At 41.5% G+C, this 255,957-nt stretch overlaps 1 protein-coding gene across 2 annotated transcripts; it reads left to right on the forward strand.

Annotated features, from left to right (window-relative positions):
• The first annotated feature begins 77,063 nt into the window (after positions 1-77,063).
• LOC115402224 (5-hydroxytryptamine receptor 4-like) lies at positions 77,064-243,201 on the forward strand. 2 transcript variants are annotated; one of them, XM_030110744.1, is made up of 7 exons: positions 77,064-77,107; positions 134,081-134,159; positions 172,660-172,773; positions 183,272-183,472; positions 194,089-194,242; positions 197,375-197,979; positions 242,600-243,201. In XM_030110744.1, the coding sequence occupies exons 2-7, from the start codon at positions 134,104-134,106 to the stop codon at positions 242,676-242,678; spliced, it is 1,209 nt and encodes a 402-aa protein (XP_029966604.1). In that variant the 5' UTR covers positions 77,064-77,107; positions 134,081-134,103; the 3' UTR covers positions 242,679-243,201. The 2 variants fall into 2 exon arrangements, with proteins under 2 accessions (XP_029966604.1, XP_029966598.1); XM_030110738.1 differs by lacking the exon at positions 77,064-77,107 and adding an exon at positions 79,402-79,591.
• The last annotated feature ends 12,756 nt before the right edge of the window (positions 243,202-255,957 follow it).

Here is a 255,957-nt window from a genome sequence, read left to right on the forward strand (position 1 = left end):
GTCGTCCAGAGTGGAGGTCATACATCAGTCCAGACTGTCAGGAGGGGGAGATGAACATGTGGAGGGATATCATGGACCTGCTGGATCAAACCGCTTCTCACACACATTCACACACTCACACACTGTCCATCTTTCACTGGCAGCCTCCCCAGAACATCACACAGGCCATGCTCTCAGTCAGTGTGCCACAAGACAGAAGACAGACGAGGTTCCAGTTCCACACAAGCCTTCGATCCCCCGTCTCCAGCAGGCTCTTCTCCTGCTGGTTGGAGCTGACGTCGTCCAGCAGCAGCATGTGTGTCAGATTAGCCAGTGAGTCAGCAATTTTACACGATTTACTGAATCTTTACAAATCTCTCTAATTAATTAATCCCTGATTAATTATGCAGACACATTGCTCTTTTTTTTCTAGGGTACAATATATCCAAAATACATCCTGCGTGGCTTGATTGCCAATTACATTTCTAATAATGAGAGGCTATAGCTCTTCAATTAGGCTGATGGTCTAATTTCACCCATGGCGAGCCTGATGGGGAGGTTCAGGCTCTGGAGTCTTAGCCGGATGATGATACTGAGGAGTCAGATTTAATTAAAAAAAAAAAAAAAAAAAAAAAAAAAAAAAAGAACACTGACAAAAGCGTCCGGTAAATGAGCACATAATTAGGTGATTGGATACCTGTAAATCAAAGAGTGAGTAGTTATATTTAACTTTTCTTTGTAGGAGTTGAAATGTAAAACCCAAATGATTTGGACTCTTATAATAAAAACAAAACTTTAAAATCCATGAGATATTTTCCCTTCACCTCCTTCCTCCTTTGTATTCTCCTCCCTTAACTCCTACTTGCTCCGTTCATGGATTAAAGGAAGCGGCTCAAACCACCACCACCTCCATACAAACACAGACTCACACCCAGCCGACGCCAGGCCTCTGCTGCCGCGAGATAGTATTTAGCCGTCAATGTGAGACGGATAACAACGCGTCTATAAAATGAAGCCCTGCAGCAGGAAAGGTCAAATGGAGAGCATTATTACAAACAGTGGTTAAATAAGGATGATATTCAGCTGGGGTACAAAGAGATGGGAGGTGTGTTCTGTTTGTTGCTGGACATAAACAATGAAAGACCGCTGGGAGTTTATAAATGTTGGGGGTTTCTAAATTTAGATATATGCCCTGTATTGACGTGTAGCTGTTGGAAAATAGGATAGTAGGCAATTACATTGTGTTGGAAGAATAACTAGGCTTTTGAAACATGTTTGATTTAACCATGTTTGAGGTTTTTTTTATAAATTTGCAGGATGGTTACATCCTGCATATGTGGTTCTATAAGTATCATGTATTATGATTTATTCCAAAGTATTAAAGCTGTTCCTTGGACCCTGTTCCAGGGTTAATGGTTAATGAAGTATCAGTATGTTGGTAATACTTGTAAGAAATGCTGTAGAAGAAACTCCCACCTTAAAGTCAGTCTTGTCTCCAAACAGTGAAAAAAGCTCCATAAAGTTGATTTTATCAGCTTTTGGGGAGCAGAACGTTCACTCATTTTCTCCTAAATTAATTGATTTCTCTTTAATATCTCACAATTAGATGCTAGCAGCTCAGTGATAATAAAAATGATAAATCAAGCCCAATTTCATTAACCTATTAGCCGTCTAAGGTTCCCCGAATATGGTCCTTTTATGGCATTCCCAAAATTAGCTAAGAAAGTTCATATATTACTTTGTTCACCAAACTACAGTACATATCATACCTCTACTGTTTGGATATATTCTTACCATTCAACACTTGAGGATATTTCACATCACTGAACTGTAGCACTGCTCTTGGTCCCATTTTTCCCACACATCCTCCACCACTGCGTTTATAATTGAGCTGTCAAAAAACTGAAATCATCAAACTTTGTGGCTAAAATTGACCCTTACATCAAAGGTTGACGACATGTGGCTTCTCACAGGGTATTATTACGTGAACCCCGAAGAAGTGGCTGTGTGGCCTGTCGCTGAGGACACGAGGAGACAGCGGCTTTTCTCCTTTGTGTGAGCTGCCGCTCATGTCTCATCCTTTTCCTTATTAACCTGCAGAGAAAATCATCCCGCCTCCCAGAAGACATGATAAAACCACTAATCTTTCAGCGCCCTCTCTATACTTGGTGTGGATTTTTTTTTTCTCTTGCTTCATGCAACTTTGTGTAACACCCCATGCTGATCCAATTTCCAAGTTCAGCGTCTGCAGTCAAACTGACAGACTCAAACACCAAGTGTGCACTCTGATTTCATGAAGTAGCCACTTTTCCTCATGCGTGGGTCAGCTGTAACACTTCTATTTATTTAGTTAAACATGATTCACGCTGAACACGTACAGTGTATTCTTTCCTACCACATACTGGAAAGTAGCAGTCAGTTTTAGAGAGAAGCCCCAATATGAGGCGACTTAAGAGACAAATAAACGTGGTTGTGTCTATCATTGTCCACCAACAGTGTTACTGTTAAACCAATGCTGTTCATTGCAGCATCTTTGATGTGAACTTGTATACTTGAAGTTAACTTGCACTCAAAAATGGTACATTTCTCTCTGTAAACAAATGAGAGGACAGTAACAAGCTGTGATGTGAACTTTTTTTTTATTTTATTTTTTTATTTTTCTTTAACAAATACACACAAAACAAAAAAAAAGGAAAAAAAAGACACAAAACGAACACGAAGTGAGACACCCGGGGCTGAATGAAGCATACACAGCTGAATCGAATCAAAATTAAAAAAATTAGAAAAATTGAATAAACTAGGAATATAGAGGATGTATGGAACATATTCTTCCAATTTTTTAGTCTAGCATTGAAGTGAAAACTGTCCATTTTTCCCATTTATCTTGACATTGTTCTTCTTGAGTCCGTAATCTATAAGTCATAATTTCCATTTCCAGTATTCCAGAGACAATTTTAACCAGTCCTTGATCGTAGGTGGTTCCAACTTGCACCATGTTTTGGTAATGGCCTTTTTGCAAGCAGCAAGAAGGGTTTTTAATAAATATCTATCGTTTTTGTTTACCTCATTGAGAATAATAGAAGCAAAATACATTATCAAGCATGTGTTTGGAATTGAATATCCCAATATGTTAAAGGGACTTAAGGCAAGATTTGGGAAAAACTACACATGCATTTCCAGTTTATTCAATGCTAATGGACCATGAAGCATTAAAAACCTAAAATAACAGGCCAATCCGCGTAACTGTCTGTTGCCTTATACAGGCTGCGTGCCAAATAATTTGTTGCTGTTCGGGGTCCGAATTTCCCGCGCAGTCGTGGGGATGTGACGTAAATTGACGCTGTATGCGCGTTGCCGAACAGGAAGAACATAGCCGCCGTGGACACAGACTCAAACACTGCTGGGATCAGGGGCGGGCAGTGTTGCCAACTTGGTGACTTTCTCGCTAAATCTGGCGACTTTCCAAAGCCTCTTGGCAACTTTTTTTTGTCAAAAGTGACTCGCGATGTGACAGGACGTCTCCGCTGTCCTCTACAAGCAGCGGGTGCTGCTGTGAGCCCCTCCCCCGTCCCAAAGCACTCACAGGCGGCCAGTGTCACGCAGCGCTCCCTGCTGCAGTCAGAGCAGAGAGGAGGAGACCCACACCGCTCCGCGTCCACATTTCAAATGAATCGCGCATGTGCAAATACACCACTGCTCACTCGCTGACAAACCAAGAATCAACAGAAGAAAGTTCATTTGTAGTTCTATTTGTAGTTTCATTTGACCGCTCACCCGGTATATTATATATTTGCTCCCGTCTGTGAATCGAAGCACAAGCACCGCCCAGCTAAGAATAAGAAGTGCAGAAAGTGTGGTAAAATGGGACATTTTGAAGCAGCCTGTAAAACCAAAATGTTGAAAGAAGTGACTGTGACCTCTGACGGGACAATGAATGAAGACGATGGCCCTCATTTATCAATCCGTCTTTCAAACGGGTGTATATCTGAGCGGTGAGCTCATCGTACGATGGGGCTTGTGTGGCATTACAGAAACTTCCGTACCTCGCCGATCTCAGCGTTTGAGTGATCGGGTGTTGATAAATGTGGCGGCTGAATTTGATTGTCATTAACAATGTTACGCCCTGAAATATGCATAGTTGCAATATGCATAGACAGCACGGCACTGCCGCCAGGTCTCCTCCCCACAGTGGTGAAGGTCCCACCGAGACACACACACCCGGCACCGGACCCGGTGCCTAGCATTACCTCGGACAGAAAGGGACACAGGACCAAACAGGAACCGGGACTCAGGCCTCTGAGGGCGGCGCATGCCACCTGCTGCCGGTGCTGCTTAAATGAAAGACAATTTATAGAAGTCTTAATAAAATGTTTGACTAAACGTCCACTGTCTGTATTTAATCTCCCTTTAGTTCATATATTATTTTCTAGGTTTACTGGTATCACATCACTGATTAAATAAATCATTTGCTAAATTTTAGAGTTTATTTACATTTTGGTAGCGGTTCTTCAGGTCCTGTCTCCTCCGTCCAGACCCAGTGGAGGCTCTGCTGGTTCCCGCATCCTCTTGTGGCGCAAGCACATCAAAAGTAACTCTATCGGCCAGTGCAATATTGTGTAAAACTGCCTAAATAAAGTCACACACCTCTTCAGGGATGAACAGGAACAGCAACGTTTCCTGGATCTGAGCGTCTGAAGCTGCTCAGCATTATTGAAAGTTAAAAATCCTTTAAAGGGATACTTCAACATTTTGGCAAATTGGCCAATTTTGCGCAATTCCTTAGTCATTTCGAACAGCGTACTTAGTTTTTTTGTGAGGATGAGCTATTGTTTATTCAGAGGTGAGTCGGGGAAGGTTTTCGGGACGGACACAATGGAAGTGGATGGTATTTTTGCTTCCCCTCGTCAAACTCATCAAATACAAAATCCAACAACCCCAAAACACTTTGGTGGACACGTTATAATCCTCACATTCACTACGCTGTGGAACACCAACAAATAATATTGCAGCGTTACGACACTGAAGCAAATACTGGGAACTACTTTTCCTTTGAAATCACTACGCCCAGACGCCATATTTAGTAAATAGTTCCATCTTAGCAATCTTCGCATAAACAACTCAGTCTCGTAATTTTGCATTAATATTTCACAGCGTAGTGAATGTATATATATATATATATATATATATATATATATATATATATATATATATATATATATATATATATGTATTAATATTTGTAAGAGAAATGCAGTATTTGAGCTCAATATCTCCCAGTTCATTTAACCTATTGACTGGACTGAAAAGCAGCATTATCACAAGCTTTCCTTAATTTACTTTGCTGTTCAGTTTAGTTTTTTGTCAACATTATTTATGCGTCTTCTGTTAATTATGAATAAGGTTGTGATCAATGTTTGTTTTGCAGTCCTCTCTGTTTCACTTTTACCATAATGCGTAAAACATGTGCGCACCGCTAATATAATGTGTCGGCTCACTTGACTGTTTCTCAGAGCGCCGGCTGGCTTGACCGCAGTAAACTCGGCAAGCGACACATTATTTAGCGGTGCGCACATATTCCACGCATTACGGTAAAAGCGAAAACGAGAGGGTTACAGGCTGCAGCTCCGAGAAAACTAAACAACAGACAACATGGGCAGAGTGTTTTTTTCATTTTTATTTTTTAAACAACCTCATCCTCAAAACGCGACTGTTATAGAGTCCAGCTTTCCTTCCTTACCATTTTCTTCAGCACACTTTTTTTCCCCTCCCTTCATGATGGGCCCCCACGCAGCAGTGGGCCGGGGGCAGCCGCCCCCTCCGCCGCCCCGCCTGCTCCGCTATTGACTGCTGTGCTCCGGTATATCTTTCCGCGGAGCACTGTGCATGCACAGGTCTGTGTGTATCAAAATGTTATTTGAACGGACTGAAAAGAAAACACGTCTTTTAAAATGTTTTATAACCATTGGGATTTACTTCACGTGCTAGTACGCCATCCCCTGGACCACTGGAAGGAGTATTTTGTCCACTTTCGTCAGTCCGGCTCTGTCTCCTGTTCACTTCCAGCAATTGAGCTAAGCTAACTACGATGCTAACAGCTGGGATCCAGCCACTGGATGCACAGACACAAATAAGGTATTTATGAGCTTGTCTCACTCTGTCAATGATAGGGCTAGGGCGTGGGTCCTTTAAATGTGAACCAGTGAAAATTTAATTTAAAGCAGATGCAGAGCCGTATGTACTGACAACGCCACGCCGCATCCCTTTTCCACTCCTGTCAAAAGTGGAGACTGAGTTGAAGCGTATGCTAAACATGGGCTTAATTGAAGAGGTCAACGAGCCCACTGATTGGTGTGCCCCGATGGTTCCGGTGGAAAAGAGATACAGAGAACAAGTAAGAGTATGTGTGGATCTGAAGCGCCTCAATAAAGCAGTGAAACGTGAGCACTTCATTTTACCTATGCTGGAGGACATCGCTCCAAAGCTGACGGGTGCAAAAGTGTTCTCCAACCTTGACGCTTCATACGGATTTTGGCAGATCCCATTGGATACTAGCAGTCAAAAGCTAACGACGTTCATAACACCCCTGGGGAGGTTCTGTTTCCGACGTCTGCCTTTCGGGATCATATCCGCTCCAGAGATTTTCCAAAGACAGATGTCTGCCTTATTGAAAGGTCATGAAGGGGTCATTGTGGTCATGGACGACATACGACATGATAGACATACCATCATGCTCCATAAAAGGAGCATGATAGCCATCTCAACGCCGTGCTGTGGACCATTAAAGACAGTCACTTGAAGCTGAACAGAGCGAAGTGCCATTTTAGCAAATCAGAGATACAATACTTTGGTCATATCATTAGTGCAGAGGGCATGAGACCAGACCCGGCTAAGGTGAAAGCCATCACAAACATGCCAAGTCTGACCAACGTGGAGGAATTACGTCAGATCCTGGGTCTAATCAACTACGTGGGGAGGTTCCTGCCAGGTCTCTCCACAACGCTGCATCCAATTACCAGTCTGCTGCGGAGAGAGAGAGAGTGGATATGGAGTGACGTGCAGGAGCAGGCGCTTTCAGCCGTCAAAGCTAAGCTCGTGTCAGCACCATCACTGGCTTATTACGATGTTAACTGGAAAACCGTCATCAGTGCTGATGTTAGTAGTTACGGCTTAGGAGCTGCTCCCCTACAAGAACATGAAGACGGACTAAAGCCAGTGGCATTCTGCTCCAGCACGTTGACAGACTCAGAGCGGCGATACTCCCAGATTGAGAAGGAGTGTCTAACAGGCGTTTGGGCGTGTGAGCGCTTCACACGCTACGTGCAGGGTATGGAAAGCTTTCGCCTACAAACAGACCATAAACCACTTGTACCGCTCATAAACATGTACGACCTTGACAAAGCACCTCCTAGGTGCCAGAGACTCCTCATGAGACTTTTGAGGTTTCATGTGGTTGCTGAACACGTTCTAGGCAAGCAATTGGTCATTGCTGATGTACTCTCCAGGAGTCCGCTAACTGATGTATGCGATGAGAGCACAGAACAAGTGGTACAAGCATCCATCGAATCCGTAGTATCAAATGCACCAGTTATGCCACAGAAGCTAAGTGAAATCCGTGCAGCCACGCAGCAGGACAAAGAGCTACAGAGTGTAGTCAAGTTCATCACAAATGGCTGGCCACATAAAACAACGCTGTCTCCATCTCTCCACGGATACTACGCAGCAAGAGCTCACCTTTCACAAAGCAATGGCCTTGTGGTATACCAGAACCGTCTGGTCATTCCTGTAGCACTAAGGGCCAATGTGCTGAAGCAACTACACCAAGGACACCAAGGCCTAACATGGTGCCGGGCATGTGCCAAGATGTCAGTGTGGTGGCCGTGTATTGGTGCCCAGGTCACACAGACAGTTTCAACATGCAGATTCTGCATTGCAAACAAACCAACCCAAAGACGTGAACCTCTCCTAACCACTCCTCTTCCAGCAAGTCCCTGGCAGCGGATAGCTGCGGACTTGTGTGAGTATGGGAGGGATCAATACCTCACTGTGACAGACCATTATTCAAGAGACATTGAGATCGCTCTCCTGTCGTCACCTGCGAACCGTCAAGTCATCGACAAGCTCAAGAGCATGTTCGGGAGGTGGGGCATCCCGATTGAGCCGGTGAGTGACAATGCCACACAGTTCTCTTCTACAGCGTTTCAGGACTTCAGCCGGGAGTATGGGTTTCTGCGCACAACCTCTAGCCAACATTATCCTCAGGCTAATGGTGCCATGGAGCGTGCCATCCAAACAATGAAGCATATCCTGAAACAGCCTGACTCACATCTCGCTCTCATGAGCTACAGAGCGACCCCCAGTGCTGCAACGGGGGCGAGCTCAGCCATGCTCATGACTGGGAGGGAGATTCGAACTACTGTTCCTACGCTGGAGCACAAACTCCATGCTGCTCCTGTAAACAGACATCAAGTTCCGCAGAAAGATAGCCAGGCTTACCAGTCAGCTTACCAGTTTTTCTACGATCGTTGTTATTCTGCACGACCGCTTCCTCTTCTACAGCCTGGGCAGGATGTCAGAGTGAAACTGGATTGGGAGAAAGGATGGAGAACACCTGCCAAAGTCATCAGTAAGTGCACAGAGCCACAATCCTACATGGTGGAGACAGACAATGGAGATGTTCTGTGGCACAATAGGAGGCATTTGCAGGCAGTCCCACAGCTCATGGACCCACCTGAACAACAACAGCAGTTGCAGCTGCAGCTCCGGATCCCTTGCACAGCAGCCCAGCAATACTCTACCTGTGGGCAGTCCAAGTCGCACAGACAGTGCCCCTGTCCAAGGACATTTTGATCCAGCTGTTGAGTACACACCTCAACCTTCAACCCCACGCGGAGGCGTGCGGGTGACATCCAGAGGTCGAGTGGTCAGAGTTCCAATACGGTTTAGAGACAAAAACCTTTAATAGTGTTTACCTCTGTACCATGTTTATAGTTTGACTGAGTGAGTTGAGAATGATAACTTTGGTTAGTGTGACAATTAAACCTATGTAGTTCTTTAGGTTAAAATGTTGGGTGTGCAATATGTTCCGTGTTGTCATTTATGTGATTATCAATGGACGTTCAAAAGAAATTCTCATTCCACATGGTTATGTTTGCACTGCTGTTTAACTCTGCTGTTTAACTCTAACACGTAGAAAATGAGCTGTAATGCGAAATGCCGTTAGCCGTTAGCTTAGCCTCGTCATGGGCCTTCATGCTGTTTATTCTGCATTGCCGTTAGCAGATGCTAATTTGTGTAAACCTTTAGCAGGTTATTCGCCATGAATTAGCCTGTAGTTTGTTTATTAAGAGAAATTGTGTGATTCAGGACCGGACATTTGCCATACAATGGAGAGAGCGAGGACCGAGAGAGCCCTGGATTGTGGGGAAAGACTGTGGCTGCTGTACTTGAACCTGGTTTGCTGCTACGGGCTGCTGCACGCTTCATCCCCTTGCCGCTGAAACTGCGACTTGCCATTTGCCCCTTCTTCCCCCTTCTACTTCTCTGACTGCGGATTCGTGAGTACTCTTAACGCTTTGCACGTGCCTTTTGTTTATGCTGATTCCAGTCAGCGAGGTGGCCATTTGTTTCTGGCCTCCCCGCTCACAAGCATCAGCTGGGCCTACAGCGTTTTTTATTTTAGCCCAGTGTGAATGAGTGTGTGAATGTGGGCTGTGGACATTTGAGTTCCCTGATCATTTAGAGTTGCTGGACATTTTATTTAGGTAATCGGGGATCATTTGTGGGTCAAACTTACCAGAGTATTATTTGAGGGTTTTTTGAGCATTACCTGTGAAACTTAAAGGTGCATTAAGGAGTTTGCACGTTTTATGCGAAACAGCGCCCCCCGCAGGCCTTGGGCGTAATGCAGCTTAGTGAAAAACTCGTCCCTGTGGCTCGAGTGCACGGAAGAGGGGGACTCCGTCTTCACTCGTTTAGTAGCGCTCAAGTAAGATTTAAGTTTCTTTTACCTGGTGGAGTCTGTGCTGGAGTTGTGGCAGTGCTAGAAGCCAGTCTTTTCTTACTTTCTGGAAGCTCCTGCTCAGTTGTTGCTCACTAAGCATCTGGCGGAGTAATGGCGGACAAAATGAAACCTAACCAGCCGGAGCGCGCATTACGTCATTCCTTTCAAATTCTCCCCAAAAAAATGCTGGTGCCAGACCGGCCCTGCAACTTTCAAGTGACAATTTAGCGCTGTTAGAGGTACTTGTAATGAATATGTCAGGGCACATTATACACATCATTAAAAATGTGTAACATATTTATGGTGGAAAATAAGTATTTTTCAGGTTGTAAAACTCCTTAATGCACCTTTAAGGTCCACAGTGAACTTATTTTGTCTTATCCTGTTCTTACTTTTTGTAATAAATTATTATTGTTTGATTAAATCCTGTCTTGTAATTACAAAATTAAATTTTGGGATAAGTATAAAACAGTGAGCTTTATTCTAAAAGGGAAGTACCAACTTTTGTTTACTTCTTCAGATTTACTGGAGGCACTGCCAAATTATTTTATATTATCACAGGTTGCGCCAGACGAACCTATTCCCCGTCCCACTGTACCACAACACCTCTATTATTTTGCATGCCAAATTCATTAGCTACATGGAACTGGAGTTACAGAAGCTTGCAAAGGATTGATCTGGATAATACCATGCAAAGCAATCATCATGAAAAGAGTTTGTAAAGTTGAGGCAAAGAAAGGAAATTGCACTGCTTCCCTTCTCCTTGCAGGTGTTATCAGAAACAACAAGGACATCATTAACCTCTACAACAACCCGGGAGTAAACAAGAGGCTGCGATAAAAGGGAAACATGGAAAAGAGGAGATAATGTTGTGGCGCTGAGAAGGAGCTGTGTATTAAAGTGATAGATCGCGCTGTGGTTGTGAGTGATTACCCAGCCACCCCCCTGGGTCTGATAAATACCCATAAAGCTCTCTGCCAATCTTTTCCAGAGGATAGGACAGGATGGGGAAGCATTAGCAGATGAATGACGTCTTTCTGAGAATCTGGATAAATGAGGACAATGATGCAAAGCGGCGCTGTGGCGCATGATATTACAGCATACAGCATTTACACTGGACTGATAGTGACAAGAGAAACTGAGTGAAAACAGAGAGAAACTAATTAGGATTTGGTGATAAAACTAGACAAATATGTTTGATCGATACTGTGCATCGGATTAGAGAAAGATTAATACGCGCAGAGCTGCGACACAAAACCAAACAGTGATGTGAACTTGTTCAAGTCATTTCTGTTTCCCCTCCCCACGTCCTCTCCCACGGGGTGTTATTTCCAGTGTGTTGATGAGTAAATGTCAGCTAATAATTCCAGTTATTGTCTGTCTAAATTAGCTGTCAGTCTCTGTGAAGTGCAGCCGCTGCGTCTCTTGTTATTTCCGAGTCCGTCTCAGCTGAAAGGCTTGAATTCAGTCAGTCGGATAAACTGAGGGGACGAGAGACGGGTCAAGGGATTCAGGAGACTTTGTAAGATAATAATTATTTCTCAACTCCCCCTTCTTGAGACACCCATAAATATCACATCACTTGTCATTTTGTTAGTAGAAAAGGTGTGTAGTATAGGAGCAGAACTCATTTTCTCCTCCCATTAGAGACAATCACATCATAGCCTGAATTGATTTTGGTGGCTGAAAGTGAGAAATCCCCGTGAACTCTTCTGAAATCCTTTAATTCTTCCAGATTGAGCTCTGAAAAAAATACATTTATTGTAATTTTGAATTTAAGAGGAAATAATTGAGCAGAAGCGAGGGATCATTGGGTGAAATGGTGAACTGACTTTGTCATGTGATAACTTGGTCCTTGTTTACATTGGTTGGATAAGTTGGTTCTTTCTGACTATGTTGCTAAATGAATAACTTGGATTCAAATCAAGAAAACAAACAACAAAAAAAGGCTATTTCATCCCCCTGTAGTTAGATAATACCTGTTGTCAGTCCAAACATTTGCTTCGGAGGACCCCAACTATGTGATTTCTTCTATTTTAGTCACACAGACAACATTTCCAGCTAGGTGTGTCTGCAGCATATTCAAATTCACAGTCGCCCTCCGTGCACCGATGCCTTCCTCTCCCCTCATTCTCTACTGAGTAGGACAAACCCCAGCAGGAAGGAGGAGGGGTAATGAGATGCCACGGAGTTCATTTTATGAAACAAGGAAACAGCATGAACCCTCAACAGTTAGTGCTGTTTTCAGATGGCGAAGCAGCGAGCGGAGAGAGGACGTCATTCATGAGCTCCAGAGATTGACAGGATCTTCTCCCGCTGGAGCTGCAGGAGGAAAGAGTTGAACTCTTTGGAGGACAATTAATTAAGTTTGTTGTGTGTTTAATGAAGCTGATGGAGTTTAAAATAGAAATTCTTCTTGAACGTTTGTGCAAGTGGAGTAGGTGTTTTCCAAAATATTTCTAATTTGTGGCTGAATGAATCATTTTATTTGTCTGATTTCAGACTTGTTTTTGTGTTGTAATGTTTTCCTTGTTAATTATATCAACACTGATCTTTTACATTTTGCTGTTTTGCTTTAAAAAAAAAAAACCCTGAAATAACTAACTTGCAGAAAGATGAACTTCCCCCTGACAAGTTTCCTTTTCGCATTGGACTCCTTTAGACAGTAACTGAGGCCTGTGGGTCCTTTCCAAACCTGATCTCTGCCCGCTGCCTCTTCACCAACGAGCTTCGCTTCATGCAGGGTCACTCTCACAGCTGTGTAGGGCTCTCCACATCCATGGAAAAGAAAGTGCAATTTTGTACTCATGATAAAATTGGCCTCATCAAAGTAATGGCTGAGAACATTTCCAAAAATAAGTACCAGAGCCAGAAATTAGCCTGCTTGTTTAGTGTGCATATCATCCACTAGAACTCATTTCTGCTCATTGTTGTGTCTTCCTGTTGTTTTTCACGTTAATATCATTTGATATGCCGCAGTTTGATGCTGCAGGCATGCAAACAACTGCAATACTGGGCTTATAAATGGAACAGAAGTTGAATTTTCAGTGTGGTAATGGATAGGCTTATATGCGCACTGGTAAAATAATGTGTCATTACTGAAGAACAGGTGGAAATTACAGGGTGGGAGTGAGGAGGGGCTGGGTGGCGGATTTGATAAAACATAGTCATACCTTCATAGAAAGAGAATTTCTCTCTCTTTTAGTATTTGAGAGTAATTATATCACTTTAAATAATTCAACTATACTGAGAGGAAGTGTAACATCAATGGAAATATTTCAAAGGAGGAAGACTGACATGAACTGACAAAAGACATGAATTACAATTTATTATAGGCTTTATTTGCTGTATGAAATGGCACAGACAGCTGAGACACCAATAGTCACTGCTACTTGCAGAGGTTTACACATCCGCTTGCTTTCTTACATTTACCAGAGGCGTATTCTGTTGATAGATGAGTGTTTAGTGTTTGTTCCCCCAGTAAATACATCTCTGATCGGCTGCTCAGTTGTTTGTAAATGAAGCTGTAACTCAGCAGTAGTTCGTTGAAGAGTTTTCCATTTTTTTAAAGTCTCTCTTAAATGAATTACATGAGGATATCAGTCAAGGGTGTCAAACAAGTGGGCTGGACAGGAAAAATGGTGCCATAACAACATTTAAATTTAAACTTTAAAGTATAAACATGACGACAATGTCAATATTTTCACAGAAGCAAACAATTACTTCAGAAAATTACAACAATCTCAACATAAAGCCAAGTTAATGATATATTCAGGTGCAAAAATGTAGTGAAATGTCCTAAAGAAGTATCCTACAGCGGCTGTATTATACATATTTTTACAAACTCATGATTAAAGCATGGCTTTGAGGATAGTTTGGAAGCAATCAGGTCGCTATCTTTCAATGTTGCTGTGTATGCTACTCGGAACAAATTTGTTTAAAAAAAAAAGCTGTCTTGGGCATTGCCGACCTCACAGCCTTGTTGAACTCAAAGGTTAATTCAGTTTGATTTGTATAAATGAAGCAAATGTTGTTTGGATTCTAGCAGCTGTGACCTGGTAATCCTTCAGACCAGTCCAAAGTTTACATCAACTGTATTTTCACCCATGTGTCTGGTCCTGGTCTTGGTCCAAGTGTCTACCTGCTTCAGTCCATATGTGACCGGTCAGCATCGCCCTGACCTGGTCCAGGTGGGCCTCTGCTAGCAAGACGCCCTTTTTCTTCATTTTGACATTACATTCTGAAACTGGTTTTATTGGAGGATGAGGATCTGCTGACAAAGAACTTTGTGCTGTAAATTGCATTCACCTCATCCTGCTTTTAACATTTTTGGAGCTTTTTCCAGAGTACCCTCAGGCCAGGTGTTGACTCATCAATAATAGCATACACTCCTTTCATCCCTTACCAGAGGGAGTCCGACTTGTTTTGGACTTGTATCGCAGCTCCCCTGTGCAGCCACAAGCTGGGTAACAAGGCCTCACACTGGATTTTGTTTATGCTGCTGTGGATGAGATTTGGCTTCCTCTGTCAACTGTAATCATCAGAAGAGCTAACAGGGTATATTGAGCTTCATAATGAAGAAATTAACCCAATTGTGGTCAGGATCGATGGACGTTATGAGAGCATCAAGCCAAGTATTGACCCTAATTATCCTTTAATCACAGTGAAAATATACTGTGAGGGAATATTACTTTGAGCAGCCATATGCCCATGAGACGCTCAGCTGACACACGCTCCCCATCAGTCATCAACACTGAGTCGACAGAGCATCACTGACCATTCTAATAAAGGCTTAAAGTAAGTCATTTATGTCTGGTTTGATTGTCAAAAAGGTTCCGTTTTGGGTGATAGTATGTTCATTGAACTGGTATATGACAGATAAAAACATGACAGAGAGAACACAAACCTTCATCAGCAGCGAAGAATCCGACCAGGCTCTTCTTGTTGTGAGGTGACAGTGCTAACAGCTACTCCCGCTAAATGTACTGCAGCCAATACAGCTGCCTCCAGGTTCCTCCTAGATATGTTCAAATATTTGATCAGTATTGAAATTAGTTTTAATTTCTTCATTTGGCTTGTTTGTCTTCATTTTTGATGACAGATTGGATCTTTCTGGCATGAATTTTGACATTCTGTCATAAATCTGTAGAGAGAGGTTTTCTGCCAATTTCCTCAAATGATTCCTCCAAGCTGTTCTTTAACCGAGACATTTTATTGCTCTGTTTTCCCACCTCACAACCCTCCCCAGGTGTTCACTGAAAACATCCTTTACTTTATTTTCCCCTTCCTGATTGTGGAACTGCGTTTTGGATCACACTCTCTCTCAAAACTTGCTCTCCTGCCAAGTTTCCTGACACTTGGAGTCATGTTTTTATTGACTACTTTGGGTAAACAAACATGGATTTATAGGACTTTCTCTAAATGTCATCTCACCTCCTCCTTTTTGCACTCATTCAGAGTGTGACCTGTGGGGATTTATTTTCTCCATCTGCAGTCGTAATGTTTCTCGCACCTCGCGAGCATCACTGAAACCCCAGTTTTCACAGGTAGTCCTTGTGCCAAGTCAGAGGCACTTACCGCCTGTTTGTCAGGAGACGGTTGTGTAAACAGCACTTTGCCATCTATTGGATGACTCCTTCTATACCTAAGTTGCAGCTATGAGCTGTCTCTCTTGAAATGTATCTCTTTTAGGATCTGGCAGGCTGTTACCTTATTAGCCACCATGAAGAGAAATGTTATCGCCTCCTGGCTAATATTGTGGAGGACACCTTTTCGCCGCCAAAACAAACTCTGAAGCTGTGCTATGGTATATGGCACCAAGATGTCAGCAGCAGGCCCTGGTGGGATTATTATGAATCAAAGTATTTTTTTGCTCAGCTCAGCACATCCCACAGTTGGTTGGATTAAGATCTGAAAAATTCAGAGTCCAACACTATTTCTTGGAATTGTTTTGCTCATTAAATCAGCCCTTGAAAAGGGGCACTGACCTTTTGAAAGACGTCACTGCAATCTGGAAATAGAGTTTCCATAAAAGAGCATCCGGTACGAGTGTGGACTGCAGGTGAGAGAAGAATCAAGAACATTGTTGAAAGCATCAGTTTACCTTCCTCCCTATACACTCTTGGCTCCAACTAGCCATTCATGACCTGAGAAACAGCTGTGATCAACAGGTACTATACTGTACACGCATCATTCAGAGCATCCCCAAAAAGAGCACATTTCAATCGATTTGGTGAAACAGTATGGACTTAAATCAAAGCCGAAGAGAGAAAACTGGACTGGAATACAGCCCGTGTGTGCATGTTTAATAGGTGCTCGCATTCAGCACAAGGGCATGTCGGATGTTATGACAAGCTGCTGAATATAACTCACTTTGTGTGGAAGGAGATGCAGCAGAGCACATTCACTCACCGTCTCAGCGTCTCTTCAGGCAGCTCGGCTCGCTGCCAAATACCACAAATGATGCATGTCATTTCAGAGCAGCGGCGCTTGGAGGTGAGGCGCTTTTGTTGCAAGCTCCAATCAAATGAAATTCAAGCCGTTACTGCACATACATAGAGCTACAGACCAACTGTATTCAGATAAACGAAGCTTTTCTGTAAGACTGCTTTTTTCTGATTGGCGATCGGTAATTTACAATAACTCAAGAGACTAAATTGTCCGAGAAAATCTCTGTGGTCGGGACCAGTAAAAAGACCAATAAAACCTGATTTGGGCGGTCGGCTCTTCAACGGGCTTTAGAGACTAACGTAAGCTGCACTGGAGCTGTGCTCCATGCACTAGGTGGGATTGCCAATTAGAGCTGGTTAATTGACTGTGACCATTTCACATCTGTCTTCTCTTTTCCCCAGCGAATGGTTGATTCTCATGGAGCTGTGCACTAAACATCGACCCTGCATAATTAAGTCCTGATTAAAACCATGCATCTCGCCGCTGACCAAAACACCTGGATACGCCACACCAGCAGCCACCCATGAAGAAAAAAAAAGTACATTCTCAAACCTTGACAGCTGGAGCTCGGGGAAACAAAGCTTTTCATCATTCCGCATTTGATTTTTTTCCCCCCAATCAATCAGTTCAGTGCACCACCTGCAGTCATGTAGCATCTCTTTTGCTGCAAAACTTCAAATACTTTAATTCAAGATGTGCATGTTGTATGTATATTTATAATTTGTCGATGGTCTGGAAGTTCTGAAAAGGGCACTTGTTCTTTTTGGACCACAAATGGTCCAATTGCTATTAAAACAGTGAAAACTATGAAATAAAGTTAGGATAAATGGCTCAAAAACAAGTTTCAATGGCCAAATTACATCCTTGTGAGTTAGTTGCTTAAAGACAAGTGGCTTCAGTGTCATGTAGTATCATTGGGTGTAAAGTGGGTGAATGGGTGCAGTGGTGACAGACGCAGAGGCAGTGTACTGTACTGTCCTCAAGAAGAGGAAGATGAGCGTGACGGTCATAATTCAGTCTATGTTAGTTATGTATAGAAGATAAGTAAAAGAGTAAAATTACCTGAGAGTGATACAATACAGATTCTCAAACAAGGAGTGGCATGCAAGCTAAAAAGATATTTCTATTTTATTCTACAAAATGCAAAAAAAAAAAAATCTTGTTTTTACATTTTTATGCTGTAAAGGTCAAGAATGTTCTGAAAACTTTTTAGTATGATCTATGAAACAAAGTTACTTTGAATGTGAAAATAAAAAAGTATTTACTCATTCAGGATATTTTACATGTGGGAAAAGGAGAGACGAATCACATGAACGAATGGAGATAGTAGATAGAATGTGTGACGGTAAAACATGTGAGAGGATTTAATTTTTTACGCAATAAGATGCATGGTATGTCTTGGTACAACTTACATGCCAATGTTTTGGGGTAAAAAGGAAAATCTTTCACGGTGTCTTGGGCATTCTACAGTGCTCAAAGCCACTGAAAACCCAAGTTTTTGAAAACTGCTCCCAAGCTGCAACTTTTGGACATGGTAGTTTGATAGAGTCACTTATAATAACAATCCAAATTTGGCAAATATACCTGTAATCACCATTGTTAATGTTTATTGTTCTCTGCAGCATGTAAGAAGCTTCATTCTAAAAATGTCCAACAGCACCCACTAGTGGCCCTACATGAGAAAGTCTTCATTTTCAGTGTGTCTGCATTGTCTGTGTCAACAAGCTTCGTTTTCAAAATGTTGCTGTGTAAATGCAAAACATTTCCGAAATGAAAAGCATTGTTCTGCATCAGTAAGAAACATTATAACCTCCATAAGCAGAAACCTGTATGAATGAGCTAAAAGTAACAGAGAAAGAACTGAATGTTGTTGAATAGAAAGAGACACTTCCTCAAAGTTCTCTAAGAATATGAAGGAGTGTTTCACTCCATGCTACCAGTGTTGGATTTTTTTTTCTTTTAGTTCTTAAAGCCTAGAAGGCCTGCCCCTGTCTTTCAGTTTAAGTATAAAATTACCCCCAAACCTCCAGACTCATTCTGCTGAGAAAACATGACCTGCTGGCCAAACCACAGCGCCGCACCGCCTCTCCAGACCCTCCCCGTGCAGGTGGAACCTGATCCATGCTGAGAATCAATCTTCCTCAGGTTCTCCTCTGCCTCTTGTTTTTGGCTGCATGGCTCGGAGAACATCATAATGACAGAACTGGAGGAAAGCAGCTGAATGAAATACCGTGGCTGGGAAAAGACAGTTTCCTTCTCTTTGTGACTGATTCAAACTGCAGAGCGAAGGGCTTGCAAATGTTGACTGGAATCCGTCCCTTTTGTCCACAGGATGTCGGTTTAGAAAATCACTTTCCTTTCACTGACATAAAGTAGCAGTTACTTTCAAGCACTTACCGACTTGAGTATCCACATCCTCGGTTCTGCTGTTCAAATGGGCTCACAACAAGCTATTGCTCAGTTTTAATGGACAAAATGAATGTCGTTATTTTGAACAGACGCTATTTTTATTGCAGACATCAGTGTTGGCTGTCTCACATTAACACTCTTCAGAAATTAAGAAGCCAGAGTGTGCAAGCATGGAAATCCACCTACTTATCCACAAGGAGGCTGATGTGATTTATGGTTTTGTTTTTGAATCATTGAAAGGAGATATTTTATGTTTCTCAAATGTATAGGGAGGGATGACTAATCAGTAAACTTAATTGCTGTTTGTACTGTGGAAGTATTTTGATGTTTAAAAGTTTTAGTATGACTTTACGTGACTCACAAACCTCATATTTACAGTCTTAAATATGGACAATAATGTTTATTTAAAGCAGGTGCATCACAAGTCATTTCAAGGCACTGAAAAGAGCAAAACCTTCTGTCTGAGGAAGCCAAGTGTCTTCTTGTTTTAGACATGTTTGTCTTACTGTCCTTAGATAATTTCTGCCTCTGTTATTTCTGGCCTACATTACTTTGCTTCACAGATGATTAGTCAGGTTTGCCTCTGGGACTCTGGTCGGTTCATGCTGTCCATATGAGACAACACGCCATTTAAACTCTGCAGTGCATCAAACAAGGAGATCAAGAGTGTCGTGCTAAATCTATCTTTTGCATTTTAAAGGTCTCAGAACACTATATATATATCCGATGTTCCGAGATGATAACTTTCACTTAAATTAATTTTCTCTTTTGTTCATTTTCTCCTTCCTTTCTCTCAGCGTCATTGTCTTTTTCTCAAACTTTGGGTTGACCTTGTTTTCTGAGGTTGCTTCAACTCGTACTGACCTTTGTCATCAACACCTACGTTCTCTAACGCTGTCCTTCAGTTTCCCATCTGGGACTGGATCCAGAGTGAAATTAGTCAAATGGCATCGGAACAGTTTAGACAGCCAGGTGTGCCGTTCGCATCTGAATGACTTGGAGGCCATCAGAGAGCCTGAGGCTGATAACTTTCACATGTTCTGAAGGACAATTTCACAGTAGTGTGAGCCGACATAAACCTGACACGGGATTTGTACCGAGATTTATCTTTTTATGGAAACGCTAAGCCTTTCATCGGACAGGGAACTGGACACCCTGCGAGATTTGTTGTGTGTTACAGGTGGGACATCCACAATCCTTTATTCATCTGCGAGACTAGCTGCTGGTTCCTCCCTGCTTTAGCATCTTTTTTGGCCGCCTCAACCTCTGCTCCTTATCCGTTCCCTCTCCATGGAGCCCTGCGGACCCCTGCAGCGACAGCTTAAAGCGGTCTGTTGAGGCCGCCTGCTCTCTGGACCAAGAAAATCCAAATCCTGCAAATAATAAAATTCATCTGTGTCTAATGTGTCCACCTAAGAAGATTAAAACTTGTTTGCAAGGCGAATATATCAGGTGACAAGTGAACCTTTTGTTTAGGTGTTAGATGTGGTAAACAGAAAAGCATATTAAGCATTTGTGGTAATATGGAGGTAATATGGTGGTAATGCAGGCTGAGAGGAGGAATTTTGAATAAAAATACTCATACATATTGTAATATAAAAACATATCAGAGTTGTCCTCTAGCCCTGAAGGATGGATGGATGAATTGGTTTTTCTCTTCACCCCTTCATCTTTGTCTGAAATAAGCTGTTTTACCCTTCACACTGCAAACCTCACTCTTCTGATGAACTTGTTTCCCTAAAGTATCTATTCCATCGTGTCGAAATGCAGCTTCAACAGATTAAAGCATTTGTAATTTGACATTTGCCAACAATTGCTGCATCGAAAGCAGAAGTTTTTTTTTTTAATTCATGTAAATTATGGAATTGTTTTTAAACGAACAAAAACAAAAAAAGACAAACAGTTTTACAGATTTGGAAATCAGTTAGGAAAACTGTTGGAAAACGTTCCTGACAGAATCAACAGATTCTTGTCGATGTTTAAACTTTGAATCTCCTCAACAAATAACTTTTAAACTTCTTTTAAAAAGTTGGGTTAAAAGTTTCCATTTGTGTTTTCCTGAAAATTGTATAAATGTGTGAAAATCTGAGCATTTTTAAGTGTCCCTCAAGCATTGGCAATCTTATGCTAACTTGGTCAAAAAGAGTGTTTGTTCCAAAATCTAACATATTGCAGATCATGTTCAAGAGCATAAGACTTACTTTCTGCCACGCTCGATTCTGTCAGGGCAGAGTTTAAGCTAAAAGTTTACCAAATGACTTTTCCAAACTTAAATGTTAAATAATAAAAAGTCGAAGTGCTGATTTTCAAATGTGACAAAAGTCAAACCAAAGGCAGTTTACAGCTCAGAGGCAAATCACAGGTGGTAAGCTTCTTTTGCTTCCTGCATCGGTTTTGGAGGCTGAATCCGAGGAGTATTTCCTCCTCAGCTGTAAAGCGTGACCGTGTACCTTCATGCCCTCTGAGGGAATCTATCTGCCTCACTTTCCCTTGTTTATCAGCTGCTCTGTATTCCTCTCGTCTCCTCTGCTGCAAGGGTAAAGGAGAAAAAATGCACCTTCATAAACACTGGTGCCCCTCTTTCCTTCTTCAACTCCCATTTCCCATGTGGACCCACAGAAAATTGTGTTTTTTTGGGGGCAGATAGAACAAAAAATATCTTTGATTTTCCTCAAAAATATGATAAATATTCATCAGATATTGGGGGAATGGGTGAAACGATGCTACACTCATTTCTTTTATAAATATTTTGGCTGAAACGTTGTTGTATTTGGGCTCCAGTCAAAGTGGAAAAGTCACATAAAAACAAGAGAAAAAAACAAAGGAAGGCTTGTTAACCACCAGACACTTTGGATAATTTTCTGTTAATTTATTTGATTACACGATAATGACCACAATTTATTGAAGAGTGGGTAATTTGCTATGCACTGGTGAATTTAGTAAGGGATAAAAACATGGTGGATTGTACAGTAAAGTCAAGTTAAAATCTCTGAAACAAAGCTTGTGTTTAGCTGTAATTCCACTTTGGGAAGTCCAGACTACAATGGTATTTAAACAAATTCAAGATTAGACTGAAACAAACACATTTTACTGCAGTGTGATGAATTTGAGCCTTGAAGTGCAGTGAGTCCACTGCTTCTTAAAATGTCCAAAGACTGCTTCAGTTGATGGCTGACCTCCGTGAGTGTGTATCTGACTTTGTTTGACTGGTTGCTGATTAAATTTGACACGCAACTGACACAAAACTTCCGTCCTGAAAAGCCAATGTACTGCTGTCAGTCATGATCTATAAGCTAAATACAGATCATTGACTGAAAGCACTTGCCAATCACTGTCTGCGGACTGTGAGTGTCGTTTCCTATCAGGCAAGTAATCTGAGCAGCCGAAGACGCTGCTCAAAGCAAAGCCTATCTCAAAGTTAGTATTCGTTGTGATTCGGTGATAAAGCTGGCATGGAAGATAAGTACTGCTTTTTTGATGAAAAGAACCGAGCTGGAACTTGAAGACGCGTACTGTTAAAGTTGGTGCCTTGTTGGAAACTTTCATAAAACAAACCAAAGTGACAAGGCAGATTTGCAGGCACAGAGCTTGTCACAAACTTTTTTAACCTGATTATGGAAAGCATGATGATTAATTTTTGTTCTGACAACATATTTACAGCAAAAGTAACCCTTGCTCCAAAAAAAGTTCCATAAATCCGCAAAACTCTCAATTTATGCTGGGAAACTACATGTAATTCATATTAAATATAGAATTAATACTCGAAGATCATCAAACGTCTGTATTAACATCAGTTTCTTCTATTTTCAGTAGGAGACAGACTACTTGTCAGTGTGATATACAGAAACCAAAGGTGTGTTTAGTCTTCCAGGCTCTCCATTGAACTTCCACTACATTGTGAAATAAACCTCAGTGTTGTTGTTAGACTGTCAGCGTCCAGGAGAGACTGAAAACACTCTGCCGCCCAGGGTTAAATGACAAAAGGGGAGAAGTATGTGAGCAACAACAACTAGGCAGTGTGGTTGTGGGGAGCTGGTGTTCATCCAGCGGAGCACAAGATGTGTGTGAGGGGGGGAAAGGTGAACGGAGGAGCGAGGACTTCCAGGTGACCCGACTGTCCAGACAGCAGGAAAGGTTCCGAACTGACAGTGGAGGAGGAAACAACAGAGAGACAGAGCATTAAAAAGCTTTCAAAACACATCGAAAGCAAAGCCTGAAGTTCAGGGCGGACATATCGAACAAAATCCATGAACCGAAATAGAAGCAGAAACAGGCATAAAAGGAGAATATTGCAGAGATTTATCACAGTGAAAGAGAAAAACATGTCAATTTCTCCCTTTAAAAAAAAAACAAAAAACTTTTAATACAAAACACCAGAACCACGACTCTCCGTGGACCTTCAAGAAGCTTCAGTCTGTCAGTCCTAACTAGTTGGTGAACTGTATTAAATGCAGACAGTGGTTGTTTCCAATATTGTCGTTTTTTCCCTCTATGGTTTTAATTCATTATCTTGTTCAGTTGATGTTTGTCATGCCCCGACTCCAAAGACAGACGAAAAATCCCGGGTTCGGTCCAAGATGCAGATCTTTATTTTGCAATCAGCCGCTCACAGGACAGGCAAACAAACAGGCACATAGGAAGAGCTCCTCACGGAGATCTCTCCCTCACCTCCCTCTCCAGCTCCAAGCTCTGGAGAGGTCTCCCACACCTGCAGCCACACCTCCCTCTTTATGGTTTCCCCACAGGTGCTCCAATTAACCCCCACACTCACCGAAAGGAAACTAATAAACCACTCCCCTTTTAACATACCATAACTTAATGACTACGGAAAAAGCTGCAATGATGGGAAAACGTTAATACGGAATAAGAGTGAAAATGATGATTAAACTGATTGGCCAATCCCAAATATAACAAGCTATGGTAACCTACAAACAAACCCAATTATTCACAACAAAACATAAACTAAACATACTCCCAACTACCCCACAAATAAAGTGTGTCGATGGGTAAGGGTGAGTTACACAGCCAGGGCGGCAGGCCCATTAAATCCTGCCTTCACAATGTTGTTTTGTTTTATATAAAGTATATTTTCATTCACTTTAATATTTTCTTTCTGAACTGAATTCTGGGAATTAATGAGTTCTAAGCAAAGATTTTTTGTGGCCATGTTTTGTATTTTAGGCTCTACAGATATTTATTCAAGTGCTTCAAATCCTTGGGGGTTTTTTTCCTCTAGCAACATATAAACTGACCTTGTGGATATCTGAAGCTATTAGCAAACGTTTACTTGTCAACAAAGTGTGTTGGCCTTTAAAAGATAAGGAGCAGCTTTATTTGCCAACTTAAAATATCTCCAAATTCAATATGTCTCATTAGGCCATTCAGAGCTGATCAACTTAAATAACCACATGTACATCAGGAGCAATCTTATATGGCTCCTTAACTATTTTGTTCACTTTTACCAACACAATTCTAACTTTGAGGACAGCTCAAGGTCAGGTAGCATGCGATCCTGCCAGAACTAAACTAATAAGCTATTTAACAAGCGACCAATGCTGCTGATTTGTGACATTTCATGAAACTCTCAGCAGGCATGGGAAAGCCAAGGTACAGTGTTTATCGAATCACTGCAAATGATCCTCGACCCGCCTCTGCTTAACCATACATGAAGGCTGAGTTCAGCACTGTGGTGTGTTCATGACAAAAGTCACTTCAGTTGTTTCCAGGTATTGGTAGATGTGTCAGTCACAGGTTTATCCCGTCTGTCAGCCTCAATCAGCTCCAATTTACCGAGAATCTCTAAATATAGCTGACTGAAAACAGCTGAGACAGATCAGTGATGTGCATTTATTAACAGCAGTTTAAAGGATAAATATGTGATTTGCTCCTAATGTAGATTAAAGAACCAAGTTAGTGTGTCGCTAAAGTTCAGAAAGTAAAAAAAGCTGCGATCTGTACAAACGCAATGCACAAAACAGAATACAGTTGAAATGGAATAAAAAAAAAAAAAACTTATTCCAAGAGGTAAATTCCTTAAAAGAGAACCTTTGTTAAAAGTGGTAACCTCCTGACACTCATGAAAGAAAGCTAGTGTAATCATCCTACTACCAGTTGTAAACATGCCATTAAAACCTTCACAAAGTGCACAAGTCCTATTAGTCCTATTATATTTTAATGCTTGTTTGAAATTTGTGCAGCACTTTGGGCAGTGGCTACTGTGTTTTAAATGTGCTATATGTCATGGCCAGCCCCCCGGCCTCCTCATAGGGAGGCCGTTTGTTTGTTTTTCAGGTGGGCGGCACTGGAGCGGGTTTTCGGAGGCGTGGTTCCAGCTCATCAGCCAGATGAGGGTCAGCTGCTCTCGTCCCTATTTAAGTGGCGTCCTTGGCTGGAATCGGCGCTGGATCTTAACCTCTGCTACAGTGTGTTAGACGTGCCTGCTTCGACCTGCTCTCGTGATCTGTGAATTCACCTTTTTTTCCCCTCTGCTCGCAGTGTGGGGATCCGCTCCGCCTGCCGCTCCTGCCGCCTGCCTGCTCCTAGTTCCTCCGGACTCGGATCCAACCTTGGACTGAGAATCGCCGAGAGTCATCCCGGACCCAGCTTGGTCCGGCTCTGCTTCTGGGCTCACCTTTTGTTAAAATAAATCCATTTTTTGCCCGCCATCTGTTCTCCCGTGTCGTCTGCGCCTGAGCCTCCGACCCCACCCGTAACAGTAAGATCCAGCCAAGATGAGCTCAGCAGACGGCAACCCCGGGAGAGACCAGGTACCTTCGGCTCCGCAGTCTGTGGCGAAGAAGCTGGCCGAACACGACAAAGTCCTGGGAACAATGTTTGGCCAGGTCTCCCGTTTGTCCGAGCAGGTTGCTGGGATCGCCGAACACCTGGCTGCCTCATCAGCGGTCTCCGCGGTGGCTCCTCCCACCGCCCCGGTCCCGGCTCCGGCTCCACAGATGATGGCTCCATTCCGGGAGCCGAATGCGCCCACACCGGAGCGGTACGCTGGAGACCTTGGTTCCTGCCAGGCCTTCCTCACGCAGGTTTCTCTCGTGTTTGAGCTGCAGCCGCTATCTTATCCCTCCGACCGGTCCCGCATCGCTTACCTAATCGGGCTCCTCTCCGGCCCGGCAAGGGCGTGGGGAACGGCATTGTGGGAGAATCAGTCGCCGGCTTGTCGGACTTATCAAGCCTTCACGGAGGAGATGAAGAGGAATTTTGACCACCCGGTGAGGGGCAGAGACGCGGGGGACAGGCTCATGATTATCCGCCAAGGAAGCCGCAGTGTGGCCGAGTACGCCATCGAGTTCCGGACTCTAGCCGCGGGGAGTGGATGGAACAGCAGCGCTCTCCAGTGCGCGTTCTTACGGGGCCTGCAGGAGGACTTGCAGGACGAACTGGCCACCCGAGAGCGACCTCCCGATTTGGACAGCTTGATTTTTTTGTGCACCAGCATGGACAACCGCATCAGAGAACGCCGTCGGGTGCGAGCGAGCCGCGTCCCGGCTTCCGTAGTTTCTGCGCCGAATCAGCCAGCGGGAACGGGGGCGTCGGTCTCGGCTTCGGAGCCAGAGCCCATGCAGATCGGTCGGGTCCAGCTCTCCTCGCAGGAGAGGAGGAGGCAGCGCCGGGCCGCGAACGCCTGTCTCTACTGCGGCGGCACTGGACATTTTGTCGCCGAGTGCCCCAAGCGGCCGCTAAAAGATCAGGCTTCCCTGTAGATGCGGGGCTGCGGGTGAGCCGAACTTCCATCAAGACCCCTCAACGATTTCAGGTAACCGGCACTCTCTGTTATCTCACCCAGTCTGTTCCTGTTGCTGCTCTGGTGGATTCAGGTGCAGAGGAGAGTTTCATGGACATCCAGCTAGCTCGCCAGCTGGACATTCCCTGTGTTCCGCTGGAGTCTGAGCTAGCTGTGAGGTCGCTAAATGGGCTCCATCTGGCTCAGGTCAGCCACAAGACCTGTCCGGTGGATTTGGTGCTCTCTGGAAATCATCATGAGACTCTGACCTTCCATCTCATTGACCACTCGCAGCCCCCGCTGGTGCTGGGTTTCCCGTGGCTGCGTAAACACAACCCCCGTATTGACTGGATTAAGGAGGAGATTGATTCCTGGAGCCCATTTTGTTTAAGTAACTGTTTACGTTCTGCACTCACTCCACATGTCTCTCTGCAGTCCTCCCCGCCAGAACCGGTAGATCTGTCAGCAGTCCCTGAGGCGTACCACGACCTGGTCCAAGTGTTCAGTAAGAGCAAGGCCCTCTCTCTGCCGCCACACCGACCTTACGACTGTCCCATCGATCTGCTTCCAGGAGCCACATTGCCCCGCAGCCGGTTGTACAATTTGACCCGGCCTGAGCGCGCCGCCATGGAGACCTACATTCAGGAGTCCCTGGCGGCTGGAACCATTCGTCCCTCTTCTTCTCCGGTGGCAGCGGGGTTTTTCTTCGTCGGCAAGAAGGACGGCTCTCTGAGACCCTGCATTGATTTCAGAGGTCTAAATGACATCACCGTAAAGAACCGCTACCCGCTGCCCTTGCTTAGCTCGGCCTTCCTTCCCCTGCACGGCGCCACGGTGTTCACGAAACTGGATCTCCGCAACGCCTATCACCTGGTCCGCATTCGTGAGGGGGATGAGTGGAAGACCGCGTTCAACACTCCGCTGGGCCATTTTGAGTACTTCGTTATGCCATTTGGACTCACTAACGCTCCTGCGGTTTTTCAGAACCTCATGAATGATGTGCTCCGAGACTTCATTGACCGCTTCGTTTTTGTGTACCTTGACGATGTCCTGATCTACTCCCGCAGTACTGAGGAACACATCCAGCATGTCCGTCTGGTCCTGGAGAGACTCCTGAAGAACCACCTGTATGTGAAGGCCGAGAAGTGTGAGTTCCATCAGTCCACTGTGTCCTTCTTGGGTTTCATCATCTCACAGGGAGAGACTCGCATGGATCCAGCTAAGCTGGTGGCGGTACAGGAGTGGCCTGAGCCGGAGAATCGGAAGCAGCTTCAACGGTTCCTGGGTTTTGCCAACTTCTACCGCCGGTTCATCAGGAACTACAGTAAGGTGGCCGCACCCCTCACTGCTCTCACGTCCACCACTCGTCCGTTTGTTTGGTCCCCAGAGGCCGCGAAGGCCTTCCAGGAACTCAAGGTTCGCTTCACTACAGCTCCCATACTAATTCAGCCTGATCCCAGTCTCCAGTTTGTGGTGGAGGTAGACGCCTCGGAAACCGGTGTGGGAGCCATTCTGTCCCAACGCCCTACCTCGGACAACAAGCTGCACCCCTGTGCCTTTTTTTCTCGCCGCCTCTCACCAGCAGAACGCAATTATGACATCGGCAACCGAGAGCTTCTGGCGGTCAAGCTGGCGTTGGAGGAGTGGAGGCACTGGCTGGAGGGAGCTGAGCAGCCATTCATAGTGTGGACTGATCACAAGAACCTCGAGTATGTGCGCTCTGCTAAACGTCTGAACTCCCGTCAGGCCCGTTGGACTCTGTTTTTTGGGCGTTTCAACTTCACCTTGACCTACTGCCCGGGGTCGCGTAACATCAAGCCAGATGCTCTGTCACGCCAGTTTGCCACCGAGGACTCCCCATCAGAACCAGGTTCCATCCTTCCCCAGTCCTGCACTGTCGGATCTCTCACATGGGAGGTGGAATCCCTAGTGCAACAGGCTCAACAGCACGAGCCAGGTCCAGGTAACGGCCCCGCTAACTGCCTGTTTGTGCCCAGCTCTGTCCGCTCTCAGGTCCTGCAGTGGGGACACTCTTCCCAGCTTTTCTGCCACCCTGGAGTCACCCGCACATTGGGAGTTCTACGACAGAGGTTTTGGTGGCCATCGATGGACAAGGACACGCGGGAGTTTGTGGCGGCCTGCGTTGTCTGCGCCCGGAATAAGACATCCACTCGGCCCTGTTCTGGCCTCCTTCAACCCTTGCCAGTGCCCAGTCGGCCGTGGTCCCATATTGCACTGGACTTCGTCACTGGCCTGCCTCCCTCCAACGGTAAAACCACAATCCTCTCTATTGTGGACAGGTTTTCCAAGGCTGCCCACTTTGTCGCCCTCTGTAAGTTGCCATCGGCCAAGGAGACAGCAGACCTGCTCGTCACTGAAGTGTTCCGCGTTCATGGCATCCCTGTGGATATCGTGTCCGACCGGGGACCACAGTTCACATCGGAGGTTTGGAGGGCATTTTGTTCGGCGTTGGGAGCCAAGGTGAGCCTGTCTTCTGGTTTCCATCCCCAGTCTAATGGTCAGACGGAGCGCCTAAATCAGGAGATGGAGGCCCTACTCCGGTGTGTTTCTGCGGAGGATCCTGCGGCCTGGAGCACTCACCTGCCGTGGGTGGAATACGCGCATAACTCGCTGGTTAGCTCCTCCTCAGGCTTGTCCCCGTTTCAGTGCTCCCTGGGGTACCAGGAACAGGAGTTGGCGGTTCCTTCCGTTCAAGCTGCGATGAGGAGATGTGAACGGGTCTGGAAGAGGGCGCGGACCGCCCTGCTCAGGTCTTCCCACAGAATGGAGCAGCAGGCCAACCGCAAGCGGACTGCCGCTCCCACCTATTCCCCTGGACAGAAGGTCTGGTTGAGGGCCAAGGACCTGCCCCTTCGGGTTGAATCTCGGAAGCTGGCCCCTCGCTTTGTGGGCCCGTTCGAAGTGGAGAGGATCATCAATCCCTGCGCGGTGCGTCTCAAGCTTCCCTCGTCCATGCGCATCCACCCCACTTTCCACGTCTCTCAGATCAAGCCTGTGGCCGAGAGTGACCTGGTCCCCCCTGTCCGTGCCCCGCCTCCGCCCAGGATGTTGGATGGCGGCCTGGTTTATACGGTGCGGCGGCTTCTGGATGTGCGCCGCCGGGGTCGAGGGGTTCAGTACCTGGTGGACTGGGAGGGTTACGGACCTGAGGAGCGTTCCTGGGTCCCCCGGGGCCGCATTATGGACCCCAGTCTCGTCCGGGAGTTTCATCGCCGCCATCCTGGGCGATTGGTGCGTGTGCCTGGAGGCACACGTAGGAGGGGGGGTACTGTCATGGCCAGCCCCCCGGCCTCCTCATAGGGAGGCCGTTTGTTTGTTTTTCAGGTGGGCGGCACTGGAGCGGGTTTTCGGAGGCGTGGTTCCAGCTCATCAGCCAGATGAGGGTCAGCTGCTCTCGTCCCTATTTAAGTGGCGTCCTTGGCTGGAATCGGCGCTGGATCTTAACCTCTGCTACAGTGTGTTAGACGTGCCTGCTTCGACCTGCTCTCGTGATCTGTGAATTCACCTTTTTTTCCCTCTGCTCGCAGTGTGGGGATCCGCTCCGCCTGCCGCCTGCCTGCTCCTAGTTCCTCCGGACTCGGATCCAACCTTGGACTGAGAATTGCCGAGAGTCATCCCGGACCCAGCTTGGTCCGGCTCTGCTTCTGGGCTCACCTTTTGTTAAAATAAATCCATTTTTTGCCCGCCATCTGTTCTCCCGTGTCGTCTGCGCCTGAGCCTCCGACCCCACCCGTAACACTATATAAATAAATTTGACCTTTGACCTTTACACTACCACACACAGATATCTGCTGTATAGATAAATTTGAGCAGTGATATGAAGTTGGTTGCTGAACAAATACGTCTTAATGGTTAAAGTATTAGCTGACATGTGGCAGAGAGGAACCTTGAGGAAACTCTTCCTTTATAGCTGGTTTATATTTACTCCTTAACAATGTAACTACTGACACTTTAATCACTCAGTGCTGCAGCCAATCACTCAGTGGTAAACGAGACAAAATGAATGTGATATACTCCCAGTTGATCGTCCTCGTCTAAAGTGCACAAAATCTTCATTTAAATTTTAATGTTTGCACATAATTATTGTCAGTAAATCATTCACAAATCGCTCCTAAACTGACTTGTAATTTAGTATGCTTTGTGCACATTTAGTAAATCAGGCTTCACTCTCACCGTTTTCCTTTTCAATTTTTCCCAAAAATATAAAAATCACAAGGAAGAAAGCTTGCTTCAGTGATCACCTGACGTCCCAGTCCCATCAGACTTCCACAGACGTTATGGAGTGAAGGGAACACACACATCAGCTGTCTATATATCTAATATTAGGAGGTATTAGCAGGTCAGATCTGCCTCGTGCTGCAGCAACAGAAGGGCGACTGCAGTATAAACAGATTGATGTATAGATGGGATCTTTGTGGTGAGAGATTGTTGTTTCACCTTGAAACACTCACAACATCGATTTACTTCGGCGTACTGTCAGCATGCAGAGGAAAATGTCGGGACCTGGCAGCGTTTCAGTTTTACACATCCACGCAACAGCACAACAGATGTTAGCTGTCATGACTGCTTAGATTCAACCTCTCTGGTCACGGTTCAAGAGGAAGCGCTTTGCAAAGATTTTTTTTTCTTTTTCTCTTTAAGAACCATGTTTGTTGACTAGACAGAAAATCCAAAGATAGTGAATTTCGCATTTTTGTTCTGTCAAGAAAAAGGCAACCTATTTATCAGGCATATTAAGGAATGAATATCTTCTTACTTGTCAAACTTTGTCAATTAGTTCAGATTTTCAGCGTTTCTCTGTGGCGACTTTATTGGAGATAATGCTGCAGAGAATGGAAGCCATCCCAGCTGATGTTGGTCCAAAGGAAGGAAGCAACAGGTCACCTGGAGGTCACCTGTCCATCAGCACAGTATGACAAACAATACATTTAGGCACAGTTGAAGCCATAACCACATATGGAGTATACTGTATTCTAGTGATATTCCCCTGCTCCTGTGTAACCCCACAAAAGCCAGTGTCAGACCGCAACAGGCTGAACACTCTCGACGACGTTTCAAGGGAAATACCATCATTTTCGTTTCAGAAAATGTTGTATCTATCTGGCAATGTCTTGAAAGCAATGTCCATTTACAAAGAAATGATGTTTGATGATGTAGTTATCATGGAGTGCTCCTAGTTGCTATTTTTTGTTTTTTTTTAAATGAAAGCACACAGATGATGAAGTTGGATTGATCCTGGGAGAAAATGGACTGGGGATCATGACACTCTGGAGGCCATCTCCACCAGAATACACCTTGGTGCTCTACAGTCAGGCAATAATTGGGAACAGTCACCGTTAGGGGGATATAAAGTGAGTTAGCATTAACTCTGCCTCGTGGTCGAATTGAGGCCGAGAATAATATAAATAATCTTTGAGGAGCGTGACTGAGTTTGACGACGGACAGCAGAAGGTGAACATGATGAGATTTGATTTACCGTCTTTCAGGAATGCTGGGGAAGCTTTAGTGGGTGGTTATGTTTAATCTATTTGACACATTTAAAGATGAGATGAGAAGGAGGGCAATCGTGTTGCCTTTGAGGTTTGAAAATGCCGTGAGCCGGATGACTGCGAATCATCACAGCCAACTGCAATTTTAGTATTTGTCTTCCAATGTCAAAGCATAAGTGGTCCATCCATCTTTTATACTGCTTTATCCAACTCAGGGTCATGGAGCGCTGAAGCTGATCCCAGCTGACTATAGCTGTGTAAACCCCGGGCCGGTCGCCAGTTCATCTCAGATGGATAGACGACAACACACATTCACACTTTGGGGCATTTTAGAGTCGCCAAATGCATGTTTTTGGGAAGTGGGAGGAAACCAGGGTGTCTGGAGAAAACCCATGTTCTGATGTGCAAACTGCACAGAAACACCCCCTGGCCCCATTTTGACTTCACCAAATATGTGATGACTTTTTTTTTTCCCTATATTGCCCTATGAAACTGATGAACTGCTGACAAAAAAGCTAAAATATACAGTTTTTCAGAAATGATTAGTTTTGAACTGTGATCTGATTTGCCGCTAGATCAGATTTATAAAGCAAAATATGTCTCCAATCAACAGCTGCTAGTGCGCTGGTGCTCAACTCAAAGAAAGGAGGGATCAACATTCAACCACATGCACGTGGAATTTTCAGGAACATTCAGATACAGTTGATTTGGACGTAATTTCCAGTATTTTTTTTTTTTTTTTTCATTTTTTTGGTGTAGATTGAGATTGGCATTTCTCAATAAAGAGGAAGTAGTTAGTAGAAGAGATGATTTAGTGAACAACCAAAAGTTATAAAGGGTAAAATTATGTGGTTTGGAGTCAATATTTTGCCAAGAGAAGAACACAGGACCTTTTTTCTCTCTCTCCTTTTGTGAAACATACATGTATGAACCATGTATGCTGAACAGCCAAATCACAAGTAGCGTTGAATCACATATTTTTTAATATCAGCCTCGTTCAACAGGACTCATTAGTGGGGTCCTGATGGCTTTTCCGAAGTCAGATCTACTTGTAATTGTCTTGTCAAAATTAAAATGGTCTTTTCATTTGAAAAAGTTTCAATTTGAGAGCCATTTCTACAATGTCATGTTTTCAGGGGCTCTGATCAAAGTTGTTGTATAAACAGACACCCTGAACACAATTGTTGTGTAATTACACACAGGAGAGCAGGACTTGATGAGACACACCAGACTGCAACTAAAAGGGTGATCAGAGGAGCAGAATCAGCACAGAGGAACACACAGGATCATAAAAATTAACATTAAGAAACAACATTAAACACAAGATAAGCAAATATTAAACCCAGACATGACAGAGACTCCATGACAGCTTCACACCACGTTTAGATTTTAAACAAAAAGCATCAGAATTGATGTGAAAGTGCTGAGATCAACTTTTTTTTTAAATTGACTTGATTTGTTTGACGCTCGCCAGTAAACACACCCTGAGAAACTATCATCAAGATGAACTGTTTGATTCAAATAGGAAATAAAGGAAAATAAGTGTCATGTTCTGCTGAAGTGCTTCTGGTGCTGATCTGTGGACTGCCTTGCTTGTGAGTCATTCCACTATCCACCTTTAGATCTGTCTGAAAAGCATGTCACATCTCTGATAGATGAAAGGGGAAGCCGGCGATAGCTTCCTCAAGGAGCAAGTGTGCTGAAATGTCACGCTCAAGGATGCAACCAACTCGACTGTGGCTCTTTCAAGCCTCCGACCTGCACCCCACTTGCCGTCCGTCTGATGCTTTTTGAAATTGACCACCAGGCCACTCGCGGGAATACAAATAAATGCTTTCACAAACCTCGAGTGCTTTGATTCCTCATGTTGCTGCAGCCACACACGTGCACACTCCAGAGTGAGTCAGTACACCAGGATGTCATTTGGAAGAGTGCGCACATTTTCCCGGCGAGGTTACTTGGCGGTTAGATGTCAGAGTTGAATTTAGCTATCATTCAGAATGAATCCAAATTCTGCCAAGCTGTGGTGTTAATAAGTGCATATTTCTTCTTTCTTGTGCTGCTACTTGCAAAAATGATGCTATTTACAAATTCACCCAATAATGACTCAAGTGGCAACATGTCATTTCACACACGAGGATACCCCATGAATCTGGAAAAGCATTATTAGTTTCTGGTGAAAACAAAGCTGCCCCTGAAATATGTGTTACTTTATTCCGTTTCAAACTTTCCTGTTGGTTCTGTTATAAAATAGTGTTTATTTTCTAACTTAAAGAAAAAGAGAGGAAATATTTTCCAATAACTCCCTTGGGTTGAAACCTTTCATTTCAATGAGTTCTTAAAGAGGAAGTGTTAATTGTCTTTTAATTAGATTCACTCTCTTTGCCATCTTCTTTCCAATCACTTCTTTTTTTTATTTTTTGTTTTGTCACTTGTCTCATTTCCTTTGAATGTATTGCCTCTATGTATTCCACATCTCTAATTATGTCCCACATGCCTCCACCCCCCCAACTGTTTCTTTTTTTCTTGTAATACACATTATTTCACTTCACTACAGGCTGCATCCATCAACTTCTCAGGCTCAAAAACAAAACAAAACATATAGCTTTCTTTTTACCTGAAGCACTGACACTTTACAGACCAGAGTTTTTGCTTGAAGGAAGTCTGGTGTCATGTCTCTGACCCAGAGTCAGCTCAGCTCGGGAGTCGTTTTGATTTAAAGGACGCAAATCAGACAGACGTTTAATAGATGGCAGCAGAGTGACTGACGTCTAACCCTGAAGTCGCGCTGCTCAGACAGACACGTGCGTCCCTCGAACTCTCGCCGTCCTCTGGAATAAAGTCCTGTGAGCGAGCGAGTTTGCTTGTAATGAAGTTAGCCCCGTGAGTCACCTCTGCTAAATGTCAACCCTGAAAGTTGCTGATCAGCTGTAGCCTTCTGCCTCTCTCCAGGTCTTGATGCTTTCATTCAGCAGAGGATCACAAAGATCCTGAATATATGCCGTGCTGGAAACACACACAAAACACAGAGTTGTTTTTATTCTTATTCATCCAGACTTTCTTTAGGTTTCATCACTGACAGCTCCAGACTGTTAGTCTGTCCTAAATTTTATCCTCATGCTTTGACAGTCACTCATTCATCATTATGGATGATAATGATGAGGATGATGCATGATAATTTGGCCAAGAAGACCTCACAATTTCCTTTGAGCTACTCTATAAAACTAGACTATAACTCATAAAAACAAAGCCATTTTGGAAGCTGCAGGATAACAACATGGATACATTAAATAGTCTGCCTCCTTATCTGTTACTTAAAAAGACTGATTTGAATATCAACAAATGTAATAAAAAATTGACAGAACCATTTGAAATGAAAGATTTAGGGTCTATGATGCTGTTGTTATACGCTGGCTTATTTGTTAAGTTGAAAGATTACAGAAATTTCTATGGGAATGATAGACTGGAACCTTTTGGTGCAGCTAAGTCTTTCATATCCTGTTGAATAAGCTCAAAATCTCACTAACACCTTTCATTTTTCATGGAAGTACAGTGAATGTTTTCTTTTTGGGGCTTTATTCCCTGAACAAATCATGGTATCTTTCATTCTTCTCGCTCCAGAGAATACCATCTGCTCTCAGCGGTTCTTCTCATGCACAAACTAAGTGGAAAATCAACTGATAACAGAAGAAACAAATGATTTTGAAGTCATGAAGAAGAAAAAAAAGCCTCATCAAGCAGCAATTAGGAAGAAAAAAAGTTGCAAAACAGGAAACATGACAGTGACTAACAGCTGGATGAGTTGTTGAGGGAAAAAGGGGGGTTGATAAAACAGAGCCCCGAGCTGCTGTTTACTCAGACTCGGTGGAGTTATGAGCGCGCGGCGCTGCATCGTCCACGGCAGCCAATATGTCCTCACCAGCCGGACGCTGCAGAGAACGTATATTCAACCCTGACATTTAGCGGTATTAGCACATCATATTAAACACCCATTCTCCTGCTGCTCTTTCCATATCTGCCCAGTGCCGACGTGCAGCGACAGGGGAGCTGTGTGAGCTGTGTGGGACCGACAGGCCGCTCCGCTTCCTTTTAAATGCCATTTGTGGAAAGCAAAAACTCATATCCTGTCAGCAAAACATGAACTCCTCTCTGAGCAGATCAAACTTCACGCTCCAATAGTCACTTACAGTTTAAGGAGAAGAACAACTCACTCTGGCCTGAAGTACTGAAATCAACAGGACACTGTGGCTCTGCAGGTAACTTCACACTGTCTACTCCACAGTAATGAGGAGTTACACAAAAAGCAGTGTACATCTGGGAAATACGTTTCGTCTCCATGGGTATTTCGGAACTTTTGTTTCTGAGTCAGATTAGAGGTAAACACAGGCATTAGCAGCATGGAACAGCCATTTTACAAGAGATCTCCATCCAGGGAAGCCAATCATGAATGTGGCGTGGAGACACATCTTATTCTATTTTTTTTTTCTCAAATAGAATAGAAAAACTTTATTAATCCCTGTGGATTTAATAGCTTCACAAAGAAAAGAACACAAAATAGCTGGAATAAAAGTTAAACTATTGATCTGGCAAAATAAAGTTGACTAAATGAAATCAAATCTTAACGTATACAGGGCTAATCTAAGCAGTCACTGAGAGGACCAAAACAACAAAGAAAAGCAGTTAAAAAGAGCCTTTAATGTTTACAGTGGACCGTTCTCTGAGTGCATACATAAAAGTGAAATTAAAAGACTGATGTATCCCTACAAAAGGATACAACAAATACAACTTCCCACCTTTTGCATCCACATCAAAGAAGCAATCTAGTCTATGTTTTCATATTTTTTGTTTTAAAGCTTAACTCAGATCTCTGGTATTTTTGTTAAGTGTGGTTAGATTACTTTTGGAGTGACATTATTTAAAGCAGCACAATTTGTTTCTCTTGGCTAAAGACCATCTGGGGTTGTGTTGGAAGCGAACCTATGCCGCAGCAATAATCCACCCTGTCAGGGTCTTTTCAAAGGAACGTATCACGAAAAATGAGAAGAGTATAGGTTACCATATAAGAGCACCGAACAACCGACTGCCTGGGGGGATAAAATAAAGAGCAGCGTGAGCACCGGGTTGCAAATCAACATCACATGTCCTGCAGGGCCACGGCCATTGTTGTCGCTGCACTTTTCAAACCTTGCGCACGGAGACACCAGCTCTAATAGAAGGACAGAGACCTCCACCCTCACTGCCCTGCCACAATAAAAAAAAACATTAATGCACCGTGGTCCTCCAGGCAGTCGCTATTCATAGTATCTCCTGCCAAATGTCAGTGACGCAAGTTCATTTGACGTTATCAGAGACTGATAAAAACAGTCGGTCTTCTAATCAACGAGTTAAGCAACGAAGCAACCAGTTAGGCAAGCAGCTTCTTATCAGAAGTGAATCAGTTTTTCTGCTGGTCTCTTCACATTTCCACCCATTAACCGATGAGTGGAAGTCAAAATGAAGCACTATATGAATGAAGCATCACTGCAAAGCCTTCATTCTACAATATCTACTGCATTCACTTGTTCAGTATTTTATTTTACTCTTTCTAATGTGAATTCATTGTGCGTGTGAGTGCAAGGAGAATGAAGTGGTTTCTGCGGGGTGTGGGTGGTCGGGTGGGCTCTGGGAATTGTTTTCAACCCGTAAAGCACTTAGAATGATTTCCTGTATGTAAAGCGATTTATTAATAAATGTTTTTTTGATTTGATGTGTGGGGATGGTGTGCTTTCGAGCATCCATTCATAACATATTCAAACTTAGAGTACATATTTGTATATATTATACTTCCTGATATACTTTAAGATTTATGTTGTACATACAGTTAGATCTTCCTTTGTTTAGTTTTCTCTTTTTGTCCTGACTACGATTTTCATTATTACTTGTTCTTTATTTGCACCTTTCATTAATTTTTGCACCTTCCCGTGTGTTCTACAAGCCTCTAGCACCTGTAAATTTCTCCACTGTGAGATTAATAAAGTCTATTGTATTGTATTGTATTGTATTGTATTCAATCGCTCCAACTAATCTCCAATAACCAATAAAAACAGAGGTGCTCCTCACCATCGTCTCACCCTTTTTCACCCATATCTCAGAAATAGGACAGTCTGTGTTGCTGTTTGAGGACATGTCCTCTTCAGAAAGCTGAACTGCTCACGGAGTACCTCAGGGAATGGTCCGCAGCCCACTGCTTTTTTTCTATATGCAGCCTGTGGTTTTCCTGTGGGAATGCAGAGGGTGCTCCCCGGTTCACTTATAGCCTCGTGCTGGAGCAATCCCTTCGTTATGGTATCCGACTTACTTCAGGCTGGACGAAACAGCTCATGTGAGGCTTGTGTAGCGGGACTGTCAACTCACATGCGTCAAGAGTGATTTCTCAACTCTGCATGCACTGCCTCTGAGGGGAAATGTTTGTTTGGTAACACTTTACTTGAAGCCCCCCTGCATAACACATTATAAGTACATTCATAAAGCATTATAATGCCATTATAACATGTGTAGCTATAGTTATAAACATTCATAGATGATCACAATGCCAGGACCTAACCCTAACCCTAACCCTAACCCTAACCCTAACCCTAACCTTAATCCTATGCTGTATACTGCTGTATAGTGAGTTATAAAGCATTTTGATCATGTATTAGTGTTTATAACTACTTATAATGTGTTATAAAGAGGGGCTTCAAGTAAAGTGTTACCGTTTGTTTAAATGTCAGATTACCTAATGTGCCTTTTGTGTGTGAATACAGTATTTCATTCCTTGTTGTTTTCTTTGAATTTGATCAACGTTTCATTCTCATGACAGTGATCATTACATCACATTATTCCACATATTATCTTCATTTTAGTTGACAAGGAAAACCCTAAAATACCATCTTCTGTGAAAGCAGGTTGCTGCATCAATCTACACAATTATAAGGTTCTTATTTCAGACATTATCCTCTGACAGATTGCTGGTTATGGAAAGTAAGGTGTGGAACAACGAGAAGCGTTTTACATATAAATCATGCTGCGAAGCAGCTCATGACAGTTTGTTGTTTGATTCATAATAAACAGGAAACCTGGATATGGCAACTGAGAGTGGGTCTGCACTGATTTATTCCTCCATGTGACACAACAAATCAAATGTTTGCAGACATGGTGGACGCAGGGAGCTGAGGGAAATGATTATGTTTGTCACATGGAAATGAACTTGATCTTTAATGGCGTCATTCCTCATCAATTTCGATGTGAACAGAGTGACAACGATCACGCTGTCTCATATATATCCTCCTGAGGTCATCTATACTACGGAGGTGACCCAGATTTGTCAGTCCTGGAGCCCCGAGCTTTATCCTTGAAGACATAAACTATCAGGACAGCAAAGATAGGATCAGCATTTTTTTTTCAACCACTGGATTACTCTGAACCTTTTATACGGCATTGTGGAGAAGGTCGACACATCTGTTAGATAGCGCTGAGAGATGGTGTGAACAGGCTCCACTGCTTGGTTTAGAACTCTGAATGCTGAGCGCTATTGCCTCCATGAGAATATTAATATTCAGTTCAGTTGGGGGTCTTTCTCTGTGCAGTTAGGATGTGCTGCCTGAGCTTTTTTTTTTTTTTCAATCTGTGCAAGGCAAGTAGACATTTTCGCTTTGAGTGTCAACCTCGGCCGAGCCTGGAGCGTGGAAGCGGTCTTGGTGAAGGAGTGAATAAAGCAAGGCGGGCAGCTGTCTTGGCTGTGAACAATGGCTCCTGGACAGACAGAAAATAGGCACCGTTCAACGCTCACGGATTTGTTTTTGGTGAAACCAGATAGTTGTAAGAGGAGGAGATCTGAGACAGATGCTTCCTCTGAAGAACCTGATGGTGCTCACAACGATGCGAAGGTTCGGAGAACAGTTGAGCCATTCAGACTCCAGAGAGTCCAGCAGGTGTAGCCTGTGTCAACCAAGATACAGCGGTTTCAACAAAAGAGGAAGGCACAAATATATCAGAGCTGAAGATGGTCTCCTCCGAGGCAAACTGCCAACAGAGAGCATCAGATTCTGTTTTTGTGAACTTGGGTGGTGAGTCATAATAAATGAAAATCAACCAAAGAACAGCACCTACAGAGGCTTGTTGAGCGTTTGGCTGGAGCTTCTGTTCTTGTGATCAGGCCATACAATATTCAGTTCCCTCCCCAGTGTGAATATTCACAATAATGTTCACAATGAAACAGTTATTTGTGAGGAATCGCTCTTCAGGAGCCAGGTCCTTCCACTGAGCCAAATAGTTGCAACAGACGAAGGAGGGTTACAGCAGGTATCCATTTAATAAACACAATTTCTGTCATATAAATTGGTAATTTTGTGTATAATTCATAAGTTCACAAATGGTGTCATTAATTGCAACAATTAAAGTCAGTTGATTCACATTCCTATTTTTTTTGAATAATTGACTTTTCACGACTATATCATTTTCAAATTATACATTTAGCACCACAAAATGTTTAAAAAAATAATATCAATAATACCTTTCAGTGTTCTTTACTTTTTAAATCCCCTACCCTCTGTTTTCTTTACAATTCGCATTTATAAAATTATATTCAAATGTGGTTGAAATGAGTTTAATATGGGGGGAAATTAATGTGATTTCCAGAGCACTAAACCAAAAGGCTCAGAGTACCACTGGACCGTGACTGACCTCAGAAAATGATACTTTTCGCTGACTTCCCCTGTTAGCTAATGATGGAAAAGAATAATTTGAATGTGATTATAGCTTAGTTTGGAAATATTATCTCTGTTATTACCATATATTTTTAAATCATGGTTATTTCAGCCAAGAGTCACTAATTATTTGGGTCGACAAGACAGAGTCGTATGAGGCTGGGAAAAAAAAAGGCTTTCTCCTTTCTGGACTAAATTGAACTACAACGGCTCAATTAGAAAAACCACAGAGTTAACTTCCTTTAATTTTTACCTTATTACAATTCAAGCAAACAATCACCTCGTTTTACATTGAACACAACTTTTCCCCACATTTTCTCTCAGAAAACCTGCTTGAAATGCAAACATGCTTCATATATCGACAACGGTTTTGCAGAAAGTTTAAAAAAATAAAGAAAAAGTGCTTTCAGAAAATGTTTCTGTCCTGAAATACACCTCGCAGAAGCAGAGTTCTGTATAATTGAGCCTGAGTGTGGCACAGTGGCATGGCGGAGGTCAAAAAAGGAAATGAAGGGGAGTGTTTATTGGACGCCTTATTGATTTAAGCACAGAGCTCAACAGACGTCTTCCAGCCAGCCTAATTCTATTAGTGTTTGTAAACAGATATAATGTGGGAGAATGAATAACGCTCACTGGATCATAAATTAGACTTGTTTATGCGTCATAGGCCGATAAGTTATTACGGCTCAGACGCACATAATTGCTGCGTGCGGTGATACAAAGGCTGCTTTGGCTCTGTGACAGCACATTACTGGTGGCGCAGCAGGGACACAATGAGCCCTGATTTATGTCTGAACAGAAATGGGTCAACGTTCGTTTATGCAGACTTGCGGGGATCCAGGGCGTCCAGGTTTTCCTATTTAATGGTAAGGAGGATGAATGGCTGTGTGTCTGTGCTGCCAAACTGATAGTTTTCAAGAAAAAGAAAATAAAAAAAAGAAGCCAGGTTTGAGAAAATTTGAATCTTTAAATCCACATTTGTCGATCTTCCGTACTGGTTTTTCAAAAGAGGCTCGAGGGAGCTGCAGCTTTTTACAACCAACAGGCAGAAGGCAGGCTGCATCCTGGAGAGTTTCCAGAGACAGTGGTCTCGTTTACATGGGCCCCGTATAATCGGATTGTAAGGCGAAGCGGATTGTAAATGTGTCATGTAAACACCCGAGTGGATCCGCTTCACTCGGAGAGGGTTGTATTTTGGATCGGTTGTCTACGTCGATCGATAATCCGCTCTGTGTCTCATATATAGTGCTTAACATCAGAGCGGATAAAACGGGGGATTATTCGTTCCGCGCATGTGTTCCCTCGTACGTAGCGACGTGATGAAGTGCGAAGTAAACGGGAAGCAGGGAAGTCAAAAACAAGCAGAAGAATTCAACGGTGGTCGAGAAACACTTTTTTAATAAAAACCCAGAGAGAACAAACATTGAAGAGGCAAGATGGTCGCAAATCGCGCCACAGCGAGTTGTTCAAAGAGCTCCAGAGCAGACTACTGCTACCCGTCTGGCCGGTGTTATGGATTAACTGGTTCCCATTTTAACGATTGACAGAATTCTGTGCGAAGACATGCTTGTAACAGCAGATGTTAAAATAAGACTCACAAAAGACTCTAAGCTTATAAATTTACTGTAACTGTAGATAACCAACGTTTGCTGGAACGACTACAAGTTTCAGTCACTACAAGTTTCAACATCTGTTGGTCACAAGTTAACATGGACACCAGTTAATTCGAAACATCGGCATGCGGAGTGGAGCCCCGGAGCACACACCGGGATGTGCCCCTTGGCGGGGCGGTACTCCGGCCGGGGGAGCGCCACTCTTTGAGGAGGACGAGGATTGATTGTGGATCGCTTTGTATGCCATCCATGTATACACATGCGTTTAACACGACTGTCTTCAGTCAGATTGAAAAAACACCCATGTAAACTGAGCCCGTCACACACACTCATACCTACAAGAAAAATTCAAATCAACAGTTAAACAACAGGCATGTAATTTGATTGAATGGAGGAAAGTGGAGCATCTGGAGAAACCCGATACAATTATATATATATATATATATATATATATATATATATATATATATATATATATATATATATATATGTATATATATATATATATATATATATATATATATATATATATATATTTTTTTTTTTTTTTTTTAAATTAACTTTATAAATATATATGTGATTTTTATTGATTGATGCATTGATAACAAGACTAAAAAAGGATGGTCAAGAGGAAATACGTTATAAAAAAGTCCATTTAAAAAGGTAAACTAGATATAATCATTAAGAGTTAGATAAGAAGTGTGCTAAAAATGTGTTTATTACAACTAAATTACATAAGATATGAAAATAGCAAAACATGATGATGTCAAAAACCACATGGAACAAAATTTTGCAGAATATATTAAAATGATGAAAGAATAGCAAAACGGACCCTAAAAAATGCCTTAAAACTAAAATTTAAATGTAAAATATATATTGTTCTTACAGTGGCCACTTGGAACATTTACATTCATATTTATAAGGCACAGTTGGTCGAATATGTCTTTCCTTGTATTTCTGATAATTCCAACTTCCACCCTTCATTCCAGTCTTCTGCCTGTTTACATACTGCACCTGAAAACGCCCTAATCTTCACTTTGTCCATGTGAAACGCTTCCCTACAGTGTGGATAAAGCAGGTGTATAATGCATACTAATGGGTGTTTTTACTGTTTCACTCCAGGTATACCTACAGCAGGCAACAGTAACAAATATAAGAGACTGGGTTGATTAATGATTAAATTTTAATGAAAACAAAACAAATCTGAACAAAAAAAGTGAATGTTGACCACGAAATATAATCATATACTGATTTCAAAGATAATAAAGAGAACCTAGTTTTCCTCATATGCCTGTTTTTAGACATGTAGAATAAAAACTGAAGTACTCAGAGAGAAACCACAGAACACAGGTAGAATATGCAAACTCCACACAGAAATGCACAAATACTGCGTGACCCCATCTTGAACTCATCATTTGAAATCAATCAGTGCTGGAGTTTCTAACAGACATGTTGGGAACCGTGGTCTCTAAAGTGATTAACTGAAAGAAATCTCTTATTGTAAAAAGAGGAAAACCTTGGTGGCGTGATGTGAAGAAGCGAGGAGGCCACGCTGTGTGGAACGACACAGCGAATCAAGTCGAGAGCCTGCAAGATGCATCCCGCTGTGTTTTGTAGCGACAGTATGTAAATCTGAGTCATCAGACGTACTAATCATCGTCTCCCTGAGTAGAAAAATGGGAGAATGATAAACGCGGCGATTCTACTTACTGCCTCTTACCACCTACACGGCGCAGATGGTGTTTGTGAGGAAGGCATTAAGTCTCAAAAATGCTTCAGCTACGGCAATCAGACTGAAAAATTCCCCAAACTTTTTGGGAAAAGTCAAAGCAAGTTCAGCCGCTGTGGACGCAGAGGGGGGAGATCTCGTCGTCCCGGCACTCCATCCAACACGAAACTCTGGCTTTTGTCAAACTCTGATACTCTGCCCGAGCTGTTAGGAGAAAATGATCGGAGCTAAGTATGGAAATATTATTCTAAGTGTGAAGCGCGCTGGAGATGAGATGGTGGGAGCGTAATGTGGGGAACAGAAGACTCTTTGAGATGCTGCGGTCAGGAATTACTACGAGGAAAGGTGAAGAAAAATGACGGCGAGGAAAAGGAGGAGGAAAAACAAAAGTCTGTGCCACTGCTGTGAACTGAGCCATGGGATGCCCTGAAGGTGAACTTTAACCTTCAAATGCAAAGGTCAGATGAGGTGTGCTCGGTGTTTGAATACATTTCAATATTCCTTGGACTGATTGATACAACTGAAGACAAAAAGCAGGTTGGTTCATGACAAAAACCCTGCTTTAAAATCCGAGTTAAGCAGAAATAAATTTGTGTTATGAGTTTGTCACACTGCATAAACATGTGTCATTAACCACTGAGCCAAATTTGAATGATTAAAAAAATTGCCAAGTATATAAAATAAGGTCTCAAAATCATGTAAAAACAAGCACTTCTCTCTGCTGTGAAACGCTGGGGGCGTGTCAGCTAGAAGCGCTGGAGTGACGCCCACACGCGGGAGGGGAGCCTCATGAGACGGACCCTGTAGCGGAGCCAGAGTGGGGGCAAGGGGGCGGTCGCCCCAGGGTCCACAATGTCATAGGGCCCCGTTTCGTGTGATGTGTTCACATTTACTCGTAAATAAATTATTACAATAAAATGTGCAGTGTGTGTGAGAAGGTATAAGCATATGATTGTGGGCTCCAATTTGCCAATTCTTACATTACGACTGTCCATGAATGCATCAGAGCTGTAAGCCAGCGCTGATTGGCTGTGCGGCATTAACAAGTTTTTTCTTTGCACGTGATCTGAACTCTCTGGAGGGAAGTTAAACAGTATGCTAAACACTATGCTAGCCGCTAGCGGTACTACCCAAAACCTAACATTGGAGCCATTGGTGAGTCAGTGAAACCTTCATAAATATTATCTTTATCAGAATGCTGTGGTCTTAAACACCTGCCCATTTGAACGTGCCTCGTGTTGCCCTCAAGTATAAGAGACCACTGAGTCTATTTTTTTTCTAATATACTTGAATTCCAAAAGATATAGATAGCTGTGTTTATATCTATCTGAATAGATTGTGTAATTTTTGACCAGCTGTGTTCATTTTATATTTAAGCTGTATCAAAGATGGTACAGATTTAGCCCATTAGTTTTTAATCTGATTTTTCAGCTCCATGGACAGCGGACGATCGGAGATTGACACCTGTCAGGCTGCATTTGTCTGTGTGTGTGAAGTTTGTGAACTGGTTTGTGACTTTATTCTGCTTTCTGGGGCATATAGGTTTGCTTGGCTCAATAAAAGTGGGCATTAGTGTGTTGTTTGATGGTAGCATGAGGTATTGTTTGAGTGGTAAAGTTACTGTCATAAGGGCCAGTCGAGAATGCTCCGCCCCCTCTGTGCTGAGACCCACGCTTCGCCTCTGGACGGACCCAACCCTACCAATTTGAGCCATCAGAGCCAAAACTGACTCTGAGTCAGATGCTGAGAGTGCTCAGCCTCATTCCTCACAGTGTCCATCAGAATGGTCATTTATTTGTTTTAATTAAACAGTGGGATTCCCCCGGTCTGCACCAGTTCTAAGTCAGCTGCTAGGCGCCAGCCGAGTCGACCCGCGGCTCCAGGCGGGGGAGCGGTGGGTCCGCGGCTGGGGAGATCCGCGGGAAGGGCCCGGCGCGTGTCCAGAGTCGCCGCCGCCGACCCGACCCCCTCCGAAACTGACCCGCCTCGGACACCGCCCCGCGGAGGAACCCCCGCGACCCCCGGGGAGAAGGCCTCCCAGACCCGGCCGCGCCTTGCGGCGCGGTGGCGGGCCCAGGGTGAGCCGACGCCCCCCGGGGACGGGGGCAACCCGCGAGGCGGGCCACGCGGGTTTATTTAGCTCACGGCATCGTTAATCTGCACGCTGTGGCACACAGGGAAGATGCACGAGCGACGTGGAGGTGACAGGCCTGGTTAGCTGACTGGTTGACTGGTTAGCTAGCTGCAAACTGTCGTACGAGATGCTATCCGAGACTCGAAAGCTAGCGGGAAAACCTCTGATGCTAATGCGCTAAATGTTTTTATATCGCTCAGCATCCGGGGGGCGGGTTCATGCCAATGAGGGCCACGTTATGTAACGCGGCCCTCATTTCTGACCCGCCCATTAAATCCTGAACACAGAAGCGGTGAAAAAAGTCTGTGAAGTCTACCTCCAAAATTAAATCATAAATGGAGGAATGGCTTTTATATGTTGTAAAGAAACACATTTATGACTTATTAAAGGTGTTTGAAGAAAATGGCTGATTTTGGTTAACTCGGACTTTAATGATTACTTTTTAATTGCCAGTTTTCCGTGTTTGTAAAAACACCACTTTTAATTGCATTGTTGCAGAAATGTCCACTGCAGAAAAAGCCTCCCTGCCTTGGTTCATCAATATTACTCAGGATGATGACATAATTGGAGCACTTGGCTTTATTTATTCCAAGAGCTGGAGCTCCATTATTAATCAAAGCTGCTGAATGAAATATTAGCGATCGCCCTTGACGGGACAGCATGTGGTCACTTCTCGCCTCTCCTTGTTACTTTAAAATTAACTTATATGTCAATAACAGCGAGAAAAGTCACTACTTTTATGATAAAAACACATCATCTGCAAGACACTATAGTTCCATGTGGTGATCTGGATGAGACAACGTGATCATGAAAACATCCAGTGGCAGTTTTAACCTCTTTAGATTGGTTTTTAACCATAAATTCTAAAATATTCAGGGACGTCAACCCTAAACTGCTGTCCTATGAAGGGTTAAACTGAACTCCTGGTGGAGGAGCGCCTCCTGAAGTCCTTTTGACAGCAACTTGAAGGACGTCTGACCTTAAGTAAAAAGAGGATTACCTATATCCCCCAGACCTGCGACGTATTCACAGCCCTCAATAAATGTAAGCCCCTCTTTATTAGAGCTGTTGGTAGTTTAGTGCAGCGTTTTTTTTTTTTTTTTAATTGCAGCTTTCTTCCTAGCTATGGGCTCATATATCTTTTCTAATTTCATGAACAGGTGTTATGCAGAATTTTGCATAACTAATGTAAATTGAAAAGCTTAAAACAACAAACTTTAGGAACTTGTGATCACTTCAGAATAAATACACAAACAAAAACCAGAATATGTGTGTGTGCACCATCGTGTCCAGAGCTGACGGCTCAGCTTCTGTGTCACACCAATCCCACAATAACACAACTATGTGTGCATTTTTAACACATCCTAATTATGAGGCACAATTAAAACTAAGCTATCATACTTTTCCAGCGAGTTGCTTTTTCATTGCAGAAACAGCTGCCACTTTTCAGTCCTTTGCAGCCACAATCAATTTTAATTAACTTGCACGACACTGGTTTTAAAGCAGCTCTCGTCGCAGTCGGCTCTTGACAGATGGAGAAGGCAGGTGGAGGTGAGTCATGATCTCCTGATCGCATTCAAAGCTGAGGGACAAAGCTTCCTCAAAAACACAAACTATCATGTCCCAAACCATCTGTCTGGATGGTTGGAGTTGCTGTGTGCTCATAAAAGCAACATGCAGCCTGTGTTTCAGTGGGGAGCTCAGCATGTTCAGCATAATTACAGATGAATTCTGGATCAGACCAATAAAGAGCTTCGAGTTCACACTAACATGTTTGTTCCACATTTATGTCTCAGATTCTAAACTTTCACAACAGCTGAAAAAAGATGGAATCTTCAGTAAATTTCAGACAGATTATAGTAAATTTCTGTTCCCATTTCTTTCCACGACAGTGAAGCATCACGCTTTGGAAATGAGGCTACATGAAAACCCTGTCACACTTGTGTCCTCTTTAACACTCAGTGTTTTGTTTGTGTTACTTCAGCCTCACGCGATGTGATTAAAGGCTCGTTTCCGGGGACATAATGAGGATGTATTTTCACATGCATATGTTTCAGCGGGGCAGCGCGTGAAAGAAGAGGTCAGGGACTCTCCGATGAGTTCCACTGCACACTCGCTTCCCGCTTTCGTTTTTTGAACCGGGGTCTCGCTGAGCGACCGCATGCTTTATGTTTACACCACCACGTTCGGATTCCTCTGTCCAGCACGGCCACAGTCGCACGCTCTCAGAGAGCCGCTGCCTTTCCGCTCCAGTTCAACATTTTGTTTCTGCTTCAAGGGCATTCGGGGTGAGTAAGGTTCGCATTTAGCCCCTACAGGTTCATGATTCCATGCTCTCACCCCCAAACCTCCAAAGGTCAATGGCATAAACCTTCCTCAAACTTAATTAAAGCAGCTTCCTTTCAGCTTAAATGGAAAAAAAGATTTCCGTGGAAGAGCTCCAACACAATACATAAGAGGGAAACGATGTCCTCCTGGTGATCACGACACTGAACTTTGCAGCATCCCTGGAGAAACTGTGACCAAACTCTGAATGCTAGTATAACAACTGCTGTGACTAAAAACTATTATTATCAGGTAAGCAACACTCTTTCAGAAACCGATGTTCAGTTCAGCGTCCCTGCAGGACAATTATTGTTGCAGTAAGTCTAAAACATAAAGAACAAACACATAAAAATCATGCGTGGCATGCAACATTTAAAAATCCAAGAGGGAGGAAGGATAATGATACCAAGTGCTGAAACAACACCGAGAGCAACGATGAATAAACTAAAATAGATTGGTCTCCAACAGCCTTATTAGTTATAAAACGCCAAATCAGTAGACTGCTATCGTACGTGTTATAAGTTACTGCCTACCTGTGAGAAGTCACGAATCAAATCGGTACGTCTTCCTGTTCAGACTGTCAGAACAAACCCGAGTGAGGCAAGCGAACAAAAGAAATGCAAACATTAATTACCCAGACAGCTAGTTACTTTTTATCTGAAGCAAATGTTAAAGGATCTCCGCCAGTTTTCCAGCCGCAGCTGTTTCAGGTTTTTCAGTGTCATCCAGTTTTATTCCAGCATGTTTGTTTTTCTTGTTAACCTCAGTTCATTAACTTCACAGTTGTAATTGAAAGTTTTCCTGTATTCCAGATGAGGCGGTGTCATTTTACAGCGTCGTTTCATCTCGTTTCTGGCATGCTCTTTATTAAACTACATTATTTCCATCCTTGTTTCCAGAAGCTCACAGCTGCCGCGCACGAGGTCACGTGGTCCAAAAGGCCTTTCCTGTTTTCAGTCGTTACACAGCTGTCACAAACATTCCTTCACTTTGTAATTTTTATGAGAACTAAATGTGCGACGGCGACCAAACCTCCTAATGGGAAACATGAGACAATTTTCTCCCGGCAACAGGCAACAGCGGGAAATCGCAGAGCCCTTTCAAATCCCTCTTGTTCCTGCTCAGAGACTCAGATTAAAGAGCTAATTATGTTTGTGAGCGGCCGTCCAGCCGCTCAATACACATTCAAGCGGACACAAGCACACAAACATACGCACAGAGGCATGCGGGCGAGCACAGGCTGTACCCACACGAGGTAGATGCACAGATAGAGACACTAATGGCCACACGTACTCTTCAATATACGGTGGAAAATGGAGCAAAATCACTTGAACCGTGAAATCCACATGGGTGAGGCTTATAATTATTTACTCTTATCTGCACAAGATTTCGTTGGAATTTCATCATTATACACCTAACACCACTGCAGCCACACGTTCCTTTTTTTTTTTTTTTTTTCTCAAGGCTCCGTTTATGCAACATTTCAAGAGAAAATTCGGTAATTTCGCATTTCAGGTTTGGAAACGTTTCTCATTTACAAGGCAACGTTTTGAAAACGAGAGAAACGCTGAAGACGATGCATTTAGCATGAGTTGGCACAGTATTGGAATGAAAACAAACGTTAAACAACAAACATTAAAAACAGTGAGTAGATGGACATTCCCGTAGACAGTCGATGTTGAATTGAGTGATTCTCAACTATAAAACGATCCAGTCCAGGGAAAACGCTCTGGGAGTCACGTCATGCTGGAGGCTGCCAGTGTTGTTACTGTGCAGCTCGCACATGTCCAGCGGCCGGGGTGTGCATGTAGAGTTACCAGCTGGTTTTCCTATTCCTTCACATTTCCCACATAATAATTCTGAAAAAAGGGAATAAATCCAGAAAAAAATGAAATATGGCTAATTGTTGCGGCTGGCCTGTTTTCACACATGTCGATTCATTTTAATAAAGTTTGGCATTTGGAGCCTGAGATTTACTCAACTAACTCTGGGTGGAAAGTGATTACGCTGTTTTTAGGTAATGCACAGCTGTTTAAACTTCCAGCAGTGGATTCTTGCCGTTTTTCCTCTGATCCTGATCAGACTGCCTACACTTCTTGCACGATTATTTTAAAATTATGAAGATCTGTGTTACGCTGGTTTGTGTTTGGGCCTTTAAGGATGGGTTTTTGTTTTTGTTTTTGCTGTGTGAAACACATCATTTAAAAATAAATAAATAAAATGACCATGGAAAGAATGCTCAATTGATAGATTGTTAGTTCTTCACAGAAAACAATGCAGCATCACACTGTGCAGCAGTTGATAATGTTCAGTCACTCTGAAGAGGTGTGCTGGAAGAAGGTAACATCTGCAAACAAAGCCCACAAGGGAAGAGGAAGAACATGCAAACTTCACACAAAAACCTCCCACTGCCTTTTCTCACATCAGTTTATTGTTTTAAGTTATGTAAAAGGAGCAAATATGCAGAAATGCTTCAGAATGTTTGCCTGTTATCAAAAACATTGATGTTATTTAGAAGTAAATCATGCTTTTTTTCCCTACATCTCACTTCAACAAAATAACCAGCATGTGATAGGAACTTGTTTTTTGGAAACAAAATAAAAACCTTCTGCTGTTTTTTATATATTTTTTTCTGGGGTCTGATATATTTCATTGTCCAATTTGTATCTTTTTTCATTAGTCCTGCTGCCTTCATGAGAGTGAAACTTAAAGGTGCTGTAGGCAGGATTCTGCATCTCCACCATCTTGCTTAGGTTTACCTAAGCAAGATGGCGATTTGACCCATCTAAGATGGCGATTTGAAACCCAGCACAGCCAATCCTGTCTTGCTTTCTCCGACTTCACGCCCTTACACAAGTTAAGCCCCTCCCACAAGAACATGCGACGAACGCCCCTCGACCAATCACGGTTAGAGCCTCATGGGCTCTTCTGATTGGTCAAAGATACCTGGAGCTGTTGAGATTCCTTTTCAGCTCAGAACAGAGACAGATGGAAACGCTGCGCCCTCGCGGTAGTGCAATTATGCTACACTCCTAAAGGATTATCAATGGATACTCTAACATTTAATCCAAAGAAAACACAGAAAAATTAGCATTGACTAGCAAAATCCTGCCTACAGCACCTTTAACCTTTCATTGGGAATTTATTTAGTGACAATAACACTTGAAGGTTCAAGATTTAATACATCAAATAATTCACTCATGATAATTTCATGTTATATTAAAGGCTAAAATAAACTGTTGTTTCACAAGTGAGAGTGTATCAGCCTTTTTCCTCGTGTGTGAAAATGTGCTTCGTTGTGATCGGAGTTGTTTCTCATTTTCCCTCTTTTTGTTTGGTAGTTTGTTTCACACAGGGACTTATTTAATGTATTTTGATTTAAGGCAAATGCGATATTAAAGAACGATCCAGATATTTCTGACAAGGTCTTGGCCTCTTGCTGGACCACCTTTAGGTCCCAAATATCAACTGTGTGTGTTTGTGCTAATATGTATTTCCAGTTAGGGTTCAATGATAAACACTTCCTGTTCCACACGTTTTCCACTTGACGTTGGCGTGCAGGTCATGCCGACTTTGACGTCTTCTCCTCACCGTGGCTTTGCAGAGCAGCGTGGTTTTTGTAGCATTTATCAAGGACAACAACCTCTGTGTTTTAGAAACACAGCTCGGATGTACGCCGAGACAATTGTGTCGGCCAACGACCTTCTTGAAACACACACTTTCGTGTGTGTGTGTGTGTGTGTGTGTGTGTGTGTTCTCGTATTTCTATCCTTGTTGGGGCCAAATGTCCCCACAAGGATAGCAAAACGTGAAACGACGTGCCTTGTGGGGACCTTTTTCCGGTCCTAAGTAGGAGAAACACTGTTTTCTTGACCATGTTGTTGTTACTGAAAAAAGTAAAAGTGCAAAAACATTTCTTTAGGGTTAGGCTTTGTTGTGGTGTGGGTTAGGGTTAGGGTAAGGGTCAGGGTTAGGGGCTAGACATGAATGGGAGTCAATGGAAGGTCCCCACAAGGATAGAAATACGAGACTGAGCGTGTGTGTGTGTGTGTGTGTGTGTGTGTGTGTGTGAAGCTAATTACCTTCACTTTGCACAGCAGGCAGTGTTCAGTTCGCTCAAGCAGAACAAAAGCCGAACTCGACAAGGATATTAATTGGGAATCAAGCGAGTAAGACTATCGTGTGTGAACTTGAGTGCTTCCCTCCTGCCACTCATCGGGTGAAACCAGGAGGAGAAAAAATATCAGATCAAGCATGAAGGTTGTTTTCACCAGGATGCTGTTTTCAACTGCGACTGTTTATTTGTTCTCCTGGTTTCTGGAATTAAATTTAAACTTTTAACTGTACCTACTGTGTGTCCATCCATATATTCATCCATTTTCCATACATGCTTTATCCAAGTCAGGGTATCAGTGGAACATTCCTTAATTCACCCTTTACAGCCCGAAGCACACGAGAAGTCCTGTAATCTTATTATTGTCACTCACGTTTCTGCAGACGGCCTGTAGATGCTCATCAGGTTGAATTAAAATCTTTGAATGTTTGTCAGAGGAACTTTTTTTTAAATTGATCTTCATTAAAAAAACTGTTGACCAATTTGTTGTCTGGTTCTTTATTTGTTGAATACATAAACATAATAATAATAATAATAATAATAATAATGAAGCACTGTTCTCTCGTGCTACCATCAGGCCAAACTTTTAAACTGGAATTGGAAACGTTTTAAAACAGATCTTGTCAAATTTATTGACAAAATCAATGACCTTAAGAATATGAACTCAATTAGTTTTATCTTGAAAATCTTTTTTTTCTCTTCAGGCGTGCATATTCATGATTCTGACACAATGAAACTAACTATTGTTGGTGACCCCAGATTGTTCCTTATTGTCACAAGGTGGTCCTCCTCAACTCAAATATTATTTTTTGAATAATAATCACTGAATTGGGTTAAATTGATCCTGACAACAATAGGAGTGTTGTGATATCAGAATCACTTGTTGAGAATTAATTGTTGTGCTTTTCCATCTTGTCGTAAACCACGTAAGACGAGGATGCTTTACTGGAACGGATCATACTGACGGTAAATCGGCCCAGTTTAATATTGAGGGAAACTATGAAAACTACAGGGAAAAAGTTAGGAACAAACAACAGGTGCGATGATTCCCACTTCACCATGACTTCACGTTGGTGAAATTACAGTGAAGTGTGACAAAAACTGAGAATGTTCTATGAATCTTTAAGAAAACAGGTCTATTACATGTTCTTTACTGCTGAAAAGAAAATCAGACTTTCCGCTGTGGGCGGAATTCACCTGGGACAGGTCAACAATCATCACAGGGCAAACACACACAGAGACAGATAAACACGTTGGTGTCCACACCTCTGGGCGATTGTGGATAAATTCACAGAAAAAAAAACCATGCAGTGTGAACCAGCTTGAAGCAGTAATACTCACTTTAAACAGATGGTAAGAGGGCAAATCCTCTCTTGGATTTCTTTTTCCGTGTCAGAGGGAGCAGTGCCCACTGCTCCAGTGAGGATCAGTCCAACGGGAGAGAGAGAGAGAGAGAGAGCACAGCTGGTCAGATCAATACTACACACTGACATCTCCGAGAGGCGTTTGTTCAGATCACAGTTAAGATGCACCAGAAACACCAGGATATGCTTGAGGCTACAGACCAGATATTACACAAAACCAAAGGAAGAGTAAATAAACCTGCCAGCTACATAATTTTGTTTTTTGACTTGACAGTGTGGATAACCTGTCCTAATATGACCAAGGCTTAATTATTTATGCTACAGTAAACAGATGACAGACCAGATAAGCAGTGCATCGTATACGAGTGCACTTTAATCTGGAGGCTGCTGAATTAACTCTCTCAGATATTCGATAGCCCCATCAGACATCTGCTGAATGTGCCGGTGAACAGTTTGGTCCAGTTTACAGCTCTGAGTGAGACAAACCATGTGCTTTAACCATGGACTCTTCGGATCCAGTGGTCTGTGATCCGATCCCGTGTTGATGTTTCCTTTGGCAGCACTGGATTCTAAAATGGCCCAAATTGAAGTCATGCACTCTGAATGGCAGCAGTTTCCACTGTGTCTGTGTGTGAATGTGTGCCAGTGTGAAGCGGTAGGAGAAAACCAAAGCACTGAAAATGTGGTTAATCAAAAGGATTATTGGAAGGACGTGCATTTTTATGTGTTTACACTTGTCAAACAATCATGTTATCTCCAAAAATGATGGTTGACTCTCAATGACATAGTCTGTTCTGATCTTTCAGTTGACACTTTTTTAAATAGTTTCACAACACGAGGCCTGTCTGTCTTTAAAACTGGCTGCAAGAGGCTGAAAAACAGCCTGGAAATGACCGATAACCCAGTGATCCAGCCAAGAAAGCTAGCTACTAAATGCAATTGCTATCAGAGATTTTTTTGGTGACATTTCACAGTATTTTGCACCATGAAGTATCATTAAATTCGTCTTTGTATCAAAATTGTAGCAAATTTTTGCTAGTATTTTTTTGGCATTATTAAAACAGACTTTTTACTTGACACCTAAATAAAAACACCTCTGCTGCATTGTGAGGGACAAATATCTACGGTAATTAATTAAATACCAATTATTATTGGTACTGTTTCAATGGGGCCATCTGGGGCCAAGCCACGGACGGCCATATCATCTTATATTCAGGCCAATACGGTACCTTTATTTGTATTTAATTCATTACAGGTTGAAACTCTGTGATGTACTTGAATCTTTTCTCAGAAATGCACTAATATTTGGAATTAAAATAGTTACAGTAAAAGATTAAAGCTTTTCAAAAACTGAGGCAAAGGGAATTCTCAGAAATGTCCTTTGCAATTAGAAGCCCTCCTGGTTGATCATCTGTTTCTCCCCTCACATTAAGGGTCCGGGTCCAGATTCAGGTCTAATAAAATGACCACATTATGTTGATGTTGCAAATGCGTTGGTATACGCATGCAAATGATTTTGTGCCATTCTCTGCTGTTCCCTACATTATCAATTGCTTGTATCATGTTCAGACTTTTGGTCAACAGTGCAGGACTGTAATCCTGGAGCTGGAGTACTGTATATATTCTGTAATGTTTCATACAATATTGCAATATTCCACTTGCAGTTTACAAGTACATTTCATACAATATTATATCTTAGTCAGTTTTATTTTTTCCACAACTGGACAGGGTGGCAGAGGGTCTTGTTTCACCCCTGAACAGGAGGAAGCTATTTGCACCAGGGCTGTAAAATACAATGAAGTTGCTTTGAGCCTCATTGTCATGGAAACAGACCCCCAAACTGCAAAGAAGTTTGTGTGTTTTCACTTTAAAACTTCAACTACTCCACCAACATCACTTATTCAAATAAGTAAACATGACAATATAGTTTTTTAAGGTTTATTATTTAATTTTTATGAAAATTTAAATTCCAGTATGTCTCTGGAAGCAGGAAACACGTCAAATGAAAACACGTCGTCTGCTTCATCGACGTCAGGATCACGTCCGTGCTTGTGGCGTCTTCGTGTTTCTGCTGCTGCTTTTTTTTTGTTCCTGGAAAAAAAAAAGTTATTTTTACTTTCTTTCATCTGTGCTTGTTGTTGCTGGAAATGAAGTATTTTTCATTTACTTACCTTTTTGTTGCTGGAAAAGTTTTTTTTTTCCCCATTTTCTTCCCACTTCCTGGAAATAGCTTTTGTTTTTTTTCCCCATTTTCTTACCACTTACCTCCTGGAAATGACTTTTTTTCATTTTCTTACCACTTAACCTCCTGGAAATGACTTTTTTTCATTTTCTTACCACTTTGTTTCTAAAATTCCTGAAATTAGGTCTTCTCTCTTTTTCTGTCTCCAGTTCCCCATTTCTAGGTTCTAGAGTTCCCATCCCGATTTTCAAATGTCTTGTTCCTAGTTCTGAATTGTCCCTCTCTGGATCCCCACACCTTGTGCCAAATGCCCCATTCTTTGTTTCCCGCCCCTTATTCAAGGTTCCCTGTTCTTTGTTCTAAGTTCTTCTTTCTAACTTCTCTCCTTCCTCTCATCACCACAAACCCGTAGAAAGGTGAAGAACGGCATGGTTGACTCGATGGCCTCTTCTCTTCCTTGTTGCTCAGCTTTGTCTGTGGTCGACTGCCACTTGTGGAACGTGGCTGATGCGATCAGTCTCCAGTAGTGGAAGACATCGAACAGCCTAAACAGGAGGTCTGGAGAACAGGAGAGGAGATGCATATTAGATTATTTCTCTGAGTGCTCGCTTTTGTTTATGTGCCCGTTAATGCAGCATGTGTTTGTGTGTGCTTTTGATTTTTGAACGGCACAGTGAAGGTGACTGAGCAGCCATAGAAAAGACACTACTCAGATTCCATTCAAAATTCAGGGAAAAAACTTTGTAAAACTTCCTGAAGAAGCACTTACGTGGCGGGTGACCGAGGGAGTGAATCAGAGCCTGAAGAGCATAAAGCGCCTGCAGCTGTCGTTCAGCGTCCGAGTCCAGGTATTTCAGCAAGACCGGCAATCTCTTCTTCAGGAGGACGAGCGCGACCATCCAACAGCCGTCTTCATTATCTGTGCAGCAAATCAGGAGGAAGAGGGAGAATTAGTGCACGGGCGAGAAGCCGCTGCGCTGCCATGTGAGCAGAACACCGGAGGAGCGTCTCCTCCGGGTGCTGCATTGCTTACCGTTGACTGCGGCCTGGCACACTGCCTTCACCAGAGCTCTTATGAAGGAGGACGAGCTCAGCTGAGGTTCTTCCACGTTGGCCTGAAAAACAGATACACACATCTTCAGATGATCAAACAACCTGCTGTCAAGATGGAGCTGCTCAAAGTAGAGTCCTAATGTCCACAAACTATAAATGACGCCATAACAGCTTCAGACTGAAATATCTTCTCTGCAGCCTTGCTGGAAAGTATTTGAAAGGTTAATTTTCACACCTCGACCCAGTCAAAGACTTGCTGGTTGCTGGCCTCGTCCTCCAGGAGGAGTCTCTCCAGCTGCTGGCTCAGCTCCTCAGGAAACACACGACTTTGAGATGGAGCCTCCTCGGGGTCGGCGCTGCCCGGCTGAGTGAACTGGAGCTCCTGTGGGAGTTCAGAAAAGTGATAGAAGTGATGAACACAAAAGAGAGAAAATCAGCCAGAGTCAAAGATCCGCTTGTAATACTGCGTTAGATAAATCCTGACACAGCTTCAGGACAGGAACACAGACACTGAACATGTTGACATGAAGAGAGGTATGAATGACCAACCTGCTGACTGATGAAGGCCTGGGAAGGTAAAGGCTCCACCACCAGCTCCACCACGGGCTCCACCACGGGCTGCACGGGCTCCACCACCGGTTCCACAACTGGCTCCTCCACCGGCTCCGCCTCCGGCTCTACCGGCTCCGCATCTGCCGCTGGCTCAACCGGCTCTACTGGCTCTACCGGCTCCGCCGCTGACTCAACCGGCTCTACCGGCTCCGCCTCTGGCTCTACCGACTCCGCATTCGGCTCAACCGCCTCCGCCGCTGGCTCAACCGCCTCCGCCGCTGGCTCTACCGACTCTGCCACCAGCTCCACTGTAAACAAATAATGCAGAGTCACATTCGTGTTTGTGTGGGAAATTTAAGCACTGTTTAAAACAACAACCACCACCTCAAGCTGCTCTGATCTGATCAATGTGTTCATGCTTGTGAGGAAACCATCATATTAAAACATGTTTGTGTCATGCGGGTCTGGTGTGGACCACCGTCCCCTCACCTGGCTCCTCTGTTTTTGGGTCCATCAATGTTTTCTTCCAGGCCTCTTTGTCTCGCCGCTTCTTGGCTTTCTTCGTCATGGTTTGCAGCTCCAAGGGGTTTGCACCATCCTGCATTTCTTCATAATGGCCCCCCTGAATCAACCGGTCGGGCTGTGAAGATGACGGTGCGGGCATCGGCAGCGGCGTCTCGCCGGGCTCGCCGTCTGCTCTGTTTCGACCACTGAGAAGAGAGAAAGAAAAACTGATCAGTCAATCAGGACGACAAGACACAAGAAGCACAAAGGCTTCAGAGGCAATACTGACGACGATTGGGAGACCAACAAAAGCTGGATCAGGTCTTTACCTTTCCAGAGCTCCCATGTCTGGGTCTTTTGGGGGGGTGCAGGGCCGAGGTAAAGGCGTCGACGGCAGCACAGGGTCTCTCTTGGGGCTGGTAGTCCAGGAATCCCAGGATACCAATGATACTGCAAAAGAGATCAAACAAGGAAAAGTCTCATCATCACCACTCAGACGCAGCAGCACATCACAAAACATAAAATCAGCTGAGTGAGAAATTTGCATCTTTTCCATCGTTCTGTGAGCTCAGCTTGGCAAAAGGCTCCCATGTATTGAAGCTGCAGCTCAAGAGGAGAACTCACCTAACTTTCTGCCGGTTCTCCTGGATGTGGACGCTGTCTGGGCAGCCACCTGGGCCACAGCAGGGGTGTGAATCACGGAGCTCTGGGATACTTCTGATGGAACAAAAAGAAAAATCAAGGGAAGATTAGATTTTACATGAGACTTCAGGGGGAAAAAGTGTTTTCTCGCTTGGTGGGAGTTCCCTCAGCTCAGGAGGGGCTGTTACCTGACTTGCTGCTGGGTCCCTTGACGACATCAGCCCATGTCCTGGACCGTGTCTTGGCCTCCACCACTCTCTGTACCGGCTCCACCACTGGTTCCGTCACTGGCTCAACCGCTGGCTCTGCCGCTGGCTCCACTACTGGCTCTACCGGTTCTGCAGCTGGCGCTGGCGCTGGCTGTACCGGTTCCGCAGCTGGCGCCGCCGCTGGCTGTACCGGTTCCGCAGCTGGCTCCGCCGCTGGCTGTACCGGTTCCGCAGCTGGCTCCGCCGCTGGCTGTACCGGTTCCGCAGCTGGCGCCGCCGCTGGCTGTACTGGTTCCGCCATTGGCTTTACCGGTTCCGCAGCTGGCTCCGCCGCTGGCTGTACCGGTTCCGCCACCAGCTCTTGTCGGGGAGTGCAGGGCCGACATAAAGGCATCGACGGCAGCACAGAGTCTCGCTTGGGGCCGGCGGTCTGGGAAACTCTGGATTCTACAAAAGAGATCAAACAAGGAAAAGTCTCATTATCACCACCCAGACGCAGCAGCACATCAGAAAAACAGCAGAAACATCAGATTCCACAAAAAATATGAGAGAGAAAAAAATGGGGGTTTTTGCTCAAGAATTTCAACTCATTTTTCGCAAATGTGGAGGAGCCTCGTTGACAAAAAGCAAAAATCAGTTGTTTGAGAAATTTGCATCTCTTCTGTGAGCTCAGCTTGGCAAAAGGCTCCCATGTATTGAAGTGCAGTTCATGAGGTCTTACCTGACTTGCTGCTGGCTCCCCTGACGACATCAGCCCACGTCCTGGACTTGGACTGTGTCTTGGCCTCCACTGGAGACACAGCAGGTGTGTAAGGAGTCCAGGCCCCCGGTGGCTTCACTGTAAACAAATAATGGAGAGTCATATTCGTGTTTGTGTGGGCTTTTTAAATGTCTTTTTTCACAAAGTTTAAAGTAGCAACCACCTCAAGCTGCTCTGATCTGATTAAAGTAATCATGCTTTTGAGGAAACAATGATAATAAAACATGTTTGTGTCATGCAGGCTTGGTGTGACCACCGTCCCCTCACCTGGCACCAGAGCTGGGAACTCTGTCATATCATTTAATCTCATGTCCTCGGCTGCCTCTCGTTCCCCTGGTGTGGAGCTCACTGCAGGGTGTCGGTGACTGCCAGAGCTCTGGGATACTTCTGATGCAACAAAAAGAGAAATCAAGGGAAGATTAGATTTCACATAAAATTTGAGAGGAAAAGTGTTTTCTTGCATGATGAGTTTCCTGAGCTCAGGAGGTGATACCTTACCTGACTTGTTGGCTCGAGTGTCTCTACTCCATCTCTGTGCCCATGACCTCTGACCCTGGGGACAAATCTGGAAGCTTTCACCAAATTGTGGCTGCAGAAGGAAAATACAGAGATATTTAAGGATCCTGCAGTCTCGAAGAAATTAAACACTCACAGAAAAAGAAGTTCACCGTCAGTCTTTTCTTAAAACAATGTAAGCGTGCTCGTACTGCTGCAGGTGGAGCTCACCCTCCCTGCATTGTGTCTCACCTTTGAAAGCCTGGTCTTGTCACGAGAGACAGAGGTCCTGGAGGTCCGATTTACAGAAGGAGTGCCCCTAGTTTGTTCCTTCGGATATCGAGGAGCGACGAAGTTTCCTGAGAACACACAACCACACAGAGAAACACACAGTTAAAAACACTGGCTGTTCAGTCATGGTGGTGACTGAAGGACATCTTTAGGCTTCACTGTTTCTGCCGTGCATGAGGGAAAATTATAAGTCAGCTAACAGATGGATGCAACAAGTCGGGGCTCGGTCTGCTGTTGGCCACGGGGACAGAAAGACGTCCTGTGTCTACTGACCTGGTTTTCTCCTGCCTTGGCTGGAGAGTCGCTGCTCCTTCTCTTTCTTCATTTCCACGTCTTCGCGGACGTGGAGGATGGTCTTTGGGCCGACGTGGGCCTTCGGAGGAACACAGTTTTTCTGAGAAGAATAAATGGATTTTATTATTGTCAATCAAGGAGTTGGAGTTGTGTCAGGTTCTACAGCTTCAATTTAAATAACAAAGAATATTCTTAAACATCTTCTGTTTAACTGCATCGACTAAAAAAAAGATCTCAGCCTGGTTAAACACGTGTATCTCAATAGAGAATATTCATCTATGATAATCACTGTCAATTTCTACATCAATTCATCATTCGTTTCAGGTCATTCGCCCGTTTACAGGCACACTGATATCCGTATTCACATACAACCATTCACGCTCACGTGCACACCAAGGGTCAATTTAGGATGACCAATCACAGGTGGGCATTCGTGGTCCTGGAGGGCCGCGGCCCTGCATGTTTTCCATGTCTCCCTGCTTCAACACACAAATCTCATGAGGATTCATGGCCAAGTCCAGCAGAAAGCCAGATAACGAGCCACATTGCAATCAGCTGTGTTGAAACAGGGAGACATGGAAAGCAAGCAGGGCTGGGGCCCTCCTGGACCAGGAAGGCCCACCCCTGATAACCTGACATCCATGTTTTTGGACCGTGGGAGGAAGCTAGAATACACAAAGGGAACGCAGGCATACACACACGAGGACAACAGGCAAACTCCACACAGAAAGGCCCCCGAGCCCCTAATATATGGCAGCTCTAAGTATTTCCAGTTGTATTCACGTCTAGTAATTGTGATTGTGAGAATTGAAAGTTATTTTCTTACCTGCGTGGCGCAGTTCTGGTTAGCCTCTGGGCAAGGCATGTGTTGTCGAAATGAACGGCTCATTTTCAAGCTACTGTAGTGAAGCACGTTTAAAACTCTCAAAAGGCAAAAAGTCCTTCAACGAAGTTGAAAATCGATGAAAGAATACGGGAAAAAGCTGTTTAACACGCTAAATTCGCTCCTCGTGGAAGATACGATCCGATCTGTTCTCTGGCTCGCGCAAATGTGGCAGAAACTGTTGAAAGCCCTGTCAAGTCTGTGCTGCTTCTGATGACGCACTAACGTCTACTCTGTTGTCATGGAGACATCGGAGGAAGTAATCATAGCCAACTTCCGGTAATGCAAGGTGGGTTTTTAAAAAAAATTTATTTACGGGATACACCAAGAGAAAATGTTAGTAGTTTACCAGAGTACCGGACTGGAAAAAGCATGCATACAAAAAAAAAAAAAAAAAAAAAAAAAAAAAAAAAAAAAACGCACCACGGTGAAGTCCACCGCCAGTCACATGCCGGCAGAATTTACACTTTGTCCTGCAGGAAATGAAACAGAACGCCTGGTTGGTTATAGGAGGTGCTATTGACACAACAATCTTCATCAAATAATACCAGAATTGTGCTAAATTATGTTTTCATTTTTGTCCCTGGGATATTCAGTATGAAACGTGCCTAAATGAAATACATAAATACACAATCAATTAATAAATGTACCATGAAATGTTTTCAATGTGGCATTAAGTAATTAAAACAAGAATGGAATTTTTAAAACTGTCATTAAATTTGTTATTACGGTATATCAAAATTAAAAAAGTGGAACACTTCCCTCCAGTCCATCCTTTTTGACATCCTTTCCATTTCCGACGACAGACTCTTCCTGAAGATCATCGTCTTGTGATTTTCTACAGATTCCGGCTTGGCAGAAAGTGAAAAGTTTTACACGACTCATGACTCGAATTTAATCGGCTCATTACTGACCGAGTTGGTCAGCCGGTGGGAAAGAGGCGCGCAGCAGCACGACTCCACGCCGTCTGATAACGAGGCAACGATCCTGAAAGGGCAGAAACAGGCTGCAGCCCGGTGTGCACACAGTCCATGTCTGGCTTTATCTTTAGGTTGAATAATGGTGTGGTGAACATACTGAGCGGACAGTGTGTTTTTGAATTAGGTTGCATATTGCAAGTGTTTCCACCCAGATTACTGTGGGAATGATATAGATATCCGGAAAATAGGTAATTAGCTGGACATTACCAAACAGACATTCCTAATGTGACTCCTGGGTGTTGCACTGTTTCATGAGGAGTAGGAGTTTTTAATGCACTGAAAACCAAAACTAAGGAGTTAAAAATACTTATAGCCAAAGGATTAGTGGTGCGGACCTGATAAATAGCATTAGTTCAAAGAGCTGTGACAGAAGGCTGGAAATACCATGCATGCTAATTTACCGAATCACACTTTCATATATAGATAGATGTGGGATTGCACCTGCGACCTTGAAACCTGAAAAACAAATGACCTGCTCCAAAGTGCCAAATTATAATGCAGAAAATCACAGTGGCAGGATTAATTTCAAAATACGAATCAAGCAAAAAGTATGCCTGCATGCTTTTTTTCTGGGATCACCAGTTCCATTGATAAATTACAGAAATTGAATTAGAAAACAGTTTGGCGCTGAAACGAGGGTCCAAACACACCGAGTCTAACGAGGAGTTTGTGCAAAGTGTGAGATGTTGAGCAGGGATGGATGCAGAGCCCACAGCTCAGCCTCTGACACCGAACACCATGGAAACTGCAGGTTGACGGAGGAAAAGCTGCTCAGCGTACCGCAGAAAACATGTGACATTTCTTGCTGCTTTATTAAAAGCGTTTAAAGCACCAATGAATACTATATTTACCACCAAGAACAAGAAGAAGAGACAGAAAACCGAGTGACCTCAGTTCAGCTGCTCCATTCATAAAGTGAACATTTCCCTTGAACCGTGCTGTTTTCTCATGTCAGTCGCTTCTCGAAAGGTCGAAACATTTTGCTCTCCTCTAAATTAAAGCGTTTTATACCTTCACCTTTCACCTTTGTTTCTTAGCATTTAAAGATAAATATTCATGGTGAAAATGCTGAATTAATAAGCCTCTCCTGCTGAGGATGAGACACATGTTGGAGACGTGGTTTTTTCTGAGTCAGTCCCACTCGACAAAGAAAACACACCTACACATATGCGCACACGTGAGATGCATTTAAAAACACCTTTCACCAAACATCGGCACTGATTATTATTAGTCTTCATCAATTATTTTTGATTAGAAATTAAATGCAGATAAAGTCTTTGCAATCTCAGTTTGAAAACGATGAATCAAAATGTAAAAAATAAAATAAAAATGTTTGTTTTATATGTGTAAAAAATGAAAATTTGACCTCGCTAAACTGTAAAAGACAACAAAACAAACCATGAATAAATTTTAATATATTCTTAAGATATTTAAGTATCGGTTGAGTTGAAAGGGTCAGAATACAAATCTTGGCTCTATTATAAAATAAATCAATATTGTATTGAAGGGCGGAAATAGGATAATTCCCCCCTTAACAGAGTAAAATTATTAAAAGCTTGTGTTATTCTATCCTGCAGAGAAAAGGTCAAAGCAGTAAACAAACCTATCAAGGTGACTTTACAGAATTCTCACCGTTTTTGTGCATTATTTCGATAAGGCACAGAGAAATTATGCTATAATTCAAGCTTCTGGGAGCTGACAAAACAAATGCAAAGTTGGCCGTGGGATGAAAAACATGAGGAAAAAAACCAGCAGACAAATTGAAGACGGAGCAGAGATGCAGAGAAAAGTTGGAAATAAAGCAAAGAAATGAGAAGAATGGAAGAAAGTGAGGCAGATATGATGAAAAGAGAAATGGGAATTACAAAATAAGAAGAAGAAGAAAAAAAAAAAAACCCTCGACAGAAGGCCTGATTTCAACTCCTGCCAGCACAATGAAAGCAAGCCGGTCCTGTCTGACTGTCCTTATCTGTGCCGCCTCCACAAAAACAACTGCCGGCTTCACTCAGACTCCCAAACAGCCACAAATGATTAAAAATTGTGTTTTCACATTGGAAAGCACAGACCAGCATTATGGCATTTCGGTGGAAAGACGCACGCCGTGCCCACGTGTTGCTGAGCGTCTTCATCAGAGTCACCGGGTTCACAGGGAATTAGAGGGAAAACAAACCAAAAAAAAAAAACATCTGTACAAAGTGAAACAGGCAGAGGTTTTTAACAGTGGCTTTAAATCACTGCCAGCATGTGACAGGCAGGGGAAATATGTGTCCTCTCAAAATGGAACTGTTTGCTTCAATGTGCTGGTAAATATTAGTTAGTTTTTTTTTTTTATTATTTTGCTTTGTTTTCATTTGGTAGCCATGTGAGTGAATGAATCAAACTATGAGAAAAAAATCTGAATCAAAGAACAAACAGGAAAAAACTTTTGAACAAGTAAATCCTCTCATTTCTGTGTTTACATGAGAAATTGATACAAACTGTGACTGAAATGTGCTGATGCCTTATCCTTCCACAGTCACTGTTTTCATTTATTTGAAAATATGAATCTTTTGAAAGAAAATACAAATTATAACTTTCAACAAACAAATGATATATTTCTGAGTATTTATAGAATGATATCAATTCAATACCTATACACAAACAATTTAACCATAAACTGCAGAACCAATTGGTGGCACTGTAATAACGTCTACAGCATGTACATTGAAATACTGTGATTATTACAGCTATAACCACAGTACTATCATTCCAGTAATAACACAGACTGTTGCGTTGTTTTACCGCAAATACGACAGCAAATACTAGACAACTGAAAAAAGACACTAAAGTAATCATTTAAATGGCAGAAATCTCTCTGGACTGGTCTCCATGGACAGACAACCACGCACACCGAGAGGCAATTTACTTGACACATGTTTATGGACTGTAGGAGCAAGTAGGAGTACCAGGAGGGAACCAGGAAACCCACGCACGGGCACGGGCACGGGCACGGGCATGAGCTGTGCATATTCAAGCATGAGCAATCATTAGAGTGACAGACAGGAGGCTAAATAGACAGGTAAAGGGGCGGGGCTCAGCCATGATAGGTTAATAGGAAGATTGAAAGTGTGAGGCAAGAGTGCTAATGACTGCAACACTTTCAGTGAGGTGATGTTACTCCATCATCCTCATAAACATTGATCTGAGTAATGGTACACACATATAGCATGCTGAATAAGGGGTATCCTTCTGTTGTCTTTCTTACACAATAACTTTTTTACACTAACTTTATGTGAAAATAAGAATGTGTGTAACTAAATTAAGACGGTAAACTTCAACAAAATGTTACATTAGTGAAGACAAAGGATAAAGAAAATATCCTCTGGGCAAAGGTTTGTTCACGAGAAGTTGAGTGGTCTGTTGGGAAAAGGCCCATGCAAAATTTCCGTGTTTTGAATCAGATCAAGATATATTTACTGTAAAAATCACATACCAAGGAATTTTAACCATTTAACCATGCAGTTAGGATCTGGTCAATTTACAGTAAGAATGCTGTAAAAACTATAAAAAAAAAACTTGTTACAGTGTCCACAACTTATCATTCTTAGCAAAGTGTCATGGCTGATGCTTTGTCCCGTCTGTGTCTGTGGTGTTTCTAACATTGTCTCTCTTCATGTCTGATTGCTGTTCCCTGCCCTGAAGTCGATCATCTGTGCCTGATTGAGCCACTCCAGTCGCCTGGTACTCTGGACTTTCAGGCTCTCTGTCTGTGTTCTGGTGGTCGGACCGTCTTGTCTCCTGAAATGTGTCCGTGTTCGCATTGTGTAGCATGTTCATGACCTGCTCCTGCTCCTCTGTCCTCTGGTGCAGTAGCTTCGCAGGATTTGGGAATTTTTTTTTTTTGGCTTCTGGGTCCATGGTGGACTCCTCCCTTTGTGGACTTTGTTGTTTCTTCTGATGGAAAATGATATATGAATTTAACTCACATCTCCGGCAGTACCTGGCTCTTCGGCTCGACCTCCCTGTACCTTCCTTACCTTAATGTGACACATAGTTTGTTAAAAACTGCAATGAGCACTTATAAACATGGATATTGTATTATATAAATCATGTATTTACATATATTGGCTGATTAATGTGCTTCAAACACATCACACAATAAATCTTCATATGTGTAACCAAAAATTATTTTGGTGATTTAGAGGACAATTCTTGATATTCCTTTCAATATTTTCATGATTTTCTTCTATGGTAGTTCATAAACTTTGAATTTCGTTACTACAGTAAACGAATGATCCTGAGAGGGAAATTGCTTTTGTTAAACATTCATCTTGTCTCCAGCTCATATTTATTTATTCAGGAGTCATTAAAAAAAAAAAAAAACAAACATTCATTCTGAGTGCTACAATTTTTTAAACATATTTCAAAAGCTCCTGTTTAAAACGACGCACATGTGATTCAGTTGGTGGAAACTAAATGTGAGCCACTTTGAAAGCTTTGTCATTAGAAGCCATTCCCTCTTCGAGCTGAGGGTTTGCTCCAGTGATCTCCACCAACTTGTTTGCTTCTTCAATTTCACAAACATATACAAAAGCCTGCATTTGAATTTAGCCCAAAGGTCAGATATTGATACGGTGGTTTAAATCAATAGTCTCATGTCAAAGCTACAGCTGGTGTCAGAGTTCGCATCTCTGTGTTAGACTGATATTTTCCTGTGTGACCTCTCTGCTTGTTTTTTCGTCTGCTTGTCTTCTGGACATGCTTGATGTTCGGTCCCATTTTTTGACAAAGGTACCCCAAGAAATATTGACTACTGCGTTTTCCTTTAGTCAGCTGAGTGGTTTTGTGTTGCTACAATGTTCACAAGCCTGTAAAACACCGTGTTGGTTTAGTGTATGTTAGCAAATGTAGACTTTGTTGGAGAGGTGTTGTTAAATTGAAAAGCAGCAGCACAAAAACTCTCTGAATCTCTGAATCTGCTTACGTGTGACGAGAAAAACTATTGACTCCAGCTAACTGTTGTGCACATGTGCAGGCATCACACGTTCCACAAAGATTTGGATTTCTCTGTTCAGACAGAGATGAAGTTGTTTTAATAACTCCAGTAGCCATTTTCCAATAGTGCAGTTTTCTGCAACACAAAATGCTGCAAGTCACATAAACGATAAGCAAAAGAAAAAAAAAAAAAAACAACAGCTAAATTTATAGTTTTCACTTAGAAACTTTTTTTTTATGTGTGCCCTAAGAGTCATGGGAGCTGGAGTCTTTCCAGCTGTGAACGCACAAATGAGCAAGGCATCATTACATCTGTGTTTTCCAGTGTAAGACAATTCATGCTGCAGAAACGTTCTGTTTCCGTTTGTTTATTGGTGCAGTCAGATTGAAAGAGATGTTCTTCCTACTGAGGAGACTTTGGGGAAGTAGTTGAAGAATCAGTGCAGAGCTTCATGTCCACATGTTCAAACAACCAAACAGGCTTTCTGCTGACCTGCTGCTTTGTCTCAGTGCACCAGAAATTGCTATGTACAGCAGATTGTTTCACACTTTGCATTTTCTAGTCAAGAGTTACACCGTGCCAAGTTGAAACATGTGTCATGAATACTGATGCCGAAGTTCCCCAGAAATACTAATCTGCTTAAACAATTGAACCATTAACCTCACTGTTTGTGCTTTGTTGTTTCATTGAGCTGCAGGTCTTTAACTAGTAAACATGCACTGAATCTAGTCTGGAATTATGGCTAAAAACACATCTACATTTTCTCAATAAAGAAAAATGAAACACATTTTCTTAGTCAGTAGGTGCAGCACTTGTATTTGTTAGCCTTTTTGAACTTACCTGTTAATCATATCACCTTTTTTTCGGTGACTGCATCACCTACAGTAATAAAAAATAGAGCGTTGTGCTAAAATGTTTGCTGATTATAAACTGATGGCTTCACTCTAAACCACAATAACCGCTGTATCATTTCATTATGACATCTGATGGTAATTCCATAATCATTTTCTATTTGGTGTTTGAGATCCAAAATTTTGACTCCTTCTGGTTATCTCCATGAAATCTTTATTAATGTTTCATTGGATATATTGATATTTTAATGATGTGTTCGTTGTGGTGATAGGGCGTGGCTGAGCTTGGATGCAGGGCAGGGAGGTGATGGAGATGGCCGCTGGGGAGGAAAAACAGAGAACACCTGTGACTCATGATTGCTGATTACCTCTCCTCTCGCTCTCCCAGTAGCAGCACAGTCTTTAAAGGGAGCCACTCCACAACAGTGTTGCCATAGTGGACGGGTTTCCGCCCATTTGGGCTTCTTTTGAACCCGTTGGGCTTAAAAAAATAGCATTGAGCGGATTGGTAAGATTTGGACTGGTTTTCACAACATGTGTTGTGTTTTTAGAAACTATCGACACCCATTTCCTAACCCCGACTCAGCTTGTTATATGAGCCATATTGACCATATGATAACGCCATGAGCCGCACTCCTTTGTCACTAATTGGCTAGAATTCACTGGTTCGATGTGTGTTTGTGGGTCAGCGAGAGAGAAAAGCTATAGTTAGGCAGCCTGCATAGTTTTTAATCAACAATTTCACAGCAGTAAGCTCGATTTAGGTGTTTGGTTGGTCATGTTTCGTGTTTATACTGAATAACTTTTTTTGCACTGTTGTCTTATTGCACTGTTTTTTGGGGGCCTGTTTTATTGCCGGTTGTCTTTCTTTATTCACTGCAGTTATGTGCTCATGATGTGGTCTTTATTATGCAAATAAGAATATTACGGTTTTAACATGAGTTTCTACAGCAATTGAGATTTGGGCTAGGGTTAGGGTCACTGAAAGCTTGAGCTCCCTCATGTTACATTCAAGTGCTCGAAATTCTCCACCTGCCCGCTCTACTTCCTAATGACACCTTCACTTGAAACAGCAGATTAGTTAATTAGGTAATATAGTCCAGAATCAAATATTTAGGTACCAATAAAAGTGACAAACTTTGTATCCATGTTTAAAAGCATCCCTGTTTGCAGATGATCATTTAGTGTGATTGTCAGGGAATGCTAAACTTGCCATGCTTGGTATTCTTTACTAGGGACAGATATTTTTCCATGTTTTCTCCCAAAATGTGTAGTTTTTCTTTCAAGTTCTGCAACATTCAAGGAAAGAATGCAACAAAATGTAATTCTACTAAACTTTTAAGGATACAGAAAAAAAGCATTGTGATATATGATGTGAAGAACTGTTGTGAACCATAAATCCATTTAATGAGTGCTGCAGATACCTTTTGAATAATAATTCAGTCACAAAAAAACATACCTATTTGGAGTAGAAAAGAAAACATTTGGAGGAAATTAATTATATATATTTGAAATAAATTATTTCCTGTTATGAAACACCAAAAACAAATAATCCAAAGTTAGAAAATGAAAAGGTAGACAGAGAACGATACACTTCACTCACTGATGCATGCTGAAACCTCAGAATCCAATTACACTGACATAAAAAGACAACATTAGCTGTAACCTGCAGCGTTACAGCTGGAAGGTCAGGACTCATGGCGTGACATTCACATTTTAAAATTAAGCAGTAATCAATGCTCAAAACGATCATCTGCTCAAGTGAGAGAGTCATACCGCTCTTCAATTTTCCCTCTATTAAAACCACAAGAACATCAAAAACAGATAAAAACAAAACAATCAGAGCAGTGTACCAGAGCCTGTTGTGTGAACAATGACAACAATCAAAGCCATTGCATCCTGCAGCTTCCTTCATTTTACAATAAGCAGAAATTAAATTGAGTTGCAGAGGAGCAGGTTTATCCATTATTTTGCAAATGAAGAAGCATTCCCAGAACTATTTCAGTTCATCAGGAGAGATGGAAGTTTGGCCGCTCTGCACATCTCGTCCGACTATTAAAAGTAGCTAGGCAACAATTCACTGTAGACCTGCAAGTTCATTAAAGAAGAACAGGACAGAGAGCACCAACAGAGAAGCCTTCATTTTTATGCAAAACCTTTACTATTTACTATGAATATGTTTAAGATATGAAAGCATACCATATAAGCGCTTCACAATTTCAACTTATTTCTAAGACAGGTAATGCATATATAACATTTTTAAGGGAAATAAAATGGTATGAACTGACACCAAGCATTTCAACTGTACATTTGCTTTCACAAACACCTGCAGGTTTGAGTGTGAATGATTCATCATCATCAGTGAATCTGCAATATAAACAAATGATAAAATAACTCTGTCATTTTCTTTTGCATAAATTACATTAAATAGGCTTATGATTAGTGCAAAGTTTTTGTTTTCCTATTTAAAGAGATAAACATGGAAAAAAATGGAATGTACTTGCCAAGGAAGTAAGAGTTTATGGTATAATTTTGAAGTATCTATCCAACTTCAAGAATCTCATTATTTCATATATATATATATATATATATATATATATATATATATATATATATATATATATATATATATATATAGTGCATCCAGAAAGTATTCACAGCGTTTAACTTTTTCCACATTTTGTTATGTTACAGCCTTATTCCAAATCGGATTCAATTATTATTTTCCCTTAAAATTCTACACATAACACCCCATAATGACAAAATGAAAAAAAGTTTTTTTGAGAGTCTTGCAAATTTATTAAAAAATAAAAAACAAAGAAATTACATGTACATAAGTATTCACAGCCTTTGCCATGAAGCTCTAAATTGAGCTCATGTGCATCCTGTTTCCACTGATCATCCTTGAGATCAAAAAAGTCAGCTGAAGAAAGTGAGAGAGACAGAAGAGAGAGAGACAGAGAGAGAGACAGAATAGAGAAAGAGAGAGAGACAGAGAGAGAGAGACAAAACAGAGCGGCCTTCACACTGTGTTCCTGAGAACTTTGAAAACAAAGCATTATTCCATATCAGCTTCTACTGCTTAATTGGAGTCCACCTGTGGCAAATTCAGTTGATTGGACCTGATTTGGAAAGGCACACACCTGTCTATATAAGGTTCCACAGTTGGCAGTGCATGTCAGAGCGTAAACCAAGCATGAAGTCAAAGGAATTGTCTGTAGACCTCCGAAACAGGATTGTGATGAGGCACAAGTCTGGGGAAGGGTACAGAAAAATTTCTGCTGCTTTGAAGGTCCCAATGAGCACAGTGGCCTCCATCATCCGTAAATGGAAGACATTTGGAACCACCAGGACTCTTCCTAGAGCCGGCCGGCCATCTAAACTGAGCAATCGGGGGAGAAGGGCCTTAGTCAGAGAGGTGACTAAGAACCCCATGGTCACTTTGTCACAGCTCCAGCGTTCCTCTGTGGAGAGAGGAGAACCTTCCAGAAGGACAACCATCTCTGCAGCAATCCACAAATCAGGCCTGTTTGGTAGAGTGGCCAGACGGAAGCCACTTCTTAGTAAAAGGCACATGGCAGCCCGCCTGGAGTTTGCCAAAAGGCACCTGAAGGACTCTCAGACCATCAGCAAAAAAATTCTCTGGTCTGATGAGACAAAGATTGTACTCTTTGGTGTGAATGCTCGGCGTTTTGTTTGGAGGAAACCAGGCACTGCTCATCACCAGGCCAATACCATCCCTACAGTGAAGCATGGTGGCGGTAGCATCACACTGTGGGGATGTTTTTCAGCAGCAGGAACTGGGAAACTAGTCAAGATAGAGGGGAACATGAATGCAGCAATGTACAGAGACATCCTGGATGAAAACCTGCTCCAGAGCGCTCTTGACCTCAAACTGGGGCGGCGGTTCATCTTTCAGCAGGACAACGACCCAAAGCACACAGCCAAGATAGCAAAGAAGTGGCTTCAGGACAACTCTGTGAATCTCCTTGAGTGGCCCAGCCAGAGCCCGGACTTGAATCCAATTGAGCATCTCTGGAGAGATCTGAAAATGGCTGTGCACCGGCGCTCCCCATCCAACTTGATGGAGCTTGAGAGGTGTTGCAAAGAGGAATGGGCAAAACTGCCCAAAGATAGGTGTGCCAAGCTTGTGGCATCATTTTCAAAAAGACTTGAGGCTGTAATTGCTGCCAAAGGTGCATCAACAAAGTATTAAGCAAAGGCTGTGAATACTTATGTACATGTGGTCTCTCAGTTTTTTATTTTTAATAAATTTTCAAGAATCTCAAAAAAACTTTTTTCATGTTGTCATTATGGGGTGTTGTGTGTAGAATTTTTAGGGAAAAAATGAATTGAATCCAATTTGGTATAAGACTGTAATATAACAAAATGTGGAAAAGGTAACGCGCTGTGAATACTTTCCGGATGCACTGTATATATATATATATATATATATATATATATATATAAATAATATACATTTTGATAGACTTTCATCTTTAGGCTCAAATGAAGAAGTCGTGTCATTCATCTATAATTAATACAGCGTGATGTGATTACTATTTAACTTTAAACGTCTGCACTTTTACTTTGGAAACCTCCCAGTGTCGCACCTTTTTAGTCCATTTCACTGTAGCTCTGAATCATCTCCAGGATTTTAAACAAGTTACTGGCCAGTTTGAGGAATATAAACTGCAGAAAGTGTAGACATTTGTATGCATGTCGGAAGTTAAAGTAAAAAGTCATCAGAAAAATGGATAAACAAAAAGAAGAATGAAAAAGTGGATGAGATAACAAATTCAATATGATCCGCATCTGTGAAAAGAAGGTTCGACCTTCAGGAAGAAATTCTGTCTGGCTTGTATCAGCCGATCTAAAAAAAGCCAGCAGTCCCTGATTTAAGAGAGAACGGAGTCATTCTAAAATAAGAGAAAGAGAATAAGATGTGAGAAGCAGTCTTGAAATTGATACGAGTGACGTTGACAGCCGTCTTGTGTACGTCGGTTCACACTGAGTTCATCTTATTAATTTGTGATTCAAACAGTCGATAGATGCACTTTTATTGAGCGACACTCATGGTTTGGAGGCAGGGTCACATGAAAAAAGTGGTCATGTGACAATATTTAGATCAATAAAAATACCTTCTCTGTGCATGTGGCACTTTACACGCAATTCAAACACTGCTTTACACTGATTGTGTGCAGCGTTGCACGATATGAAGCTCTCTTTTTCCAACGGAGGATTCAAAGGAATACCTTATTCTGGGCTTCTGTAGAGCTCTGTGATGATAAGTTTACGAATCAGGAGTCCGAGATCGAAGACAGACTATATCTGAAATAGGTCATAGTAAGATTAATAAAAACATTGTAGAAAATACAAATAATAAACCAGACATTCACTGATAGACTGAATTAACAGAGGACAGGAGATTGGAGTTTTAAAGGGAAAGATTAATGCTGGCGATGGCTTTTCTTTAGAAACATTTGCATATATTCAATTATTTTTCAAGGAATTATATAGTTTTGTGTTCTTTGAATCTATTTTTTATTCCGATTCCTTCGAGTTCATTGCACTCATGATTTTTAATTCGCAACTTCAGTTTTAAAATGACAGAGTTGTGCCACGAATCTTTGCAAAATAGCTGACATTTTTATGAGTATCCAAGCCATTAGTGTTCATGAAACCATCCCAAAAGGAAGGTAAATGGTTAGATCAGTGGAAAACAGCAAAAAAATTCTACTAAATCAAATCAAACCTATTTTTGGAGACATACCCATAAAAGTAATGATCTTTACAGGAGTTGAAATCCACTTATGTGGGAGACCGTCTGCCTTTTTGAAGTCTCCTCTTCAGTTGAACATTGAATTAAGTCACTCGAAAAGAATAGGAGATTGTTTTTTGATGCTTCCTGGGAAGCTTGTAAATGGTTGATTAGGTTGAGCTTTATAGACGTCTGACAGGAGGCATGGGAGAGGCGGACAGAGACACGGAGTCAGAATACAATCATTTCCTTCTGCAATCAACAAATAAAACAATGAATTCATGTTTTACTTCTTCTAAATGACAAGCAGACATATTTGTGGTCTGCTATGCTTTGTGCAACTCTTTAAACAGATTTTATTTTGTTATGCAAATACTGATTATTGCTCATTACTCGACCACGGCAATGTGCAACCTTTAAATATTGGTATTTTCTCCTTATTCTCAAGGTTAATTTGTAGGTCTAGTAGTTTAAAAATGATGTTCTTCGTTTTGCGCTATGTTGATGTTGGTGTACATTTTCTTGAACTATTTGTGTTTTAAGGTTTTTCACCTGTTTTGGCCTTGGCAACTCTCAAAATAAAGGAAAGAAAAGAAAGCAAATCTTTATCATTTAGTGAATTTCAGCCCAATCTTCAGAGGCGAGCTGCCTTTTTAATAAGCTGCAGGTGAGAGTGAGGAGCACAAATCAGTAATGATTCTACTTTTTTCATCCCTAATGACCATCTTTTGTATGCATTTCTTCTTGAATGGTGCTAAACACATTTGCCCGGCCTTGCTTTTTCCTTGTGTATAACATATATTTGACTTTTTGTGTTCTGGAGTTTGAAGCCACATACCTTCATCCCTCTTCTTGACTTGAGTTACACTCGAGGTTCATCACATGCTTGACTTCAAACCTCAAGAATCATGTATTTTTCAATGCGTCTGTGCTCATTAAAACTGAAGGGAAACAAAGAGGCGCTGATCAAGGTCTCTGTTGAGTGCTGCCTTCACTCTATTACGTACCGTCATGAACCATCTTGTGACCACGGTGGCTCCAGATTCTCACTTCTTTAAGTAATCATTAAAAAGTAGGCCTGCTGTTCCCAGACAAGTCTGTCCATAAGAATAATGTGATATAAAGCAAGCTTTGACTTTACTTGAGATACACCAATACATACGAGAGCAAAATGGGTAAAAAAAAAAAAAAAATACAGCGTTTATTTCAAATACATTTCAAACAATTTCAATTCCAAATATAATAAAAGAAGCTAAATGTTTATAATGTCAACAGAAAAACATTACAGCATAAAATTATGACTTCAAATTACAATGGACCACAAAAAAGGAACACTGAAGGCATAAACATAACCTCACAAATATTTAAAGGTTTCAGTTTAAAACATTATCATTATATTGCATCCTGCCATGCAAACAGCTTCCCTGCCCGTGGGGGGCAATTTGGGTTTTATCGTCTTGCCAAAGGACGCCACAACACACAGACCCTCAGAGGCTGGGGACAAACTCTCCTCAAAACATATTTGAGGTTGTCATTTTCTGGGTTTGTTGCTATTTCTTTGTTTACCTACATCTAGTAAAAGAGAGAGTGGAGTTCAATGATCTGGCGAGAGAAAACAATGTTCCACATATTCAGGGTTTTCAACAAGGTCCAGTGATCATTATGACCTGCTGGATTTACTTTCACGTTATTAGTGAACAAGCATAATGACATTAAGAGTCATTTATGTCTCTCCACCCACCATGTAAAATGTCTGGAGTTTTATAGGTCACAACAAATGCAAGTGGTTCAAGTGGTTCTCGTTTCCTAAATCAATTGTACAAGGCTATGAGGCCATGGGCTCATCACAGGAGCCAGACCACTTATTGAACATTCAAAATGAATATAAACTTTATTTATAGTTTAGTTTAGCATCATAACTGTATTTTATCAACCCTTTAATAGGCAATTACATGGAAAATAACTTGTGTGACACTGAACTTGGTGCTTATGAAGGATCTTTAAGATCTCTGAGAATCATGACAAAACATGACACTTATGCTTTAAAAGTTTGAAAAAATGTGTGTCCCCCTCCTCTGCTCTTCAAAAAATGCTTAAGTTCATGTTTATTTCTGTATGTGGCCCCCAGTGGGGAAAGTTAAAAGCTGAAAGACTATTATTGAGACTGAAGATAATTGAGTCAATTTGCATTGACTCAATGTCTATTCTCTCTCCTCTTCCATGGTTAGTTTACCAAACAGACTCCAGGGAGCGACAGATGAAAGAATGAAATATTATTATGGTTTAAAAAAGTTCCTGACTTCCTGGAAGTGAAGGGGTGGGGAAATGAGGTTAGGGGAAAACGACGCACACCTGTGGAGAAAAAATCTCACACGTAAGAGAGACAAGCAAGGAGTGCAAGTAAACAATCATTCAGGTTCCTGAAAGGTGTCCTTAAAAGGACAAACTGAAGACAGAAAAAGAGGAATCTGTTCAGAAAAGAACCAGCTGGATGGACTTTGAACTGACTGCTGAATCTCTGAGATGAGCTGGAAGAAAAGTGAGCCGGTGCATCGGAAGGAAACTTGGTGACTCTTCACAATCTGTAAGTTTGTTCACATAAACAGAAAAGTCTTCCTGTCTGAACTCTGCATGCTTCCTTTGGCTGGCCTCATCCACAGTCCATGCACTCTGTTTAAACACCTGACTGTCTGTATTGACATTGTTGTCTTTGATTTTATGGAAATGAACCAATCAGCTGCACTTTTGTTTTATTATGAACAAACAGGCTTTACAGTGAGAATTTTCAAGGTGCAAGTTTTCTCTGGGTGCTCCACTTTACTGCAACAGTTCAAAACTGTGTTTCTGGTTACAATGATGAATGTGCCACAACTTTCTGTAACAGCAGCAGGAAGACAGAAGAACTGTAGAGAACTCCTGTGTGCCAGGGCCAGAAAGTCCAGTAAAGTTCAATTAATACTGTTGAGCTGTTGTCTTGGTGAAATAAACTTCAGGTGTAGTTTTTTCCCTGCGTGTGTTAATATATCATTTCTGTTGTTGTGAACTACTGCAGGGTCCCTTTTGTTATTTCTATGAACATGAAAAGAGGGAAGCTCAGGTTCGGTTAATTTTATTCTGACAGTTTTGGTGATATTCAGAGTAGTTTTTTAGTTGCTTCAATGTTCTTTGGAGGATTCTTGTCAGTGTGCTATCAATGATGGAGTTATGGGTGGGACACTAGATGAGCTGAGGGCCATCTATCCAGCCAACAGAACTTGATGAAATGATATTCGCCACTGGTCTGCAATGCTACTCTTTAACTGTTTTAGCCTAAGAACAAACAGTTTCATCAAACGAGATATGAGTTTCCCTCAGTGTGCCGCAGCATCAGAGGCTTCTGACGATGAGTCAGCTTGTACTAATAGGGTTTGTCCTTTTTAATTTTGAGGAAATTACATTCTCACATTCTCAGCATTGCACTGCCAGCTGTATTTGTTAATTCTTCCTTGAAATGCATGGGAACTTTTAGACATTAACAAAATGGAAAAACAACTTGGGGTGATAATCCAACCATTGCGAAGAGAAACTGACACAAGGCGGAATTATCGCTACGGGCCATGAAAAGGAGACAGTTTTGTGACCAGCTGGCTCGAGTGAGGGAACGTCTGAGAGAATGAGGATGAGTTCGACTAAGACAGGCAGGGGGGAGAGTAATAAACAGATATGGAATGATGAGACGCTGTTTTGTTTGATGTAATGCGCAATAAATGACAATGAAAGGAGGCCAGGGGACAAACGGACGGACGGATGAGTCACAGAAGTTAAGAGAGAGCTGTGGAGATTAAAACCACTTCCTTTTCTTATGACGACACCTGAAGTTTCTGAGCTGAAAGACTGGCTTCTTTTTATATGGTCGAGGAGGTACAGAAAATAAATCTGAAGAAGTGTCTGTGTCTTTAACAAACCTGACATTTACAGGGGAATCAAAACACACACAGAGCTGTGTCAATACAAAACACAAAAGCACCGATTTAGTTGTTGACAGTTTGTCACTGAAGGAAGAAATTATTGAAGCTGAATGTTACTGTTGATATACAATACTCTGGATTGTTAGAAAACTTTTCAAGCATAGATTTGAAAGTGGGGCCCTTTTTTTTTTGGGTAGAGCTGTAATCAAGTGTAATGAGACCAGATGGGAAGCTTCTTTATATTTCTTCTCTGAATGTCAAAATCAAATGACAGAAATGTGTCCATTATCCAACCAGATCTTCATGTAAAATCTGACATGACTGCATGATTGCACATCATACTGGTTTACAGCTGCTATTTGTGAAAAATAAAGATACAGTTTAAGTTAATGCTACACTTTAATGTGCTGTAAATTATTGTTACTGTAACAAAATGAACAGACTTTAATTACATAATGCAGAGATACATTCAATGCTACAGAACGTGTCCAAGCAGTAAAGGTCAAAGTGTAGCCTTGTTACATGTCCTTTCTTCCACTCCAGCGCGCGCTTAAATGGGGACAACGTGGACCGAATGGATCATGCCAGTCAAACGTATATGTCAATGACGGAGAGAGTGCGTGGGTGAGAGACGGAGGGGGGGGAGAGCGAGATGCTTCCCCTCACGTTAGGACCGGGGAGGAGGGACTAGAGCGGAGCGGGTTAATGTCCGCTCGGAGTGAAGTCGCGGCGGCAGAGCGCACCATCTCCGCCGCTGCCGACTGCGCGCAGTCTTCTCCGGGCAGCCTCCGCGACGCGTCTCGAACATTCCTACGAGGTCGGGCTCTCCTCCACACGACTTTTCTCCATCTTTTTCCCCAAGGGGGCTTTACTCCACCGCCTGTCTCGCCCCGGTGTCACCGGGCGCGCACCGGCCGCTCGCCACTGCCTGTGTTTGCGCGCAGCCTGCAGCGATCCAGCGCTGCGCTCCGCTCATCACTTCACTCCTCCGGCTGTTCTACTTTCACTTGTTTAGCTCCTGTCAGTAGTTTGCACTCACACAGGAGAGCAATGTGACTCTTGCCCGTGGGGATTTAGCGTCGTGACATGCTCCCAACACCCGGAGCCTCCACAGAGAAATGGTGAGTTGAAGCCACTTTATTCCCGCAGATTAACTGACTCGCTGTTAATTCATGGGTTTATTCCTCTCAACGTTTGACCTCTAAGACAAAGCTGACCTACCTCAGAGGGAGGAAATTCTCTCAAGCATTGATATTTGGAGTTTGTGGTGCACGCGTGTGGGTTTCCAGTCTCCTTGATGGTGCTCAGTTTGTCCAAATAGATTTAATTCCACACAAATCCAAACATGAACATCTGAATTCCTGTTCACTTCTTATGAGTCACTGTGCGTTTGGATGACTTAAAGTTAAGCAAATACATTATATTCGCTTTTGATTTTGACTCTCCATATTAACTTTAAACATCTACCAAAGTTTGATGTCGTTTTCGGTGTTCACCACGTGCGTTATCGCTCACGCTTTTGAAAGGTCTGAATGTTTTGACCTCCACATTTGGGGATCGCTTTCTGCCAGCATCACATCGATCTGTCTGGATGCGGATTACATACATGCGTTTCCATACACCCGATTCCCGGAGGTGTCCGGCGGGGATTTGCGGTTCAGGCGCGCCTCTTGTTTGTCGATCGGTAATCTGTTGTTAATTAGGGTTGTGGATCTCCGGCACGGATTGACGACCAGCTTTCCCGGCGTGCGCGCTGGGAAGCGGGGAGTCTGCGGGCAGCCCGCAGCATCCTGTGAATGAACGGTGGAAAATGCGTTAGATGGGCTGATTAATGGGCGCCGGAGCGCCTCTGTGGGTTTTCCTGATCAGGGAAAGTGATGGAGCTGGAGTGTGGCTTTAATGAGGGAGTCACTTCTGTCCTCTGTCAGGAGTGCTCATAGTTGTTTTCTTGGTGCAAAACCTAATCGAATAGTTTCAGGAAAATAGAAAAATGAAAAAAAAAAAAAAAATTCTGAAGAGCAATTTTCTTCAGGGAGGGTTTTTGATCAATTGAAAAGCTGTTGGAATATCGATCCATATTGTGCTAAAGCTCGATCTTTATTGGTTAATAGCTTCACATGCATTTTGTGAAGATAATTGTCATATTTAGAATGTGATTTAAAAAAATAATTTCCTCAAACGATTTGCTGTATTGGGGTCCAAGGAGGGTGGTGAAGAATCCTTCTTCTCATTATTTCAGCTGGTGGTTGTCATCTGAGAAAACTGAAGCAAAATAGAATTTCCAGTGATTGAGTGAATGCAAAATGCCTCTAATTGTTTGAATCAGGCAGATTTTGTGATATTATTGTAGATTTCAACCATATGAAGACCTTCACACATAAGTGAGGCTTTTCCTGTCGTTTTCTACTTTGAGTCAGATACGTTTTCTTGACAAATCAGTAACTTTTACGATTCGTATTGTGTTGCAGTATTATTGGTCAGACTTGTGGGGATTCGGCATGCCTTGATCTGAGGTGCAGGTACAGTGTGTTCTCCTGTCCAGTGGGAGGGGCACGGCTGTATCGTTTACGGTTCAAATTCTCACCTGCTCGCCTACGATGCCTGCATTAGACAGACCGGAGCGCAGCTATTTTACAGGCCGTTTCCATCAGATCAGTGTGGGTGTCAGGATTCGTCAGCTCCACTGCTCCCGTGATGATGTTCAGCTCTTTGTCTTTAAAGACTGAATTTGCACCCTGGATTCCTGCTGAAATATGTCTTTAATCAGAATGCACACTCGAGAATCAGAGGAGCGAAATTTGATTCTTTAGAAATGAAAAATAGCAGATGCTGTTCAGTAGCATCAACACTGGCTCTCCAGTTTTCCGCCAGATTGCATTGTTGATCGAGTCTCTCATTCCACACTTCAGCAAAGTGAAGTTCTTCTGCAGATGTGCTTGTATTGACTTTTATTGCTTTTCTGTCTTTAGTTGTGCTGTTACATTTGTGCGCCTGTTGCTGTGTGCAAATGTACTCTGCAACAGGATCTCTGAGTTCTGTGTGAAGCTGGATTTTCTAAATGAAATTCCTTAAGTTTGGGCTCAGCATCAATGAATGCAGTTTGTATTTGACATCTTTATTCTTTATCAGCTAGAGAGTAAGCATTATGACAAGTTACTTTCTGAAAGTGTCTCTTGTATTTGGTGATGACAGTTCATGAAACCTGTTCAGTTCGGAGCAGATCCAGAGTGAGATCCTCTGGAGGGAAGGTGTGTTTCATCAGATATGGGAATGCCTCCCGATCCCCCGCGGAGGTTGAGGGAAGGAGAAACACTGAATATTTTTGACAATATAGCCAGACCTGGATAAGTGGCAGAAACTCAGCCGCTTAATTATTCCTTCTAAAGATGAACTTTAATCAATAAAGACAGACAAGTTCATCAGTGGTGAAAATAGCTGTAATAACTCTGCTTGAGTGGAAATCTTCACAAGCGTATCAAGTTGTAAAGTGAGATTTAGGTGAATTAATTATGGAAAAGAAGGACAGATGGTGGTGATGGGGGGGGGGGGGGGGATCAGCAGCAAATGAAACAGTTATTGTACTCAAAGAAGCTGAAGACCTTTCATGATATTTTGACTTGCAGTCAATATGAGCAGAAGTGCTGTCAGACGAGTGTCAGTTTGTTTGTGAGGTTTTTGAAATGCTTCAGATAGAGATTTACCTCCATGTGGGGGCGGTGGATCTGCTTAACCTGGATCAATATTTGCGATAAACACATTTCCAGAACTAAATGTGCTCCAATGAAGATGATACTGCCAGCAGTGGCCCTCAGTTATTGTGTGTAAATGTGATGAATGTATGGAGACATTTAGCATTATTTAGCTACTTCATTGAAAAAACATAAAGATAACATCGCTACTTCCCATAGAACGGATTATGAGTGGCTTCATATCAATGCCAGTAAATAAAGGAGTCTCTCCTGTTTTGCATAATGTCAACACTGACATGAAGACAATGCTCCGCACACACTGCTCTTCACCGCTGTCCTGCTCCTGTGATCAATTTCCAGCTGTAACTGGAGAGCGATCATGTGTTAGTACTGTAGAGGGCAGTCAATAGAGACGTCAAAGAAAAGGATATTGAGTGCTCTGGGGCACGCTGAACAACAGGAGACTTTCAGTGTGGGACATGTGCTGCTTTGTCACTCAATGCATGGATTCCCAGCCCTCCAGCATCGTGTACATTAGAAAGGCACACAGCTGAGACTGCATTAGGGAAGAGTAAAAAAACTGGAAAGTCAAACCAGGCCTGTTAAAAAGGTTTAAGCAGCAAGTAAAGGAATAATGTTTCTGATGTTTTTTGGAGAGTGCACTCTGTTTTCTCCTATTTTAAAGTACAATATATCCATAATTACAATACACAAGATTAAAAGCTTAGTTGAATCTCATAAAGATGCTAATTTTGTTTTAGTCTTTTCCACATTATGTACCTTTATGCAAATATTTTGTAATGATTTTGTTTTGTGGCAAAAATACTGTTGAAACAAATTATGCGGTGCCAGCAGAGCTGGTATTGTTTGTGTTCCACTGAGGAAAGTGAGAACTCGAAAATCTGGAGTGTGTGGTCTGTGGGCCCAGAGGTATGCAGTGGTTTAATTTAACTAATTTAACCATAGAATTAGAGATGAGGGATGAGTGAGGTGACGAATATCTGAAAAAAGTTCCTGTTTTTTGTGTAGCTTCATGATTCAACCTGGCATATTTTAATCTGTTTATGAATAGCTCTCAACTTTGACAAGAAACAGCTGTAAGATAAGATGAACACTGCTGACATAATACTTCAGAATATTGGGTTTTCATTGAGTTCTCATATGAACTTTTATCCTGTTATGTAACATGGAAACTCAGGCAGGGTGTCCTAAAGAAGTGAAGAGGCTTGTATCCAGTCAACTGAAATATCAAAGATCGCTCTTTTAAAGGTCTTCACATGACCATTTAAACACACACATACACACACTTGCAGACTTGCAGCTGTATCTGTTGAGATATTCTCACTGACATAATCCTTCCTCCCTCCTTCCTGTGACCTTAAACAGAACAACTAAGAGTCTGGATTCCACATTGACCTTAACTGTAACCTCATCCTGAAATATATGAATCGCAGTTTTGAGTCCCGAATACCAACACGTGGTTTTAGGTATTATAAATATGAACTGCCGCTGAATAGTTCTTCTGAATGTGCATGAGTAGACGGACAGTAACAACCGTGGCTGTCTGCAGAGTGTCATGACTCTCAGTCCATATTCTCCTGGAACTCGGTAGTTTTAGAGTTGAATCATCCATAAATCCAGCTGTATTTTTTCCAAATAAATGTCGGTGTACTTGCCGTTGTTCATACTTATTGCATTCTCTGGTGAGACGTTATACCACAACAACAAACGGCACCCACTAGTGGCCCAACATGAAAACAAGATTAATTTTTACCTTCTGCCTTTTCCGTAGCAACGGACCTCGTTATCAAGATGTTTCTATGGAAATGCAAAACTTTCATGAAATGAAAACGTAAAAATGATGCATTTTTACTTGGAACACTGTCGTGTTAACCCGGCCATATTTACTTACTCACTTTAACCTCAACCAACTGCTGACCGAGCCCAAATCAATAATCTTAACCGAAGACTTATCTCAAATATATTTTCAATAGAGGATTAATCTTCATAAAATAAGTGTGATACACACCCAGCAACACACACCATAACTTGTCCTTTCTTCCCGGACATTTTGTCCGAGTTGAAATCCAGTGTTGGGTACATATTGTTCTGAAAAGCGGAGGATGTGTCTTCTAATCATGTGTTCCTCTTTTTCTCTTTACTGTTTGAAGGAATAAAATTATTTTATGATGCAACAATTTAGCAGTTTCAGTAATGCACAGGTGTGTGTCATGACTTCAGAGGACACACTGCTGACTGAAAACTTTTTAAGGAAACAATCATATCATCTTTAAATACTTCTTGCCCTACTTTAACTCTGCCTTCAAAACGAAGCTGACTTTAACTTTTAGAGTGTTCTTTGGCTTTGTTGTGAACTCAGGGATGTCCAACTGATTTACTTTTGCATCCAGTAATTAATGTGTATCTTTATTCTGAGACTGTGTTCACACATTTAGGTCCCGACGCCGTTCATTACATGTGAAACACACCTAGAATCAGACACAAAAGAGCATCTGCTGCGGATCAATAGTCACTTCTCCTGATTGCACAACCCCTCATTACCTGCCTGCCTCGCTCTGACTGCAGCGTTACACCTGGCACGGTGACAGCGGAGGGCTCGGCATCTGGAACTGAATAATTAATTATGCTGAAATCAGAGTTTTCATCAATTACACCATTAGCATTTTGATGAAAAGTGTCTTAAGCCACCTGAAACCTTTAACAAGTGTGGCGCTTATTCAGATTAGTGGAAAAAACAACTGACTGCACAATACAGGGAATCTTATGGTGATTTCTAGCATTAATGTGAAATTTATTGTTAAAAAGATGCAGTTTTTTTTTTTTTTTTTAAACGGGGACAGTGGTGTTTGCCTCCTGCACTGCAGGGTTGTTGGGTCTTCGTCACTTATATTGTTGCTCTGCGATGGTACTTTAACACAATTCTGACTCATTTGTTCTTTTGCTGTGAGGGAAATTGGTGTCGTGGCCACTCGATGGCCGTGCCACAGCTGCAGAGGCATTAACAGCTTAATGGATGCCACACAGTGCACTTAATGTTTGCTGAATGCCAGCCTGGTCCGATTCGATAGGTCACAGAAATACTAATTACCTGGCAGTATATCAAACGTCATGTGTTGTATAGTAGGTTTGCAAAGACGAAAAAAAAAAGAAGCAACTTTTCTTCATTTATTGCTTGCTAGTCTTGATGGAAATATTATTGTGAAGTTCAAGAAGGGATTCATCGTGTCAGTACTGAAGAAGCATCTAGAACTCGGTAAACATCCCAGGACTCCCTTGGAAAAGAGGTTTTTAATCTCAGCGGGACCTTCCAGGCTAAATAAAGGTTAAGTAAAAAAATAAAATAAAAATAAACCGTAAATAAAATGCTACTTTGAGGATTAAATGGTTTCTAAAGTTAATAAGTGTGAGCATTTTAGAACTTTGTCAGAAACTGTTATTCAGTCATTTTTTTTTACTTAAAATGGAATGATGCTGCAGATTTGGAAACAGTGTCTTGAATCAATGTTATTTCTTTTTGAACACTTTGTATTTAATAAGTCTAACAGCAGGTTATATGATTTTTATATTTAGACATTGTACAATTTGGGCAAAAACAGAAGAAGTCAAAGACACTTAAGACTGAAAAAAGAGGAATGGTTGGAGATTTCTGGCCCATTGTGTGAAGTGTCCGTTTCAGTGGATGATTTGGATGATTTTGAAGGCTTTACGCTGTTTACTTCCATAGGATGAATATACTGAAAAAGCAAGATGCACATAAAGCCTGCTTTTTCCATGAAAATAACCTCAATATGAACAGTTTCTTAAAATGACCTTCCTCCTCTCCATGTACTAATTCAGTCTAACTAGCTGTAAGCCTTTTTTTTGCATTATGATGTAATTACTTGTGTTTATTTTATGTAAGACACATTATATCTGTTTGTGAAAGGTTCCATACGTACTGTAGATACAGTGAAGCAGTTTTATTCAGTTTCCTAACCTTTGGCAGATTGTATAATGTACTTTTAGTGCTTTGAGTGTTTGTCTTGAATGTCTTTTCTTTTGCACATCATTCATATGTATCTTTTCATGCATGATTATATGAATCCCTTCTTCTGTTGGACGTTTTCAGCATAAATCTTTTGCTGGTGAGTCATTCAAATTAACCACACATATGGTAGACTTCTACATAAAACAGAAAATACATGTATTTAGTCGCAAAATAACACTTTGAGTATGAAAAATCATTACATATTGTAACAATTCCTCTGATGTTATGTTTGCATTTGAATTGCTGAATATTCCCAGAGCTTCCGATCTGTGGCTTTCGGATGCTTCTCTGCTCTCAGATTACCAACCAGCATCTGGAGGGAGAAAATTCAGTTCAAATGTTTTTTTGTACATGGGATAAATCTGCATCTACATATAAGTGGGATGCTCATGTGTGTAGGAGTGTCATGCTTTACATTAGTGTGAGGAGACTCGGCTACATATTTAATTGCTATGAAACAATAATACATGAAGACAAATGGGTATAAAGCTGTGAAATGCACGGAGAGTGGGAGTATGGGAGTAGATTTGCTGCTGATGTGCGGACTGATACGAATCACTCAAATAGACGAAGAGAACAACTGGAAAAGAGGACCTGTGAAGACAAACCACAACGACTGAAGATTCAGATACTCGGGTCCAGGCCATCACAGAGTGAACACAAAGAGAAACACACTCTCCGTCCCATGTTTGACTCATCAGGGCATTATCGCTTTGCTAAATACGAAGCTAATAAAAGAAAGTCGGGTTGAGGAGTGTAAGTTGGGAAGTGTTGTGTAATGTTTCACACCTTTCAGTTCCCCTTCTGTATAATTGATAATGAATGCTGAAGTTCTCGAGTCATAAAAACCTGCCCTTCTTTCCACACGTGGATTATTGACGTGTTTGTGTCAGAAGATGCAAACAAAGTGCTGGAAAAACAAACGCGGTAATAGATTTTAATGAGGAGTTACAGAGCAGCCGGAGCTGGAGCGGTGCAGAAGGTGAGAGTCATGGCTGCGAGATGAGCAAAGTGTTGAGAGAGTTCACGAAGAGTCCTCAAAGAGAAAAGGATGTGAAGGTAAAAGGAACAGAGGGCAGAAAGAGAGATGGGGAGGGATAGTGTTGAGTGTATTTTTAGGGTTCTCCCTCTGGCACAGAGGAGAGAGAGAGAGCTTCAGCAGAGCTGCAACAACTCCACACAGACAAAGTTAAAGACACTTTAGAACTGGGTGTCAGACAACATTACAATTCCGTTACTGATTAATTTTTCACATCTGTGCTTGTGACTGCATGTTGTATTTACATGTACACCAGCAATGTCGAATTTTACTTTTGTTCTTCACTTTAGTACTTTATTGGATTTTATATCAGAAATACATGTTCAATATTATGATTACTGTTAGATCCTACCCTTCCTTGTTTTTTTTCCACTCTGCTTGTCTTTGTGAGTCTCATTGCATTAGACCAGTGGCACAAAGCCCAACCTTCCTTTTCTTGGAACCACCCAAGGTCAAGAACCCAATTTCTGATATAAAGCATATATTACCTTTTATTTACAGTCACTGTTGAGATCTGTCTACAATCACTTTGTGTGTGAGTGAAGTATGTTGTTCTCAATTAATATTTTGATTAAAATACAAATCAAATCACTGCTTTCCCTGTGAAATGAGACATTTGGTTTGAGTCATTCATTTAAAATTCATGGCTCACAATAACACTTCCCAATTGAATGACATTGGTTCATTAGACATTTCCAGAATCCTTGCTCACATTTTACTATCTGAGCTTTGTGTCCTTGATTTTCCTTTGTGACACAAAATGAAACGGAAACAATATAGAATCATAGGAAAAACGTCATTAAAAGGTTGAAGATACCTGAGTTTTCGTCAGATTGACAATTAGACCAAATATGAGTTTTTTTTATATTATGAAGGACCAGGAAAATGGCTATTACAGCCAAATATGATCTACAAGCCTGAGCGTATCAGCATCCCTTCATCTAAATGAAATCAATTCAAATTGGAGAAATGGCATCAATTTGAAGCAATGCAATGTAAATATCCTTGAACAGGGCTCAGAATTTAATCAAACATGCTTACTTTAGCGTGAATGTTTTTTTTTTAATTGAATTAAAAATTCTTCCCCTAGATGAAAATTCAAAATGAAGCAACATTTGACATGTTTTAGCGCTGAAGTTATGATAGTCACATGACCTTGTGACTTCAAGCATGTGATCACGTTTACTTTTTGGTTGATATGGTCCAACTCCACAAACATAGGCTGGAGGTGTGGTAGCATCAACCCCCCCCCCCAAAAAGAAAATCTCTGGTGCCCATGGCTGAGGAATGTTGACTGTAATGCCACCTTTAATGTTGCCTTTCTTTTTTTTTTTTTAAAATTCCCGAATCATTAAACTCATCCATTAGTGTCTCGGCGGCTGCTCATCATGAGTCGTTCACTGAATCAAATCATCTAAACATCATTAGTTCGGCTGTCAGGCAGCACCCACAACATGTTCATTAGAAATTAGAGACACACTCTTCTACCGTCGCCCTTATATCATGGAGCAATAAAAGAATGTAAACACAATCGTAGCAGGATGAATATTCCAAGTGTGTCAGTTTGAATGACGACCTCTGGCACCGTTTTCAAATCACTATTAACATGTCAAACTGATTCTGAATTAGAATCATTTTCTTTGCCAGAGACAAATTAGACTCTTGGGAATCCTGTCGGTGATGAGCCTCAAACGTAGTGGTGCATCTATGATTGTGTTTGTCTGCGTGTTTCGATAATCATGAATGCATCAATTAAACTGTGAAGGGTGTGTGTGTGTGTGTGTGCGCACGCCCACCCAACAGGCTCCAGTAATTAATCCAACTGAACTTCTAAAAGGACTTCTGCATTAATTGGATCCTGCAGCCAAGTTGTTTTCTTTCTCTCTCTCTTCTGGTACTAACCTGTGATCACGTTTAGTCGTGAAGCCATTTACCGCCAACGCAACTTACGGAGCAGTGTGTTGGTTCTCAGAGGCCGAGCTCCCCTGACAGGCACAAATAATCCCATTGCTTTCAGTAATCGGGGCGAGGAGACGGTTCTTCTTTGCAGGAGAGAAATGAAACGAGTATTACAGAGAGGAAGCTTAAAGGGTCTCTCACACATCGGTTACAAACTAGCAGCTGGACCGAGTCTGTGCTGTAATGACACACTGTGTGACGACATGTTGGTGGCTTTCACATTCATCAGAATTAAATCAGGATCAAAGTTATTTTGAATGTCTTAAAGGGATGGCAGTGTAACAAAATGATTCAACATAAACTGCCTCAGAATAACAAATATTCTGACGAAGCTGAAACTCTTCTGAGACACGCTGCTTTGTTAGAAGAGATAATACTGAAAATGTTGAGTTATTTGAAATTAAATCAAATTATGTTATGTTTTAATTTAAGCTAGGTAGCACTTTTAAGGCCATCATGAGCTTGATGCGTCCGCACGGCTCCGTGCAGAAAAGTGACATTTCTGCAGCCACGTTCCTCGACACGGTCGTCTCATATGGAAAATTTCCGCATAGAGCGCCTCCAAATTTTTCTAAATACACGGACAGAGACGCACGGAAATAAGGAAGTGAAGGCCTGAAGACTTGGTTTTAAAGAGACTAGAAAAGGAGAAAAGCCTCACAGAGAAAACACACAATGTTACTTGTTATTTTTTCATCCAAGTCTTGAGATTTTATTTTCTTTGCCGTTTTTTTTTTTCTACAAACAAAAAGTGTTACCTGTTGAAGAAGGTTCCTTGCATTTTAAAACGGTGTTAATTTCACATTTAAACTTCTTCGGCTTCACCTTTTCTTCAAACACTTGAAAATAACTTTTGATCAGTGAACTTTAAACCTGAGCAGGGCGCCGTCTCTCATCCTCCGTTTGCCCTGTTTTTGTATTTAAGCGGCCTGACTTGGACCTGCACGCTCACTGCTTTTTGTTTATTCTCGTGGAATTTGTGTTTATGGGAGTTGAATTCATTGAACTTGTGCGCGTCTTCTAAGTCACTCCAGATAAGAGCGTCGGCTAAATTCCCAAAAATGTGAGAAAGCAAATGTAGTCCCTCATTATTTATGCATGCAGGCTGCAGGCTGCTGGAGTCTGCCTTCACCTTTAATAACAGTCAGACGCTTTCTTCAAGCTGAAACGCGCCGAACAATAGCGCTCAGGTCTTTGTCCTCCACTATTGTAGTCTAAAGTTTGTTTTTTTTCCCCCCTGTGACGCTGCTCTGCGTTGTCACTGCAGGCTCTTTCAGTTGAGGGTCTGCAGGTTATTTTTTTCTTCTGAACAGCGTTCACGGAAGCTGTGCTTTTTTTGGGTTGTTTCTCTATATTGGAGAAAAGGAAATGTAAATGCTTTAAGTTTTTATCGACACTGCCCGGGTCTTATTTGAATGCGGAGAGCAGGAGGCGTTGTTGCTATTTTTAGGGGTTTGGCAGAGTTCAGGGTGGACTCGCTCTCTCCATCCTTAATTATTATTGTCATCGAGCCAAAGAACGACTCTGTTCTGGTCAGACTTCTTACTTGTATATTTCCTGAAAATATCATTTTTGGATGATGTAGTAATTGTTGTTGGAGACGCTGAGAAAAAAAATGAAAACAATTAAAGTTGTTTGTTGGCAAATTCAGAGAGTCTTTTGGCTTTTTTATCATTGCAGTTGTAAATCGTGTCTGTTCAACCTGATTCTTTCTTTGCTGTGCGGTGCGGTAAAGTGCAGTGTAAGCAGAATTAATCAGGATCTGACAGTGCATTCATTATAATGCATGAGGGTGGAAAAATGTGTTAATTTGCTTCTGCTTGTACAGCAAGTTGAGTAACTACAGAGCAGAATGCAAAATCTGGAGGTGGCACTTTCTCATATTCTCATTTGTCTGGTTTCTGTTTCAGTAGAAAAACAAAAAAAAAACAAGTTGATTCTTCAAGCTGTTTATGTAAATTGTAAGTCTAAGTTACTGAAAGTTGACGGATGTTTTAAAGAATAAACAACATCAATGTTCTGATTGAGGATGGACGAGTTATATATATGCATAAAAAGTTTTATTGAAGAGTCAACTGCTCCGGTGGTCTTCAGCCCCAAAGTTGGCTGTTCAGTTCAAGTGTTATGTCTTCTGACAGCTGCTGCTGAAATGCTCTGCAGTTTTAATGCTGTTGTTTCAGACAGAGCCTGCAAACAGGAAGGGAAGAACCGTCCATATGCTTCAGCTGTGTGTTGTTGGCACCCAAACCTGGACTGTTTGGGGTTTGAGCCTGTATAATTTCCAGTGATAGAGCTGACTGAAGCAGAAGCTGCAGTGAAGCCTGAACACAGCGATATCTGAGCAAGTCGGAGGATGTTCAACATCATGCATATGAGTGCTTAAATGCTGTAAAGTGAAGAGTGTCAGTTCACCTTTAGGGCTGGAACATTCTGACAACTTGAGAATTCGACAACCAAGCCAAGAATATTCATTGGAGCTGTGTGAGAATGTGTTGCAGGCAGCAAGTCACCTTAATCTGTTGAATGCAACACGGATAAAAAAAACAACTAATCTATCGATTGTCAAAATTCCTTCATGTTCAGCAATTTTGACTTTGCAAAGGATTCCTAGTTTTTGGGGTGGTGTATTGATTGCTCCTGCAACTCAGCCTTTCTGCCTTTGGAAACTTGTCTCATTATTCCAGCCGTGCAGTGAGGGAAGTCAAAGTGCTGAAGGGTTGAACATGTGATTGATGGTCATTTCTGACTTTGTTTCTGGCACAAACACTGATTAATGAACCCCGTCCTGCTGCTGATGCTGACCTTCTCTCTCTCTCTCTCTCATTTAAAAAAGCGCATGTATTTCCATTTTGCTGCAGTGTCAGTCTCCTCATTAAGATCAGCATTCATTTAGTAGATGCGTTCATCCTTAGTTTGTGTACACTAATGGATTTAGTTCTTGATTTACATACTCGCAGTGGCTGCGTAGTCAATATGAGCGGCGTATCGTCTTTGGAAAGGTTAAGAGTGCAGTAAACTCACTGTGGTGACATGCTTCATTAAAGTCATCACTGACAACAGTTTGCCTCCGTCACGTAGCGCTTTACGCAGCGGTGTGACCTGAGCAACCGTCCGTAAGCCCCTCCCTAACTCCATTTCTAAAAGAAACGTTAACCCTCGGGAGGGGAGTCGAGGCTCACTTTGACTTTAGCCAACTTCTTACATCAGAAACTAAAAAGCCTCGTGATGCAGAATCGAGCCTTAAAAGCTGGAAAAAGGCTTCAAGGAAGCACAGAGAAGCATTTGAAGGATTATGAGGGAACATTTAAAGCTGTGAAAATTTCTCTATCTAAATTCTGACAGATGCTGCGGTTCTGAACCCGACGAGTTATTTTTCACAATTTTGATCAAATATTTGTGCTTCTGTGGTATTTTGACTGCAATCCTCTCTTCTTGTTGTTGCAAATAGACATTGGATTTCCTTCATAAAGACTTCAGGATAAACTTTGCCTGCTTTTTATTAGAAATTGTTTGATATATTACATGCACACAGTTCAGTGATTGCAGCTGTTTTATAAATGTATTGAAAAGTATTTTACTCAGCAAATGTTTAAATGCAACAAATGTATTTTCATTATCTGACGATAAATCTGAAGGATAGCAGTCAAAATGCCAGTCATTCTGGTCTCGACAGTATAACTCATTGTTGATGCGTTTCATGGTTATAGGACCTGATCTCTAAAAGTTTGTTTGTATAAAAAGAGTGTATATCTCTGATCTGGTAATGCCCCGTGCTGAGAATTCAATATGACATTCGTGCAAAATAACTCACGCTCTGCATTGAGCTCATTTGCCTCCATTAATATTGAATATTGGGTGTTTGCTGCAGGATGAGCAAAGGTTGTGCAATCAACCGATATATAACACAGAGTGTGATTTATTATCTTTGAATATTTTTATATTCTTTATCATTGTGTCTGTCTTTATCCAGTTTGCAAAGGTGGAGCAGACGGTGCTGTTGTTGTGGTGAGAGGAATTCACTCAACTGGCTCCGGGAAACATTTGATTGCAGTCTTTAATCTCAGACACATTCCTGGTTTTACCCCAGATTTGAACTCTGAACAGATCGTCTCTTTGCCAAATTCAGAGTTATGCTCATCCCCACTTATTATTTATTTATTTTTTTGTGCTTGTTGAGGCTCAATGCTCCATTAAATCAGTCCGTGGAGAATCAAGCCAGTAAACAGTGAAGTGAGTTTACAGTTTACTGCAGATTAATCTAATTTAAACAGGGTCTTAAATCTAAAAATAGATACTATGCATGTGAAGTTCAGCAGGCTTCGTATCAGGAACACTGAGTAACTTTTCTAGTGAGCCTTAACAACAAACAGATCTTTGTACCATTTTGATGTCTGAAGAACTGATGAGTTTAATGATGTTCAAAATGCCTCATTGATGAATAGCGAATCATTGAAACTCCTGCCTCTGCAGTGATTGCGTTCACATCACTGTTACATTTTTGGAGGTTCTTCGAATAAGGATTAAGTTTTTTGTTTTGAATGGTGCAGAATAATAACAGCTATACTAACAGTGATTTATTTGCTGTGGCATTTGGAGACAGTGTCACATGTACCTGTTGAAATGGGTTAAAACTTCACCACAGTCCAGCTCCAAACTTGGGAACCTTTTTGAAGCATGAAGGAACTGACCCAGATTTGAGTTTAGATTTTTTTTTTTTTAAAGCAAGTTTGCATTTTGAAGTTACAAATGTCATGATGTAAGATGTTGCAAGGAAATCAATATGCAAAATCACAGGAAAAAAAAGTGTCACAAAGTTCGACGTTAAACAGGAAAAGCGGAGTCGTTTGTAACATCTTAATGGGACGTGTGTGCGTCCTTGTTTCACTTACTTTGTGTTACGAAACATGACATACCTTCTTCTTAAATGTTTGGCACGGAAACCGTGTGTGTGTTTGGAAAATTGAGAGCCCTCCGGCCAAATGAAATATCACTGTAATCCTCAAGTGCATTTTTCAGCTGCTGTACATCAAAGCTCACTTCAAAGACAGCAAACAGTGTGTGAACATTGTTCTGAAGTCTGTCCACCTGCAGCCAACACACACACACACACACACACACACACACACACACACACACACACACACACACTGATCTATGATACATGAAACACTCTGTCAGAGTGCATTTTGGAAATGCTTGAATTGTTGCTGAAATTGGTGATGGGCAAATTGAACCGGCATCATGTGTGTGTGCGCCGTTCTATTTTTGGAAGTAGTGTTGTTGGGGGGGGGGGAAAAAAACCCTTCAGAATTTATATTTTTGACCCAGTGACCTTTGACGGTGTCTCATCGTTCCATGACGGGATGTCATTACACACCGGAGTCATTGCATAACTTTTATTACACTCCAGGAAATTAAATTGTTAAAGGTATGAGAACTTGCTGCGGGTCGACCTGCACCTTGGTTTACAGCAAAGCCTTGAAGTTCACTCACATTTAAATGCAGTAAGTTCACTGTAAATAAACGGATTCATGATTGAAATGGGACTTTTCATGCTCAGTTTGTCAAATTGCTGCCAGACCAGATATTAAGCTTTACTTGAGCATAAGCCTGTCAGCATTTGGCATGTTAGTGTAAAAAAGCTAAAAGTCAACTTTGGCTGCTTCAGTCAATGTTGCAGGCATAGTCGACTTTTTATAAAACAGTTTTTCATTATGTGAATTGCAAAATCAGTGGTTATTTTAATTGTGCAGGGAAAGTGCATGCTTTTTTTTTAATAATTCATGGGCCAGGTGCTATCTGTCTTAGACTAATCATTCATATTAATCATCACAAACCTCTACACAGTTTGGGAATACTGCAGTTTCTTTGTGTCTTGCAAAAAACTAAGACTACACCCAAGACAGTGGTTTTTTTTCAACCTTTAACTGTGATATGCTGGTGTTTTTACAGACAGCATTAAAAGCTTATGCTTTTCACACTGATGCACATGTTTGTTGATCAGAGCTCACTGAGGTTTCTCACTGTCCATGTGTGAAGTTCATGTGTGTTTTCATCACTCTTCATGTTGCTCCTGATTACATCATAAGAAGCAAGCAGTCCACATTTCACAGTCATGTTCGCAAAAAGCTGTTTCACGCTCAATTATGGTCAATATAAAAGGGATATAGAGGATAATCTCTCATCTCTCATGTAACATAGGTGTGTAATGGTGAACAGAAAAGCCTTTGAAACTTCTTGTATTTCACATTTTTGTGGGTAAATGAGGAAATGTGTCTGTTGGCTTTTTTATTTTCAGCTTTAGATGTGTGATATGGTTGTGATACTGATTATTCTGTAAATTATTATTGGCTTATGCACATTGAAAGAACTTCAAGAGGAAATATCGAAGAAACAAATCGCCGTGGCTGAAATACCTGAATATGTGAAGCTTTAAGGCTTTCCTGAAAAATCATTGAAAGCTAAGGGCGCCTAAAAATACCCTTAAAGCAACCCTTATTTCTTCTTGCATTGCACAGCTTGAACTGCGTTCTTTATGTTTAATCGAAATCTTAAAGGAAAATCTGGGAAAAACTACAGTGCTCCTTTTGGACATATTTGGCCTAAACTGGGTCGATTGTTTACTCAGACGCTTTCAAAAAGGCCAGGAGTCAAGCGCTTCGCTCCACGCTGTTTACTTTTCATAAACGTCTGACCAGTGGAGATGGATGGAGGCCAGCATGTGGCGTGGGCAACATGGTTAATGTTGTGTCGGGGTTTTATTACTGTTTTTATCCCTGGAAGAAAAAAAAAAAAGGATTGATTCTGTTTGAGTCCTGAGATGTCGCTGATGGAGGTTGTAGTCTGAGCAGTGTGTGTGGATTTAATGTGTCGTGAGCAGAGCAGACGCAGGTTTTAGTGTGAAACTCAAGCTGGTGTTGAAGCGGCTCTCTGAGAGCTGTTTATACCAGCCTGCTTTAGCCAGGGGCTCCGACTGGGACGCACAGCTCTCTGGGGGCAAATGGAAAACCACACGCTTTAAACCCCTGACTTTTTCCCTCAGCCTTCATCTTACATGCAGCTTTGCCCACTTTTTTTCCTTTCGTCAAACCTTGTGAGAATTTGTATTGAAGCATTTCAAGACAGGAAATATTTGTATATTTAAATATTCAACATAAGTGTACTTATGTTCAAAACAATTCAATTTATTTGCCCTTCTTAATACAATTTTTAAAATCTTGGCAGAAACTGAGAAGATTTACTGATGATTTAACATTATTTGAGCTTGAGTTATTTTCATCTCCATAAAGATAATCCTCAGATGAACACATATTCTCTGGCTTTATAAATTAAACCCCATAACCTTTAAAATTGTCATCAGAAATTGCTATTTAACACAATGTTTTTTTAACGTAACGGTCTTCTTTAGATCCTTAAATTTGATAATTCACTGAGAAAATCATAGTAAAACCCAGTTATTAGAAGGATTTGTTAACCTGAACAGAAATAGTTTGATTTATTCCATGATTGCCTCAGATCTGACCCAGGTGCCACATACCTAACAAATATTTTCAGTTTTCTAAAGAACAATTTCAGTGGATAGTGCAGCGGTGTCAAGGATCCACTCGTACTGCTTTCTCGCTTCCCGTCAGCTGTTGTGAAAGAGCATTTCAGAAAGGCAGGACAAAAATGCAACTTGGGTGATGTCTTTTTTTTTTTTTTTTGTACGGTTAATTTTAGAAATGACTACAATAGAAACTGTGCTGCTGAAAGGAATAATAAATAAGAGTTTGTGTTCAAGTGAGTTGTTCTGAATGAAGGGCCGGGTTTGTGTGTGACTGAGTGTTCGCATCTCCTCTGCTCACGTCTGATATCGAGTGTGTTGGTTAAACAGTTTGTAATTGGATCTCAATCAATAAAAATGCAGATGCAAACACCCGCAAGACCCGATGAGGATCATAATCCAATCACTCCACCCAGCTCAGGAGCGACAACTCATTTGGTTTTGTTAGCAGCGATATGTAAATGCGAGACGTCTTGAGGGGACACTTGAGAGCGACAGTTTTGGCAGTAGATATTACCGCACGTGCACGCCATATTTACAGAGTGTCACAGCTGCCGAGACGAAAACACTGTAATGTAATGCTAAAAATAGACGGTCATCGTTCAGCAGATGTTGGTCAATCAGGACGAGGTTCTTAATGTCACATTTAAAGCTCGGTAATGTGGCAAAAAAAAAAAAAGTAAATTTGAAGAAAATTGGACATCCGCTTCTACGTCTAATGCTGTCAGAGGTTTTTAAACTCTGATCTACAGTTTTTTTTTTTTAAACGGAGTAAAAGATGCATCAATGGAATTTGGTTTTTCAATTGTTTGGCGTTGGATTTGTGATTGCAGATGTGATCTTGGCTTATTTATTCCGGCAGAGAAAATCTTTATCTGCTTTAATTCGGCAGGTTATTGAACTGCTACAACTGTGAGGATCAGATTTTAGTTGATTCATCTTTAATGCATTAGTTTCTGATGTTTTTCATCTCACAGTTTTGGTCTTTGGTGTTTGAATCGTTATGATCCATCTTCATTTTTGATCAGAAAATAAATGCTTCTGGAATCAAACCATAATGTGACAGCACTTCATATAAAACATAAACATTTGAAACTTTTCATATTGAAGGATAAGGAGTAAAATAGAAAACCATGAAATACGGCTGGTCAGGTGGCGATAAGCGGCTCTGAGGAGATTCGGTTGGAAAGTTGACATCATTCAAATAAAGGAACAACTCCTCAGAAATTCTCAGCTCATCAATAAAAGCTTGTCCTTCAAATCCTGAGTTGGATAAAGTGAAGCCCCCCCCATCAAGAAATAAGGACTGGAAGCCACGCGCCTCTTCTAAGATGGATGGACATGTTATTGTGGACAGTAAAACTGACAAAGTGATAGATTACACACATCAACAACTTCCACATGTCAGCAGATAGATGCTCTGTGAGCCACATGAGCCGCTCACCGCCACAGGAACGACCTGGAAAACACCCGATAAAGTCAAGTCATGAACACTAAGAAGGAAAGGAAGAAGGACGGTAGAGGTGTACGAGGAGCGTATAAACACAGGACGGAGGGAAGTGTGTTTTCGCCATAGCAACGCAGCTGATTGTAGTAACTATGTCTGAACAGGGCTGCATTCAGGAGATGAGAAGACACCGCTGAGTTTTCTGAATAGCCTCTCTTATTGTCAGAGCCAACGCAGAACAGCAGGTAGCTTGACGACGATGGGCAGGAGTTTTTTTTGTTAGCTTCCACCTCTCCGTAACTAAAAGTAAATGCTTGCTTTATGGCCTTTATTACCCATTATAGACAGTTTCTTGTAACAAGATACCATAAGTGCTTAATAAGGACCTGTTACAGCGGTGCGTCAATAGATGACGCGGGCTTGCAGACGCTCCTTGGTGCCCGGGGATTAGGATCATTTGGAGTTTTACAAGAGTCTTAATTTGCCTCTGGCGTTCCTGATGTCATAAAACACTTGGTTATCTCGACGCTGTCTCTGTTGGGTATCAGACGCAGACAGGATTCCGCCCGTGGAGAGGTAGGTGTGTGCTGAAAATAAAACGTAGCAGGTCTCACTCCCTCAGCTCCGAAAACACTCATATTAAAACCCCAAATCTTCTCCTGAAGTGCAGCTCTCAGCACATCTGGCACCACCGCACTTATGAGTTGTGAACATATGACTTTGTGAAGCATTTTTTTTAGGATACATTGTGCTATGAAATTGGATTCCTTCTGTCACCTGTGAAACGGCTTGACAGACCATGAAATGACACTAAAGGGGAAGTTTTGTACCTGGTGCAACATTTAGACCACACTAAAGCTTGCAGTTTAGTCTGGAACTTACATTTCACTCTGAAAGGCACCGTCTCTTTCTCTGTATCGTCCTCAAACTTGGGGTCTTCTCCAGGGGCCTGGAGATGTGAGGGTTCTGCTCAGCATCTTAGCTGATCCTCGGACTGCACCCTTCTGGACTGAGCCTTCAGGTGTTTGTTCCTGGGATCTGCTGCAGCCATCCTCCGAGTTTTGGGGTCTGGTTGGTTTGCCAGCAGCTGTTTGTTCGTCTCAAAGCTGAAGTCTCCCATGACCTTTGCCACGTTGTTCTCACCCACCTTCAGGGAGATCTCCCACCGGGATTCTGGTCCTCCTCGTCCGTACTGGGCACTTATGTTTCTGTACACTGTCCCAGTTACTTGGTTGAGTTTCTCCATGTGTGCTGATCCTGCTCGCACCCTGCTGCTATGTGCTGGATGATCTCTGGGGCATATTTACACAGCCTTTACTTTGAATGTGACCATTGCGTCTATGACCCTTATTTTCAGTTCCTGTTCTTGTGATGTTATGAATAGTGCATCTGTGCTGCTCAGTCCAGCGTTTTCCAGCTATTGGCAGGTCTTCTTAGTGTCAGTCACTTCCTCTGTGTGGTGGTGGTGCGTGCCATGCTGGAGTTTGTCTTCCTGTCTACCTGCTCCTTCTCATTCTCATCATCTCATCTTTCTTCTGTCTGAGACATTCACTGATAGCTCCTCCTTTAGGCCCGTCTTCCTGATGTGTTCTTGGATTTTGGGTGTTTCATCTTGCATCGTGGTTTCAGTGTCTTTGGCCTCTTAGTCCCATTTATCGGTACAGAACATCTAAAGTAGAACATTTCATTTTTTTTGCTGGAGAAGTTAGAAAGAAGGGCTCATGCACAGTCCTCCCGGTGACTGCAGCAGGTCACTAAACACGCAGGATCTAAAAGAGCGACAGCATGAAGTAAACTACCGAGGGAATAAACAAAAACTATATTTGCTGCATTATTGCTATAACAAAGATGGTTTTATTTTTAGCATGCATTTAAAAAAAAAAAAAAAAAAGCTTCTTAACACAATGACTAATGTTAAACGTTCAAACATAAAATCTGGATTTGTCCTTACAGTAATTAAGATGTAGATATTTGGACAGATACAGTACATTGTTAGATTGCTTCAGGTTGGAAATGCAAAGTCCTTTCAGCTGAGCGCATAATAACCTGTTTGCCGACCTCCTGCTTTGGAGAGGGTGGTCCACATGGAGAGCTTAGCCTCGTGCCACCTGGCTTCGTTCTTCATCAGCCCCCCGCCGGCCGCTCGGCCTCCGCTCCACAGAAACTCCCTCCGAGCATTTGTTCTGCTGTGTTTGTGTGAAAAAGTCTAAAAAGAGCAGAGGCAAGAAAAAGTGGTTTTCAGCCAAGCAGGGAAAGAGGGACTGATACTTTATCACAGAGATGCGAGATTCATTTGGCTTGTTTGCTTTTTTTGGTGAGCCATTCTGTTTCTGTTTTTTTTGGGGAAAGCTTTTTCAAATGTTCCCAACAAATTCTGATGTGCTTATAGAGTTTTTAAACTTTTGAAACTATCTTGCATTTTGCATTTTCCATTTTTGATGGACAGTGATGACAATTTTGTGTAGTTTTGCTGTTTTCAGCAGCGTTTGAATATTAATAACAAGTAGCATTCTGTCTGTTAATGCCATTTTCAACTTGCATGAAAATAAGCAAGAAAAAAAAGCTCTGAAAAGCAGCCACACGGTGATGTAGGGGTAAACACTTGCACCTCATATTGAGGATACCATCGAATCAAATCCTGACCAGGCCTGTGTGGAGTTTGCATGTTCTCCCCATGTATATGTCGGTTGTTACTCCGGTTTCTTGACTCTCTGTCCAGAGACATGCGTGGTATGGCTGTACCCTGCATTTGCTCCTAGTTAGCTGGAATTGGCTCCATTGCCCCCTGAACTGGAATGTCCATGTCGAGTTTGCATGTCTGTCTTGGACATGCAAGGATTTTGATAACCTGTGTTTTCTTAAACCTGCTGGACTTGTGCCTCACATGACAGTGGGGCAGATTGTTATTGCTCACAGAAAAGTCAGTATTGTTGCATAGAAAAGAGAAAAAATGAAAGGCTTTGAGAGGACAAACTTTGCCGTAGGAGAGCTTCGACTCTGCAGGACTATGGAAGACAGACAGGGAGGGAGGGAGCAGGAGCTCTCGGTATTCCTTGAGCTGACATTTGAACATCAGTCCAAGAAAGATCTGTCTGCAAACTGCCGGAGTTTTTACCTTAGGTTGTGAGTTTGGTGAGAACTCATCAGTTTATCCTGGCAGCGCTGTCTGGGCAGTCAATAATGTCGGGCTGAGGTGGCACCAGTCAGACCTCAGAACCCAACCCCCAGAAAACAAAACACCCACAGCCCTCAATCGCAGCAAGTCGTTAGTTTTATGTACTTAACTTGAACTCTGGCACGCTCAATGCTGCAGCAGGTTGAAGCACTTAAACATCCAGATTAGAAGACACGGAAGCGTGCTTAAATATGTTTCTTTTTCATTGTGAGCATTCTATCATGCCACATTCAAGGACTTAGCTTGAAGCAGTGCCGAGCTGAACTCTGACCTCCCGCGTTGTGCAGGCAAAGTGATCACGTGTTGCATTGTTTCTGACTTACCATATTGTTAAGAAGAAGAATACAGCTGCTGTAAAGCCTACATGTTCCTGTAAACACCAGCGATGTTTCAAGTTACTTAAAATAAGCTGTGATTACAGTTAATGTATATTCTTTCATAGCTTTCATGGGAAAATGACTTCTGCTTTGTCTTGTGTCAGTTGCTGATTCTGTCTTTAGGGATTAGAAGAAGGAATATGCTTGAGCTTCCTGAAAGAAACCCATTTATGATTGTCAAAAAGCATCAATGAAAAAAGCTCCGACATGCAGACAGGTCTTGTACCAGTAAACTTGTTTTTTATTTGATGTTGAATTGCGAAACAAGCTGTTGGGACTGAGTTAGGAGGTTAAACATGAGTTAATGATGGACTGGAGCAGTTGTCTAGATGGTTACTCTTTTACTGAAGTGTTCAGTGAGCAGGGCAGAAAGAGGTGCAGCTCTATAACTTCATCCATGACCTAGAAATGATGTCACGGAAACTTCAGTTCTTGGCAGGAATTGTTTACTGTCAGGTAAGTGCTGTTACAGTAATGCTAAATGTTGTAAGTTGTTATTCCCAGATATTTCCAGAGCTACAGCTGACGCATCTTTCAGTATCTGAAGCTGAATTTGCAGGAGACGCTTATTTGATTCCTAATGAGAGGTAGAAAAAGTTTCTGTTCAGTTGCAGATGGAAAGTTTAGAAAACTACATCCCTGTAAAATTGCACTCACAAAAAGTGGAGGTGAAATCTTTTGATCAACATGCATTTTAATTGGATTTTTTTTTCCTCTTAAACTCTTTTGCTAAGCCACTTTTGGACATGGTGACCCCATCCTGTTGACTGTCCGAACACACGCCTCGGTGGAGATGATCTGAGCGCCTTTGTTAGCCTGATGGTTCTTGACAGCTGGGTGGATGTGAAGAGGCGGCAGGTTCTACAAAGTGGTGCCATCTCGTTCATTGGGATGCCAATTTAAAATGTACATCTTCAAAGAAGCAACAAAAACGGCAACAACAAAAGAACCTGCGATGCATTTCCCTATGTTCTCTATTCACCCAAATTCAGTTAAATACAAAACATGTCAATGCAGATGTTTGTGGAGGAGGGTCACTTTGCTCTTGGCATGCCACTGGGATTAATTGAACAAAACTGATATTTGAAGCTGCTCCGTATTTATTTTTCCAAGTTCAAAAATGGGATCAGTTGAGGAATGGTCAACATGCAAGAAAACACAGATTAAATATAAAATGTTATCAGCATTTACAGTATGGTTTAAATTTGATCTTGAGGTTCAGATATTTTGATTCAAATTATTGGAAATTTTGTGGTTTGGGTTTTTTTAATTTATTTTTTAATGATAGCCAAATCAGTTTTTATTTATTTAATCGAAAACAAGCAACATTTAAACATGGTACCAAATGATAAGCTAAAGACATAAATGCAATAAACATCAAACTACAAAACAACAACAGCAATGAGAGAATCAAAATTGGTTTTATTTGTCGTCCAGATTTCCTCTTTGGGGTGTGCACACGCTAAAAGAGAATATTACAAGCATAAATAGTTTGAGTTTCCCACAGTGAATTAAACAACAAAAACATGGGGGGGAAAAAAAGATGGTGAGAAAAAGAAAACATGCAAATGACATCCAGAGGGGTCACAGAGATTATTTAGAATGAAAGTACTGTTTAGGCCAGCTGACTGGTTCATGGAGAAGTTACTGGTTTTATGCCTCAAACTAAACTGTGATCAATCCCCAGGTGGTGTGTCCATGTTTCCACGCAGGGCAGGACTAAAACTGAGAGAGAGAGAAAACAACAACCCTGAGTTTCCTGTTTCACTGCGGCATGTCTGGATTTCCCATGTCTTTGCACTTCGACAGATGCTTTATGGGAAGAAGTGGTTCTCGCGGTTCTCTAATTGGAAATGATTTAGGAAAACGCGGTTCCCATCAGACGGCCATCTGCCCATTATTCTTCTGATTTCACTGAGAGATAAGACTGACCTCGGTTAAAAGATGAAGGCGATCTTCACGATTTCATCTATTTTTATTCTCACTATTTATGCCACGAGAATAAAGGGAGGAAAACATCAGAAACCCTGCATACCCAAATGTATCACTGTTTCTATGTGGTTTTGTTGAGAGCACTACTTGCTTTCAGCATGGGCAGTGATGCCATAGTGTTTCTGTATCTGGAGCCGCGTTCTTTACAAAAATGTTTTGTGGGTTTACTTGTGCTAATAACAGAAAATGTGTAACCTAACAAATCAAACTTTACTTACAGCTGAATTCAGTAGAATCCCACAACGGTCTAAAATGTATAATCATTCACAATTTGCGTGCCTCTGCAGCGTGAATAAGTAACTTGTGAGAGGAATAATACACAAAAATATGCAAAACAGCTGTCTCTGGTTGAAGTGAGACCTGATTTCCTGCTACCTTGAGTTCAGTCCCTTTGGGAAGTGTGAGTGCTGCTGTGAACCCCGAGCTGTGTGGAAAGCAGATCTCACTTCACCGCGCACCTAAACGAGGTGCAGGTGGCTTGAAGTTTGATCTTCGTGTGAATGCAGCATTCACCAGAGAGCTGCAAATGGAGCAAAACCTTCTAGATCCAAACTGACGAGCTCAATGAAGGAAATCCTGATTTTGCTGCCTTATAAGATGAAAAGTGCCTGAAAAGCATAATGAGACCATCAGGATAGGTAGACCTGATGGGATTAAATGCTCCTCGAATGCCTTTATAGTCTGACTTCACTTTGAATCTGTGTATAGTTCTGACCTCTTCATTGTCCTCTTTGATGCGATTTCAGTTCCACTTGGTGTTAGATTGGTCAGCACTCTTGCTTTTCTAAACGCAAAATCTCAGAAAAGCCCCCAAACCCTGGACTCAAACCTGAGCTCAGGTTTCACTGTTTGCACGTTATTTTTTCCACTCGTACTTTGACTATCCTCCCTCAACTGAAAAACATGCTTTTGAAGCTCTTTGCAACTCTTAATTTGCACGTGGGTGTACATATGAGTCTGTGGGACTGTCTCTGTTTGACCTGTTGATGAACTGATGAACTATCTGAGATGTAACCTGCCTCTGCCCTTCACGAGCTGGGATTGACTCCAGCGACCCTGAATTACACAAAATGCATAGAAGATATATAGTAACATAGGAATTTCAGTATATTTGTACCATAATGTTCTTTGCTAAGCACTAAATAAAGAAAACCGCTTTATATATTGGTAGGTTGCATGAATGTACATGTCGCCCTCAGGTCAGTGAGTATCTATAACCTGCAGGACCTCTGCTCCTCCTCTACCAACGTGTAGGACATTATAAGTCCGTTTTGCACTGCAGTCACCCAGATGCCCTTCATCATGTCCCTCAGCACGCTGCTGCAGAGAGAAAAGCTGTACAGATGCGTAGCTGCTGGTGCGTTTTGTATCCTGTTCGTCTCCGCTTGCACAAGGATGTTTTCAAGGTTTTTTTTTTCTCCCTCAGAAAAAAACAACAAGCACACTACCGACAGATGTCATTCCCTACTTACTCACTTCTCTCAGCGTGAGTGACACTAACGGCATCTGCCAGCCGTCATCCCGCTCATCCCCGAGCACAAAGCCAGTCAAGTCAGAGATTGCGCATTAGCCTAAAAATAGAATGACGTCGCCTTAAAACTATAGAAATGTCATGTTTTCTTTTGACCTGCTTGTGTTCTGGCATGTGCTGCAGCTGCAGTCGTAGTAACACAATCCATTACTTCGTTTTGTACTGTCAGGCTACAGCACCCTGGTCTTTTTTTAAAGCACTTCAATCATTATTGAGGAAAAAAGGATTTTAAATGTTATGTGCTCTTTTTAAACATATTTGTTGATAAAAGCGTCGAACTATATAAAATTGGATCCAATTTTTAGCATGCTTTAATTTGACTTTACAGTACTGGTCTTAAAATGGGATTATATTGTTTTAACAGAAGGGTATCGCCATCTTTTTTCACTTTTTGTCACAAAGAAGAAGGTCGAGTGTCACAGCTTTCCAGTCGCCTGTCATGCTGTACATTAAATATGATTCTAGTGGTAGAGCAAAACTCCGACAGGCGGCTCTGTCACATACACAGATCAAACATGCAGTAAATTTCAGCTTTTGGAGTGTTTGTTAAAGCATTTTAGCAAAGGAGAAATTCACCTAATCCCACTTTGGCTGATAAAGGAATCTTTTAACCTTCTTGCCAAACAGGATTCAAACTGCTGAAAACAGTCAGTATCTCAGCATGGCTGCAGTTCATCTGTCCACACGCTAATCCCATTACTCATAAAACAACATTTCCTCTAAACACTGAACAAGTAAAGCCTTGTGCCACCTGCCCTTTGGTAGAGATGCAAATAGCAGGTCGTGTCCTCTGGCTGGTTCGTGGAGCACGTCAGCAGCTGATCACACTCGGTAAGGCTGCTTTGCATAAGTGGATCTAAAATTTAGCATTTTATGGTGTTAAGTCATAGTTACTAAACACACAACAGTTCCTTTGTTCTCTGTTTGCTATCAGTGTGGTCTTGAACGTCACGTTAACTTTTTCCACTTCCGTTTGCTGACATCTCTGTGTTCAATCAGTAATGTCTGAGTACAGTAAGATGTTTTATGAACTCACAGTGGAAAAAGGAGATCAATGATGGATAGGGCCGAAAAAAAACGTAGGAGTTTGAGTTGTGTGTAGCAAAGAGATAAATTACATTTCATTGAAACACAAGTTCCCAGAATGTTTGAGAATAACAGTGTGAGAACTTCACAGGGTGATATTTACTTTACGTGGACAGGACGGAGTTGTAGCTATGCAAACTTTGCTCAGCTCCCAAAGTAGAAAGAATATCATTGCGTGAAACAAAAGAATTTCCAAACATGGCTCCAACCCTGGTCTCATTATTCATTTATTCAGTTGCACTCTTTACTGCCGGTCAAAGGTCAGATTAGCATCTTCCCGTTTTGCGGCTTGTGTTTCATTTGAATCCCGGCGAGCCGAGTTTCATTACCAACATGCTAAGAGTGAGTCAGCCTGCCAGCGCAGCCGGTGCACTCCTGATGAACTGATGTCATGAATCCTATTTTTACCAGAGCCCCTGCTGTGCGAGCCGGTCTCTTTAGAAAGTTATTCCTTTCCACAAACATTCGAACTGACTGAGGTTTACGTCATGAAAATGGCTCTCTTGCTGTTCCACCAGTGGTGCACACAAGGTGCGATTTCACAGGCGAATGGGAATAAACTGGGTGTTGGACTGGTGCTAAATAGACTTTGATGCTTTGAAAATTAAATATATGAACATTATCTCTCATTCAAACTATTTTATTCATTTTTTAAAAATAATTTCTTTGCATCATATTGATGACATTACATTTTGCAACATAGCACCCCTTGCCGCCACAGCTTCGTCTCCAGGTGAAGTTTCCCCACTGTGGGTGTAATAAAAGAATATTTTATCATGATCCTCCTTATGGAAACATGCTAAACATTATCTGTACTATTGAAATAATCGAATGATGTGCAATAAATGGTGAATGCTGTGATTAAAAAAAAAAAAAAAAAGCTTATGTGTGTTTATACAGCGAGTTTTTGCAAACATCTCGAATACATGCATGTCAGGTTATGTTAATTCTTTGCCTTCTTTTATCCATTAATCATTTGATGTGATACTATATAAAGTTACTTCATGAGAAACATTTACTGCACATGTTGACGTTCAGCTGACTGGAAAGCAGCATCAACACCCCATCTGCATCCGTTTAATAAAAGGACAATAGTCACTCCACAATTATATCTTTCATCACCAGCAGGATTAAAAAGTAAACTATCATCAGCTGCAAAGCTGAGGGAGTCCCCGCTCACTCCTGGCTTCTTTTGCTTTCATGAAATATTTAAGTCAGAACCGTCGCTCTCAAAGTGAAATAATTTATGGAGCAAAGCCTGTGAAGCACAGATATTTCATTTTACATTTTTCTAGTTCCACACCTACATTCATAATGTAGATCTTTGTTTTCTCTCATTTGTGCATGTATTTTTGCCAATGAAAACCACGCATCAAGAAGATTATAATGACCAAGGTGTCTACACTGACAATAAACTTCTCATAATAAAATAATGACCAGTTGTGAACTGAAGCAGAATGAAGTCATTTCTGGATTTTTTTTTCTTTCTTTTTTTTTTATTAAAGCTTTCATGACAAAGGTTAAAGCTAGAGAGCATTTTCTATCTTTACATTGTTCTAAGTTTCCAGCCCCCAGCAGAATCAAGGCTCTCCCCACAAGTACAAATAGTGGCTTCATAGATAGATGGCTTCTACTACAGTCAGACACACGGCTGCGAACCCAGAGGTTAAGTTAGTTTATCAGCTGTGAGGGGCCACTGTGCCAGGAAGTGCTTATGGCCACCAGTATTATTGTACTGCAGTAAAATAAAACACGTGCATGCACACTCGCACACTAACGGTAACAGTTGAAATGCTTCCAGCAGTTGCTACACTCAAGGAAGTTCAGCTCACTTCTTCATTTATAGTTCTATTTTAACATTTGTTTTGTTGTATTGTGGTCGTCCATTACAGAAATATTTAGTTCTTCGATTCACTAGGCTGTTGTAAAAGTCTTTTTGGCAGCCGTTATAACTCACTACAAGCTTTGCACATGTGAATTTGAGATATTTATCTCCTGACTGGCAGATCTCCTCGATCTGTGTCAGATTGGTTGTGAAGCCTCGGTGATCTGCCGTCTTTACGGCTCTGTGGAGATGTGTGGGCTTTGGCTGGGTCACCCAAGGACACTCAGAGGCTTGTTTTATGGAGGACTCTCTCCATATATGGTTGCATCTGTTGTTTTGACCTCGCTGTTTTATTTTTACGGCTAATTGTAAAAATGCCACATAACGGTGAACAGTGAGGTTGCATCATGAACATCTTAGCAGTCCTTCACAGGGGAAACACTGGAACACGTCAGTGACACACACACACTTTGAAGAAGTTACATGCTTTTTGGCTGTGGAGAGCAGCTGGAGTAACTGTGTGGGGATAGCCAGAGAGAACATGCAAATTCCACACAGAAGACACACCCAAAACCCTGAACTGACCTGGGTCCTCTTGCTGTGAGACGATAGCACTAACTACTGTACTCCTGCCTCCATTTAATATGTAAAATAAAATCCCCAATCACAACAAGGGAGATTATTCAGACTACAGCAAACCAGCTAAAAGTTAACATAAAACTAATGTATGAAAAAAAAAAAGAACCTGTGACTGTGACTCCCTACATTGGTCCTGATCTCTGTGGATAATGAGTGAAAACCTTTCTCCCAACATTTGTTGCAGCCACTTCCTTTGACTGGTTACCCAGTGAACAGATTCAGACCGTCATTAATGAGCCGCGGCGGCACGCTGACTTATCTGTGACCTACATGCTTGCCGCTCGTATCGATGCCGGTGAACAGAAACGGCCATTAGGGTTAATGGGACCGGGGACGCACACCGACTCTGACGGAGTCTGGCGCTGCTCCCCGATGTCCGCGAGTTCACTTTATGTTTACGGGGCTTCGTGTCACTTTTAATGGCCGGCTTTAATAAAGTCTTTATTGGACTTTTCGGTTTGCTAACAAATGCTGCTCTGCAGGCGGAGTTTTGAGGTTGAACCTTTGAGAGCAGAGAAGAGGAACTGGTGTGTTTTCAGTCGATTCAGTGAATTTTAGTGAGCAATTTTTAATTCAGTCGAACATAGGCAAACATCAGATTTAAAGTCTGACTCTAATCAGTGATTCAACTGATTCATTTTATGCTAATTTAGCTAATAAAGTTTTAATTTTTCTCTCTAACAGTGTGTGGACTGATTTGAGGACTCTTCTGTGGTTTGCACAAAACCAGCAGTTGTTTTCTCTCACAGTCGGCGCACATGCACTTTGAGCTATGTGGTGGCTTGAAAATGGCCTGTAGCTGTGATTGTGTGGCGTTCGCTGTCTTTCTGTGCGCTCTGTGATTAATTGGTGACCTTCCCAGGGCGCACCCTTGCATTCGCACATAGTCAGCTTTGATCAACTCCAGCAGCCTAATACCCTCGGATAAAGGGATACAGGAGATGAAGGCATCATGCTTTGAAGATGAAGATGGAAACTTTTTATCAGTATATAGAGCACCATCTTCATTTTTTTCAGATCGCCATGATTGAACTAAACAAGAAATAACATGTAAATAACCTTCACCAAGTCAAGTTAATCATGAGAGATTTGAATTACCAGAAACAAAACAATCCAAAAGAAAAGAGTTAATCTATGATTACTGTACATGGCTCATTCAGGGAAGTGGAATGAGTCTTCATAAATGAGAGGAGGGTGTTGCTGCTCTTTGCCCTGTTTGTGTTCGGGGGTGATCTGCCGCCGACGATAATGATCTACAGAAATGTTGGAGGTTTTAAAAAAAAAAAATGTGTCTCGTAGTTTAAAAAAAAATTGCAGAAGAAAAGAAAGATCAATCAGAAAGAAAGAACAATCATAGGTGAGAGTTGTGAGAAAGTCCGTTTCAGGTTGTGTTGCACTGTTTTAAAATTCCCTCCATGATGTGGCTCTGCATTGATCTCCAGTTTGGATGAAGGTTAAAACCATTAGTTCCAGTTCAAAACCCCCACGCTTACATTTCTTTTTACTGCGATGCACTAAGAGGGTCATTTTTATGTCCAATTTTTTCTTAATCTTACGAACTTAACCTGAAAGCAAAGCTTAAAGGATTTTCTATGAGCAGCGGTTCTTATCAGAAATTGCTAACAATAGGAAAAGGTTACACATGCACTATTCGAAAAGCTAATATCACTTCCTGTATTAATGAAAACATTGCATTGTTTTCTCATAAAGATTTACTTCTTTCCAGTGATGTTGCTGCATTTTGATGGCAATGTTTGTGTTTCTTCTGGTTGAGTCCACATGCTTATTCAAAGGATTACCTTGAAACTTTAATGCGGGCGATCGTGCGGTTCACACAGGGTCAATCCTGCAAAGCTTTTGTTCATCTGCTCTCATAAATGAAACTTTTTAGAGGTGAACCCCAATCGGTCTGTCACTTTATTCTAACGGCAAAAGTCATGATGCCGATATTTATAGTTTCTGGATGAAATGTCACGACAAATGATGGATTGTTATTAAATGTGGTCTGCAGCATGATGTCCTCTCTCCAGAGGATCCAGAATAGCCTTCGCCGAGAGTCGTCATCTGTCAGATACTTCCAGTTCAAGCAAAACACTTACCAAACATTTCTGCCAGCATCAGCTTTGGATCTGAACAGTACGATAGCTCATACTTGAGAGAGAAGTCGGAGGCTTTTCATGGTGTAAGTAAGCTTCTTTTTTTTTTTGTCTTGAATTCATCAGAGATTTACTGTTTGTCATCAGGGTTGTACTGTTGTCTCAGACTGTCATCTCACAGCAAGAAGCTCCTAATTTTATGGGTGTCACATGACTTGTTTATGAGTAAAATGGTAATTAATTGCATTTTACTTTCATTTTGACACACAAAGCAACATTTTCAATTCACACTCCAACTGGAAAATGAATAAATTAATAATAGACTTGTATAGATTTACACAACAAAATGTCTATTTACCTTCGTGTTTTTCGAAACTTCAAGAAATGTGTTTTATAAGTGAAGTTCATTCACCATTGCTCCATAAAAGGCCATCAATGCTTGTGGCTTCGCTGCAAAAAAGGATAACCTAAATACAAGATATCAACACTAAATTAAAGAAAATTACTCTTAAAACTAGTGAAATTGTCTGTACATGCAGCAAGTGAATTTTACTTAAAATGAGATCTTGATATCAGAATATTAAACCAAGAAATAAGTCTCTGTATCTTAAATATATCTTAAATCAAGTGAGATGAGACATTTTGACTGAAAACAAGACATTTGAACTTGGTAAGATTTTGAATTTTTGCAGTTTTTGCAGTGTTTATACTAAATTATACTATTACTTTGAAATTAATTAAAAAAAAAACAACTGCCAATATAACAAGCAAAACATTTTCTTGATTTCAGACAATTTTCTCTTAAATTAAGCCTTATCTTGATCAAATATAATATTTAAGTAAATGTATCTTAAATCAAGTAAAATGAGACATTTTCACTCAAAACAAGTTGAAAAAACTTACTCGGATTTGGATTTTTTTGCAGTGTGTTGAGTAATCTGCACAGTTGCTCATGCCTTAATCCAGCTGAAACTTTCCACTGGGCACTTCTCCGTTTCATGCTTCACTCCTGTTAACTTGCTGTCGTTCCCGGTTCTCTGTTAACGGGGATTTGCTGTGATGCACGTATTTTAAATGACATCTCATTGACTACTTGTTGTCACTGATGATTGAGGAGGCTGCCACATTAACTTCCAGTCCATTCACTTCTATTGAGGAAGGAGGTCTTTACACAATTCAAATAGTCTTAATTAAAAGGATTTAAAATTATTTTTATACCTTTTGGTTTGTTACAAACAGCTGATTTCTAGTTATGTTTCAGGATGTTTTCCCACATTAACAAAAGTGGCCAATAAAATATTTGATTAAGACTGTAACAGTACTGGTTACTTTACTGTAAAGATCGTCACTGTTGAACAGATGCTTCTCACCACGGCCAACCCAGACTACATGCCAGTCATTTGTGATAAACAAATCCTCGTGAAAATCTGTTGAAAGTCGATCAGATCATCCCCCCTTCATTAACAGTGGACACAGGAGGAGGAGGAGGAGGAGGAGGAGGAGGTCTTCATCCGATGCCGCAGTGACATTGAAAGCTCTCCAGCAGTCATTTTGTTGTCTCCCTACATTATGTCTGTGTTTGATGTGTGACGTACCTGGTGCATACTAATGGTCGGTATGCCAGGAACTTGTGGTGCACTGGGAAACATTCTCAAAGTTAACCTGCTTCATGGATGATATATCGTCCGCTTTATATGTCTCCTCATCAAAGTTGGGGCCCTTGGGCGCTGCAGCTGATGCCTGCTAACAATTGGCAGAAGCTTGGCACATTCAGATGTGGTTCAGTCATAACATTTATTCATTCAAATGAGGTGGAGTCATGACACATGAATAAGACCTTTCCAGCAAATTCTAGAAAAGACTCTTATTGTGGGAGAAGATCAGAATTCACTGCTCTGTCTAAAGTCTGGATATATTGCATCGTTTGAATCTGAAACACAAGAAAACCTTTAACTTGTCAAAGGTTTGAACGTGTCTGCATCCCTTTCTGCTCACAACTTATGGAATGCTTTACCCCCTTCTCAGGAGGCAGGCCACTCCACTGTCTGTTTAGAAAACTGCTCATAAAACCCATTTTTATTTCTTGGCTTTGGACTCGACGGAAGACTGTGCTCCAGTTGTTTCAAGTTGAATGTTTTTCACGATTATTTACATTACGTACAGCGTTGGGACTGTGGTGGCCTCGGGGTCAGGGCGGCGGGTTTGTAAGCAGAGGTTTGCTGGTTTGAATTCCGCTGCTGACAGGCCACCGCCACCTGGAGAAAGACGCTGAGCCCTCGACTGCTCGGGCCGCCTCTGAAAGCGGTTGTCTGTTGACCGCAGGTGAGAAACGTTGCTGCACTTATGACCTGTTCTCAGAGCGCTTCCCTTTCATCCCGTGTCAGCCGGGACCAGCTCCATCTCCCAGCAACCAAACTGAGACGGCTGAAGAAAATAGATCCATGGATGGAACCCGGTGTTCAGAGTTACATGTTTGTTACTTTGCGGAGGAAGAAGCTACTCCTGTCAACCTGTGAGAGACTAGAGTTATTATTTAATGTTATAAACTGCACGAAATGCTGCCGATCCGACACTTTGACCCGGTGAATAACAGGTGACTGGCTGCTGAAGGCGATTAGAAGCGATGAAGAGGCGATTGGAACTCGGCCTGGGGACATTTTTATAGTTCAGCGAGGATTGAATGAAAGGAAATGGGCTGCGATGCGTCTGAGCCACTTCAGCACATTAGGGAATCTTTTCAATTTAAATAATGTTTTTCTCGATTTCTGCAGGGTTTTGATTAAAAAAGAAAAGGATAGTGGTTTCATTTCAGTGGAGCACATGCACTAAATCTACTTTGCATTTCACAATGATTACATTTGATGAGTCTTTGCACTTTGGATATGAAAAGTCTTTTTCTCACATTCTGAATGCCTCACATTGAAATGCATTCACCGAGGCAGTTGATCTCTGATCTTCTGGTGTTTTGTTGACACATTCTTGATGCAGATCATGAAAAAGGTGTTTTTGAGTTACAATTTGTGTGACCCTGCACCGTTTACAGCCTGCACTGTAATAAGAAACAAAGCGAGCGCAGAGAATACTGTTGAAGGACAATATGTTGATTTTATTTTTAACCTTTCAGATAACGCTGCCCTGCTCTTTTTGCAGCATCTACACTCACAAGCACTGATGTGATTAAGGTTTCTTCTTTGCCTTCGGGGAAGAGGAAACTGAGGCAGACCAAGGTCACTGACATGAGTTTAGGAAGAATAAAGCAGTGCGTGTTAGCTTTTGAACTCAAGGAGAGCAAGGGGAATATGACTTATTGACATATTACATAAGACTTTCAGGGGCGACGTGATAAATTATCATCAAATGGCTTCCCATTTGTCCTTCTGTTTCTTTCTTTTTTTTTTTACGATATGCATTAAAGTCCATACTGGTCCTCCCTTTAAGGAGCACTCCTGACATTTATGACCGGCGTAATGTTTTAAAGCTGCAGTATGTTTCTCTAGGAGAGTTTTTTTCTGTCGGTGTGTTTCTGAGGTCACACAGTTTATACGATCGTGAGTCACTTCCTCCTCGGATGGTCTTTGGACAGTCCAGCACTTTTTATAGCGTCACCTACTGAACTCTTCATGCTGCTGCGTACCTGAGATGTTCCTGGCCGTGCACGATGAAGTCTTATAGATAAGCAGGGAGGGATGTAAAGGTCAGGTTCTGACGACTGCATGGAAAGCAGCGGCCTTTTTTGATTGCCTCTTGTTATTGAGTGTTGTGACATTCAGTTCAAGCCAATATCTGAAGAAAACACCAGCTGATTTGATTCCTCCCTTCAGTCGTTTCTCTGGGCTTTCAAGAATTCAAGGTCTGAGTCTTTCTTCAGGAGTCACCTCAATTGTTAGACTGACTTTTTTTTCCCACATAGAACACAAACGCCAGATGGCAAAAAAAAAGTCTTTTGTTGTTGGCGAGTTTTTCCAGATAGCCTCAAACATGGAGCAGTGCTCTGATATGAGGACGTCAAGCTCTTCGAAATACAGTCTTTTCTTTTTCAGACGAGAATACGGAGATCTTCTTCACTGGACAATGTTGAATCCAGTTTTGTTTTTTACAGACATTGAAGTTGGTTTACAAAGTGCATTTGTCCTGACCTGAATAACCAGACTTTTATATTTATTTTGCTTGGTCAATTTTCATTTGGTTTCTTTTTGTCTTTGTTGTAAAGCACAAAATGAAAGGTGCTGTTGACATAAGTTATGGTAAAAATTACTTTTTATGGGTTTTGTTACTTTGTTCATAGCTCTTATGTATATGTTTATTATGTTTAGCTGAACAAAAGGACGTCGGGGGGGAAGTAACTTCAAAATCTGATCAATATTATAAAAATGCCATTCAAGTTAAAAATAGCACCAGAGTGCGTCTTCTGAAATGTCATAACGTTAGGTTACTCACGTAACCCCGGTTCTCTGATAACCGAGTGAGGTATCTCACTATGGGAAACGCCCCCTGGCGTGACCGATCATGGAAGCTCCAATGACACCACGTCTGTCATTTGACAGACCAATCATCTCGAGATGCATGGGGCAGCCCGCCCCCTTTATAAGCGGTCCCCGCGCTGCACCCACCATTCTCAAGCGTAATTCTTCCACCCCACTGATGAAAGTAGGGCAGTGTTGTGAGATACCTCACTCGGTTATCAGAGAACCGGGGTTACGTGAGTAACCTAACGTTCTCTTTCAAACCTCCCTCGGTATCTCACTATGGGAGATATAGCCCACTCCCGGATTTGCATGCTCCGAAGCCCACAAAGCCGCGACCCGCGATGGATCGACACCCTCAACCTTCCCCTAGGGCTAGCACGCATTTAAGATGTACCCACACTCAGGACTGAATGAGCCAGAGATGTCTCGGTCACGTCCAGCCTGTAATATCGGATGAATGTGTGTGGGGACGCCCAGCTGGCAGCGGCACAAATGTCCCTCACAGATGTGCCCTTAAACAGGGCCCATGAGGTGGCCATGCCCCTGGTGGAGTGGGCCCGCAGCCTCTCCGGGGGCTGCAAACCACGACTTTCATACGCCAAGAATATAGCCTCCACCACCCAATGTGACAGGCGCTGGCGCGTCAGGGCCCTCCCCTTATGGGAGGGAGCCCACGATATGAAGAGCTGGTTGCTCCTCCGAAATCCCTTAGTCCTGTCCATGTAGATGCGTAACGCTCTCACAGGACAAAGGAAATTGAGCCGCCGCTCATCCTCCCCTGCAAACGGCGGTGGGTGAAAAGCGAGCAGCTCAAGCGTGGAACAGCTGTATGCAGAATCACTAACCTTAGGCACAAACGCCGGGTTAGGACGTAATGTAACCTTCCCATAATCTGGGGAGAATTGAAGGCAGGAGGCGTGCACAGACAAAGCCTGTAACTCACCTATCCGTCGAGCTGACGTTAAAGACAGCAGCAGGATAGTTTTAAGAGAGAGCACTCTTAAATCTGCACATTCTAACGGCTCAAAGGGCAATCCTGTGAGCGCCTCCAGAACCGTGGGTAAATCCCATGACGGGACCGGGAGTTTACGCACGGGACGCAGCCGACGCGCCCCCTTCATAAACCTCTTAATTAGAGGATGCTGCCCGACAGGCGCACCTCCAAAGCCCACGTGACACGCTGAAATAGCGGCCAAATAGACCTTAATGGTGGAAAAAGCTTTATTGCCGTCCAATAAGTCCTGCAGGAAGCATAACACATCCGGGACAGAACACTGAAACGGAATGACAACTTTAGTCTCACACCATTTTTCAAACACGCGCCATTTATTGTCATACAATGATCGCGTGGCAGGTGCTCGTGCGCACTGAATAGTCTCAATCACCCTCGACGGGAGACCGGACTCCTGTAAATTCACCCTCTCACGAACCAAGCCCAGAGAGCCAGACGTTCGGGGTTCGGATGAAAAACCTGCCCGCACGCTTGCGACACCAAGTCCGTGCGTAACGGTAACGGCCATGGCTGGCCGTGTACGAGCTGTATCAGCTCCGCCATCCACGGCCTGCTGGGCCAGTAAGGAGCTATCAGGATTAATGAAAGCTGCTGCTCTTTCACTCTGATCAGCGTAGGAGTGATGAGATAGAGAGGGGGAAAAGCATACAGCAGCGCGTTTGGCCACGGGTGCGCAAACGCGTCCGCCCCCAGCGGCGCGTCCCTGTCTCGTAATGAGAAGAATAGGGGACACTGCGCGTTTTCGTGCGATGCGAAGAGATCTACGGACGCTCGGCCGAATCTCTCCCACACCCGGAGAAGCACCTCGGGGTTCAGTCTCCACTCTCCGTACAAGGGATTTCCCCTGGAGAGTAAATCTGCCCCGCTGTTCAGTGCACCCGGAAGATGCGCTGCGCGCAGCGATAACAGGTGTTCGCTGCTCCATAATAACAGACTCTGAGCCAGTCTGTGTAATTTTACGGAGCGAGTGCCTCCTTCCCTGTTTATGTAGGCCACTGCTGTCGTGTTGTCCGCTCTGACCAGCACATGACACTTTCCCAGGAGGGGCAGAAAATGTCTGAGGGCTAGGAACACAGCCAACAGCTCCAAATAGTTTATATGAGCCTGACGGAGCGTCGGGGGCCAGGTCCCGTTCACTGACCTCCTCCCGAAAACCGCTCCCCACCCCGTTAACGAGGCATCGGTTGTAACTGTCTTCCTCATCACAACCGCTCCCAACGGGACGCCGGTTGAGAATATCCCCGGGTCCCTCCAGTGACGGAGAGCCAGGAGGCATTCCGGGGAAACCCTCACCATACGCCTGAGGTGACGCCGTGCGTCCAGACGCAGGGAAGATATCCAGCGCTGAAAATCCCTCATTTTCAGCAGCCCGTGCGGAATGACAGATATTGATGACGCCATCAGCCCTGACAGCCGGAGACAGTCCCGCAACGACACTGAACGTCCTCTCCGAAATAAAGCCAGGTGTTGGCGAAATTTCTCCACTCGAGCATGGGACAGAAAACCCCGAAATGAAACAGAGTCTATTTCGAGGCCCAAATACTCGATCCTCTGAGTGGGAGACAAACAGCTCTTTACGGGGTTTATATTGAACCCCAAGCTGTACAGCCTGTCCATCAGCTTCCGCGTATCCCTCTCCGATTTCTCTTTGCTGGATGCACAGAGGAGAAAATCGTCCAGATACGCGAACACTCTGAAGCCCGATGCTCGCATCGGGTTCAGGGCTGCTTCCACACACTTGCTGAAAACTCTCGGGGCGAGTGACAGCCCAAAAGGCAGGGTCTGATACTCGTAAGCCGTTCCCTTGAACGCAAACCTGAGATATTTCCTGTGTGCGGGATATATGCTTATATGAAAATAAGCGTCCTGCAGATCCACTGAAGTGAACCAGTCGCCTGGATGAATGGATCGAAACAGAACCTTGTGCGTGAGCATTTTGAATTTGTACTTTCGGAGGTGTAGATTGAGGAACCGCAGATCCAGGATCGGACGCAATGAACCTCCTTTCTTTGGAATGAGGAAATACCGGGAATAAAACCCCTGATTTCTCTCTTCCTCCGGTACAAGGCGAATAGCCCCGCGGCTTAACAGAGAAGATATTTCGCTCTCTAAAGCCTCCGCGGCTTCCCCTGCAGCTTCTGACGTCAGCACACCGTTGATGCGGGGCGGCCTCACAGCGAACTGCAGCCTGTAACCCCTGGCAACCGTTGTAAACACCCACGGGTTCACTGCGCATGCGCGCCACTCCTCTGCTTTGACAGCGAGAGGGCCCGGTGGCCTGAAGCTCAACAATGGAGCAGCTGCGCCCTCTAGGGGAGACAGACTGTCCTGCACTTCTTGATTTTTCTTTTTGTTTTGTGTTCGCTGCGCCCTCGGCTTTATGACTGAGCCTGGCTGCGACAGCTTGTTTTTTATTGAAAAACCAGGAGAAGTGCTTGGTGTGAACATTGCGCTTCTTTCCACTTCCCTTAGAACTGTCCCCGTGGGGCGACGAAGGGGGGAAACGAAACTGTGCACTGGGGGAACGAGTGCATAATTCAGTCTGTGAACGGGAAGACCAAACGGGGCCGTTACACAGCGCTGAGCGGAACCTTGGTCCAGAACATCCATCCTCCGTTTCTTGGGAGGAGAGGGAAACATGTGACCTGTTCCGGAGGGGCTCAGAGCAGGGATCTCTGCGAGTGCTGACTGCTGAGCCTCTGTGTCTGCGAACCACGACACCTAGGCCGACCGCTTTTTCTTCCCGTCCGGGGGGCGGGACGGGCGGGTCGGACCGGTGCCTGGAGCGGCAGCTGCAGCGGCAAAGGACTTCCTGGGCCAGTGTTTCTGCTGCTGAGCGCCGCGCTGGTGAGACGCTGGCTGCTCAGACGTGCGCGGTCTGGGGTCCTTGTAGCCGCTGCTGCGCGCTCTCGCCGCAGCCGCGAATCCCTGGCGGGGTGGCGGTGTGGGGCGAGAGGCAACTTTACGAGGAAGGCAGAGATCAAAGGCTTCTCCCTGCTTCTTCCTCAGGTCACTGGTCTGCTGCATGGCCGTGACAGCCTCGCCGAACAAGCCCTTAGCCCTTGACGGGTCGAAGGGAGCATCAATTATGACCTGTTTTTCCTGGTCCGACAGGCTGGAGAGATTCAGCCAGAGCGCTCTCTCTCCTGCCACTGCGAGCCCCATAACACGGCCGCAGCCCTGGACCGCACCCCTGGAGACACGGAGGATGAGGTCCGTGACCACACACATCTCCTCCCATATTTTGGGACTTGGGGAGCCTTTATCCAGGAGGACCCCCATCTCCTGGAAAAGTTCAGCCTGGTAGGCTGTCAGCAGGGTGACAACATTTAAGTTGTTCACTGATTGGGCTGCTGATTTGTACATCTTTTGAAACATGGAGGCGGAGAAGCGCTCCATTTTCCCGGGGAGGGTGGGGCCGGCCGCGGTGAGCGCGGACCGGTGGCTGGGGTGGAGGTGAGAAGCCACCGCCTGCTCCACTACCGGGGGATCTCCGAGGCCCCACTCCCCGCTGTTAGCCACTTCCAGGCCGGAGTAACCCTTGACGGGGACTCTGTGGCGAAACGGTTTATCCCAAAACCGCTTCATCTCCTTCATGCACGCTGGGACGACGGGCATGACCTGCTTCTTCGACACCGGGCGAGACGGCAGAATTTTGCCGTCGTATAAATCCCTCTCCTCGCCCTTGTCATCCTGTGACGCGGGCCAGTCTATACCCAGCCGTGACGCCGCTCGTTTACACACCTCATGCAGGTCGACCTCCGAGGGTGAAGAGGGGGGTTGGATTCCTCCGCTAACGGAGCTGCTGGGTCGGGATGCCGGAGTCGGCGGGAGGATTGCGTCCTCGTCATCCTCCTCGTTGTCATCGTTAAGGAGGTCCATGTTATCGTCCTCCTCTTCGTGCCCCCCTCCGTGTTCGTCCTCCGAGTCGAGGAGCTGGTCGAACAGCGGAGGGAAGTCCTCAACCGGGGGGTTAGCCCAGTCTAAGTTAGCAATAGCCCGCTTCGGCTTGGCGGCGCTATCAGAGAGGCTGGGGTCGGCCTTTGAACTGGCCGAGACCCTGAGGCGCCTCTCCAGGATCCTGGTCGGCATAGTGCTGCAATGCTGGCAGCACTCGGAGTCCGCGAGTGAAGCCTGGGCATGCTGCACTCCCATACAGGTGATGCAGAGAGGATGTGGATCTCTCCCTGAAATGGTGAAACCGCAAGAGGCCGGGCAGGGACGGGACTCGACGTCCTTTCCCTTGCCGCTAGCCGAGGAAGCGGTAGCCATAGCCGACCTCGACGGTCAAACTAATGACACCAAAACGCACACTCTCGCGACGAAAGTAGTGAAGTGAATCCTGAGTCGGAAATTTCACGCTCGGTGACTACCTTGACGGCGCGTCGGAAGAGCAGTTAAATGAAAATCCAAAATCAGGACCGCTGAGGAGCCAAGTGATGATCTTCACGTGGAAGAAAGCGAGAATGGTGGGTGCAGCGCGGGGACCGCTTATAAAGGGGGCGGGCTGCCCCATGCATCTCGAGATGATTGGTCTGTCAAATGACAGACGTGGTGTCATTGGAGCTTCCATGATCGGTCACGCCAGGGGGCGTTTCCCATAGTGAGATACCGAGGGAGGTTTGAAAGAGAACACTATTTCAATCACAAGGTTCATGATTTATCTTTGCCCTCATTTTTTTATCAACTGTATCTCCGCATGGAGTTTTATAGTTCAAAGGACGCCTGAGTGGTTTCACTCTGCCATTGACTCCGACATTGTTTGCTTGGATTAAACATGAGACGCGTCCTCAGCCTGTCTGCTCTTTCTGTAAGCTCTGCTCTGGATTCCTAACAAGTTACACTGGTGAGTAAAATGTTGCTATACTCAACATATCCACATTGAGACAGATAACTGAAGCAACTCGACCATTTGTGTCGATCTTTCTCCTGATGCAGCTTCTACTGTAGCCGTCTTGTGATAGAAGGGTCAAAAGCCACCTTTCAGTCACAGCTGGTCCTTCATGCTTTCCTCATTCAGCAGTTCACAATTCTTTCTGTCTGAGGTCTTCAGCTGATACTTTGCTGACAAATGCCCATGAAATATCATTGAGTGTCAGCTGATATTAGCAATCAATAACACAAAGAGACACAGACTCGCATAACTCCTGGCAAGGTCCTCATACTTTGTTCTTTGAACTGTTTCTCTTTATAAAACTTGCCATTTTTGATTCTAATCCCCTGAACCTGAACCCCCATCCTTTTTTCCTTCCTCTCTCCCCCTCTTTTTTTTTTTTTTTTTAAATTCATCGTCATTGTGTTCTCTCATTTCTATTTTTACAACGCACATGAATAATTCAAAGGACCATCATCGTTCCTCAATCGATACCTGAACAAAGAGGGAACAGCAGTGTGCAAATAGAAACTTCCCAAAAAAGACTGGGTGCATTTCATCAGCGGATCATAAACAGACTCTCCTAGCTGCGCAGGATTTCAGCACGTGTAGTGAGCGACCACGGCACGCCGATTGTTATCGTTTCGTAAAATTGGGCGTAATGCTCTTACTGCTGGGTGCCATGTGTTGAGCCCGGTCTAACAGGCATGAGAGCGCACGAGGGCCAACTGATGCAAAAGCCAACGTGGGTCGTGGACGGGAAGCATCCATCTTACTGTTGAACACAATGAGTCCCCAAGACTGCCATTAAAATCAAATTAGCATTTAGATTAAACCAGAAAAATTCATCGGGAAGTACATACTGAGTGCGTTTCCCAGTTTGATGCCGGCTGGAGAGCTGCCTCCTCTCTGCCAGAACCACGGCTGGAGTTTGTTCCCAGTTGCCTGCCTCGATGCATGAGGACCCCACTCAGTCACCGTGAGGCATTACCGGGCCTGGAAATCCCGAGCAGTTGGCAGCTGGAGTACACTTCGCCAGCAGACAGACAAATTTAATTACGATTGTCAAATAAAAGCGAACGGAGGCATCTGTGTGCCCGCACGAGCGAGTGTGTCCAGAAGTCCCACATGTTCCTTAAAAAAAGTAATAGGAGAGGAGTGTTCGGTGGGAGGGGCGCGAGTCACACAGGAGCAAGCAGATCATTGAGGGGAAAAAAAGGAGAATGTGGAATTGAAAAACAGCCGGTATGACGTTAAAAAATAAGTCCTTACCCGAAGCAAAAGGTGGAGAGTGAGCAGGGCGAGGGAAGCTCGGAGCAACATTGACCTTCTGACCTTGAGGGTAGTTCATGAAGTTGACTTTTTTGCTTTTATGTCTAAATTAGGGGATAAACTTATGCATTAATCCGGAGTCAAAGTGTCAGAGCAATACATTCATGGATATACTCATTAAATTTGACCTCTACAGAGCTTAAAGTCACCTTTAACACTATAAGCTGCAGTCAGACTTTTTTCCGTCAGTGTCAAATATGATAGCTACAACCCCCTTCTATATTCTCCAGGATACAATTTGAAACATTTTTCTATTTTTCCACTATTTCTTGTTTTTTTAGTAATTATTTAATTTAGTGTCATTTTGTAGTGAGTAATGGCAAATACATTTATTTTTTAAAGGTCTTTTTTACATTTCTGCGCTGTGCTTGGGCAGGTTGTGGCTCGGTTGATGGAGCAGGTCGTCTCTCAACAGGGAAATGAACCTTCAACCTTCCCATCTGTCGATATGTGGAAGTGTCCACTGAACCCCAAACTGCTCCAGGAGTGAGCACCTTGTGTGGGTGTGCGTGTGTGTCTGCGTGCGTGAATGTGATGGACAATGTACTCACTTTGGGAACCGCTCAAGCGCTGGAAAAGTGCGATAAAGTAACACCCATATATCATTTTTTGGCCTCTAACCAGCGATATTTGAAATTCCATGTTTTGAGGTGGAGTTGTGGTTCATACAAACTACTATTTTTATTTTTGTGGAATGACTGCAAGCACATTTGACAGTGAAGATCTTTCCACTTCTATCATTGAATCAATGAATCAATTTGCTCTTAATCACACATAAGAACAGGTGGCTGAAGTGTTTCCTGATCCTTATCCAGAGAGCCCAGTGGCCTGGATCGCTTTGGGAAGCGATGCTGCTGCCAGAGGTCCTGGTTCAGACCGCAGAACCCCGACCGGGCCCGGCTCAGGTCACATCGCTCAGCAGTGCGGTCTGCGCTAAGCGTTAATGGGGCTCTCAGTGGGAACACGACAACAGATGGTTTGGGTGACAAACCTGCGCTGATCAGTGAATCACTGCAAGTTTATACAAGCAGACGGATAAAACCGGCTGATATTACTGAATCTGTCAGTGATCAGGTACACAAGCAATGCAATGCATCCTTCATCTGATGGACAATGATCGTTGTTTACTATGTTTGAAAAGCATTTAAAGCTCTAAATTTATTGATTTTTGCGCTTTCATAATGTGATCATTTTCTCTTGATAGCACCAGAAACGCATGCGCTCTCCTAATACCTGGTTTATAGTTAAAGTTGTTTGTTTTCCTGCTTTCATACCTCCCTCATCTAACTTTTGGATTGTACAGTTATTTTATTACTTTTTTAAATCTGATAGGAAGAAATGAGTGGCAAAATAGAAGATTTTATAGCCATAAAAACACCCTTTAGATGCAATTAATAAGATAATTAAAAAATATCGGTTCATTCTTGGTTAAGGTAATTTGCAATAAAATGCCTACAATTTAAAATAAGTATCATTTTTATGGTTTTCTTTTTAGTGTAGCTGAATTTCAATAGTCAAACACAAAATGTACTACAGTGGGTAAGTTTTAGGTTTATTATGTAAAATGAAGATAAAAAAATAGTATCAATAATCTTATCAGACAAGCAGATGCTTATAGTTATGAACCACATCCAGAATCAATGTCATTTTCATAGATTTATTTCATAAAATGTAACGAAGCATGAAAGTCCTACAGCTGTTTTGACGTCTGGATTATGAGAACGATGGGACTCCCTGCTGTGGCGAGTGTCTGCAGTGTAAGACGATATGGTTCGATCAGCGGGTCACTGCACTGAAGGAGCGAGAAAGCAGGATTTCTGTCACTTGTTTGACACAAACAGGGAAGAAGGATACGGATGAATAGATAATGGCTGGCAGCAGAATCGGCGGTATGATTTACACCACTGAGACCAGAATATGAATGAGGAAGTTACGGGACAAAGATAAGAAAACAAAAGATGAACATTCAGACAGTAAAATGAGATAACATCCTTTAGGTAGTGGTGGTTGCATGAGCCACTCCATACTTCCTTTAATTGACTAGAAATGTAGACTTTTTTCAATTGTTGCATTTTTGAAGTGCAAGCAAGTCAGGCAGACCCCAGCATAACTATAATCCCATTACCGCCCGTTATCTGACTTTTAGGATCATGTAAAAAGGCTCATTGACAAATAATGAAGTAGTTACATGAATGCGTTCAGACCACACAGCCTGTATGGATGTTAATGCATGTTGAGGCACTAATGTGATTATGTTAAGACTAAGGCTGTCTCTAATTCCTCAATAACACCCTGACACTGGCGTTTAAAAGCCTGGCCTCAAAGCAAAGTCACAACAAAACATAAATAATCTGCTCTTTCCTAAATCCATTGAAGGGATGCTAGGGGACATTTGGGGTCGTCCTTAACAGGGAAAATCCGAACTGTAGTCACAGTTTGAGTCCATCCAAACAATCAACACTGCTCCTGATTAATTCCTCCCTCCGTGTGCACGCGTGCAGCTGAATGACACTTCTCCGTGTGTTTCCTCCTGACTCTTATCATATGGCTGAGGCGTCGCTTTCTGCTGCTGCTGGTGTGTGTGAAGCGATGCCATTCAGAGATAAACTGCTCTGCAACGACTTTTGATCGCCCTGTCTCTCAGTCAGTGCATTTCTTGTGTTTCAAATCTTAAGATGAGAAATTCATGCAAATGGTGAAAGATTTTTAAATTATGTCCCTTTTGTTTTTGGATACAATATTAGATACACTCATCCAGCAGCATCTTGATGCATACTGTGTTCTATTAAACTATTTAATTTTTGTATTTTTTTTTTTTTTTTAATGTTTCATGTTGTGTTGACTCATGATTAGTAGTGCTGTGACGTTCAATGAACGAGTCGTTCATTTTAACAGCTCTTTTAAGTGAACGAAGGGAGCCGGTTCACAGCTGTCTGAGAGATGTTCTTTTGTGCAAATTGTCCACGCTCCCTTCACGTGTCTCCTGAGTCCAGCTGTCACCTCTGCCTTCATGTAAACGACCGAGTTTCAGTTTTCCGCAGCTCGCTCCAGTCACCTGAATGCAGCAGCTAACTAGCGGAGGAGAAGTGTCTTGACACCGGAGAGAAGCCGGTGTTTTGGAATAACTGGTTTCCCTATTAATTTGCGACTGGGTTTCTTTCACGTCCCTTGTTGCTGGTAGATGTACATTTTCATTAAGTAAAGTACTTATGTTGTATTATGTACCTTTATGTATCTTGTTATTTGTTCCAAGTGCTAGAAAATATCCCAATAACAAGTGAAAGTAACATTTGTGTCGATTTTAGTCAACGTAGTAAAGAAATCAAGCCAATTTCTAACAGAACTGCAGGGTGATGTGTATTTCATGAACTTTTTATTTTTTATCAGCATGTTATTCTTTCCTACATATCTTGCTTATTTCCCTAATAAGCTCATTTCCCTTAATTATGAGTCTTGTTATATTTGCAAACATCAGGGCTTTATGAAACTATGTGCATATAAGATGTAGTGGAAAAGGTGTCCCTGGTCAGGTACAGCTGTGCTTTAACAGTCTTCTGTGGTGCCATCTGCTCCCATTGGCGAAACCATGAGTCCGTGTTGGATTTATGTTGAAGCCATTTGAACACATCCAGTTTGTTTCCCGTGGAAATGAGCTCTGGTACATCTGGAAACAGCTGAACATTGGACTGTTTGTTTCTCACTGCACATTTTGTCGGTTTCGAGTCAATACATCACAGCATCAATGCAACAAAGATCAGTGCTGCTGAAAAGCAGGACCTGATCAGTGTCTCTTCTGACAAATGAATGGGAACTGGTTACTGAAAACAAAAAAAGAGTTACTTATGAAACTCTCCTCACTTTTAGGCCCTGTTTTCAGAACGGAAACCTTTTTTGGTTTTGGGGATCCGCTCGCACACAGCTGTGCTCAGAAACAGTGAAAACGCAACCTTATTTAAGTGGCTCTCAAGTCGGAACTTTTTGAAAACATGCTGGCCCCATCTCCATGGAAACAGAGGAAAAGGCATTTTTTCTGAAATGCTGCTATTGTGCATGAAGACGTAGTAAATTGTTTTTCTGCGCATGCACGAGTAGCTGGACAAGAACAACAAGCGTTAGTTTTCGATTAATGAAATGTATCTCCTTCAGCAAACAGGAGTTTAGTAAAATAGTAACTGTTTGGAGAAGATCTGCGGCGAGTGCTGAAGCAAACCTGTTGACGTCTGATGGGGACAAAGAAGCATCTTCCCTACTTATCATGACCAACAAAAGCTAAAGTTAGACTTTTCAGTGAGCTTGTTAATGATTCCAAACTAATTTCATCATGATAATAATTTGACAGTCCTTCACTGTCATGAAGTTGACAACTGCTAATAAGCCCTTCTAGAGTCTAACATTTTTTTGCAGAGCAGTCTCTCCAGTGATCACTACACTGTCAGTCATGAGTGTGTATATTTAACCGGCAGATGCTGGCTCCTAGTGAAAACATGGCGTCACCGCTGGCTTCACTGTTGAAATGAAGTCTTCCTCATCCTAAAATACATTTTTAACATAATTTAGTTCGGTGCCATTATGAATAACAGATAAATTAGCTGTAATTCTTCTGTAATCATAAACCCCTGAGGTTAAAATCCAGTTGCAGCAACAGGATAAAAACATGACTTTCCCTGAAATCCAGTTAAAGAGCTTAACTGGATTTTGCTTGCTGGAGTCAACAAATCTGATTGTCGTAATAAAAGCAAATACAGATGAGACTGAAATGGCCTCAATAAAGGTCGACTTTAAGCCGACGTAATTTGACTCTGATGGATGCTTAACCTATTGGTTTGCCTTTGATAAATGTTCATGCATTAAATCTTTAATCCTGATTTGTTTTAACCAAAAATTGACAATGTTAGGATTATTTTGCAAATGGTAAAGAATTGACTGATTGAGGTTTTCTCTTTCAGAAAGTTCAAAATAGTAGTCATCACTTGTGAAAATACACCACCCCAAAAATTTAAATAAATTGACAGTAGGCCTACAGTACAGTGACATCGGTCAGTCCCTCAGGAAAAAAAAAAACACTGATCTCATGAATACATAAACCAAAACATTACATTGGTTGGTATCTACAAGTGAGTCTGATCTGAAATGTGCACCACATTTGCAATAAATTTGTTTATATATATATATCTACAAATTATCCCTATTATACTGTACAAACGCTGCACGCGGTGCATTGTCAGATCTGTCCGTACACGACATGCAGACACCAGCACACCTGCGGAGTGCTTCCCATTTATTTACCCTTCCGGGGCGGTACACCGCATGTAGGCACAATTTTATCTTTGCAACACCTACATTTTGATTTGTTTACATCTCCAGATAAAAATCCAGTGTTAAGTATAAAAAATAAATGTCTTACCACCCACATGACTGATGCATGATTATTCTACTCTCCTGCTGGTTTAACAACCTCAGATATACGTTGTATTACACACACACACACACATACACATACAGACACACACATATGAAAGAATATATATACACACACATATGCGCTCCTTGCCTGTTTTGAGTTTCTTCTGTGCTGAGATAAACAAGATGAAATGTAGGTTTGATGGTTCCCCCCACCTTGTCTGGAAACCTTTGGCTGAACCTCAGGAGACCTGAACCCACCGCAGCACACAGTTTAGCAAACACAGACAGCCCCCACCCCCTCCCCCACCCCCACCTCTCACCCATCAGTCAGTCTGGGTTATTCCGGTGGTCTCGGCTGTTTGTGCTCAGATATCCCCGTCTCATTTCTCTAATTTTCAAACAAGTCCATTTAAATGCTTTTTGGTGACAAAATTGGTTTAACTTAGTTTCCTCCTTGGATCATGAAATAATCATAGTATTCAGTAAAAACTGTGATTTTGTCCGTGAAAACCTTTGAATCTAACAGTGAAAGTCAAATGAGACGAGGTTTAAGCCAGGATGTCTTGCTGGGGGGCACAAAACACTTTATGATTGAAGTGGTTTATCATGTAAACACCAGCTGCAGCTCAGCATCCATGTGTTTCATCATGTAGTTTGGAACGAGGCGGCATCATGCTAACACCTCTGAGTGATGTCTGAAAACGGCTTCAGCACATCGGGTTCAATTTGCTTTGATGCCTCGATATGTGCAACGACATGTGAGGCAGCTCCTCGCTGCAAAATACTTGAAAAACCGTTGTCATGTTATGACATGACAGAAATTAAAGTAATTACATGCATCAGTTCAGTGCAGAACTTAACCTCATTTATGTTATAAATAAAATCACAACACTTTGCCAAATGATGACGAGGTGGAATGGATTGCAAACCTGTCTGGTGTTAGTTAATGTTCAGATCCTCTATAATATAACTTCATATTCTAATTGTTAGTGGAGCACAGTGGGATTAATGTACTCCAGGATGGACCACACTGCATCACGACGACATCCCGCTGTCTCGAACCCATTCAGACTATTCCTAAACTGGAGGGCAGCTGGTGGCTAAACCTTAAATGTTTTATGAGAAACGGACAGGAAGTCGCCTGTCAGCCACTTTCATAAACGCTTCAGGCAAATCCAGATACAGTCAATATTTTTTAAACTCAATTAAGATCAGTGTTGTTCAACATAAGTTGCTGTCTGATTCTGAGCTGTAACTTTACCTGCTACGAGGCACATTTCTTGCCAACGCTGCCATGAATAAACCTCTTAGCAGGAAGTCTCTGTCCTCTTGTGATGTCCCACCCACTGCCTCAGCAGCCTGCCAGCTTTAGAGCCGCAGTGGCTTTTCTGGATCCTCTTCCTCAGCTCGCTGCCGTGGCTTCTGCTGATATCAAAGTGCAGCTATGATGCCGAACTTTTAATTGTTTCCACGCCTCAGTGGCGGTGACAGAAACAAGTCTGGCGTCTTAACAGCAGGCCTCATTACACCGGCGAACAGAGACTTTGTTCCATCTTTATCTTTTGCACATAGAACATGCTGCAAACTGCACGTCGGGGGTCACAACATGTTCATAGGCATGTCTGGTATTTGATAGATCTCATTAATTATCAATGTTCACTGATGCAGTGCAAGTATGCTACGCATGTGTGATGGAAAAATAGCGTGCTTTCAGTCTTTCTAAGACTGCCGTTTCTCCTCATCAGCCCAGAGTGAACCACCAGATAGAGAGAGAAACCATCGGCCCATGAAAATGCTGCAGTTTACAGTATCAGGTCCATCTTCTCTTAACTTCGTCTTGCTCAGCGTTTCTTCCAATTTTCCCCATTTGTTCAATTACTCATTCCTCTCCTTTCACTTTGCTCCTTGGCTTCCTTGCACCATCATACGTTTTCTTCCGTTTCTTCTCTCCTCACTGTGTGTGAGTGGATGAGAGCTGACAGACCCCAGCAGACCCTCTCAGCGGCCCGGCCCATTAGGTCCGTCATGCGTTCAACTCCCCCGTTGAGTCTATTACAGAACAGAGGCGGCGGGCCCGGTGCGACCTGAAGAAAGGGTCAGGGAAATTTGAGACTGATGGGAAATCAGTCTCATGATGATTCGATAATCTGTTCTGGATGAATGGAGGCTTGGGATGCCATGACCAGCGCCGTACCTATGTCAGTGTAGGCTGGGAAAATCTGGGAGAAAGTGTGAACTTATAATCAACATGGGAGCTCAGGCTTTGCTCAAAAATGTCCTTCACATGCACGGTATTAGGAAAAAAACTTTGATTTCTTGGAGCTGTAGCACGGTGGTCTGCTGGCCGTTATCCCACTGACACCTCATGTGATCGGCTGAGGAAGGAGCCGCGGAGGGCACACTGACACGGGTCAAGAAACAGTACATTCAAAAATCTTGAAGTAAATGTAACATGACCTTTAAGACATACAGGAGAATATTGTGCATCGTCTACCAGATTATGCAAAATACTTTTGAGTTTATGCATATAGATTGACACAACATGCACTATGATATACTACCTCTGAAATTTTGTCTTTTGGTGAATATTTACTGCAGACCAGTTCATCCTTCAGAGAAGCTGTGGTCAGAGTCTTTTTTTGTGGATTTTCATAAGATTCTTTGCTGCACATCAAATGTTTTTCATATTTGATGTTTCTTTTTTTTTTTTTTTTTTTTTTTTAGATGTTTATCTAATATTCAGACCTCGACACGTTTAATGACTACCATTGCTTGAGCCTGCCATTTAGGCCTCTGTTTGTCAGCAATTTGAATAAAATTAAAGTAAAAACAAACTCATTCATTTGTTGGAATTCTCGAACCAAAAAAAAAAAAAAAAAGCGATTTAATTTGGTCAATCAAGATGTGATTCAGGGTGTAAGTTGTCCACCGGTTTACAATTTCTTCCTCCGCTGAATGGTTTTCATTGCAGGGTGATGCACACACACATTTTAGCCCATTGGCACGTAAATATTTTCAAGTGAAAATGGAAAATCTCTGTTGCGTCTTGTGTGTCCGCGTACATGACAGCAGGGTTCGGAACCACTGCAAATGCAACTTCCTAAAAATTACTCTCAAAGTGGAATTTTTTTCAGAATGTTGCAAGTCCAGCAGGTTTGCATGGAGAGTAAATCACAAAATGAATTCAACATTTTCTGCACCGCACCGGCTTTATCTCAAGCTCAGTGGTAATTTTTGCTTGAACACTGAACCTTTGAAAACCTGTTACATTAAAAGATGTTGGCACTATTGGGTGCTTTAGATCCACAAGTAATTAAGAGCATTTTGCTCCATGGAGGCTTTTAAATTCAAAGCCAAAGTATTTAATGACATAAAGCCTTCAACTTCCACACCTGTCACGTTACTGTTACACCCGATTTCTTCTTGATGGATTTGCTTCACAAACGTTTTTAAAAGTCACCCTTGTTTTTAGTAATAGTGTTCATTGGGTTTTTACTTTGTTCTGATCATGAGTTCTTTGTTAATGACATGCATGAAGGCATGCTGGGAAAATGGAACCTCTGCTCTCCCTTGGTTTCTTACCAACTGCACTCTTGTTAGTAGATGGGAAAATGTCCTTCACTGAGTTTATGTCCTTAACTTTGTCTCCATTATGAAGCTCATCTTTTCCCTATAAACAAGCGAACCGTTCCAGATATTATACAGATGTAATAAAGATAACACTGATATTTAGAGCACTGAGCTCCTTAAATAAATGTAATATATTTCATAATATTCTCTGTATCTCATGTCCAGGTATTAAGGGCAGGAATTCAATTTTCTCAGACTTAAGACAGGTTTAATGCACAGTACCATAGATTTAATATGATGTGCTCTTATTTGCTTTTTAAGCCGGACTTATACAGATATGTTGATATCACAGCTTAACCCTCTACCATCAAAGCCAAGTCTCATTTTGTCTTCATAGGGTTAAAATTCAGTCCGTTTCTGGGCATTTTTCCACCAAAAGTATTCAACACTATAATGACTTCAGAAAGCTAATACCTGTATGACTGCTATTTTTGGGGCATTTGCTTGTTTCCATGTGAACCAGACCTTCTCCACCATTGTATTTGCATTTGAGGATAAATCCTTCGAACAGACACATGCAGTAATAGGCTTTTCAGAATAAGGTAATTCAGAAAGACTCTTTCACCTGTCATGCTTCAGTGGCATAAGCGGCAGACTTTTAACCCCTCGTCTTTAGCAACCTGTTTTATGAGGAAATTGTGGAAGCCTGCCATTTGAATGTGGTGCTTCAAAAAAATGTGATTAGCTTTGGCTTTTACTCTTTTAAACCATAATCTCAAGCAGCATCTGGAGTGAAATCCTCCCCCAAAGAGAGCTTCTGTTCCTCGTTTTGTCTTCCCCATCCCTTAAAATGTTAAGTTCAAACCTAATAAACACCTATACACTGATATTGTGAATACAGTTTGTTACATTTGGTGCTTTGTGGTGCTTAAAAACACATTTAGAGCTGCTGTCTCTTTTTCTATGTATCAATGTATTCATGAATTAACTCCTGACGGTTATCATTTAGTATTGTAAATATTTAGCATCTTAAATATTAGTTTTGGTTGCTGCTTTTTTATTGTTAGTGCTTAATCTAACAGATTTCTGAACTGACAGTAAGAATAAAGAGCAGACATTTGAACCAAGTATCAATTAATATGACATTAATCAAGTCTCATACAGACTAAAAGACTGCATGTGTGGTTTGTTGGTGACCATGCTGTTGGTTGGGTGTGTGTTATTGCTCTGTGACGCACAGATACTCTGAACTGAATAAGATGATATTGAAGAAGACTGGATTTAAAATAGGTTGCAATAATCCATGAATTGTGTTGTTTTGACTGTAATTTCTGTTTCTTCCATGCTTACAGCAAAAAAAAAAAAAAAACAGCTGAAAATTCAGCACTTTCATCCAACTCTGCAGCGTAAATATTTCAACTATTTACATTATTTACACTGTTAACTTGTTTATTAACTGTTACCCAATCCAAGTATACTACGCATCTGTGAGAGGGCTGGGCTGTCTTTTTAGGAATGCTGCACAGTGCTTTAGACTGATTTATATCGATAACAGTAGATCTTTTCCTGGAGTTGAGCAGCTGCAATAGGCCATCTGCTTCACACTAATCCAGACCGGTGTGATGTAACACAAGTTATTGTTTACATGCATGTTCACTTGGCTATGTGTAAGAGGATTTTGTGCGCTGTCATTATTTTTGTCTGTGAAAACATCTATTTTTTGCAGTGTTGGCAGATTGAAATGTTTCATTTCTGCTGCACAACACCAAATATTCCAGTAATTATTATCATCTTCCAGCTTTTTTCCCTTTTAACACAGGCAGGGCAGGTCGTTCTTCCTCTTGTAGGATTTGTGGAAAGAACTGGCATTTTTCGATGTCCACGCGATGAACTTGCTCTGACAGCTGCATGTTTGCTTTAAACAAAATGTGTTTTATTAGGTGGGTAAATCTGCAGGTCACAACCTTCCTCCATTTATCTCCGAGCCCCCGCTGGGCTGACATTTGCTTTCCCACCTCTCTGCATCCCACCTGAACATCCTTTCACAATGTGCAGCTGCAGAGATTCCATTCATCATTGTTTTCTACTCAAATGAATTGAAGTACTGAATTCTTTGTCACGTTTGATTAGTCCTTTTGCCTCACCTTCCTTGCCTATTCTTACTCTTTGTATTGATATTGTTGCAGAAACAATAACAGAAACCAACTGACGTAAAGTGAAATGTCTGAATGCAAGCGTGCTTTAGGCACTTAGATTTGAAGACCGATTAATGTCCAAGTTTTAGACAAATAAATCTTAAATACTAACGCTGCACACTGTCATGTCGAACTTTAAATGTCAGATGAAACAGTTGCGTTCGAGTGAGCCCAATTCAGTCTGACAGGTTTATGTTAATGCAATCTACCCCAACCCTGCTAATGCCACCAATTGCTTGATGTCATTAAAAGTTTATCCTTCAGTTACAAAAATGATTGTGCCAGTTTCTTAATTGTCCTCTTGTGTCTGCAGGGACTCTCTGCATTTATGGTTACATGAATGTCAGCGCCGCGGGCCAGATGCCGGTGATGGAGGAGCTTGTCAGTGAGAGGTGAGAATTAATCATCTTCGCTGTTTTATAATCACTGCGTCTGTGATTGAGCACTTCCTGACCACGGTCACACCGCTGAATAAACAACACAAGCCTGCAGATTGTCACTGAAATGATGACGGCGCAGAAATATTCTGCTGTGCAGCCGTCGTGACTTTACAATACTTTGGTCTGAGCAATCAAATGAAGTTTCACTGTATTTTACTACTAAACATTGTGACAAAGGTGAGATTAGAGTTTCTGTACACATTTCCTCTAACTTGTGCACCTCTTAGAATTTCACACAAGAAGTAAAGTTTCACCAACTAATTTTGGTCATGCAAAGAACCTTTCCTCTATTAGCTGTTGCAGACTGCAGTGGCGTCTGTCTTTGGCCCTTATGCTGCAGAACACGTCAGTGAGACAGGAAGTCTGGTCAGCCTGTACCCTTAGTAGTCACATATTTCACCAAGAAGGAGCTAAACAAGACAAGAAAAGACTTGAGTGAGACTCTGTGTTTCCAACCAGAACTTGTTACATAATTGTTTCAAATAAAAGTAAAGCATTACATTTGCCTGCTTCATGATGATCTTTCACTCTTAAGAGTTATTTATATTATCATGCTATTCATTACTGCTGAAATTCAGACTTTGTGTTCAAATATTTCTGAGTGAGGCTTCGTGTTTGAATATTTCTCCTTTTGCATCATGTCTTTGACCTAAATTTGCAGATATGCTCTGAGGTATTGGAAGTTCTGTGAATGTCCTCTGGAGTGGATTTCCTGAGCGCTGTTTATAAACAGATGGGTGACAAATGCAATGCAGGAAACTGAAAGTATCTCTCCTCCTCAGTTGTTGCTGCAATTCGGAGTCGCGTCAGTAATTTGAGGCATGTGATGTCTCTGCAGCTCTCTTCAGTTTGTTAACACCATTCATCCTAAAATGTGCCTCAAGTGTCACTTTGAAATGTCATTATCATGTTCAGTGGACTAATCACTATATGGGAATGGGCAGATGGATAAAACCAGCGATTACTGAAGTATAATTCAAAAAGAACCTTTCAGTTTGACACAGTTTTCCTTTAAAATAAGAAAATCAAACCAGCCCTCTATTACAGACCAGCAGCCAGAGCGGCTGCTGATGATCCTGACTCTGCAGTACTCGTGTTTTCATTCATCGCTGCTCTGGGAGCTGGTGCTGTGCAACAATCAGCCTCAAACGTCTGCAGATCAGACACAAGTTCTCGCTTCCAGGGAGGTTTCATCTTTGCATATTCAGTTCAGCGGAGGAAACAATGGGCAAAGTGAGAATATTACTGCTGCACCGCCTGCCGCCTCGCTCGCCGCCTCGCTCGCTGCCTCAGCCTCGGGCTTGTTGGTTTGATTAAAACACTGATTTTGCAGAAAGTGTTGGATGTTTTTTTAAAATGTGGTATTGAGATGTCTTTTTTTTTTTTTTCATGATTCCCTCTGCTTGGTTAACATTCAGTCTGGAGGTTATTCTTCAAATTTCACACCAGTTTTGACTTAAGATGAGCAAAACAAATACAAAATATTAAGATGAATTGCATGAAAGAGGTGCAGATAACAATGAGACTTACAGTAAAGGCTGAACATGAGAGAGAGAGAGAGAGAGAAGAACATTTCTGTCTGATTAAAAACAAGATTTCCAGTTATGAATGGTTTATGATCACAGATTTGATGAGGATTGGACCCCTTCTATGTAGGATTTTTTTCCCACTTGTTGATTTAAATGCAGATGTTTAATGATAAAAAAAAGGCTTCAGTCTGTGGAACGGAGCCAAATAAAAGCCAAAAAACTTTGAGTGGAATGTATTGAAGTGCATATTGCTCTTCACATAGGAAGCAGTAGCGCTCAAATAAAGAAAGAAACCCTTTGATTTTACAGTGTTTGTAGCCACATAAAACGTGTTGTCATATCATTGTCCTGCCAGCTGATCCACTGTTTACACCAGACTGGGTACATTTTGTGTGAATGTGAACAATGGAACATGTTTTGGTCCACATTTGCACCAACAGTCTAAAACATCTTGAAAGGAAATGGAGGCTGTACCTAAAAGACAACGCAAGTTGTGTTTCACACTTTATGAGGACAAGCAGATGCTTAGGGTAGAGATGATTTAAGTTCGTCTTTGTTTAAACTTTACTGGTAATGACTGCAGCCTGGCATGTTAATTAACAGTTCACAGAAGGATCCGACGTGACCCAGTTTTCTGTTCCGATCACGTGATTGGTTGACGGCTGTCTCCGCCAGCCTCGATGGGAAGCGAGCGTGATTCATAATGTTATCTTGCTGGGCCACACTGCACCCTACATGCATATTTAGAACAGGCACACAAGTCATTTGGTGTGGGAACACATCTGATGGACCAAGTGTTTGGTCTATTGACACTCAGAGCTCAGACAAGCATTTGGGAAATGGTGAGGTGAAGACTGTGCATGTGTGTCAGTAGAATATTAAGGAAAAAAAAAAAACACTCCTGAAAGTTCAGTTGGTGCTCCAGTCTTTCCAGCGCCTCATACTTCTGAGATTTATCATCGTCTGGAGCCACTAATCTCAAACGCTGGCATGAAGTAAGAGAAAAGGTGCATTCCTGCCATGTTTTAAAGCCAGAGTAGCAGCTTCTTCCATATTTTCCCTAATGGATGTCGACACTCTTCTGTTTTTGGCATGATGCTCCAGGAGGCAGCAGCGTATTTGTCACATTAATCACATGCAATCTCCTCACTTTGATCTCCTCATTATGATGCATCTTGACTTCAATGTATGCAAACTATATACTGTACTGTCAGATTTGTGTTGGCGCAGTTTATTTTGGTTTTGGTGATGGATGCATGTATATCTGTGGTAATTAACCTATTCTACACAGGTTTTAGAATTTTAATCCATGTGGCACAGCCTCTGGTCTCCACAGGACTCATGCCATGCAGTATGTTCATACACATCTCCCTGCATGACGCTAATCTAAAAAAAAAAAAAAAAAAAAAGCCAACAAGAACTTGTTTCATTTCAATACATTTAGAGAAAAAGACCTACTGAATGACAATGAGCTTGTAAAATATAATAGATTGCACAGAACTGGTGAACAATTTAACAATTAGTGCAGCAGCATCGAGCACAGTGAGTCGTTTAATCTAGTTTTATCAGTTTGGGTCGCGGCATCATTTTCTACTAAAAATTTAAATCCCCATAAATTCATGTAAAGCTGGTTCAAACACGCAGTCCTCCAGCTGGAGTGTTTGCAGCCCCCCAAATGCCTTCCAGGAAAAGAAATCTGAATTTTTAAACGCTTTATGTGGCTCATGGTGTAAAGTCCAACTCTTCCCCAATTTTAACAGGATTGGATGATACATTCTTATATCAGAATTTCTTTCTTTCTTTTTTTTTTTTTTTTTTTTTTTTTTTTTACAATAAATAATGCATGAATGCCATCGTTATGCCATCGTATATGATAATGATGTTGGTTGGTTGACGCTTTCTTTCGAGGTCGCGATATGTGCAGATGGGTTGGAGTGGTTTATCCGGTAATCTTGTTTGTGTGTGTTTACATACAGTCACCTTCACTTCACACATGCATTGCGCCCCAGTTGCAGAAAAGATAACACATTAGGATGCTGATAACGTATCTGCATGAAAATGAGGTCAGACAAACATTTTTATTTGTGTTTTTTGGTGTATATGTTCCATATCAGTGGTTCAAACAGTCAGAAAAACAAATAGTTGAAGATAATTGATGATCAGAATGTTAATGTGTCCCGTTGTGTGTTTCCTGTGTTTGGGCTGGTTGCCCGTCCAGAGTACAGTACATCCTGCCTTCGCCCATCGTCGGCCGGGCTCCTCGCCAGCGTCCTGCCGCCCTCCGTTAAGCAGAGCAGTAGGGAAGATATATAGATGTTACACATGCAGTGGACTCTATATGCCACGGTATGTAGACAGGGTGTGCGACTGCGTGTAATGTTTGGTCTGTTTGCTAAGGTTTGCATATTTCTGTATAATTTATGCATAGTGCATGGTGAGAGAGAGCGGTTCTGAAAGCTGGAGTGGGGTTCATTAGCTGGCTGGTAAAGCTTTACAGTTCAACACTGCCAGAATGATGAAGAGGGGAAAAAAGGTTCAGATCAGGATGTCACCAAGAGCAACAATCCAGAGCATCAGCAGAACTTGCTCTTTAGTGTTTCAAGTCTTTCTTGCAGTTCTTGTAAGAGTTAAAGACAGGATCTATTTATTCTTCCAGCTTCTACCGATGTTAGGGTCGCTTGGAGCAACAGTTAATCCAACCTGACTGCGGCCGATTGGCAGGACACACACCGGACCCACATATGTGTGTGTGTGAATTCACTCCTTCATTCAATTAGTAGGCATTGCTGTAAGGCAAAGATGGAAGCCTCTTCCCAACACGCCGCCCACAGACCAGAGAATCATTTGAGCTGTGAAACTTGAAAAGGCCCACCAAAACTGCATGATTATTGCACCTCGTCTCATTTTCACATCTAAAATAATTTAAGTCACTTCATTGGTCTCCTTGGGGAAATTTATCTTCTGCACTTGACCTGTCCAGTTAAGGGTCAACCCTGAATACACACATGAGAAGCAGTGGGAGCATTCAGGGGTTTCGGTGATTGCTCGAGGGTTTACAGAGTGGTGATAATGAGAGCGGGGATAATATATGGATTTCACTTTCTCTGCTTAAATCAGTTCACAGTTCAGGGATTCAAACTTTCCCAGCTGCCATCACCATATCAATCAGTCAGTGAGATACTTCTTTTCTTTTGATTCTGAATTGTACTGAAGGTAATCAGATCATTACAGAGCCGCCTGTCCTTGAACTGCTCTTCTGCATTGTTACACAGATCATTGTGGCCAGGTACAGAGGTTCACTGATGGCTGTGGCAGTGAGTGATTTGAAGGAGATTCTTTAAGTGAGTGAATTTCATGAGGTCAGGCTTGCTTGGGACCACCTTCCCTAATGAGCTGTGGTCACTCAGCGCTGGCGCTACTGCTTTTCCTTCCAACGACCACTTTAATAGACTGAGCACCTTATGATAAACTTGCACGATAGGAAGTTATTTAAGGCTGCAATTTCAATGAAACTGAATGAAGACAACATGAAGTGTTATCCTGAACACCATGAAACCCCCCCCCCAAAAAAAAAACAAAAAATGTAAGTGTCTTTTTTGTTTTTCTTCGATTTGTAACCTGCATGTCAAACACGATCCTGGAAGGCAGTATCTCATGTCACAGATTTTTATGCGACCAGTTAGCGCCGTGATCCCGGAACAGACCGCCTGACTCGGAACAATAAGTCAATATGACTCAGCCAGTCGGACTCAGAGCGATCAGATAGCAGCCGGCTTCTCTTTCTGGAATCAGATATCCTTCCACACTTGGCTGTTTGCTTTCACTTGGCGCGTCACCTCAGGTGTCTTGTGACAGATCCTGTTTTCTGCATGGTTGCTTTCACCAGGATAGTTCAGCTTTAGAATGTGTGAAATAAATCTTGGAAGGACCAGGTCGCCTCTGCCCACTCGTGTTGTTCCAGTACATTTGTCAATAAAAAAAGCCACGGTCGGGCCTCTTCACCTCTGCTCCTTCGAAAAGTACATCTTGTCATAAGGGACTGCTTGTCTGGGAAAACATGAAGAATCAATTTACCTTTATTTGTACCGCACCTTTCATGCAGGCAGGTACAGCTGAAAGTGCTTCACAGATGATGGAAAAGGTGACAATTGGACAAAAAAGACAACAAAAGTTGTGTGACACAACAAAGGCATCAGAATAGTCATAAAATGAATAATGAAAACAATCCCGACCTCCTTTGATTGAAAGCCAAGCCAAAAAATTGATCTGTAACCTCAACCCACCCGAGCCTACTGTTGATTCTTCATCATGCGCCGCACAACTTCTATCTCTTTCATTGTCTCTGTATCCATCCATTCAAACCCCGTGTCGTTTGGAGGTTTTGATTCAGAGTGCAGATTTGGCAGCGAACACGTCGCACCATCACTTTCTTTCACACATTTGAATAATTCATTCAGCAGTTGCTTACGTAATCTCAATAAGAAATCCGCCATTCATATAAAAAAAAAAAAAAAAAAAACTTGAGATGGATGCGTGAAGCAGAGCGTGCACACACACAGAACTGTGGGGCTGAGAAAACAACAACAAAGAAACAAGACGCCGAGGCTTTCATTCAACTCAGACAGGATCAGATCTGTGAATTGAAGTAGTCTAACGATGCTGTCAAAAACTCAAGTGATAAAACTCAAATCTGTCAGGGTCCTGATTCTGTTATCCTCGCAGATGGAGAGGAATCTGCAGCGTGTGTGTGTGTGTGTGTGTGTGTGTGTGTGTGTGTGTGTGTGTGTGTGTGTGTATGTTTGTGTGTGTATGTGTTGGCTGGGAGGAGCGCTCCATTATACAGTGTTTCCAACCGGTTTGAATTCGCGCCTGACAAGGTGATTTATCCCACCTGTCACTGATAGCTCAGCCTGGCTTCGAGCTGTGGTTCAGCCTCCGGCGCCTCTTCCTGCTCGTTGATGTTTCCCTATTAAAGAACTTCACGTAGCTTTGGGAAAGGAAAAAAAAAAAAAAGAGTCTTCTATCAGCCTGTAGTCAAACACCTCATAGTGTGATATCACTTCCAAAACATCAACTCTTAGGTCCTGATCAGCTTAAACTTTGTCTTATTGACAGTGGGAGCGATAGCGATATCGCCCAGTGCCAATTTACAAGAGAAAGTTTCAAGTGGAAACACATTTGTTCTTTGCATTTTTGTTTCAGGAAAGTTTTTTTTAAACACTGTAAATTATGGAAACACTGAAAACAATGTGGTTTTTCTGTTGGGCCACGAGTGGGAGCTGTTGGATGTTTTTATAATGAAATCACACACGCGCTGCAGACAGCAGTATCATATAAACATTACCAGTGGTGAGTGCAGTCACCTGTCATCTGTCCATATGAACATCCTTGTACTCGCAGACTGGGAGTCATGACAGTCTAGAGGCCAGCGTTGTTATCTATCTACTTGTTCGCCATCCTCTACATGGAGACGGAGCCAGAACATTTTGAAGCTGTTACATTTTCCCCTGTTTACACTGAAACACAGTTGGAGCTTTTTCTGTTGTGTAAAACGGACACCCAAATATCAAGTACGTGTTTCAAGCACTGGGAGGAGTTTATTTTAGCTGATCATTGTACAGTGAACAGTCTGCTTTACAATGACGGAAAACATTCGTGTTTTTTAGGATTGCGCCTGTTTGAAAAGGTGTTTGCCTCGGCAGTTGGATACAAAGAGAAATGTGGGAAACTTTGTCATCCGTCATGTCGTTTTGCTATAGGGTGAACACAATAGAAATGGGTAGAAACAGATGTGGCCGGAAGAAGCTCAGTGGCGTTTAGTTCACTGTTAGTGTTTACTGGAGAATTCTATGTCTTGCCAGATCATAAAAAAGCAATTTTGATCACAGAAAATACTGGCAAGAAACATGTATTCTGAATGTAAAAAAACACTTCATAGACAGTGTCTTTACCACACTGTGTGCTGCACAGATCCTCATTTCGCATGGACGTGCTTTACAGAATTAGTATATCATTTAATATTTTGGTTCTCTTTACCGGTCTCAAGATGCTCACTTGTTATGAATGGGGAAGTCGCAGACGCCACTGCAGACCACAGGCTTGGTGCTTCGACAAAAAGAGAAGAAAGTCTGAAAAAGCAGCAGAAAGAATACATCTTTCACACCAATCACACTGAAATAAATCTGCTTTGTTTCAAGCAGCAGTACAACAAAGTCAGTTACCTTGGAGTTGCTCTGAGCTGCAGCTTGTTATCACACCTGATGATCTTTTCCATGCATGCAAGCAGTTTCTCCATTTCTTTGTTTTTCTGTGGACATAATCACATCATGACTTTGTTGGAGACACACATTTTGAGTGGACACTCTCAGCTGAACACAGGGCACTAATCTTTGTGCACATAGTTGTTTTCCAGCTAGCCAGCGGCAATTTGTGTATCTTAGGAGGAGGAAGACGGAGAAAAGGTTTTTTTCATTTTGGATTTCTGTGTTGAGTGGTTTTGGTTCATCACTGTGTTCATCCTGCCGATGAAAGATAATTCTCTGGGTGGACGGGATTGGATCAGGAGACAAAGGCAGGAGAGAACTTAGAGCTGGAGGGAAATATGCAGGATAAGCAAAGTAAATAAGAAGAAATCATCCTTTCATGTCTGCGTCTGAGCTGCAGGTGAGCTTTAAAATGAAGATTGTTGGATTTTGCTGTGATATAGCAAAAAAAGAGAAAATGCATGAACCATCAAAGATAGATGGACGGATAAAGATTACCTTAAAAATGCGGGAACAGACAAAAACGAACTATAGCCAAGACAATTCCCCAAACATAAAACTATGGGTTGATTATTTTCTTGATAATTAACCCATTTGCTGTCAAAGTAGGTCTTTATTTCCATCGTGCAAGTGAAGCCGTGAGACGTATTCATCTTCATTTCATCTTCAGTCTTTTTTAATAAGTAGTCATAAGAAGCTGGAGCCTTTTCTGACGAGACACACAAATACACACATTCGGTGACACAGCCGGCCAATTCACAGTCACCACTCTGCCACGAGATTTGGACTTTAATCTTCAAATTCATAACAATATGATGTGTTCCTTTCATTTTCCCACTAATGTGGTCCTCATCTGCACTTATGAATTTGGAGTCACATTTTTCAGATGAGCAGCACAGGAAATATCCCCAAAAACTAATGCAGTGCTCTGTCCTAAGTATCAGGATTGAGCCAAGCTTTGCTTTGCCATAAAGGAGAATGTCATCATTGTTCTCTTGGTGGACTCATTTCTTCCCCCAATACCTCGGAATCCACTCCAAATGAAACAGAAGCACAAAATACAAACAAAAGTCTGATTTCACTGAGTAAAAATGAATGCATCTAATGAAAGAATGAATGAGTCAATGTAATGATTGACATAAGCACCAAAACAGCTGTGGTGACGACAAAAAGAAAACACAAAGGAAATTTCACTTCACTTCAAAGTGGGTATAATGTTAAAAATGCAAGGCTGATGGTGGAGGGGTCCATTTGATTTGCTTTTGTTGAGTCTCTCTAGTTGGTCAACGGCTGCCATGCACAGATATCTTTTAAATCCAATCTCTTTAGTCCAAATTAGCTCTAAAATTCTGCTGACACTGTTTTCAATTCCAGTGGAATGAGACCATTTGGCATCCAGCTGGAAATCATTTGTAGAACGCTCACCTAAACTATCTGCAAAGCTATCAATGGTCTTAATGCAGTGTACATTTCTTTGTTTTGAACAAGTAAATAAATGCTCTGTTTGTGTCTGGATTGAGTTTCTCGAATCTTTCCTCATTGAAACATGTAGTCGGTGACTCAACACCTGGACATTTGTTCTCCATCATCACAGATGAAGAACCCACTTTCATTACATACAGTATATCCCTTTAAGCTCGGGGCCATTTTCGCCTAAAAGTTCAACTGAAGACGTACCCAAAGTAAACTGAATGCTGTTCTTGAACTGTTTGGAGTACATGCATGGTTGGGGTCTCATTTGAAAGCTGACAACCTGTATTTTCACCCAGTGCAGTCAGAATTACTCTAGGTGCTACTGCCACAGATTTATTTATGTTGCAGCACACTGAATTAGGATGAATTTCATTCTCGCCTGAATTTTTTCCCTCTTAAAACACCTGGAAATAAGTGTGGAAGCACTGTGCGAGCTTGAAAACACAATTTTGCTAAAGCCTGGGGTCTTACATAGTTCAGGTCAAAATGTCAGAGCAGTACTACAAGAAATGAGTGTTTCACACATGTATTTGTACTGCTATGCCCCGGCGGGGTCAATTTTGGACATCCTCTGTATACCCCCTGGATGCCCTCTGTACAATGGTATATGTTGGTTTTTGGCCCGTTTTTATATTATTTTCACTCCAAAAACTCATAAAGTACTCAAAAAATCACTTCAGACAGGCTTCAGTGTGGGATAAGGCCCTCAGATTGAGAGGAGCAGGGACAGACAGCAGGTGCATCTCTCAGCAGATATCTGAGAAGTCACAAAACCCCGCTCGCGGGCCAGCCAGCCATTCAGCAAGCTCATTGGTTACCAGCCCTGTCAGTCAAACGTTTCTACCGATGTGATTGGCTCAGAATACGTTGATTACGAGTGATGACGACCGATGACGTGGGTCCATCATTTTCGGCAGCGGTTGGCTGGTTAGCCATCGGAGGGCGGGATAAGTCACTTGATTGGTTGAAATTTGACGAATAAGCAACGGAAACCGATCAGTCGCCATATTGGATATCCTCAGCACGAGGGAGAGACGTCTGTCAGTACCTGATCCGTACCCGGAACACGATCCGTACCAGACGCTTCTGCGCATGTGCCCTCATCATCACGACATGATTTACGGCGAGACAGCTCGTTACGGCAACTCTACTGGGACAAACTTTATTAAGGCGTATGTCCGTTTAAAGTTTAGCAAAATTACATACTTAAAAAACGACCTGTGTGTCTGTCTAGTTTAGAAAGATAAATGTATCCTATTATCTCACACAGAAATGATCATTTAAACATCTTATATTAAAAATACCATCAAGCTAAACTCTAAATGGTTAAACAAAGCCAGGTAATTTTATTTGTAAAGCCATTTTTACAAATATTTTGTCTGTATTCGCTTTACACAGCATCATAACAACATCCTCTGTCCTTATACCCTCACATCCACTGAGATAAAACTCCCAAGAAAACTCTCAACCAGGAATGATGGAAGAAAACTCAGTGTGAGCAACAGAGAGCTCCCCCTGCAGGACGGGCAGACGATCAGCAGATGAGACAGACAAGAAAACAGTTTACAACACAGGGAGAACATGCCAAATGAAGACTAAAATATATATTAGCGTCCTCAGTCAGTCTCAGCAATGGAATACATTATGAAAATTATTTATTACACAGTAATTCTTATTTCAAAGTTTTGCTTGTGATTAATACTTATTGACATCACCCACATTGTTTTATCACTTTCTTTATGTGGACAGTGTTATCTGACTGAACCATGGGCTGCACATCTGCTTTTATTAACATTAATTGTGAAAAGAAGCTTTAAAAAGAATTTAATCATAATAGACTGTTGAATCAGAAGGCTTTCACTGTGTGTCACAACACACACTTCAGTTCAGCTAAATGTACCTGTGGTGAATGGAGCCTCTCTGGACAGTGTCTGAGCCTCTGCAGTCCTCCTGCAGGCAGAGTCCCATTCTCCAGGGCCTGGTACCTGGCTCTCCGGGGCCTGGTACCTGGCTCTCCGGGGCCTGGTACCAGGCTCTCCGGGGCCTGGTACCAGGCTCTCCGGGGCCTGGTCCCTGGCTCTCCACACTTTATGACTTTGTACATTATCAGACAGATGTGACGTTACACCAACACAGTTTCAATAGTAAACATCTGACACAACAGTTGCGTAATTTCATCACATCACACTGTTACACAGACCAGAGAAAAGTCTTGTCGCTGCAGTTATTTTTAATTACATTTGATTACACTCAACTCCAGTGTGCAGAGAACAAATCCACCGACAACAAAATGTAATTTGCATGTATGAATAAGAGAAGGAATTAATTTCAAACATTTAAAAAATGAATTGAAAAACAAAGAACAGAATACAAACAAAAAAGGTCTGAAAAGGAGCAAGGAATAATAAAACTTATTCAATTTCTATGTAATATTATTTAGCAGTGTAGTACTGTAAGGCTGGTGTATCTATGTGCAAACTGTAATCCCATTACTCTGTCTCAGGTTGTGGATAAAGGATGCTGTAGTCAAAATGTTGAAGCTCTGAGTCTTCTTGTACTGAGTCGTGGTCTTTGAGGCCCAGATGCTGGGGAGGGGGAGGGCTGCCACTGGAAGCAGGGCTCCAGGACTCCAGGACTCCAACCAGAGCCAAGCTGTTCCTGGTCTTGGTCTTGTTTAGTCCCACCACAGAAAACACACTGCATCTGCACCGGAGTGGGGCAGGACCAGGACCAGGACCAGGACCAGGACCAGCCCTGTGATGGTGGCAAACTTCTGGGACAGGTTTAGCCCCATCATCTATGAAGACTGGACAAAGAACAGAGAGAATCAGCTCTTAAATGTTACTGTTTTCTTGTTTTCCTTTCACTGAATCAGCAAACAACAAAGCTGTTCGAGTTCTGTCGTCCTGAGGCTATTTTGATCTTGATAAAACCTGTTCCCTCTTCCCTCCTGCCACTGGCCCTGTCTTATCAAACCTCATGTTGGTTTATTAAACCTACAGGAGTGAACCAGTCTCCGAACAGGTGAATATCACAAACAAGTGTGTTGTAATTCCCCTTTTTTAATATGTGAAAACAAATCGTTAACAAGCGACCATAAAACTGTTCTTAAGTTCTACACATATAGGACTGTCTCAGAAAATTAGAATATTGTGATAAAGTTCTTTATTTTCTGAAATGCAATTAAAAAATGTCATACATTCTGGATTCATTACAAATCAACTGAGATATTTCAAGCCTTTTATTATTGTAATATTGCTGATTATGGCTTACAACTTAAGAAAACTCAAAAATCCTATCTCAAAATATTAGAATATTTCCTCAGACCAAGTAAAAAAACAAAATTATAACAGCAAAACAAAATCAAACATTTGAAAATGTCCATTAATGCACTCAGTACTTGGTTGGGAATCCTTTTGCACGAATTACTGCATCAATGCGGCGTGGCATGGAGGCAGTCAGCCTGTGGCATTGCTGAGGTGTTATGGATGCCCAGGATGCTTCAATAGCAGCCTTTAGCTCATTTGCATTGTTGGGTCTGGTGTCTTTCAGCTTCTTCTTGACAATACCCCACAAATTCTCAACGGGGTTCAGGTCAGGGGAATTGGCAGGCCAATGGAGGACAGTAATGCCATGGTCAGTACACCAGTTACTGCTGGTTCTGGCACTGTGGGCAGGTGCCAGATCATGCTGGGAAATGAAATCATCATCTCCATAGAGCTTTTCAGCAGAAGGAAGCATGTCGTGCTCTAAAATCTCTTGGTCCACAGCTGCATTTACTCTGGACTTGATGAGACACAGTGGACCAACACCAGCAGCTGACATGGCTCCAAACCATCGCTGACTGTGGGAACTTCACACTGGAGTTCAAGCAACTTGGATTTTGCTCCTCTCCAGCCTTTCTCCAGACTCTGGCGCCTTGACTTCCAAATGAAATACAAAACTTGCTTTGGTCTGAAAAGAGGACTTTGGACCACTCTTCAACTGTCCAGTGCTTCTTTTCCACAGCCCAAGTCAGACGCTTTTTCCGTTGTCTTGAGTTCAGAAGTGGCTTGACCATGGGAATACGGCTATTGTAGCCCATTTCCCGACACGTCTGTGAACAGTGGCTTTTGATACCTGGACTCCAGCTTCAGTCCACTGTCTCTGAAGCTCCCCCAAAGTCTGGAAGCGGCTCTTCTTCACAATGCTGTTCAGCCTGCGGTCATCTCTCTTGGCTGTGCAGCGTTTCCTGCCACATTTCTCCCTTCCAACAGACTTTTTGTGAATGTGCTTTGAAACTGCACTCTGTGAACAGCCTGCTCTGTGAGAAATGTCTTTTTGTGTCTTACCCTCCTGATGGAGGGGGTCAGTGATGGTCCTCTGGACAGCAGTCAGAGCAGCAGTCTTCCCCATACTTGTGATTTAGTTTACTGAACCAAGCTGAGTGTTTTTCAAGGCTCAGGAAACACTTGCAGGTGTTTCGAGTTATTTAGACGATTCAAGTGATTAGTTAAATAGCCTACTAGTATACTTTTTCATGATATTCTAATATTTTGAGATAGGATTTTTGAGTTTTCTTAAGCTGTAAGCCATAATCAGCAATATTAAAATAATAAAAGGCTTGAAATATATCAGTTGATTTGTAATGAATCCAGAATGTATGACATTTGTTTTTTTAATTGCATTTCAGAAAATAAAGAACTTTATCACAATATTCTAATTTTCTGAGACAGTCCTGTAGACATGAATTATTGAATGCATAGTAACTGTAGAGATATGTCTGTTTAGTTTTATTTGATCACATTTCAGCTTGCAAACGAACTCATAAGAACAACAGGTGTATCCCAAAACTGATAAACAATAATGAATCCTGCTCTGGAGTCCCTGATTGATCAGCATCGATACAAACCAGATGGTAACAAGGAGCAGGCTGGGAGGACGGAGTGAAGCAGCTTCACTAATTAATCATGTAACCCTCCAAATAGGGCCCACAAAGCGCTCAAAACGCCTTAAAATGTTCTCACAACAGACATAAACTAATTAGAAAATGTAATTATAACTTTAAGAGCATAAATACTGAAAACACACATACCTGACGGCGTTAGTTCGTCTCTGCACGGCCTCTGAGACGAAACTAAACGATCGCGAGTTCACAGGCTGAACAGGTAGATCACAGATCACTTTTGAGCCGAAATCGAAAACAAAGTCCCTGAAAAGACATTTCAGCGGGAGAAATGGAGGATGTGGCGTGGGAGCGTGTAAATCCGGCCAATGTGTGACAGTTGGCAGCAATTAAAATATATATTTTTATAGTTAATTACCACCGCAGAGTGTCGTAAAATACGCCCACTTCTGCGCATGTGCGGGGTGCTGACGCATGCGCAGAGGCGTCTGGTACGGATCGTGTTCCGGGTACGGATCGGGTACTGACAACGTCTGGATGTTTTTATCTGATAAAAAAATGGATTATTATCGGACGCGCACGCGGAGAGACGCGCCGCGTGCGCGCGCGGTGGCGCGTCTAATTCTGGATTATTTGCTTATTTCAAGACATGTTTTGGACAAAAGGCTATACTTTCTAGCTTTGCCTGGATGCATACGCTTGTACTGTGGCAGTTTTTGCTGGATTATCTGGATTATGGATCATCTGTGATCAGTTATGAGCCTCCAAAGGTGAGTTGCGCTGTTTACTTAATTTGCTGTATGTTGGACAAATGTGTTTATATTACCCGCTGTGGTAATCACATCTGAAAGTGGTTTATACCAGCGGATTCATGAGAATATCAGCTTTCTAACGGTACATAGTACGTCTGTGGAATATGCAAAATAATTAATAAATGATCGGGAGAAGTTGACCGGCCCGCCGGCGGGCCGGTCTGAGCTTAAAGGGATATGAGCTCGTCTTCCTCTCATGCGATACAGAGAATTAGAAAACGATGGCCTGTGCAGTTTTCCTTCTATACTTTACACCACAATGCCTCAATGTTGGGCTCAGTGTGTGTGTGTGTGTGTGTGTGTGTGTGTGTGTGTGTGTGTGTGTGTGTGTGTGTGTGTGTGTGTGTGTGTGTGTGTGTGTGTGTGTGTGTGTGTGTGTGAGAGAGCGCGTGTGTTAGAGCGCTCAGGTTTCCTGTCACTTCCGATTCCACAAGGAGATAAAGAGGACACAGAATTGAGACATTTCCTTTCTAACGATTGCCGAGTAGATATGGCAGACAATCTCAGTCGAGCTGTGAAGACTCAAATCTTCTGTAATTGCACACAGACACACCTGAAAGAAGACAAAATCTTTGTGTGAATGTGTTGAATGTTAATGTGCAGCAGCTTCCTCCAGCAGTGCTCCTGTAAAATATGATACAGGAACAATTTTTTTCTGTGGAAGCAGTCAAAGCAGATATACAGTTTGGTGCATAAATCTTATTACATGAACTTTACTGCTGTGAGATAGAGATAGGCGTGTATAGAAATCCTCATGCTATCAAATGCCACCAGTGTTGGGAATTATGTATTTAAAATATATTTCTTTAGGACCACTACATTTGTCAGCAACATGACTCATGATTAAATGAGTTATTTTGTCTTATAGGTTTTGACTTTTGTCAAAAGTAAAAGTGGTCAAAATACTGCAAAGCTGCTCTCTCTCTCTGTTAGCTCTAGTTGTTGTCTTTACACATACATTTTTACAAAATTTCTCTGCCCAAATACAGATGTCCCAGTTGAGCTTATGTACACATCCCTGTGCTTGTAATCTGTTAACACTATCTTACACTTAAAGGAGGTGTTTGTTGTTGTCATGCCTGTTCGTAACCTGTGTGCTTTTGAGCATCTTCCTCCATCTGACAGACTGGCTGCAGTACCTCACTACCCAGAATTTGATGAAGAAGATGCATGTATTGATAAATAATGTTTTCCCTCCAATGAGATTTAATATACTTTCTTGATTTGTCTCAAACAAATAGCTTGTGTTTTGGCTGGAGGGTCAGAATTCAGCAGTGCTCGGTATCCTCTCTCTGAAAACGAATGTGCTGTCATTTGATATGCAACACAACACATTTTAGTATGGGAAAGTGTCTGAGGCAGCGAGAACGGCTGCGTCGGTCTCTATCCTCCCAGTTTAGCCCTCTTTTTATGACGTGATGCTCGATCAGGCCGAGAGCCAGAGAAGTGGCGTATCAGTGCGCCGTACATCCTCCAGGCTGGTTTCTGCTCGGCGCCCGTTTGGTATTTTGGTGGCTCGATGTCAGCTCGCCTGTGGCTGAGGAGCAGGAGGAGGAGGGATGCAGTTGGAGGTGTCAGGAGGGATCAGGCAGCACAGAGGAGCTCTGCTGTCACGCCAGACCCGGCCAAATCGACATCAAGATGCTCAGTGAAAAGTGCAAGGGGCTTCTGGCTTATTTACATTTCCCCTACATATTTAAGCAGAGCCTGTACTGAGAATACTGTAAAAATTAGAGTTTGACCAGTCAAGCCGGGAGAATCATTCTGATTATCATGTGGATTGGGGATTGTTTCTGTAGTTCTCTGGTTTGCATCCTTGCACTGTATTATTACTTTATTAATTCTGAAAAAGGTTCATGCAACAAAAAGCAACCCTTTGTGTTTTTGATCAGATTCTGCCTTTGCTTTCATCAGAATTTAATTAATCTGGAACACATTGTACTATTTTATAATGCATTCAATTAATCTGGTTCTTTTTGACAAAGATCAAAATGTTATGACAATAGATGAGGATTACTAAAAACTGAGACACTGTGCATTTGATAGCCTATTCTTTTGTTTTAGCAAAGCTTCGTGACAGTAATCATCACTGCGTTGTTTTAAATGCTGCCACACTTTGTGAAGAACATGGATGAACTGCAGAAGTGAGTGGAGTTATACCCATGAGAAACCTGCCTCATCTTCTGTAACGCACAGCTTATCTTAGCTCCTGACTTGTGTTTATTTCTTTGGTGGATTTAGACAGCTTAAATGTGAAGGAAAATGACATATTGGCTTTTTGGCTATTTATTCAAAGAGGAGCCTCAGTAGTGTGTCTCACAAAAGTCTGGCACCTCCAACTTTTATTACATTTGAGTTGTCAATAGTCCTGCAGGGCGAGTTTGCTCTGTTGCTCATTCACAAAGGAAATATTTACTGATTAATTGCTTTTGCTTGTTTTGCAACAAACTGACAGTTGAAATAACAAGGCCAAACTAAAAAAAAGATGTTACAAAATACACTAAAAAATGGATCTTTTGCGTCTCTCATTTTTCAGATTTTTTGGTTTTAATAATCATACTGTTGACTTCACAGAAATTAAAAGCTGAATCAATTGCAGAATGTAGAAAGGTCCTGTGATCTGCTAAACTGTGTTAAACCTGTGCACTAAAGCAGCAAACAAACTAAACCCAGCCACCTTTTCGGTTCTTTTCCCCACTTGCTTGAACAGCGTGTCCTCTGTGGCTGAAGTAAAGCCTCTTTGTCTTATCGCCGAGCACCTGCAGGAAGCCCTCTTGTCGGCACGCCGTCAGTAAAGAAAACAGGTAACCAAGCAACAGAGAGGACTCTGGCTGCTAATCGCCTGCGCAGACAGAAAATAAGTGGTGAATTATAAACATTGCAGTTATTTGGTAACTCATTTGTAAAATTTCACATATGCATATTGGATATTTTTTGAAAAAAAAAAAAAAAAATGCAACTACCTCTATTTTAAATCCTGATCGATGTTTGATGCTTTGCTGTGTGTGTGGGTCAGATCACGCTTTCCTCAGAGCTGGATGATTTACCATCGACTCCCTTCTGTGTGAGTTTTCTCTGGGGGCTCAGGCTTCCTCCCACAATCTAAAAAGACACGCTCATTATATTAAGAGTCATATTTACTCCTGGCATTTACCAGCACTTAATCCTCGGTGGGTTTTCAGAATGCTTTGTTTTAATTTCACAGAGAAATGTCCTGCGGGCGTCACTGCTTGTTTCTGTCTTGGCCCCTTAATTGAGTGGTGTACCGTTCATCTGACTCGAGTGAAGTGGGTATAAAAGATGAATCAACGTACGGCTGATCGACTGAACTGACCTCAATAGAAGTCCTCCCAAAATCAAGCCGTCATTTTTCACCTTTGAACTCCCTCAAAATTGTCTGAGCCACTTTTTAGAATTTGGGATTGATTTTAAGTAAATTCAGTCATGTTTCCATGAAAGTCACTCATTTTACTGCAGGGACTCGTACAGCTTGAAGGTCACCGTGTTCATCCAAATTACAATGAAACCAATCATTCAAAAAAGAAAGAAAGAAAAGGAAAATCGACCAGCTCCGTTTCTCAGTGAGAGTCACATTGGTGATCAAGCTGCGATATGAGGTCCAAAGTTCTTTAATAGCCAATTTAGGAAGTGGGCTCCAGTAAGCGTGGTGGAGAAAGCCATTTTTCACGTTAGTCTGACCCTGATTCCTCTGGCCTGGAGTGAAGTTCCAAGCGCTGCCAGGCCTCGCTGAGTGAAATGACACTTCATGATAGATTAATGTGGGTCAGTCATACCAAGGTGAGACTTGGCCAAAGTTTGCGGATGCCGTTCTGCCCCCTTCGTCTCCTCCTCCATCATCTCTATTTGCTCAATCTCCGAGCCATCTGTCTCGGTTTCTCTCTTTACTCTCAGTCTGCCCGTCTTTCTATTTCTGTTTCTGTCGTTATTAATCTTCTCAGCGAGTGGATCTTTCAGTTACCTTTCCAAATTCATTGATTCATGTACAAGAGTTCCGTCAGTCATCGTATATACACACACACACACACACACACACACACACACACACACACACACACACACACTCAATAATGTATTTTTCTCAAACCCTGAGAGGTTTAAGAGGCTTTCACCCCCAGGCGGGAGACTCCACTCCAACGCACAGGCAATCTCCCAGAATCCCAAACATATAAACAGACCCACTAGGAGAGGGATGTGCGTGAAATACACTGGCAGCCGTACTCCTCACTCCCATTTTATGCCGAAGATGTTGACACTCATACAATCAGCTCAATCAGTCATATCTTAATTTTATTTAATACAAATTTGGTCTTTAACCAACCGTTCATCTGCAAGTTAATGAAAATTTATTCCATGAGGTTACTTCTTTAAATTGTAAGAACTAAATACAGCTCTATGCACATGGAGACGAGTTCAGCTTTATCTGTATATATTAACATATTTTTTTGATCAAACAGCTCCGTCCACAAGAACCTGGCCATTTTTTTTTTTTTTTTTTTTGATTCAGAGTGGATACATTTGAATAAAACTTCTCGGTGTAGAAAACCTTTCACTTTTAATAGGTATCGAAAGTGAAAATGAGCTACTTCCTATAAATTTTAACTCTAGTATTACTTTATTCCCTTCATTTGGTTTCTGAATTAAATGCTGGCAGCGGGATTATTGTAGAGCTCTAACAAATTGGCTGAGCCTGATTCTCTCTGAGTTCAGCTGAAACTCTGTCATTTAGAAGTAGGAAGAAAAAACTGATCTATGAACTGACGACAAGAAGCAGCTGATGAAAACAATAAACACATGCAGCAGGGGAAAGTTTTACCTGTTTGTTCTTGCTACTAATGGATTACAACTAACATTAGTACAACTTTTTTTAACAATTTTTTTCTATTTTTTTTACACTTTTAGAAGTAAAACTGAACAGATCAATAAAGGGGAATAAAAATACACGTCAGATACTCCAGCGGCACTAGATCCAACAACACTTCTTGCCAGCCTTTAACACATGGATCCTTCTCATTGATCCACTGCAGTGAAATATTGTTCCTTGCTGCATAAGTAAGAATACGTGTTATTATCTGTTGTGATGTTAGGTGTCGGCTTGGGAGGCCCAATATGAGAGACACATCTCCACTTTTCTCTCCAGTCTTCATCATCCATTATATTTTTAGCTCTTCGTCCCATGTGCCTTTAAGCCTCTGCAAATCTACTGGAATTGCTGAATACATAACTCTATAATGTCGATACAGACGTCTCTCTAAATGTTGAAAATAATAATTTCTCAACAGGAGAGCATTCGTGGTTCTCAGCTAATGTGGAATTGTGCAATATATGATGCCTTATCTGCAAAGAAGGAAAGAAGTCATGCCTGGGTATAGAATATTTCTCTGAGTTGTGTAAATGTCATGACTATACCATCAGAGAGTGCGTCCCTCAGTCTGTGAATGTCATAATCCCCCCACTGTTTAAAATCAACATCAGACATCCCAGGCTGGAAGCGAAGATTATTCACAATAGGGGTGAAAACAGATGTAAACTTGGATCTTCTCTCATGTCGCCAAGCCACAAGGGTATGAAGAGTAACTGGGTTATTACTACTCAATTTAATGTCTTAACATTTGTCTGTTACATTTCTTAGCGGTAAGTCCCTTACCGGATATTTTGAAAGGGAAGCTTCAACTCCTACCCAAACAGAGTTTGAGTGATTTCTGACCCAGTCATAGATGTATCTCATGTGAGGGCAGAGCTGATATTTTCTGTTTGGTAGGGGTGCTTAAAAAAATCGATTCGGTGATATATCGCGATATGACGTCACGGGATTCTCGCATCGTTTCAAAATACGTCCATATCGATTTTTAATTATGTATTTACCCGGCAAATATCCATTGCGGCGTCTTTTTGTGTGCTGCACTTTTACTCCTGGCCACTAGTTGGCAGCACACCACACCAAGAGCTTTGCAGAGCCTCCAGTCCGCCAGAGGAAGAACAGCATCTCGCGAGAGCTCTCCCGGGTGGTTTCTTTACACTACCGTCTCGCGGTAATTGGATCACACAACAGTCTCCAGTGGCGGAGGAAGTGGGAGACACTCCGAGGAATTTTTATAAAGCCAGAATCTGGACGCACTTTGGCTTTTACAACAAGGACGGAGGGACAGATAAGAGCCACGCCATTTGTAAAATGTGCTTTGCAAAAGTCAAATACCGCGGAAACATCACCAACCCACATGCATTTGAGCAGGATGTCCCCATGCAGGACACCCTGAGGGCCCTGGACAGCTGTGAGGGACAGGCTGCGTCCCCCCAGGTGTGAGAAGGAGCGTTACCTCCTCAGCAGGTCCTCCCTCCCTGCTGCCATCAGATTCTACAGCCAGCACTGCTCCAACTCGTCCAAACACACACCACACACTGTTCTAAATGACACTCCTGTGTATTTGTCTTTTCATGTCTCTCACATTTTTCTATAATATTGTACATACTGTCCTATATGTATATTTAAATATGTAACTCATATCTGTTATTAGTATTATAGTTTACATATGTGTTCTGTCTTAAATGTATATTTAATTTATATTTGATTTATATCTGTTAGTGTATATCTGTTATTTCTTTATATCTGTCTGAAACTTATATTTAAACTATATTTAAATTATGTCATTTAGTTTGTATCTGTTATATAATTATATTTATCCTTAATTTGTAGTTAATTTTTCTATGTATGGTTGGACCTTGTAAATTCTCATATTTTGCTTATGCATATTTTGTTTCTATTTCATTTCTCTGTGCTGCTCAACATTGCAATTTCCCCCTGTGGGACAAATAAAGGAATTTCAATTCAATTCAGTTCAAGGTTTTACAATGATTGCACTTTGTTTTCTCAAAACATGTTACATTATTGAAGGTATATGTAGCCTTTATTTTTATTTACTGTTTAAATGAAAAAGTAGCCTGCAACTTGTTTGCTGTTAAATATAGTTGTTTGAGTGCTTCTGTTGCATTTCGGATGAATAAAATGTATTTCATACAAGTTTTCTCATGAAGTACTACTAGTTTACAAATTTGTTGTTCCTAAAGTATCGCAATAATCGTCATGAACATTGGTATCGGGATATACCGAATCGCGACCCATGAATCGTGATACGAATCGTATCGCCAGATACTAGGCGATACACACCACTACTGTTTGGTAAATCTAAACCACCAAAAGAGCTTAGCAGCTGTAATGCAGCCATCTTAAGTTTCGGTGTGCATTTAGTCCATATGAAAGAACTTAGTTGGCCATTCATCACCTATGAGAATATGACTGGAATCATTTGAACAGGATCACAATAACGGAGGTAGAATATTTATTTTGACCTAGGATATACTTCCTAGCCATCAAATAGGCAAAGAACTCCATCGCTCCAAATCCTGCTTCTCTTTCTCAAACAGGAACAAATTTGCTCAAATTTAGAAGTTATGAGTATACCTCTGTAAAAAAAAAAAAAAAAATCCTGCAGGAGACGACTTAAAGGGAGAATAATTCAATGTGGATGGTATCGAATTCAGGCTCCCAAGTGGCTTCAGACTTGGCCAGATTAATTTTAGATCCAGAGAATCTGCAAAATAAATCAATAATCCTAAGTGAAGCTGGTATTGATGTTTCCGGAGATTTATCGTGCGCTTATAATTAACTAATAGAGCCTGTATAGCGGGCGCCATCATGATGGCCTCTGCCAACGACTCATGCGCAAACAGAAGGGATGACAAGTGGCAGCCTAGTCTCATTTCTCTATACAACAGAACCATGTGTACGTTTTTTGTGCTATATGAAGAGGAAAAACACAACAACAATCTACACAAATTGGATTTTCACAGGAGCTCAAACCCAAACACCTCCATACTGAAGCTGCACATGTGGTCACCTCGTAATGGCGACCAACCAGTCTGAAATGTGTGACGGTCTCGCAGCCTGGGAGGTGCAGATGAGCATGTGGTGGCGTGGCTCGTCGAGTTGTCAAACTTCAGGAGACCCAGATGCAGCCCATTTTCAGATTTTTCCCTCTTCCGTCAGAAGGCGAAGCCGCATTAGGATGCGTCCAATGAAGGACCGATAATTGGAGGGGAAATGGATGTACAACCAGAGAAAACTGACATATAGTAATTGGATGAAGCGGTGCTCACACTGAGTGGCCCGACGCCTGTTTCCTCCAGTTTGGGGATGTGTGTGCGTGTGGGAAGCTGCCAGAATCACGCCTCGTGCCTTCAGGGAAATTGTTATGGAGACAATTAGCTCCAAATGACTTGCAGTGCTTCTTATTGCACATTAGCATCAGCAGCTGCGTGATGCTTCTCGCCGCTCTGTCACTAATTTCTGAATGAGTTTGGATCACATGAGGAGTTAGTCAGTGAGTCTGGGTTTACAAAAAAAAAAAAAAAGGAAAAAAGAGAAGACTGCTGCCTTTTTCCTGCCTGTGCCTCAGTCCTTTCTGTCTTCACACACTGGAGTAAAAAAAAAACAGAAAAGCGAATTAGACGAGCTGGAAGGCTGAGTACGTGATGCAGATTTATCTGGTAATTAAAGATTATTTAAGCAGCTTGTAACCTTTTACCTTTTAGTGAGCGGCATTCACAGAAATGACAGATTACTCGTTTAACTTAATTTGCAGGGAATGGCTAAAAAGTAGGAAAAAAAATATTTTCCCAGCGGAGAGAAACATACAGGTTAATTGGAACTAATTTGACATGAATAGATTCAGCAGGGATGTGCGATAAAGATTTATATTAAATGCTGCTGTTAGGAGTTTCCTCGGGGCGTTGCAGGGCCTTAAGCTGCTCCAGTGTTTAGATTCTACTAAGCATCTTATTGCCAATCATTACTTTTCTGTTCATAGTAAATGTAGTTTCTGTGCCTACAGTATTAACAGTTATGAAGTCAGGCTATTTTCAGAGCTGGTGGTTTTCAGTTTGGGTTCACTTCACTGTAGTTAAAGAAAATAAAACTGTGATTAAGCAAGGAGATATAAAGTTGTGTCAAATCATGTCAACTTTAAATTTGCTTCAGAGTGAAGGTTAGGTACTTTGCTTTACTGCAGTGAATTACACTCAAGCTGAAAGCACATTTTCATTTTAATTTGCACATGAAACAGATTTCTACATTTTTCGATAGTGGAAAATGAATATCTACAAGAAACCCTGAAAAACTGTAATGGAAACTCCTGAACCAGTGACAAAAATACACTGAAAAATCTACCAACATGACACAAACAAAACTGAAACATTGAAATGTTGATTAATCAATGATTAATCATACCGATTACAAAATTCTAAACAAAATCCAGTGCTCATCTCGTCTCTGTAGAGTGTGAGTATGATAGAATATTTACACACCAACTATCTGCTTGTCTTGTCCACTCCTTGAAGAAAAACTGGTAGTAGTTCTAGGAATTGATTTAAGTCCGTCCTCAACCTGAAAAGGTTCAGCTGACTCATCTTTATTGATTCCTGCCCAAACCAGAGCCTCACCTCCACCTTGCTGGAGCTTTGCATTGGAATTTGCATCCTTTTTTCTCTGCATTCTTTTGGACCCTGGTGGCTTTTAGTAATAAAAACTTGAACAGCTTGGTGATCATGACCCAATACTTCTGCATTTGCTCCATCCCTCTTAAAGATTTTATGAAGTTTTTGACATTTCAGAGTGACTTAAAAGCACTTCTCGGCCCATTTTGACTGGGGAAAAGCACATAACCTGTATCCTCAAATCCAATCAGCACTCGGCTTGGAGTTGGAAAATATGCTTTCAAATGATATATATATTCAGCATACTCACTGACAGAATAGATAATTATGCACACAGTTGCTGTGTTATTGACTACTGAAACGCTCCATCATCTGGAACATGGTTTTACTAATAACAGAAATCACGAGGGAAGGCAGCTCCCTCCCACTTTTGTTTTGTCACAAAAACAATGGCTTATGCTATCAGTTTGACCCAGGGTCAGAATAATCACAATCACAATATCACAATAATCTGCTTCTAAACTCCTCTTACATAATCTGTTTTTAGGGATTTATTCATGACCGAACGCTAAATTTGGAAACCGAAAGACTGCATTTCATTGTCTGTGTGGGTTCTGACATTTTGGAATCTGCAGGCTGAGTCCAGAAGAAAACAGTCACGCAGGGTTAATCCTCTCTCAGGGCTGCTGCTCAGTTGTGACTACATGAGGCGAAGACGTTTTACAAACAACCCAGGGAGATTGTTACTTTCTTGGACTTTTCTTCACCCTTTTTTTTCCCACTCATCTGGAGGTCACATGAGTTTTGGTTAAAATAAGCATCCCTTTGAGACTTTAACATGAGCCAGATGTCATGTTCAAATTCTTCCTCCTCCCTGGTGAATATTTAATGCCAGTGGATGATGAGCGGACACTTATCTATCTGATTGGTTACACATCATTAGCTGTCGATTCAGAAATCTCAATGTCTATAATCTATGATGAGTCTAGATGAATTTCTTAAGCATTGCAGTAGATTGGCTATTTTTGCAACCATTAGAATGTCACGCATCAAGAAGTACCTGTTTTGAAACCTAAATGATTTCTGCTCATCACAATGGGATTTCTTCTTCCGTAAATTTCAACCACTTCACCGAACAGTCACAGTCTGTTTTACCTTTGGAGACATTAAAATGCTACCTTTCATTTCCACTGGTGGCGGAGAGGAACAGGACAACAGCAGGGGTTGGCAGATGAGACGAGACAGAATTCGCGTTTGTTAGCATTGATAAACCAGTTGGAAAGGTAAACATGCAAGAAGTTGATTGAGTTAGTTCAAGGTTATCGGGGGGTCAAACTTACAGAAAAATAGAATACAAAAGAGATGTGACAAATATTGAAGGAAAGAGCTGAGAGATGGATATTTTTTTCTTTTTCTGTTATGCATTCATAATTTTTGGTAACAGTTGAAAATCGGCAGATGAAAAACGTCTAGGTAAGGTCTCTGATCATTTTAATAATAATAATAATAGATTTTATTTGTAATGCACTTTACATTTAAAATCAAATCTCAAAGTGCTACATGAGACACAGGGTTTAAAAACAAGCGCAGGGTAATTTTTTCAGTATTTTACCTCACTAGGACCTAAAGTAACACAACAGTGCCTCCCGTTATGGTGAGATGTGACGTTATACCAGAAAAATCAGCAATGAGACAGGTGGTGCTGAAAAAGCAATCATGGATTTTGTATCAGGTCTGTATGGGTCAGCGAGTAATAATAGCCTAACATTCAGGATTAATTGACATTTGGTTCAGCCTCATTAATTCTGGCCCATATTTCAATCATTGCTGTCGGTGCTATTCAGGTAAGATGTACAGTTCTGCTTTTCCTCTGGACACTAATGATTTGTTTGTCATCGTTGTTGATTTTAACTATAAGTTTGCACTATGATTATCATAGAATTTCTATTTTTTTTTATTATTATGGATGTGTTGTCTATAATCAATGTTTATACTGACATTTGAGCATGAATGCAAAACTAAGAAAAACATATGTATGAAATATTATCTTCTCCTTCTAGACATCATGCTCAATGTCTGCGTGAAACTTGAATTTTTACACACCGAAAGCATGATTTTCTATTTTAAATGTAAACGTGTCTGATGAAGATTTACATGTCCTAATGTCTATTTGCATTTGTTTTAAGACATGATTATTTTATTCTGATTTCCTCGGCAAGACAGAGGAGGGTCCTTCAAAAGTACATCCATTTGTGACTAGAACCATGTTCACATGGCGGCTTTCTGCTAAAAGAAAGAAAAAAGTCCCAGCAAGTCCCTTACCATGAAAGAAACTTTTTTTTTTTTTTTTTTTATGAAAAGGAAAAAATACTTTTGACACACCTCAAATAGTCTGTTGACTTGGTTTAATTAAGTGATTAAGGGGCTTCTTCACCAAAGAGCTTGGAGGGAAGTTTAAACACTGAAGTCAAATGTGACAGTTTTATCATTTAATTCCACTTGAAAATTAAAACGCCACATGAACGTGTATCTACTTGCATTGTGTTACAGATGAAGTTGCAGTCCAGGACAAGTTGGCCAGAGTTTGAAATGAATGGAATGTAATTGGTGTTGACATGTAAGAGGACTCTCTTCACTGCAGTGCCGGTCTGTATTTTCCCAGCCATAGATTGAGAAATTATTAGATCTTCCATGGATATTGTGAGACTCCTCCTTGATCCTTTACTCTATATTTGCTTTCAAAACGTGACTCAAGAACAGCTTACCAGGTTACTCATTCATCTGGAGCGAAGAAAGCTCCTGTCAGTCATCTATTGTTTGATAAACTTGTACACTTGATTATTCTGCAACATAGTTTTGGGAAACAGCCCAGATGCCATTACAGTCCTGAATTTATCTCTGCTTTATTAATTTATTCCTTCACTTTTTCACGAAAGCTGGAAAATTGATCAGAATTTCAATTACATGCAGTTCATCTACCTGCAAATTTAACCAGAAGGCGGTTAATTTGTCATAGATTTTTTTCTGGCTTTTAATTAGATGGTTATAGTTTTGTCATAATTTAGCATTTCAGAAGTAGGGGCACTTGAGGGGAAATAAAGCTGTTGTTGACGTGCTGATAGACAGGTAAGTGCAGTGTTATTAACCAGGGGGGATGATGCCGCATCGCCGGGAATAAAATCCAAGAGGGAGAGTGTGAATAGCTTTTGATTAGTGCACAAATAATTCTGGCGCATGCATGTTTTGTGAATTTTGAGAGTTTCTGTGCAACACTGAGTGATTGCGGATGCACACTGCTTGTGATTGTGATTGCTTCCTTTATGCATTCTGCAGTTCATCAAATGCAGGCGGTGTTTTCCTGTCTTTTTTGTTTGTTTTGTTTTGTTTTAGGGAGAGTTCTGAGTATTTTGGATATTGCCTATTTTTCCAGTGTTTTTGCATATTTTAGGAAGGATGCAATGATTATTCAACTCCATAAAAACAAACAAAAAAAACCAGGAAATATCGTAGACATAGTAATAATGAACTTCATGGCAGCTTAATCCGTGTATCATTCGTTCAATTGATATTCAATTTAGAATCAAAAAACAAAATATTGAAAAATGAGTCGTTTTTCCTTTTTTCGTTTTTAAAATGAAAACAAATAAATGAAAATTGGTTCGTTTTTCAATATCCTGTTTGTTAAGACAGATCAAATAAAGGAAAGTTGAAATACGGCCACAGAGCAGACTTTAATGTGATTTTTCAATTTCTTCGATCTCCGTGACCCGGAAGTTCTATCGTCTGTGTTTTGGTTTTTGCCGGCGGGAAACGTGGGCGGGTCACGTCAACCTGTAGTCCAGCACACACTACAGAAGGATCAGGCCGAATTTTGCCCCAATTTTCTCCTCCCTACCGAAGACAAGGTCTGGGAGTATACTAATGAGTTCGGGTCTGATCTTCGTGTAGTGTTCGGGGGGTTCAGAGAGATGTTTTCCGGTCGGAGCCTCTCGGGAGGCGTCGGAAGGGGGGATCGTAAATAATGAACATGTTTAATATTTCTGATCGCAAATCCTGTGGAGTGTGGAGCTCTGAGAGGCGCTGATCAGCTCCGAGTAGAGCTGTCCACTCCCTCGGAATAAAGCTCCCTGATTGGCTGGTGCTGCTGCTTAAAAAAAATCCCCTCTCAGCCGTCAGAGATGGAGACATATGACAGTGAAAGAGAAAAGTCAGAACTCCTAAACTCAGCAGTGAAGAAAGTGAGAGGTTAATCCTCAATAACTGGATCGCTCCTGGATAAACTGTATTTCCTCCATTCAGACCCAAACTCCGATCTGCATCGCAAGTCCTACATTAACCATCACGGAAGAATGAGGAAAAAAATAAATGAAAAAAAAAAAAAAACAACAACTTTAATATCCTGACTCCGTGCCTTCAGAGAGACGAGCGACGCATAATGAAATTTACCTAATCAAAGCTCAACGAGATTTTATTCTGGTGTAAACTATCCAATCTGGGGACAAAAAGAATGATTTAAGATATTTGGTGATTTAAAAAAGTAGCTTTGTCAGAGTCTGCTACTGCTCTTAAGCGATTAGGTAAATTTCATTATGCGTCGCTCGTCTCTCTGAAGGCAGGGAAAGTTGTTTTTTTTTTTCCATGATGGTTAATAGTGGACATGAATTCAAACATCGGGATTATTGCAGGACTGGCGATGCAGATGAATAAGCAGATCGTAGTTTGGGTCTGAATGGAGGAAATACAGTTTATCCAGGAGCGATCCAGGTATTGAGGATTAACCTCTCACTTTCTTCACTGCTGAGTTTAGGAGTTCTGACTTTTCTCTTTCACTGTCATAATATGTCTCCATCTCTGACGGCTGAGAGGGGACTTTTTTTAAGCAGCAGCACCAGCCAATCAGGGAGCTTTATTCCGAGGGAGTGGACAGCTCTACTCGGAGCTGATCAGCGCCTCTCAGAGCTCCACACTCCACAGGATTTGCGATCAGAAATATTGAACATGTTCATTATTTACGATCTCCCCTTCCGACGCCTCCCGAGAGGCTCCGACCGGAAAACATCTCTCTGAACCCCCCGAACACTACACGAAGTTCAGACCCGAGATCATTATCATACTCCCGACAGTCGGACCTTGTCGGCTTCGGTCGGGAGGAGAAGATCGGGGCAAAATTCGGCCTGATCCTTCTGTAGTAGTGTATAGTAGTGTGTGCTGGCCTTAAACTGACCGACAGGGTCCCGTGACCCGCCCACCTTCCCGCCGACAAAAACCAAAACACAGACGATAGAACTTCCGGGTCACGGAGATCGAAGAAATTGAAAAATCACATTAAAGTCTGCTCTGTGGCCGTATTTCAACTTTCCTTTATTTGATCTGTCTTAACAAACGGGATATTGAAAAACGAACCAATTTTCATTTATTTGTTTTCATTTTAAAAACGAAAAAAGGAAAAACGACTCATTTTTCAATATTTTGTTTTTTGATTCTAAATTGAATATCAATTGAACGAATGATACACGGATTCAGCTTTACTCAGCACAATGCATCTGATAATCTCTGAAGTCTGGAACCATTTCTACCAGAGAACAGTAAAGAAAAACATTGCTTCTTAGCTTTGCAGAGCGTTTTGGGTTCCTTCCCTCATCTAAAAAAAAAAAAAAAAAACCTTCTTTTCCACCTCTGGCTGTCCTTTAGTTTGAATGTGATATTTCTTCATTACTTTCAGAATCAGTTAAATATCCGCAGTGAGGCTGTTATATATATTTTAAAGAGATATCCATTTTTCTTATTTATTCGTAGATCGTTCAAAAAAACATTGTGCTGAATGCAGAATCTCAGAGTGAATTATTGCCGTTCAGGAACTTTTAATTACTTTTGGATACTTGTAGAAGCAAGCGTCCTGAAAGTGCATTTACATCACTGTATCATTCAAAGTCACAAGTGTATAACTTTTTTTTTCCTCTTCCAAAGGTAAAGGTTTAGAGTCTCCCGTAAAAGCAATCCATCGTTGACATCCGTCTATATGAGCGTCGATGTACTCGCATTATTTTTATAGCATATTAGTCACTGTATGTGTGGTTTGAATAAAGGAACTGTCAATAGTGACCACATTTCTGCCATTTCCTTGTAAACTGACATTGTTTTCAAAACATTGCCTTGTAAATTCAAACTTGCGTTTGTTTCCGTTTGGTTGCGTCAGTCTTTGCAGTGCATTTAAGAAACGCATCTAGATGCAATAAAACATTAAAGGTGTTCATTTCATTTGTCATGAGTTAACTTTGCGTTGCTCTGTGACTTCAGCTTTATTATTGGTAAAATGTGTTTTGAACAATCAATTCGGTTGATCACCATCGAGTTGTTCGCACCTTTCCTAAAGACTACCATAGCTGTAGTTGCTTCAGTCACCATTAATTATATTTGTGTCAGATTCCTTCACAATAGTTGCATCATTTGCATCAATTACCATCACCATGCCTGTTACAGTCATTTGGGTCGTGAGATAAACATGACGACAAAGGAGAGCTTTGGATTTATTTGATGGCTTCAAGATGATAATATCTGAAGCCTGTCTGCATTGCAAATGCGATATAGGGAGGGTTTACATGAGACTTCTAGTGAATAAAAACAGAGATGGTAATCTTATGTCTATGGTGGAGTAGGAAGCCTTCATAAAACCAGTTGAATTGAATTCCCATCCGTCCTCTTGACCCTCACTCTCTTTCACATGATAATAAGGAAGAACATTCATATGTGATCATTGATGGAAGTCATGAAACCTTCTTTTTCACACTTTTCTTCATTTTTGCTGTATCTGCAGTTCATGGTCACCATAAGGAAAATGAAACGTAATAAAGGTTGTTTTTTTTTTTCCTGCTACAATAGACTGTCCATCATTTACAATTTTCCTTACAGAGCAACCTGTAAAAGTATGAACCTGTTGGAACTATTAGAACAGTCACAAGCACTTAAACACTCTCTGGCAGCCAACACTTTCAAACCAGATCGTGTTTCATTCCTTCTCACCGCTCGATTTCACGGCATAAACCTCCTTTCAGAGGTTAAGTAAAGATAACAGAAGCTATCCGGAAGAAAACTCTGGTCTGACCTGCCGGCTAAAAACAGAAACCTTTCATTCCGAAGCAAACCTCAGCAGCAGCCGCCACATTTATGTGATAGAAAAGAAAAAAAAATCTCCTGTCACAGCAAGGAAAATAATCTTAAGGGGCTATGAAAACACTGCTCACACACAGGGCCTAATCACAGAGGTGGGGACCCCCAGTGTGACTACAGCACCTTGTCAGACCTTGATTGACCATCTCAAAGGGGATGGTCATATTTGAAACCCAAAAACTCAAAGAATAAGGTTCATACTTCAGTTCCAGGACCCAGAAAGGGTTTTGGAAGTAAGGTTTATTTAAAAAACGTCACATCTGGGTGTCTGGTTGCCACGGTGGTGTCTGGATGTATATTTTTCCTGTCGTGATCAAAGTTGGTCGAGGTTTCTGCTGGTCAGAAAAGCAAAGTTTTGAGTATAACATATCGAACCCAGACCTAAAATGGGAAAGCTAATGTTGTGCAAGCAGGAGAACATTTTTGTTTTTCCCCACCAGATAGAAAAAATGTCATCGAGGCCACTCGCTCCAAGGCACTGATTTATTTCATTTGTCAATTTTTTTCCAGCTGAGTGAACCACCTGCTTTCATTCTTTGGTTCTACTCCAGAGCTTTCAAGCATAATTATTTTCCTCTTATTTGTTTTTTTGGCCTAAGCGTTCACTCTCTTGTGGTCTCAGCCAGCGGGAGGATCTCTGGCGTCGCAGTCCAGCCACTCTGACACATTTTTCCCTGTTTGTGTTGCCGATAAGCAGCATTTGATACCATTTTGAACAGTGTCCATCGCCTCTGGTGCCAGTCCGCATAATAGCACACTTGTCTTTCCCCGCTGAGAGAGAACGCCAGTGTCCAGACAGCCATTGTTAACAATTAGGGATTCCCACGGAGGCTTTTAGAGCCAACCCACTGTTGTTGTTTTTTTTAAAAATAAGGAACAATGTAAAGTTGGAGGCCTTCGCTGATGATAAGCTGTTTACCCATACACAGGGTTTGATTTAAGTATCAAAGTGTAGACATGCTTGAGCGAGGAGGAAGAAAGAAAACATGTGAGGATGCTGGACGAGGGACTCGATTGAGGGTGTTTGGCATTCAGTCAGACTTGGGAATTGTCCAGCCTGTCGGCCACATGCGGTCCCTTGGCTGTCCCTGACTGGCCCGTGAGGGGTCAATCACAAATTATGAATGAAATTAGAATTTGTACACATGATGCATGCAGTACAACTGCTCTGCGTTTGGAAGTGGCAGGTTTATTTTGCTCATGCTTGTGGACGTACCTCAACCCTTTGAAACCGAGGATATTTTTTAGGCTTCTCATAACATGATGGGTTAGCATTTCTCGAGGCTGTCATTAGGAATAGCTGCAGTACAAGTTTGATATCTTTCCTGTGCAGAATTTGCATGTTCTCTCTGTGCATGCATGGGTTTTCTGTTTTCTCCTACAATGTAAAAACATTCTATTCAGTCTGATTGTTGATCTTAAAACGTCCTGTCGTTGTGAATGTGAGTGTGATTGTGTCTCTCTGTGATGTGTTTTGCTTATACTCAGTTACATTTTCCTCCGGTGCCCTACGCCATTGAATTGGCCATAACGGGGATTTAAATTCATAGATTTTTGTATTTGGTTAGCTGGAGTTGTGTCAGGAGCATTTAAATAATTGCACCATTTTATAGGTAGGACTGGATGTTTTGGAACATCTTGTCAGATATTTGAACCCTCCTATTTTGGATGTTCTATCAGGTAATTTTCATATTTTTCCATAAATTGAAACATTTCCACTTCCTATTTACTCATGAATTCACCGTTATTGTTTATTTCTCCTCAGTTCGGACGTTTTCTATATCATCAACTGTCTTCGTGTTGACGCAGCAGTTCCTGATAAATCTTTCTGGTAACTTGATGGAAAATTTCCTGCATCTATGAAGCGTCCTCCACTCTCTCATGACTTTGGTCTGGACTACCGAGGCCGTCAGTCACCCAGCAGAAAATACTTTCTGCTTTTTAGAGCCAATCAGCGGCACTGAGGAGGCCTCATTTAGTGCAGCCACATGATACTGCACACTTTCAATAGAGTGAAGAAATGGCCCTGAATGGCTGTGAGGGTCTTGATGGCGAGGGCATTTTAAGGCACACGAGATGATTGAATTGCTATTTTTTTTTTCCACTACCTGAGAGAACTGTGAAAGTCTTTTCAAAACTTTTTCATGCTTGTTTTTTGAGGATTTAATTCCACATGACCCCCAAGCCTTGAAGGTTATATCTTTAAAGGAATTGGAAAGTGTTCCAGAACCTGTATTATGTCTTTTTGATTGAAACTTCCAGACGTCTCCTCCGGTGCGGGTATCCCTTCCCCCCACCTCTCGGCCCCCTCCATCCGTCTGCAAACGCCTAATTGAGGCAGCTGCTTGCTGATTACCCACCAGAAGTTCAGCTTAGCTGTGGGTCAAAGTTCACGTGTATCTGATGTCAGCAGGGTAACAACATTCATGTTTGATTTAACTGCTTCCTCTGACTTGTCTGTGTGTTTGGAAGCTGTGTGTCTTTCAGATTGGCGCAGAAATATAAAGGGTTCAGGTTCAGCGGTACATCATTCCAAGGAGACGCTTTCTTACATCTGGAACATCAATTTGTGACACACGAGGTGGTGTAAAAATAAAAAAAGCAATAAAAATGTCTCGGTGCGTTTTGCCAGTCAGACACTGGATTTACCTTAAATGAAACTGTTCTGTGATTAAATTTTATAGCTCTTACAAACCTTGTGCTGAAAAGAAATGGCTGTGCTCGGTCCTGTAAGACCTGATATGTCATAAAGTTGACGTTTAACCTTTTAAGCTCCATGTAATCCCAGAGCAGTGGTGAGCGCAGCAGGGCTTTAGCGACTAGATGTGTTACCTCCACAGTTTAATGGGATTTTTATAGAGATCAGGACATCACACAGTGACAGGCTTCTAAGGTAACAGTTGATGCTTCAAGGCAGTTATGGTGTGTCTCTTTAAGGTGGCGCCGCTTTGATGTGCAGACCCACAGGTAGCGAGAGCAAGCAAGTTTTACTGAGGGGTCAGTGGATGAACAAGAGAACAGAATCTTAAAGGGGAACAGAATCCCAAAACCAGGAAATATTGATATATAAATACAATATAAGCTCAGTGGTTAATGTAGCAAGGTGAGTCGAGTGCTGTTCTTTTGTAAAGGCTCCACAAGTCGGACACTGAACAACACACACGCGGCTTCGGATTGCGTGCAGAAGCTTGAGTACTCCCTGGCTTCAAGCACAGGGAGAACATACAATATCTATACAGAAAGACAGTGGTCTGGCATCAATGGGTGTTCAGTTTCAGAAACGTTGACTGAAAGTCACTCATCATTTTAATTATTGAATTATTTAATTTAAACAAGTACAACAAAGCTAAAGCATGAAAATGGGTTTTAATTAGGGATGTCCCAATCTGATCACGTGATCGGAAATCGGCCCCGATCACGTGATAACGGACTCGATCGGGATCGGAAGTTTCCTCCCGATTTGGACTCGGTTGGATACATTTATTTATTTTTTCTTTAATTTCTTTTTTAACCCATTGAAGCCGGGTCGCATTTACGGTAGTGGCGTTGTTGCGTAATTCTATCATTAAACCCGTAAGCGCTGTTGCACAGTTCTACCATTGACGCTGAGTCTTTTTTTCTTCTTCTTTGCGCTAATCAGCTGTTTCTTGGGCAATGAATTGCATCAAATTCGCGCATATGCATAACTAATCTTGTTTAAGGGTACGGATCGTGTTGCTGCACTGCCTCCTAACTTTGTATTGAACGTTTCTGACCACTGCTGCACACTGAAGTGGTAATGCGTGACCAGCTTTAATGGGTTAAATGAGATGTATTTAGGTTTTCCGTGCTACAAAAAGATACAAAAAGATATATATATATATATATATATATATATATATATATATATATATATATATATATATATATATATATATATATATGGATAGATAGATAGATAATGTACATATTTTACTATATTAGAAAAGAATCGGATCGGGACTCGGAATCGGCAGATACTCTAAGTGATAGGACTTGGACTCGGACTCGGTGGCAAAAAAACCTGATCGGGACATCCCTAGTTTTAATAGTTTCAAAACTGACAGTGCGTTAACTTTTTAACGGCAGAGAATGGAAGAAGCTACATCACCTGTGATCATCTGCTTAGTACCGGTAAACCATCCTAATCGTTTAAATATCTTAGTCGCAGAGTGAACGCTGAACTTAACCTCAGCCTCATCACTGTTTAAGTGACAATGTTTCAGCTGATGAACGTGCGCCGCTTTGAATTCAGAATAGTTTCTTGTTTCCACGGCAACATTGTGAGACTGATGTATGTCCACCCAGAAACAGCAGAGAAATGTATTTAACACACCAGGACATGAGCTGGCACTGTTGATGGTTTTTGTGATAAAATCCCATACACACATGCACAGAGAAAAATAGGCTATAAACATTAGCAATGGCGAGTACGCAGACATTCACATGGACAGATGGTGAAGCTGGATTACTATTGTAATTACTAATATATTATGCCACTTTGGACAAAAATTGGATGTAATATCAACGTATTGATATGTTTTCATTTGTAAGTAGCAAAATTCAGGATTCCTAAAGGTTTGGGCAGGCACTGATATTGCTGCGATGTTGTAGGTCTGCAAAATCTTTGTGTGCAGGTTATCAAGAAAAGCCTCAGAGCTCAGTGAAGGACCGCATTGTGTGGCGTTATTCCAGGAGAGCGGTGCTGCCGCCCCTGCTGAGTAAGATCTAAAAGCTTAACAAATCAGACAAAATCTTTCACACTGGACAGCTGAGCTTAATTGTTCCTTTAAATTTAGGAGATCGATGTCGGCAGCATATAATCTGCAAGCTGACAGCCCGACTAATGCTCAGCGAGCGTGTGTTTTGAGGGCTCGGAGAGAAAGCTCCAGCCTCTGCATCTGATTAATTCATTGTCAAACCCAAAATTAGCCGGCGCTTTGGAATGAAAGAGGACATTTGTATGCCGCGTGTCAAACCCGCAGCTGTGTTAAAAGGTGGTTTCTTCTACAGTAACAGGCATGCCAGTGTCTCATTTAGGGAAGAGGTTGGACTGTCTTGCAGACAAATTTAAGATGAAAGAAAATTAGCACTGCATTACTGTGAGGCCTTCTTTTTCTTTTTCTTTTTTTTTTTTTTCCTTTTTGCTGTTTTCTTGGTAATGATGCTTTGGTCGAGAAGCCGTCGGTGTTCCCATTTGAACTGATTAGTGCGTTGGCACCACTGATCAAAGAACAAGACGCATTTGCACACTATCACTCCGTCTTTGAACCTCAGACACCGGGAGTTGAATCATTTGGCAGGCAGGGACAAGGCATGCTGCCTGAATCCAACATAAATCTCTGAATTACCACATTACAGTGAGTGAGGATGAGGCATAAATTCCATGAATGGATTTGTCTTTAAACTTTTACTCTTGTCTCTTCTTCTTGAGGAGCAGTTCTCTCTCTCTCTCTCTCTCTCTCTCTCTCTCTCTCTCTCTCTCTCTCTCTCTCTCTCTCTCTCTCTCTCTCTCTCTCTTTCTTGAATGGTACTTGTGTGGTGCTCTGACCCCCCCACCTCCCCCTCGCTCCTGTCAAGCCTTCAAAGTGCAAGGGGGCCGCAGACCTCGGGAGGATTACTATAATGCATTACCAATGTCAAACAAATCTGAGATTAGACAAGTAATTTTCGGAGCACTCCCAAAGCAACACAACTCACGCTGAGAGCCTTTGATTCACGCCGGCTACTTTGCAGTACCTTCAGACAGTTTCTTGAAGCCACGCCAAGGTTATGTATAGGAGTGAAAGTGCAACGGTTGCAGCTTCGTGCTGTAAAATATATCATATTACTCCCTCCGTGGATTATGAATAAGCAATACCCAGCTGCCCTTCTTGAGTCTTCCCAGCCTGAGCCTGAAGAAAAATTACCTCTTCATGTTTCTGTTTGCCAAAAAGATGCCGTTGACTCCTTGATAAGGATCTCCATTGAAAGTATCCTTGGGAAATGACCGGCTCACTGTGTGTCACTTTGGATGACAGCAGCCTCAAAACGCAGAAACTTCTAAAAGCTCAAGGTCTGATCCACTCAAAGTTTCCCAAAGTAAAAACACACTCAAACTTGACATTATGCACACACAAGTGGAGGTTGAACTACTAAGGATTGCGTCTGACAGGCGTGCACGATAAAACATATCTGTTTTTCCTTCATGAATCTGGAATATTGAGTACTGGAACGTTGAAGTGTTGCACAAAATACACTGAGGAGTTCATCATAACGGATTATTAAGTCTGGAAATGCATTTTAATTAGGCTGTGTTTGTCGGGTCTTTAAGTGGAACAAATCTAGTCACTTTGCTTTGTTAACATTTTCACTTCCATCCTGTGGCTGACGGCCCGTTGGGCCGACAGGCGGAGGTGGACATTTCACTCTCGTGTACATGAACAGCAGTGGCAGCAAGTAAGAGAAAAGCCTTCCTGTGTTGCTGTAGGCGTGAGAGCAAGGTCAGCAGGTTGTGGACATGCGAAGTGTAGCTGCAGCCACCACGAAAAGAATGTGCTCGACATGTGTTGCACCATGTGAATCAGAAGTAGGACTCTGTTCAGCGTCGTCATCGAGCTGGTGGATATTTTTCAAATCTGCCTGTAAATGGTCAAGAAGGCTGAAGCAGTTCTGAAGCGCCAATGAGGATTTGAAGATTGAAAACCAGCATCGGCTTTTAATGCTGGCCAGAACACTGAAGTTTAGAGTCACCGGTTAACCATCCCTCTGCAGGTCTGCTCTGATCTCACTCTGCTCTGTCTTTCTTTGTCTCCGTAGTGACAGCATGCCAAAGCGGATGGCTCTGATCTGCTTCCTGTCTCTGGTCATGTTGATGAGCATCCTGGGAAACCTGCTGGTCATGGTGGCTGTCTGCAAGGACAGACAACTCAGGTTGGAGGCACTCAACTTCTTTATCTGCGCGTGTCTCATGTAGTGTTCATGCACGGTACAAAACACAGTTAAAGTCAGTTATCAAATATGTGAGAAAATAGAATCTTTTAGTTAATGATTCTCAGTCTGGGTAATATTTAATGAATATGCAGTAATTTGAAGGTAATTATATTCTTCCTTTGTTTGAATAATAGGGTCAGTTTCAGGTCACGGTTTCCCCATTTTTTTTCTTTTGTTTCATGCAACAGTTTTGCGTCTCCAGTTTGCTTGTGCTCGTGAGGATTATCATCATTCTGCAATTTTTATTAAATGCACGCTTGAATCTCCCTAAAAATTACTAATAATGAAACCACGCACATAAAAAAAGTACTGATACTTCAGTGAGTCTTTTTGTAGAATTGTATATCAGAAACAACTTTATTAGAACCCAGTGTCTAATAAAAACACATTTTGCCCAATTAAAGTGCTTAATTTAGATACAACAATCCAAAAAAGTGAACAGTTTTCCCAGTGGGTCTGAGTGGAATACGACACAGGACTGTAAAGTGTATGAATTGGTGTTGAACTGGAAAAAAACCCTGATGTTATCTGCAGTGGTGGATCGGATGAGGAGCTGCAGCAGTGAATGGGAGGCGGTGGTGACACTGGCATAGCTGTCAGGTCATCGTGAGGATGCCCGGTCATGTGGGAGACGCTGTCACTGCAATGATGCAGTTTTTTTATTCCCGTCCAGCCTCCTCCTCCTCCTCCTCCTCCTCCTCCTCCTCCTCCTCCTCCTCCTGTCTTTTCCGCCTTGTCTTTTCCTTCGCCTCTCGTTCTCTCCCTCACTGTCTCCCTGATAGTCGCTCTCTTTCTCTCTTTGTCTCCTTCCGTCTCCTGACACCTGAAGACTTGCTGTGACCTTTGCACACAGTGAAGTATGTGCCTCGATGTCCACGAAGGCAGATGTGTATCAGTTATGGCGAACTTTGCTAGAAAATTCAAGAAGGCCAAAGGGAATATGATGTTTGATAATGTTTGGCTCAAGTTAATAACTTATTAGATAAAATTGATATAGGTAATCCTTCACATCATGTAATGTGGTGTCCATAAACACATTTTATCATCATGTGACCATTGCCCTGAGGTGTAAGTGCGTCTCTGTGGCCGAGGCATAGTTCCTGCAGCCACAGTCTCAACAGCTCAACACCAATACAACACATGTAAAAGCGCCACAATACACCGATCACAACACCGTCTCATCAGTTGCCACATGAGAATATCGTGGATGCAGTGCTATGCACATATTGTCGCCATGGTGTATTTGCTTTGATAAAAACGACACGACACTTTAGAAAGAATAAATACTTCAGGAAGATAAACAAGTAATTGTCTGTTGTTCCTTGCTTTTAGTCACTTCATCAAAAGTATTATGTCAAAACAGTAGTGATATGAGTTCAGGGCCTGATTTCCCACCGCTAATATGCTGGGTGTGAGTGTGCATGTGCTGTTTTGTATTTAAGAGCAGCGATAAGCGACAAAGTCACCGCTGCTGTGATGCTCCTCCTCCCCGAGGAGGGAGAGCAATGACACACCATCTTAGTTTCTCCCTGCGTCATTGTCCTGCAGTCCACAGGGAAACACACACACACACACACACACACACACAGAAACACTTCCACTTTGTATGGATTTCCCTTGAGTGTCTGTCTATTCATAGTACAAAAAAAGTAAACCCTGCACACATGAAGCTGCACTCCTCTTGACGTGACGTTCCCCCAGTCGTAATGCACGTAATCACACGATCGACCATCTTTATGCCTTCATCCTGCCACGTGCCAGTGAGTGTCATCCTTATTTTATTATTCAGCTTTATTTATACAGGTAGTCCTGTTAAGACGAGAGGTTTCATTCTCAAGACTGAAACTGTACAGTATAACAACAGTTAGTTTTAGACGGACGTAGAGCTTCAATAAGATTGTTACAGCAGAGAAATACTGCTAAAGTGTAGCATTTGAAATGACTGAAAACCTTCTAAAAACTTAACATCTTTGCATTTCCTTAATGATCATTCAAAATGTTGGAATTGGAATCACACTGGTCATGTTAAAATAGTGTTGTAAACGAGAACCAGAGGAAAAGGCTTTGCTTTCTAAGATGTGTATCTGCAGGTAACACGGGCTTTGAAGCACTAACTGACCATCTGACAAAGCTCTTACCTTTTTTTGCTCTCCTGTTTTGTCCAGTTTTTAATCCCTTTAACTCACATTTGGACCAGTGACTGAATTAAAAATTGCTCCTTGAAATTAAAAGTGGATTAATCTTTGAAGCGATGCAGTGAAGCGCTTCCTCTGCTCATGTAGAAATCCATTATTTCTATGTTATGATGTGTTGAGCGAATCCGTTGTTGACGGAGGTAACCAGAATAATGTGTGGGTCCTGAGATGGGAGGACGTAATACTTAAGGGTGGTCTGAAATGCCAAATACCAGTAATCTTTTCAATTATTTTGTATTTTCTGGCACTTTGAATTGGCTTGTGCATGAATGGCGCAATGCACAAAAGTTGCCTGATACCGATTTGGACGCCTTTGTGTGGATGATGATGGTCAGAGTTGATCGGAGAATCCAGGGTGCACAGGCAGGTGCGGCGTTCACAGCCAGTTACGACGCTCCGCTCCGGGCTCGATGAGCGACAGCATGCAGCATCAGACAGTTGGCAAAGGCTCCCATGTAAACACCGTCGCAGTAATCAATAGCTGGTGAGAAAGTGGCAGCTACAAGCCGATTCCTGGCATTCAGAGCGAGGCCAGATTTGTTCCTGCAGAGAAAATCTGCTTTCAGTCTCAAACTTCTTCAAAAGGATTTCAATGTGGCACTTAAGTCTTACAAATAAATGAAAATATCCATTTGAGAGTGCCAAGATAATGTTTACACACGCTGAACAAAATATCAATGCAAAACTTTTAGTTTTTGCTCCCATTTGTAATGAGCTGAACTCAAAGATCAAAGACTTTTCCTGTGTAGTAAAGTCTTATTTCTCACAAATATTAAAAATAAATCTAAATCCGTTAGTGAAGACTCACTCTTTGCAGCTCACAGGTGTGGCACACCAACATGCTGATTGGACAGCAGGATTATTACCCAGCTGTGCTTTAGGCTGATCGCAATAAAACCACCGTCCAGAAGAACGCCTTGAAGCATGAAGGGCGAACCGAATGGTTCAATATTTTACTGAGAACCGTTTCATTCCTACTACACACTCGGAGCACTATTGGATGGAAATGAAGGGCTGTGCAATATGTATGACCTGTACTTTGAATATTAAGATTTGTGAAGTGGGATCAGTACAGACCTTTAACTAAAATCCAAGTCGTTGTTTCAACAATTTTAATAAAGTACCTAATCACACAATTTCTATGGATTATTCAACAACAGATTGTGATATATACTCTGCAGTCCTAATTATATGCAAACTAAATGAAACGTTACGTTTAGAATCAGTGCAGATATTAAACTCTCATCAATTTACATTTCAAATTCTGGAAGAAACTGAAACATAATATGGTCGCTTCCAATAAACCACTGGTTGAAGTAAATCTTGATTCAGAGGGGTTTGTACGGAGCAACACACTTGATGTTGAGATAGTTACCATGCACGCATTTTGTTCTACAGTTGATGTATTAGAAGCAACAAAGTGAAGGAGGAGCTGAGCTGCTTGACGATGACTGGACCAGCTGGACTCCTGCAGCTCCTGCTGGGGTTTATTCCTCTGTATCACAGAAAAACAGAGGAATCGCCTGGTCACAGGGGCATAAATGTACAAGGCTGATTGATGCATGAGTGCGGCAAAGGAACCAGAATACATTGAGATCTCCGTTTATTGCAGATGGGGAACAATATTGAGCAGGTATTATGGCCGACCGGTGGAACATTTTCATGAGGATTTATCTTCAGATCAGGCTATTCTGGTTTCTGAATGATAATTATCTACTTTCAGAGCAACAACACACATAAAAGTTATCTTTATCTTCTGTATCTGTTAATTCCCATTTCAATGAGTCGTGACTTACTTGTGTGCACATCTGGGGACTTTTGTAATCGTATTGTTTCTGGCAGACTGGTGAAGGAGCAATAGAAATCCTGTGATGATCTAAATGTGTTTGTGCTCAGTGGAAAAAATAGAGAAATAAACATTTACTGGAAGCAAATCCGAATATGACGCGCAAATGCTAACCTGTGAGGCTTTATGTGTGCTGTTGGAGATCAGATCAGCGCCCCAGCAGGTTGCCTGTTAGCGTTAAGAGCCCCATAAAATGACATGACAGTGGCAGACTGGGTTAAAGCCTCGGTGGCCCCCTGCCAGGTCAGAAAACAGACAGCAAGTGAGTCCATCCTGAGGAGAAGCTACTTGACAATTCAGAGGCATTTCACACTACACACACACACACACACACACACACACACACACACACACACACACACACACACACAGAGGAGATTGAGAGGGTGCTAAACCACTCATCAATAACCAGCACACAAACACAACCACTGTTACCAACCACCTCCTGTTTCCCTCAATGTGTCATGTCAAGTGTGTGAACAAGTCACACACAGTCAGCGTGCTGTTTATACTGGATGTTAAACAGCTCTACACACACCATCCTGGTGACTTTTCATGCCAGGACCTTTTTTGTTTATGGTTGTTTGAAAATGTATGTTTTCAGATCGTTTCTTTTCACATGTATGCAGGAATCTCCCCGAGCTTCTTCCTGGGTCTGTTTTCCCAGCTGCTGCAGCAACAACAGACAACAGATGGAAATTAGCCCTCGGCTATAATCTGGCATGTTTACATTCATGTTTTTTTAATGTATGTTCATCAACATGCACTGTCTCAATCAAATAAATGAATAAATACAATAAAATAAATAAACACTGGATATGAGCTACTAAGAGTTAATATTCAGTTGACCAGTCGAGTGGCCATGTAGGTCATGTAGCTTCCTTATTTCTTCAAAACTGTTTGATGAGGATTACTGAACAAATGACTTTTGTTTAAATGATACATTATTGTGGCTCATTTAGGATTAAAGAGGAAATTGGAAACTGTTGCCTAAAACAAATTAGGCATTTTTTTAAAAAAAAACTTTCTAACAAATTATACGTGACATATAATTTGCATATTTGTTGCTTTTTTGTATTGACTTTAGTGAAAATACTGAACCAAATTTGGCATCTTATAATTAGTTAAACCCTTATAATTATTTATCTTAAGTCTCTCTTGAAATATTGTTAGTTAGTTTAGGCTGGCTCAGCAGACCCATTGGATACAAATAGAATGTGGATTGATTTATTGCGGATTTAAAATAAATTAAGAGGTTCTGAGTAAGGCCAGAGCGACAGTGACCAGACACATAGTAGCATTGGTCATTCTGGATGCAGTAAAGCACATAAAACAATAACAAAAGCCTTGTCAATAATGTTGTATAATATTTTTTTTTCAACCGTGACTGGGAGAGTGTTGCAGAGTACGTTTTATCAATTATTGAATATCACGACTCACCCTTCCTCTGTAGTTATTTTTCAGAAGGAAACTGCATAAAACCTGCTTGCATGGATTTTCACAGGATGCTTCTCTGTCCTCAAAAAGACCAAAACATCCGTTTGAAGTTAATTAGAGACTCTCGGATTGCCCAGAGGTGTGTGCGTGCGTGCGTGTGTGCCTCTCACTTTGTGTTTGCCCTGTAATGGACTGGCGACCTGCTTTAGCTCCAATAACTCAAAGTTGGGAGAAGATGTTTGTCCATGAATCCATCCTTTCTCCAGCTGAGTCCAGGTGGAGTGGCGGTATGGAAAGCCAGGAAGTCGTGACGGCCTTGTTCCCCACAAATTCCTGCAGCTCTGCTGCCTCTTCCCTGACCAGACAACAAAGATAATTTCTCTCCTAGTTTGACGTAGACTGCCAATGGGAGCTGACTATTAGGCAATCAGATGCTCAAATCACTTGAACTAGCTTCTCTCCAACAAGGCAGATGAATAGATGCACGCATATTTAATTTCACAGTAGTTTGGTAATTGTGGTGTAACAATTGAGGTGGTCCAACTGAGGATCATTTAGGATTTATTTTCCCAATGAATAATTTCAGGAAGGCAGTTTTCACAAGCACACACACACACACACACACACACACACACACACACACACACACACACACACACACAAAAAAAAAATCATAACAAAGTAGCTTTAGAGGAACTGAATAGATTCTGAATTAAAAGGCCATTAAATTCTGTTCATGTAACTGTTGTTGCAGAGAAATTTGGTGCCTCAGGCAACAATTCACCACAACAAACTAGCTGGTTTCATAGATTCCTTTTTATTCTTTTTCTTTTTTTTCTTTTTTTTTTTTTTGAGCACTGAAGTTGTTTTGCTGTTGCCCACCCAGTGGTCTTTTTTCACAAACTGAAAAACACCCGAATATCAAGGTGGTAAAAATATGACGCCACATTAAGATCAACATCGCGATTGAGATTGTTATCCTTTATTAAAAATAAATGTCCTGATCAACTCATTATTATATTACTCATCTGATGCACGCACATCTATAAATTATACCGTTCTCACAGTAACACAGTCCTTTCTAATAAGGTTTATTTATTTATAGCACTTAAAGCTAAACACGATATGTCACCCGAACTAAACACAACGCCGCCCCCTCAGCGCTCGCTAATGGTCTCTAAACTGTCCTGAATTACAGCCAAGCACGACTGTGCCACACTGTTACTGTACTGAATACAGCACGGGGGTGAGCGTTCTGTATGAACAGTTGCTCCCTAATCTACAGTGTGTGTGTATGTGTGTGTGTGCGGAGTATTCTGCCGTTAGTGTTTCACATGTGTGTCCGACAGGATTTAGTACATGGTGCGTGCAGGCCGGCGCAGACAGCCGGCTGGTTCCAGCACTAACCGCCTGTTTAAAGGGAGTGTTTGGGTTTAGGGACAGGCAGATGGAGAACCCTCACTCTTCCTGGGGCTATTTTTAAACCGGAGTCAGTCCGCCGTGCAGAGAGGGTAGCGAACGGGCCGACTGACTGACAAACTTTTCTGTTTCTGTGATTATTCTATGAATAAGAACAAGGTCAGAGTATGAGAAGTATTAGAAGAGGTTGCTGAACTCCAGCCGGTGTTTTGCACACAGACAGCTCAGTAAATGATTGGTTACTCTCATTATTTCATAAAAAAAATGGTTACAACTTCAAGCCTCTTGTGAAGTACTTGACTGGTGGCAGACAGAGCGGCATCCTGTCATTTTAGGTCTGCTGTTCTGGTCTTTGTCACACACCAAGCTGCACAAGAAGTGTGTATTTAAAATTGTGTGTGTGTGTGTGTGTGTGTGTGTGTGTGTGTGTGTGTGTGTGTGTGTGTGTGTGTGTGTGTGTGCCATGCTCACTTAAATGTAGTTTATTTACAGTTCAACACATGATGATTGTTAAATTAACCTGTGTGTGTGTGCCTGATGCGACATAAGTCCAGAAAAAGGGGGTTATTATTCAGAGAAATACAGCATCCTGAAATGAATCTGAACGGTCATCTCAGTTTCTGAGCTAATCAATATGCTGATCTGTCATGTTGTGGTTTGCTCAATAATTTACATTTTGTGGCTTTAGCAATAATTATACACTGAAGCTATTGAAAGATTTTGGTCTGTGGAAGACAGTCATCAAGCATTTATATAGATAACAGTAAAAAAAAAAAAAACAACTTCTGAACTTTGATTTTTTATGTACCGACATTCCCATTAAAAAGACTGTGGCCACGATTGATCCATACAAAACCAGTGAAAACACAGAGGATCTGTAGATATACACTGTGTATGCCTCTGCATCAGGACAAGTTCACTTACAAATTTAGTCACATGAAAAAGTGTATTTATTTTACTTTGTTGACCTGAAGTTGACGTGCTTGACTCTAAATACACTTCTACACCCAGCATCTTGTCCCAGAGTGAAAGTACAGTTCTCCAAGTAATTTACACTCTGTCAAACCAAAACACTCAGCAACGTCTGCTCAGACATACTCAGACCAAATTTTTAATTACCACTGAAAAGGGCAGTTTAAGTTGAAACTTCCCTCATCAAATGTGTCAAATCTACATCCTGGATTCACATAGTCTGCATCTTTTTTGTCTGTTCCAGACTAAGCGGTACCTGGGTGACTATTTTCAGTGTTGTGTGACCACAGAGAGCCTCAGACGATCACATTACAATTGTAGTCCGACTGCTGCGATTAACGTCCAAGGCCACGTTTACACAGCAGTGCTTTAAATGAAACAGCACTGATATTGCATCTTCGTTTCAGGGGAGTTTGCGTTTGCACAGCAACATTGTTATTGAAACCAAATGAACATGAACAAAACAACACACTATGAACATTAAACTTACTGCGGCCGCGGTGCTCATGCTCAGGAGCAGCGCTTCAGAAAAGTTGCTGACTTTCCCCCCAGTTCAGAAGCCATTTTCAAATAGTATAGTAAATAGCATTTTCAGTGGCTCCAAGCACCCAACACACCATGGAGGTTTTGTTTTTTTTCTCTTGAAAACATTGTCTTGTAAACAGCCAAAAAGAAGTGCAGAGGAAAATGATCCAACTACCAAAATGACACCAAGACTGCCTCCAAACCACCGATATGCAGTGTCCTGTATTGGTTAAATTGATGGATCATATGCAGATAAAACAATTTCTATTCAAAACTTCTCTTTTCGTGCACAAATGCTCAAAGTATTGATCAATTATCGATTAGCTTTTTTTTTTAATTAGTCCCTCAAGGGACAGTCGGTGTATGTACTGTAGATAGCAAAATGATGTTATGGGTTCTCTCACCTGTCCTCCAATGAAAAAGCACAAACACAATGACACTGAAATACCAGACATACCGGGTAATAAAAAATGAATAATGAGAGAAATTCTAAGAATAGCTTCTTCTCATTCAGAGTTGCTCATCGCCACACGTCCCGCTGCAGCTGGCAGGAAGTGCAGCGTGTCTCCAGCTGCATTTCATTTTGAAGCTGCTTTGTTTTATCTCAGCTGTACTTTGTAGGAATAGCACGACCCTTGCCTGAGACGGCTGCAGTGAAAAAGAATCGCCTTTTATCGGCGGGCGCAGGTATAAAGACTCCGCAGGCTGCAAGTCAAAGCAATCAGACGGGATTTGGTTTGATAGTGTTTTACCTGTTTTCTGAATGAATCTGCCCTCCCGGTGTTTCCTTCTTTCAGCCTTTAACGCTCTTTTCCTTTATCTTTCTTCCACACTGGTGATTGGGAAGATGGATGTTTTGATGATCATTCCCCGACTTCATTGTTTTTGTTCTTGTCTCCAGCTCTCCTGAAATGTATTGTTTGTCTGAGTAATAGATCCCATATTGGATCTTTTATCCCGCCTTTTTTTTTTCTTCTGCCTTCCTCTTTGCTGTTTTTTCGGAGGACAAAGGCCGAGCCGTCTGCCCTTCTTTCCCTTTGATTATTAAATAAACCTACTTGTCTTGATGATGGAGTTAACATTCCCCCCTGAGACTTCCCCTTAAGGAGTTTCAGACTTTAAATTCATTATAAACATGTGTGCGTGCTTCCAAAATTAATTACTATGCTCCTGTCACTACTGCCAAGTTTCTCCTGGCAGGGATTTCCACAGCGTTTTCAATCCTTTGCTGCAGGAGTATTAACACGAGCGCGTTAGCACAGTGCAGCAGTATTTCCGATAAGGTCTCTCCTGCACTCGGTATTCCGGCTCACCTCGGAGAAAAGGCCAACCTCCAAACAGCTGCTATCAGGTTGAAAGGACATTATTCTCTTAAATGTCAAGGTCAGTCCTTTTTTTTGGACAAGTTTAATGGAGTTGACTAAAATGTCCTCAAGAAAGCGGGATGCGATTGTGGCCACTGTTAAGGACATGTGAAACTTGCTCATTAATTTTCATTAAAAGGGGGAAAGAAATGAAGAGATATTCTTGAGAGTGTCTTGTATAAGATGCTTCTGGCTAAATTTGACTGTATTCATTTATTGTAATTAAAAAATGGTATGTAAATGATGTGAGGGCTATGCCAGTAACTAATTACACATGCCAAATATTAATTTAGCACAGTCCATTTGTGATGGACTGGTTTTCTAAATGTGTTTATTCATCATCCAAGCATTCATTTTTACTTTTTATTTTTAATGTATTTTCTCTGTTCGCCTCCAAATAGAAATATCCATTAGGCTTCTATCGTGTGCTCATTAATAAAGATAGTGAAAAGTGCACATTTGTGTTTTAATTTTATTATTAGAATCTCATTTTTGATGTCTTTATTTGGTTTCCATGGATCTTTATATCAGAGATGCAAATTTAAACGGGTGAAAACGCATTTCATGATCAAACTACCTTGGTTAACGGTGCTAAAAATGTGGTTGAGCGCCATTGATTGAAGAGTCTATTGTCTCATGAAAAATTCAACTTCTCCCTCCGTTTGTTTTACCTCCATCAGGAAAATCAAGACCAACTACTTCATCGTGTCTCTGGCGTTCGCCGACCTGCTGGTGTCGGTGCTGGTGATGCCGTTCGGAGCCATCGAGCTGGTCCAGCAGCACTGGATCTACGGCGAGACGTTCTGCCTCGTGCGGACGTCGCTGGACGTCCTGCTGACCACTGCGTCCATACTGCACCTGTGCTGCATCGCCCTGGACAGGTTGGACCAGACCCCTCTATGTTCTTAGCTGTGTTTTCGAGGACTTTCTGCACTCTTTCTTTTAATGTGCTGCAAACACAAGAATAATCAGGAGACTTTCTTGTTGTTATGGATCTAAAAAAAACACATTTTCAAATGAGCCTCCACAGACTTCTTTCTCCCAACAATAACTGGTGGAGGACTACAACTTTATAATCTCTATGTTACAAAGCAACATAAAGATGGTTAAAATCACTTGCATTTTTCCATTTTTTGTTCTATTTTTATTTCTCTAAACAGGCCTTAACCAACCTTCAATGACTTAATATGCATTACAATGAGCAGTATCATTTTACAATGAATGTTTCAACAAAAATTTGGACTAAACAAGACATAGTACATTGTTTCCATCATTTCTGCGTTGTTAAATACATCCTTTAAATGGGGTCTAAAGTGTTATTTGTCAGTGCTCTTGGTAGTAATTCTTGTTCTACTTGTTTAACAAGAGACTAAACCATTTGGCAGGTGTTCTTTAAATCTCTTTCTTGGATCACAGGCAGGTTAGTATGCAGATGTTGTAAAGTTTTCACTCCGACAAGCCAAAGTAAATCTTTGCCTTACCCGGAGGACAGAAAGGGGGCTTGTCAGTCAGTCGTCTGGGGTGTTTAAAGCCGCTGGTACCTGCAGTGTGTTGAGGATTCAGAGTCTCAGCTTGGCTTATCTTGCAGATGAAACATCACCTCAGCCTGACAATCCACGGCTTGGAACAGCTGTTTCAGTTTTTTTAAACGAGAGGTTCTTCAAGTTTGTCTTCAGCAACGTTTTAATAAACGGCGTTAGTTACACAAAGCAGCAGATTTGTGAATTGCACCAATTAAAGCAACACAACATGTATAATCCTGATATCATCTGATGTCGATGCCAAAACAGTATGGTTAATCATGGAGTAATAAGTAGATCTTCATCATTATTCATGGTGGTTGAATGCAGAAGTAACCAGCCTCTCTTTGTGAGTAAACATTATCTCTTATTTCTTAATGCAGATTAAGCATATTTCAACCAAACAGGGCTTAAAATGGAAACGTAAACTAAACATGCACAGCTCAGCAAAAGCAAATGACCGGAGGAGGTTTGCACGCAGCTATACGTTCTGCTGCCTCCACATGCCACAACACATTACTGATTCACATCAGTGCATTCGCCCCCATCCCGTCCATCTCCTGTGAATCATATCACAAACTGTACCATCTCCTTGACTTTCTTTAATTGCCTGCTGCATTTATTATTGTTTTTATGGATTTTTTTCCCCCACAGTAATGTGTAAACAGTATCATCTTTCACCTTTGTAGCTGGTTGTCATGTGGAGGGCGGCAGATGAAGACATATGTTTTGTTCCTAGACTTGGTGCTTTCTTCTGCACATTGTGTCCTTTTGGAGTAATGTGTTATCTATAGGGCTGGGAATCACCAGGTACCTCACAATACGATACTATCACGATATTTTGCCCACGATAATAATATCACGATACAGCGATTCTGCGATAATCGATACATTGAAATAGATGTCATCCACGAAACACCACGATATGTCACTGAAGATATTTAGAATTTTTTGACCTGAAAATATTTTAAATGAATTAAAAAATGCTGTCAATTTCACTTAAAAAATACATGTGAAATGACTCTAGTGTAGTGTTTTAACTCATTTTGTTTGTTTTTTGTGTTGCACTCATATAATTCCTCTTGTTTGCTGATGGTATCAACATTATTTTGAGGTCTGTTCATTCCGGGGCCTTGAGGGTGAAATGTCCTGCTCATGTTTTCGGGCTCCAGCTCACTAATGGTAGTTTATTAGTCTTTCTGTGGAATTCAGCGATGCAGGGTGATGGTCCTCCAGGACCAAGAGTGGTCAAGACTACTCTGGAATAATTAAAACGCAATGATGAGCTTTAGATCAGCTTTAGATGTATTTATTGTCGAGGATATACTCCAGAACAACAAAAACAACAGTAAGAACAACTTAAGACCTGAAAGAACCACCGCTGGGTTTGTTACATTAACTCAACTGGCCACAGCAGCTTTTTATGTTCCGCTTCTGCTGAATTACTCATGCCAAAGTGAGATAAATGGTCTTCCATGCAGACAATGTTGGATTCAGACTGCAGACAAAATTAGAGCTTATTTTTCAAGCAGACTTTTTTAACCAGCGTAATTAGTTATTCTTATTGTTCTCTTTTTGCCCACTTTCTTAAATTTGTATTTTTTTAAATCAATTTTTATTTCTCACACTTTAATTGTATTGCGTTTCATGCGACATATCTTGAACAATCGAACCAATAACTAAGTCATGAAATATCACCTCGTCTTTCTTCCGATAAACATTAAGCTCATCTTGTGCACATTTTCCAACAAGCTTCACCAGCCCCAGTTAAATGTTCTCAGCAATGAAAACAAGGCAGCAGTTAAAGGTGACCGAGGAGGTCATTTATCAATCCAAATTCGACACACGCACGATTAATTAACTGCAGCAAATGGTTAAAAAACTTTAAATAGCACAATAACAATTTCCTGGTGAGTTCTTCCCGGAGGTGTTTTGTCCAGTTTATGCAATACAGGCAAATTTCAGGGGAACGTAATTGATTTTCACTCTGCATAGAGACTAATGAATGGAAGTGAACCAGTTCGTGCTGCTTGAGAACCTCATTTTAAAAAGTCAATATCATGTAAAATATAGGTGATTGAACCTGCAGTCAAGTGGCTGTGACTGGGTGCTCTTTCAGACTCATGCGGCGACAGTAGTGAGGAACGTAGTGAGCGCTCCGCTCTCTAATGGATCGTCTGAGAGGCGCGTTCTGCCCCAGAGGGCACGGCGGCCGAGCTGCTCTGGTTAAAGGCCAGGAGGTGAGGGTCTTGGGTAGGAACAGATTGACCACGCAGCCAGTGAAACGGCTTCAAGTGAAATTGCACCGCCATTATTGTTGCGATCCATCTATAAAAAGTATTTACTTTGACAGGGGTGCACATGCACAGCAGCAACATTTTCAAAAAAGATTGCATTTCCCCACATTTAGAATTGAGGCTTTAAGTCTTTTTGAGTTTTGTGTGTTCTCTCAGCGCTCTGGTTTACTCCAGCAGTCCAAAAAACTGGTTTCATTGGTGATTCTAAAGTTTCCGGTCGGTTTCTTTCTCGCCGTGTTTTCCCTATAATGGACTGGACACCTGTCCAGGGTGGAATCTGCCTTCACCTGAGTTCATTTGAACTCCGGAGAGCTGTACGGACTTAACGTTTGGCAGAAAGGAAAGAAGAACGTAAAACCCCCCTCTCTCCCTGTGATGCATACAAATGTTCAAGTTTTAACTGACTTTTTTAAGAGGCACAGGATCAAGAAATGCCAAGGTAAATCTTCATCCTTTACTCTCTGCTTTAACAATGTCCAAGAGCAAGGAGAGTTATCTTAGTGCGCCGTTCCAATAAGTTGCTTTCAGTCTGGATGTGAACTTTTTCACTCCAGTGAACATTTCAGGACAAAACTGAGGGTGAAAATAAGTGAGAAATCTCTGATTTGAGTTTGATCCAAGGACAAAATTTAGCCAATTTAGGGGTGAAAGCAATGAAAAATATGCACCTTTGTCCTGACATATACCTTCTCTTCACTGCATCTGAAACACTGCATTTCAGAGCAGGTGCCGTGGTTTTGTCGCTGATGGGAAAAAGTTACTGTGAGATAAACAAAATCATTTAAAGATGTTGAGCTTAGATTTGATGTTGGATTTAAGAGCGCATTCTGGGTTGGCTTGAAATGAAATAATGGCGTGGCACTGGTCTGCTGGCCCAAGGATAAGGGGCGATGGCGTACTGAGAGCCTGGCGGGACGCAGACATTGAAGTCGCTGTCGCTTCTTCACAGTGGGAGAGGCTGGAAAGTCCTTCAGACGAGGACTAACTTCAGACAGACAGGCGCTGTCTGCTGTGGTCGGGTCATGCTGTCAAGGAGCAAAAGACACGACCAGGTTTGATCAAAGTAAATTTATTTTCAACCAAAAACTCAGATGAAAAACTCAAAGGAGCCAGCTGAGTAATATGGCAGAACAAAAAAACCCAGAACTCACAGATGTACCGACAAGATGCAGGGACAGACTGAGAGCTTCGAGCTCCACGGTTTTCACATGAAAACGATGGACGATAACAATGGCAGCCTCTGGAGCGGCACGACTCTCCTGCCACTTGCTAGTTTTATAGTTGAGAGTCACCTGTAGCAAGAATCCAACTTGGTCGTCTGTCAAAGCGAATGTCGGTGTACTCGCCATTGTTAGTGTTTCGGACATATTGTTCTCTTCGTGTGTGTGTGTGTGTGGGGGGGGGGGTTTCATCACACAAACAACCAGCTGTGCAAACTTCTGGCCCATTGTGCTGACTACATAGTTTTCCACCGTTTTTTTCCGAAGCATGGTTCTCGAAAGACGCTGTGTAAACACCACGATATCTGAAAAGAAAATGCAAAAGCAATGCGTTTTCACATGAAACATTGTGCAAATAGAGCCTTAATTCTTCACTGTTTTGTTTTGTTTTTTTTATAATTCTTTATTATTTTTCTATTACCAAAGCTTTTCAATTTCACTTTATTTTTTGGCTTGCATTATGGGACATGGTTTCTGTTTACCTTGTTTTAGGGAAATAATGTGTAGGGAAATCTGTGTAAAATTTGTAGCAGAAAATAAAATCTGTATCCTAAATATGTGTTTATAAGGAAAGTCATATTGCTTCCAAACATTGATTTAATTTTATTTGTGCTATATTTGAGCACAAAGAAAAACGTAATGGATGAAAGAGCAATGCTGTCATTCAAATTTGCATTAACTCTGTTTTTGTCACAAACCTCTGTTGTTTCATTAAATTGAGTTATTCCACAGCTTCCAAGCTGTGAAGGACTTTTGTAGGATTTTAAAAACATCTTACTGAAAAACAATAGCTCAACTTTTACAAACAGTTGCCTTCACTTCTAGGAGGATAATCACGATGTCCGGATTAATGTTGCCATCCAGAAACCGCCAGATGCTAATGAAACACACGTGACAGAAATATTCCAGAGATGACAGCAGAGAAAAGCAGATGGAAAAATCACTCCTAACAGGGGAAGCCAAAGAATCTTGTTGATGGTATTTGTAGCTTCCAGCACCACAAATAGAGCAGAATTTATGAGGAAAGACCAAAACAAGAAAACAGCAGGTTTCCAAGCTATAACTCAAGAAGCATCTGTTGACTGCATCAGTGGAAATGACAGAGGGCAAACACACGAGGAGTCAGTCACACGTCTTGGCATGTGAAACCGAGACCAATTTCCATGAGAAATACCTTAAAGCCTCCCTCTGACTGTAAATACTGTCAGTTCAAATCCTGACCATTTAATTGCTTCTTCGGTTTAGTGATTGCTTGTGCTTTTCTATGTATTGAAGCTGAATCCTACACAATTTGTTATTATTGTTTTATTTATCTTTATGAGCTAGTACACAAAAAGTCACTGTTTTGAATCCCTGAACCTTCAACAGAAAGAACAGTGAAAGCCACAGCATGTCCCTGCCCTAGTAGCTACGACTTGTTGCCTGTGAGCAAGGCATCTAAACCCCTGAATAGATAAATTGATAAATGTTGCTAATATTAGAAAAATATCAGAACAAAAACTGAAGCAAAATGCTTTGGGAATTCCCTCTTCTTGAAATGTCAGAATATCTCCCATAAGCAGGAGCTCTCTGAAAAGCAGCTTTAATAATGTCCCCGCAGTGTGAAGGAGGTCCGAAATCCCTCCAGTCAACAGACAACTCAGAAATCTATAACATTTGAAAACATTTCATTGAAAAAAACAAACAAAAACAGAATGTGAAGACAGTCGGAATGAGATTCGTTCAGTGAGCAGCATTTGGGGAAAAACGAAAAACAAGAAATGAAAACATCTGTTGCCTCTGGTGGGTTCGACGTGTCAAACAGCACGAGCTTATGTCTACGCCAGAGAAAGCAGAGGAGCCTTATTGAGAGAAAGCAAGGGGGAATGAGGAGAAAGGAGGAGGATAACATTTCAATAAAAAGACAAAACAAGTGAGCAGCTGCAGGATCAAGTCTCTTATCCGTCTCCTCTGAGGTGAGGATGCTGAATGGAAATGAATGATGACTAAAAATACCAGAACTGCCACATTTCAGTAAAGAAATTAACTGAGACAGAGACAATGAAACGTACAGACACAAGAATGCTGGGGTTTACGTATGAATTACCAGAGGTAACTGATAACTTCAAGTAATTTTACTGTATGGCTCCGTGTGCGCATGGACAAGTTGCGCACTGTGATGTGATGTTCCACTTGGTATTGAAGCAGAATGAATTAACCAAAAGTACCACTGAATCCTTATCTTCTTTCATATTTAAGAGTCTGTTCTGTTTTTAGGGTTGATCTTGCAAAATCGGGCATCCAGATTTAGTTTGTGTTTAAACTATCATAAAATGGAATAATTTTTAAAGCCTTGCCTTTACCTGTTTTTAAATTCTGTGCGTGCAGGTCAAATGATGCTGCGCTCATCCTATGAGCAAAAAACAATTAGAAATAGAAAGAAATAATGATATTTCACTCCAAATAAGCAGCAAACAATGTTTTTTTTTAAAGTAGCAAAGATGTCGTAAACCATTAAAGAAGAAAGAAGACTGCTGAGTTTTCAGTAATTCAATTTATTGGTAATAAAAGGAGCTGGAGGCCTCGGGGCTCCAAAATCCTAAAGTTCACTTCATGTTAGTGTTTGGCTGATTTCATTAGAACAGTAAATTATCAATGAATCTTGATGTGAGTTTACCTTTTGTTGTTGTGGTCAAGACAACGTCACAGTGAGCATTTCAAAGCTTCAGGTTTGTCGCGTTTGTTTTTTTGCCCTCTCAACGCTTTCTACAATTGTGCTGTGTGAGTGAACCGGCTGTGGATCTCTGCCTTCAGGCGACAGAACGCTCTGAAGCAGCCAGTGCAGATCTGCAGTCATCCCCCTGTGCAGCAGAGAGAAAACCTGCTGAACACATCTTGACTTTATATAAGACGTCATGTGTGCTGTTCTGTCGTTACTAATTTGACATGCAGATGCCTTTTCAAGGTGAGAGAAACAGGCTGTGAATAGAAAAGCACACGTCAGAGAAAGATGGCGGCACTACAAATAGAGATGATAACAATTCCAATTTGAAGGAAATATAGTGACCGTCTCAATCTAAATGCCTCCAAGAAACTCTTAGATGAGGATGAATGCTTTTAGGGCTATCTGGTTTCTGGGTTTAGTGTAGAGTTTTATCAAAATCACAAGATTTGACAAACCTGTTTAGATCTGTTTGACAAAATTAAAAAAAAAAACAAAACAAAACAACCAAATATCCCTCCGTCCATCGTCATTCTAGCTTGGTATCAGTCAAGAGCCATGAATTCCAGGAATCTCTGTCGCTTTAACTACCTGGAGCCGCTTGTGTCTACAGTCTCATTCTTTTGGTTATGATCCAGAGTTCATGACCAAAATCACATGATGACCTCCTGACCTCGGCTTTGCCTCGACACCCTGTCTAAGAAAATCATGATCAGAAGAGGCAAACTGGGTGGAGTCCAGCATCACCTCTCACAAATCTGACTAAATACCCCAAGCTCTCCTAGTTTTTCAAATGAAGACTTTTTTCTTATCTGAATTGAATGAAGTAAATATTGTATGAATTATTGAAAGAGTTGATCATGCTCTAATTCAACACAACCACGGCAGCTTGTGACCACTGAAAGAAGCAACGCGTTTCAGATTTTTTTCTCCCAGAAATCAGCCTGTAAATAATGTTTCTAATGCAAACACAAGAAATAAACAGAGGGAATCAGAAGGAAACGGGGGGCCCTTTAGACCGCCGTTGGTTTATGGAACTGCCAGTCACGTCGGCCGTGCCTGCTTCTAACCTGACCCAGGTCAACGTGCATGAGTGTCTGTGTGTCCTTGTGCATCGATGCATACTTTTGATTATTTGTATGCGTTTCAGCCTTCGAGAGTGTGTGTGCACGCCTACTGCGTTTCAGTGCATGTATGGACATTTGTGTTGGCACAATGGAAGGATTCACGCTTGTGTTGGAGACGCTGTGACTTTTGTGTCATTCAGACATCCTCATTCAGACAGAGTCAATCTGCAACCTTTCAACACAACTATTTTGGGAGCTGAAATAAAAAAGCACCTCCTGACCTTTGTTAATGGCACAGCACATGCAGACCACATCGGGCGCGAGCACCAGGTCTAAACTGCCGAAGGCTGCAAAATGCCACGCCGCGCAAGGAGGTAATGAGGTCGGATCATCGCAGAAGAGGCAGGAAAATATCCACAGTGATACTCAGACCCACTGCTGCAGTGGGACACAGTGTTCACTCACCCATCTAAGGAGGAACAATGGCTATTACCAGATGGTAATGTGAGCATTTGCCAGACTACGACTATTTAATAGAAAAACTTTTTTTCCTGAAACAGGAGCTCCTCATTAACTTGGTGTTTTTGACAGCTACATGAAAGCTGCATAATCGGAACATTAGTGTTAAGGAGTGCATCCGCAGCGCCTTTGACACTAATATGAAAACCCCAGGTAAGAAAACTGGAAAAGGGAAATAATGTTCAAAGAGAAAAAGTGAAATTAATTTGGCCGATGTGGATGAAACTGTATGGGCAACAATGCTGACAACTTAACAGTTTTTTTCACTCTTTCAATAAGCTACGTTTTGTGGTTTTGTCTGGTATTCTTGTAAACTTTTAGCCGGTCTGATCAGGTGACAGAGTGTTTTCAATTAACGTTTCTCCCACATTATTATTCCTATCTCCTTCTATGCCCATGAGTTTTACAAGTCGGTCCAAAAATATGGAGCACAGGTAACAATATCATGTACAGGCGAGTCGTCTGAGATCAGCTGAGCTCTTCTGAAGCAGGTCCTGAATGTATTCATGGCAGCAGCAGCAAGCCGCCTGAAAACAAAAGAACAATGTTTCTTTGAAGGCAGGTGCTGGAAAACTATGAGGACACGTACACACACACACACACACACACACACACACACACACACACACACACACACACACACACACACACACACACACACCCCAGTGGTCAAAACAGGCTGGAGGGTGATGTAGTTTTGGAGGTTCATGGTTGGTTGGCTGCTTCTGATTCCTTTCCTATCACACTGGAGCAGGTCTAAGCTTTGGTCAACACACACACACACACACACACACACACACACACACACACACACACACACACACACACACACACACACACACACACACCCCCACCCCATTGAAGCGAGATAAATATAAATATGTGAGGGATTTCGTACTTATCACTGATGCTACACTCGTCTTTTGACCCGCTCCCAGTTCAATTTCTTTCTGTTTTCCTGTCTTGTTTTTTTTTGTCATACACCCCTGCTTCCATTCTTCTTTTATGTGTGTTCTTTTCCTTCCATGCGACCTCCTTTATTTCCTTCTTTGTTTTTGGAATATCTGTCAAGCCTTTTATTTTCCCAACTCTTATGGATCTGCTTCTTTCTTCCTCCCCCTCTTTCTTCCCTCCAAACAGATCTCCCTGTTTCCTTGGTATCTTTCTTTCAGCCCCCCCCCCACACACCACCCCTTGCCCATTCAGAATGATTCTGTTATCCGTACAGTTCCACTCATGTCGTGGTATCACTGCAGAGCAGCAGCATCTCGTCCCTCTTATAGTGTCTGTGATCATGCTTATGCACACAAACATTTTTATTATCCTCTCTGTGGCTACTTTTAGGTTTTCTATAATTGTATCTGCTGGTCATGTTGCCAGATTATTTAATCTGAATCAAAATATTAAATCTAGTGTTTTGCTCACTCCTGACTGTAGCATGCATCACATGAAATATGATATTTGCGTCCCCGATGGGCTCTTCTCTGTTTACTTACTGTCACGGTGTTGAAGTGATGAAGGCCGATGCTGACAAACTCAACTTCCTGTCTCAAGCAGCACTTTGAGCATCCGAGGCCAGCTGACGATCCACTGCCTGACAGTCCTGCAGAGGAAGGAAATGGAACACAGATTTCTGCAATAGTAGCAATTTGACCTGATGTGGTCTCTATCTGGTGTTTTACTGCAGGTTTAGGGAGGGAGGAGGCAAAAACTGTGACAATGACAAAAAATGTCACATATTATACTCACAGGTCGCAATCAAAAGAAAAGGTTTAAAAAAAAAAAACACAGGTCAGACTTCTTTCTTCTCCCAAAAATGACAAATTATACAATCGTGACCTGCTTGACTTCTGGACAGATACATTTCTAGACACATATTGAAGGAAGTTAAACACAAGTTAAATGCAAATGACAAATCTGAAATAAAAAAAAAAAGATGTGGGATTAAATGCTTCACCTTACGTATCGTTCTTTGAATAGGTTTTGCTTGTTTGACTCAATGCTGCATTACTTATCTGTAGGAGGCTCTTTTTTTCACTCTATCTTCACATATAGGCCACAATAAATAAAAAGAAATCAAGTTTCCAAGGGCCCTGCCTGGTTTTTATCCTCTGACTGCAGTACACAGAGCGCTCTTGAAGGTATTTATACCCCTTCTATCATCTTTCTGCAGGTACTACGCTATCTGCTGCCAGCCGCTGGTCTACCGGAACAAAATGACACCCATGCGAGTGGCGTTGATGATCGGTGGCTGCTGGGTCATTCCCACTTTCATTTCTTTCCTGCCCATCATGCAGGGCTGGAACAGCATCGGCATCGTCGAGCTGGTGAGCACGGCCGCCTGCGTCTCCGCGGGGGGGAAGGAAGGGATCCATCAGCGGGGCTGTTCTCACGTAGGAGCGGAGTCAAAAATATCGCTAACAGACAGTCGATGTTCACGGTGGCAGAAGTTCACTGTTAACTGGAGGCAGCGCGTTCTGTGTCCTACAATGTTCAGACTGGTTTGTTGTTTGTTTTAATGTATGAGGGTTGTTTACATTTACAGTGAAATGGAAAAGGTGCAGCTGATTGCCAAGACTTCCTGTTTCCTGCTAAAACACGAAAGTTTTAAATGGACCTGATATGTATGTATGTATGTATGTATGTATGTATGTATGTATGTATGTATGTATGTATGTATGTATGTATGTATGTATGTATGTATGTATGTATGTATGTATGTATGTATGTATGTATGTATGTATGTATGTATGTATGTATGTATGTATGTATGTATGTATGTATGTATGTATGTATGTATGTATGTATGTATGTATGTATGTATGTATGTATGTGGAGAGAGAGACCATAAAACTAAGTGCGCCAGTAACACACATAAAGCAGCATTTTTCAAAATCCACCTAGAAACAATTTGCACTGTTGACAGACTGTTGCCATGGTGATCAACAAGCTGGACGCTGGTCTAGAGAGAGCGCTGGGGCACCGCCCCAATAAGATAGCTAATAAATTAAGATTTAAAAACCTCAATAATAAATAATCTACATTACGATTTTTTTTTCAAACTTTCACAATAGTTTTTTTTTTTTTTTCCCCCAGGATGCAACCCTACTTTTCAGCTTTTAAGTAATGAGTGTATTTCTACACTTAAAGATGATAAATTTTCTTTCTGACTCCAGAAAACTGGATTAACAGCAGATACATAACTCACTGTAATTATTACATTTAAGAAGATTTATTAGGCACTCGTCTGTGTTCTCCCTACCGCATGTGCGTCCAGGTTTTTCTGCTTTCTTGATGTTCATTGGAATTTTTATGCTAATAAATATTCAGCCTCAATAAAGAAGCACTCAGTTTATCCTTTCAAGCCGGTAAAGTGCCGGTAAAGTGCGGTTTAATTGTTTGAAATTTAAAATGAAAGCTACGTAAAATACAACAACTGACAAAATATAGGAAGATGATATGAAAGCATGATTTCTGACTACAAAAATGTAAAAACAGGTGTGACAGAGAGAAAGATGACAGTAGGGGAAACTCCTGAGCCGCCGTCAGCCTGGCTCTCCTGTCCACAATCATCCAAAACGTCCTTCTGGCACAGCTTGGTAGCTATGGCAGCGGCCAACATGTGGCATCCACGCATTCAAACACACACACACATTTAGCGCGGCAACAGTCTAAAGTTAGTGCAGAGCTGCAGCAGTGGCAGTGCAGCGGCTCTCTCCGGGTCTCATTAGAGCTGCTGAATATTCCGAGGAGCCGGTCAGGTCTGGCACGAACTGAAACACCCCCGAAAAACCAACAAAACAAGCTGCATTCAGGCTCAAAGAGGCACAGGTGCATCTCAATGGCTCTTTCTCCAATATGCTTCCTGTGCGTGTGTGTTTTTTTCTTTTACTGCAGCTTTGTGGAAAGTAGAGGAACTATGTAATTTTTCCGTTGCCCAGTCCTGCTTTACTTAATGTTTTCATTTTTATCAGAATATCTGACAACAGGATGTCCTCTGTTAGAGATGTCAACTATAAGGCTCATAGGCTGCCAAAAAGTCTAATCTGTCCTGCAAGATGAAGTCTGTCATGTGTCAGAAATTATGACATGAACTGAAATATTTGACCACCGGGGAGCACAATGGCTCAAAGATTAGTTTGTGTACTTTTTCAGTCAGCTCAGGTGATCAGGATCAGTACATAGATGTAGAAGTGGGTTTACTTTAATGTGAACTTCCCAAATCTTCAGAAGTTATTCTGATCACATTATGAACGAGGCCGACTATATTTTAAAGTTCAGCTTGACGTGACTGGATGTTTTATGCCTTTGAAGATAAGCCTTTCACATATGGAAAAAGGTAGTGCACTTGTAAATGATATAGTAATCCTAAAGTAAAGACAGATTTAGTGTTGTAGTTATTTATATATTGCTGTATAATGTGTTTCTTCACAGGTCCAGTCCACTTCAGACTTTACACTTTAATTTTACAGTTGAACATAAAATAGTGGTTATTGTCTTTACATGTTGTTTATTTACCCATTTATCTACTTTTTGGTTGTTTTCTAAAATTATTTTGTAGTTATTTAAGTACATGAATTTGTGGATTGCATGAAAGAGTAAAAGAAGGATAGAATATCAAAAGCTTTTTCTTCTCTCTGTTCCTTTTCAAGTGTACAAGGATTTTATTTTATTCATTATTTGTTCATTTTAAAATGAGAGAGTTGCAACATGGTGACATTTTGAATTTTATTATTGCACCTTTTCCCTAATTTTCATTAGGATTTTATAATGTAATGAATGTAATGATGTATATGTGATTTACTAGCCCAGTGAACTAGTATATCTACAAGAAGCATCAACTTCACCTTAAAGTTTGCGATTTATAAAAGCTGTCATCACATTGTCGTTAAGACCTCAGTTTTCCTCCCGTGAGATAAATCCTAGTTAAGGTCTGTGAGAATAGGCCTCACAGATGAATTACAGATTTCAGATGTGTCGGTTTCATCCTGCTGCTCGGCTCCCGTGGGTTTAATTACTGTGTGTGAACTCAAGCGGGAGATCTAGTAACCTCACCTGACATGCACATATATCAGTCCATTGATAAAAACAGCTCCCATCTTATATATGCAACCGAGAAAGAGAGAGAGAGAGAGAGAGAGTGTCCTTCATTCAGTAATACGGGCTGGAGTGTATTATTCATCTCTTAGCTCACAGCCACCGTTTCCTGCAGAGATGACTTGATAGCAGCGGGGAAGCCGAGATTGGACTTCACTATGATTTATAGTGACGTGGAGAGCATCCCTCTCCCTAAATAGCTGCAGACCACCTTTTTATTACACAGACTCATCCAAGGAGACTCGGCCTCGGTGGGTTTGTATAAATCTAAAGGTGGTTTAGTACCTGGTGGAGTCGCTCAGCATTTCAGCAAATGAAGCTGTACGATCAGTGACTGTTCCCCTTGATGTGATCTCTGCCAGATTAACAAGAGGCGCTACCAGGACGGGGGCAACTCCACCTCCTGTGTCTTCATGGTCAACAAGCCATACGCCCTGACCTGCTCCGTGGTGGCCTTCTACATCCCGCTGGTCCTCATGGTGCTGGCCTACCAGAGGATCTACATCACGGCTCGGGCGCACGCCCTGCAGATCAGCATGCTTCAGCGGGCGGGCGGAGCCGGCGCCTCCTCGTCCGGCGCCAGCGGCGGCGTCGGGGCGGGCGCCTCGTCAGACTCTGCGGACCATCAGCGCAACCACCGCATGCGAACTGAGACTAAAGCCGCCAAGACTCTGTGCATCATCATGGGGTGCTTCTGCCTCTGCTGGGCGCCGTTCTTCGTCACCAACGTGGTGGACCCCTTCATCGGGTACACGGTGCCCGACAAGCTGTGGGTGGCCTGCCTGTGGCTGGGCTACATCAACTCCATGCTCAACCCCATCCTCTACGCCTTCCTCAACAAGTCCTTCCGCCGTGCCTTCCTCATCATCCTGTGCTGTGGGAGGAAGAGGTATCGCAGGCCGTCCATCCTCGGGTCGGGCGCGCCGTGCACGGCCACGCAGATCAACGGCTCCACACATGTACTCAAGTAAGTCCTGGAAACCAAGCTCTTTTTCGTCTTCTGGCGGTGCTGCCTGGGCATCCCTTAAAGCCCAGATTCCACATGGCACAGTCACACTGTCGTCGTTCATCTGTTTCAAAACATCACATTGCTCTCATGGTTTAAGTTAAGGCAATAAATGAAACATAGTTGAGTTTTGTTTTGTCACGCGCTGGTGATAAATGAATAAAATACATAAAAATCATCCTGATACAGACCTGCTAATGCACTGGGAGTGAAATTAATTGAAATCACACTTTCGACACACGCTGTGTCTCATTCCAAGTGGAAACTAAAATGTTTCTCCTCAGAGTGAAACCCTCAACCCTGAATTAAAAAAAAAAGTCCTGATGTTTTGATTTTTTTTTATTTTTGGAGAGAAACAAATGAGATGGTAATGCTTTTCTAATAACCCTATCTGGTGGTAAAAACTACTTTTAATGCCTATTTATAGTGTTTTGTCAAAATGCTCCTAATTTCCTCTCAATTGAGCTTTTTATTTTTTTACATTTTCAAAAAAGTCTCCAGTCTAATAGTTTTTGTTCAGTACTTTGCGGAAGTTGTTGATGTCTTTTCAGTTTTTGTGGATGTTGTTTTGTTGGTTGTTGGTTGAAACGTTTATCTCCTAGAACATAGCAGGGTTTTTTTCATTTTTCCATCAATGTGCTCTTTTAACTGCAGGCCTTGAGGGACTAATGAACACACAGCAGTGTCACAGGGCAAATGGCAGAAGTCTTTTGTCAGTTTAAATGATTTGTTTACAGGTGGTTTGCGGATGATGTTATCTCTGTGAATACTCTCCCTCACTCTCAAAGAGAAACAAACGGCTTTGACTTTTCTGCCCTCTCAAACTGCTGCTATTTCCAAACGTGGAGCACATGTTTCACAGCGATAAGGACTTGACGTTTAGCATGTTTTCCTCAGTGGCCTGTTGAATATTTAATTTTTCCTTTCTTTCTGTCCTTGGTTTTTCTGCACCCTAATGGGATGATGCTATCTGTTTGCTGTAGTGATAAATGTTGCATTAGTGAGTATTTCAAACAATAGTGGCTGAAAGGGTTAAATAAGAATGATGTCACTGGAGTGGTCAAAGATTTAAACTTAGCTCTGATATTAACCTGAAAGTCATGTTTTTGGACAGAATGAGGAAATCCAATTTTGATGCCGCTATCTGATTTTCTTTTGTTGTTTATATATTTTATTCTTTTCTTTTATCTATTTAGATTTTTCTCCTTTAAAAATTGAGACGTCTTCCTTCCACCCATATTTGAATTTTTAAAGGTCGTGCAAAGAAAAAAAAATTAAAATATACAAAGAGCAACAGTGCAGCCAGCTGAAAAACTTGATGTCGCTTCAACTTTTAAGGTTTGAAGCCTGTATTTCCACTGAAGAATTACATTCATATAATAATGGATGCGTAGCTTTGAAATGTCCATGTGAGCCTGATTCAGTGTCCTCCCCTCATTGTTTGGGATTTGTGTGATCATGTTGTACTCTTATCAACCACAGCAGTATTATTCCTTTCTAAAAGATATCATCTGGCTCCGTACGAGTCGATAAACTGCAGTAATGACTTCTTATTTAAATCCAGAGCAGAGATAGCCTCCCATCCATTCATGAAGTGCTTCGACAGAAGAAGACGGGGACTTTCAGAGTGGTTTGGTAGTGAAACCCGCTCTGACCTTTAGAGTAATTATTTGTAGATTTATGTAAAGTGTGGGTGAATTTTAAGATGGCTTTTATGAACATGAATATTTCAGCATGTTCTGTCTCTGGTTGTTTTGACCCTGGCGGTGTTTGTGATGTCTCTTCATTTGCAAGCTGTTTCTCAGATATAGCCACACAACCCGAAAGGCTTAATCACACCGAGTTTTAACGTGTTCTTTCTTTTTTTCTTTCCTTAACATTTGACAGCGCCCTTCATCTTGCAGGATTTGTCACACGGTGGTCTTTATTTTTTCTTCCCGCTCCCTAAATAAAAGGTCAACAGTTACCTTATGTTCAGTACGGGTTGCTCTGAGGAAAACACAATTTTCTTGTCACTCTAAAACAACACAGAAGCGCTCTGGTCCGAAATGATGATGTTAATCACAGACGTCTCCCTGCCAAATGTCCGATTACTGGAAATATTTAAGTTTTGTATATTTTTCCAACACACTAGAGAGAAAGATTAAAATCTAGGGATTTTTGAGATGAACAATGAGAGCCAGACAGGAGACATTATCAGTGCACAGTTTCACTTGTGTGGTGCATGATAATCATCTACCTGCACAGTCCCATTGAAGATCCTTTCAGGCTTAAAACTCAGCTGCAGAAGCAATCAATTCCACTTATTTGATTCTCAGCTTGAAACCATATGGGGCAAGAACTCCCGGTTGCCATAATATCCAGCCAAGCGACACTGTTGTGGAAGTTACTGGAAGTCCTAATTACAGTTATAGTCCCTCAAAAAAGTAGTGGCTTTATTCTTTCCTGGTTATTGGAATTGAAAAGTCAGGGAAATAACTCTTGTTAGGTTTAATTTCCTCCCACTGCTGAGCTTTCAGTTGCATTATTGCATTGCCGCCGTATGGCATCCATTGAACTGTAAGGCTGCAGCCCGACGGCTGATTCACTCATTAAGTTCAGCGAAGTTTACTGGATTAGTTCGTCGGGGATGATGTCCTACAATGTGGGGATGTTGGCGCTCTTTGAAAGAAATGTATTTATAAATGATTTACAAAGATAAACAGCTCTAAATCAGCTGGAATAAAATAAGCTGAGCGCTTGTATGAAAGTAAGCCAATGTGTATTCTCCATCCTCACTACTGTGGAAAGCAAGGAAGACGGACAGAAAGAAAGAAAACGTACTTTAATGATCCCTATGAGGAGTTTTTTTGGGGCACGGTAACCTCTTGGTATACAAATCTGTGAATGCATACACTTCTTTAAACTTGACGCTACCACCTTATATTTTAGCTAACATCTATCTAACGTTCAGGTTCCTTTCAAGACAGCTTAGTTATACCAGGCGAGAAGAACCACTAGATGGAGTGTAGAGATCGATAATGATTATTTAATGAAATGCAAATAGCTCAGTAATTTGGGACATTTAAATGCAAAAAAGTCAGTAACATAATAAAGTGATATAATATTTTAGCCAACTCAAAAAAAAAAAACACACAATGTTTTTGCAGTGGAATGATCAGAAATGGGCACTGTGGATGGCATTAATTCATTGATTATATACGATGTGCAGCACTCTCTGTTATGGTTGTAATATAATTTATTTATTTATTTTGCTATTATATTCCATGAATGGCAATTTGTTCGATTATTTAGAACTTGCCGAGAATCGATAATATTATAAAAAGGCACTACATTATTGGTGATTATGAAATCACTTGTTGTAGGGAATTTAGTGAAATTGTAATTACAAACAGAACTGCTTCAGAAACTGGTTCTGCAAACACATTTTGAGCACAGAGAGAAACGGCAGCTGTATAGCGTTTGTAAAAGCTGCTAAAGTAAAAATTAATAGCCTTAGTAAACTTCAGTATTATTAACTGAACGGCGGTGTATAGCCTCATTATTTGATTTACTGCTTTTATTTGAAATACTGTGAACATGTTAGGAGTGAAGTTCGCTGTTCTTTAGATCAGTTCTGCCTACGGAACGTTTCCTGTTCCAGACTGAAAGTTGTGGGCTGCCTCCAGAGAGTCGCTCCTCAGTGTTGGGATCAGGCTGCTATTATAGGCTGGTCCACATGGAAGTCATTGGTATCGTCATTCTTTGACTCAGAAGCAAGTCATTTTAGAATTGAAGTGCGATTACTCACACAGAGAATATGTGGGGCCATCTGTGATTTGTGTTTTTCTCATTGGTTTTCCTCCCAGTTATCCTTCATCCAGTTGAACTGAAACCGTTCAGATTGACCTGGTTTGCAAAGATGACAAATGTGATATTTTGTATTTGACTTTAGTTGGATCCTATTTTAGCACAAATTCAAATCATCATCTGTTTTATTTGGAAAATCATTTCATTCTTGGCCAATATATTGTGAAATAGTTTTGATCTAATAGGAAACCATAATATTAACTCAACTTCACTCTATCAGTCATGTAAAACACAGCTTAAGAAAAAGAGATTGGTCGGACACAGAGCAAATTCAGGATGTACTGGAGAAGGAAAACTCCTTCAACAGGAAGAAACCTCCATTAGAAGCAAAGAGCATCAGTTTGGTCGTGTTGGACTTATGGGAGTGGGGACAGAAAAGAGACAGACAGCTGTAATGATCGGTGTATTGTTGAATTATAAGACTCTCTTAGCTCTCCACGGAGAGATTATGCAGAACGATAATTGGATGAGTCAGTGCAGACTGCATAGGAGAAGACATACTGGTTAATGATGTATAATAGTGCCAAACTAAGAACTAAGAAAATGCTCCAGGATGAACATTAGACGTTTGAACTTAAAGATGGAGACTGTGTTATCTCCATATTCTGCTTGACAGAGACCTTAGACCTGGAAACTTTTCATTGTATCTCACATTATATGAAGCATAAATACAAGATGTAAAAACTGTTTTGGATAATTTGAACTAAATGGATGGATAGATTCATGATTGTCACTATAACTAAAAGTCCCACCAAGTCGGTGCAGTGGTTAAAACTATAAAACTAAATCCTGTTTAGAGATTTTAAGAAATAGAAGATATATATGACTTCATCATTTAGAGTTTTGGAAATTCACACAATAATTTTAAAGTGTAGATTTTACGGGAAGCCATAGGAAACTAAGAATGCCAACACAGAATGTATCGGCCTTAATGAGTGTGGTTACAGGGTGTTTTTGATTTTGAATTAAGCAATTCCAAATTACATTCATGAGCTTAGTGTTTATATGGGAAAAACAAAGGATTAAATCCTCTCTCACGCCGGCCGGCCGTGACGTACTGACGTCTCCAGGAAGTAAACCGCATTTTTCTCTTCTTTATTTCTCGATTAACGTTGATGCTACGGCTTTGAAAATGTCTGCGTTGTTAAGCTCTCGTCGATCCGCTCGTTTCATTATACCCAATTCTTCTAAAACTGCCGTGAAATAAATCGTCTCCATACAAGTCAAAACGTGGACTGTGGGCCGCCATCTTGGAAAATTGCGTCATCGTGACGGCGCATGCGCAGAACGACCAGAATGAAGTCGCGCCTTATTAGCATATAATTCCACTTCCAGAGGAGAATAAACCCGCCGGTCTGTTCAGATTTAAACTTAATTCTGAAACAAGTTTTCAGGAATTTACATGATTATTTTAGAGCAGAATTAGGCTTTTATTTGGATTTATAGAGGAATAAAAACTCCCATTTTAATGCATGAATTGAGTCAACTGGAGATGATTTGAGAAAGTTTGATAATTAAGAGTACACTAGTCTTTAATTACAGTTTCACAGTTCATGAAATGGGGCATTATTTATGTATGTGTGCCTCTAGCAAGGTAGACTAACAGTCATCCAGATCCTTTAAGTTTCCTGTCTGTATTTATACTGACCTCTGATATATTTTTCACTGTGTTTGTTCCTGGATGCAGAAACTCTCAGTCTCAGTGCAGAAATGATTCAGTGCCATCATGAGTTTGGAGAGAAATAATGTAAATGTAAAATACATCATATAATTTATCCTTCAGAAGGACAAATATCTCTTTGGCTTTTAAAACAGTCAGAAGCACCCGGTGGCAGTTTTCTAAGCACCACATGTGATCACTTTTAGCAAAACTAATAAATCCATTTTCACTCTGAAAGTCATTAGCATTCAGGGCCCCTGCTAGGCAACATTTGCGAACGTTAGTACTTATCTAGTCGCCATATTTGACTGCAAGTGAGAGCTTTTTGCAGGAGTTAAATTCCTCTGCACACATGCTCATTAAACCTCCCAGTGTGCTATTGATGGGAGCGGCACAGCGCTCGGACACCCCTGGACTTCAGAGGGTTGTGAATGCATGCTGGGAATTGTTGGTTCCCCCCGGAGAGCCGAGATCTGGACGTGTGGGTTGTTCAAAGGCTCAGCAGTACACCATTCACTTCTTCTATCTACCATACCATGCACACCATTACTCCTGCCTCAGTGTCAGCGTCGCTTATTGCCATTATGGTGGCAGGGTTCTGATTGTCTGATAATCCACATTTCCTCTTTAAATTGGAAGTTTTTCGAGTAGCTGCAGATGAAATATTCATGGACTGATCGCCAATCTCACCATTAGTGTCATGATCACTTGAGCTACATTTCTTTCTGAACACTGGGATATAAAATCTTTGTAGAAACCAAAGAGGAAAAGCCAGTGCAGGCATTTCATCAGAAGTCTAGTTTTGTAAAGTACATTTTAAGCTTGAACGTGATCAAGACAATGAAGCATAAGCTAATGTTGAACTGTTTACAGGCACTCAGTCACAAACCAAGAACAAATGAGCCAAAAACATAAAGAGTAAAGAGCGAAACATAGTGACTGCATGAAGGGAGTGATCGTGTCGACAGTTCACTCTGTTAACTATTGTGAAATCACGAATGTTTATCTCAACATCAAAATGAAGGAAAAAGGTCAACAGAAGGGTTGTATGTATGGTGGGCGTATACATTGGGGAAAAAAAACACATACTGTATCTATTTTCTAAGTGTGCCAAGATTTTATCCATATTGTTTTTTAGTATATTAATACGATTTCCACATCTATAACTGGACAACAGCATTCTTCTGTGCAGCAGAAACAGTTTCTTTTTTTATAAAGATATTTCAGCAGAACTTATATTGCGTTTACAGCTTTGCGATTTATAGCGATTGTAAGGTTGGACAGATGGTTGCGTGCAAACATTTTAAATGCCTAAACTCTCTGGCCATGCACAGATACTCAGATGAAATACAGGATGTTCATTTCACTCATTTTGTTCCATTCAGCTTCCATATATTTCAGTCGTTTGCAGGAAGCTTTGCTTGGTGTATAGTAGATATTTTGATGAATGTCGGACTTTCTAATACGATGTCAAAATATGTTTGTTTTCCAGAACACTTTTGTTAATGACTTCTGAGCTGAATAGTTGTATTGTGTTTACTAATGTAGTCAGAGGCTTCTTTCTCTTCTTTGTGTGTAAAAGTAAGGAGCTGGCTCGAGTGATCAGAAGCTGAAACACTGACTCCTGGCTCTTAAAATTGAGATTGTTGTGCATTGATAACTTCATTATGTCAGGATCTAAAATTAAAAAATGTTCCCTGATATTGCTGACATGGATGTGTTGCGCACAGATTTCCAGTGGTTATAAATCAGTTTTTCCATGACAGCTTGCAAGTGACTTCTGATTAGACAATCGTTATCTGTGAATTGTGATCTTTCATAGCTCAGATAAACCACATCATGTTCATAACTTTTCATATTCTCCGACTGTCAGATCCATCATTTTATATTTCCTCTCATAGATCGACGTCTGCAGGTTTATTCCTCCAGATGCAGAGGAAGCCTCCATCCATCAGGCGAAGCTGTGTTTCCCAAAGCAGCTCTGGTATTAAACAGTTGGATTTTCTGCCGATAAAAAACTAAGTACACCATCTTCTCTAACGAAACTTTCCCACAATATGTTATTGAGTGAAACAGTTCATCCCTCACAGACTTCACTGTTTCTTTAGAGAACTTGCGAAAGCTTTGTACAGGTGAATTAACTCCAGGATTATTATTAGCATTTTCTTTTTAAATTATTACAGCTAAAATGTTTCCTTTTTTTAAAATTGTAGTATGCATTAGGGCTGAACGATATGGGCAAAATTTCATATCTCGATATCCATGCCAGATATCTCGATATCGATACGATATATTACAATGGATTCAGTGAAAGTTAAGCATTTTTCAGAAAAATAAAAACATCATAATACAAATACAAAGCAACAGTCCTCTGCCATCAGCTGTCAACCAGTAAAGGAGGTTTGTGGTTGGCTGGCCTTACCTGTGCATGGACAAGCTTACATGCAGAGAAAGCAGAGGAAATCTTGATATCGTTGATTTTGAGAAACTAATGTCCTGAATGTTCATATCCCGATATCGGCATGATAACGATATATCGTTCAGCCCTAGTATGCATGTTAATTAACCCACTTCACTGAGGTCATGATCAGGTGATTTTTAACCTGCGTTCTTTAAGAAGAAACATTGCATTAAATGTCTACAAATCTCAGGTTAAGTGACTGTAGTGACTTACTAACTGTAGGATCCTGGTGTGAGCTCTATTAATGCCTTTTACGATCAGATATTTGCTTTCGAATCAACATGTCCGATATGCAGGAGGCAGAAACAAGCAGGAGAGATTAGCCTGACGGTGGTGTGAGGAGTTCATTGATCCTGACGGTGATGATGACCGAGCTGATCCCCGTGAAGTCTCCTGAGCTCGGACGCCATCCCGAGTCTTTAACCCGTTTCATTTTCGCTACAACACTCGACCCAGGATGAAAGATGTGTGAGGGCTACCTAATGGGTCTCCGGTGGCAACATTATTCTTTCTAGACCATTAAGAGAGTAAAAGAGACGCTGCACACCTGGTGTGTTGAATAATTTCATTCCAGGTGGAAAGTACATAGCGCTGGTTGTTATTTTCATATGCAAAACACTCCAAATGCTGTAAACAGAAATGTTTCTCTGTCTTTGAGCAGGATTTTTCCATCCTAAATGTAAGATAAGATAATCCTTTATTTGTCCCACAGCGGGGAAATTAGCATTTTAGCTGCAGCGGGTTAACAGTCAGGCTCATAGAAAAGCAAGATAATATTCATGACAATATGTTTACAATAATGTCGGTGGTGATTGGAAATACCTCAGAGATTATTATTCACAGAATAAATGAATGAATAATGTATGTTACCCTGCACGTCCTGCACGTTTTTAAAGTCATTTTTCTCCAACACACCTGATTCTGATGAATACGATTTAAAAAAATCTCTGCAGAAAGCCTGATAATGAGCCTCCCGTTACAATCATGTGCACTGGAGCAGAGATGGTTAACACATACTACTTGGGTTTTCATTTTTCAGGGTACTTTCACATCTGGTGGTTTAATGTTGATTTAGCAGATTTGAGTTCGGGGTGAAGCCTTCATTCAGCTCCTGACCGCGGTGCAAAAAGCAATCACTGCCGGCTGCACCGAAACCGTCCCAAGCCGAGGTGGTCCGATGAGTTTTGCACTGTGACTCGCTCCATGAGCAAATCACATCACAACACGGTCGAAGGGTTCGCAGGTCCCATAAAATGTTTGCCGTGAGTTAAAGGAAACCTGCCACCATCAGTGGCAGCCTCATCCTCTAGAAACTGCGTCTGAAGGAAAAAAGCAGAGCAATGATCATGATTATTACTCGGCAACTTGTCGAAATAACTTGGATTGTTTTCAAAGTACAGTTTAGGTATGTCTCATCTCTAAGTCCAATCGCCATCAGTAGAGGTTAATGTGCAATCAGAGAAGGAAACAGTGACGTTTATCCATGTGCTCTGAATGGGACGAGGTGCAGCTGGCTTACAGGCGGTTATGGGAGCAGAAAGGAGCATTATGTTTTCTGTCGTTAGCAGTCGGTCCTCAATCCCACGGAGGAATTTTATCGCTGTGGTGCTGTTTTATGTAACCTCTCAACCACGGCCCATTACAGCCAGGCCTTTCAGCTTGACGGCAAACGAGGACGAATCCAGCAATGGCAGAAAAATCACAGCCGGTGGAATGGCTTTCAGAATGCCACAGCCATGTCAGCTTGGACTACAATTTTTATTTTCTTGTGACTGGTCGAGGGGCAGGGAGAGCTGAGGAGTGAGGCCTGTGGCAGGATTAATGCACGTTGGACACGAGTTACTGTACGTAAGTAAAAGTTCTTTCATAAAACGCTTTTCACAGATCAGAATCACAAAGTGGTTTACAGAGGAATACATAGAGTTACACATAGCACAGATTTATCTGGTGAAATATTCAGCTGAACGCTTCCCTGAATAAAAGAGTCTTCAAGTTCTTTGTGAAAGACTCCTCAGACTCGGCCATACGGAGCGACAGGCGCAAGTGGTTCCAGAGTCTGGAGGAACAGCCTGAAAGGATCGGTCCCTCCAGGTCAAACCGTGTCAAGCGTCAGAGCGACGTCGCTTTTTTATCCTTCAGTGTCGGCTGGTCCTATCATTGTGAAGCAGACGCAGAGCTGGAGGATCTGCACTTGAAATGTGTGTGTGTGTGTGTGTGTGTGTGTGTGTGTGTGTGTGTGTGTGTGTGTGTGTGTGTGTGTGTGTGTGTGTGTGTGTGTGTGTGTGTGTGTGTGTGTGTGTATGTATGTATGTATAGACACATACATTTTTTTTTTCCCCCACTTTGGGTTTCATTGAATTTATTTATTATTTTTAAAGAGGTGCATATTGTATTGTCAGACACAAAAGCCTCACCAGCTTGTTTGTTTTTCTTTCCCACACTTTTACATAAGTCCAAATATTTCTTGGTGTCACGTTCCTGTAGGTTTTCCAGTGAAATGAAATATTTGACATATTGGAGCAGATATTACAAGCTGTGAGAGTGAGGGAGCGCCAATATCTGGTTGTTTTGGATGGATTCTACACTTTCTCTTTAAACTACATCCATACATCCATTCTTTAACCGTGATTAGGCAAACCACTATACTGAAGATACTTGAAGTGTCTTGGCTAAATTCAATCACACAATTTCACAATGTTGCATAATACCACATGCCATAAAAATGTAATCTTCACTGTTTGGAGGACTAATAGTGACCAAACACTCACCTGAAGGATTAAGTTTTTTATTTTCTTCGTTAAACTACATTTTAAGGTCATTGTCAGAGTCAAATAAAGAAAGAGGGCTTTTAACATGATCACCAGGTGGCGCTGTGGTGACATAAGGGGCAATCACCTGTCACAGTAAGGGTGGATTATAACCCGGAAGGATAAATAAGTTTTTGACTCGGATGCAGGGGTTAAGCTGAAATGCTTGAAGCCCAGAGGTGCTTCTACCAGATTTAAATGACTGATACACCGATCACCTGTACCGCTTGGATCAAATGAATCAGAGTCAATAGTTTAAAAAATCTGTCCATTTATTGCTCCAAATGGTAACAAGCTTCAACTCACAATTACTTCACCCTGACCGGCTCCTCCGGTGGTCAAAACCGTTTCAGAAACACCTCATCGTCTCCTACAGTCCGGGCATGTTGTTTTTCTCTTGAAGAATCATTTAGATTTAAAGTAATGACTAATATCTGTATCAAATACTGCAGGGTACAAATAACAGGAATGGGACATGTCTGCTCTTGGGTCCTGTTTACTCACGAGTACAATTTATTTTATTTTTTTCCCCCATTATTTCTCAAAGGAAATATTTTACATTCACTTCTTTTTCTACTTTCATAATTGACTCTCCGTATCTTGATGTTAGCTTTATTTTCTGACTATTTTCTCACTGCCGTCGTCTCGAGCACTTCGCGTAGCGGAGGGTCAGAGTGGACGGGCGCCCATACTCTCCTCTGCCATTACATCTGCAAGCCTTGACCTGAAGGTCGCCATCGGTGGCGTCCCTGTTGATACTTGCAGCAGTTACCTTGTGCTGTGAAACAAATTTCCGTTTTCTCATCCACAAGACAGGGAGAATGAAATGCACTAATAGCAGTGCATATATTTTATTTCACTTTATATTCTTTATTTAAAGATATAGATAGTGAAGACATGTTGAGTTTTCTTTTTCAGGAAAACCTTTTCAAACCTCCTTTTTCCCGTAAGATCAAAAAATCAACAGCTGTTTGGTCAACACAGTGGTGGATTATGACAAATCGGCCTTTCACACGGGCCAAGCAGCGGCATCGTGTACGATTCTCTGAGGCATGTTAACACACTCCATTGTACTCATGCACAAACTGTCCGCTCGCTGAGTGTTTATGGTCCCACTGGAGTCGTACGTCTCAAGCCTGTGGTGACGGAGAGAACAAACTGTATCGAAGGAGCACTTTTTCACGACTGGAGGGGGTTAGAGAGGAGAGGGAGCAGAAAGAGAGGACCATCAGGTTTAAAATGCGGAAAGAGAGAGAAAATATGAATGATCAAATATAAAGAGGCTGAAAAGGAGCAAGAAGTGAGAGAAAGCTAGAGGATGATAAATGAGAGGAACAGTAACTCCGGGAAAGGAAAATAGCAAGAAGAAAGCTGGTGAAGATTAGAAACTGGAGTGATGGGGGACATTACTGTAAGAAACAACAGGAGAAAAAAAGTTAAAAAGGAAAATAAAAGAAAGGAAAAAAAGGTACGTGAGTATCGAATGAAGTTAAATGAGATCTGAGATAGCTTAAGTCAAGAGAGGAATAGACTGGAGGACGATCAAGATGTTGAGCATTGAAAAACTTACAGAACTGAATAACAAACGTAATGTTAGAGTTGATGAACACATGGAAAGTAAGAACATTAAATTGAGAGAGGCAGGATGAAGAGGAGGTGTGTTGTTAATCCGTGCAGATAAAATAGAAACATAAGGAGGAAAAATAACCTAGTAGGTCGAGGATGCGTCACAGATCTAAAGAGAAAGATGGAGGAATCAATATGTCGATGAAAACGGAGAACACGAAAACTGCACAGAAAGGCCTCCAATCATGTGCTGACCACTACATCACTGCATTGGTACAAATGGATCAGCAAAATGTACAAAATAAAGATGGTAGGAATGTAATATCAGAAAATGTTTTCCCTCTTTATTATTTATTATATTTGGACTGGATCGCTCGCACTCCAGCCTCATAAATGACAGGCACCATAATTTATGTGAGTGTGCTTCGAAGTCTGCGTTTAATAGGTCGTTTCCATCATTTGCGACACGCTGCTGAGTTCACATCACCTGCGGAGAGCTGAGAAAACACCAGACGCCGCTCTCATAAGGCTGGTATGCACCTTTTTCTGTGGTTTCATCAGCAATAAAGCACAGAGGAGGTTAAACACACGATGCAGTGAAGGAGCCAAAGCTCGGCCAGCGAGGGAGGGAAAAAACATATTAAAACTTTGTTTAAACAGGAGTTTTAAATGATGCTCGCCGTTTGTGTGAGGAAGTATAAATCACGAGGTTTGGACAGTTTTTGAGCATAAAAGGAAGAAACCACTTGTGGAAACACGTCAGGTTGAAGTTGATGGAAAACTCACAGCTGCTTGTTTCTGCTGTGTTGAATAAAGTGAAACGGACTTTCAAATAATGACTTTTTTTTTCCCTAATTAAGCCTCGCATTACACTGACCGAAGACTTTTGCTGCACTGTCGCAATGAAAACGGGGAGTCGAATCTACAAGACGGTCCTAAAGGCACTGGAACTGTTGCTACATTAAAAAAACTTCTCTTTATAATTTACAGTCACTTATTTTTTCTTCCTAATAAAGTAGCTGCACTACCTTTTGATACAATAACTTTAAACAATCATTCATTTCCAATATCTCGCACAACTCTGCACACAAATATCACTTCTAACTCTTGAGGTGAAATCTGTACATGAGCTGATTCTGTTTATACTGTCTGGAAAGCCGTCGCCATGATGTTGCACTCATATTTCACTCGTCCTGCTTTCCGCAATCCCGCTCCACTGCTCAGTTCTCCTGAGCCTTTTTGTCATCATTTAGTGTGGAGTTTAGGGTTTATCGCCCAATTTTTCGGGTGGTTCAGGTCTGTTATCATCAATCTCTCCGCTGCAGCAGCAGCTGCTTTCATGCAACATGACTGATCGGCTTTGTGTTCGCAGCAAACAAACAACTGCTCTGAAGGACAAACGGCATAAAATGACATTTAGGTTTTAGCCTTGCTCAGTTTCTATAAAGGGTACCTTGTTTCCTTTAAATTCCATTAGAACCACACAGTAAGCTTGATTTGAAGCTATATTTTCATGGGGTTTTTTTCTGTTGGCACGCTTAAGAACGTTGTGTCCTTCAGTTAGATGTTGTGTTTGCTCCATAACGACTTACACAGGATCTTCCAAAATCAGGGCTGTAATCTCACTGTTCAACGGCAGTGAATACACAACAAACCCAAACACTTTGCTTTTCCATTAAAACCTAATTTTCCTTTTAGGATCGAATAAACTTGTGACTCATTTGAATACTGCATCTCATCTTATTCGGAGAGGGATTATTTTTATTTGACAAATGGATTTCATTGATGCAGCTGAGTGTGTCAGTTTTTGCTAAATGATTCATCACTGACAAAATAAGTGTGTTAACGTGGCGGTAGACTGAAGGAGGCGGTGTGGAGGGAAGTATTTACTTTAAGAAAAACCATCCACAGCTAAAGAAGGTCTCTTAAGATTTGTCACTATTAATCAGAGCTTGGAAAACAACGTCCGTGACTTCAGAGGCTGCATGGCGGTGGTTTGGTTCGCACTCTGGCCTAAGTCTTTCTGAGCACAGTCTGCTGAGGTTTTACACTGGTTTGCTCCCGCGATCCAATTATGTGCTTGTCAGTTTGTTCAGCGACTTCAAACTGTGTAAGTTTGACAAAGTGCTGAAAAAACAGAACGGTGCTATTTCCATCCTGTTTCATGTTCTTTTGATGCTGCTTACACTGGTGAAACAGCACATGAAGGTTTATCATCAACATGCTCTCAATGCAAGGCAACATATTCTGGAATGCATGATGCATGACGCATGCATGACAATGGCAATCCTCTAAACTGGTTTAAAAACTCTTTAAGAAAATGAAGGAATACATTGATCTCTATTTTGTCTTTTCCTAGTTTTGTTGTTTTGTGTCAGTTAAGTTTCACTTTGTGTTAACCACCATCAAAACTTATATAAAGCAAAGTGAGTGAAGGAGAATTTTTCTTTTTCCTGCACTGTTTTGTATTTTCTTTTTGTTAATCTGAGCTTACTTTAGTTTATCTTCATGACCCTCACCCAGTTTGGACAGTTAAGATTTGGACGATTGTGACAAATGCTGTGTTATCAGGGCATTTTAGTCTTTTCTTTTTGCCATATACACCTTGTTTTTTGAATAGACTGAAATGATTTAAAAAAGTCATTTGACCTTTTTTTGACCAGTTTTCATGCTGTTTGAACAGTTTCAACTTATCTGATTTCACAACTCTTCTAATTAAGATTTAATTTTTCAGTCTCGAGAGAGACTGACATCTTTTCTCCAAAGACACACATGCAAATATATTTGATTTGAGCAAGAATACAGGTTACACTTTCAATTCTGCTTATTATCCCAATATAAAGCTATAATTAGATACCTGAAAAGCCTTTCTTTTATGTTTCATTCAGCCTTGCTCGTAGAATTTGGCTCATTTGTAAAAACATCCCAATTTCAAATCGACACCGCGGGCTCAAATTAGATCAAATGATTTTTCTCCTCAATTAGCTTCAAATCCTCACACAAATTGCATAAAGTCAGATAAAAATGAATGGGTGGTTACTCTTTCTCTTTAAGCAAGCAGAAGTTAGTAGATCAAACTGCTACAATTATTAAAACCTTTGAATTTCACTCTCAGTAATTAGTTTAAAATGTGGAGATGAAACTGCGGCGCACAGTGCCAGCAGGCTGTGATTAAACTTCAGTCCTTGCTCTTTTAACATTTAATTCAATCACTTTAATTAGATTTTTGGATGTTTATTTGTTGGAAACAATCCTAAATGGAACGAACTGATATCAAATTGAAGCCGAGAACTATTTATTTAGGAAAGTCCTCTGTTTAATTTGTTGTCATTTTCTCAAAAAGCATTTAATTATCTGCCATTTTCTGCGAGAGTTCTGCCATTGTCTGTGTAGAAACACGTTGTAAAAGCGACACGGACCCCAATTTGCTTGAGCCACAGAGGCAGATGATTTATCTGGATGCACTGCAGCCAAAAAGCTCCTGAGTTTTGATTGAAACGGCGTGTTGGCAACGTGGGGAATCCCTGACCGGAGAACCAGCAGATGATTCAGCGCCATTGGAAGCAGTTTCACAAAAACAACTAAATTATACGGGACAGTGAAAAGACTACTTCCTGAAACGGGCCCAACGTCAACGGCTCCGCTCGTCTGGAGGTGAAGCGTTGGACGGTCAGAGGTCTTTCAGCACGTCTGAGAATGTCGCGGCTCTCAGCAGGTCCGCTCTCCACTCGGAGGAACAAACAACAACTTCTCTCAACTGAGTCGCCTCGAGTGTCAAATATTACCTTTGGCTGAAAGTACACAGCTGTCACTCAGCCTCCCACGGCTCTGTTTGTTCTGCACACAGGAGGCTGAAGGTGGAGGAGATGGAGGAAACAGGGTCAGAACATTCAAACACTCCCATAGTTTATACATACATGTAGGGACGTGTGTATATCAGGGGTGTGTGTTTAAGTGTTATTTTGTTTAATTATAAACACACACACAGCTTCAGGACTGCCAAGGCTAATACAGGAAGCACAACGGGCCAGCATCATGAGTACAACTAACAGAGAAGTCGACTTGCCGTCATGTTGAAATCCGAGCTTAACAGGTGGATTCAGGAAGAGGGGAGGACGCTTCTATACATGGGGACTGCGACCTCTAGTGGATGTAACAATTAGCCCGGGAGTACAGGAGGAAGTTTGGAGAGTGAGATCATATGAGCGTGCTTTGTAGCTGCTAACTTCAATGGCTGATAGTAAAACAATGACGCCAAACCGTCATCACCAATCTATCCTTATAAAAATATTGAGATAATTTAAATTAATTGGAAGGATGAAAAGAAAAACATATTTATTCTTTAATAAATAGCCTTCCAAAAACGTGATTCTGCACAGTCAAGCAAAAACATTAATTACTCATAAATTACAAAGTACACGAGGGCAGCAATGTCAACCCTCAAAACTCTGCCTGTTGTGTGAAGAAGTTCAGCTCATCTTTGTTCAACATAGATATTTCATGAATTTTCTTCTCTTAGCTTCCTAACCTTTATAAGACAAGACAAAACATAGCAAGTTTAGTTTTTCAGTATTTTTTATGCAAGAAATTCGAAGATACTTTACAAAAATAAACAAAAAAACTGATTAAAAATACATTTTTATTTGTACAATAATTTAAAAAGTATAGCGTTCCAAATGTGCTGAGGATGGAGGCTGCTAAAGCCATTGTTGAATTCTTCACAGAAGGTTTGAACAAAGTGTGTTAAAAACCTTCCTGCCATGTGGAACAAAGATTAATAAAAGAAATCAATATACAGGTCAGAAAAAGTTAGAACTGTATATGTAATATTTGACTTTTGGATCAAATTTAAGGATGGAACTAAAACGTGCCTTAACCTTGTCAGGTCAACTTAATGTATGTATGTTAATATTTTCAGTCCTTAAAGGTTACAGTGGATTATCTACACTTTTGCTTTTCCACTATCACACTCTGTCTGTGATGTTGCTTATTTGTTGCCACAAATCATATCCAAACACTGTATGCAAAAAAATTCAGATGAGGCTCAGTATTTTGTTCATGTTCACTTTTCATCTCATTGAATTATTTTTCCACCCTCGTCTGTTTCTCCGTCTCATCCTCCCGTCTTTCATTCTTTTCCTTGCCGTGTTCCTGCGCTGTCCCACCCTTGTGTTTTTGCATTCTCCTGTCTGGATTTCTCCTCATGCCGGTGTATTCCCAGCAATGTTCAGTGTGTGCCGCCTTTGTTTGATTACACACTAACAGACCTGAAGCAATACCACACACACCGTCGCTGCTTGTTAGTGTCCAGCTGTGTGCCGCGGCTTGTGTGTGTACAGTAGGTGTACTCATGCAGGGCCGATGAAAAAAACGCTGCAGAGAGCAGGTGTGGCTTCATCTGACTCTGGAGTTTAGCATCTTCACTCCAGGGTCGATATTTGTTTCTACTTTGCTTGGTATGTCTTCATTTTTTTGTGTGCTTGCATGCCTGAAGTGCATTGTCTTGCAGATACAAACACAGTCAGGGAAAATGCTAACAGGATGTAGGTCTTGCCCGCAGGCTGTTGGACTGAATTCTGCTAAGATGTTGTTGGGCTTTTTGTTGTGTTTTGTTTTGTTTTTTTGTCACTTTCAACCGCAAGTTCACAACAAAATGCCTGCAGCTAACACACCACACATGCTCCCGGTCAGAGGGTGTCTCTAAAGCATTCTCGATCGTGGAATACTGAGCTGATGGGGGATTTTTGAATTTAAAAATCCATCCATCCATCCATCCATCCATCCATCCATCCATCCGAATCCAGCTTGGAATTTCCCAAATGTACTTTTCATATCTGTGTTCAAAGTCATCAGCTGTCTTAACAAGCAGAGCTCTGCTAAAATATCCATACATACACAGAGAGAACATGCAAATTCCACACATTAAAGCCATAATATATATATTTTTTTAGTGATCTGAGTTAATTGCAGACACTATTGTGTTTGTGGTGTGATATTCCTGAGCGTAATAGTCTTATTACAGCCCTCCTCCTGCTGTCTAGTTCTAGGCTTCTCCCTCACCTTTATCATCATCATCATCCTCGCTCCACGAGGTGAGATCTTGTATGGAGCTCCAGACCAGTTGATGGTCATTTTATGTGTCTTCCACTTTCCAAAAATGGCACCAACAGTCGTCACTTTCTCACCGAGCGTTTTTCTGATGGTTTTCTGAGCCATTCCAGCCATGAGCAGGTCTACAGTCTTCTAACATTCAAAATGACAGCTATTCCCTCTGCTATTCTATTACAGTCTGCTCATTTTGATAGAAATGAACAAACTTTGAAATTCTGGAGGGGATCAAATAGTTACATTCCCCATTCTATGTAGAAAAATCCAAGGTTAGAAATTCCTACCAAGATTTCCAACCTTTCCAGATATTCCACCATATTTTACATTGAAGTGAAAATAATTAGTGACTGTTGGGCTTTCAGTATGTGACAGAACCGCCGCAACACTCACTAAAATGCTGTGTCCTGGCTTAAGCACCCTTGTGGAGGAAACACTATATATGCTGTAAAAAAAGACCACCAGAGATTGTTTCACTGTGCAGAAGAAAAAAGGTGCAAAACAACATTATTTGCCTTGTTAGTTGTATCCTTTGTTTGGCATCTTTGATTCTTGCTCGAGTCGAACCACATGAGAGTTTATCCGGCAGCACACTGAGATCTGCACCTCAAGAGCTCTTTGTTCACCGGTCTGATGTGTTCATGAAGCGTTCAGACTTTGATAAGTGAACCTCACCAACAGCTAAAAGCACGAGAGTTCACCTCAGTCAAACCAATCTTTGCAAGAGAGAGAACGCCCTGACACGTAAACAATATTCACTGGACGACTTATTCCAGCTGCTTTGGCCTGCACCAGCCGGCTGACATAGAAATCCCCCCAGAGCTCATGTCTGATGTCGCAGCTTCTTTCCTTCTCCACTCACTCTGCAATTTGTCGCCGAGTCTCACGCTCTCTGTCCACGATCGGTTTTCTTCATTATCCAGGGAAGATTTTTTTTTAGGATCTTTGAGATGATCGTGCCCACATGGCTGCTCCATTTCTCCGTTAAACAGACAGATCTGGGTCAAACTCTTCAAAATGTCAGTTTTGGTAAAACAGGAGCCACAACAAGCCACTGGCTGTGTGACGATGGGAGTGTGTCTCTGTGTCAGAAAGGGGAATGAATCAAATCAAATAGAATTCTCTCTCTGTCAATATTTTTATACCTGCACCTGTTGATAGCTGGGAGGTGGGGGGAGTTCTGTCACTGTGCATTAAGCCTTTATTTTCACATAAATCAAGCTTCGTTCTTTGTGTGTGAATGTGTAGCTTAATTACAAAAACAAACCACAGCACTCGCTAGTGGCCTGGCATGCTAACTACATCATTTTCAGCATTTCTATCATTTCTCTGTAATCTGACATTTTCAAAACTTTTATGAAAAGAAAATGCTAAAACAATGTTTTCGCTTACAAAATGTGTCATTTAAACAGAACCTCAGTGTGGAGAGAAAAATCTGAAAGCAGCTGCTTATTTCCCCCACACTATTCCTGCAGTTTGTTCTGTGATTAACAGGCCCAGTACAGTGAAAGGTCATGACCTTAAGTAACACAAACCAGAACATCACGTGTGCAAAAACTGACCATGCTACATTCAGATTTAACATTTCTATGTAACGCTTTAATTAAATTACACACAAACGTATCCAGTACAATTTGACTGACATCATATTCATTCCAGACTTTGACAATGAACCCAAATTACTTTTGCAACCTTTATTTTAGCCACTTTGCGCACAGTGCCTTCACACGCAACATGTATAACACTCCAGGCCCAACAGCTTGTTGCTCATTGTGGTTTGGAAATTATTTTGCCTCCCACTAACAACTCACAGACTCGGAATGCACAAAGCAAAGAGCGAAAGTTGTTCAGCTGTAACGTAAATGCCAGAGCGCAATCCTGGAGTGTTCATCGTGGCTGTGCACACACTCATTTTCTGCTCTATTCAAGTACGAGGAAGTGCTTCAACAAGACAGACGAACGAGAACAGTTTGCGCTGTCCGCAGCCTCCCAGCACTTCTCAACAAGGCCGCCGTTAAATGAGAAAAATCAATGCATTTGAATGCATCATTTGATGAACGCCGTCCTTTATATTCCCTGCTGTTGTTATGATGCCTGTGAAAGGAATGAGTGGACCTTTTTATTAATTCTGTTGTGCATGTTCCCGACGTTATTTCATGCTATTCTAAACATTACCAGTTATGATGATAATATGGACACGCACAAACACATCACTTAAACACTCACACACTCAAAAGTCTTGTCTTGCCTGCTATCTGATGGGTCGTCTGGATGTGAACTAACCTTGTTTTTCCCTTTCTCTCTCCCTCCCTCCTGCTCTTTACCTTTTCCGTTACCCTGTTTCCCCCACCTTCTCTTCTGCTCCTTCTGTTCTTTTGACTTTATTGTGTGACTCTGGTGCATCACTTCCTTTCCACTCACTTCTTCTTTTTGTCCTCATCTCTCCTTTTTTGTTCATCATGTTTTCCATTCATTTTGAATCTTCCCATTTTCATCTTTTACATTTGATTTCATTTTGTTTCATTTTTCCACACAATTTGTTTTTGCCACTTTTCTGTCCTCCTCCTCGTCCACCTCTTGTCTTTGCTGCACCCACCTGTTCCCTCGCTCCTCTCCTTCCTCCTCCTCCTCCTCCTCCTCCTCCAGTGGCTGCTCCTCTGCCTCCAAGTTGCTGCTCTGGTTCTGCAACACCAGGCCAGTGCCTGTCTAGCTGCTGTATGTCTAGGGCGTCTCAAGGCTCTATCAAGTGAGTCTGCTCCTCCACACGCACAAACAAACATGCGCACGCACGCAGAAATAAACACAAGTATAAACAGAGATTTATCAATATTTATTGAGGTGGTGGAATTTTCGAATGAGTCTAAACGAAAAGCAGTTTTTTTGTTGCGTCGTAGCGATTGGATTGAACTTCTGCCATCGACGTGGTCAGGAACTCTCAGTCCTGACCTTAGCGGTGCCGTACTTGGCGAGTTTCATAACTCAAATGCTGAATTTTGCTTCTCTTCGTGCTACTCAAAGTTTTCAAGCTCGAGTTTCACTCGCATACTGAGGAAATGTTGGTGTGGCATCAAACTGAAGATCCGGAACGTTCACCAAACAATGCATGCCAACCCACCTTCCTGATTTTATAAAACTTTCATATTTTGCTTACTTCATTTCCAAAATGTTTTGACACACAGCTGGACAGCAAACATCAAACTACTGCCTGGAAAAAACTAGAGGAATGAACCTTCACATGTGAAGAATTACTTCATTTTGTCTTTATAATAACAATATCAGACTGCATGGAGGCTTTATGGGAAATGCATCGTTTCTTCATTTCATCAGATGTGAATGGAGAATTGAAGCAGCAGAAATGAACAAAAGGTAGTGTGAACAGCACGGACTGGTGATATAAAAGGCTGAATCATCTATAAATAAATATCATTTAGATGTCGATTCATTTCACAGGTCACAAACTGCTGTGTGCATACATATAAAGAAATAATTAGGTATTTTGTGCTTCCATGGCCTTTGCAGTATGTGTTGAAATGTGGTGATGAGTGTTTGTTTATCTGTGTTGGATTTGGCCGGACCTCACAAGTATGTTTGTCCATTCAAGTGTGTTCCTGTCTGTGAGCCCTGCAGTGTATCTTGAGAGATAAGTGGTATTGATAAAACTATCTTTTTGGGCTTATGTGTGTGTCAAACTACAATACTGTCTGCCTCTTTCTCCCCTCTCCCTCCCCACTCTGACTGACACGGCGGCTCGTATTTTGATTTTAACTTCATTCTTTTCTTTTCTGGCTTTGTTTCTCATCTCGTTTCTCTCTGTTTGTATATTTGACTGAGCTGCTAATCTTCTCTAGCTGTTTATCTGCTCAGGGCTGATTGTCTTTGATTGATTTCGGGTCTGTCCGCCTTTGAAAATAATGAAGCTTTTAATGAGTATGTATTCAAACTCCTGCTTGGTTTTATAACTTTTTGCAAAGAAAGATTTGACGGAATTGTGTGCGGGCGGGAGATGTTTCTCCCTGAGAGGTCCGTCGTTACCTGCAGGGCGAGGAGGACGAGGCCTCGCGGTGCGAGGTGGCGTGATGTGAAGATAACGGCGATGCCGCCAGACAGCTCTGACAAAAAGGCTTGTTTGTGCCGAGGAAAAGCTGTCACTGCCTGAAGGGAGATGGGGACAGTCGGGAGTTTCATGCTCACAAAGAAGTCTGTGTTTTAATCCTTTACATAGCACCCTTTAGTTGAGTTTGAAATGTTACGGTTTGCTGTTTTAGTGCGGAAGTGCATCATTTTCACTGGAGAAAAATAAAAATAAAATACAGGTTAGAATCAATGCCAGAAACTCCCACTTGTTTTCAGGGGCAGCACCAGGCAATTTTTTTTTTTTTTTTTTGCAGGTGCTATGAGGTGCTGACCACACCGCTGATGGTTCTTCATGATGAAATGCCATTAAATGCTATATCAACAGCCGTGACGCACAAAATTAGTCTGCAAACGTGTGTAAACGCACACGTTTGTATTTAACACCCATTCAGCACGATTTAAAGGTTCTAAATTAAAATGCTAAATTCATCTAATCTTACCTTAAAGCTCGTGTCTGGAGTTTCCGTTCGTTTCCAACATATGTATCATTTTTTAACAGAGCTTAAATGTGTCAGTCTGGTTCGATACTACAATATAATATTAGCATAAAGCAATATAAAAATTTATTTATGAGCTCCGCCTTCGTCTCATAGACCCCCATGTTATCCGAAAAAGCGCCGGTCAGCGTCAGCCAATAGATTTCGAGCTTCCGCATTCTCGTGCTGTCAATCAAAGTGCGCACGCAGCCAGAGAGCACGGCCGCTCGCCCAGGCAGAGGTGAGTTAGCTCCGCAGCAGCCGCCACGCTTACCTCGGATATATCCACTGTCTGCTGAACATCCACTGTAAACAGCTAAACATGTAGGATGCTGTAGGACTCAGAGGCTCTCATTTTCACCCGACAGATAATTCGCGTGCACAATTAAAGAGGCGTGGCTTGGTCGCTCATGAAAGTAGAGGGAGGGCGGAACCTGAGATGTTGGATTAAAAAAAAAACCTCTCTCTTTCAAAACTCCGGACATGAGCTTTAATACAACACTGAAGAAATAAGCAACAGCCTGCAGCAGCGCCACCAAATCGCTGCATTTTACGCATGCACATTACAGCTTTGGTTACAAAATCCACCAAATTCTAAATAACATGCAGCTTAGAAATCAACAGACCTTCTCATATCACATCCAGAATACATAGCCCGGATATAAACAAGAACTCAAAATAAAAGCAATACCCTCATAACACATTTAATCAATACTGCCGCCACAAAAACGCATTCTTACCTGTTGTAGTCTTCATAACAAAACAATCCTCCTGTTGTGGTGGTTTAGGGCAAAGGCATCTATGATCTTTTCATGGTCCGAGGCTCGGGTTCTGTCTGAGTTTGTTGCCAGCAGTGCCAGGTTGCTGGTTCAAGAATCTCGGTGTTTCTCAAATAGTTCTATAAACGACGCAGACATGAGAAAGGGCGCTCACAGCTCACTGATGAAAAAGCGGGCAGCTGCCCTTCCTCATCTCTTGGGTCCTGTTCTGGTCCTGGCATCTCTAGATGTTCATCAACAGAGCAAGCCTGACTTGTTTCAGAAGTTTTTTTTGTCCATCCGTGGACGTTTTTGAAGAACAAAGCGATCCATCTCCGCACCGTTCACCTCGCAAGCTACCAAGCTAACAAAACATGCCTCACTAGCCAAAAACAGAGGAGTTGGGTCAAAGGTTATGTGCGTAATGTAGTGCATATTTCTGCTTTTTTTTTTTTTTGGACAATTTTTATATTTTCTGATTTAAAATTACTTTGAATGTGTATTGCACCGCTGCAAATAAAGTTACAAAAAATTTAAATAATTGAAATATTTTTGGGGGTGCTTTGAAAATCCCAGGGGTAGCTGAAGCACCCCCAAGCCCCTCCCTGGCTCCGCCTTTGCTTGTTTTCTAGTTTTCTTTACCGAACAACTAAAAAAAAAAGACAAATGAGAATAAAAACAAAGCCTCCTGTTTTACAGTCATTCAGTTCATCCTCCACTTGTATTTCTTTGCATATTAACAAGCAGGATGAAGAAAAAATTACAATTCAGATAATTTAAGCTCCAGCCTGCTGAGACTATTTACATGCAGGTTCGTAGAGTATTTTTGCCCACTTTCCTTAATATATATTTAGGATGGGAGTTTATTGGTTCATTATTCGTTTTTCATTTTACTTGTTTCTTGTTCGTATTTTTAAGTAGGGAAGTTGGGATTCCCAATAATATCGTAACAATAGCAGAGGCAGACAAGAACCACAGTTTTAATAATAATTTATGAATTTAGTTGATATACTTAGACTGTTTTCTGTGCATGTCAACATAATTCCCCACTTTTATAAGTATAATTTCATAAATATACTTTTTCCAAGTGAAAAACATGAAAGTCGCAACAATATTTTTGCCATTATATAAATTCTACCATTTGTGGGCATGTTATTGAATATATTAGAAGAAACAGCAGCGAGCAGAGCGTCTTAGAAAGACACTAAAACTCATGACGTGTTTTCCTCTCTGCTCCTAGCAGGTACAGTGGACAACTCGGTCAACATTTCCTCTCGCTTTCTAGAATGAGTAGGAAGCAATATTTGATACCGTCGTTAGAATAACGAGATATGATTTATCACATCATGACCTGTAGTGTTCATGAATGGAAAAACACGTGCAAGAGTTTTTATATTGAATCAGTTAGGAGGCTATTGTTCACAAATATTGTGTCAGAAATTATAATAGAATGAATACTGTGAAAATATCTATTAGAAGAAACGGTAAAACCATCAGGATCAAAACATGAAGAATTTATTCACACAAACACAAACTTCACAACATGCTTTAGATAACTGATTGATTGTATTTAGTATTTGCAGTTATTTATATGTGAAGTGCTCCTTGTGTCTCAGTTGATAGAGGTTGCCTCTCAAATAGAATGCTTCAGGTTCAATCACCCATCTCCCTGTTTATGATGTTGAAGTGTCCTTGAGCAAGACACAGAGCCTAAAGCACTAACTAAGCACTAATATATGCAATCCATTTGTCTGGAGCGTGCAGATGCTTGAAGATTTTAAGCATTTCTTAATCAGTCAATCTTCCGTTGAGAATGTTTCCCCTCTTTATACTTTCTGCTGACATGCAGAACATTTATAAATGTTTGCAAACTTGTCACTGGCTTTTTCCGCCGCCCCGCTCTTGTTTTTCTTTCCATTGTGATTTCCGCTTTGTCTCGTCCTGACATGGACTCCAGACGTCCGGAAGGAGCAGTAAAAGTTCCTGAACCAGCTCCCGGTTTTTTGACAAGCTCACGTTTTTTGTTCACCACGTTCCATTTGAAACTATATCCAAGTGTCGACTGTGGGACTCGGACTCTGTTCTGTGTTGCAGATCGCAGCGCCATTTTCAGAGCTATTAGTGTGAAAGTGTTCATAGCTCTTTAAATGGTACTGCTGTATGCATTCAACTAACCATCCAGCAATCAAGACGTCCAACTGAAGACAATTTAACTCGCTCCCGACGCCGCGCTGCTCCAGTTCTACGAGTTATGATTAATGATTTCATCTCTGCTGATGTGGAAGAGTGAGTCACGGAGGCTGTTCTTTGAGACGTTGCCCGTGTTTTCGACTCCGATGTGACTGAGTGGACGATCAGCTCTCGCCGCTGCTCTCGAGCCGTGGCCGTCTGGGCTCCAGTTTGTGAGAGAGGAAATGCGTGGGAGGGGTATTATTGATCCCAGGTTCCCTCAGACGTGTCAGGAGCTTCTTTTCAAGCTTTTTTTTTTTTTCTTTTGCTTTTTATGTTGAAAGGGAAATGCGGAGCACACTTCTTCGTCTTTGAAGTTTTAAAAAATATAAAGAAGCAAAGCATAAAACCTGACATCGCCCGTCATCGGACGGGGGTCAGCAGGGCAGCTGAACCTGTCACACTCTGCAAGGATCATAATTCACGCCAGGAACCAGCTTTCTCTGCAGGGTGAAAATCAAGAAGAGACGTTAAGGGCTTCAGCTTTGCACTTGCTTCATATATTACGTACTTATAGAACTCTCATGCAATCCAAAGAGTTCCACTCATGGATTTGGATAATAAGACGATTAAAGAAAGTTTAAGTGTGTTTATCTTTACTCAGCATGTTTTCTATCGTCGGTTTCCTCTGCCAGCCTTTATATATTTGGCTGCTGTTTGCTTAGCAGTAAAATGGAGGAGCCACTTTAAAAGTAACCTTCTATTTTACGACTAAACACAGTGATTGTGAGTCTTTTTTTTCCTTCTAGTTTTACCGCCTTGCACATACTGACTGTAATTGCTAAAAGATAGCGATTGAAAACATACACAATGTAAGTTACGTGTGTGTGAATGGCTGTGCTATAGGGTCTGCATTAACCGCGTTAACTCACTGGAGAATAACAGTAATTGAAAGATCCAGCTCAGCCCCTGAAGGAAATGGGCTGAATCGTCATCAGGGACATCCACACAAAGTCTGAATGACCTTAGAAATCTCTACACTCAGTAAAGTAGTCTTTTATTTCCCGTATTCAAGCTTTATTTTGCCATGTGCTTAGCAGCATGAATCTTGAGTCTCAGGTGAGCTTTCAGCATTTGAGCACGAGTAGCTAATTCGTGATCACTTTGGGATTGATAATCAATAACTTTGAGCGAGTGCAGCATGAAGAAGTTGTGGTTAGTGGGAATTACCCCTCCAAACAGAAATTACTTTTGCTCCCCAAAAACATGCATTGAAGTGAAAAGTGAAATTCCGTTTTGACGGAAACAGCAGAAACCCTGAAAACGATGTGCTTCCCATGTGGGGCCACTAGTGGGTGCTGTTGTTACACCTGTTTGCAGAGAACAGTATGCTATAAACAGTAACAATGGGAAGACGCAGACAAAGGATGTGTTAAAAAAGGTGTGATTTCAGTGTCTTATTTTTTTGGGCACCAAAATTCAACAAATCTTTTCCAGTTTCACGGGCTGCGTTGACCCTGATGCCATTTATCCTGCCAGTCAGAGAGGAAACGGATTAGCAGGAGTTCTGCATTCTGAGAGAAAGTGGTTCTTTCAGGAAGTCTGTTCTATAAGCTGTTCAGTCAGGTGAAGCAATCCTCCCACACTGAAGCTACTTTTAAAAACACACAAACACACCTGTTGAGCCCTAAAAACTGTGAGATCTATCAAGTAGACAAGGCTGTTATCTTACGGCCAAAACTCTTGAAGTGTCTGCTACAGCAGCACACCGTCCTTCATGTCACTGAAGTTTAATTTAGCTTGAAGCTACACTGCGTCCTTGTCGCTGAGTGACTGTAGTCGAGCTGCTGCACACGTGCGTTCTGAGCAGCTCCGGAGCCGTCGGTATCGCAGTAACCACATTAAACCGGTCAGGAAGGATTTTCACTTCCTAATTGAATTGACTCGCTGTGTGGGCTGCTGCCGGACCGACCTCACCTCTCTGTGCTCGGCTCCCTCGTCCCCGGGTGTTCCTTTATCCGTCTGTCTCCATCGGCTCCGTCGGCCCGGCAAACATGAAAGGCCACCATTAACATAAACAATACAGATGCATCTGGCTCACATCTGCACACACACACACACGCACACACACACACACACACACGCACACTATGGATTCTCACTGAGTGGTCTTATGTCTTTTCCACGCATTTTGTGCTTTTATGAAGAATCTGAAGGTTACATGCAGTCAATACTATAAATATGAGTTCATGTGAAGAGAACTGAGAAGCTCAGTGTGTGCAGACCAAGCATACCCAGGATGTGACATGCCGTGGAGGAACATACCCCTCACTTATCCATGCATTTCCTTTCAGATGATTCTTATGAGTCTTTCACCAACTGGATAGACAAAGCACATCAACCACAATTTCTAAAATTGTGTGAGAAACTGAGCTGTCAAGCTCTCAAATATCTAAGTGAAACTACTGCTGTCTCACAGTTTGTCTAAAGACAGAACATCTGGGACTTCTTGTATCATCACATTAACATTTTTTTTTCAATTTAACCACAGACTGTAAGTGACATATTTGTTAATATTTTCCAGTTTGAGGCTTTTACACAGACGATACACGTTTTTCACACAGCCTGAAACTAATACAGTATTTCATTAACTAGTTTTTCCATTCGTTTTGTTGACTTTTGGAGCATTTACGACAAACACACATGAACACACCAGCATAAATAGAGGCATTTTATAATACCCGCCGACTTCACTGGGATCCAGTACCGGAAAAATCACCTGCAGTTTTGTTGACCTTAGCTGAAATTGAAGTTTTCATTAAGGAGTCTCGGTGGGAAGCTTAAATAGTGGAGGCTGGCCATGTTGACGCTGAGGTTGATGTGGATTTCAACAATTTATGACTGGAAATGAAACGGCATCCACAGAGCGCCCTCGGGCCGATAGAGGGTCACGTGTAGCGGAGGTTTTCTTTGACTGCATCAAACTCAAACCCTTCCAAGCCACACAACACGAGACGGGGGGAAAAAAAAAACAATCTGTTTTTTCCCGTGTGTGTTCATTCTTGGGCGCGCACACACACACACACACACACACACACATGCAATCTTTCTCTTCATTTTCACTGGAATCACAAATTCATACCCAATTCACAAATAGGCACACACACTCTGAGGTTTCATTCATGATTACCTCTCCTCTGTTTGTGGAGGTCTGTTTACTCCGTCCCCTCTGAGCATCATGTAAATATGAAGATATTTCCCTCTCATCTCACGGGACTTCCCGCTGTGAGCGTGTAATTTTTCCTTCCTGTCAGGCAGGCGAGTCGACTCTCCCCTCCCGCGGCATCCACAACATCTCACACGGAGATCTGAAGTGGGTGAAATTTGTGGAGTTAAATAAATGAGAGTGGAGAGTGTTTTACATCAGCCTGTGATGACTGGAGTTCAGTAAGTTCTCATACCTAACACTGAACTTGCATGATCTACATGCAGGATGTAAAGAAAGGTTTGTACAAACCTGAGGTTCACATGTACTTGAACAATCATCCATCCATCCGTCCATCCATCACTCTGCTGCCTGAAACGTGGTCTTCTAGTTACCTGGAACTATTTGTTCTCACAGAAAGATCTTGTCATTGAGTCATGGCTCTCGGATTGTGACAGACGGTGAACCAACAGCCTGACTAACCGCCGCTTCCTCAGGGCCCGACACGAGCAGGTCAACAGGCCGAGGCCGAGATTAAACACGGCCTCCATACTGCTGGGAATGTTTCATCATGTCCATGTAGGTTAGACAGATGGTTTCTGTCTCTGCGGGCTCGTTTCACACGAACAGTACAAAGGACATGTGATTCCAAAATAACCCACAGCCACATGCTGGGGGAAAATACAATGAAATAAAAACACTTGTAGCTCTTCTGGCTGATGAAACCTTCTCTATCTGTACACCAGCATTTCTTTTTCTGATAAAGAACTCAAGGCAGAGATCTTAAACGTAATTGAACTGAGAGCCACTGTCGGTTCATTCAAGAGCCATTGAGTATTTGAAGAACATTGAGATTTATATTTCACAGCAGGTCTTTTCTGATGAATAACCGTAATACAAAACTGCAAAACAATAGAAAAGCAGGTCTTTTTTCCCTCATTTTTAAACATCTAATTGGATTGTTTCACTAAAATGCGTACAAAGTATTTAAATCTTTTATATTTCTGACGTATTGAATTAGAATCAATTCTCAACATCAAGTAAAATTAATTCAGATGTTTTTTCTGGCTAAAGCTTTACGTCTCGATGCATCATCAAAGTTTTCACTTGTTTCTTATCAAAGCAGCAAATTGCTCCCAGCTGTTGCAGATGTTCGTCACCCAGCATGAAATAAGACTGTTGCTTTACCCATCCCTGTGTCTGTCGTGGTGGAGTAGTGGTTCGCACTGTCACCCCACATCAAGGAAAGTTCCTGTTCGATTCTGTGAGCCAAGCCTTTCAGTTTAGCTTCTTTTGGCTTCCTCACCAGTTCAAAATGTTTGGCTAATACTTTTCCCATATTTCCATGTTTTTCTCTTTGTAATATTAGAGCAGCTTTTTATGTTTAGATTAGTTTGTTCAAAGAAACTCAGTGAATCAAAAGATTTATTCCTGAGGTTAGAGTTTCCCTGCAAAGCACTAATAAACCTGAAGTTAAGCTATTAAAACCTGTCAGAAAACACCATAATCCATCTCTCGGGAATGTGGGACTGATTAACCACAGAAAATAGAATAACAGCCTTTTTTTTCAGATTATAATGTGCTTGAAACAAATTCCAAACCACATCAAAGCAAAACTTTAATGGATCACATCCTACGTTACAAAAATACAGATTATATATAAAAAAAGAAAGGTTACAATGACATTGATTGAGTTGTTTTTCCATTGATGCACAATGAAAGACAAACATTGGTTTTTAAAATCGGAGACACTTTAAAACATTTCAAAACAGGGATTTACCAAAAATCATTTTACTGCCAAAGTGATTTTTGGATTGTATTTTCAGGAAACCACCAGAGTTATTATAATAAAGTAAAAATGTAGCTTCAAATGAAAGATCTGCTTTGGTTGCTTTTTGTTGTTGTTGTTGTTGTTGTTGTTGTTGTTGTTGTTGTTGTTGTTGTTGTTGTTGTTGGTGTTGTTGGTGACCACAAGAAGGTCATGTTGACAATACAAGGAAATAACAGGCTTGACAAAAAGTAAACTTACGACAGTCAACCAGAAGTTTGTTGCTTTGCTCTGATTCTGTGTTATTTTAGTCATTTATGTAAAGAAACACTTCAAATAAATTCCACTCTAGAGCTGCTTAACATAGGATAAATGTACTGTCAATGCAATATGTGGTATATGATGTAAAACATTGACTAAACTACAATAAAATGTCTCATTGCCCTCAGATGAAGAACATGCTCTCCCATGATGTGTAGATATGTTTGTGGTGATAAAGTATGTTAAACAATGTAAAAATCATCTGCATAGGTGTTTGAATAAATTGCAAATTTGTTTTTCACAGCATTCAACAAGATTTTGTGCAGCCCTGTTCCAAACGAAGCTTTGTTAAAACAAACTGAGTTCACAGAGAGAAATAGAACCAGCCTTGGTGTGTTTCTTTCAATATTGTGTTATTATAGAAACACAAAGCTTTATGTTTCCATGTCTGAAGGTAACAACCAAGAATCTAAAGATGGCCAGTTTATAATAGTTAATAATTCAATGTTAAATATTGTTTTTTATCACTAGGACTGAGAGAGAGTTGCAGAGTATACATCCTCAATGAATGAATGACTTTTAATTCTAAGAAACAGAAGCCATACACATCAAATTATTGACCAACATCATGCTATTATCATTGTCTTTTTCTTTCTTTCTTTCTTTCTTTGAAGCTCTGGAGAGTTTCTCTTTTGCACAAACAGCAGAGGCTCCTTCAGATAAAAGCAGTGCATGAAAGAGAGAGCTGACACTGAATATTCATATAGATTGCTCAAATATGCATGAATGAAGAGAAAAACAGACTTAACTGAAGTTTTTATGAGGTAACAAAACACGGACAATGTTTAAAGCTCATAAGTCAATTTTTCATGACAGGTGGCTCCTTTAAAGCTAATATTAGATCAGTCTATTCCTGGTAGATGTGTTTTCTCTCTCTTCACTGGAATTGAACTTTTCAGTTTTTGGTTTCCTTAACTCTCCTGAGTTGGAATTCTCTAGTTCCTCGTGCTTAGTTGTTTTGTACTTTGGTGTACCAAATCATTTAAAAAAAATCTAAATCCTTACTGCAGTTATTCATTTGCTTATTTTAAAGTATTTGTTATGTAGCAAATAAATGTCTCATAACTGGTAAATCAGCAAAAGTTTGAGAGCTAAAAGTTAGATATTTGCGACAGAACAATTGATGAAGTCACGGGATACAATATATCTATTTGAACTCCATCAAACTCTGTTGGCGCTGTGGAGCTGCACAGATCCGACGGAGCAGCTCTCCGCCCTGCCGAAACCTTGACCTGTTTTGCTCTCTGCGGTAGCCGGACTCATGCCGCTGCCTCTGAGTTGCTCCATGCAGTCTGTGCAATCATCTGTGCAATCTCCTGGTGGGTGGCGGAGCTAATAGGGTGTCAGTGTGAATGTTCCCCCGTCAGATGAAGGCATAAAAAAAAACCCTCTTTTGTCAGTGCAGGAGGATCCCATTAGTCCAGACAACCCGATCGACTGGTTAGCCAGAAAGAAATAATCAGCTTCAAATCAGAGATGGGGAAACAAGCCTCCAGAAATGTTCACTTTGAGGTTAATAACATTGGAAGGCGCCGTTTGGAGGGACATGTAAGGTTCAGCATGAGAAACAAACAAGAATCCTCGTCATCGACCTTAATTCTTCATCATTGTTTAATTCCAGTTTATTGCTCAATCAGTTTCATTGTAGGGTTTTTTTTTGTTTGTTTGTTTTTCACTGAAAGATTTGAATAATACGGTTTGATTATAACATCATGCCAGAGCAGAAAAAAAAAATTCATGTTGCATCTCAGTGCAAATGAAATCAGGTCAACTGGACTTGGTTTCATGCATAAACATGCACTACAAAACATACACAATGATTCAGTTTTCATTGAATTGCCTCCGACAACAAGACATGCATCATGCTGCACTTTTCCTCTTGACTTGATGCACTTAATATGTTTGCGACATGAAGCTGGGAAATAAAAATCTCAGTCAAGCGCTCTGAGGCGGCCAGATAAATATTTCATGTGCAAATATCACGAGCCTCAACTTTGAGTATCAATTTCTAAACTAAGCAAAATCAGATCTGGAGTACATCACAGGCTTGATCCAAACTATTTGCAGGTTGTAACAAATTGGGCACTTATTATTTGCTTTAATGTTCAAACACAAAGCTCCCTTGATTCAGGCCGTGTAAGCAATTAGCTGAGGAATGTTGCGTTTCAGACTTCAACTCTCCAGAAATAATTCATCCTCTGCTCCACTGGGAGTCTGCTGTCATCCCTCCAACACACACACACGCACACACACACACACATGCTGCACTTTTAGCATCTTCTTAAAGGTCTGACCTGCACTGCTTATGAGTGTGGAAATACAGTGTGCGTTCACCCAGATACACACAGACAAGTGTGTGTCGTTTCACCCTCACACCTCAGCGGCCGTGTCCAGCTTCAGTGTTCGGAGACAAACAGAGCAGGACACTCGCTTGTTTTCAGCCTCAGCTCACCCCTGCAGGTGGACTCAGTACGCCCACGCAGAATGTGAGAGTAGGAAAAAGAAGAAAAAAAGAAAAAGATGATTTGGACTCTGCTACCTGACCCGCTATAGCTGAAAGAAAGAAAAAAAAACTTTGAGAGCACAGACCCAAGGTTAGAGGAAAAAGAGTTTCACTTTTGAAAATTACCCCCAATTACCACAAAGGATATCTACCATTATGGCTGTTTTTCTCGGCTATTTGACTACGTTATATATAATTATGCAGCTCTGGAAATCACAGGATGAACAGGAAGGTTACATCATGTCAGTCAAATCTGCTGATGCTCAGTTTCAGATTCAGAACTCAAACTTGTGTAAGACCAGTCATGCAGTCCTCTCTGCTCTGACTTTTTTTGTCGATCTGGCTGGGCTCATGTTCAAAATAAATAATAGTAATAGTAAATAATTTTATTTTCTCATTTGACTCGAAGCGCTTTCAGGAAGTTCCACCTCAGCAGCCATTTTCAAAAAGTTTTATTTTCAGTGACTCCGAGCACCGTCATGTGAGCGAACACCCAAAATAGGACAAAACTTTTCAATTTGCACTTGAAAACAATGTTGTGCAAACAGGGACTTAGTTGCAATCCTCCAATATCCTGGTTTGTTTGGATGTCTGGTCTTTGTTCATATGCTTTTGGAAATCCACAGGAACTCAGTGCACTGCTGCTCCTGACTGCGAACACAGAAAAATCCCTCCAATAAGCACAATGAACCGCTGTAAATCCTGCATCGTTATTCTACCTTTTGCATATCCTGTGCATACCTGTACCCATGGATATGTTAGCAGATATCCTTTACACCTCTGCATAATACAGTTCATTAGCTGATCTGTTCGATGCAATCTGCATTTCCCAGATATTACATGCTTATTTGGTGACACTAAATTGCCTTGTGTGGTTGTTATTTTTTTGTTTTGTTCTGTTTGCTGATTGGATGGATAAATGCACAGTGCATGGTGGTGGATATTTATTGAAACCTGTTTATTTTTAACTTTCGCTTGAAATTCAACCTCTGAAGAAAAAAGAAAAGTCATCCCAGCAAGATGAGACTCCGGACAGAGAGAGAGAGTTTGTGAAAGATCAGTCTGTGTGCAGCGGAGACCACAATGGATCGCAATGTAAACACTTTTCTTTTCTTGTTGCCAGTCATGTTGACTATGTGGCATCCCTGTTATCAGTAGAAGATCAACATTTCGATGGCGGTTTTCTCTGAGAGATTCACGGCTCAGACTTGACCCGGGTCCAACCCACACAGCTCAAAATCTCTCAACAAGGAGCTGCAAAGGTAAAGGAAAAATAAAATGGCAGCCTGAATCAACTTATCCATTTCTATATCTCTTCACGCGGATTCGGTTTCAACCCCAGAAAACCTTCAGCAGAGCTGTAACAGACACCCTCCCACCTCCTCTGTTTCGGAAACTAAGCCTGAAATTGCAGAAGGTATCACTGTGACAGAAAAAAGACGGAAGTTTTTTGTTTGCACCGCCCGGCTCCGCTCTGCCATCTAATCCCCGGCAGCTCCGTGGGGAAGCCGCCCGTCATTAGATCCTAACGATGGAGGCTGACAGGAAACACGGAGGATGACTGGGGTGTTTTATATGCTGATAGGAGAAACGCTCTCAGCCTCAAATGTTATGAATTCTCATCTGGCATGATCTCAAACATTAAATCAACCACAGTTTGTCCACGAGGAGCCGCAATCCATCCAAAACCTGAGAAGCTTTTTATCTCTGTAAACCTTTTTCAGTTTTTTTTTTTTTTAACAGGCACGACAGCTTCCAGCTTCCATGTTTTATTTGTGTAATTTTGAGTAATTTGAAGGCTACATTGTTTTACCATGCGAATTTGGTTTTGTTTATCGTATCCATCAAAAGGAAAGAAAGAGTTAACTTACTTTTCATTGTGCCTATCTGCTGGTTTTCTGAACAGCAACATCAGCATTTCAGGCAAGGCGAGGCAAATTTAATTCTATAGCAGCTTTCAGACACAAAACAATCCACAGTACTTTACAAGGAAATAAAGGGAACGCATTAAAACAGGGTGATTGAGAAATCCATATAAAGAAAGACATTAAAGAGAGAATAAAGCAAAAAGTGTTAAGATAAAAGTAATAAAGCACGTGAAATCTATTGTTTAATGGAAAGTCTGAGGGAATGATAGTACTTTAGGATTTAAAGAAATGAGAGTCAGCAGTTTGTTTAAATGTCCACCATAATAACTGGAGCTTGGGTTTGAGCACTACTTCCTTTCTTACCAAATTAAAATCAAAATAAGCGATAGATCACCTCAATCAGGGACATCAGACCAAACCATTCTTCTGACAGATTCACTAATTATGACTGGAGCCAATCAAAGGGCTGAATGTCCATTTATATAGTGTTTGTACTGATATGTATTTTCGAAAAATACCTTCCACGACCTGAATGAAATGAAAACAAAGGTAGAGATCAACAAGCCCACTGGAGCATCAGTCATTCTGTTGTTAAAAATGTCAAAAAAATCAGTTAGTTACTTTCCTCTGCCAGGAGTTGCCAAAGCTGTCCGTCCCTGGGAGAGGGATCCCTCCATACTGTGGTTCTCCCCAAGATTTCTTCTTTTCCCACTGGGTTTTTGGAGTTTTTTCTTGCCGGATGTGAGGGTCGAAGGCGGTGGTTGCTTCGTTCTGTCTCGTTACTGTAAATATTGACATATTACCATTATGCTTATTCACTGTTTTTACTTTTACCGACAAATGTAACATCTTGAAGCCCTCTGAGGCAACTGTTGTTGTGATACTGGGCTATACAAAAATAAATTGATTGATTGATTGATTGATTGAGGAGTTGGGGTGTTACTTCACAATATTTCCCATAATGAGTCTGTCAGTCAGCAGCTTCTTCGCTAGTTGGTTAACGTCCACTGACGTGTTCGCCTCCGTGCTTCAGGGTCATTTCGTTAGCTGGCAGAGGCAGCATTATTCTTTTGGAAGTAACATGAGAGGACGTTTGAGTGCATCCTCACACTGCACTTTGGGACAGCTGCTTGGACTCCGAGCGAGGATGACTTCAGACTTTCTGATTCCGCTCTTCTATTTGTGTCTGTGCTCTGAAGTCCCTGAAGAAACGTACCGAACGACGTGTACGTCTCGCCACAGCCGTGCAAATCCGTGCTGCCGCACTGAGGCTAAACTGAGCTCAGATAATAAAAGGGAGAAGACAAAAAAAAAGTTTTGAGTGATATATATATTACAAAAAAAGAAGAAGCTGTGAAGCTTCGTGTTGTTGCATCACAGGGCTGCAAAGCTCGGTCAATTTTAGCACGACTGACTGATCACTGGCTGCTTCCATTCAGAATTTAACACAAACAAAAGGCTGTGCATCAAATATTAAGCATGCACACAATTCAACTTTAAATAAGGAGGTGGATGAGACTTGGAGTCATCTTTTTTTCATTCACCACTTTCATCTGCTCAGGACTTTTTGTGTTGCCAGTTCTTGCACGTTTGTCCAAGCTGTCATAAAAAGTTGCTAAACTCGTCGTCCCGTTTTTGTTAGTCCCTCATTAGCTTCCCACGTATGAAGTCGTGATGGTGCTGGATTACTGTGAAACGGCGCCGATCCCTCGAGTCTTTCACTTTCCCGTCCCTCTGCTCTGTTTGCCTGCTGCAGATTGGTTCCTTTGGTCCTGGCTGAAAATCTCTCTGTTTGCCCTAATGCCGTCTGACGTGTCTTCAGAGTAGCTTGATCAAACAAGGAGAGGAGAAAAAACCCAAGCCGGCAAGGTTTAATCCCACAAAAACCCAACCTGATGTCAGTAAAGCCGCTTCAGCTTCACAGAATTCACAACGATGGACAGATCTTGCAGTTACAAAGTCATTAACGAATCAGCTCCCGAGAGGGTTGCTCCTGTTTTATTATCATCGTTATAATCAAAATAGAATTGCATTCTAGTTTTTGGAGGTCTTCCATGGGAAAAGATTCTAAATCTTCCTCTTCTCGTCTCCTCTTTGCCCTCTAATAAAACTTTACTCGTTGCTGCTGCTATTGAGGTGTCGGCACGTTATTTATTTCATTTTGAAGACTCATATTGCTCCTGCTCACCTGCGCGAGGTTACAAATAAATTCCCTTCAAGGTCAGAGGACTGCGAGGATTGCAGACTTCATATAAAAAACTCCTTTTTTTAAGCCTCAGAAAGTCATGGTGTTCTTGAAATAAAGTGGGTTTTTTTTTCCCTTCCTGAGCCACAAGTAAACTCTCCTCAAGGGTGTTACCGCCAAGCGGTTTGACATGAAATGCTTCATGTGCTGCTCTTCCAGTTGCCTCATTTCTGTGTAATTTATTCCCTATTGAAATTCTAGTGCATTGTATTCGTCTTCCTTCCATCCTGAGCCTCTTTCTCATTGTGTTCGGATGACTGTGAACTGGTGCTTCAAGCTGCTTGTGACTGAAATAAGCAGGCCACTCGCTGCCGTGGTGGGCGGAGATCTGATCGAGAGACGGAAAGAGAGAGAAACGAGCGGGAGAAGAAAAAAAAAAGGGCTTCCTGATTGGGGATGATAAAACGGTCCTCTTCAGACAGCGCGAGTGGAGTCATCAGCAGTGGAGAGGAAGAGAGAGAGAGAGAGAGATGAGAGCTATAGGATGCTCAAGTGGATGATCGGATCATTAGATGTGAATAAACCAGGAGGAAAACATCTTGTGCTCAGAATCCTCCAGCCAGAGTAAATATTCATCGTTCCCATCAAACATGAAAATAAAGTACGAGGTTATTTTGGACTGAAGATAGAAGTTACATTTTCATCCATCTTCTATATAATTTTACCAACGGACAGGTGAGGTGCACTCCCGCCAATAATAGGCTAGTAATAAGGCGAGATCACACACACACTCACAAAGGCTTTTGGACTGTAGGATGAAGCGAGATATTCTCACTAAATTGATGATTTGGACTGAATGATTCCAAGTATCCAACTGAAGATCAATACAGTCTGTTTTAAATACAATAAGGTGGATAAAATTGTTTCAAGGGTAAAAATGTAGCTTTACCTTCAGTTCTGTGTCTTAAAAGACTTTATAGGAAAGCCGGGGAAACGTGATAGAAAGGTGATAATAATCCAGATGTTACAAATACAACATGTCATATCAAGGACCTGCAGAGAAGGCATCATCCAACAAATGTTTCCTGTGATGATACTAAGTTTGGAAACTCAAACATGCAAATGAAAGTGGGCACATATGTTATGAATGTAAAACTAGTTTTATCTCTCTCCTTAAAAACCTAGTCATTCATGGGTTTACTAAAAAAAATCCAGCTATACTGTAGTTTCAACATGTAAAAGTTGCTTGATTTTTTTTAAGTCACCTAAAAAAAACAAACTTCCTCTCGGCTTTCTGTCTCTGGTGCATTACCCTGTAAATTAACCTTTGTTAAGCTCTCACTCGAGCACTACATTGCCGTCTCGACGCCATGTGAAAATCTCCTCCACAGACTCATTAATAAAGCAAGAACAAGTGTTGAGATCGAAAAGGTTGGTTCTCAGGTTAATGTGATTCAGTAACGGCGCCATAAAATCAGTGTTAATAAAGCTGAAGAGTCGCACTGCCTGCACTCAAACAGTGGACGCTTTCTTTTATCACTCACTGGTGTCATGCAGAGTTTTACTGAAGTGCCTCTTTAAGTCATTACGCTTGTTAGACTGGTGTCTTACTTTAAATTCTGCATGATAAGCAAGTTCAAGTTGTAGAGTTGACCTGCAGGAGAAACCAATACACAGACATTGTCTTCATTTTTTTTAATGTAGCCTACAGAAAATTGAGTCATCATTAAACCTCAAATGCCTGGAAAAACCTGGAAAATCTCCAGAAATCTCAAACTGAGAACATAAAAACCACACAGAAAGGCCCCCAGTCCCAGAGCTGAATCAGTGATATTCTGACTGTGAGGAGAGTGTGACCACTGCACTGGTTTTTCATTATCTGTTGTTCTTTGTAATTGCTTAAGAGGCTGGTTAGGTAAATTCCAGAAATACTGCTGCAAACCATGGCTGTCGGTAACCATTCTTCTGCACTTGTGCAAGTAGACAATAAAAACAATAGAATTTTAAAAATTATTTGTATTCATATTGAGCAAAGATTAAATATTTTCAGTCAGAACTATTGCTCCCTAAGAAGTTTGCTATTGAGAGCAAAAGACCAGTTAGAAAACAGCAAGCTGCTCAGGCTTCTTCTTTTTATTGAATTTGTTTTGCTTTTTTCCAGTGGTGAGTGTTCTGGGAGAGAGTGTGACTACGTTAGATTAATATTATGCATTTCTTTAGTCACCAGATAACTATCGTGCATCTTGCTTTGCTTTTCTTCGGACTTTGTTTCAGTGTGATTGAAGTGTCAGATGATCATCGTGCTTGATGTTATGGTTTGCTGGACCCTGACAGAAAGTGACAGTTGACTATTGTGCCTTTGTTGGTCTTCACTGTTGTCTCATTTAAATTAATGGATTAAAAAAGTGGATTAAAACCCTTCTGAGACTGATATGCCTGCTTTGAAACTCCAATCAATCAGCAACAAAGTAACTTATTGATCCCAGTTTTTGATCCAAATACTGTTTGGTTCATAAGATGCTTGTATCTCAGAGTTTTATAGTTGAGTTCATAAATCTCCAGGACCTCAGCGCTCGTACTTGTCGCAGTACTCACCTGGGACTCTCTGTGGTCGAGAGTTAAAAACTTTCATCTGAGCCAGTTTGCTCAGCGTCGTCCTCTTTATCCTCTTTTCACATCATTTCACCTTCACATTTCTGGTTTGAAAGTTGCTCTCAGAAGTTGCAATTCCAAGTTGAATCAGATGAAAATGGGAAAAGCTCCAAACTCTGGAGGTCAGAATCCTCAGTTCAAACACAAAAGACTTCACCTTGACAAAAAGTGTGAGCAAGAAGTTATGGTTTAAATATTTTTTTTTCTTCACAGTTTTAAAGAGACCTGCAGAGACTTGTAATGTTCTGATCAACTAAAACTCTCCAACCCAGGCTGCTCTCAGGAAATTATATAATTTTGGTTGATTAACAGCTAGAAGGATCTTTTATCAGTTCAAGGCTCTAAAAATGTAGGCATCGATATATTTTTATATGTGCTTTATTTTGAAGTTTTATCATTACAGAGTTTTCTTAAATTGCATAATTAGTGGATAATAAAGCCTTTTGTCTCTAATAGATAATATGAAAAGAGCTTCCTGATGTTTTCTTGATAATCTTTGTGAGGTTGCAATTTCTGTAGGTTTTACCACTTTATAATTCAATTCAGTGTATTCATATAAGAAATACCCGGCAGTGGTGATTAAGTTCTGGACCTAACATCTAGAAATGATAATGCACTTTGCAAGTATTGTGATTTGTTCTATATGAATTGAAAACTTCTGATTGTTATAAACCTCCGTCCTTCAAATGAAAACTCTGAATCTGCTGTTCAGCACTTTGAAGGTCTCGCTAAAGAGCTTTGAACCAAGATGAATGTTCAGCACATTGCTGCCCAAAATATGTCGAAATGTTTAGTCTGCTTGTAATCCGGGCCTTCTCTCTCTCTCACTCTCTCTCTCTCTCTCTCTCTCTCTCTCTCTCTCTCTCTCTCTCTCTCTCTCTCTCTCTCTCTCTCTCTCTCGCCCCCCCACCCCCACCCCCCTGGCCTCATTAAACAAATCTCCATCCTGTCTCCTGCTCCGCCAGTTGGCCTGTTGGCTCGTTGGCTCGTCTGTGTACAAATAAAACCACAAATAAACACAGGAAGGATCCAGCCACATGTCCTGCTGCGGATTTTCATTTGATCCAAGTATCAAATCGAATGCATGCCTCAAACAAACACATCAAGATTTTAGGGTTTTGGAGAATTATTCTGTACAAAACACTTATCAAGTCCTCTAAGCGTTCGCTCTCTTCTCTTTTAAAGTGTTCATGTCAATGACTTGAATGTAGCTTCAGGTTAAATGTGTTAGACTTACACTGAGGCCTCATTAATACAGTATTGTTTCTACATTTTTATTTATTTATTTTTTTTTTTTGCGTTTGTCTGAAAAGTTTTGCATTTATGTGACGAATTTTTGAATATCTTTTTTTTTTTTTTTTTTTTAATGAAACATCTGATTAGGCCTGCATGATATTGGGAAAAAAAACTGTTGTTGCCATTTTTCGTCTAACCCTGAGCTGAGCTATAGACTGTGATTAAAAAAAACAAACAATTTTCAAAAGATGACCTTGAACAGCACTTTAAGCTATCCAGCCTGGTCTGCTTGAGGAAACTCATTAAGAATGATTGTGATTGGTGGATCGCTGCGTGCCGTGTGTGCGTATGTGTGTGTGTGTGTGTCAGGAACTTTGAGTTCATTTCCCTCCAACGACTACTGTGTAGACGTACATTACAATGATGCTCAGATGATATGCTATGCAGCTCTAGTCTGAAACACTGAAGGAAGATGTGGTCAGATGTAGTTATTTCACCCGGTCATGAGTTAGTGCTGTTTGTGTTTGGAATGACACCACACACACACATGCAAGCATAACAATACATTACCAATGGCGAGTACACAGACATGTAAAAAAGTTTGATTTCCCTAATCGTTTACACGGAGACAGAGCTGGAAGATTTTCAGAAAGTTCCAACTTGCAAGCCGTTTTCTATTTTCACTTGAAAACTTCATGTAAATGGGGCATGGATTTTTTTTTTACACATGTGGTTCTGTTTATTCAGTTCATTTTGATCATTGTGTGATTTTTTTATGGTCCATTTTGCTGCTTGTTCAGGCTCTTTGCTGTGTTTGTGGTTGGATTCAGGTTCAGGTTCAGGGGCTCTATGTGCAAACAAAAGACATGGATGTTTGGTTGATTGAGCCGCTGAACAGCTGAGGTGTGATTCCTCATCATTTGCTAGGATTGGTTCAACGTTTTAACTTGGAGAAAACAATAATCAAAGATGCATGGATGGATATTTTTTTAATACCGTGGGGAATTAAAGTGGAATTTTTTTTATTTAAGTATCTTACTGAAATTGTAGGATTTATACTGATTTCTTGTGTATGCAATTCAACTTCTGATGATTTGGTGCTTGAGGAAGACGTGCCATAGTTTGTAGTTCAGTATTCACCATATTCCCACCTGGTTCAGAGGCTGATGAAGGAATCTGCACTTCATGCAGTTCAAGGTTTGTGACTTTACAATGACTTTCAGATTCAAATTAGATCGAAACATAAAGCAGCCGACCATGGAGGCAGATTTTAAAACAACAAAGACCAATGCACTGAAAACTCCAAAGTGTGTTAATTCATCTCATGTGCTGCCAAAGTAATTATTTTAAAATCTCTACACTAGCAGCTTTTGGAACTTAATGCTTTCAAAAGGCTGCTTATCAGCTTATTAGTGCAATAACTGTAATTACTATGTAAGTGCTGTGATTAGGACATGAGCTGCATGACGTGACTGGACGGGGATGAATGAAAACATGTGCCACTGGGCAGAACTCAATAAAATGTCAATAATTTCCCTCGGAGCAGGCGTCCAGCTTGCAATCCTGACTCCTGCCCAAACAGTATTGATACGGTCGCGGTTTCGGCTCGGCGGTGAGGCCGGCTGAGGGCTTACAGCCGCAATGTGGCAGCAATTTCTGGGTTCTGCTCTGGCGGGAGTGTGCAGCCTGTTTCCTTTAGAAAAGCCCTAAATGTTCGCGGCCGTCTGGAACGAGCATTTCACGGCCAGTTTGGCAGCAGGAAGTGTCTTTGGTCGGGGTGTTTGTTTAAACGGCTCGTAATGGTTTTAGCCTGCAGTGAGGCACACACGCTCTCCACATGCACACTGTCATGTATACACACAATGCAAAACCATTTGGCCCTGTACACACACATGCATATGTGCAAGCCTGCGAAGAGAAACACTCGCTCCAGTGCAGCCAGGCCTCCAGACCGTTATGGCTGCCAAAGGAGCTCGCTTTAACAGCTCTTTGAAAAGAACTGTTGTTTGGCTCTAATGTCCTGTTTAGATTTGTGTTGCGTTGCTGGTCTGAGCCAATTACGGGACAGATGTATAGCATCAGAATTCTGCGGGTCACTGCGATCATTTGTGCTGCTAAATGCTTCTGCTGTCAGGTCAGAGTTTAGCTGCTCGGGCGATCGGCGGAACAGTCATTATTCTGTCGGGCTTTTGCAGCAAATGTGTTTGTTACTTGTAGATTTTTGATTCCTTTCTCATTTTTTAGATTCACATCAATGTTTGTGTAAACTTGGTTAAACTTCTCAACAGCTTGTCCATATTGAGCTTTTTAAAGGTGGATTTGTCCCATGAGCTGTCAGAAAAGACTCAAGTGACACCTGAAACACTCAATATTTGTTTCTTATCACTAACATTAAACTAACGTTAACATTAAACTGACAGCAGATTTCATACTCGAAGACCTCAATCTCTCCATCGTGCTTGACGTAAACATGCTCCGAATCAGGCCAGCCGAGAGGCTCTGAAGCGTTTTCATAGATTGCGCCTCATTTCTGCCACATCGGTCTGGCTCTTTACGATCACTCCGGTGCCACTAATGTCACATGACTCAAGCTGCGGCTGAGGCTGAAAGCTTCTCCACATCATCCTCCTCGAACTCGCTGCACGGTCGCTTTTCAAGTCAGCAGCGACTGAACAGTGTTGAGAAATGACTGTTTCCATCAGGAGAAAATTAGGAGGTATTAGCCAATCATATTGCATTTTTATAAAGGTCTGTCAGATCTAAATTGTTTAGTATTCAGTGGTAATTAGTTAATTAACTTAATTATGAAACGGCTGGCGATGTACTGACAGATTTCTCTCCTCCTCTGTTTCTCTCAGGTATTCAGTTCTTCAGAACGGGAACCACACAGAGCAGAAGAAGTCTCTGCACACAGAGTCCCACGAGTCCTGCTTGTGACCAACATGACTCCAGAGTCGCATTTTCCACGGCCCCGGCCGCCACCGCATCACCGGCGAGCCGATGGAAACTCACCGCAGCCTTCACGCATCGGAAGCCGAGACACGACCCGGCAGAACTCCAGACCGGAGCTCCGGGCGGGCTTCGGAGGATCTGAAAAGGACATTACCAGGAAAGTGGAGGGTATCTGGTTTCTCAGCTCAACCCAAACTTCACTCGTGGTCTGCTAAATGTGTGAAAACCAGTTCTGGTTTGTTTGTGTCGGTGAATCAAACTCAAATCAGAACCAAACTGTGGAGTCCAGTGTGTCTGGTGGAGCTGCTTCTGGTTTCCTGGAGGATCTCTGTGGTGAACGACTCTACCGACGAGACGGGAAGTGTGTTAAGTTGCCAAAGTTATTTGATACAGTGGACCTATTTCTGTTTATGACCACATGCTACCTGTTGTTCTTTTTTTCAGTGAAAAGTCAAAAGGATTGATTTTAGATTTTGTCGCTCCTCAAGTTGGAAAATTAGCCTTTAAAACCCGAGACAAAATGCAGAGCTTTAGGGAAAAAATAATTGTTCATGTGTTAAACATCATTTTTGTTCAAGTTGAAAAACGCTCTGATTCCCTCCCAGTTTGAACTTTCGATGCTTTGCTAACTTCTCATTGAAGACCTCATGAAATGATGTCCAAGTGATAATTATTTCTGGATATTTCAGAAATTCCTGATACCCAAAAAACACTTTAAAGTCAATTTTTTTAATGCTATATTGTGATGGTCGTGCGCGGAACGCCGCCATCAGTCACTGTTGGTTCTAGGGGCGGAGCTTCAAAGTTCCACCAAACTTTTTTATTGTATTCAAAATTCTAAAACACTCTTTTTTTGCAGTGTGCACATTTTAAACTGCTTCTCAAGAAGACAAAATTTGATTAAAAAAACATTCTTCTAAATAGAATTACTTGGTACTGATGAAAGAAATATATTCCTTTATTTTATGGGCTCTTTAGCAGGAAAATCTTGTCTAAGGTGAGTTAAAATCCTGTCAAACTGCATTATTATTATTATCAATATTACAGCAGCTGCTCGCTCACACTCCGGCCTCCATGACTCCACTGGGCTGCATCTCCCTGATTGTTCGACCGCGCTCAGCCGCGCAACACGAAGTTAGAGGAAAGAGAAAACACATTAAGAGCTGCTCATGAATGATTCAGCGGGAGTGTTTGTGTGATTACATGTGCAGGTTTAGACATGTGCTTTCACTTGTGTCTGTGTATGTATGTAACCTGCTTTCCCCAACATCGTTTCTACTTTTTTTCGTCATTCATTCCCTCCGTCTGCACTCACCTTGAAAACGATGATGAAGAATGTACCGGGGTTTTTTTCCCCTCCGTTTAAATTCATGGACACTGAAAGATTTTTATCTCTTTTCTTCTCAGATGACCAACTTTTTGCACTTCAGTCCATAGTTTCAGGTGTGTGTGGTTGTGTTACAATAACAAACAGCATCCACTAGTGGCTGAATGTGAAAACTGCAACGCTTTTGCTGTTTCTATGTAAACTTGAAACGTGGTCTGAACGGGGTCTGAGTCTCGTCTCCGTCGAGCGTTGCTGCATATTTTTCCTCATGAATCTCAGTGAAGACGTTTCTTTCTTTTTTTTGTCCAAAAGGCCGCTCAGTGATCCCAGAATCCTGCGTCTCACTGCATGATTAGTCACCACTTAAACTTCACAAAGTATTAATTAGAGCCGCCGCCTCTTGAATACATGAAAGACGCTGCAGGGACACGTCTGCATGGAGGCAACAAGTCGCAATCAATCCTGCTTTACGAGTGTCTCCTGCTCGTGCTTTCACTGGGGAAGATGCTTCTTTCGGTGAGAGACGCAGAGGATTCTGCTTAGAAATCATTTGCAGTAATAAAGCAGCCAAACTCTGCTGCACTTTGTTGCAGTAGACATATTTTTTATGATACCACAGCTCATTTAAGCAGCTCATAATGTTTTCAGCTCAGTCTGTAGCCTTCATCAACATGGAATATGATATGTCTGTTTATATTTTTGGCTTTTATCGAGCCGCTCAGCGTCGGGATGTGCAGTAGATCCCAGACGTTCCTTTGCGTTTGTGTCGTTTTTCCGATCTGCCGAAGAACAACGTGAGAGCTGGTCTGAAAACCCCACTGTGGTGCCTGGATGCAATGTTTTTCTGACTAAATACTGCATGAAAATCTAAAAAAAAAAAATCTAGGATCTTAATCTAACAAGAGACAAAGCTGAAACTAGCAGAAAACAAACAACCTCCTCAAATCAGTTAATTACATGGAAGCACGGCCGAGGGTTGATTGACTGGCAAAGAAAAGCCAAAAAACAAAGAGCTCTTGACAGAGAAAGATGATTACACGTCCTCACACACACCAGCCCATTGACCTACTTTCCAGTGTAATGTTGCGGTGTAAAAATTTAATGAAGGCCTGAATTTTAAAGCTCTTAAGTCAGTTTGTACGCTTGAATCTGCACAGTGGGAAGAACAGAGAGAAAACAGCGTAACATGAGAATATGACTCCAAAACGGCTGCTGTATTCTTGGAAAGAGGTTTTCGCTGGGAGATTAAATTTGTCTTTCCTGCATCGTGAGTAAAGCTGCTTCACAAGCAGATCTGACCTGTGTCAAACAATATCTTTAAAATCTCAGTGATGGAGAAATGCTATTATCATGGGTTGAGGGTGAAACACACACAATTAGCTGAAAACACACACTTCTACATTGTTTTCCTCATACCAAGCCATAATCTGAAGTTTATCAGCTATTAATATGAACTGAGCCGTTCTTCTGAGAGTCTTTATTTAGATATTTCTCCAAAGTGAATGATGTAGGTTGAGTACAGTATTTTAGACAGACAGAGACGGCATTTCTGTTAAATATAAACAGTTTAAGTCCCATCAAATATGCATTTTTGCAACTGTTTTAAAAAAATATAAATACAACTTAACTGTCTTGTAGAGCACAGGAAAAGTTAATAAAATGTTATACTGGAAACTTCATACAACAAAACTTTTTCAGACAGAAGTACAGAGGTTTATCATGAAAAAAAAGAAGTGTGATTCAGTTTTTGGCTCAGTTGACTTAGAAATAAATAAATTAAAAAAAAAGCTCATAGAAAACAGTTTTCTCTGATGTAAAGTTTGTGGTGCAGCAAGCTGACAGGAATGCATACAGATGAAGTAATCATGGCAGAGCTTTACTATCAGTGTGTTACTGCTGCATTTCGGATACATTTCCTCAAGGAATTCAGCCCAATTTCAGGGTTTGATGGAAGTCCAGTCGTTTGTAAAAGAAGAAAAAAAAACATGATAATGATGGGAATCTATGAGGGGATCTCGCTTCTTCCCTCCGATGTTCATATTTGTGATATTTTCAGCATCAAACAACAGTTTTACTTTTCTGTTTCCATTTGATCTTTTTAAGCGGTGTCGTCTTTAAACAGTAAAGAGCAGCAGAATGCAATATCTGAAGATATCAAGACTCATGAGTGAGGCAAGGCAAATGTATTTACAGAGAAGTGAAAGAAATGCATTCAATTTTAAGCAACTATCAATACATTATATTGAACCCTTTCACATCGTCTCTCACACAAACCTTTCTTGTTTAGCGAGCTTGGATTTAAGTCCACTGATTGGGGGAAAGCTGATGGTTTTCCAAAACAATGCTCCAGATTGTAGCAACATAAGCAGATGTGCAGTTCTTTTTCACAAATTTCTACACGAGCATCATGTATCTCACAGTTTACAACAACTTTTCACATCGTTTTATTTTTTATTTTTATGTGATTATTATGTATTCACCATAAACATTTGGCAGAAACGAGGAAAAAAATGCAAATGAAAAAATATGAGTGAAGTTTAAGCAGCCGACACCCCTCGTGACCTTTCCCCTGCAGATCGAGGCCACAAAACACAGCAACCAAGAATCAAACCAAAACAACATGAACACTTGGATGTTGCAAATCCGTTCTGTTGAATAGGCAATCACGTTCTCATTTCCAGCATTTGCAAACCCACAATTTTCTTTTCAAACAATCATGTGTTTGTTGTTTTTCCGTGCGTGTGGACGGGCTCCGGCTTTGCGGTGTTGAGTGTCATGCCTTGTCGGTTCTTTTATATTTTACCTCTTTATTTTTCCCCCCCTTCGCTCTGCAGTTCAATAGCCGCCCACCTCCACAACTCCAGTTTCCATGACATCTGTGAGTCTGCAGCTGAACATCAGGCGCTGTGTGTCGATGCGTGTGTGTGTGTGTGTGTTTGTGTGTGTGTGTGGGAAGCTCCCAAACAGTCTAAAATTAGGCAACTCCGATTCTTCTCCATTCATGAAAGTTAATGAGCCAAAACCTACACGGGTCGTGTGTGGGGTGGGGTCTGTTTTAAATGTAAGAGATGCAGCCACGGTGGGGTCATGTGAGAGTCAGGAGGTCGTCGAGGTTTTCAAAGTGGAAAGAGATGTAGCGAGCAGGAAGTCCAGGAGCCCGGAATGGAAACGTCTCCTAATTAGAAAACTGTTTCTGTCCCGACTTCAAAGAAACATAGCAATCATCAACCTGGGGAGAAATCAGCATTCATTCATCGGTGATTTTGATGTGAGCTGTGGTCGTCTGATGGTTGATAAATTCTTTGCCAGATAGATGGAGTCCGACGCAGTGACGCCTGGTTCGTCCTCCAAAATCACCTCAGGCATCAAAACCGCCCTCCATTGTGGTTTTTCACAGCTTCAAACACTGATCTAAAAAGAACATCTGACTCTGCTGTCGGCCCCTCAGAGAGATTCCTTCAACAAACAGAAAGCTGGGGTGGGGTTCTGTGTGAACGTTCAGTCGGGTTCTACCCCCGCGAGTCCAAAACGATGAGAAGAGGTCAGCAGGAAGGAGCGTGGCAGCAGCGGCATGAACCACCGGCCGTGTTTGAATCTGTAAATATCCACTGGGAACTGTTCAAAGTCTATTCAGACCGTCCTTTTCCTCAAATAAAGGTGTTTTTTTTAACAGTGAATCAAATAGAAAAATAGCAACAGACTGTCAGGCGAATAGTCCGATGCAAAAAGGTCAAGAGAAAAAGTTTCTTCAAATCGTTGATTATTGATAACCAACATGACCAATGCAAACTGCACCTAATAACCAGAGATTATGTGGTCATAAGATTATATATTTCAGTAATTAAATCAATATGTAACTTTCAGAACTTTTCCAGGAATGAAGCTATGAATTTATTGAAATTGAACTGTGTTGAATTCAGATTGGACAAAGATTTTAAGTCAACAACTGGATTAGTGTTGTTCCAACATCGATCTAAGTAAAAAAATTGGTAATTCAAACTTTTTTTTTTCTCCTTTTTCTCCTCAAATGTTTTCTGATTTATTTTCCTCTAAGAAATGCTGCCATAGTTTTAATATTTCCAAGAAAAACACATTTTTATATTTTCCATAGAAACTGAGCAAGGTGTTGTTTTTTCTTTAGTAAAAGCAACATGCTCGCATAGAGAAAATATATATAAATTGCAAAGATAAATTCTACTGTAACATTTTCAGTGGATGTTTGAGAAAAACAAGCATTGAACCGTTCAGCTATAAAAGATGGAAAACTATGACATCCATTCTGAGAGCAGACAAAGCCTGTAAATGCTTATTATTGAGAAATGTGTTTAATTGTTGGGTTTTCAGTTTTGCACAGAATGCAGCTCTGATTGCAAGAATCCAATCCAGCCGCGACCGAAACATACCGGAGAATTGTTAAACAACCACAACAGGGTATCAAGTACATTACAAAACAAGCCCACGGAGGATGGAAATCTACCGATCGCACAAAAACCAAACACGGTTATGAAATAATTAGAATGATTGAATTCTGAGGTGACTTTGGAAACTTGTCAGGTGAAAGTAGTTCAGAGAACTGAAGCTGTACTGCCACTCCAACGGATTAAACACAGCATTAAGAAGCATTTACAGTCCTCCAGCTGTGTTCAGGTACACCTCGACAAAAGCAAACTGCGGAAAGCTGGAGCGCGGACGATAATGGAAGCATTTAATTTCAAAGAAAATACTTTTCTTTTCTTTTTTTTTTTTTACCCCTTCTTTCCCTTAAGCAGAATTTGTAGCCTTTAAAAGCCTTTAGCCTCCTAAATTTGTACATTGAAGTTACTTTCTCCCATTATCCTTACGAAAGGATTTTGGGGGTTTTATTTCTGTTATTCAGAGGGTATTTTCAGGAAATCCAGCTTTTTTTTTATCCGCCATAATCACAAGGTTTCTGGGTGTATTGAACATTTGTAGCTGTGACAATGCTTCTGTCAAATGCTGGATTCAGACTTCAAGCAACTTCACAAGTGACATTTGGTTCTAAAAGTTCTACTTTGCCTTTTTCTTTGCATAATGAAAATGTCCCCTGATGTATTCTTTCCTGCCTTTTTAATTGTCACTTTGCAGAATTGCTGAGATTGTGCTACTGTCCAAGTCCTGGGAAAACTTTCTTTACCAAAAACATGAAAGTATAATAACACTTTATTTAAAATCTTCCTGTGATTGGTAGGTTCTGATTAGGATGTTTTTGATTAGAGTTGTAGGATACAGACTCCTTTTGTGATTATTTTTTAAATATATGGTGCATTGAGCAGGACTCTGACAGTAGCTGCCATCTCTGCTAGTTTTATTTGTCCTTCTTTGTATCTCCTCTGCATTAAATATTAAATATATTTTTTAATTTATTCTTTTATGTTTGCAGCTTACACCATGAATGTGTATATAAAGGAAAAAATAAAAAGGAAGGAAAAAAAAAACTCCCACAAACTGTCCAACAGAGACGTAAATACAGAGAACAACTTTTATATAACTCTGCAGTATTTATTTTGACAGAACAAAATGGGTATTTTCATGTATTAAAAGAAGATAAAAGGCTTCTCTTTCAGGGAGCTGAAATGTGTATGACTTTTTTTCTGTTGCTATGTGACAGTTCTGATTACAAAATAAAGAAAAGGCTAATTAAAGAATAAAAAGATGTTGGTAATCCTGATGTTGGCTGTCTGTGTGAATTTCGACGGCGACACTGGTGTCAGATAAACGTTGAAGAGCTCGGCTCAAATTGTCTTTCAGTTTCCGCCTCCTTGTCTGAAACTTTAACAGTTTAAAGAGACACTGAATCCACGGACAGTCTCATTCAAACGAAGCACATGAAGCACTTCATCCTTATGGAGACTGACAGTGATGAATGGAAGGATGTGTGAAGCGTCTCCTGTTTTTACTGCCTGTATGACGAATCAATTATGACAATTTACTGGTGCTCTCCTGGTGGGAAGAGAATTTACTGCCTTTACGTCTCCCTAATGCTTCAGACTGCTTAAATATTCAGAGACACTTATTCACTCTTAGAGAGGAACGTCATCCCTCTTAGGGCTTGTTCTTGATGCGTAAATTACCTTTCTGAGGCTGACTGATTGGTATTGTGTGATTAGTCATCAGTTTTAGTGAGGAAAAGTCATCAGTTGTGTTTTTTTCCCCCACTGGTGCAAAAGGGTTTACAGCAATGGATGGTGAGGAGGAGCAGAAAACACACGATGCAGAACAATGTCTAGGTTTCTCAGGGCGGCGAGAACAAAAACTACAGCAGTTCTGGACTGAAAGTGCTCCAAGAAGTAGATTGGAAAAAGTAAGTATGATCAGGAAGACACGACCGCCGCCCCTTCACAATAAAGGCATCACTATGCAGATGCTTTTCATCCTCGACAGAATATCTGGAGGAGTGCAGCAGAAGAACAGCACAGTATTTATTTACTGAACAGGGGAAATAAATACAGCAAATGTGGTAAAATTAATTGTCCTGCTGAAGACAGACTTATCCCCTCGTTTTCACGTTGCCACAACAAACGGGACTAAAAGTAGAATTTGTGCCACACATCCAGAAGAGTACAGGGAGTTAAAAGGGCCACATATATGCCTGCCAAACAGTTTAATGATTAAAGACCCCTGATGAAAAATGTAAAGATTTATTTTTAGCATGTTTCTTGGCACCAATTTTTAAAGAAAAGCAGCATTTTCACCCATCTCTTAAAATATGCATACGATCCTTGTTCCAGTTCTACATTCATCTTGGTCTCCGAGATCAGAACAGATCATGCAAATTGAGCGGTATGTAAATGAGCCTCAGGGCCAATGGTTTTTATTGAAGCTGACACATCTTCCCTCCTGATGTGACTTGTGGACACACTTCAAGCAGCAGAAGGAAGTCATTTTCTTCTTTCTCTGATTCGATCAAAGCTGGATCCTTGTTAAAACACTGGAGCTATCGCGGCACTTTGCATTTCGGTGTTCACCAAAATATGACTTATATCTTCAATCTGCATGACGTGACAAGCAATCGTTTCCAGTTTGTGATAAAACTGCTGCTGGAGGAATTTCCCTGACGGCGAGCTGGCTGGTTATAAAGTTAGAATGATATTGCAGGCGCCTTCCCGTTGGGCTTCATTTTTCCTCCTGTGTTTCTGACCTGTCTCTCGCGCACGCTGCGTCCTTAATCCTTAACTGTTTCCACCTGAGCTCGTCAAGCCCTTCCTCACGGTGTGTGTTCTAGCTCTCACGTTTATTTCTGCACGTTTGACTCATGCAGTTTCTCATGTCTCACTTTGTTCTGTTTGGACTTGTGTTCGTGTCGCCCGGCTGGTTCCTCTGTTTAATCTTAGTTTTTTAGTCTTACCTGAATAAACAAGTAACTTTAAGCTGAAAGTGAAAGTGACTCATCAGCTATGCACCCTGTCAAAAAATGGGGTCAAAAGCAGCAGCAAAAGCTGATGGATGTAGTGATGAAAGACGGGAATGTGATTTCTGATATTTTGAATGGAAAGTTTGAGTTTAAAAAAATAGATAAATGATTTAAAAAATGTGGAACTGAAGTGTGGAAAAGATCACTGCTGAGTGCAAGACATGAAAGAAGGAATTTAAATCAAACCAAAGTAATTACAGTATTTGGTTTTACCTTGATGCTAAACTTGTAGTTATTTGTAGTTCAGTAAATTTTAAAGTCATTCTTACTGTTGTGTTTCAACTGGGGTGTCAATCGATTGAAATATTTAATTGGGATTATTTGCGTGATTTTAAATAGTTAACTCTCGATTAATTGCAGATTGATTTGTACTTTTTTTTTAACAACTCTAAATGTACATTAACGGGAACCTCATTATGACTTGCTGTCTCATAATATTGACATACAATGTGTGTGTTTTTCTTTTTCAAGCTTTTTCAAGCTTCCATAAAAATGACAGTTTTTATAAGTATACGAACTAAGGATCGACCAATTATTGGCCTGGCCGATAATATCGGCCGATATTGGGCATTTTTCTAATAATCAGCATCGGCCTTTTTTTCCACCAATATCCGATAAAAATTTTTTTTTACCGTATTTCCCGCACTATGAGGCGCACCTAATTGTCTCAAAGCCCAACTGTCTGCCTTATATTTCGGTGCGCCTTTTTTTTCAGAAAATACGGTAATAAAGACCACCCGGTTGTCAGTCAGTTGTCTTGACTACGGCTCCCATAATGCATTGTGATGTGATCACATGAGCAAACAACTTCTGCTTGCTTGTAGCTAAGCTAGCCAGTTCCAAAGAACGGCAAACATGAAGCTTGAGGCAGATTCTCCGCCTCTGACCCGTCAGTCACCAGAACCACACAGTTTGTCCTCAAGTCTCCCAACCGGAGAGCACGGCGCGCGGCTGCACAGCCGCGAGGAGCGGCCCGACGCCGGCGGACAGCCCGCTCGCTGGGACGCCGGGAGCGGTCGGCCGGCAGCGGTCAACCGGCAGCGGATTACAGTCAAGTCGGCCCCACGCATCTTCCGTCACGCACTCACGCCACACATTGAAAACTGAAAAAAAAAATTACCGGTAAATGTGTCTGGTGCGCTGCTGTGGAACCGGGAGGAATCAAACACAAGCCTGTCACAGACCGACCGCTGATTTTTTTTTTTTTCCAGTTTTCAATGTGAGGCGTGAGTGAGTGACAGAAGACGCGTGGGGCCGAGTCGGTCGGGGCGACCGGGGGTTGACTGGTTACCGTGCCGAGAACAGACTGCCTGCCGAAAAATGACTCCCCCCACGGGGGCGCGCATCGATTAGTGATAACATTGATTTTAACATATTTTTTATCGTTACAGTAGCTACAACTTTAGTTCAACCAGGATTCTCCATTGTTTAATCTATTATTTTTTATTCCTACAGTACAGGACATACAGGGGACAAAATACAAGAAAATGAAGGAAAGAGTTGTGTTATCAGCAGCGGCAGATGGTTGAATATTGGAATTTTGGGGAAGTTATGGATGAGATGACTGCATTATTGTGTGTGTGTGTGTGTGTGTGTGTGTGTGTGATAAATATAATTACATGTATCAGTAATAATAATAATAACAATAATAATAAAGTAATCACACAATTATAAACTGAACGAAAACAAAAGGCCTGAGTATAATGAATGTAGAAGTGTTTTCCACTGAGCACATCACATCTCTCTTCACTAGTCACTTCACTACTAAGTCACTACTCTGGGCTGTGGAACAATGTCCCACCCACAGCTACATTTTGATGCCAAAATGTTCATTTTTGCTGCAAATGAATATCGGTTCAACATATCGGTTATCGGTTTCCATAAGTACCAATAATTGGCATCGGCATCGGCCCTAAAAAAGCCATATCGGTCGATCCTTAATACGAACTAAAAAATTAAGTTTCTATTGGTGTCGTGAAGCTTATTAAAGTTACACCATTAAATATGCGGATATTTTTCACAACAACAGAATGTTGCTACAGAACCACTGAAAAGGTTAGATCACTACCAACTGCTAAAGCTAAATATAAATGTAAAGAACAAAATCTGCAGATCCTCACTGAGAGCTGAGTCTGTCAGCACTGTGTAACATCACATACTGTTCAAATGTTAAAAGATGCACATTAGAATTTTTTAAGTGAAGACACACTGAGACCATGATCACAAAATTATTGAAATATTGAAATTCATCATTTGTTCGGAGTTTCAGCGGTCTAAAAAGTCACTCTGACGAGCCCTCCTCAGAACAGGCTGTTTCTGAGCCTGCTTCCCAGTATGCACTTCAACGTGTTTGGCCACGCCCACTCCCACACACACACACACACACATGGCGGGGGCACAGTCCGGGGGATGAGTTAGATCCACTTATTTCAGGATAAGCAAACCCAACTCAAACTTCAACATTTCAGCCGGCATTTCCACAAAATGTGGTGAAGCCAGACAGGGAGGGAACAGACAGTTTTACAATGTGAACGTCATAATGAGGCTACGGCAACACACACTACTATAAGAAACTCTTCACAAAGTGAAAAAAGCATAATATGTCTCCTTTAAAGAAAAATGGGGAAAAAGACTCAAAGACAACTGAGGATTAAATATTGAATATTCATGGAACTGCAGGTGAGAAAACAAATGGAAATAAATTTCTTTAGTTCACAAGAGAGACATGTTCAGTTATTCATGTATGCAGACACATGGTGATCAACATGCATGTACACAAATGTGCATATACACATTTATTTATGATCCAAGTGCAAAAAGTAAACTCACTTCATGCTTGTTGCTGCTTGGTTTGTGGAAAGTTCTGACAGAAAAGGACAGATTTTATTTCAGGTGTCTTTTGATGGATTACTGGATGCAGCTCAATGTGCCTCCATTTATCTTCACACATCATAATTGTTGTGAAATGTCACTGATCAGACCTGCAGGATGGGTAGAAGAAAACATGCATCACTCTGCATCACAGACGTTTTGAGGAGTATTATGCTGATGTGTTAACAAATATCCAGCTTTCATACTCTACAGTCCTGAACAATGCAAGCCGGGATTCGGTCCATGACGAGAACCTCTCAAACCGACCTGAGACCATCGTGGAGGTGAAGATGCTGGATGAAGAGGTCTTGCGCTGCTGTGCTTACAGGGGATCTGTGGTTGTGAGGCTGGTTGGACGCACTGAACAAACTCACTGAAATGCTTTTGGAGACGGCTTATGGTAGAGAACTGAACATTCAGTTCTCAGGTAAGATGGGGGCAAAAACAGATTTGTGAGAACGTGGATAGCTTTATCACACTAACCTCCATCAATGGTGATTTGCTTCATAATTTAAAAAAAATCCTTGACTCTAGCTTATTTGTAGTGTTTTACCTCTCAGATAATCTTCTTTTGTTCCGTTTGGCGGCGTTTGCAAAGTCCCAATTAGCGCTCGCTCGATACATCGATGAAAAATGGATTTGACAGCCTCTGCATTATAAATACTCAGCACATCATAATTACTCCATCTGCAATTACTTTGACACTAACTTTTGTATATGCCCCTGTTGTGGACTAAAAAATGCGCGGAGTGCTTGGCTGAGAGGGAAAACAAATTAAGCCGAGCACTCATTTGAACCGATCATTCTAATAAATTTAACTTGTCTCTTGCAGTGACACATCAAATGCATAATGTGAAAAGATGGCTGAAGGACATTAATGGTGTGCAGCCACACGCACTGCAGTGTGGAATTTATAATAAAGGTCAGAAGTGTTGTACTTTACCCTTCTCACTGTGGAGAGTCTTTTTTTTTCCAAGTTCAAAAAGTTGAAGCAAATAGAAAAAGGAGGAGACTGTGATAAACCAAACAACAACGAGATAAACAAGAGTCGAGATAGACGTGCAGACAAGACGGGCAGACAGCCTGAGATGCTGACGGTACTGAAGTAGCAATTCAATTAGGGGGAGTAAATCCTTCCTGAAGAGACTTTAATGCAGTTACAGACTGAAAACAGCTCTCAGGCTGCTCCTGATCTGCTGGAGTGACAAACTGCCCAGTGCAGGGACACGATGCTGATGCATGACCGCGCAACAGCCTGAATGAAACCAGCCCCACGGCATCTATCATACGGACTCTGAATCATCTGTGATGACATTTAAAACCTGAAACTGTTCATGAGTTTTTGGGGAATACATTCTTTAAACATTAAATCTTAAAATGCTTGATTTGTATTTGCAGATTTGTGGATTTCTTTGGAACCCAAAGCAAAATACAGAACTTCTCTGAAATACTGCTACTGCACCTGCACACCATGGCTGTAGGAACCAGTTTAGTGCATTTCATCCATCATGACACACACCACGTTCAATGCAGTGTATGCTGTTGAGTAACAGTGTTTGTCTAATAAAGTCTACATTTGCTACAATTTCTTCTGGATCACATGCTGACACAATTCATGACAGGATTACTATTGC

Source organism: Salarias fasciatus, chromosome 2 (genome assembly GCF_902148845.1).
Source record: "Salarias fasciatus chromosome 2, fSalaFa1.1, whole genome shotgun sequence".
Lineage (NCBI taxonomy): Eukaryota > Metazoa > Chordata > Actinopteri > Blenniiformes > Blenniidae > Salarias > Salarias fasciatus.

What these genes read in the sequence shown, in the direction of transcription:
- LOC115402224 (XM_030110744.1), top strand. Translation starts at nt 134,104, where the DNA reads ATGAATGTCAGCGCCGCGGGCCAGATGCCGGTGATGGAGGAGCTTGTC. An exon ending in GAGGAGCTTGTCAGTGAGAG is followed by an intron (nt 134,160 to 172,659) that starts GTGAGAATTAAT and finishes TTGTCTCCGTAG; the next exon opens with TGACAGCATGCCAAAGCGGA. An exon ending in GCATCGGCATCGTCGAGCTG is followed by an intron (nt 194,243 to 197,374) that starts GTGAGCACGGCC and finishes GATCTCTGCCAG; the next exon opens with ATTAACAAGAGGCGCTACCA.